Source organism: Sciurus carolinensis, chromosome X (assembly GCF_902686445.1).
Source record: "Sciurus carolinensis chromosome X, mSciCar1.2, whole genome shotgun sequence".
NCBI classification, from domain to species: domain Eukaryota; kingdom Metazoa; phylum Chordata; class Mammalia; order Rodentia; family Sciuridae; genus Sciurus; species Sciurus carolinensis.
Genome location: NC_062232.1, coordinates 42,468,274 through 42,756,631, shown reverse-complemented (window position 1 = coordinate 42,756,631; position 288,358 = coordinate 42,468,274). Strand labels below are relative to the sequence as shown.

At 38.6% G+C, this 288,358-nt stretch overlaps 3 protein-coding genes, 3 non-coding genes and 2 pseudogenes across 11 annotated transcripts in view; 4 read left to right on the top strand and 4 right to left on the bottom strand.

Moving 5' to 3' along the window:
- Positions 1–6,825, bottom strand: part of LOC124972316 (melanoma-associated antigen D4) — a 7,393-nt gene extending 568 nt beyond the window's left edge. The window contains exons 1-12 of one of the 3 annotated variants that reach the window (XM_047536607.1): positions 6,485–6,825; positions 5,219–5,431; positions 4,126–4,971; positions 3,541–3,744; positions 3,367–3,430; positions 3,172–3,251; positions 2,697–2,788; positions 2,039–2,118; positions 1,913–1,955; positions 1,505–1,567; positions 543–657; positions 1–274 (exon numbers count right to left, since the gene is read on the bottom strand). The exon at positions 1–274 is cut by the window's left edge and continues 161 nt beyond it. In XM_047536607.1, the coding sequence (XP_047392563.1) occupies positions 1–274; positions 543–657; positions 1,505–1,567; positions 1,913–1,955; positions 2,039–2,118; positions 2,697–2,788; positions 3,172–3,251; positions 3,367–3,430; positions 3,541–3,744; positions 4,126–4,971; positions 5,219–5,431; positions 6,485–6,796 (2,386 nt within the window). In that variant the 5' untranslated portion in view covers positions 6,797–6,825. Of the gene's footprint in view, positions 275–542; positions 658–1,504; positions 1,568–1,912; positions 1,956–2,038; positions 2,119–2,696; positions 2,789–3,171; positions 3,252–3,366; positions 3,431–3,540; positions 3,745–4,125; positions 4,972–5,218; positions 5,460–6,484 lie in introns of all 3 variants that reach the window. The other 2 variants (XM_047536606.1, XM_047536608.1) reach the window with 2 other exon arrangements.
- On the bottom strand, positions 829–957 carry LOC124972764 (small nucleolar RNA SNORA11). The gene has a single exon (XR_007106540.1). It is a non-coding gene; the product is annotated as a small nucleolar RNA SNORA11 (small nucleolar RNA).
- Positions 6,826–39,667: 32,842 nt separating the features above from the next.
- Positions 39,668–46,903, top strand: LOC124971300 (melanoma-associated antigen D4). 3 transcript variants are annotated; one of them, XM_047535065.1, is made up of 13 exons: positions 39,670–39,859; positions 40,906–41,118; positions 41,366–42,211; positions 42,592–42,795; positions 42,906–42,969; positions 43,085–43,164; positions 43,548–43,639; positions 44,218–44,297; positions 44,381–44,423; positions 44,769–44,831; positions 45,679–45,793; positions 46,062–46,492; positions 46,693–46,903. In XM_047535065.1, the coding sequence occupies exons 1-13, from the start codon at positions 39,719–39,721 to the stop codon at positions 46,700–46,702; spliced, it is 2,382 nt and encodes a 793-aa protein (XP_047391021.1). In that variant the 5' UTR covers positions 39,670–39,718; the 3' UTR covers positions 46,703–46,903. The 3 variants fall into 3 exon arrangements, with proteins under 3 accessions (XP_047391023.1, XP_047391021.1, XP_047391024.1); XM_047535068.1 differs by having other exon boundaries at positions 39,736–39,859; positions 40,878–41,118; XM_047535067.1 differs by lacking the exon at positions 46,693–46,903 and having other exon boundaries at positions 39,668–39,859; positions 46,062–46,496.
- On the top strand, positions 45,379–45,507 carry LOC124972763 (small nucleolar RNA SNORA11). Its single transcript, XR_007106539.1, has one exon. It is a non-coding gene; the product is annotated as a small nucleolar RNA SNORA11 (small nucleolar RNA).
- Positions 46,904–54,739: 7,836 nt separating the features above from the next.
- Positions 54,740–136,188, top strand: LOC124971455 (RNA-binding protein 3-like; annotated as a pseudogene).
- Positions 136,189–144,762: 8,574 nt separating this feature from the next.
- Positions 144,763–246,967, bottom strand: Maged1 (MAGE family member D1). Of its 2 annotated transcripts, none has more exons than XM_047536387.1 (13): positions 246,943–246,967; positions 151,388–151,461; positions 149,969–150,691; positions 148,676–149,344; positions 148,480–148,543; positions 148,186–148,265; positions 147,924–148,015; positions 147,643–147,722; positions 147,509–147,551; positions 147,165–147,227; positions 146,480–146,594; positions 145,179–145,564; positions 144,763–144,971 (listed from the first exon to the last, which is right to left on the bottom strand). In XM_047536387.1, exons 2-12 carry the CDS (start codon positions 151,430–151,432, stop codon positions 145,187–145,189), a joined length of 2,352 nt encoding a protein of 783 aa, XP_047392343.1. In that variant the 5' UTR covers positions 151,433–151,461; positions 246,943–246,967; the 3' UTR covers positions 144,763–144,971; positions 145,179–145,186. The 2 variants fall into 2 exon arrangements, with proteins under 2 accessions (XP_047392343.1, XP_047392342.1); XM_047536386.1 differs by lacking the exon at positions 246,943–246,967 and adding an exon at positions 151,969–152,121.
- LOC124972147 (glyceraldehyde-3-phosphate dehydrogenase-like) lies at positions 166,466–167,479 on the top strand (annotated as a pseudogene).
- Positions 196,484–196,557, bottom strand: Trnaa-ugc (transfer RNA alanine (anticodon UGC)). Its single transcript has one exon. It is a non-coding gene; the product is annotated as a tRNA-Ala (tRNA).
- Positions 246,968–288,358: the final 41,391 nt, after the last annotated feature.

Genomic DNA, 288,358 nt, shown 5'->3' with positions numbered 1-288,358 from the left:
TATTCAGAATGTACTGATGGTACCTGGCCCAGAACGCAAAGGGGATCCTGGCCCAGGCGTCGCCGAAATCCCCGTCCTCGTCCCAGGTCAGCAGCTCAGACTGTATGTCGTCCCAGCTCCACCGTCCGATCAGAGCTTCGTCCCCGATATTCATCTGGGCCCTCATCTGGGCCCTGGCATGTTCCTCGGCCATTTCCACATCCATCGTCTTGAAAGCATCATCCACAGCCTCCAAGAAGTGAGCCTTCCATTCCCGGGGGTCCCGGTTCTGGTTCTGGGGCGGGAAACAGCAGCCTTAGTGGCAGGCTCAGAGACCCCACAATTCGGGCAGCACCTGCTGCCTGCCACAGCCACCTACACGCTTCAGGAAATGATGACAAAGAGAAAGGACCCTGGGATCGGGCCACATCCGGCACAATTACGACCTCTATGAACTTGTCTTCCTCACTTAGGATGCTTCCTCTCAGCATCAAGACAAGGAGGAAACAAGGCCTGGGAAGTGCCACCCCTGGGCCTGGCACCCAACACAGGTTCTCCGGTACCTGGGCGATGAATCTCAGGACCCTCATCTTGCTGGTCTCGTGGCGGGCTCGCAGGCCCCACAGAAACTCATACTCAGGTGGGCTGCTGTTGGGGATCTTCTTGTACTCCAGGTACCTGAGCGAGAGAGGAAAACGCCCTTGGCTTCTCGCCCAGCAGTGACCCATTGTGGCTGAAGAGGGCCGTCCCGCCCACCGGGGCCAGACCACCCCGGCTCTCATCCTCAGGACCTCCGCCCCCAACAGCCTCACGGTAGGGGTCCACGGCTGGGTGAAGAGGGGACACGTGTAGGGCAGGGCGTAGGCTCACGGGGAGGCCACAAGGGTTGTGCCTCTCATCACCATAGCCCCAGATTCCTGTTGGGTGCGTTGTAAACAGGGGAGCCACTCTTCGGGCCCCCTGCTCTGAGCACACCCCACCGGCGGGCCCCGGAAAGAGGTGCCACAGAAAACGGCGGGAAATTTAGAAAATGAATAAATGAAAGAGTCTGCCAAGAGGAGCTCCACGGCCGTTTCTGCATTCCTGACCCTTCTGTGCCTGTCCACGTGCCTGTCCTGTCTGCCCGCCGGCGTGCCTGCTTGCATGTTCTCTGGGAACCAAGGGCAGACTGGGTCTAGGCCTGAAACCCAGAAGAGCTGGGCACCCGGCCTTACCAGCTGTGGGTCACACTCAGAGACCTCCCTTCTCCGAGCCCCAGGCTCCTCGCTCTACGTGCTACATGGGAAATGCCTGCGGCAGTCTATAGGACAGGTGCTCAGTGACGTGGTGCTCACGTCACACCCACCCTCCACCACACTCCCAGTCAACACGTCCCCCTGACCTCACCGCACCCACCCCCACGCGAACCCGCACCCGAGGGCCCGGGTCCCGCGGGGTTACGAAATGGGATAGGGGCGTCTTCTCCACTAGACCGGCACTCCGAAGTGCGCCAGAGCGACGTGAGGTCAGCTCAGTCAATACTTACTTCTGCTTCACAAAGTCATCGGTGATGAGCTTCCTCAGATCGCCAAGGAACGGGTGCCTCACCCTGGGGGCAAGCAAAGACATCCATGACCAGTGAAGGTGGCAGTGGCAGATGTGGGCAGCAGCATTCCCGGGCACCATCACCGGCTTCCCAGCCCGTGGGAACTGCCTTCCCGGGACAGGGCACACAGCAGAGGCCAGAGGACCCGAGGGAGCCCCTAACTCTCTCTCTCTGAGGTGTCTGTCCTCTGCGGACAGAGCTCCGAGGGGGCGGAGAGGTCGGCATCCCGTGACCTCCTCCATCCCTCTGTTCTCCAGCTAGCCCGGGCCGTCCCGCTCCCTCACAACCCCGCGACCCCCTCTGGGGGAGAACAGCACGCAAGGGCAGGGGCCGAGGAGCCAGTCATACCCAGGGCGCAGTCCCATCTTGCGGAGCGCCTCCCAGAGGACAGCTGCGAGGGGAGATGGGAGACGAGAGATTGGCACCCAAAGATGAGACCGTGGACAAATCCCCACGTGCAGGGCCAGCACTCACCCTCACTGGCACGGTTGCCATTCATGAAGATGACGCCCAGAATCACCAAGAGGAGACTCAGCCGGGGAGTGTCCTTGGTCCTACAGGAGGAGAAAGAGGGAAGGGATGCTGTGCAGAGGCCACTGTCCTCAATGATGCAGCCAGCTCACCATCCGGAGGGGAAATGCTTCCCAGGACATGCAGGGCCTGCTGCCCCACCGATCACAGACAATTCGTACCCCGCAGAGAGAGACTTAACCACCGCCCGTAACACGGGCATCTGATACCTTCCCTCCCCGGGGTTCCACAGCAGCATGGGGCGGGTCAGGGAGCGCAAACTGGGCAAGTGGCCACAGGGTGTCCAGAGGCACCTTCAGGTGGGCCATGCCCACCTCAGGATCTGCACTCAGCAGGAACCTCTCCCTGGAGGGCCACCCTGCTAAGCCCAGGCCCGAAGACCTGCAGGAAACCGCCTTCCTGGGGCCCCAGGGCCCAAATCCTGAAAGCAGCAAGGTCTTGCCCCGGGACACTACCCAGTTCATCCAGCGGGCCCTGGGCACTGTGACCTCAGAGGGAGGGCCCTGTGGGGCCACCCAGCCCTGCGTTCCTGTACCCTCAGAGGATGCGGACAGGGACGGGGCATCCCCGAGGAGGTTACCACACTCTTTCCCCTCCTTACTTCCCCAGGAGGCGAGCTGAAGAATCCCGGGTGCAGATGAGAATGTAGAGGTGCTCCTCCTTGTCGATCTCCTTCAGGTGGATCCCAAACTTCTGTGTGGCGAGAAAACAGAGTGAGATCTCACCCCCCGCTGGGCATCGTGCAGCCAGTCCAGCCCCAGTCAGATGTGTCCTCCTCCCCGGATCCAAACCTGCGTGTGGGGGCGGGAGGGGACAGGCACCAAGGGCTTCCCTGAGGAAGCTCTGAGGCTGACACAGGCGAGGAGACCCACCACAGGAGACAGACGCTCAGAGTAGGGTCTGGGAAGGGGCAGGTGTCGTCCTGCGGGGGCAGTGGAAACTCACAGGTGGAGGGCTAGCGGAGGTCCCCAGAGCAGGCAGGTGGGAACTGGGCCTCCAGGGGCCTCAGGCCATCCCACCGCTCCACAGCTCTAATCTCCAGCTCCGCGCAGAGCAGTTTCTGTCCCTGCACCCACCTTTTCCAGAGTGTAGGTGGCTCTTTCAATGATCTCAGGGAAATGCTCGTCATATTCCCGGATGACGTCCTTCACCATGTCTGCGGGAGCGGGAGAGTCAGGGAAGGCACCTGGGCTGAGCAGGGGCCTCAGTGCTGAGGGCCCTCAGCCTGTCGTGCTCAAGGCAGCCGGTTGGGACCCTGCTCCGCTGCTCACCTGAACGCTTGATGGGGATCTTCTTGTAGTCCTTAATCATTAGGTATTTCACCAGCTTATTTGCCTGCAGAAGGAGGAACGTGGGGGACACATCAAGGCACAGGTGGCTGCAGAGTGCAGCAGCCCGTGGGGTAGGAGAGGAGGGTGACAGCGAGTGTGGACCTCTTCTCTTACCCTCTCTTGCAGAAGGGTCACGTTGCGGGGGGGCAAGCACAGGACGTGCCTCGAGGGTATCTGGGACCTTGGGGCCATCGGGGGCCGAGGGGCCGATGGAGCCCTCGCCATCGATGGGGGCTGCGATGCTCTCCAGCTCGGTGGGACCGCAGGGGGCTCTCTCTCCTCCTCGCTGCTCTCATATTCGTCGTCCAGGTGCTTGGACTGTATCATGTGAGAGACAAGGAGACAGGTGGGACTTGCGGACTCCCGGTGCCAAAGCACCACCGCGCACGTACCTTCCCCCCAGTGGGTGCTTGGTGGCAAGAGTAGTACGAGCAGTGAAGAAGTAGGAGCAGTGGCTGGCGACTGCTGAGAGCTTGCTAAGTGCCAGGCTCTGAGCCAGCCTCTTCTCCCACCAGCCCCAAGGGCTGGAACTACTGTGGAGTCAAAACATACTCAACAGACTCAGTGCTGCACAAACGTGGACAAAGGCGGGATGAGAGTAGGGGGAGGGTGCTGAGGACAGGAGAGGAGAGGAGAGAGGGGAGAGAAGAGGCAAGGCGGAGGTGCAAGGGGCTGTGCCCACGGCAGGAGAGTCCTCACCTTCTTTGTCCTCTTGCCTCCCATCCTGGCCCAGGGCTCAGCACTGTGCTGGGCAGTGGCAGCTGCCCCCTCCTGCTCCGGGATGCTCGCGGCCACCTTGGCCTTGGCGGCTGCCGCAGCCGCTGCCGCCACATTCTGAGGCTCCACCCACCGAGTCTTGGCCAGCGCCTTCCCAGACTTGGTGGTCTTGGGCCGGGTGGCTGACCCCTCCCTGGCGGGTGCCGCCTGGGACACACCGGAGGCAGCACTGGGGCCCTCTGTGGGGGCCTCTTGGGCCGGGGCAGGTCTCTTGGGACGGGGGAAGGCCATGCCACTGACACCTGCCGGCTGGCTGAAATCAAAGACATCCTTCTGGCCCAGGATGTCTGTCTGGGTTCGGGTGGCCTCCGTCTCGCTGGCACTTGGAGCCTGAGAGAAAGCACAGGCGGTACTAGGGCCCTCTGCGGCAGCTTCCTGGGCCTCAGAGGCTGTCTGCGGCGGTGCCGAGGTGGCTGGTGCCCCAGGGGCGACCTCCTCACTGGCGACTGACGTCTGGGAGGTCTGCGGAGAGGTCTGCGGAGAGGCGAGGCTTGTCTCGGGGGTGGCCCCCTGAGCCTCGGCAGGTGTCACTGGCTGGGTGTCCTCTCCTAGGGCCTGCTGCGTGGCCCTCAGCTGGCTAGCGATCGCCTGATTGAAGGATCTGCGGGCGGCCGCGGCAGCGGCCCGGGCGGCTCGGTTGGAGGCGGCAGAGCGGGCTACGTTGGCGGCGCGGGCCTCCGTCTCATTGGCAAGGGTGTCCGGATCCAGCTGCAAGGCCTCCACCAGTGTCTGGGCCAGCACAGGGTTTTCCAGTTCCCAGGGCTCATTCTGCAAGGCCAGAGGAGCGGGGCACAGAGGGGAGGGCACACGACAACTCTACACACTGGCATGGTGCTTCCCCGGTGGCCCGGCCTCCTCCCCGCACCTGGCCCTGGCCACCCCTGAGCACGAAGGTCGGGGAAGGTTTGGGAAAGCTGGCCATGCCTTGCCGACCCCGACCTCCCCTGCATCCACCCTCCTGCACGGGGGACGAGGCCCGGGGCAAGCAGCTGCCCAGGGCAAGAAGGGGCCTCACCGCTAAGAGGCGAAAGCCTGAACCCAAGCTCCCGAAGGCTCTGAGCAGATGGATGTCAAAGCTGGTGAGGGTGCCATAGCCGCCGAAAGCACCAAATTCTTCGTAGTCGTTGCCTCCGACCATCTCCTCCTCCCTCGCTCGCTCGCTCCCCTCATCCATGTCTTCGGCGTTGGAGTTTTCCGATTGCCCGCTGTAGCTTCTCTCAGCCATGCCCTGGGTCCCAAGCAGGAGACAGTTCAGCCTGAGAGGGAGGGAGAGGCAGCTTCAGCGGGAGGGTGCGGGATTCAGTGGCAGGCGGGATCTCTCGCGAGGTGAGGGGAGGCAATCATCAGGTTACCAAGCAGTACTAGGCAGCACAAGGAGAAGGAGGTGGAGGTGGAGGTGGCGGTGGCGCGGTGGCGCGGTGGCGCGGCGGCGGTGGCGGTGGCGTGGGGTGGCGTGGGGTGGAGTGGGGTGGGGTGGGGTGGTGGGGTCTGACGGGGTAGCCGCGGTCAGGGGCAGAGCCCTAGGAGACGGATATAGGAGACCCCGTGCTGAAAGGGGAGTGGAGCACCCGCAGGCTCCCCGTCCCCGTGGATAGGTTTGAACGTTTGAATCGGGGTTGCACTGGAGGGCTCCGGTCCCAAGAGTCCCGAAGGGGATGCGTTCAGAGAGGGAGAAACAAAGGGCTCGGGCTTAAGGGCCGGAGCCGGGGACCACGACCAAGGGGGAGCAAATGCGAGGGCTCAGACAAGGGAGACAGCCGAAAGCTCCGCGAAACCGAATCCCGGGGACCTTGTGGCCAGGTCCCGACGGGGGCGGAGGGGGGGATTCAGCTGATTCCGGTCTAGGCTGAGCTCGGAATGGATGGCCAGGGCTGGATGGTGGATGCGATGAGGGCCTTGGACCGAGGCGAGGTTCCAACTGGAGCCCTGGAGAGCTCGAGTCCAAGGGCCCGGACTCCAGGAAGGGGGCAAGCGGTCAGCTCCTCCGGAGTAATCTAGGAGTGCTGGGGGTGGGGGTGGGGCCTCGGACCTAAGGAAGCTGAGCTCTGAGCACACGGGTCTGCCCCAGGGGTGGGGATCACGGGCTCTGGTGCCAGTAGGCTCGGATCTGGGAGAACGGGTGTGATGGTCACAGCGGGGGTGCTCCCATCTCCACCTCGGGTCTAATGGGGTTCCGGTTCGGAGCGCTCCGGCTTTGTTCAGATCCGGAGGGCGGGGGCAGGGCGCAGCGTGTCGGGTTGCACTCGCCCTCGCCGGGTCCCGTCTGGGGCTGGATCCTTACCTTCGCCGGGGCTCCAATGGCGTCCGTCCTCAGCACCAGGAACCCCGCAGCCGCACCCTCGCCTACTGCTGCCAGCACAGCAGCTCGGACCACCCCGCCCCTTTTCTCCGCGCACCCCGGGCGGCTGGGGAGCCTGCGCATGCGCGGACCCCTCCAGCCCGCCCGCTTTCCCAACAAAAGCCCTTTCCTCCGGGTCCCCAGTGCGCATGCGATTCCGCGGGTGGGTGGGTGGGCGGCCGGCGCGGTGGGGGTCTTCTTCCCGCCAGATGCCCCTTCACCCCTCCTCCTCCGACCGCAGGAGAGCTCACCCATACCCGGCACTACAGCTCCACCGACCCACGCTTCTGCCCTCGGTCCACCTCCCCCCCACCACCACCAGCACCGCTATTGCACAATGCTTCTCACTCCTGCCCTTTCACCCAAGCTCCTCCAGCCTGGTCTTGGACACTCTCTGCCCCATTTCCTCCACGTGTCGCCTTTGGCCACGTTAAAGAGGTCTCTCGCTGGGTCTCTCACTGCAACAAGTGGAAACCCTCGACCTGCGACCTGCGGGGCCGGGAAACCGTAATGGCCAGAGGATGGAAGCGCCCCTCGCGCTGCCCTCCACGACCATCTCCAGGGCCCCCAGACACTTCTGAGTCCATCTGCCCCCTCAACTGCCTTTTATGCAGCTTTGCAGGTCACAGCGGGATCCCTTGCCCGGCCTGCGTTCCTCTCTCAGCAGCTCTGGCAGGTGCATGGGAGCCTCCCCCTCTCACAGACCAGGAAGCCCGGGCACAGCCAGACACGGTGCAAGCACCAGACAAGTCCCCGGAGCCAGTAAACAGAACATGCACAATTCGGGCCCGGTTCTTTCTCGGCGCAAAGTCCCTGTTGTGCTCGTGCAGGCCTGGGAACCTAGGCACCCTCCTCTCCTCCGTTGGAGAGATACGCTCCCCCACCCCCACATCTGCCCCGAAGGAGCAAGGCTTGTGCTCTGGGGGACCTAAGCTCATGCCCTGAGCTCTGTGTGGGCCCATCCGACCTTGCGGGTCGGCTCTCTGCTACCACTGCCGAGCCTCTTGCCTATGAGTGACACCCTCACGCTGCCTTCACGGGGACCTTCCTGGTGCCATGCGGGAGCTGCCAAGACCAGCGGGCGCTTCTTTGTCGGCCTGTGCCATGGCAAGCCCTGGTTCGGAACCAATGTCTGCCTGCCCCCTTCCAGGCCCGGGCTGGTCTTGCAGAAAAGAGCTGGGCACAGCCTGCCCGCCCCCCTGGCCCGGCCCCCGCCCCTGCCGTGGGAGCCCGCTGGAGTCACCAGAGCCTCCTGAGCCAGGCTCCCTGATGTGCGAATTAGGAAGCACAGAGTGGGTCCTGCCCAAGGACGTAGGGGCTGCTGTGCTTCCAGGACGACCCGGAGAAACTGCTTTGGAGGCAGAAAATGCAAAGGCCCCATCTCAGGTTGGAATGCAACTCTTCTTTTCGCAAGAGGAAAACATGGGCCTTCATTTCCGTTCTGTATGACACCGAGCCTTCAGAGGGAAGGAAGACCCAGAGGAACAGGGAGAACTGGGTATGTGGGGGAACTATCTTGCAGAAGTATGGGTGCAGGACCAAACGGTGTAACAGGATGCTATTTAAAGGAGCAGAACCTCGGAAGGCCTGCCTGCTGGGAATTTTTTCTGTGTCCCTGGGTGACATTCGCTTCTTCAGGGTAGGGGAAGGACCCCTCTGGAATGGTGGTCTGACGGTCTAATTTAGGGGAGCTTTGGAGATTCTTTGAGGGCCGGCTTCAGGGGAGAAGGGTGGGAGAGGTTCAGAGAGTCTTTCCTCCTTCTGCTATTTCCTCAGATGCCAAGGTGCCCGTACCCTGGGGCAGGGTGTCGTGAACCCCATCATTCATCCTGCCTGAAACCTCCCCAGGAATTTGCACCACCCATCAGCTGGGTGGGTGGCTTGTCTCCTAAGCCATAGGACCGGTCTCTCCCGGTCGGGTCGGTCCAGCAGTGCATCCAGGCACAAGAGGTGGCGTCACAGGTGGGCTTCCACCGCAGTGGGCCTCTAAGGTGGCGTGATCCATCAGGCGTCCAGTAACCGGCATTGCTATGGAAACAAAGGAGGAGCAGAGGTTCATGGTCAGAACAAATTCCATTTCTGAGTCCAGAGGGCAGTCGGCCAGGGAGATTTCTGGGTTGGAGTGTGAAGCATCTTCAAGGGAAGCGAAGGCAGGCAACGGCCACCGGACAGATTTCCCTGATCCGCGGTGTGCCTCAGGTGTTGCAGTGAACTGTCTGAGTTGGCCCGTTCAGCAGCAGGTACAAAGGTTGTCCATGCAGAAGCTGCTGTGGTGATTTCTCTGGCTTCTACAAGGAGAATCTGTTGGACGCTTACTCTGTCTCAGGCACTGTCACGAGCACCTGACATCTTGATATTTTCGTGTAGTAGCTCTCTGAATCCTCACAAATGTCTCTTGTGATAAGACAAACGTTTGCCCGTCCCCGTTTCATAGACGAGAACGCCCAAGCACAGACTAACCTGCCCAAGGTCCCCGGGGTAGCAAGGCATGGAGGCCTTGACTGTATAGACTGTAAGAGCTGGTGGAAGAAAACAAGAGTTCTCACGGTATTACCTCTAAGTGGCTCTAACTTTGTGAACCGGTGACTTTACCTTACAATTAAGCTTGTTTTTCACTGATACACGGAAACTTAGAAGACATGCGTCTCAGTGGGACACCGTGTGATGTTCTGATAGTTGTACACGTTGTAGAATGTGTACTTTCCCTTAATTCATTTTAACCCACACATAAGCCATAGAAATGGCACATGTTGATGTGTTACTGTGCAACGTTTACATGCGCACGTGGTACTTCTCTTTCTGCGCCTGGCTGATTTCCCTGAACATAGCAATGTCCCACCGCAAATGACAGGATTTCATTTTTTATGTCTGCATAGTATTCCCTTTTTTATATGTACCACCTCGTCGTTATCCGTCCATCCTTTGGTGAACACTCGGGTTGTTTCCATTTCACTTCTTTTGTGCATTATTTATTCATTTGTTTTCGTGCTGAGAAACAAAACCACATGTTATATTTATTGTGTATAACATGTGGTTTTGAACTTCTTAAACTTTGAGGAATGCTGGGCAAGCAGTTTGTGGAATTGCAGAACCAGATCCTGACCTCTTTAGTTTCCCTCTCTCAGAAACCCCTTTCCTGTGTGGTAGCCTTACCATATAATTTTTCTGTTTATATCTATTTAAGTGGTAGGCAAAATGTTGATTGTTGTTATATCATCCTGCTTGTAAACATAAGGATCTTTCCTATTTCTTATTTTATCTCACTGTGCCTTGTGCTTTTTAGATGTATCATTGTTGCTATGCATATGTGGACAATTTAAGTTCTTATGACAGAAATCATATGGTTTTTAACATTTTACTTTTTTGTTCCCCTAAGTTTGAATAAACATTTTTTCCTATCAAATGTAATCAATTCCCATTTACATTGTCTGAAAAATTGGTGCATGATATTTTCTATGATCATTTAGAAAAGTGTTCGTGGGGAAGTACTTAGAGTAAATACAGGAATAATATATTTATTGTAGGAATAAATACAGAAGGAAAAAAATATGCTAGATTTTCAGTGACATATTGTTAAGAATTACAATACAAAGGCTACCAGGGAGATGGAGCTATTTCTTCCCTATTCATTCCTGGGGAAGTTCTATCCTATTTGATCTTTATGGTGTTTCCTTTCCTTTTCTGCATTCACAAAAAAATGCCATCAGTGTTAATTTGAATCCCTAGATACATGGTGATGCCAAAACAGGACCCTTAGCACCTGGAAGATCTGTTTTTGGTAGGACAGAGAAGGCCTCTTGAACTCATAGTTTCCCTTATACCTGTTTTTCCTTAGAGGCTCATGCAGCAAACTCAGGTAGCAGTAAGTCAGTATTCTGGCTCTTAAATGGGTTTCACAGTACACAGAGTAGCATCATTCAGACTTCTTTAACTCTCGATAGTTTGACCTTGTTATTTAGATGGTACAAATTGCAAACACTTCTCATGGGCAACTCAATGATTCTTTCTATTCCTCAGTTATCCCCCTTGTAGTTAGAACTGGTCACTCCAGTATGAATCTGACCTAACTTCCAAGTACATATATGAATGTACTACAGTGAATTTCGCCATTATGTACATCCATAAGACACTAATTTTAAAAATGTAAACAAATAGCAGAAAGATTTGTACAGTAGAGGAAAGGGAGTAGGGAAGAGGGAGGATTTGGAAGGTAAATGTTAAGTACTGGAGACTGAATTGGAGCAAATCAGATTCCACATATTTATGTCAAAATGAATCCTATTGTTACGTATAACTAATGTGAACCAATAAAAATGAAATATACAGAAACAACATTATTTAAAAGAGGAATTGGGAACTTCAGATCGTCTTCAGCTATTAATCACACATATCTAACTTATTGCTTGCTAACTTTCCTTGCATATAATATTATTTTATGCACATCCATCCACCACTTACTCTATCAACTCACCCATCCTGTCGGTTTGGTTTTTCAACTTATTTATCCATTCCTCTAATAAACATAATTGTGAGATTAATATATAAAGGTCACTGGGTTAGGTCTTCAGGATATACAATGGAGAATAAAGCAGGTATTAGTACCTTTCACCTTGGGGCTTCCACTGGAATCTGGAAACATGGTGGCATGATGGTTGGCATGATGGAAACATGAGGCAGGATGGTTGCAAGATCAAGGCCAGCCTCAGGAACTTAGTGAGACCCTGTCTCAAAAGAAAAAATAAAAAAGGCTAGACATATAGCTTAATGGTTAAGCACCCTGGGTTCAATCCCTGGTATGTATAAATAAATAAATAAATAAATGTTGGTATGAAAGTTTGTTGTAGCTGTGATTAATTCTATAATCACTTGTCTTAAGGATGTTATCTTTGATAATCAGAGTAGGCCTCATCCAATCAATTAAAAGACCTTAAGAGCAAATCTGAAAGTTCCCTGGGAAAAAATAATCCCAGCTGTGGACTTCCAACTTCAGCTTCTGCCTGAGAGTTTGAGCCCACCCTTTCTTATCACCAGTCCTATGGCTTTCAGACTTACCTAGTCAGTCCACACAATTGTGGGAGCCAATTTCTTGCAATAAATCATCATGTGTATATTTAACATTTAACACATTAATGATATTAACATACATTTATGTATGTATATATCCATATATATATATATATAGACAGTAACAATAGAATATACACACATATATTTTATAGGTCATATTCAATTATTCTATATGTATTCTGTATATTAGCACTCTGTATACATATATATGTATACATGTATGTATGTGTGTGTGTGCATATATGTGTGTGTGTGTGTGTGTGTGTGTGTGTGTGTGTGTATTCTTCTAGTACTATCTTTCAGGTATAACTGCTGATACAAAAGCCATTCCAATCAATAGTAGCCTTTGTGTCCATTTAAAAATTCATCCCCCATCACAATGTAACCAGTGATTCGCTGGTAGCTTAAGGTTCCTGTTCAGTTTACAGATTTTCATATAATAGTAATCATCCTCTCTATACACTTTTTATCTTGCTTTTCCACACACACATATTCAGATTCATTCATGTTATTTTACATACACATAAATAATTCAATCATTTCTAATGTGAACTAGTATTCTACTGTATGACTAAACCACAATTCAATTATCCATAGCTTTGTTGATGGACTTTCAGTTGTCTTCAGGATTTTGGCTTTTAGCTATGAATATTCATATACAAGTATTTGTACCCTGGAACTTGGAATATATTTGTGTGTACTGTGTACATATGTGATAAGAAAGTACTAGAAGCCAGGGAAACACCACAAAAGACATAGTAAATCAATTACTAGAGTTCCTAAAAATCTGGGGCTACTTCATAATCCCAAAGAACTGAATGGAAAAATATTTTAATAAATGGGATATTGAGCAGAGTACTCAAAAGAGTACCCAAGTTAGTGAGGACAAATTTACTCTAGAATAAACTTTTCTCTTTTTCAACCTAATAAACTTTAAAAATTGGAAGGAATCAGACTTTTTCCAAGTAATTCAACTATATTCCAAAGCAAAAATGAAATGCACTTATAGGAATATGAATATATCCAACAGCCAAAAATTTAAATTCATATTGCTTGCCAAGAAAACAGGGAACTAAGATGTATATGGAAGAGAAAAATCAAACAATGGAAAACAAACCCAGAAATAACACAGATGATATAGTTGGTAGACAAGTATATAAACAGAGGCATGATAACTATATTCCAAGCATGAAAGTGTTAATGACATACATGTGAGTTATGTAACAGGCCCAAATTAAACTTCTAGAGGTTAGAAATGTGATGTCTGTTATGATATTAGACATATTAGACATTCCAAAAGAAGAGTCATCAACTTAAACTCATTGCAATAAAATCTATACAAAATGAAACACAGGGAAAACAGACATAATGGTCAAATTCCAACAAAAATACAAATTACCAACATTCATTCAAGAATAGATAACATCCTCTTGTTCCATCCCTTTTCCTGCCAATGACAGTATTTCATTCTTCTTTAAGACTGAATAATACTCTATTGTGTTTATTATGTTAAGTGAAAAAAAAGCCAGGGTGGCAATACAAGTACTGCAAGTTCTCTTTTATACCTAAAAGTGAAATGAATGAACTATAACAACAACAAAATCTTTGACCTGAAAGTAGAGTAATGGGCTGTCAGGGACCATTATTCCATTTCTCTCTTTCATAAGGCCAGCGTGTTGCTTTCCACAAATAAATGAGAACACATGGTTTTCATCTTTCTGTGTCTGGCTTGTTTTACTTAACATAATGATCGTCAGTTATATCCATGTTGCCACAAGTGACAGAATTTCATTCTTTTAATGGTTGAATTGTATTTCATTGTGTAAATGTACAACATTTTCTTTATGAATATTCACTGAAGAGCATCTGATTTGGCTATTGTGAATAATGCTGCAATAAACATAGGAGTGCAAGTGTTTTGGGTATGATTTCATCTCCTTTGGATATATTCCCAGTAGTGGAATTGCTGTATCATATGGTTGTTCTATTTTTAGTTTTTTGAGGGATCTCCTTAGTGTTTTCCATAATGGCTGTACTAATTTATATTCCTGCCAACAGTGTGTAAGAGTTCCCTTTTCTCTGTACACTCACCAGGCATTTGTAATTTCTTGTCTTTTGATGATAGGCATTTTAACTGGGGTGAGATGATATCTCACTGTGATTTTGATTTACATTTTTTCTGATGATTAGTTAAATTCAGAATTTGTTTCACTGGGAAGGGGAGGAGAAAAGAAAGAAATTCAATGAAGCAGCATCAAAACAGGGTAGAGGAATCACTCCTGGTTTTCTTGAGCACAGAAGAGTAAATAATGGGCAAAATAATTCATAATAAAACTCAAAATGACTAAAAGGTTATGAAATTCCCAACACATAAAAATGAATTAATATCTCACATGAAATTCCGCTGATTACTATGGGATAATAAAATTATTCAAGAAAAAGCAGAAAAAAAGAATGCCAGTTCCTCCATCAAATAAATTAAATAATTTAATTTTCTAATTTTTCTTTCTACAAAGAAAACTCCAAGCCAAAAGAACCTCAAAGGTGTACTCCTTCAAATATTCAATGAAGTACTAATACTAATTCTACACAAAATCTTCCAGGAAATTGAAGAAGAGGCAATGTTTCACACATGTTTCCATGAGGCCAGACATTCTATTGTGTCAAAAATTAAAAAGATATTACAATAAAAGACAGTATACCAATATCTCTCAAGAACATACCATATTAAATGAAAGACTGAGTGATTTCCACTGAATATCAGAAATAAGGCAGAGATAACCACTTTGTCACTACTATTCAATATTGTTAAATTGTCTTTAAAAAGTGAAATAAGAAATAAAATTAAAAAACTGAATAAAGTTATCCTTATAGGAAAGGAAGAAGTAAAAATGTTCTTATTAGAAAATGATATGTATGACTATATAGAAAAATCAGAGTAAGGTAGGAAATTTGCAAGTTATCAAACTGTTATATAATAATGAATTGGATTTCTCTATACTAGCAAATTAAAGAACTAGCAGTGAAATAAAAATAGAATTAAGGAAACAATGCTTTAATAAATTAATAAATTATTGGCAAGATCTTACACTTTTATTACACACTAAGGTATCTACATCATTTAATGAGAGTGAAGAAACTGTAAATAAATGGACATATTTGCTGTATTCATGTATTTGTAGATTTAATGTTTTTAAGGTGTGACTTTTCTCCAAATTGGTCTATATACTTAACATTGCAATTAAAATCCCAGGCTTTTCTATAGAAATTGACAATGTCATTATAAAATTTACATGGTAATGCAGATGACTTACAATACACAAAATAATTTGACAAAGAAAAGCAAAGTAGAGAACTTTCATTACCTGACTTTGATTTGTTACAAAGATATAGTAATTAAAGACCACAAAATATTGAGGCAAAAATAGAAAAATCAATGTAATAGAATCGAATCCATAGAGATTCACACATAGAAGTTCAATTATTTGGGGGAAATTGACAAAGCAATTCAACAAATAATGGATAATGTTTTCAATAAATAACATGAATATAATCTTGTTACTGTAAATAACAATGAATTTACCTTTTTAAATTCATATATATATATATATATATATATATATATATATATATTTGCTGTGCTCGGATTAAACCCAAGGGTATTCTGATTACTAAACTACATCCCCAGTGCCCCCACACCACTTTGATTTTCTGAGACAGGGTCTTACTAAGTTGCCCAAAATGACCTCTAATTTGTGATTTTCCTGCTTCAATCTCCCCAGTGGGTAGAATTACAGTCATGCACAACCCCACCCAGCAGCAATGATTTCTTAAGTAGGACACAAAGAATAAATTATATAAGAACAGCATGAATAAGTTAAACATAAAAAAATCAATTGATTTTCAAAATACACTGTTAAGAAAATGAAAATGCAACCTAAAGACTAGTACAAAATATTTGTAGAATACAGAGTAGACAAAATACTTGTCTCTAAAATATATAACCTTTTGCAACTTGAAGATAAGAATAGAAAACAGAGCCAGGCATGGTAGCACACACCTTGTAATCCTAGTGGTTGGGAGGTTGAGGTAGGAGGATCAAATTCACAGTTAGCCTCAGCAATTTAGTTGAGGCAGAAGGATCATGAGTTCAAAGCTAACCTCAGCAACTTAGTGAGACCCTGTCTCTAAATAAAATATTAAAAAGGATGGGAATGTGGCTCAGTGGTTAAGCACCCCTGGGTTCAATCTGCAGTACCAATATGTGTGTATTTGTGTGTTTGTGTGTGTGTGTGTGTGTATAAATATATATATGTATATCAGAAATTCAAGATGGCAGATATAAAGGAAGGTTATATTTCTAATTGTTTGGGTCTTGGATTCAAGCAGCAGGTGAAAGAGGAAATTTACTGAAATTCAGTATCAGGCAGTTATAGTCTCTTAGACACTCAGAAATTGTTGTACATTGAGCAATAAACAAGGAAGAGTATATTGGAGCCAACAGGTGCAGCATCAGCAGCAGTACTAGTTCACTGTAGATGGGAGGGATAATACAAGCAGAAAAACAACAAATTTGGCACAGAAAATCCTGTAGATCAGAAAAGATTCCTGAACTTACCTGATTCAGAATCTACACAGCAAACCAGTGTTTGAAAAGCAATTTGTATTTCTCAACTTTTTTTTGTTTTGTTTTTGTTTTGGTACAGGGATTGAACCTAGAGACACAGAACCACTGAGCCACAGCCACAGCACTTTTTGTACTTTTTTTATTTTTAGAGACAGGATCTTGCTGAGTTGCTAGTACCCTGCTAAATTGCTGAGGCTGGCTTTGATCTCACTATCCTCCTGACTCAGCATCCCTAGTCACTAGGATTATAGGTGTGTGCCACCATACCTGACTGTGTTTCTTAACTTTTAGGCAGAGAGCTAATGCCAGGAGCAACCTAGAAAAGACCATATTGCAGCTTGCTGCTGCTCAAGCCAGAGAATGCATAGCAAACATTACCATACTGTTCCAGCAAGGGTTTACCATGTGGCCTAGGGTGCACCTAGCCGAATGAGTGAAATGGGCACAGAGAAAATTGTACCCAGGAGGATTCGAGTCATAAAATTGGAGGACAGTACAACTTGCTCTCCCTTTGAGTTTTGCAGCTCACCTAACCAGCTGGAGAGGGTCAGGCAGGGGTGAATACACTCAGAGAAGGCGGTATTCGTGGGCAGCAGACTATGTGAGACCTGTGGAAGGTTGGAACGTCATCCTCATGAGTAGAATTCTTGGGAGGCTCCTGAGCTTCAGGCTCCCAGCAGAGATTGGCATCTGCCTGCCCCCAAGGGTGTGTTGTCCTAATCTTTCCAGAGCAGATACCACTCAACAAAGTCAGTAAGGCTTCATTAGACCTAAGCCCCAGCCCAGAGGAGTACAGTGATCTGGTCTGTTCATGCAAAACTCCACTTCACACTACTTCCCATTCCATCCTACTTTATACTGGTGAGAGGGAAGCTGAAGGATATTTCAGTCAACTTCAGTTTCAAGTCATTTCAGCTGGCAGCTCAATGAGCAGCAAAAATAGAAAGGGGTTAACAACCCCTAGCCAGTACTTGTACCCCTCTCTCTCACTCTGCACATAGCCCAAAAAGAAATGGAAAGAAGGACAGTGGGCATGCATCCTCATCAACAGTTTTGACCACTGCAATGGAGACAATTCTTTCATTTTTCATTAAGAACTTTTGAAAAACAATCTTGTTTTCTGTGTGTGTGTGTGTGTGTGTGTGTGTGTGTACACCATACTACACATCTGTTTTCTTTTTTTATTTTTTAGCATTTTATGATAGTTATTTTTCCTTGTCTTTTGAAGGTTAAGAACTTTTGTTTATTTTGTTTTTGTTTGTTTCTCTTTTTCTTCTTCCTTCTCCCACCAATAGCCAAATTTTCTTGTTCTTTATTTCTCCCTTCACTTTGTTTTTTTCTATTTTTCTCCTTTCTTTATAGCCATCTCTTGCTACATCTATTCTACCTTCTCTCTAGTCACATTTTGAACATTCTAAACGTTCTTTCACCTTCCTATCACATTTCTTTTCTCATAGTGAACTGTACAGTTGCCATAATTTAGAACTATTTGATTTATATAACTTCTGCTCCCCCCATTCATGTCATTGCAGTTATTAGTTCTATGGATTGCATACTTGATGCTGCCTGTTAACTTTAATGTCAGATCTAGTTCATAACGATTTATTGTTTATTCTGTTGGCAATTGCTGACCCCATCACTTTTGTTTTGTGGTAATTAGCACTGCAGATATCAGAGTAGGCACCATGTATTTATTATAATGCTATGTACTGTTTGCTTTCATTGTTGATATTGTTTGTTTCCCTCTTTTATATGGGGTCCTGTTAATCTACAGGGACTCTACAAGTTAACAGGGTAGAGACTCTGTTGCTGAATTAAACCCAGGTAAGGGAGAGCACACCTTGCTCCACACACAAATTAACCACACTCAAACATCAGAGTTTAAATAGAAGAGACTTTTGAATAAGAATAGAAAAGACAAAACAGAAGAAATTTTGTATAAGAATAGAACACAAACTTCAATTCTCTTTAGAAGAATTCTCTTCTCTTTTTGTATTCTCTTTAATACAAAGAATAGAAGAGGAAAAAATCCCAAACTAATGAATAGTCCCCACATAGGAATGACTGGGTGGTTGGGGATTGGGTTCCACTCATGAACATCCACTCCTACAGCAAAAACAGTGAGAACACAAAGGCTGTGGATACCACACATATGGAGGGTGGTCTCAATCAAGATCATTCTAGGACACATTGGCAAGACAAAGCTGTGCACTCAAAAAGACCCACATGTAAGAGTGGAAGAGAAATCAGTCCAAACAGATGAATAAAATACAACCTAAGAATACAAGAAATATGGGACAGGGTTGTAGTTCAATGGTAGAGTGCTTGCCTGGCACATGTGAGGCACTGGGTTTGATCCTCAGCACCACAAAAAGAGAAATAAATAAAATAAAGGTATTGTGTCCATCTACAAATAAAAATAGATATATTTTTAAAAAATTAAATACAAGAAATATGAAAAAAACAAGGTAACATGAAACCTCCCAAACTTCATAATTTACCAGCAACTGACTCCAAAGATATTGAAGTAGAGGAAATATGAGAAATTCAAATGAATGATTATAAAAATGATCAAAGAAATCCAAGAGAACATTAAAAAAATCTGAATGTCTTAAGAAGATAGCACAGGAGATAGAGATATTGAAAAAGAACCAGAAAGAAATTTTGGAAATGAAATATAGAATAAATAAAGTAGAATGTTCAGTTGAAAGTTTCTTTAATAGAGTATGCCATACTGAGACACAAGCTCAGAGCTGGAAGACAAAGTGGTTTGCCTTGAACATTCAGACAGTATTGAAGAAAATAAAATAAGTAACTATAACCAGAGTATATAATAAGTCTGGGAGAACACTAAGATACCAGATTTAAGAATCAACAAAATCAAAGGGTATTGTGAAATGCAGGCTAACGGCATGCATAGCATTTTTAGGGAAATAGTAATAGAAAAATTTCCAAACCTTAAGAATGAGATGTAAATTCAGATACAGAAGGCATTTAGCCCAAATGGACAAGATAAAAAGAACCTCTCCATGACACAATATAATTAAAATACCTAACATACAGAATAAAGATAGAATTTTTAAATCCTCAAAAGAAAAAACATCAGGTCATATTTAGAGGCAAGCCAATGAGAATTATTTCTGATTTCTTAGTAAAATCTCTAAAATTCAGGAGGGCTTGGAATGTATTGTCCAAGCCCTGAAGGAAAATAACTCAAACAAGATTGCTATCTCTAGCAAACTCATCCTTCAGAATCAAAGAAATAAAAACCTTTCAAGGTAAGGAGAAACTAAAAACATTCGTGACTGCTAAACTGATGCTATAGCAAATGCTTAAAGAAATACTTCACATAGAAGAAATTAAAAAATCCCAGAGCTCAGAAATGGACAAATCTCATTTGGAGAGTAGCTAGGCAAATGAGGAACAGGGCCAATTAAACATTAGAAGTAAATCAAAAAGAGCAAGAATTAACAAACATTTCTCTATAATAACTAACTGAATTTAAGTGTTCTTAAATCTCCAAATGAAAGACAGTCTGACAGAAAGGATTTAAAAACAAGATCCAACAATATTGTCTGCAAGAGACTCACCTTACAGGTAAAGACAGCCACAGGCTGAAAATGAAAGTATAAAAATTGATAGAGCATGCCAATGGAGCCTGAAAAAAAGAAGGAAGGAATAACTACTCTGATAGCGAACAAAGTAGACTTCAAGCCAAAAATAATTGGAAGAAGCAAAAAAAAGTTACTTTATACTGGTAAAGCAAAAAATCCAACAGAAATATAACAAAAGTAAATACTTGTGCCCCAAATTACAAGAAACAGATACTACTCAAAGACTCAGATAGAGCCCAGAACAATAATACTGAGTGATTTCAACACACCTCTCTGAGTCATGCAGACATAAATTCAGTAAAGACTCTTCAGAACTAAAAAATATTATAAATAAAATGGACCTAAAAGACATTCAAAGTACATTTCATCCAATGAGAGTTGAATTCATTTTCTTCTCAGCTGCTCATAACCTTCTCGAAAATAGACATATTTTAGGTCACAAGGCAACTCTTAGCAAATACAAAAATTGATATAATCCCTTGCATCTTAATAGATTGTAATAGAATGAAAGTAGTAGTCAACACCAAGAAACCCTACAGAAAATATATAATACAGAGATTGAATGATGAATAGATGATAGAAGAAATCAGAGGAGAAATTTTAAAATTCTTAGAATCAAATGAGAATAGTGATATAATATACCAGAACTTCTGGAACACTATGAAAGGGGTTCAAAAGGAAAAATAGGTGGCTATGAATTCCTAAATAAGAAAATCAAAATGATCCCAAATAAATGACTTAATGAAGCACCTCAAACTTCATAAGGAAGGAACTAATGGAGATCAGAACCAAAATCAATGACAATGAAAATTTAAAAACCTTGCAAAATATCAATTAAAACAAAGAGTTTACTTTTGAAAACAAGATTGATAAGCTCTTAGCCAAACCAAAAGAAAACAGAGAAGACCCAAATTAATAAAATTAGAGATGACAAAGAGGAAATCACCACAGACATAAAAGAAATTAAGAGGATCATTAGGGACTATCTTGAAAACTTGTATTCCAATAAATTGAAAAACCTAGAAGAAATGAATGTATTTCTAGACACATATGACTTGCTAAATTTTAATGAAGAAGACATTGGAAACCTAAACACACCAATAACTAGCAATGAGATAGAAACAGTAACAAAAAGCCTTCCAACAAACAAAAGCCCAGGACTAGATGGATTCTCAGCTGAATACTAACAGAACTTTAAAGAACCAATGCACATGATCCTCAAATTATTCCATAAAAAAAGGATGGAACACTATGAACCCAGTATCACTCTCATACCAAAACTAGATAAGGACACACCAAGGAAAGAAAACTACAGATCAAGATTCCTGATGAACTAAGAAACAAAAATCCTTAATAAAACATTTCTAAATCATATTTAAAAACAAAGAAGATTGTACATCAGAACCAGGATGGTTTTATCAGAAGGATATAAGGATGGTTTAATATAGGCAAATCAATAAATGTAATTTACCAAGTAAATAGTATTAAGGAAAACATCACAGTCATCTTAATAGTTTCAGAGAAAACCTTTAACAAAATCCAGCATACGGTGATGACAAAAACACTGAAGAAACTAGGGATAAAAGAAAGTACTTCAACATCTTAAAGGCAATATTATGGATTAGATATTAGGTATCCCCCAAAAGCTCATGTGTGAGATAATGCAAGAAAATTAAAAGGTGAAATGATTAGATTATGAGGATCTTAACCTAATAAGTGTATTACTCTCATAGGGATTAAATGGGTGGTAACCATAGGAGGTAGGTTATGACTAGAGGAGGTGGGCCTTTCAGGTACATATTTTGTTACTTGGAGAGTGGAGCTGTCTTTCTCCCTCTTTTTGCTTCCTGGTTCCATGTCTTGAGCTGCTTTCCTCCACCACACTCTTCAGTGATGATATTCTGCCTCACTGCAAGCCCAGAACAATGGAGTGGTTGTCTATGGATAAGACCTCTGAAACTGTGAGCCCCAAATAAACTTTTCCTTCTCTAAATTGCTCTTGTTAAGTCTTTTGTTCACAGCAACACCAAACTAAAACACACTATAAACAACAATCAAAGCCAACATCATAGTGAATGGGGAAAAACTGGAAGCATGTTCTTTGTAATCCAGAACAAGACAAGTGTCCTTATTTTCCTATGTTCATATATGAACACACCACCAGTGAAACTACACATTGTGTACAACTACAGGAGTGGGATTCTAATTAGAATAAGTTATACACTCCATGTATGTGTAATATGTCAAAATATACTCTACTTTCATGTTTATATAAAAAGAACAAAAAATCAAAGGGAGATCAGTGAGGAAAAGGACTAGGGGCAGGAGGTGGGAAGGGAGAGGGGAAGTGCTGAAGAGGGATATTAGTCAAATTATATTGTTATGCACTGTGTGCATGTGCAAATATATAACAATAAATTCCATTACTATGTACCATTTAAAAAAAGAAATGCTGACAAAAAATAAATTGAATTAAAATTTCCCTGAAAAAAGGATGTCCACTCTCACCACTCTTATTCAAAATAATATGAAAAATTCTACCCAGAGCAATTAGGCAGAAACTGGAAATAAAGGGGTAAAATTGGAAAGGAAGAAGTCAAACTATCACTGTTTGTAGATAATATGATCCTATTCTTAGAAAGATCCAAAAGGCTCCACCAGAAGAATGCTAAAACTAATAAAACAAAGTAGAAGGTTACACAATCAATGTACAAAAATCAAATCAACAGTTTTCTTATACAACCATAATGAATCTGCTGAGAAAAAAATCAGGAATCTAATTTCATTCGCAATAGCTTTTAAAAGAACTATCTAGGAATAAGTCTAACCAAGGATGTGAAAGATCTCTGCATTGAAAACTATAGAACATTGAAGAAAGAAGTTGAAGAAGACAGAAGAAGATGTAAAGACTTCTCATGTTCATGGATGGGCAGAATTTATATTGTCAAAATGGTCATACTATGAAAAGCAATCTACAGATTCAATGCAATCCCCATCAAAATGCCAATGATATTCTCTATATAACTAGAAAAAAGTGATCCTAAATTTCATTTGGAAGAATAAAAGACCAAGAGTAGCCAAAGTGATTCTAAGCGAAAAAAGCAATGATGGAGGCATCACAATACCTGACCTCATATTATACTGCAGAAATATAGTAATAAAAACTGCACTGTACTGGCATAAAAACAGACACATAGACCAATAGCATAGAATGGGAGCCCAGATGCGACCCCACACATATACATCAATCTGATCCTTGACAAAGATGCCAAAAACACACTGGAGAAAGGACAGTCTTCTTCAGAAATTGTGCTGTGAAAACTGGTTATCCATATAGAAGAATGGATTTAGATCCCTATCTCTCACCCCGCACAAAAGTCAACCCAATGAATCAATGATCTAGGATTGAGACCAGAAACTATTCAACTCCTAGAAGAAAATATAGGGTCAACACCCCAACATAAGGTGCAAGCAATTATTTTCTCAATAGGACCCCTAAATTTCAGAAAATAATTCCCTTAGTTAAAAAATCAAATTTAAAAGCTTCTGCATAGCAAAAGAAACAACTATGAATGTGAAGAGAGAACCTACAGAATGGGAGAAAATACTTGCCAACTACTCTCTGAAAGAGTATTAATATCCAGAATATATAATGAACTAAAAAAATTAACACACACACACACACATGCACACAGTTAATAAATATGCAAATGAACTAAAGGGACACTTGTCAAAATAAGTACAAATGGCCAACAAATACATGAAAAAATGTTCAAAATCATTAGTAATTAGGGAAATGCAAATGAAAGCTACACTGAGATTTCATCTCATTCCAGTTACAATGGCAGCCATCAGCAATACAACAATAATACATGCTGAAGACCATGTGGAGATAAAGGAACACCTTTACATTGTTGGAAAGATTGTAAATTAGGAAAGTCACTATGGAAGTCAGTATGGAGGTTCTTCAAATGACTAAGAATGTAACTATCACATAACCCAGCTATACCACTCTTTGGTATTTATCCTAAAGAATTAAAGTCATCATATTGCAGTGATACATACTGACCCATGTTTATGGCAGCACAATTCACAATATCCAAACTATGGAATGAAGCTAGTTGTCCATCAATGGATGAATGAATAAGTAAATGCAGTATATATACACAATGGCATTTTATTCAGCCATAAAGAAAAATGAAATTATGTCCTTTGCAAGAAAGTGAATGGAACTTGAGAACATTATATTAAGTAAAATAAGCCAAACTAAAAAAGTCAATAGTCATATGTTTTCTCTCTTATGTGGAAGCTAGAGAGAGTAAAGGAAAAGAAAATTGGACATGGAGCTCACAAACACTGAAGGAAGATCAGTAGGGTAGAGGAAAGGGGCTGGGGGAAGGAGAAGGAGATGGAAAGGAGAAATACTGGGGAATAATATTGGCAAAATTATATTTTTATATTGATGCATTTATAAATATGTAACAACAGGTCCCACCATTATGTACAACTATAATGCACCAATTTAAAAATATGGGAAAAAACAATGTATGCAATAAAAAAATGGGAAGATTTGAAGAGACACTTCACAAAGTGAATAAGTGAATGGGAAGTAGGACATGAAAAGGCGTTCAACACCTTTAGTTATTAGAGAAATACACCTTAAAAACACAATAAACTTCTTCTACATAACCATAAAATGACTAAAATTGAAATGCTGATTGACTTTATTAAGGGTTTTTGAGAATGTTAATCAATTGGAACTCCTATACATTGTTGGTAGTAATGTATAAAAATACCAACACTTTTGAAAACAGTTTTCTTGCTTTTTAAAAAACTTAAATACTCACCTACCATATGACCTAGACATGCCACTTTTAGGCATTTATCCAAGGAAAATGAAAAGATATATTGTGATGGTTAATTTTATATGTCAGTCTGACTGGGCTAATTTTTACTGTTTTAGCTTTTTTCACTGTTGTGGCCAAAAGACCCAACAAGAACAATTAGAGGAGGAAAAGTTTATTTGGGGGCTCACGGTTTCAGGGGTCATAGTCCATAGATGGCCAACTCCATTCCTCCAGACCTGACATGAGGCAGAACAATATGGCAGAGGAGTATGGAGGAGGAAAGCAGCTCAGGATATGATCAGGAAGAAGAGAAAGAGAGAGAGAGAGAGAGAGAGAGAGAGAGAGAGAGGGAGAGAGAGAGAGAGAACGTTCTCCTGACAGTGGACAAAATATAAACCCAAAAGTCACCTCCCCAATGATTCACCTCAAGCCACACACTACTTGCTTTCAGTTAGAACTCAGTTAATCCCTATCTTTATGTGTTTGGATTATTTCCACCTAGCATAATGTCCTTCATTTTGACCCATATTGTTGCAAATGGCAGACTTCCCTTCTTTTTAAAGGCTGAATAATATTCCATTATATATCATTTTTTATAATCCATTCATCCATTGATAGACACACTTTGGTTGTTTCCATAATCTTGAGTATTGTGAATAATACTGTAATGAACATGGGAGTGTGGACATTTCTCTAAGATCCTGATTTCAATCCTATGGATATATACCCAGAATTGGAATTTGCTAAATCATAATAATAGTTATAGTTTTAGCTTATTGAGGAATGTCTATACTTTTCTCCCTAGTGGCTGTACCAATCTGTGGTCCAACTATACTATATAAGTGTGCCCTTCCTCCACATCCTCACCAATACTTGTTATCATCTGACATTTTGATGTTATCTATCCTAACAGGTGTGAGGATGCTATCTCATTATGGTTTTGATTTGCTCTTCCTTGATGATTATTGATGTTGAGACCATTTTCATATACCTGGAAGACCCTGAATAGTCAAGGCAATCATGAAAAACAAGGCACCACAGTAACTGATGTCAAAGTATATTATAAAGATAGAGTAATCAAAGTAATAGTATAGGGCTGCAGTTGTGGCTCAGTGGTAGAGTGCTCACCTAGCACGTGTTGAGGCACTGGGTTCGATTCTCAGCACCACATATAAATAAATAAATAAATAAACAAATAAATAAATAAAATAAGGATATTGTGCCCATCTACAACTAAAAACTATTTTTTTAAAAAAAAGAATATTGTACTGGAGTAAAAACAGACACATGAGCCACTGGGACACAACAGAGTCTAGAAAATAAACATATACATATACAGTCAACTAATATTCAATAAAAGTGATGAGAATACACAATATGGAAATGATAGTCACTTCAATAAGTGCTGTGAAATCTGGATATCCACAAACAAAAGATTGAAATTAGATTTTTTTCTTCTACCATATCTGAAAATCATTCAAAATTGATTAAATAACTACATATTAGTCCCCACCACAAACTTCCTAGAAGAAAATGAGCAAAAGTCCTTCGCATTGGTCTTCAAAATGATCCTATGGACATGACACCAAACACAAAAACAAAAAAATGGGACTATATCAAATTAAGAACTTTTTTCCCCAGAAAAAGATACAATCTACAAAATGAAAATCAATGAAATGGGAGAAAATATTTGCAATCCATATACCCAATAGGGAGTTTACATAAAAAATATATACAAAACGCATACAACTCAGTAGCAAAATAAATAAATCAATTAAATTTGATTCCCAAATGAGCTACCTACAAGAACATACTTGTAATGTGTAACAATAGTTTTTTCTTTTAATTGCTGAATAATATTCCATTGTATAAATAAGCCATATATTGTTTATTCATTCACCAGTTGATGGGCATTTGCATTGTTTCTGGTTTGGACACTTGTGAATAAACCTGCAGCAAATATTCAAATATATATCATCATGTGGATATAGGTTTAAATTTCTGTTTCATACTAATGTAGGAAATGGGTTGGGCATGTGACAATATTTATGTTTAATATTTTTATAGTATCATAATATATATAAACATAAATGTGACTATTAAAACTTTGTGTATAGTGGCATTATGTATATGTAATATTTTGGTGCAACCATCACTACCATCTATCTCTGGAATTTTTTCATCATTTCAAACTGAAACTTTGTATGCCTTAAAAATAATTCCTTATTCCCCTCTTCCCAACCTTTGGTAGTCAAAGTTTTATTTGTCTATGAGTTTTACTACTCAGAATACCTCATCTAAGTGATACCATACAATATATTTCCTACTGTGTCTGGATTATTTCACTTAGCATAATGTCCTCAAGATTCATTCATTTTATGACATGCATTGAAATATTATTCTTTCAGAAGGCTGAATAAATTGCATTGTGTATATAATTATACTTGGTGTACCTTGTTATCTACCAATGGATATTGGATTGTTTCCACCTTTTGAATATTGAGAAATAATGCTGCTCTGAGCATGGGTGTAGAAATATCTGTTCAAGTTCTTGCTTTCAAATATTTTGGTAATATAACCAGAAGTAAAATTATGATATTACATGCTAATTTCATATTCAATTTTTTGAACAACCACTACAAAAACCCCACTATTTGCTATAGTGACTGCACCATTTATATTTTCACCATGAATGTAATTTTCACATCCTTGTCAACACTTGTCATTTTGTTTTGTGTTTTTTTTACATTTTTTAAATTGACAAAGGTATATCTATTTTTGTGTATATCACGTTGTTTTGAAGTATGCATACATTGTGGAATGGCTAAATTGAGCTGATTAACATATGGATTACTTCTTCTCATAGTGATCTTTTTTGTGGTAAGAACACTTAATCACTAACAATTTTCAAGAATACAATACATTGCTATTATAGTCATCATATTGTGTAATAGATCCCTTGATCCTTATAACTGAAATTTTGCATCCATGGACAAGCACCTCCCAAACTCTCTCTAGCTCATAATAACCATCATTCTACTGTATTTCTGTGAGTTTGACTTTTTAAAATTCCAGTATTTGTTTGCCTGGCTTATTCCACTTAGCGCAATGTTCTCAAGGTTGTCACAAATGATAGAATTTCCTTCTTTTTTTAATATAAATATATTTTAATGTGGTGCTGAGGATCTAACCCAGTGCCTCACCCAAGCTAGGTGAGTGATCTACCACTGAGCCACAACTCCAACCCTAAATTTCCTTCTTTTTAAAGGCTGAATAATACTCCATTATGTATATGCATCATATTGTTTTATCACTTCTTCTATTGATGTACACTCAGATTGATTCCATATTGTGGCTACTGTAAATAATGCTAAAATTGATATGGGAATGTGGCTATCTCTTCTACATAGTGATTTCACTTCTTTTGGATATATACCCAGAAGTAGGATTTCTAGGCCTTTTGGCAGTTCTATTTTTAATTTTTGAGGAAACTCCATACTGTTTTCCAGAATGGCTGAACTAATTTACATCCCCATCAAGAGTGTACAAGGGTTCCTTTTTCTCCATGTTTGTCAATACTTGAAATCTTTCATATTTTTGATAACAGCAATTCTACCACATGTGAAGTGATATTGTGGCCACTGTGTTTTTAGTTTGCATTTGGGGGCTTGTGTGTGTGTGTGTGTGTTTTTAACATAGTAGCCATCTGAATGGAGGCATAGCGTATATAATTGTGATATTATTTGCATATCCTAAAAGATTAGTGATATTGAACATCTTTCAAGTGTTTTCTGGCCATCTGTGCATCTTCTTTGGAGAAATGCCTATCCAAGTTCTTTCCCCATTTCTAAATCAGATTAATTGTATTTTTGTCATTGAGTTATAGAATTTAATTATATATTATGGATATTAATCTCTTGTCAGATATTAATTTGAACTATTTTCTTCCATTCTGTGCATTGACTTCTCAATCTATTGATGGTATCTTTGGATGCAAAAATTTAATTGTGATTAAGTCCAATTTTTTGATGCATGTGTTTCTGGTATTATGCCTAAGAAATCATTGCCAACACAATGGTACGAAACTTCTCTACGTTTTCTTCCACAAGTTTTATAGTTATGGTGCTTACATTATTTAGTTTATTCATTATAGGTTATTTTTTACATTTGCTGAAAGATAAGAGTACTACTTCATTTATCTTCATGTTGACATTCAGTTTTCCCAAAATAATTTGCTGTAAAGACTTTCCCTTCCCTCATTGAATAGTCTTGGCACACTTGTCTAAAATAAATTGATCATAGATATGAAGGTGTATTTCTGAGGTCTCTATTTTATTCCATTGGTTGATATTTCTGTTTTTTTTTCTAGTACTGCATAATTTTGCTTTTTGTGGTTTCATAGTACATTTTGAAATCAATAATGATTCTCCAATTTTTCAATGTTTTCAAGGTTTTTTTTTTCTTTTAGGAGTCTCTTAACTACCCACATGAATTTTAGAATGGATTTTTCTAGTACTGTATAAAACACTGTAAGAATTTTGCATTAAATCTATAGATTGCCTTGGGTAATATGGGCATCTTAACAATATGAAGTCTTCAAATATATTATCACAGTATGTTTTTCCATTATTTCTGTATTCTGTAATTTCTTCCAGGAATGTTAACTTCCAGTGTACAAGTCTTTCATGATTGTATTTAAGTTTGCACCTAAATATTTTTCCGGTTGAATGCTATTTAATAAGTGAAATTGCTTGTCTTAATTATTCATGTCAGTGCATAGAAATACAACTGATTACTGAATCCATTTATTTAGTTCTTTCTCTCTGTCTCTCTCTCTCTCTCTACGTGTGTCAGAGTTTCTATACATAAGATCATGTCATTTGGTCATTTGTGAACAGAATTAATGTTACTTTTTCTTTTCCAGTTTGGATGACTTTTATTTCCTTTTCCTGCCTAATTTTTCTGAGTAGAAATTCCAATACTAAGTTGAATAGAATTGGCAAAAGTGGGAACCATGTCTTGTTCTTGATCTTAAAAGAAAAATTTACAATTTATCACCATAGAGTATGATGTTAGCTGTGGGCTTTTCACATATGGTTTTCACCATGTTGAAATAGTTTACATTTAGTGCTAGTTTCATGTTTTGACATGAAACAGTATTGAAGTATGTCAGATGTATTTTTCTGCATCGAATGAAATAATAATGTGGGTTTTATACTGTTTAAGTTTCATGTGGTTATTACTTTGATTTTCATATCTTGAATCACCCATACATTCTAGAAATATATCTCCTTGAATTTATTTATTGTGTATGATCCTTTTAAATGCTATTGAATTAGGTTTGCTAGTATTCTGTTGAGCATTTTTGCCTCAGTATTCATAAGAAATATTGGTCTTTAGCTTTCCCTTCTTGTAGTCTCTGACTTTAGAATCCAGGTAATGCTCCCAGAACAAGTTAGCCTGCTTTTTCTTCTCTTCAATCTTCTTCCAAGCATTTGAGAAAGATAAATGTTTGGTAGAACTTACTGGTAAAGTCATCTGGTCTGGTCTTTTAGGTTTTGGGAGTTTTTTTTTATTATTGATTCAGTATGTTTACTAGTATAAATCTGTTCAGATTTTCCTTTTTAAAACTGTATTGAGATATAATTGATATGCCAAAAATTGCACATATTTAATATGCACATTTGATGAGTTTGGACATATTCATGCACCTTTGATACCATTACCACAATGAAGGTACTAACTATATCTATCACCTTCCATAATTTTCTCATGTTCATGTGTGTATGTATATGTTGTGTGTGATTTCTTATAAGAACACCCAACATCAGAAATATTCTATTAACATTAAAATATACTATACAATATTAATAACTATAGGTACTGTGTTATACAGCAAATAACTAGGCATTAATCATCTTGTATAATTGAAAATTTATAACCATCAGAGAAAAACTATCCATTTTCCCCTCCCATTAGCCCTTAGAAACCACCATTCTATTTTCTGCTTATATGAGTATGACTTTTTTAAACACTTCATATTAGTGTATTTGTGTAATATGTGCCTTTCAGAGGAAAATTTATTTTATTCACTTAATATAATGTCCTCCAGGTTCACCTATGCTTTCATGATGGAAGGATTTCCTTCTTTTTCTCTTAATTTATATATAATTTTTCTACTTAGGATTAAACCTAGGGGGTGCTCCCATTTACTAATGGTTATTATTTTGACACAGCATCTTGCTAAGTTGCTGAGCCTGGCTTCGAACTTGTGATCTTCCTGCCTCAGCCTCCTGAGTTTCTGGAATTACAGGCATGTGCCACCATACCCAGGTGGATTTTCTTCTTTTTAGAGGCTGAGTAATATTCCATTGTATGTATAAAATGCATTTTCTTTATCCATTCATCTGGTGATAGATATTTAGTTTGTTTCCATATCTTGGCTACTATGAGTAGTGCTGCAATGAACTTGGGATGCAAATATTTATTTGCAATTCTGATATCAATTTTTATAGATATATGCTCAGGGTGGTATTGATGGGCCTTATAGCTGTTCTATTTTTAGTTTTTTTGAGGAACCTCCAATATGTTTTCCCAGTGGTTGCACCATTCTACATCTCCACCAATAGTGTATAAGGATTTCAATTTCTTCACATCCTCTCCAACACTTGTTATTTTTTTATAGTAATCATTCTAAGAGGCGTGTGGTGGTATTTAATTATAGTTTTCATCTGTATTATTCTGATGATTAGTGATGTTGAGTACCTTTTTCTATAATGTTGGCCATTTTGTCTTTTTGGAAAAAATATCTATTAAGATCTTTTGAACATTTTTACTGGATTAATTGTCAAGTTATTAAGAGGTTATTATATATTTATGATATTAGTCCTTTATCACATGCATGGCTTGAACATATTCTCTTCCATTATGTTTCTTGATTTAAATGTGTTACAAAACTACAGTAATTAAAGCAGTTTGGAATTGGCATAAAGACAGAGGAATAGACTGATGGAACAAAATAGAGAATTCAGAAATAAATCCACACACATGCAATTCATTGATCTTTGAAAATGATGAAAATAATGCAACACTGGGATAGTCTCTTCAACAAATGGTACTAAGAAAATGAAATATTCACATGCAAAAAAATAAATTTGAACACCTACCTTATACCATATAGAAAATCAACTCAGTGTAGAATAGGACTTAAAGATAATACATTACACCCTAAAAAACATAGGAAAAGTTTCTTGACATTGGTCTTGGTATTATTTTGACCTGACATGAAAAGCACAGCAAGAAAACAACAAAAAAAAATAGACCACTGGGACTATATGAAACTAAATAAACAAACAAAAACAGTGTAGCCAGGAAAACCATCCACAGAACCCACAGAATGGTAGATGTTATATCCCTTCATGATTCAGTCTTGTTAAATTGCATGTTTCTAGAAACTTTTTTATTTCGTTTAAGTTATCCAAATGTCCATTTATTTCCTTAAAATCAATAGTAATGTCCTTTCTTTTATTTCTCATTTTAGCTATTTGCATCATCTCTTTTTTACAACCAATATAACTAAATATTTGTCAATTGTGTTCATTATTTTGAATAATGAACTCTAGGCTTCTTTACTTTTTTCTATTCTTTTACTATTTATCTCTGCTTTAAACTTTATTGCTTCTTTTCTTAAGCTAATTTTGGGCATGCTTTGTTCTCCTATTTGTATTTTCTAAGTTATACAGTTATGTTGCTGACTCAAAACGATTTTTCTTTATTTTATGTGAATATTTACAGATATAATTTCCCTCTCATAATTAGTAAGACCAAATCATGAAGGAATATTTTCTGGCCACAGATTATTTTTAGTCTGATATAGTCTCTTTAGTCTATCTTTTTCCCTGTACTTTTGGTGTCAGTTCAATTAAATAATACCAAGACCAATGTCAAGAAACTTGCTATTTTTGAAGGTTTAATGTCTTATCTTTCAGTTTTTAATTCATTTTGAGTTGATTTCCTATATGGTGTAAGGTAAGTGTGTATTTCAGTATATTGTGTTTTCATTTTCATTTGTGTCAAGATATTTTCTAACTTCCATTGTGCTTTGTCTTTGCTGTTGTGTTAATAGTGTGATGTTTGATTTCCATGTATTATGAATTATCTAGTTTTCTTTGTGCTGTTGAATCTACTTTTATTATATTGTGATCCGAAAATATCCTATCTCTTATCTCCATTACAGAACAAAAGATTAACCTTCAGGGAGAAGTCATCCAAAAAAATATACTGAGGACACTGATGGAGTACCATTTCAACTGGAGAGGGATGTAGATTTCATCATCATAACTTTGCCCAGACCTATCTCCCCTAACTCTCCTAACTAACAAATTCAAGGGGGAATTATTAGAATAATTAAAGAATATGGTGTAAAACCCTTGCAAATAAGACAAGAGAACAGGGGATATGAGCAAGGTTCTATCCTGGTGGGAGAGGAAGGAATATTTTTTAAGGCACTATTATGTCTTTAGGAGGGGCAGGAACATTTGTGAGACTAAACATAAAGATCAAACATACTCATCATGCACACCTTTAGCTGGGAGAGTTACAAGACACAGATCTGAAGTGGTAAGGAGAAAAAATATTGCTAGAGGAATATTAAGGCTCTGATACCAATAGTAACAACAACAAAATTTCACTTCTGGTAACAAAAGCAACAATAATCTTCAACTCTGGTGACCACAGCAACAACAAAATTTAACTGTGGTCTCACTCCTGATTGGACTAACAAACCTTCACAGTAAAGGCCCAAAAGAGCAAAAGCCAGGTTCATTTCCAAGCATCCAAATATTTACCTCAGGGTCTACTGACTCATACATGTCTACCTTACGGCAACAAATTACAAGTCATAAAGAGAGGAAAGAGAAACACAATCTTAAGAGATAAAGAGATCATAAGAGCCAGACTCAGATATGACAGATTTTTTTTTTTGCAGTGCTGGGGCTTGAACCCAGGGCCTTGTGCTTTCAAGGACAGCACTCTACCAACTGAGCTATGTCCCCAGCCCTCAGATATGACAGAGATATTGGAAAGTTCAGGCAGGAAATGTAAAACAACTATAATTAATGTACTCAATGATATAATGCAAAAAGTAGACATTATGCAAGATCAGGTAAGTAAATTAATCAGAGAAATGAAAGCTCTAAGGGAGAATAAATCTATATGCAACAAAGAAAAAATACAGTAACAGAAAAACAAAATGTATTCCACAGTCTCACCAGAAGACTCAAAACAGCTATGAAACAATCAGTGAACTGGAATACAGGTCAAAAGAAATTATCCAATACAAAAAGAAAAAAGAGATGGGCACAGTGGGGCACACCTGTAATCCCAGCAGCTCCGGGAGGCTGAGGCAGGAGGATGCCAAGTTCAAAGCCAGCCTCAGCAAAAGCAGGGCACTGAGCAACTCAGTGAGACCAAATGTCTAAATAATTAAAAAATAGGTCTGGGGATGTGGCCCAGTGGTCAAGTGCCCCTGAGTTGAATCCCTGGTACCCTTCACAAAAAAAGAGTGAAAAATAGTAGAGCATTTAAAAGCTGTAGAACAAAATCATCAGTGTAATATACGTGTAAGTGGAATTCCATAATAAGATACAGTAGGCCAGAATAAATATTTGAAGAAATAACAGTCATGAGTTATCTGAAATTAGTGGCAGACATACACCAAGTCACAGATCCAAAAAATTCAAAGGAAATAAAGCATATTACCAAAACGCACATGTACACACATCTAGGCATATCATATTCCAACTGCTGAAAACTAAATACAAAGAGAACTGAAGGTAGCCATAGGAAAAAAGACATATTACTTATAAAGGGTAAAGGATAAGATGTAAACAGAATTCTCTTTAGAAAAAAGCAAATAAGACAACTGAGTGACATAATCAACATGTTGAAAGAAAAAAAATATCAGCCCAGTATTTTCTGCCCAGCACAAATATCCTTCAAAAATAAGGGTTTTATTTCAATTTTCAGCTGAAAGATGGAGAGATATAGAAAAAGGTAATACCTATAGTCACAACAAGCAAATAACTGAACAGTCTATAATGGTTTTATGTTATCTCAACATAAAACTGGGTTCATACAACTAACACGTATCTTGAAATTTGGAGACACAAATTTCACAATGATTTGGGAATTTAATTGCCTAGGACAGAAGGTGTCAAATTCCACATAAGCAAGTGTGAAGATTAAACTGGAAATTTTAGTGAAGTGCTGGATGCCAGGGGTAGGCTTCAAATACAATCAGACCATGGACTCCTGGATAACACAGTCACAGAGGGTGGGCTCCACTCTTTAGCATGATTTTGAAGGAACTTCACCAACTTGTCAAAGTGAGGACTAAGAAAAACCTGGAGAAATCAACTCCTATCCCCATAAGGATGACAAGGGCATTGACACCAAGCTGCTGAAAAATCTGCCCAGACACTTTTACCTTACTGATAGAATTTGGAACTTAAATGTCTTCCAAAGATCCATGTTTAAAAAGCTTGTTCCCCAATTTGGTGCTATTAATAAGTGATAGAACCTTTAAAAGGTGGGACGTAGTGGAAGGTTTTGGGTCACAAGGCATGTATTTGAAGGGTATTGAGGGAAAACAGTCTCTTCCTCTTTCTCTTCTTCCCATCTGGGTCATGAGATGAGCTGCTTTGCTCTACCAGATGCTCCCTGCCATGATAAGCTGCCTAGTCACAGGCCCAGAAGCAACAGGCTAGCCAAATATGGACTAAAATCTCTAAAGCTGTGTTCCAAAATAAAACTTTTTCTCATTAGAATGTGGTTATTTCAGGTACTTATTACAATAATGGAAAGTTAGCTAACATATTACAAAACAAAATTCTAAGTTAACAGGTGTTATGGTTTAGATATTAGGTGTTCCCCAAAAACTTATGTGAAAGACAAATGAAGAAAGTTTAGAGGTGAAATGACTGGGCTATGAGACCCTTAACCTCATCCATTTGAATGGATTTACTGGGTGATAACTGTAGGCAGGTACGGTGTGCCTGGAGGAAGTGGGTCACTGGGGTGTGCTTTTGGGATATATAAGTTTGGTCCCTTGTGAATTAACCTTAGTCTCTGTCTGCTTCCTGGGGGCAATGTCCTGAGCTACTTTGCTCCACTACAGCCCTTCTGCCATGATGTTCCACAACACATTGGTCCTGATGCAATGGAGCTGGACATCTATGGCCTCAGAACTTTGAAACTGTGAGCCCCCAAATACACTTTTCCTTTACTAAAATTGATATTGTCAGGTCTTTTTGTGACAGGAGTGAAAAAGCTGACTAAAAACAGCAGAGTACATAATATCAATTGGGGGCACTAGCAAAATATGAGTACAGTTGGAAGAATGAAGTATGACCTGATACAGGCTCACAATATCACCAGGTAAGATAATAAAATAAATAAAATCAGTAAATTTCAGGAAGAAGATTTTCAAGCTACAAGGAGAGAATATTAGACATTTGCATTAACTAGGGAATGTAATGAGGGGGATGAATATTTTACCCCTCCACAAGACACAGAAAATTCTGTGAAGTTCATATCCCTGGGAGGCAGGCTTAATGTACATTACAAAGACTGAGCAGCAAGATCCTTACATGGCCCTTTAAAGTTACCAAACTTTTGGTAGGTTATCACTCTCATGATAATATCATTTATAAAGTCATAGCCCTCATGAACTAATCACCTCATAAAGTTCCATATTTCACCATTTTGCACTGCAAGTTTCTAATATATGCACATTGGAGGAAATGTTTCAACCACACTGATTATAAAATATTGTACACTTGATAATTGTTAACCATGCAGACATTAAGTATTAACACCATTAAAAAGGGAGTATGTAAAGAAAAAACAGCAATCACATTTTGCACTTAAATACGTGTAAACAGAAAAATTATATGGTAAGGCTACCACACAGGAAAGGGGTTTCTGAGAGAGGGAAACTAAAGAGGTCAGGATCTGGTTCTGCAATTCCACAAACTGCTTGCCCAGCATTCCTCAAAGTTTAAGAAGTTCAAAACCACATGTTATACACAATAAATATAACATGTGGTTTTGTTTCTCAGCACGAAAACAAATGAATAAATAATGCACAAAAGAAGTGAAATGGAAACAACCCGAGTGTTCACCAAAGGATGGACGGATAACGACGAGGTGGTACATATAAAAAAGGGAATACTATGCAGACATAAAAAATGAAATCCTGTCATTTGCGGTGGGACATTGCTATGTTCAGGGAAATCAGCCAGGCGCAGAAAGAGAAGTACCACGTGCGCATGTAAACGTTGCACAGTAACACATCAACATGTGCCATTTCTATGGCTTATGTGTGGGTTAAAATGAATTAAGGGAAAGTACACATTCTACAACGTGTACAACTATCAGAACATCACACGGTGTCCCACTGAGACGCATGTCTTCTAAGTTTCCGTGTATCAGTGAAAAACAAGCTTAATTGTAAGGTAAAGTCACCGGTTCACAAAGTTAGAGCCACTTAGAGGTAATACCGTGAGAACTCTTGTTTCTTCCACCAGCTCTTACAGTCTATACAGTCAAGGCCTCCATGCCTTGCCACCCCGGGGACCTTGGGCAGGTTAGTCTGTGCTTGGGCGTTCTCGTCTATGAAACGGGGACGGGCAAACGTTTGTCTTATCACAAGAGACATTTGTGAGGATTCAGAGAGCTACTACACGAAAATATCAAGATGTCAGGTGCTCGTGACAGTGCCTGAGACAGAGTAAGCGTCCAACAGATTCTCCTTGTAGAAGCCAGAGAAATCACCACAGCAGCTTCTGCATGGACAACCTTTGTACCTGCTGCTGAACGGGCCAACTCAGACAGTTCACTGCAACACCTGAGGCACACCGCGGATCAGGGAAATCTGTCCGGTGGCCGTTGCCTGCCTTCGCTTCCCTTGAAGATGCTTCACACTCCAACCCAGAAATCTCCCTGGCCGACTGCCCTCTGGACTCAGAAATGGAATTTGTTCTGACCATGAACCTCTGCTCCTCCTTTGTTTCCATAGCAATGCCGGTTACTGGACGCCTGATGGATCACGCCACCTTAGAGGCCCACTGCGGTGGAAGCCCACCTGTGACGCCACCTCTTGTGCCTGGATGCACTGCTGGACCAACCCGACCGGGAGAGACCGGTCCTATGGCTTAGGAGACAAGCCACCCACCCAGCTGATGGGTGGTGCAAATTCCTGGGGAGGTTTCAGGCAGGATGAATGATGGGGTTCACGACACCCTGCCCCAGGGTACGGGCACCTTGGCATCTGAGGAAATAGCAGAAGGAGGAAAGACTCTCTGAACCTCTCCCACCCTTCTCCCCTGAAGCCGGCCCTCAAAGAATCTCCAAAGCTCCCCTAAATTAGACCGTCAGACCACCATTCCAGAGGGGTCCTTCCCCTACCCTGAAGAAGCGAATGTCACCCAGGGACACAGAAAAAATTCCCAGCAGGCAGGCCTTCCGAGGTTCTGCTCCTTTAAATAGCATCCTGTTACACCGTTTGGTCCTGCACCCATACTTCTGCAAGATAGTTCCCCCACATACCCAGTTCTCCCTGTTCCTCTGGGTCTTCCTTCCCTCTGAAGGCTCGGTGTCATACAGAACGGAAATGAAGGCCCATGTTTTCCTCTTGCGAAAAGAAGAGTTGCATTCCAACCTGAGATGGGGCCTTTGCATTTTCTGCCTCCAAAGCAGTTTCTCCGGGTCGTCCTGGAAGTACAGCAGCCCCTACGTCCTTGGGCAGGACCCACTCTGTGCTTCCTAATTCGCACATCAGGGAGCCTGGCTCAGGAGGCTCTGGTGACTCCAGCGGGCTCCCACGGCAGGGGCGGGGGCCGGGCCAGGGGGGCGGGCAGGCTGTGCCCAGCTCTTTTCTGCAAGACCAGCCCGGGCCTGGAAGGGGGCAGGCAGACATTGGTTCCGAACCAGGGCTTGCCATGGCACAGGCCGACAAAGAAGCGCCCGCTGGTCTTGGCAGCTCCCGCATGGCACCAGGAAGGTCCCCGTGAAGGCAGCGTGAGGGTGTCACTCATAGGCAAGAGGCTCGGCAGTGGTAGCAGAGAGCCGACCCGCAAGGTCGGATGGGCCCACACAGAGCTCAGGGCATGAGCTTAGGTCCCCCAGAGCACAAGCCTTGCTCCTTCGGGGCAGATGTGGGGGTGGGGGAGCGTATCTCTCCAACGGAGGAGAGGAGGGTGCCTAGGTTCCCAGGCCTGCACGAGCACAACAGGGACTTTGCGCCGAGAAAGAACCGGGCCCGAATTGTGCATGTTCTGTTTACTGGCTCCGGGGACTTGTCTGGTGCTTGCACCGTGTCTGGCTGTGCCCGGGCTTCCTGGTCTGTGAGAGGGGGAGGCTCCCATGCACCTGCCAGAGCTGCTGAGAGAGGAACGCAGGCCGGGCAAGGGATCCCGCTGTGACCTGCAAAGCTGCATAAAAGGCAGTTGAGGGGGCAGATGGACTCAGAAGTGTCTGGGGGCCCTGGAGATGGTCGTGGAGGGCAGCGCGAGGGGCGCTTCCATCCTCTGGCCATTACGGTTTCCCGGCCCCGCAGGTCGCAGGTCGAGGGTTTCCACTTGTTGCAGTGAGAGACCCAGCGAGAGACCTCTTTAACGTGGCCAAAGGCGACACGTGGAGGAAATGGGGCAGAGAGTGTCCAAGACCAGGCTGGAGGAGCTTGGGTGAAAGGGCAGGAGTGAGAAGCATTGTGCAATAGCGGTGCTGGTGGTGGTGGGGGGGAGGTGGACCGAGGGCAGAAGCGTGGGTCGGTGGAGCTGTAGTGCCGGGTATGGGTGAGCTCTCCTGCGGTCGGAGGAGGAGGGGTGAAGGGGCATCTGGCGGGAAGAAGACCCCCACCGCGCCGGCCGCCCACCCACCGACCCGCGGAATCGCATGCGCACTGGGGACCCGGAGGAAAGGGCTTTTGTTGGGAAAGCGGGCGGGCTGGAGGGGTCCGCGCATGCGCAGGCTCCCCAGCCGCCCGGGGTGCGCGGAGAAAAGGGGCGGGGTGGTCCGAGCTGCTGTGCTGGCAGCAGTAGGCGAGGGCGCGGCTGCGGGGTTCCTGGTGCTGAGGACGGACGCCATTGGAGCCCCGGCGAAGGTAAGGATCCAGCCCCAGACGGGACCCGGCGAGGGCGAGTGCAACCCGACACGCTGCGCCCTGCCCCCGCCCTCCGGATCTGAACAAAGCCGGAGCGCTCCGAACCGGAACCCCATTAGACCCGAGGTGGAGATGGAGCACCCCCGCTGTGACCATCACACCCGTTCTCCCAGATCCGAGCCTACTGGCACCAGAGCCCGTGATCCCCACCCCTGGGGCAGACCCGTGTGCTCAGAGCTCAGCTTCCTTAGGTCCGAGGCCCCACCCCCACCCCCAGCACTCCTAGATTACTCCGGAGGAGCTGACCGCTTGCCCCCTTCCTGGAGTCCGGGCCCTTGGACTCGAGCTCTCCAGGGCTCCAGTTGGAACCTCGCCTCGGTCCAAGGCCCTCATCGCATCCACCATCCAGCCCTGGCCATCCATTCCGAGCCCAGCCTAGACCGGAATCAGCTGAATCCCCCCCTCCGCCCCCGTCGGGACCTGGCCACAAGGTCCCCGGGATTCGGTTTCGCGGAGCTTTCGGCTGTCTCCCTTGTCTGAGCCCTCGCATTTGCTCCCCCTTGGTCGTGGTCCCCGGCTCCGGCCCTTAAGCCCGAGCCCTTTGTTTCTCCCTCTCTGAACGCATCCCCTTCGGGACTCTTGGGACCGGAGCCCTCCAGTGCAACCCCGATTCAAACGTTCAAACCTAGCCACGGGGACGGGGAGCCTGCGGGTGCTCCACTCCCCTTTCAGCACGGGGTCTCCTATATCCGTCTCCTAGGGCTCTGCCCCTGACCGCGGCTACCCCGTCAGACCCCACCACCCCACCCCACCCCACTCCACCCCACGCCACCCCACGCCACCGCCACCGCCGCCGCGCCACCGCGCCACCGCGCCACCGCCACCTCCACCTCCACCTCCTTGTGCTGCCTAGTACTGCTTGGTAACCTGATGATTGCCTCCCCTCACCTCGCGAGAGATCCCGCCTGCCACTGAATCCCGCACCCTCCCGCTGAAGCTGCCTCTCCCTCCCTCTCAGGCTGAACTGTCTCCTGCTTGGGACCCAGGGCATGGCTGAGAGAAGCTACAGCGGGCAATCGGAAAACTCCAACGCCGAAGACATGGATGAGGGGAGCGAGCGAGCGAGGGAGGAGGAGATGGTCGGAGGCAACGACTACGAAGAATTTGGTGCTTTCGGCGGCTATGGCACCCTCACCAGCTTTGACATCCATCTGCTCAGAGCCTTCGGGAGCTTGGGTTCAGGCTTTCGCCTCTTAGCGGTGAGGCCCCTTCTTGCCCTGGGCAGCTGCTTGCCCCGGGCCTCGTCCCCCGTGCAGGAGGGTGGATGCAGGGGAGGTCGGGGTCGGCAAGGCATGGCCAGCTTTCCCAAACCTTCCCCGACCTTCGTGCTCAGGGGTGGCCAGGGCCAGGTGCGGGGAGGAGGCCGGGCCACCGGGGAAGCACCATGCCAGTGTGTAGAGTTGTCGTGTGCCCTCCCCTCTGTGCCCCGCTCCTCTGGCCTTGCAGAATGAGCCCTGGGAACTGGAAAACCCTGTGCTGGCCCAGACACTGGTGGAGGCCTTGCAGCTGGATCCGGACACCCTTGCCAATGAGACGGAGGCCCGCGCCGCCAACGTAGCCCGCTCTGCCGCCTCCAACCGAGCCGCCCGGGCCGCTGCCGCGGCCGCCCGCAGGTCCTTCAATCAGGCGATCGCTAGCCAGCTGAGGGCCACGCAGCAGGCCCTAGGAGAGGACACCCAGCCAGTGACACCTGCCGAGGCTCAGGGGGCCACCCCCGAGACAAGCCTCGCCTCTCCGCAGACCTCTCCGCAGACCTCCCAGACGTCAGTCGCCAGTGAGGAGGTCGCCCCTGGGGCACCAGCCACCTCGGCACCGCCGCAGACAGCCTCTGAGGCCCAGGAAGCTGCCGCAGAGGGCCCTAGTACCGCCTGTGCTTTCTCTCAGGCTCCAAGTGCCAGCGAGACGGAGGCCACCCGAACCCAGACAGACATCCTGGGCCAGAAGGATGTCTTTGATTTCAGTCAGCCGGCAGGTGTCAGTGGCATGGCCTTCCCCCGTCCCAAGAGACCTGCCCCGGCCCAAGAGGCCCCCACAGAGGGCCCCAGTGCTGCCTCCGGTGTGTCCCAGGCGGCACCCGCCAGGGAGGGGTCAGCCACCCGGCCCAAGACCACCAAGTCTGGGAAGGCGCTGGCCAAGACTCGGTGGGTGGAGCCTCAGAATGTGGCGGCAGCGGCTGCGGCAGCCGCCAAGGCCAAGGTGGCCGCGAGCATCCCGGAGCAGGAGGGGGCAGCTGCCACTGCCCAGCACAGTGCTGAGCCCTGGGCCAGGATGGGAGGCAAGAGGACAAAGAAGGTGAGGACTCTCCTGCCGTGGGCACAGCCCCTTGCACCTCCGCCTTGCCTCTTCTCTCCCCTCTCTCCTCTCCTCTCCTGTCCTCAGCACCCTCCCCCTACTCTCATCCCGCCTTTGTCCACGTTTGTGCAGCACTGAGTCTGTTGAGTATGTTTTGACTCCACGTAGTTCCAGCCCTTGGGGCTGGTGGGAGAAGAGGCTGGCTCAGAGCCTGGCACTTAGCAAGCTCTCAGCAGTCGCCAGCCACTGCTCCTACTTCTTCACTGCTCGTACTACTCTTGCCACCAAGCACCCACTGGGGGGAAGGTACGTGCGCGGTGGTGCTTTGGCACCGGGAGTCCGCAAGTCCCACCTGTCTCCCTGTCTCTCACATGATACAGTCCAAGCACCTGGACGACGAATATGAGAGCAGCGAGGAGGAGAGAGAGCCCCCTGCGGTCCCACCGAGCTGGAGAGCATCGCAGCCCCCATCGATGGCGAGGGCTCCATCGGCCCCTCGGCCCCCGATGGCCCCAAGGTCCCAGATACCCTCGAGGCACGTCCTGTGCTTGCCCCCCCGCAACGTGACCCTTCTGCAAGAGAGGGTAAGAGAAGAGGTCCACACTCGCTGTCACCCTCCTCTCCTACCCCACGGGCTGCTGCACTCTGCAGCCACCTGTGCCTTGATGTGTCCCCCACGTTCCTCCTTCTGCAGGCAAATAAGCTGGTGAAATACCTAATGATTAAGGACTACAAGAAGATCCCCATCAAGCGTTCAGGTGAGCAGCGGAGCAGGGTCCCAACCGGCTGCCTTGAGCACGACAGGCTGAGGGCCCTCAGCACTGAGGCCCCTGCTCAGCCCAGGTGCCTTCCCTGACTCTCCCGCTCCCGCAGACATGGTGAAGGACGTCATCCGGGAATATGACGAGCATTTCCCTGAGATCATTGAAAGAGCCACCTACACTCTGGAAAAGGTGGGTGCGGGGACAGAAACTGCTCTGCGCGGAGCTGGAGATTAGAGCTGTGGAGCGGTGGGATGGCCTGAGGCCCCTGGAGGCCCAGTTCCCACCTGCCTGCTCTGGGGACCTCCGCTAGCCCTCCACCTGTGAGTTTCCACTGCCCCCGCAGGACGACACCTGCCCCTTCCCAGACCCTACTCTGAGCGTCTGTCTCCTGTGGTGGGTCTCCTCGCCTGTGTCAGCCTCAGAGCTTCCTCAGGGAAGCCCTTGGTGCCTGTCCCCTCCCGCCCCCACACGCAGGTTTGGATCCGGGGAGGAGGACACATCTGACTGGGGCTGGACTGGCTGCACGATGCCCAGCGGGGGGTGAGATCTCACTCTGTTTTCTCGCCACACAGAAGTTTGGGATCCACCTGAAGGAGATCGACAAGGAGGAGCACCTCTACATTCTCATCTGCACCCGGGATTCTTCAGCTCGCCTCCTGGGGAAGTAAGGAGGGGAAAGAGTGTGGTAACCTCCTCGGGGATGCCCCGTCCCTGTCCGCATCCTCTGAGGGTACAGGAACGCAGGGCTGGGTGGCCCCACAGGGCCCTCCCTCTGAGGTCGCAGTGCCCAGGGCCCGCTGGATGAACTGGGTAGTGTCCCGGGGCAAGACCTTGCTGCTTTCAGGATTTGGGCCCTGGGGCCCCAGGAAGGCGGTTTCCCGCAGGTCTTCGGGCCTGGGCTTAGCAGGGTGGCCCTCCAGGGAGAGGTTCCTGCTGAGTGCAGATCCTGAGGTGGGCATGGCCCACCTGAAGGTGCCTCTGGACACCCTGTGGCCACTTGCCCAGTTTGCGCTCCCTGACCCGCCCCATGCTGCTGTGGAACCCCGGGGAGGGAAGGTATCAGATGCCCGTGTTACGGGCGGTGGTTAAGTCTCTCTCTGCGGGGTACGAATTGTCTGTGATCGGTGGGGCAGCAGGCCCTGCATGTCCTGGGAAGCATTTCCCCTCCGGATGGTGAGCTGGCTGCATCATTGAGGACAGTGGCCTCTGCACAGCATCCCTTCCCTCTTTCTCCTCCTGTAGGACCAAGGACACTCCCCGGCTGAGTCTCCTCTTGGTGATTCTGGGCGTCATCTTCATGAATGGCAACCGTGCCAGTGAGGGTGAGTGCTGGCCCTGCACGTGGGGATTTGTCCACGGTCTCATCTTTGGGTGCCAATCTCTCGTCTCCCATCTCCCCTCGCAGCTGTCCTCTGGGAGGCGCTCCGCAAGATGGGACTGCGCCCTGGGTATGACTGGCTCCTCGGCCCCTGCCCTTGCGTGCTGTTCTCCCCCAGAGGGGGTCGCGGGGTTGTGAGGGAGCGGGACGGCCCGGGCTAGCTGGAGAACAGAGGGATGGAGGAGGTCACGGGATGCCGACCTCTCCGCCCCCTCGGAGCTCTGTCCGCAGAGGACAGACACCTCAGAGAGAGAGAGTTAGGGGCTCCCTCGGGTCCTCTGGCCTCTGCTGTGTGCCCTGTCCCGGGAAGGCAGTTCCCACGGGCTGGGAAGCCGGTGATGGTGCCCGGGAATGCTGCTGCCCACATCTGCCACTGCCACCTTCACTGGTCATGGATGTCTTTGCTTGCCCCCAGGGTGAGGCACCCGTTCCTTGGCGATCTGAGGAAGCTCATCACCGATGACTTTGTGAAGCAGAAGTAAGTATTGACTGAGCTGACCTCACGTCGCTCTGGCGCACTTCGGAGTGCCGGTCTAGTGGAGAAGACGCCCCTATCCCATTTCGTAACCCCGCGGGACCCGGGCCCTCGGGTGCGGGTTCGCGTGGGGGTGGGTGCGGTGAGGTCAGGGGGACGTGTTGACTGGGAGTGTGGTGGAGGGTGGGTGTGACGTGAGCACCACGTCACTGAGCACCTGTCCTATAGACTGCCGCAGGCATTTCCCATGTAGCACGTAGAGCGAGGAGCCTGGGGCTCGGAGAAGGGAGGTCTCTGAGTGTGGCCCACAGCTGGTAAGGCCGGGTGCCCAGCTCTTCTGGGTTTCAGGCCTAGACCCAGTCTGCCCTTGGTTCCCAGAGAACATGCAAGCAGGCACGCCGGCGGGCAGACAGGACAGGCACGTGGACAGGCACAGAAGGGTCAGGAATGCAGAAACGGCCGTGGAGCTCCTCTTGGCAGACTCTTTCATTTATTCATTTTCTAAATTTCCCGCCGTTTTCTGTGGCACCTCTTTCCGGGGCCCGCCGGTGGGGTGTGCTCAGAGCAGGGGGCCCGAAGAGTGGCTCCCCTGTTTACAACGCACCCAACAGGAATCTGGGGCTATGGTGATGAGAGGCACAACCCTTGTGGCCTCCCCGTGAGCCTACGCCCTGCCCTACACGTGTCCCCTCTTCACCCAGCCGTGGACCCCTACCGTGAGGCTGTTGGGGGCGGAGGTCCTGAGGATGAGAGCCGGGGTGGTCTGGCCCCGGTGGGCGGGGCGGCCCTCTTCAGCCACAATGGGTCACTGCTGGGCGAGAAGCCAAGGGCGTTTTCCTCTCTCGCTCAGGTACCTGGAGTACAAGAAGATCCCCAACAGCAGCCCACCTGAGTATGAGTTTCTGTGGGGCCTGCGAGCCCGCCACGAGACCAGCAAGATGAGGGTCCTGAGATTCATCGCCCAGGTACCGGAGAACCTGTGTTGGGTGCCAGGCCCAGGGGTGGCACTTCCCAGGCCTTGTTTCCTCCTTGTCTTGATGCTGAGAGGAAGCATCCTAAGTGAGGAAGACAAGTTCATAGAGGTCGTAATTGTGCCGGATGTGGCCCGATCCCAGGGTCCTTTCTCTTTGTCATCATTTCCTGAAGCGTGTAGGTGGCTGTGGCAGGCAGCAGGTGCTGCCCGAATTGTGGGGTCTCTGAGCCTGCCACTAAGGCTGCTGTTTCCCACCCCAGAACCAGAACCGGGACCCCCGGGAATGGAAGGCTCACTTCTTGGAGGCTGTGGATGATGCTTTCAAGACGATGGATGTGGAAATGGCCGAGGAACATGCCAGGGCCCAGATGAGGGCCCAGATGAATATCGGGGACGAAGCTCTGATCGGACGGTGGAGCTGGGACGACATACAGTCTGAGCTGCTGACCTGGGACGAGGACGGGGATTTCGGCGACGCCTGGGCCAGGATCCCCTTTGCGTTCTGGGCCAGGTACCATCAGTACATTCTGAATAGCAACCGTGCCAACAGGAGAGCCACATGGAGAGCCGGTGTCAGCAGCGGCACCAACGGCGGGGCCAGCACCAGCATCCTCGATGGCCCCAGCACCAGCTCCACCATCCGGACCAGAAATGCCGCCAGAGTTGGCGCCAGCTTCTTCTCCTGGATCCAGTAAGCTCTTCACAGGGTCGTGAGACCTGCAGGAGGGCTGTGGGGACCTGGGGGAGGCCGGGGGAGACGCCGGGAGGCGAGGGGCAGGGCAGCGGTGAGCCCGTGGAAACACAGAAACACACCGGTTGCCCTGTATGTACCCCTGGCTGCTTGCTGCGGGTCTCCACCCATCCGTTTTCATCTTGCTCCTCGTGTTACAGACAGCGCTAAGGAAGCGCGGCGATTTTCCTCACCCAGCCAGACTGCTGCTGCAGAGTCCCTCTTGAGTAGAACTCCAGGCGCTTCTTTCTCCCTGTGGGTCGGAGGGGCCGTGCAACACGAAGCTCCCCTTGCTCCTCCTGCTTTCGTCGTGTGCTTTTTCTTGTGTGTTCATGTTTTGGTATCAGTGTTACATTAAAGTTGCAAAATGAGTGGGGATGTCTCCTGCTTGACCAGTGCACGCGTGGCTATGACCCATGGCTGGTCTCCTAACGAGGTCACCTCTTCTGGTGGTCCTGCGGTACGGTTACAGGTGGGACGCACGGTGGTATGGCAGTTGCAGCTGAGTCGGGAGACTATGAGTTGGAGGAGCCCCCAGTCCAAGTGCTTATACGATGTCCCACGAGTGCTGCTCCAGGAGCACCAGCTAGTAGGCAAGGGGGGGCAGGAGAAGGGATGGGCTGGAGGTTAGTGTCACCACCCCAGAGAGTGACTGTGCCACAGGCAATCACAGGGCTCCCTCCCCTGTGCCCCCACCTCCTTTCTGTGGAGACCAGTTCCCATAACCCTTCGTTCAACATCCAGGCAAGTCAGGACCCCCACCCACCCCAGGGCAGAGTCTTAAGGACCGTGAGGAGGGCCCCGGGATGATGGGCTCAGCCCTGCAGTGGGCAGGAGTGAGAACTGCCGACCCATGAGGACCAAGTCAAACGGCTTAGACAGCCCATTGCCAGTGAGGGATGGAGGCTTCAGTGCTCCTCTTTCCCTGAAGCAGGGCAGTCCCTTTCCGGCCCAGGCAGGGCTTAGGTGCTGGTGTGCCGCAGGGCTGGGTAATATGAGGAAGGGGATGGGGTAGGACTGCACATCCTCCAGGTGCAAGATCGGGAGGGCAGAGACAGGCTAGCTCCCGGGGAAGGGCTCCGTCCCAGGCAGAGAGGACGGTGCCCTGGGCTTGCTTCCCAGGATTCTCCAGTAATGGCCACAGCCTGGCAGGACAGAGCCCAGGTAACTAGGAGGCAGGCAGTGGTGTCAGCATCCCCGCCACCCCGTTGACTCTGGTCCCAGAGAGTTCCCAAAGCCTGACGCAGATCTAGGCCCTGACTGCCCACGTGATTTTGAGTCCCAGTGAAAAAGGAAAGCCTCCGTCTGATTCCTCGAACGGGATTAAAAATGTCAAGACAGTGACGGCAGAAGGATAGCATTTTGGAGCCCTGTTGAGGATGGGTAGGGCTGCACAGGTCACATACCCAGGACCTAAACCCTGTTTTTCACAGAGGTTGGTGGGGTGGATGTCCCAGTTGCAGGCCTGTGTGTGATTTCTTCTGTCTGGAGTCGGGGCTCACTCTTGGCCACACTGACTGACCTCCTGTGATTCTGACCTTCGCCTGGCCCCAGAGTTTAATTTGAGCATATGCATGGAGGCACACACACACACACACACACACACACACACACTCATATGTGCTCACACACAGAGTAATGGAATCTTCTTCCCTTTTCCCTCCGATTGATGGAGGGATATGGGGTGTGTGTGACTGTAGGTGCCTTGGTGTGACGAGTGCTACCCAGTGTGACCGGAGCCTTCCAGGACACTTCCCGTACACAGTAGACACTATGCCTTTTCTAGGCTCAGGGTCAGGGCAATCACCATAAGCCAGAGGCGTGAGTGCGCTTGAGCACTGTTGTGCAGAGGGTACTTGAGATAGGGCAGCTCCCGGAGAGAGGAACAAGGAGCCTTGAGGGAGGCGGTGTTCGGCTGACCTCCCACTCCCCGCCCTGCAGCCTTAGGGGGTGCTCCCCCTTGCTCCATCCCTTCCCAGAGTGGGCCACTCCAGGGTCCCAGGCTCCACACTCTCCATGGGGCAGTGCTGGGAGCAGAGAGGAAGATGGCCTCGGGAAAGGCCGGCCGACTGTGGGTCCCACTGGAGGGTCCTGTGGCCCATGTGGAGACCACACCCCCTCACTCTCTGTGTCAGCAGGAGACCGAGTCAGACCTCCCTCCAGCCCCAGCCTGCGACCTTCCACAGGACCCTCACCACAGAGCTTCACGGTTTCTCTTGGCAGAGCGTTTTCAGAGACCCTCTGATGGGCCAGGTCTGTGGCTCTGGTACACAGGGCGCCTGAACCCACCTAAGCCTCCTCCAACTCTGAGGGCTTCTCTCTGACTCCTTCTCCAGTTGTTCACACACTAGTGTTGCTACGCTCGTTTCTGGCTATCGATGGCTACGTGGAATGTTGTTCTGAATGTTCACGTATCGCCTCTTGTTGGCGCCCACGTTTCCATCTGTCAGATGTCCCTGAGAGGAGGGGCTGATTAGGCCCAGTGCCTGGCGAGGAACTTGAGACTCTGAGAGGGAAGACAGTGGCCCAGAGTCACAGTGCCAGCAAGCAGCAGCACAGGGCCTCGAACCCTAGACCCGCTGAGGACAAAGTGTGGGTTAGTCAACTCTTTGTTGTTGTGAACACAATATCCGACAAGAAGGAGCGAAAGGAAGAAACGATGTCTTTGGGCTTCAGAGGCTAATAAGTCCATGGTCAGCCAACTGCATCGCTCTGGGCCTGAGGTGAGGAAGTACATCATGGTGGAAGGGCATGGTGGAGAAAAGCAGCTCAGATCTCAGCATCCAGGAAGTAGAGAGAGAAGTAGAGGAGCCAGGTGCCAGGGATAGTTACCAGGGTCATGCCCTCAGTGACCTACTTCCTCCAGACACGCCTCACTTGCCAGTGTTTACCACCCAGCAGTCCATTCAAACTATTAATCCATCAAAGGGATTGAGCCACTGATGAGGTGACAGCTTTCATAATCCAATCTTTTCACATTCAAACACTGCCTGATCACCTAGCATATGAGTGAGCTCTTTGTGGGACATTTGGGAGTGCTGGGGATTGAGCCCAGGGATGCTGCATTCCCAGTCCTTTGGTGATTTTTTTATTTTGAGGCAGGACCTCTGTATGTTGCCGACAGGCTCCCCAAGTTGCTGAGGCTGGCCTTAAACTTGCAATCCTCCTGTCTCGGCCTCCTGAGTCCTTGGGATTAGAGGCCCATGCCATCGTGCCAGTGGTTTCGAATTTTACAAGGGGACCATTTTAAAATCCAATCCATAACCAGGCACCTGCTCTGCTTCTTGCAGTCCACTGCTCATGAAACTAGGGGCTCATAGGTCCCCGGGCAACACGTGCCCCTGCTCTCTGCACAGTCTCATCACATCCAGCCTCCCATCCACCAGGCCACTCACACCCAATGCCACTGCACCTTCACTGATGCTCTCGGCAGCTGTCCACCCTCACTATCCACACGAGAAAAGTAGACCCGTACAAGGGAGGTGACGTGCCGGAGTGCTCTGAATCTGCCTCGGTTAGTGTCCTTGGCCCTTTACTTTTCCTTTCTCACACCTTTGTTCAAATGCTTTGCCCCTTGACTCTTGGGTTGTCTTCTTCATCAATGTATGATGAGGGCCTTATACATGGTGCATACTTTGTCTATGACCGGCGTACCTTTCGCAGAAATATTTTCAGTCTATGATTTGCCTTTCCATTTTCCTAAGGATGAGGGGCTGAGTTGCTATGTTTGGTGAAATCTCGGCAACCTCTTTTGCGTGGGTGGCTGCTAAGACTTTCTGGGTGGCAGAATGAGTCTTTGGACCACACCATGTCCGCCAAGACCTGACCCCACATTTGCTTCCAGACGTTTTTGATTTTAACTACTTTGTTTACATTGAGGAGCTCAACAAATTGAGCAAGTCTGAAACCATACCAAGTCTCATTTCTGACCACCCTGGAAAGAAAACAGACACCGATTCCTAACAGAATTAACAAAGACGTGGAAATTGAACAGAGCCCTGTCAAATCACCAACGGGTCAAGGAAGAAACCACAGGGAACTTAGAAAATATCTCCAGACAAATGAAAGCAAACCCACAATAGACCACACTTTACAAGGTACAAGGAATGCAGCACTAAGAGGGAAGCCGAGGCCAATAAATGCTCACGTCCACAAAGAAAAATGGTCTCTGCTCAACAAGCTAGCTGCATGTGTCAAGAACTACATAAGGATGCAATCCTTAAACCCAACATGACCCAGGTAAGGAAGTAGTGAAGATTAGAGCAGGAAGAGATGAATTGAGAACAGAAAAACAGTAGCAGAAATCAATGAAATACACAGCTTTTATTCTGAACAACAACAACAACAACAAATCAACACAGCGGGCAAACTCTACAGTAGATTAACTAGGAAAAATACACAAGAATCAATTAACTACTTCAAAATGAGAACTGAGACATAACAGCAGGCACTGCACAAAGAAAAAAAAGTGACAAGACAAATCTGCCATCAAATTACGCCAAGGACTCAGGTAATATGGAAGGAATGTAAAAAAAAAAAACAAAACACTGAATTCAGAAAAACATACCACCTACTGAGACTGATTCATGAAGAAATGAAATATCAGAAGGGACCTAAGCCATAGAGGAGAACGAACCCGTATTCAGAAAGCAACCTACAGAAAAAACCCGGGACCAGATGGCGCCACAGAAGAATTCTACAAAACATGTAACAAGTTGGCATTTATGAATGCAGTTCCCTTCCAACAATAGAGAAGGAGGGAATGCTTGCAATTCACTTCAAGAGGCCAGCATTACCCTGATACCAAGGCTGACAAAGAAACCAAAGGCAAAGCAAACGAGAAGCAAATATCCTGCAAGGACATTGAGACAAAATAGTAAAACAAATGCAGCAGCACTTTTAGAGCACACAAACAAATGGGATTTCCTTTGAAAATGCAAGGACGATGGAAGCAATGAAAACTGATGTCAGGTACCTTTCTGACACAATGAAGAACAACAACGTGGTGATCGCCTCAACCCAAGCGGTAAGAGCGTCTAACAGTTCTGCCCCCTTTCACAATACAAGCACTCAACGCATTAGGGACATAAGGAAGTTCCCTCCGAAAAGTAGAAATCCACTTACAACATCCCACTCTACACATCCGTCTCAATAGTGAAGGAGGGAAAGCTTCTTTCTCCTTTGAGGCCAGGAACAGGGCATGCGTGCCTGCTTTTGCCACTTCTTCACAGAGTCTGGATTAGATGTTCCGGCTAGAGCCATCCCAAAAGGAAACGAAGGAAATATCACCATCGACATGTTCGTCAGTCAGGAAATGCCCTTCGACATGGTCCAGAGCTCACACAAGATTCGCCAGTTCACTTACAAAATATTTTGAACTGAATAGAAATAAAAACTTAGAGGATACTGATGAAATATCTGTAACGGCCTGAAAAAAGAAAGCAGAACATGAATGAGCCAGGCATCCTTGTCAAAACTGAGGAGAAGAACACAGATTAAGCCGAAAGGAAGCAGAAGAAATTGAGTAAGGAAAACACTAATAAGAGCTAGTGATAAGACACAACAGCCAACATCAGTTCCCAGAGACTCCATTGGCACCGGCCTCCACATCGGGGCCTTCACAAAAGAGAGAAATCCTGAAATGACCAATTTCTGGACTAAACTGGAAGAAGCAGCTCTCACCAACAACATGTTAAGATCATTCGTCCAAATCGTGAGCTGTTCTTGCCAGTAGATTTCAAGATTTGGATAGAAGTTACAAGTTTCAAGAAAACACATCGAAATGACAAAACACAAGCAAACCATGAGGGCAATTAGTTCGGCCTGTCGGTTGGTGGTGTTGTTAGGTAGTGGTCCTGACTCAGCAACCCCTTCCAGGGAGACAATGGCATATCCAGCCCCTCGCATTCCTTCATGGAGAAGAGCTCCCATCAGTGAACCATATGAAAGTAGGGTTGTGTAAGGCCCCCTCCTGAACATTGGAGGGGCAGGGGAGTAACTCCTTCAGGGTCTCAGGGCAGCTGAGGGTTGGTGAAGATGTAGGTTGAAGGTGGGGGTAAGAGAGTGGCTGGATTGAAAGAAGGGCATGTATTATAGGAAATGGAACAGTCCTCATAAGAGCAGCTTGCAAGGCTAACCCCCGACAGGGTGGTAGAGTTTGCAGACCCTTATAAGAAGCTCGGACAGATGATGAGGTGAGAGCACTTCAGTGGGAGCCCCGAAGGAAAGTTCTTTTGATTCCTGGGTTAAGACAAATGCTGTGGCCAATACCCTAAGACGTGGTGCCCAGTCTCTTATGGTGGGGTGCAGACATTTTGGACAGGTATGCCACTGGGCAGAGGTGTAGGGTTGGGGCTTGAAGAAGGGCTTTCCTTAGGGTCTGGAAAGGGGCTTCCACTGGGTTGAGGAGAGGTTCAGAAGCCACATACAAGGGGGCTGCCCGGATGGAAAATTTGGAATCCAGGATCGTAAATATCCTGCTGGCCCTTGAAAGGAAAGGATTTCTTCCTTGGTGGATGGAGTGGGTATGTCCTGCAGCAATGCTTTTCTCTCTACAGTGGTGGCCTTAAATCCAGGTGAGAGGCTGACTCCTAAGTAAGTAACCTGAGGTTAAGAAAGCAATACCTCTGCTGGAGAGACCTTATAGCCCGTGTCAGTCAGGAAATTTAGAAGCTGAATAGTGTCCCCTTGGCAGTCCGTGAGAGAGGGACTACATAAAAGAAGACCATCAACATACTGTAAGAGAGAGGAGCAAATGAAAGTAGGGGAGACAAGATCATGAGTCAGTGTTTGGCCAAAGAGGTGAGGGCTTCCCAAAATCCCTGTGGGAGAACTTTCCTGGTCAGTTGAGAAGAAACTTGAATGAGAGGTTCAGTCCAGACAAAGGCAAAAAGATCCTTTGAGTCAGGTTGAAGAGGGCCAGTGGAAAGGGCTCCTGCCCAGTGGCCCTCTTTTCCGCACTTGAGGCATGGGCCTGGAGGTCTTCTGGGAGCTAGGGTGCCCCTAGTAGTGGCCGAATGGGCAGGTCTAGCTGGCTCAAAGGCACTGGCTAGCATTTGCTATTCTAGTTTTTGGTTTTTTTCTTCCTTTCTGTTATACACATTGAATCCCACTGCTAGAACCTTTGGCTATGGGCTGAGCGGCCCCTCATCCAACCACCTCAATTTAGCCTTTCTGTCCAGGTAGCTTTGGGAAAAGTAATAAGTCATGAGTAGCTGTTGTCCCTCTGGAGATTCAGGGTCCTGATTAGTATATTTGAGCATGGCCTGTGTGAGGCGACTCCGGCAGATGGGTTTTCAGTTTTGTATTACTTCCTGAAGTTTATCATAGTTAATAGGTTTAATGGTGGCCTTTCAGAGACCTGCAAGGACGCAGGTTTGGAACTCATCCTGCTGCAGACGCCCAGTCCCCGTGTTATAGTCCCATTGGGTCTCCCTATCTGGTACTGCTTCAGCCCCAATGGGGTGGGTCAGGGTTGATTGGTGAACCTCATCTGCATAATTGCGTTCCCATTCCCATACTCTCCTGGGCTCCTCAGGGGTCAAGGTGTTGGACATGAGCATATAAATGTCATGCTAGGTACAGTCATGAGACTGGGTAAGAGACTGAAATTCCTTAATGAAGTTTGCAGAGTTGGAGGTGAAGGAGGTGGAGTAGAAGGAGCCTAGCCGCTTCTCTATGCGGGAAAGATCAGAGAGCGAGAAAGGAACATGGACTCTGATCACTCCATCTACACCAGCCACCTCCTGTAAGGGGGCTAGAATATGTGTGCAGGACCGAGTGGCGGGAGGACTGGGTGGGTGGGCGGTGCGGGGAACGGAAGCAGAAACAGAATGAGGCAAAGGACATGGAAGAGCAGCGGCCGGAGGGGCCTCTGTCCCAGGGGACTGGTATGAGGGTCGTTTGTCAGCCGGGTCAAAGTTGGAGGAGGAGGAGGGATCAGGATGGGGAGAAGAAGCCAAAAGGCGGTGTCCTGGTATGCAGGAAGAGAAAGATCAGGTTTAGCGTGCAAGAGAGAAAAGGCTTGAAAATTTAAAAATCTCTTTCCACTTACAAAAGTTGTATAATTGGTCATTTTGATTGATTATCTATAGGATATTGTGGTCAAATATCATTACACAAGTGAATAAGTTTTGGTGGTTTTAGGCTGGGGGTCAGGTGCAGGGGTTTAAGAGTGTCTAGTACACACCCAGGGGTGAATCTGCTGGAATGGAGGACCCAGATCCCATGCGGAGACTGAGAAACAGCCAATTCAGTGTCCGAGACATCTTGGGGTCACAGACTAATTGGCTGGAGATGAGAAGGCAGCACAATGATGGGAGTAGTCACCCTGTCCGTGTGTGTCAGGCAAAAGCTGAGAGAGTTGAAGACCCGATGTCAGGATTTTCGAGAGAGAAAGTGAAGAGGAAGCTCAACCCTGAGAGAGAAATCTGCACCATTAAGATTGGGGACCCACCCGTCAGATAAGGTCAACTAAGGGGGCCAGCCATAACTGTAAATGCCGTGGCTCGGGGAACCCCACTCCTCAACCGCCTCCAGGGCGCTGGGTGATCAACGGTCACATCTCAGGTCAGCAGAGGAGTGGTTCAGTCAACCTAGGGGGAAAATCACCAATCTGAAGCTGGTGTCTGGATGTGGAGGAGAGCGTCCCAGCAAGTGGAAGGTGGGACCAGCATCTGGGGATCTGGTGACAGATGGGATTCCACTCACCTAAGTGGCAATACAAGAGCCCATGTGAGTCACAGCACCAATGAGATCACCCAGAAAGTCATTCTGGAAGTGGGAACTCTCACAAGAGAGGTTATTAAGCAGACAGGCACAGTGTCTGCCCGCAGGGTGAGAGTGAGAGTGAGACAGAGAGAGAGAGACAGAGAGACAGAGAGAGAGATAAGCAGGAGAACTATGGTCAAGAAGTGGAATTCCGTGGGCTACTAACAATCTGGACCAATGACTGACTAGGAAGTTTGCAGGCTAACAATTGGACCAATGACTGACAAGGAGGTTCCAGGGCTAGCAATCAAGGCTGTGAAATGGTGTCAGGGAGGCAGAATAACGGCAGCATCAACGTAGCAGGGGAGAAATGACTGCAGCCTTTTTAACCCATTGTCCCTTCAAACTGAACATCACCATTATCCAAAAAATCCTGAATGAGTGGAGCATTGTTAGAGCCACAGGCAGAACCACAACCAAAATAGACTCTGGACCTGGACGGCCAAATATCATCCTACCACATATTTCAGAAAGAAGGAATGTCAATCTTACATCTTGCCAGAAAATATACAAGAGAGGAGACATTTCCCATCTCATAAGTACACACTCACATGATACCCACGGTCCTCCCTTTAAGTCTTGAATAAAACATAAAGCTAAAGCAGCTCTGTATCTTTAAAGGAAAAAAATGTCCCCAGAATATCAAGAACATGCTACCAGTGAGGCAGTTTGGCCCTTGAAAAATCAAGGTATCTCACACGAGTCGTGTAGTCAACAGAAAAAAACCTACAACTGCTCCACAGAACCAACCCAAGGGGTGACTTTTTAACTGTGAGCATCCATTCATGATAAAAACCTCTCAGCAAACTAGGATGGAGAGAGAAGTCGCTTAAAGCAATCAGAGTGTCTTAAAGCCTGCCAACCCATCCCACACAGAATGGTGAGAAGTTGCAAGCCTTCCATCTGACATCAGGAAAAGCTCTGGGTATATCCACCTTCAACACACACCATGCAATCAGGGAAGACAGAGCAGTGCACGTGCCCCTGGGAGTCCAGTCTTCAAAGTACACTCACTGGAGCAGAGGATGTGCGTCACCACAGCAGCAGCCCTGAGATTCCAGCCACTCACTCAGAAATAGAGCCATTCACAGACTCCATTGTGGTGCGCCCATGCCATTGAAACTCTACTCCGTAACGAAAACAAGTGAACTACAGCTACCCAAGACGGCACAAGTGAGCAGGGCTAAATAGGAACAGGATATTTCCAGAAGAAAGCCACATTATAAACACAGGTACAAAGGGATCACAGTGACTATGAGCAATGAATTTCACAGAGAGGCAGAGCTAACTCAGATGTTAGAAGTGAAATTAGTGATCCGATTTGCTGAGGTGGCAGAGGGTGGTGACTGAGGGCAGGAACCGGCCCACCTTTCCACTGCAGGAAACACTGGTTTTCTAAAAGCTGATGGACCTGAGTGCAACGTTTGCCATGTCGCAATCGACTCATGGTACATTTGTGTTTTGTGCAAATCCGTTTGGAGTTGCATTCCATTAACATTTACAGAATGATATTAAGTGAATAGAAACCCAGGAGTGCCACAAAGAATACTCTCTGACCACAGTGCCACGTATTTAGCAATTAGTAACAAAGGTCAGTATAGAATATTCCCCATAGTTTTTTACATTGGGAAATATTTTCCTACAAGTTACCAGGAAATGAGAAATGCTTTAAACTAAGCGATGATGACCATTGCGGAGGTCTCTGTCTACCAGTATTACTAAGTCTCCTCTCTTGGGAAGGCTCCATTACCCAGGGGAGATCCCCTACATCTGTGGCACCAGGCAGGACGCTGGCAATGTGGGCACCAAGTTCCTGATGAGTCCTGGGACCGAAGAACTCTGTAGATGTTATCTTTTACCCTGCGTTGGGTTTGCTTGCAGGGGTACACTTTCAACTCAACATGAGAGTCAAAGTCTGTGATTCTGCAGAGTCATCCTCTGCAGATGGTTGAGTATTTCTTCCAACTCCCAGAGTTGAGGGAGAGCGATTGGCCAAGCTATGGATACTTGAGGAGTTGAGAGGGGACCCGGGTGTGCAATTGACTCCGAAATATGTTTTCAAGCACTCGTGCAATTACAGACCCCACTCCTACTCAAACTGGGGAATGCGGCCCTCCATACCTGGTGATGGGGTTCTAGTCTTCACGGGCTGTGCGTACTGCTGATTTGAGTCCCAGCTCCCTTTTGGCAGCTAGTCACACATCACTCATCTGTCTCTCTTCGACCTCCTAGCAATTTATTTCTATCGTCTGTTCGCCAAGCCTCTCAGTCTTTGTGGGGCTAAACCTTAAAAATGATGCAGGTGGTTGAGGGGGAGGAGAGGAAGAAGGAGAAAACAAGATGGAAAAGAGCCTGGGTGAATGAGGTCCATGCACACAAGTGCCTCTGTGGACATGGCAACAGGAATAGGGTCCCACTGCAAAGTTGGAACAACTCCTCACTCTGTTTTGGATCATTGGTAAACCAGACCATAGAAGTGGGCAACAGGTGGACTTCATGGTCACACCTTGCCTAGTGGAAGGCAGGACTCTGTGACCTAGAGTCCACCACCCTGCAAAAAAGGAAGAGGACAGCTGACGAGCATAAAACGGGGGGCAGGTCTCTAAGCGCAAGGAGAGGATGCTGGGGAGCAGAGGGATAAATGGGCATGTCATTGTCTGCACTGAGTCCACCCCACTGTGAAAATTACTTCTCCCATTATTCACCCTCACGGCTCCCTGTCCCGAAGCACCATAGCACTTCTGGTAACATGTAAGGTAACAATTATGATTGTGATTGGTTTTGATGAAGCGCTGCCCCAGTGGGCTGCACATTCGTGGCCCATATTAGGCCCATCGTATCCAAATGAATGAATTATTATTCACTTCATATCGGGCAGGGTACCGAGAGGGGAGGAGGTGGGTGAGAACAAAAGGCATCGCGCGAAGGAGGAGGGGAAACTGGGGAACAATCGAGGACAATACTGAGAAAGAAACCAAAAGGCAGCGAGGGATAGGGGGAAACCGGAAGGACAAACCAAAGGACCTTGTAGGGAGGAGAGAGAAAGTAGGCAGAGAGGAAAGCTGAGGGGTAGTGATGGATCAAGGGTCAGGTAGGAAGAGAGGACAGTGCAAAGGGGTTGAGAGGAATTGAATCGGGGCAAAGAGAATAGACAGGGTGAGGGATCCCTTCCAAGTGGTCACAAATGAGCACAGAGTAATAGCAGAGTCAGGCAAAGGGAGCCATGAAGGTCACAGGGTGAGGAGAAGCCATGTCCCAGGTTTGGAGGACCCTTCTCTGCCTCCGCAAATGGGAGGCTCCCTATCTCAGGTCCTGCCTGGGGTTCCTCCCAGTGACCCTCCCAGAGGGAAGATATGTGGAAAGCAAAAGTGAGAGGCACACACAGTGGCACACAGGAGGCCCACAGTGCCCCCTCTCTGCTGCGTGGGATGTATCCGGGCCTTCCGGGTCAACGGGGGCACCTTCCACACCTCCAGACTACGTCTGCCCAAGCCAAGCTCGGCACCCAATCCTTTCTTCCTCTGCATGACATGCTGCCAAGGAGAAAGCTTCATTGAACAACTCCCCCGCCTGGGCCCCCAGCAGCATCGATTTTGTGTAAAGTCCCACCCTTTTCATGGTCATCTCTCAGCTTCACCCACAAGAATGCTAGGGGCCAGCCAGAGTGATTCACCGTTTGGCTGTGCTCGGGAGGAAGCGGGGGTGGAGTGGGGAGGGGGTGGATGCAATAATAGTCTCCGGGATCAATATATCTGTGGAAATTGCGAATTCTTTCAATGGTGTGCTGTGCTCCAATCTCTGCTCCCAAGGGCCCTCATTTCAAGGACCAGCTCTGCTTTTCTCCCACAGCCAGATGAATGCATCAGACACTCAGCTTCCGTTCCCATGGCAACTGGGCTAATGGTCTAGGGACTAAGGATGAGACAAAGGGAAACGCAGAGAAATGTGCTCGCTCTGTGTTCCTCTGAGGTACACAAGCCCCTAGTCACAGATAAAAGGGCATTCTCTTTAGTTCTACCCTGCCCTCCCCTCACAGCTTGTTGGAGGAGGATAGGAAGGAATGGGGATCCAAGATGTGTTTCTACACCCCCACACTGCACTGGCCCGTTTCCAGACTGAGGCTTCCTTGTCCCTTAGCCACCTGCTTACCATCAACTTGTTTCACCTCTGTCACAGGTGCTGCCGTCAGTGTCTCCATCTTGCCTTTTTCTGTCCCCTTTCTCCTTCCCAGGATATGGCCTCAGCTTACGTTCTGGAGCATCCTGTCCTTAACAGAACAATAACCCTTCCAGAGGATAGTCTCCCCCTCACCCCCATGTTTGGTGTCGAAACCCCAGACCGCCTCAATCAAGTTCCTGGGAAATGCCGATTTCTGTAGCCCCTAATCTGGTCCTCTTAGAGATATTCCCTGTTTCCCTGAAGACCACGATGGGTGAACTGGAAGCATTAATTTCCCTCTTTCCTAGGCTGCTAGCCCCTCAGCGAACTCAAGTTTCTTCTTTCCGGCACTCACCTCTCTGGTCATGAGTTTCTATGTGGCTCTCTTCCCAGGCTGAATTCAGCCGTGCTCTGAACCATGCCATGCTTAGTCCAGCATGTCGTGCTGGAGTGTTCCTGCTTCCCCAACTCCACTTCCCTGCTCCGAACCCTCTGTCCTCTTCATATTATAGAGTTTTTCAGTGTCTTCAATTTCAGGACACAAAACTGAGTTCCAGCCTGATTTCAGAAATGCTGTCACCAGAACAGTTCCACAGTCCTCACTAACAGAGTCGCGCAGGACAGTCGGCTCCCTCCTCTTGTCTGGGCCCTGAGAGACCCCTGCCCAGACCCTGGGACCACTGTACAAGGCTCCTTCTTCCAGTCTGCCCTTTTGTTCTCACACTCTGGATAGCCTGCAGGGGGACCTTTCTGGTAGTCTGCTTTCTGCAGACAGACCAACTGATCGCTCCCTTCTCCTTACAGAGTAGAGAACTGCCTCTTCTGTGTTTGCTCCACGTTTTCAAGGCTGGACTCATCTGTTTCCAGGTAATAAATGGGAGGTCCCACAGTGTGAATTTGTCGCTGACGGACAGAGGGAAGCTGGGTCTAAGTCACCGACTTCCCCTCTTTTCACTCTCATTACCCCAGTGTGTCTCTGAAAGTCCATGGGTCCTGCCATACTCTTATTTACCGCGACTCAGCTGTCTGTCACTTTCCTTGTCCTGGAACGCCATGCTGCGAAATCTCTAAGCAACCTCACCTTCACTCTAGCTGAGCAACGCACACCCGTGGCCATGCCCTAAAGTGGAAGGCCCCATATGGAGGTTTGTTGTCTTCCTGACCTCCAGGGTGTTTCTGAGGTGTCCAGTCTGAGTTTGCAAAGGGCTTTGCCTCATATCCACTCTTGATTTTCCACCTCTTGTGGCTCCTCTGTGCTTCACAGCCCTCTCAGGGCAAACCAGATCCACACGGCCACTGCTCTGTCTCTGGGTGACAAGGATGTTTCCCTTGGAGAAGGATCAAAGTGGAAGGTTAATGTAAGGAGTGCATTGCTCACCTTGACTGCTCTGCTCCTCAGATTCCCCCCCCACACCACTCCCATGACAGTAGACTGCATGTGAGCAAAAGACTTTAATGAACAGTGAAAAGGGACCAGTGGGAACTACAATGTGGAACGAAACTCTGGGTTCCCCGAGTACCTGTGTCTTGCAGGCCACAGGAAAGTTTAGGCCTTCTGGGGATATTCCACTTTGTATTAATCCCTGTTCACAGCTTTCCTCCTCTGCCTAAGGACTGTCCCTTACCTCTCTGCAAAGAAGAAAGACTCCCCCATTAATCTTTTTTCCTTAACTTTTGTATCTATCCACATTTCTGCCTCATTCAATTCTCTCTCTCTCTCTCTCTCTAACTCACTTTCTCTCCCCCATATTCCAGATAGTATGAGTGCCACAGTATATTCCCTACCCAATACAGTTCTCGAAATCTTTTTTTTGTGTGTGTGGTGCTGGGGATTGAACCCTGGGCCTTGTGCTTGCAAGGCAGTCACTCTACCAACTAAGCTATCTCCCCAGCCCTCAAAATCTGAATTTATACACTGTCTACATTCATCTCTACTACTCAATCTGGATATCCTAGACGTCAAACTTCATTCTCTTATCTTCTGGACATCTCTGCTTTGCCAATTACTTATAGTCAATCAGGAATACGTGAATATATTGATTATCAGCATATCTGCAACAAAGAACTAAGAGTATGAAGCAAAGCATTGATCAATCATAATTTTTAACAAATCCTGTGTCTCAGTGTGATCTAATATTTATCCCTCTGTTTTTAAAATTTTTGCTTCAATGGATATGCTCTGTCTTTCTTGAATCCTCAAATTCTCCTGCTGTGTTGGTGATTTCCATCATCATACAATTATGCTCCACTATCCCCCATTTTTAATAATATTGTCCCTTGATTTGCCTTTCACTATCAGATATTGTTCTATCTTTCTGCTGCCCTTTACTGCAAAAGGTCTCTGATATTTTTTCTAAGGAGCAATCAGGACTTCCCCATCTCTGTGTATATCTCCAATGTTGTATAACACTTTTGTTCTCTAGACATGCGTTTTCCATGATCTCTAATGTCTTTCATCTTGCAAAATCAAAATGTCCTTTCTCTATCCTGCTTGGCCTCTGAGTAGCATTGAATATGTTGGTCACTACCTCTGCCTTGAAATCTTCTGTATTTTTTGAGTACATCATCTTGTGCTCTTCTTGCTTCAACTCCTCTCCCTGTGAATTTGCTCCACATTGTGGCTTTGAGCTCTCATTTCCTCCTTTTCTTTATTTATTTCTGAGAAATTCCTGCATCTACCTGCCTCTACTACCTCTTGTATCAATCACTGTTTGGCTACAAAAAAGAGAATAAGACTCAGGATCCCCAGCCTCAAAAAAAAAAAAAATCTTATGCAAGGATGTCATGTTGCACATGCCATCCTAACAGAGCTATATGTCCAGGAATGCAAAGCCAGCAGGGTTCCTGGAAGTCTGAGAGAAACAATCCTAAAGTTCATGTTTGAGAAATAGTGTTATTATGACATCATTGTTTTCCAACATTTCTTCTCTGGCAGAGGTTGCTTTTATTGTCTCCTACTACATAATTTCCTAATAGAATTTTCCATGTTTATCTTATAATAATTCAAAGATATTCTCTAACTTGCATGCTGATATGTTTGCATGCATACATATATATGTGCTAATTTAGGGTAAAATTACGATCATTTTGGATTCCTTTAGAGTTTTTCTCCTTCTTTTAAATAAACATCTTTAGAGACATATAATTCAAGTATCACAAAACTTACCTTTTAAAGTGTACAGTCCAGTGTTTTTTAGTATATTCAAAGAGTTATGCAAGTCCCATTATGTATGTTACCTTTTCACTGTATTGATTATTTAATTTACTTTGTGGAAACATTTTTATCCTGTGCTGCAGATTGAACCTAGGGTTTCACACATGCTAGGAAAGTGCTCTACCTCTGAGCTACATTGCAGAGCTTTTCAGTTTAATGCATTTCCCACTTGTCTAATTTTGTTTTTCTTATTTGTGCTTTTCTGTCATATCTAAGATTTCATTGCCAGGTTCAATGTCATGAAACTTTGCACTTATGTTTTCTTCTAGGAGTTTTATGGAAGAAAATATTTTCAAACAATATATGTAATAAGTGATTACTATCCATGAAAAACAAGAACCACTACAATTCAACAGCAAAAGAAAACTGATTTAAAAATGGATAAAGGACATGAATAAACATTTCTCCAAAGAATACATATTAAAATAAGGAATATTAGCTGCTCAATATGCAAATTACATTTTACACATATATGAATGTCACAATGAACACCATAATTATGTATAATTATCATGCACTAATAAAATCATTTAAAGAAACTAAAAGTAGAACTACTGTAGGATCCAACTATACTTTTTCTGGGTATAATCCAAAGGAAATGAATATAAATACAAAAGAAATAACTTGCATAACCATGTTTTTATGGCATCATTCACAATAATCAAGATATAGAATCAGCCCAGGTGCCTATCAACATACGAATGGATAAAAATATGGTATATATACACAATGAACTATTATTTGGTCATAAAGATGAATGAAATCATGTCAATTTCAGGAAAATTGGTGGAACTAGAAAAAATTATGTTACACAAAATAAGCCAGACACAGAAAGACAAGTATCATGTTTTCTTTCATATGTGGAAACTTAAAAAAAAAAAGATGACCTGAAAGTAGAAGAGGAACTTCCAGGGATGGGAAAGTGGATAAGAGGAAGGGGTAGAGAAGGAGGGTAAATGAGGGCAAATAAGGTTAGTATATAGGGTACATTGTATGAAAGCCTGAGGTATACATGTATGATAATGTCTCACAGAAGCCCATTCCTTTGTAGAATATATATTAACAATAATAATAATAAATGATAATTGTTATCACTAAACATTTCTCCAAAGAAGACATATTAAGAGAAGGTATATTAGCAGCTTCTCCTTATGGAAAATTATGTTATATGCATATATGAATGTCACAATGAACCCCATAATTATGTATAATTATCAGGGAAAGACAAATGAAAACCACAATGAGATATCTCCTCATTCCAAATAAGAAGAGCATTATGGAAACAAAAGCAAAGATGAGAAGTTTTGGAGAAATTGGAACTGTGGTACACTGTTGGTGGCAACACAAATGGTATAACTACTATGGGATGCAGTGTGATGATTTCTCAAACAACTAAAAATAGAAGTGCCATATCATCCAGCAATCTCACTTATATATCCAAAAGAATAGAAATGAGGAATTTGAAGAGATATATACACTCCCACCTTCATTGCAACATTATTCCTAACAGTCGAGGTATAGAAACTGTATTCAAACAACATAATGCCCCATAACACAATACATGACTATTATAATATGCATACAATGGGATATTATTCAGTCTTTATAAGGAAGGATATCCTGGCATATGAAATAACACTGATAAACCCAGAAGACATTATGCTATCTGTAATAAGCCAATTGCAGAAGTATAAATACTACACGATTCCACTTATTTGAGGTATCTAAAGTAGTCAAAACTTGTAGAAACAATGTCAGTTGTAGAATCTGGAATGAGAAGGAAATAGTGAGTTGCTGTTCAATGAATATAAAGTTTCAGTTGTTCAAGATGAATAAGTTCTAGAGATCCATGAATAGCCTATCATTAGCAAAACTGTATTTTGCTTGTAAAACTTTGTTAAGAGGGTAATCTCATGCTACTTGTTCTTACCAAAATAAAATAAATTAAAATAAAAATTGTATGACTCTCACCATACCACAATGTAATTTTTAAAAATTTTATATTTCAAAAAGAAAGTATGTATATATTTAAGTAACTTCTAATCCATTCCTTTCCTCTGGCTCTCAGGAAGCTTCAATCTATTTTCTAGTTCTCTGATTTTGCATATAATGAATATTTCATATAGATCAGCTTGTATAATGGGTGACTGTTTTTCAACTGGCTTCTTTCACTAAATGTGTTTTCAACATTAATTTTGTAAAATAAATCCTTTAACATATCATATCATTTAGCATATCATTCCTTTAACTGGCAAATGATATCATATTGTAAGGAAATACCACATTTTGTTTACCCATTCATCAGTTGATAGACATTTGAATCATTTCCATATTTTATCTTTTAGAATAAGGTTGTTTGGGACACTGTTATGCAAGGTTTTGACATATTTTTTTCATTCACTTTGCATAGATACCTAGAGTGGAATTGTTGAATCATAAACTCCTTTTTAACTTGTTTAGGAACTGATAAACTATTCTCCAAAGTTACTGAACTATTTTGCAATCACTAAGAAATGAATTAGGATTCCAATTTTTCCACATCCATTGCAACATTTGTTAATGTGCATCTTTTATTTCATCCAACCTAGTGAGTGGAAAGTGGTATCTTAGTTTTTGATTTGCATTTCCCTAATGACTTATGATATTGAGTACCATTTCTTGTACTTATTGGTTGCTTGAACATCCTCTTTGGAAAATGTCTATTAAAATTTTTTGACTATTTTCATTTGGACTATTTGTCTTTATATTATTCAGTTATAAGTACTCTTTACATATTGTGGATAAAATCCTATCAGATATATGATTTGCAATTATTTTCCCATCCCATGCTTCCTTGCAATTAATGATGGGCTTCAAAAAGAGTTTTTCATTTTAATCAAGTACAATTTATTGTATTTTATTTTCACTTGTGGTTTGACTGCCATATCTAAGAAATTGTTGCCAATTTCAAGGACTTGAAGATTTACCTCAAAGTTTTCTCCTAAGTACTTGATAGATTTTCCTCTGAGATTTATATCTATCATGGATTTTGTGTTAATTTTTAGGTATACTGAGAGATAGTGGGATTCTAGCTTCATTCTTTTGTACATGCGCATCCAGTTGTCATAGCTGAATTTATTGAAAACATTATTCACATTTTTGAGTTGTCTTGATGAGATTTTAAAAAATCAACGACTTTAAGTGTAAAGATTTATTTCTGGAATTTCAGTTTTTATTACATTAACATATATGCCTATATTTATTCTAGTAGAGCAACACCTTGATTACTGTAGCATTACAGTAAGTTTTGAAATCAGGAAATGTTAAGTCCTCCATCTTTGTTCTGTTTTAAGATGGATTTTCTTTGTTTCTTCATTTCCATGGGAATTTTAGAACCACCTTGCCAATTTTAGCATAAAACATTTTTGAAACTTTTAATAGAGATTACATTGTATTTGTAGATCTATTTGTGGGGTATTAACATTTTAACTATACACAGTCTTCCCATACATGAGTAAAGGATGCCTTTACATTTATTGAGATCTGTAATTACTTTCAACAATGTTTTATAGTTCGAGCATAAAGGTATTGTACTTTCATGAAATTAATCAAGAAGTGTTTACAAGTGTTTTATTTCCTTAGATGCTATTATAAATTAAATTGTTTTATAAATTTCTTGTTTGGATTATTCATTTCTAGGGTATAGAAAACTATTGCATTTTCTATATTTCAACTAAGCTAAAATTAATATTATTTTCTTTTCTGTGATTCATAGTGTTTTCTATTTAAAATATCATGTCAACTGTGAATAGAGATAGTTTTACTGGTTCTTTCCTAATTTGGAGATCTCTTATTCTTTTACTTGTCTAAATGTTTTAACTAGATGCTCCAGTACAATTTTGAAAATAAATGGTGAGAGTACACATTGTTGCTTGATTGCTTCTGGAGTGTGAGTTTTCAGCCTTTTACTGATAAGAGTAATGGCAGGTGTGCAATTTTAGTAATCTCTTCATTAAACTGAGGAAGTGTCTTTCTTTTCCTAGTTTGTTCATTTTTTTAAATTATGAATTTTTACTCAGATTTTCCCCATGTCTATTGAAGTAATAATATGAATTAATATACTATATTTTATTTATTGATTAAAAATATTTTTATTAGTTTTTGATGAAACTTTATTTATTTGTATGTGGTGCTAAGAATCAAACCCAATGCCTCACACATACTAGCCAAGCACTCTATCACTGAGCCACAGTCCCAGCCCCACATTGATTGATTTTTATATGTTGAACCAACCTTAGATTTCCAGAGTAAATCCACTTGCTCTTTCTCTACAATGTGTTGTGTATGCTGGTGGTGGTGTTGGATTTGATACGTGTAAAATTTGTGGGGCATTTTTTGTATCAGTATTCATGAGGGATATGATTTATGATTTTGTTTCCTTTTTCTCCTGATGACTTTTCTGATTTTGGAATTTGGTTATAGCTAAGCTCATAGAATTAGAAAATGTCTGCCTTTCTTCTATTTGTGGAGCAATTTTGTAAAGTTTGGGTACTAAACCTACTTTAAATAATTAGTATAGTTCACCAGTTATACCTGAATTTTCTTTGTAGTAATATATTTGCTATTTTTATTAGAGCATTATAGTTATTTATAGTAGTTGGGCTCATCTCCACAAAATCATATATGCATGGAATTTAACTTCTGTTCAAGATCCCTCCTTTTCCCTCCCATCTTCCCTCCCCTCCCCTCCTGTTTTCCTTCCTCTATACTGCTAGACATTCTTTAACTCATTATTTATGTTTTATTGGTTCTTTTTATTTAGACATAAGTGTGGAAATTCATGTGGTATACTTACATATGCACATAAGATGATTTTTTTAAGAATTCATTCCCCATTACCTCCCCTTACCCATCCCGCCACTCTCCCTCTCCTTCTGCTTCTTCTACACTAATGATCTTCCCTATATCTTTATAATATCCTATCCTTTCCTCCTCTTTTTCTTTTTTTTACTCTAGCTTCCTATGAGAGGGAACATTTGACCTTAAGAGTTTGTGAGTGTGACTTTTTTCACTTAGCATGATGTTCTCCATTTCCATCCATTTACAAGCAAATGGCAAAATTTCATTCTTCTTTATGGCTGAGTAATACTTCATTGTGCATATATACCACAATTCCTTAATCCATTCATCTATTGATGGACATCTGGGTTTATTCCATAATTTGGTTTTTGTGAATTGTGTTGCTATAAACAGTTAGGTGCTTTTATCTCTAGAGTATGCTAACTGTAATTCTTTTGGAAAAAATACCAAGGAGTGGGGTAGCTGGGTCATGTGGTGGTTTCATCCCAGTTTTTGAGAAATTTCCATACTGCTTTCCAGAGAGGTTGTGCTGGTAGGCAGGCCTACCAATAATGTACAAGTGTACCTTTTCCCCTACAAATTCTCCAGCATTTATTATATTTGTATTCTTGATAATTGCCAGTCTGACTGGAATGAGATACAGTCTTAGTGTATTTTTAATTTGCATTTCCTGATTGATAGGTATGTTGAACATTTTTCATATACTTGTTAGTCATTTGTGTTTTTTCTTTTGAGAAGTGTCTATTTTCTGCTGCCCATTTATTGATTAGTTATTTGTTGTTGTTGTTTTGGGGGGTGTTAAGTTTTTTGAGTTCTTTATATATTCTGGATAATTAATCTCCTGTCAGAGGAGTAGCTGGAAGAGATTTTCTCCCATTCTGTAGACTTTCTTCATGCTCTTGTGTTCTTTGTTTTTCAGAAAATTTTTAACTTGAGGGTATCCCACTTACTGATTCTTGGTTTTATTTCTTGTGCTTTGGGTGTGTTGTTAATGAATTTGTTGCCAGCACGCATATGATATTATGTTGACACTGTTTTCTTTTGTGATGAAAATATTTATTTTCCCCTCGATCTCAGAACTGAGCTTTATTAGGTATAGCAAACTTAGCTGGAAATTGCTTATTTTTAGAACTTGGTGTATCTCATTATAGGCCCTCCTTGATTTTAGGACCTGAATTGAGAAATCAGATGTGAGCTTTATTGGTTTATCTCTAAATGTGACCTGATGTTACTCTCTTGCAGCTTTAAATATTATTTCCTTATTTTCTATGTTAGGCATTTTGATTATGATGTGTATTAGAGAAGTTCTCCTCTGATCCACTCTATTTAGTTTCCTATATGCATCCTGTACATGGATATATATCTCATTTCTGATATGGGGAACATTTTCTGTGACTATTTCATTGAAAATGTTCTTAGTGCCTTTAGTTTGTATCTCCTATTTTTTTCTATCCCAGTGAGTCTCAAGTTTGGTCTCTTGATGTTGTCCCAGGGTTCTTGTATATTCTGATCATGTTTTATCATTTTTCCCTTATTTGCATTCTCTGTACTCAAGCTCAAGTACCATGTCCTCAAGGGCTGAAGTTCTATTTTCTACAAAATCTAACCAGTTAGTGATGTTTTCAAGTGAATTTTTAATTTGATTCATTGTATATTTCATTTCTAGGAGTTCTGATTGGTTTCTTTTCAATGTTTCTATTTCTTTATTGGAGTGATCTTTCATCTCCTGTTTTTGCTCTCTTAATTCATTCCTTAGATCTTCTTTTAGTTCACTGACCATTTTAATAATCATTCCCTTGGATTTTGTCCACTTCCATATCAGTGGTATCCTTCATTGGGAGATTGTGAATTTTGGGGGGAGATTTGTTTGCCTGTTTCCTCATGTTTTCAGAGATCTTGGACTTGCAAATCAATTGAGATGAATTCCTGTTACTCTTTTATACATGTATCCTTTTGTGTGCAGGTATCTTATTTGTTCTGGAACTTCTTTCTGTTTTTGATATATGAGTGAATGTTTAAGGGTGGGAATGAGGTCTCACTCTGATTGTTCCTCCTTGGGTCCTGGTTGTTGGTTTGTGGTTTTGTCTCCCCAATTACATGAGTTGAAGTAAAGTTAAGGTTGAGGTGAGGCTAGATCATGTGTGGGGTGAGATTGACTGTTACTTGGTTGAGATATGTATATTTCTTGGCTGCAGGATGTCTACTGTGTGATCTTGAAGGTACCAATCTCTTTCCAGTCCCACTTGGAAGTGGAGTCAGGAATGGTACTAATTTCAGCAACAGATGTACAAACTTAAGATAAATGTCCAGTGTCTACTTTGACATATATAACACTAATTACCACCTATACAGACATGGTGGGGTCAGCTTTTAATAACAGCACCAACAATAAAAAACCATGAACTACATCAGGTGTTTAATAACAGGTGTCTACTATGCTGTCCATAGTATTAATAATCACAACAACTCGGATGTTACTTTTTTATTTATTGGTTCTTTTTAGTTATACATGACAGCAGCCCTATTTTGATATAATTATATAAGCATAGAAAAGCATAGAATATATCTTTTTCTAATTAGGATCCCATTCTGATGGATGTACATGATGGCAGGATTCACTGTGTTGTTGTCACATATGTAATTCAGTGCCTTTATCAGATTGTTTGTTTCTCCTTGAGGTAGTTACAGTAGTTTGTGTCTTTCTGAAAATTTGTGGGACTGGGGCTGGGACTCAGAGGCAGAGTGTTTGCCTAGCACTTGTGAGATACTCACTGGGCTCGATCCTCAGCACCACATAAAACTAAATAAACAAAATAAAGACATTGTGTCCATCTATAACTAAAAATATTTTAAAAAGAAAATTTGTCCATTTCAACAAGGCTGTCTATTTCGATGATATGAAATTGTTCATTTTCCCCAAATTGTTTTATTTATGTAAGGTTGTGATAATGTCCTTTCATTTCTGAGTTTTGTAATTTTTGTATTTTCTATTTTTTCCTGGTCTAGCCAAAGGTAAGTCAATGTTTTTTATTTTTTCAAAGAACTAATTGTTTGTGGATTTTTCTCCATTATTTTCTATTTGCTTTTACTGTATATTTATTCTAACATCTCATTTCCTTAATTCTTTTCGTTTTGGCTTAGTTTATCCTTCTTTTTCCAATGTCTTAACATAAAAATTAAGATAATTGAGAAATTTCTTTCTTGTTAATATGAGCATTTAGACCTATACACTTGCTTCTAAAATTGTTTTAACCACATCCTCTAAAGTGTGAGATCGTGTGCTTATTTTACTCATATCAAAATATATTCTAAGTAGTCATGGTGGTGCAAACTTTTAATCCTAACTACCTGGGAGTCTGAGGCAGGAGGAACACAATTTGAGGCTAGTCTGAGTAATTTACTAAGGTTCACAAATAAAATTATAAAAAGGACACTGGGGAGGCAGCTCGGTGGTAGAGCACTAGACTAACATGCATGAAGCCCTGTGTTCTTTCCCCAGCACCACAAAAAATATTTAAAGGACTTGGATTGTAGCTCAGTAGTAGAGCACTTGCCTAGCATGCACAAGTCCCTGGGTTTACTCTCTTGCTACCTTCACCAAAGAAAAAAATCTAATTTCCTTTGGAATTTCTTCTTTTACTAATTTTTTATTTAGAAGTGGGTTATTAAATTTCCACATACTTTTGAATCATCAGACTTCCTTTTGTTATTGATTTATAATTTCACATCATTGTGCTTGGAATATCTTACTTGTATGATTTCAATATTTTAAAAATTTATTCAAGCATATGTAATGACATGACATATGATCTATCCAGGAACATGCATGCTTGAGGTGAATGTCTATTCTGATCTTTTCAGGTGAAACATTCTACTGATATCTGTTCTAGTTTCTGGGGGGCTGGTGGTGTATCTCAGTAATAAAGTGCTGGCCTAGAATCCATGAGGTCCTAGCACAAAATAAAGTACTTTAGTTTTTTATACACTATTGTTAATGCATTCTATTTCCTTGATATCTTTTGCCTTTACATTCTAATATTATTGAAACTGAGGTATTGGATTCTCTATTATTCTTGATTAACCTTTTATCCCTCAAATTCTCTCAGTTTTTGCTTCATGTATCATGAGGCACTATTGTTATCTATACATACTTATTTTAATTATTGTGTCTTCTTGATGCATTGAGCATTTTATCATGATAAAATATCCTTCTTTGTATCTAAATATAATTTTGTCTTAGAATATGTTTTTGAAGTATATTTTGTTTCCATGCATACTATTGGAGCCATTGGAGTTCTCATTTCATTATCATTTGTATAGTATCATTTTCCCATCATTTTGTTTTCAAGTTATTTGTGCTTTTGACAGTAAAGTGTGCCTCTTCCAGATGTGTATAATTGAAGTACTTAATAAATCTATTCTACCAACCTCTGATTTTTATTTTGTTGAAAAAGTTTTCAACTACATTCATAAATTGTGTTACTCTGTAGTATGCTTTTCTCCTTATATCATTTTCTGACTTTGTTTTCTGGGAAATATTGGTCTTATAGAATGAGCTACATGATCTTGAGAAAGTTGTATAAGTTTTATGAAATTCAGAGACTAATGTAGGGCTGGGATTGTGGCTCAGTGGTAGAGTGCTTGCCTAGCATGTGTGTGAGGCACTGGGTTTGATTCTCAGCACCACATAAAAATAAATGGATAAAACAAAGGTATATCAACATCTAAAAATATATTTTTTAAAATACTATTCTACATTAATGAGGCGAGTTTCACAGGTTTTCTTTTTTCTAGGGTATCTTCTTTTGGTGGGTAAAGTCACCTGCTAAGGTTATAATGAAGAGTGGACTGCTAGTGAGGCTTATATACCATCTTGCACATGTTTTATCTACTTGGTCCATCTTTCAACTTTCAGCACATACTATATCCCTTCTCATTTACATCTACCATAACAAAAACTCAAATATGTTTAGGAAAACTTTAGTTAAAATTTCTCCCAAAGTGAATGTGATGTGACAAGAATTCCATGAGATGATTTCTGTACCCAGATGATTTTCAGATGACATGGTTTAATTAAGAAATAAATGTTATTTTGAAGGTTCTATTCTTTATTCCACACAGTAGAAAGCATATTAAGTCTTTCAAATAGATAATTAAATCCTTGAATGCAGAGATTGAAAAATGGGAGAAGAAAGAGGCTTAACTGAGGTTTCAGTATTTTGTCAATCTCTACTACTTACTGATAAAGGAAAGGTTTGATGGGGCTCTAGGATCAAGTATCATAGCTAAGAATAAGGGTATACTTTTCAACTTCTAGTGTTTCTTTCTTCAGTTCTTTGTAATTTTCATTGTATTTATTTCACCTTCCAAGCGTGTGTTAATTTTTTGAGGCTGATATGAATGGGACATAACAGTCTGTTTTAAACTGATAATAACTTCAATCATGTACAAAGTCTGCACTTTTACTACCCCTCATATTTTGTATGTTTGATGTTGCAATTTACATTTTTTTTTGTACTGGGGGACTGAACTCAGGGATGCCTTACCACCAAGCCACATCCCCAGCTCTTTTTATTTTTTTATTTTGGGACAGGGTCTTGCTGAATTGTTGAGGGTCATGCTAAATTGCTGACGCTGGCTTTGAACCTACGATCCTCCTGCCTCAGCCTCCTCAGCTGCTAGGATTACAGCTGTGAGCCACTGAGCCTAGCAATTTACATCTTTAACATTGTGGATCTGTTAGCAAATAATAGTAACTACAATTATTTTAATAGTTTTGTCTTTATATGTAACAATTTACATACCACCATTACAATATTAGAGAATTTCTAAATTTAACCATATATTTACATTATCCAAGAGAGATCACGTGTTAGGTCAAAAAAGAAGTATGAACAAATGTAAGAGTATTGAAGTCATTCCAAGTATCTTTTTCAGCCTCCATACAAACTAGAATCAATAACTACATGAAAACTGGAAAATTCACATTGTTTTGAAACCTATTGGATCAAATATGAAATTTTAGAAGTCTTTAAAAATCTCAATACAAACAAAAATGAAAACAGGGAATACCAAAACGTTTGAGATGCAGTTAAGGAAATATGAGGAGAGAAATTTTTACCAACAAATGCCTATGTAAAAAAAAGGGAAAAAAAACAACAAAAAAACCCAATTTTCCAACTTATGGAGATACAGAAATTACAACAAACTGAGCCCAAAGTTAGCAGAAGGAAGGAAATTATGAAAGACTATAACAGAAATAAATAAAATAGAAAACTTAAAAATGGAAAAACACAACAAAACTAAAAATAATGTATTTGAAACTCTACAAACCCTTTGCTAGACTAATTAGAGAAACAGAGAATCAAATATTTAAAACTCAGAAATCGAAAAGAAGGCATTACAAATGATGCCTCATGCTATGGTTTGGATGTCCAAAATTCATGTTGAAAACTTAAACTCCAGTGCAATTGTATTACAGTGGGGCCCCCCTTTGTGCAGTATTGATGAGAATGCAAATTGGTAAGTTGTCACTACCCATGCAACCATTTACTCAGTTTCCCTGAACCAAGTAATGAAGAGATTGGAAAGAAAACACAAAAATAGAAATAGCAGATCTGATGGCTCAGCCAAACTCCTAATAGGACAAGAATGACCACGAACTAACTCTGGAAGTTTATTATATAGGGTTTTTACATCACAGGGATTCATTGTCAGAAAGTTACTTTAAAACAGAACTGAGATCAAAAGTTCAAATCACCCAATTACAGTCATCAGCTTGTGCCCACAATTCTCCAACCCGGGGGCAGTTGGTGCCTGAACCTGAGGTCATGAACTGATAAACTCCATGGCAGCCACAGAATTTCCCTTTGACTAGGGCATCACCAGACAACTGGGCAGACTTCTCCCGCACCTTTGTACTGAGATATTAACAGGGAAGGTGCGTTAGCCACTCCCCACAGTAAGTCATTATGGAAAAGAGCATGAAGATTCCTCAATTTTAAATGAAAAACAAAAAGCTTATATCCAGCATTCCCATTCCCGTGTATATATCAAAAGGAATTTAAATTAGTATCTCAAAGAGACCTGAACCCCCTGCAGCATGATTCACAATAGTCAAGACATGGAAACAACCTATTTATCAACAGATGAATGAATAAAGAAAATGTGGTACATGTTATAAAATGGAGTATTATTCAGCCTTTAAAGAGTAGACAACCTACCGTTTGCAACAACGCAGATAAACTTGGAGGTGATTATGCTAAGTGAAATTACTCAAACACAGAAAGAGAAATACTGCAGGATCTCACCTACCTTTGGAAGTTTTTAAGTTTCAAAGATAGTGTTGAATAGAAGTGGTGAAAGAGGCATCCCTGTGTTGTTCCAGTTTTAGAGGGAATGCTTTCAGTTTTTCTCCATTTAGAATGATGTTGGCCTTGGTCTTAGCATAGATAGCCTTTACAACGTTGAGGTATGTTCCAACTATCTCTAGTTTTTCGTATCTATTGAGGTAATCTTGTGATTATTGTCTTTAAATCTATTGATATGGTGAATTATATTTATAATTATAAGCCAATTTTCTTATGATTTTCTTATGATTTCTTATGTTGAGCCAACCTTACATCCCTGCAATGAACACCACTTGATCATGATGCACTATATTTTAATGTGTTTTTGTTGCACACCTAGTAACAGAGTTTAACAGTGGTTAACAGGAGCTGTGGAGTAGGATAAAAGGGAGTTGACCCAAGGGTACCAAATTTCAGTTATAAAATGAGAAAATACTAGAGACCTAATGTACAGCATGGTTAGTAAAAATGCTAGTAAAAGTGTCAGAAGATTTGAAATGTACAAAAAAGGCAAAAAGGCAACTATGAGAGTTAAGATATTTTAATTAGCTTGATTGTGGTAATCAATAAATCCATATGTCAAAACATGTACTTTCTGTCTCTGTTTCTCTCTCTATATGTTTATATATATACATATATATATATATATATATATATATATATATATACGAAATACCTCAATAAAAATAAAGCTTGGAAAAAGCAAAATCAGTTTTTATTCTTGGTCTAATATGTCTACGATCAGATTAGTTGGTATGCAAGCATTAGTACTCTAGGCCACTGGGAGTGAAAGAAGGTTTCACTTACAATGGCTGTTTACTCCAGGGAAGGCTCCCTTTTCAAAGTTTTCCTCACTCCTCCCTTGGAGGAGAGAAGACTGATGGGATGGGTCAGAATCAAAAGTACTCTCTTCATGTTTTTTTTTTTTTCTTGGTGGTGCTGGGGATTGAACCCAGGGCCTTGTGCATGCAAGGCAAGCAAGCTACCAACTGATTTATGATATTTGCTGGTAAATGGATTGATCTGGAGACTATCATGCTATGTCAAATAAGCCAATTCCCAAAAACCAAAGATCAAATGTTCTCTCTGATATATGGATGCTAACAAACAACAAGGGGTGAGGGTAAGAACAGAATTTCAGTAGGTTAGACAAAGGGGAATGAAGGGAAAGGAGGGGGACAGGAATAGGAAAGAGAGTGGAATTAATCTATATTCTTGTATATATATGAATAAATCACAGTGAATGTTATCATCATTTACAGCCACAAGACTGGGATCCTATTAGAATAAAACATACTTCGTATTTGTATCAATATGTTAAAATTACTCTACCATCATGTATAACTAAAAAGAACACCAAAAAAAGTACCACTTTTCATTCTAATGTGACACCCATGCTTGTAGAACATGTCCATGCTCTTCTCTGTCCTATGACTTCAAAGCAGTAAGTTGAGCCACTGCCTACGTGTGAAATCTGGGTTCTGACACATTACTCTTTTTTACTCAATAGAGATGTTTGGGCTCTGTTGCCCTTGCACTTCAGGGGTCAGCTAGTGGCAAGATGTAGAATAAATTGGAAGTGATCCTGTTTCCTTCTTGAGTCTACCTGTGCTTTAATTAAACTCTATCAGAAGGGTACACACTAAGAGGTACTGAGAATTGGTTCAGGGAGTGATATTGCAGAGTTTTGTGTGGATGTCTCCTTCAGGGAAAGCAATATGATAGGACAGAGCAGTAGTGTAAGAACATTGGCATTCTCGTAATCTCTAAACAAATATTAGTTCTATACTGTCAGAGTCTCACCACTGACCCCACATATTTAGAAATCTCTCAGTGAAAGATTCCATCCATGAACAGATAAGGTATATTAACAATAGTCAAGGCATGGCATCTACCTTATCTTTTGTACACAGAATCAACCAAACATCCCTCAATATACTAGGTGTTGACTCTGGGATGAGGGCAATCAATTGATGAGTGGATAAGAAGTGGTACAAATACACAATGGAATACTGCTCAGACATAAAAAAAAATGTAGATCTTGTCTTCTATGACAACATGGATGAACATGGAGGTCACTATGTTAAGTGAAATAAACCATACACAGAAAGACAAGTACCACATGATCTCACTAAAGAAAGATCACTAAAGAAGTTGATCTCACAGGACAGAGTAGAATGGTGGTTACCAAAGGTTTGGATGATTAGAGGGGAGAAAGGGAATTTGGAGATGTCAGTCAAAGGATATATGATTCCAATTAGATAGAAGGGAAACAGAGATAAAAATGAGAGAAATGATGACCTGGGGCCAGGAAGCAGAGAAGAGGGAGGGTGGAAGTAGAGTAAGAATGTGGAAATGACTACTAATGTCTATAGAGTTCTTTCTTAAATGAAGAAATGCTCTAAAATTGATTTTGGTGATGTTTGCAGAACTCTGAGAATATATTAAAAACCACTGGACTGTAAAGTTTAAATGTTTTAATTGTATGTTGTATGAATTATATCTCAAAAGTTGTTTATATATGAAAATATGAGGTAAATGTCTGTTATTGGAGGCATGCCCAAATGCCCCTGAATCAAATACCTCCCAAATCCATATAGTTTTATTATATCTGTCTTTTTCTTCAGGGTTCTCATACACAAACCTGGGATACCATGAAACCAAGGTTCTGATTCTTAAACTGGTTTCACAGAAAGCAGGTTGTCCTCATTTGGGTCTCATTTTATCTCTCAGAAGTTTGTCCTTTAAATTTAGACTGTTCAAGTTTGCAAAACTTCCATGATTAATTCACTGGTTTTTGCTGTTTCTCATTTAAAATCAGAAATTGCAGGTCATCTTCAGTAACTATTCTCATATGTCTGATTATCAGATTTCTTTGTACCCAATTTTAATTATTCAATTCACATTTTACATTTACCTTGAAAGAGGCAACACATGCCACTAACCCTTTTAGAAATGCCTTTCAGCTATCACGGAATTGTATATTTCAACTTTTCTCTCTTCTTAGAGGTAGTCCAGATGTCCTGCAGAATCACGATCATTTGTCAATATATAATATTGCCCTTGTACAAAAATATCACACTTACAGATCCATGTCAATTATTAATTATTTTTACAACATTGTCAAAACCTTTTATTGGCAAGTTACTTAAAGTACCATCAATTTGTTAATTATTCAGAATCAAAATCAGTTTCCAAATATGCCTGCACATAAACAGGTGGAATCTTCCCTACACTCTCTATAAAATGTCCCATTGTGCTGATTCCACAACTTTTTCTCCAACACTAGAAAGTCAGTCCTTTGTTCTGATAGACTCTGGTCAATCCTGCATTCCTCTGCCATCCTACAATAAATCCACTATTAAGATCCTGCCCATGTCACATGGTGCCATCACTCATATCGAGCCCTAAAGGAATAATCACAAACTAAGTACTCCCTATTACAATCTCAGGAAAGAGGAAAGGATGATTTCATTGCAAAACTTAGAATGGATGAAGTAAAGTGGTTTCAGAATAGCAACACTTTTCTAAATTTATCTGAATCATGATAATCTTGGCTAAAATAGTTGTCCTCCAGTGTTAAAAATACTTGTTCATATGAAATATAATACAGCATAACTTGAGAAACAATCTTTTTAAATCACTTAGCTTAGTATTTACTGGTCATAGTTGTTAGTATTTATTTGTGCCAGGGAAAAACATTTCCAAGGCTATGAAATGTTCCCTTGTTAAACAAATTTATTTTTATCTAATAAATTAAAAAATACAAGTATAAGTATTTTGCTAAGAGAGGGAATTGAATAACATCCCAATATTTTAGACAGGAGCATGGACACTTCATCATGAAATATTCAGAGAATTCCTGACAGAAACATTTTTGCAATGACAAATGTTGCTACTTACTACATATGAGAGTAAGCCTCTGTCACTTGTCTGTTCCTTACACTGTATCCACTATGAATTTGAAAAAAAAATCCCTTCTTAAAATACTTTCAACCATCAAGATAAATTTAAAGCTTTTTGGCATGTGACTTTTTTCTTGGTACTGGGACTTGAACCCAGGGCTGCTTTACCACTGAACCAAACCTCAACTTTATTTATTTATTTATTTATTTATTTATTCATTCTTGTGAATACTGGGGTTTGAACACAGAGGTGATTTACCACAGTGCTACCATTCTTAGCCCTTTTCATTTTTCATTTTTTTTATTTTTTTAGTTGTAGATGGACACAATCCCTTTATTTTATTTATTTAATTTTATGTAACACTGAGGATCAAACCCAGTGCCTCACACATGCTAGGCAAGCACTTTGCCACTGAGCTACAACTGCAGCCCTTATTTTTCATTTTATGATAATGTCTCAATAAATTACTTAGGGCCTACAACTCACTAAATTGCTGAGGCTGGCTTTCAACTTGTGATCCTCCTGCTTCAGTCTCCTGAGTTGCTGGGATTACAGTCATGTGCCACCAAACCCAGCTGACTTGTGATTTTTAAAAAAGACTTTCTAGCGGGGGAGGGGAATAGGAAAGACAGTAGAATTAATTGGATATAACTTTCCTAGACTTGTATTTGTATACACAACCAGGGTAACGCCACATCATGTACGAATACAAGAGTGGGAACACAAATAGCATAAGTTAAACTCTATGTATGTATATTCTGCCAAAATGCATTCTATTGTCACATATAAATAAAAATTAAAATATTTAAAAGAAGACTTTCTATATTTGCATCCAATACTTTAGCAGGCCTGTGCCTCACTCTGTACCTCTGAGATTTACCCCACCCCTTTATGTGGCACCCACATCAACACAGAACTGCCTGTCTTTTTGCCAATCACTGAAGTATTCTCCCTTAGGGGTCCTGGTGCCTTACTTCTGGTGCGTCTGCTCTGTCTTCCTTTGTGATTGCTGTAGTTTAGTGCTGGCCTATCCTAAATGGCCAATGTTCTTTAATTGTTAACCCTAGAATCTATGGGGAATAATGGTTTCAGGAAGGAAAAGCGGGCCTTGGTTCAATGATGCTGCTCTGGGCAGAGCTGGAGACTAAGCAAAAAACCTTTCCTCATGTCCATGTATTGGTCTCTTTTGAGAAACATTGTATCTCTGTTCTCTATGTATTCCACATTGGGGAACACTGGGTAAACTAGATGCACTAATCACAGTGGAGCTTATCAAGAACTCCCCAACTTAAAAACCTCCCATGCTTATTCTGTCCTAATGTGAATTTCTTCTGCCCCCAAGTTTCTTATCTTCTGTGTTTCCTTAGAGTCCCTTAATCTTCTCTGAAAGGTATTGGGGCACAAAGTTTAAGTCAAGGTGCCAGGCAACTGACATCAGTTCCCTGCAGAATAGTCTGTGTGATAGATGTGGGATGAGTCCAGTGCCCCATTCCTTTCCCTCCCCATTCCCACCCAGCATCCTGGATAGTCTAAGCCACTTTTTTATCTCCTAATTCTTATCTAATTTCTTATATCCTAACAAGAGAGGTGCCAGGGGTGTTTCAGGAGTACTAGATGTCCTTGCTTTGGATGGTCTATTGTTCTGCATTTAGAAACCACTAACAGTTTGTTTTTAGCCCCAACATCAGGGCAGAAAAACATGAAAGGAAGAAGGAAGGTTGGAGTTTAGCTATCAAGAGCTAAAATCGAATTTTACATTATTCCAAAAGATTTCTGCTGCATTGATTTTCTTTTTGTACTGTTTTCAGAGGAGACATGATTGACTTGCATTTAACTCAGTTTCTGAGATCAACTTAAACGATTTAACTACCCAAAAAAAACAAAGGAGGACATAACACTTCTGATGCTCATGTGGGGTGCACACAAGCAACCTTATCTAGATTGGTGATCAGCTCATGACTGAAAATTCTATGTAGCCTCCTCAATCTCCATTCCATGCCATTTTAGAGGAGCAGCTAGCCTTTGCCATTGCCAAGGTCAGTAGCCTTTGGTGAAAACAGATTCTTAACAATGTCTGGTAGGCCCTTTTGTGTGTTTAATTTTTCACAATTTGTATTTAATAGGCAAACTCTGGGACAGAGAGATACATGTCTACTTCAGTTTATGAATGATGCACAGGATAAAGGGAATTTTGAAACTTGAGAAGGGCAGTATTTTGCAATATTAACTAGCTTTTCCTTACATATTTCCTTTTTCCCTTCCTGATTTGCATTATTAAATCAGTTGGTTAGTCAGCCAAACATTCATTACCTTGGGGAAAGCAGAAAAGATAGGTATCCCCTCTTTCACATTAGGAGGTTGTTTATGAGCCAATGAAGGCTCCATGTGGCCACTTCCTTCCCACGATTCATTTAATGGATTCAAAGATTGTTTCTCTGACAGGAGAGGTTCAATAACCTTTTCCTGGAAATGAGACAGAGTTTTTCAATTCCACATTGTCCCTAAATTGATGTGTTCTGCAAAAAAGGAATACAAATTATCAAATCCAGTTGGAGATTACATTTCTGCCTCTCCTAGGATGGTTATATTAGCTGAGCTGAGCTATGACATAGTGACTAGACCCTGATATGCACTTCCAGGATAAACGAATATAAAACTACAAAATTCTTTAGGAGACTGTTTGTTTTGGGGCATTGGACAACAGGCAATTCACAACTGTGATCTTTCAGAAAAATAAATCCCAGGAAATAAAATCAATGTTTGCCATGTATGCTGTCTGGGGGCATGTGCCAGACTGGAGGAGCTAGAGCCCAAACAAAGAGCAATGACTTTGTCTGGTGTGCCTTTTGAGGTGTTTAGATTTTCATGGTTACTACCAGGGACAGAAGTTTGTAGGTGCCGAAGCACTTGAAATTTCTTCTCACACCTAGAAAGGTGGAAGCAATTCTGATCAAGGACTAAGGGCAAGACTCTAAGAAGCCTATGACAAAGCAAATACTGTGGGATTGAGCACAAAAACCTTGTTGGACATTCTAAGTCAGATCCCCAATAGACTGGGCATTAGAAGTAAGTGTTATGTCCCAGAGTAAATATTCTGCTGTAAAACTAAGTTCAAAAGTGATATATACTCATCCCAACAAGGAATAAAAACAAGTCTATTAGGACCAAAAGAATCAAATAATAGTTTAAATACTTGTCATAACAAAACTGAACAAACTTTATGGAAAAGGACAAAGTCCAGATTTCACACAATGTACCACAGAAAAAATTTTAAACTCTGAAAGTGTGAACCAAAATCAACAAAAATGTCAATTAATAGAAACTGACCTGAAGGTATCTAAAGTGTTTGAATTAGCAGAAAACTTGAAGAAAAATATGCCCAATGCTCCCTTTTTCTGTCCTTTTCAAAACAATTATCACTACTAATTCCTCAGAATCAAAGAAGTTTGTTTAAAACCTTACTCAAGGTCAGACAGACTGTGGTGGGGCCAGAAGTCAAACTCAGAATACCACTACACTGGTATTTGTAAATTTTTTTTCTTGCATAGTTGGGCATCAAATCTTGGGTCTCACACCTGCCAGGCAAATGCCCTACTACTGAGTCACATCATAGCACTTGTAGTCATTTTTGATGCACAAATTTTTTCCATACCCAAAAATTTTGAAAATAGGTTACTCTGTTTTGCATGGTATACAATGAAATTAAAGAGTAAAATTACGTTAAATAAGATATTTTGTAAAGTTAATTTTAATGCAGAGAGAGAAAGTGAATATGTGGGTTCATGGCGGGGAAGGAGAATGGAGCCCTCCACATTCCTGGTGTTATCCCTCTATCCCCTCTACCTCTACTTTTGTCCTCATGGGCCTGGAATAGAGATGCCAAATTCAAACTCTTTCCTGGTAAAGGGGCTCTTAGGTTTTCTCGCATGAAGAACAATAGTCTCACGTTGTTAGCATGGACTGGAACAGGTTGACACTGTGGTCCAAACATCTCCTTTGTGGATTTAGAAGTTCGGTTTTATAGGTCTTTATGTAGAAGAAGTCCTCTAATGTAGAGGGGATAAGATGGAGCCTTAACAACTGGCCAACTGTAATGCGTGAAACAGTCTATAGGAGGCACACTGTCTGGGTTTTAGATCAGAGAAGATGGGTGGTAGCTTTACTGACAGGGAACACTGACAAAGTGTTACATATTTTGCTTTGTTTGGTGAGGATCATGAGTTCAACTTTAGTCATGCTAACTTTGACATGCTAAGTCTGAACCCAAAGGAGTGATCAGGGTTAGAGACAGAAATTTCCAAATGCTGTGGCCGTTTCCATTCATTTTTTATTTTCAGTCTTCTAGGCATCTGAAGCACTTTCATTTAGAATGTTTCTTTCACCTTTTGTCTAAATCATAGTGAGAGACATCACCCTCATCTCCCATAACAGAAACCCACTTAGACCAGGCATTCTCACTCTCAGCCTTTGGAAGCAGGTACAGATGGTCAAAATGAATACCCTCATGAGGGATTTTGAATATCCAGGTAAAATTCAGAGATTGTTTACACCTGGAACACAAAGGATCCAGCAACAGAATCATATATCAAATATCAGTAGCACCAGGTAGCCAGAGTAACACAACCTTGCATGAATCCTGCTTCCTTTTTATTCAGGTTCTCTGATGACTCCATGAACAACTTGGTATCTTTGCATCAGATTGTATTTTAGTTGAGTGATCTAGAATATTTTCCTGTTACTTACAATCACCCTGATTGATATAGGAGTTGGAAGATGTATGGGGTTATGTACAGTCATAAAGTGGAAAAGACATTTCCTAAAGAGAAAAAAAGTAGAAATGAAGAGAGTTCAAGACAACAACTTGGAGCACACCAACAACTACAAATTAAATAAATATAAAAATTAAAGAGTTTGCATAGGATGGGATGAATTTTGATAGAATATAGGAGAAGACAGGATTTTAAGAGGAAGAAGTAAGCAGCATTCAGTGCTACTAAGAGTTAAAACAATGTCAGAGAGACGCCCATTTGATCTAAAACCATGCAAATTATTGGAGACTGGGAGAAAAAACAGTATGTTTAGAACACAGAAGGAGATACAAGAGTGAATGGAGTGGAAAATGGGGAGGTGGAGATGATCCATTAGACAACTTATTAGAAAAGTTTTGCAACAAGGGGGAGCAGATACATGAAGCAGGGAAGTGTCATTAAGGGAAAGTACTTGTTTAAAATGGATAATAGTGAAGCATAAATTGCATGTTGATGGAAATGACCAGTAGAGCAAGAGAATTTGAAGATGCAAGAGAAACGGTGGTTGTCTGCAGAAGTTAAAAATTTTAAAGTTAAGGGGTAAAGATTCAATGAACTGGAGACAGTGGCTTCATTAAAATTATGATCCACAGTGTCTTCTTCATACTCTTTGTGAAAGATACACTGATAGCCCACACCACCATGGATATCCAAATTGAGAATGAGTGATTGTCAAAGCAGAAATATCCAGAAGATGACAGAATCAGATTTGAAGTTCATGAGATCCAGACTGAGTAATGAAGGGTAATCCAGACTTCAAAATCCAAAATTCAGATTTTGAGGAATGTGTTTTATCCATTCATTAATTGATGGACATTTGAGTTGTTTCTACTTTGTAACTACTATGAATATTCTTCTACAAGCATCCATAAAAACATTTCCATTGACAAGTATTTTCATTTCCATTTTTTAGATATAAAGGACTAAAACTTGGGATCATATTTTGATCTCTTAGAATTTTTTATGTGGTTTTCTTAGTGCATTATAGTTACACATAATATTGGAATTATTTTTGGCATAAACATAATTCAAATTAATATAATTTGCTTTATTTCAGTCTCCAGTACTTCCCCTTTCCCTCCCCTCCTTCCTTCCCCTGTTTCCCTTACTCTACTCTACTGGTCTTCCTTCTATTTATATATTTTTTTCCTAATTGGTGCTTTATAGATATACTTCAATGCAGAATTCACTTTGGTATATTCATATTGTACACAGCATCTTTTGGCTAATACCTTTTTAAATTTTTTTTATTTTAATTTTTACAGACTGCATTTTGATTCATTGTACACAAATGGGGTAAAACTTTTCATTTCTATGGTTGTACACAATGTAGATTCACATCATTCATGTAAACATACATGTACATGGGGTAATAATGTCTCTCTCAATCCACTATCTTTCCTTCCTCCACCCCCACCCACCCCATTTCCCTCTACACAATCGAAAATTCCTCCATTCTTTTGCCCTCCAAAATCCCCATTATGTATCATCATTCACTTATCAGAGAAAACCTTTGACCTTTGATTTTTTGGGATTGGCTTATTTCACTTAGCATGATATTCTCCAACTTCATCATTTACTAGCAAATGCCATAATTTTATTCTTCTTTATGGCTGAATAATATTCCATCGTGTACATATACTACAGTTTCTTTATCCATTCATCAACTGAAGAGCATCGAGGTTGGTTCCACAATCTAGCTATTGTGAATTGAGCAGCTATGAACATTGATGTGGCTGCATCACTGTAGTGTGCTGATTTTAAGTCCTTTGGGTATAAACCGAGGAGTGGGATAGCTGGGTGAAATAGTGGGTCCATTCCAAGTTTTCTAAGTAATCTCCATACTGCTTTCCAGAGTGGCTGCACCAATTTGCAACTCCACCAGCAATGTATGAGTGTGACTTTTCCCCCACATCCACACCAACACTTATTATTGCTTGTGTTCATGATAATAGCCATTCTAATTGGAGTTAGATGAAATCTTAGGGTGGTTTTAATTTGCATTTCTCTAATTACTAGGGGTGATGAGCACTTTTTCATATATTTGTTGATCACCTGTATATCTTCTTCTGTGAAGTGTCTGCCCAGTTCCTTAGCCCATTTATTGATTGGGTTCAATGTATTTTGGTGTAAAGTTCTTATAAATTTTGGAGATTAGTGTTCTGTCTGAAGTGTGTGTGGAAAAGATTTTTTCCCATTCTGTAGGCTCTTTTTTCACATTATTAATGTTTCCTTTGCTGAAAAAAGGTTTTTACTTGAATCCATTCCATTTATTGATTCTTGCTTTTATTTATTGTGCTTTGGGGGTCTTGTTAAGGAAGTCTGGTCCTAAGCCAACATGATGAAGATTTGGGTCTACTTTTTCTTCTATTTGGTGAAAGGTCTCAGGTCTAATTCCTAGATTCTTGATCCATTTTGAATTGAGTTTTCTACAGGGTGAGAGATAAGGGTTTATTTTTTCGTTTTACTGCATATGGATTTCTAGCACCATTTGTTGAAGAGGCTCTCATTTCTCCATTGTATGTTTTTGGCACCTTTGTCTAGTATGAGATAACTGTATCTGTGTGGGTTTTGTCTCTGTGTCTTCTATTCTGTACCATTGGTCTACCTGTCTATTTTGATGCCAATACCATGCCGTTTTTGTTACTATTGCTCTATAGTAGAGTTTAAGGTCTGGTATTGTGGTACCTCCTGCATTACTCTTCCTGCCCAGGATTGCTTTGGCTATTCTGGGTCTTTTGTTCTCCCAGATGGACTTCATGATTACTTTCTCTAATTCTATGAGGAATGTCATTGGGATTGTAATTGGAATTGTGTTAAATTGGTGTAGTGCCTTTGGAAGTATGGCCATTTTGATAATATTAATTCTGCCTATCAAGAACACGGGAGATCTTTCCATCTTCTAAGGTTTTCTTTAATTTCTTTCCTTAGTGTTCTGTAGTTTTCACTATAGAGGTCTTTCACCTCTGTTGTTAGATTGATTCCTAAGTATTTTATTTTTTGAGGCTATTGTAAATGGAGTAGTTTTCCTAATTTCTCTTTCAGAGGATTCATCACTTATTAATAGAAATGCATTAGATTTATGTGTGTTGATTTTATATCCTGCTATTTTGCTGAATTCATTTATTAGCTCTAGAAGTTTTCTGGATCCTCTAAATATAGAATCATGTCACCAGCAAATAGTGATAACTTGAGTTCTTCTTTTCCTTTTTGTATCCCTTTAATTTCTTTGGTCTGTCTAATGGCTCTGGCTAATATTTCAAGCATGATGTTGAATAGAAGTGGTTAAAGAGGGCATCTCTGTCTTGTTCCAGTTTTTAGAGGGAATGCTTTCAGGTTTTCTCCATTAAGAATGATGTTGACCTTGGACTTAGCATAGCCTTTAGAAAGTTCAGTATGTTCCTACTATCCCTATTTTTTCTAATATTTTGAGCATGAGAGGGTGTTGTATTTTGTGAAACATTTTCTCTGCATCTATTGAAATAATCATATGATTCCTAATATTAAGTCTATTGATATGATGAATTACATTTAATGATTTCCAAATGTTGAAAAAACTTTGCATCCCTGGGATAAACCCCACTTGATCGAGGTGCACTATCTTCTTAATATGTTTTTGTATGTTATTTGTCAGAATTTTGTTAAGGATTTTTGCATCTATGTTCATTAAAGATATTGGTCTAAAGTTTTCTTTCCTTGATGTGTCTTTGTTTGGTTTTGGTATCACAGTGATACTAGCTTCATTGAAGGAATTTGGAAGAGTTCCCTCCTTTTCTATTTCATGGAATACTTTGAGGAGTATTAGTATTAGTTCTTCTTTGAAGGTCTTGAAGAATTTGGCTGAGAATTCATCTAGTCCTGGACTTTTCTTGGTTGGTAGGCTTTTGATGGCTTCTTCTGTTTCATTGTTTGAAATTGGTCTGTTTAAATTGTATATGTCCTCCTGAAATATGTCTCTACAAATTTGTTGATGCCTTCAAGAATTTGTATTTTGTTGGAGTATAGATTTTCAAAGTAGCTTATAATTATTTTTGTATTTCAATTGTGTCTGTCATGATATTTCCTTTTTCATCATGAATTTTAGTAATTTGAGTTTTCTCTCTCCTTCTCTTTGTTAGTGTGGCTAAGTGTGTATCTATTTGTTTACTTTTTCAAAGAATCAACTTTTTGTTTTGTCAATTTTTTAATTGTTTCTTTTGTTTCAATTTCATTGATTTGAACTCTGATTTTATTTATTTCCTGTCTTCCACTATTTTGGTGTTGTTCTGTTCCCCCCGCCCCCGCCCCAGGGCTTTGAGATGTAATGTTAGGTCATTTAGTTGTTGACTTTTTATTATTTTCTTGAATGCACTCCATGCAATGAATTTTCCACTTAGTACTGCTTTCATAGTGTCCCAGAGATTTTGATATGTTGTACTGTTGTTCTCGTTTACCTCTAAGAATTTTTTTTATTTCCCCCTGATGTCTTCTGTTATCCATGTATCATTCAATAGCATATTATTTTGTCTCCAGGTGTTGGAGTAGTTTCTATTTTTTATTTTATCATTGATTTATAATTTCATTCCATTATGATCTGGTAGTATCTCTATTTTTTTGTATTTGCTAAAAGTAGCTTTGTGGCATAACATATGTTCTATTTTAGAGAAGGATCCATGTGCTGCTGAGAAGAAAGTGTATTCCTTCGATGTATTCCCTCATTGATGGATGGAATATTCTATGTATGTCTGTTAAGTCTAAGTTATTGATTGTGTTATTGAGTTCTATGGTTTCGATTTTTAGTTTTTGTTTGGAAAATCTATCCAGTGGTGACAGCGGTGTGTTAAAGTCACCCAGAATTATTGTGCTGTAGTCTCTTTGGTTCCTGGAATTGAGAAGGATTTGTTTGGCATACATGGATGTGCCATTGTTTGGGGCATAAATATTTACAATAATTATGTCTTCCTGATTTATGGTTCCTTTAAGCAGTATGAAATATCCTTCTTTATCCCTTCTGACTAACTTTGGCTTGATGTCCGCTTTATCTTACATGCGGATGGAAATCTCTGCTTTTTTACTGAGTCTGTGTGCATGGTAGGTTTTTCCCCATCCTTTCCCCTCTAGTCTGTGGATGTCTTTTTCAATGAAATGAGTCTCTTAGAGGCAGCATATTGTTGGGTCTTTCTTTTTAGTCCAATCTGCCGTCTATGTCTTTTGATTGATGAGTTTAGGCCATTAACGTTCAGGGTTATTATTGAGATATGATTTGTATACCTGGTCATTTTGGTTTATTTTGGTTTTTAACTTGACTTGGTTTCTACTTTGATTTACTTTTCTATTAGGGTAGTTTCTCCCTTTGCTGACTTACATTGTTGTTTTTTACTTCCTCCTCATGGAATATTTTTCTGAGAATGATCTGTAGTGCAGGTTTTCTATTTGTAAATTCTTTTAACTTTTGTTTATCATGGAAGGATTTTATTTCATCTTCAAATCTGAAGGTTAGTTTTCCTGGGTATAAGATTCTCAGTTGGCAACCATGTTCTTTTAGATCTTAAAATATGTTGTTCCAGGCCCTTCTAGCTTTTAGGTTCTGTGCTGAATAATCTTCTGATATTCGTATTGGTTTCTCCCTATATGGAATCTGATTCTTTTCTCTCACAGCCTTCAAAATCCTATCTTTATTTTGTATGTTAGGCATTTTCATTATAATGTGCCTTGGTGTGGACCTGTTGTGATTTTGTGCATTTGGTGTTCTGTAAGCCTCTTGTATTTGATTTTCCATTTTACTCTTCAGTTTTGGGAAATTTTCTGATATTATTTCATTGAATAGATTGTTTATTCTTTTGGTTTGTATCTCTGTGCCTTCCTCAATTCTAATTCTTAAATTTGGTCTTTTCATGATATCCTATAGTTCTTGGAGTTTCCATTCATGATTTTGTACCATCTTTTCTGTTTGGTCAACTTTATTTTCAAGATTAAATATTTTGTCCTCATTGTGTGAGGTTCTGTCTTCCAAATGATCTAGTCTGTTGGTGATGCTTTCCATTGAGTTTTTTATTTGGTTTATTGTTTCCTTCATTTCAAGGATTTCTATTTGTTTTTTCAGAATCACTATCTCTTTGTTTTGCTTCCTGCAGTTGCTCTTTTACCTGTTTATTGGAGTGATCATTCATTGCCTGTGTTTGTTCTCTTATCTCATCCTTTGCTTTGTGAGTGATTTTAATTATGTACATTCTGAACTTTCTTTCTGACATTTCTTCTACCATACTGTCATTAGATTCTATTAATATAGAACCCTTTCTTCCCTTGTTTTTCTCATGTCGTTCACACATCTTCTCCTCTAGCAGTGCAGATCTGAAGTATTTCAGTTTCCCCCTACAGACTTATAGTGACCTTACAGGTTTCCAAAACCTCTTCTTTAAGGGGGGAGATCAATATTAGCAACACCCCATACAGACAATATGAGCCCTCTACCAAATAGCCCCTATGAAGATATTAACAGTATTGTCATAATAAATAGAGAGGATGAGTTTGATTATTATCTACAGTATAACTAGTAGATTTGCAATGTCTGCAGTTTCTAATGGTGGACAAAGATGATGGGGAGGGACATAGGATGTAACAGTTATTGGGTGGTCAATTTCATTATGCAGTTCCCTCTCTTCCTGTACCTCCTCCCTCTGCTCAATTCCCATCCTCTGCTCCATTAATCTCCAATCTATTTTCATGGAATTCCCCCCTCCCCTTTTTTTCCTTGGTTTTCTCTAACTTCTGCATGATACAGGAAAACATTCATTCAACCCTTGACTTTGTGAGTCTGGCTTATTTCATTTAGCACGATGTTCTCCATATCCATTAATTTACCAACTGATAATTTCATACTTCTTTATGGCTTCTTTAATATGTTTGTGTGTGTTATATTTTCTTTATTCTTTCCTCTGTTAGTGGGCAGCTGGTCTAGTTCCATAACTTGAATATTGTGAATTGTGCCACTATAGACTTTTATGTGCCTGTATCACTATAAGTATGCCAATTTTAGTTCTTTTGTAAAAATACCAAGGAGAGCAGGATCACTGGGTCATCTGATGGTTCCATTCCTAGCCTTTAGAGGAATCTCCCTACTTTTTTCCTTATATCCAGAATATATAAGGCACTCAAAAAACTAAACAGCATAAAAACAAATAACCTATTCAGTATATGTCAAAAGAACTAAACAGATGTTTCTCAAAAGAAAAAATACAAACAGGTAACAAATATACATAAAATGTTGATTATCCCTAGCAATTAAGGAAATACAAATGAAAACTACATTGAGATTCCATCTCACTCCATTAGAATGATTATAATCAAGAACTTAAATAAGAATTGTGCTTTCAATAACTAGAATTCCAAAAATGAAATAATTTTGTTCATGAAGAGACTTAATTCTGTTCCATTGTTTTGTATGACAGTATTTAACACAAATACCACACTATCTTGATTACTGTGATTGTGGGGTAATTATTTAATATACAAAAATTCTACAAATATTTAACATAAAATTGGATGAGTTTGAACATGTGCTTATACCATGAAGCCATCACTATAATCAAGGTAAACATATCCATCACTTTGAAAAGTTTTATTTTGTACCCTCCTTTTCTATGGAAAGAACACTTAACATGAGATCTAGCATCTTAACAATTTTTAAGTGCACATGATGGTATTATTCACTGCAGACATAGCTATAGTTTGGATCTTGAATATCCCCATAAGGCCCATGTGATAAAGGCTTGGTCCCTAGCCTCTTGAGCCAGTGGGAAGTGGTAAAACCATTAGGATGTGGGTCACAGTGAAAGAAAGGTCAATGGGTGGGTACCCTTGAAGGAAAGATTGGGACCCTGGCCTTTCCTCTTCCTCTCTCTTTGCTTCCCAGACACTGTAAGGTGAAGGGCTTCCTCCACCATAAGCTCCTTGTCATGGTGTGCTACCTTGTCACATGCCCAAAAGTAACAAGGGCAAGTGATCATGAACTGACACATCCAAAACTGTGAGTCAAAATAAACTTTTCCTCTTTTTTTTTTTTTTTTTTTTTTGGTACTGAGGCTTGAATCCAGGGGTGCTCAACCACTGAGCCACATTCCCAGTCCTTTTAAAAAATATCTTATTAGAGACAGGGTCTTGCTGATTTGCTTAGTGTCTTGCTAAATTTCTGAGACTGGCTTTGAATTTGCAATCTTCCTTCCTCAGTCTCTTGAGCCATTGGGATTACAGGTATGTGCCACAGCACCCGGCAACCTTTCCTCTTTTTAAGTTGACTGTCTCAGGTATTTTTTCTTGATAACTAAAAGCTGACTAACACAAGCAATATCTTATACAATAGATCTCTCAAATTTATTCATCTCAGACAACTGAAACTTTATACTTATTGAATATAACCACATTTCTCCTATATCCCAGCCTCACAACCACCATTTTAGAATTCACTTCTATGAGATTGACTATTTTAGACACTTCATATAGATAGAATCATGCAGAATTTGACCTCTCTGTCTACATTATTTCACTTAGCATACTGTCTTCTGGGTTAGTCCACATATGGCAGGATTACCTTTTTTAAAATTCTGAGTAAATTACATTGTGTGTGTGTGTGTGTGTGTGTGTGTGTGTGAGAGAGAGAGAGAGAGAGAGAGAGAGAGAGAGAGAGAGAGAGAGAGAGAGAGAGACTTTCTTCTGTTTAGTAATCTATCAATAGATATTCAGGTTGTTTCTACAAAATGGTTAAGAATAATGCTACAAAGGACTTGGGATTGCAGCCATCTCTCTAAAAGCCTACTGGGGAGGCGGCAGTTACCAGGGATTAAACTCAGGGACACTCAACCATTGAGCCACAACCCCAGCCTTTTTTGTATTTTATTTCAAGACAGGGTCTCACGAGTTGCTTAGAACCTCTCTTTTGCTGAGGCTGGCTTTGACATTGTGATCCTCCTGCCTAAGCCTCCCAAATTGCTGGGATTACTGGCATGCAAAACTGTGCATGGCTAAGATCCTAATTTTAATGCTTTGGAATATATTATGAGAAGCGAGATTGCTAGATCATTTCATGTTTCTATTTTTAATTTTTTGAAGAGCTTTCCACCAATCTTGAACAAGGGCTCCCCTTTCTTCACATCTTTGCCAATATTTGTTATCTCTTCAATATTTTTATAATAGTCATCCTACCAAGTATGAGATAATATTTAATTGTAGTTTTTTTATTAGAGTTTTATAGTTTTACATATTAGTTGGATTCGTCCCAACAAACTCTAACATGTACAGAAATCAGTTTCAGTTCACGATCCCTCCTTTTCCCTCCCCTTCTCTCTCCCCTATACCAATCTCCTTCCTCTATTCTACTAGACTTCCTTTCCATCATCTATTAATTTATACTTGATTGGTTCTTCATGTTATCCTATGCTTCCCTCCATTTCCTTTCTTTCTTTAGCTGGTGCAAATGAGAGAAAACATTTGACATTTGAATCTCTGAGTTTGGTTTATTTCGTTTAGTATGATATTCTCCATTTCCATCTATTTACCAGCAAATGCCATAATTCATTCTTTTTCATGACTGATTACACTTGATCATTATGAAAAATCTTTTAAATGTGCTGTTGGGTTTGTTTTGCTAGTATTTTGTTGACATTTTTTGCATCTATGTTCATCAAGGATGTTTGTCTTCAGTGTTTGTTTTGTTGTTGTTGTGTCCTTGTCTGGTATAGTGTCAGGGTAATTCTAGCTTCATAGAAAGTGTCTGGAAGAATTCATTCTTCTTCAATTTTTTGAAATAATTTAATAATAAATGGTCCTTCTTTAAATATTTGCTAAAAGTTATCTGGTCCTGGGCTTTCCTTTGACTTCTTATTAGTGATCTCATCTTATTACTTGTTATTGATCAGTTCGAGTTGTCTATTTCTTCATGATTTGGTCTTAGTGAAGTGTATGTGTCCAGGAATTTATGCATTCCCTCCAGGTTATCAAATTTGTTGGCAAAGAATTGTTCATAATAATCTCAAATGATCCTCTGTATTCTTGTGGTGTTGGTTGTCTCCACTTTTGTCTCTCATTTCACTTCTCTGAGTATTCTTTATTTTCACAGTCTAGCTAAAGGTTTCTCTTATCTTTTCAAAGTACCAATTATTCATTTCATCAATGTTTATAAAAAGTTTCTATTTTGTTTATTTCTATTCCCATCTTTATTTATTTTCTCCTAGTAAGTTTGGATGTAGTTTGTTCTTATCTTTCTAGTTCCTTGAGATACAACAATAGGTTGTTTCTTGGTGATCATTCTGGATCTTCTTTTTTTCAATCCAGGGCCCTATGCATGTTAAGCAAGTGCTCAACTACTGAGTAACACCCACTGCCCATTGTTTTGGGATTTTGTGTTTTGTTTTGTTGTTGTAGGGATGAATTACTGTAAAATTCCATCTTAGTACTGCTTTTATTATATCTCATAAGTTTTCATATTTGTATCTCCATTTTCATTTCTTTTAAGAAGTTTCTAAATATCTTCTTGATTTCTTCCTTAATCCATTGGTCATTCAAAAGTAAATATAACATTTCAATGTGTTTTATAATTTCCAAACTTTTCATTATTACTGATTTCTAATTTTATCACATTTTGGTCAGAGCATATACTTGATATTATTTCAATCATTAAAAAAATTGTTGAGACTTGCTTTGTGGCCTAACATATGATCTATCCTGGAGAATATTCCATCTGCTGATGAGAAGAAAGTATATGTGTCAGCTGTTGAATGGAATGTTCTACAGATGTCTTTTAGGCCCATCTGGTCTAGGGTGCAATTTAACTCTACTGTTTCTTTGGTGCTTTTATGACTGGATGATCTGTCCCTTGCTGAAATTGGGATGTTAAAGTCTATTTATCTCTTTAGGTCTATTAATATTTGTTGTATATGTTTGGTTTTCCCCAACACTAGATTCTTATTTATTTAGAATTTTTATTTCCTCTTGCTGAGTAGACTCCTTTCTTATTATATAATGATTTTCCATGTCTCTTCTTACTGCTTTTGATTTAAAGCATATTTTATATGGTATAAGTATGACTACTCCTGCTTTATTTTGGATTCCATTTGTACAAAATATCTTGTTCCATTCCTTCACTTTGAGTCTATTCATGTTCACAGAGGTTAAGTGAGTTTCTTATAAGTAACATATTACTGGGGTTTGCTTTTATCCCTTCAATCACTCTTTGTCTTTTAATTGGGGAATTTAATCCAAAGTAATTTACATTGAAGGTAATTGTCAATAAGTCAGGTCTTACTTCAGCTATTTTCTACTTTTGTTGTAGAAACTTCTTTTCTCCCACTCTTGCACTCTTCCTCAAGTAATTACACCAATAGTGTGTTTTGATTCCTTGCTTGTTATTTTTGGTTTGTTTAATGTAATTTTTTCCTTGTGGTTACCATAAAACTTTTACGAAAACATCTCTCGATTATAACAAACTATTTTGAAGTGATAGCAACTTAATACAATTGTAATGATAAGAACAGAAACAAAAAAGACAGAAAATATACTAATAATTTCACTGGCACTCCATTCCTCCCAACATTTTGAATCTTTAATATTCCATTTTACTTCTTTCCACATTGACTGTTTCTTAACATAGTACTGTAGTTATTAATTTCATTGTTTCGTTTTATAGTCTTTACACCTAAAATATGAGTTGTTTATATTTCATGTTTACATTAGAATATCTTGAATGAGTCTATATGGTTACTCTAACCAGCGATTGTTATACATTCTGATGTTTTCTTTTTATTTATTAAAATCTCTTTGTGCCCATTTGAAAAACTCCCTTTAACATTTCTTGTAAGAAAGATCTTGTAAGGATATATTATTTCAGCTTGTGTTCATCTGGGAATGTCTTTTTATCTCCTTCGTTTCTAAAATAAAATTTTGGTGGATACAATACTCTTGGTTAGCATTTTTTTCCAGTGAAAAATTCATGCTGCTTTCTCTTGGCCTTTAAGGTTTTTGCTGAGAAGACTGTCCCAGAACTTTGAGCATCCTTGTGTATTATTTGTTTCTCTTCTCTTGCAGCCTTGAGAATCTTTCTCTTTTTCTTTCACTTTTGAGATCTTGATTATACATATTTTGGGGAAGACTTATTTTAATTTAAGTTGGTGACTTTTGATTTTCCTGTGTTTTGCTAATTTGTATCCTTGTCTAGGTTTGGAAAGATTTCTGCTATTATTTCTTTGAATAAGCTTCTGTCCTCTTTGTCATCCTCAAGTCCCTTTTGAACTCCAATAACCTGAACATTTGTTCTTTTAATGCTGCCCAAATTTCCTGTAATTTTTCTTTATTCTTCTTCATTCTTTATTCTTTTTCTCCTCCAACTATTTACTTTCATATAGAATTTCTTCAAACTCAGTAATTCTATCTTCTGTTTGATCTATACAGTTGTTGATGCCTTCTATCACCTTTTTACTTTCATGTAGTGCAATTTTCAACTTGGGAATTTCTGTTTGATTTTTTAAAAACTGCTTACATTTTCTCTGGTAAGCTTCTCTTTAGAGTATTGAATTGTTTTTCTGTGTTTTCTTCAAGCTCATTGGAGTTTCCTTAAACTCCCTCTCTCAGAGTTCTCCCATACTGATTACTATCTGTTTAGTTGCTAGCATTTTATTTTCTCTGTTATGTTAGATAATCTTTTCCTGAAAGTTGTCAATTCTTGTTGATATGTGATATTTTCTGGGCATTGAAAGATGAAGTATTTATTCCAGTCTTCCTAATCTGCCTTTGTTTTTGCCTATCTTTTCAGAAATTCTAAGCAAGTTGCTTATTCCCTGTAATCACTTCCATTATTTCAGCAGTAGAAGGCACACTAAGTCATGGTTTGCCCCGAGTCTGCTATTGGTGTGCTGCCACTATTTCAGCACTAGAGGGCAATCCAAGCCCAGGTTTATCCCAAAATCATTATTAGTGTCTTGTTCAATGTGAACTAGGGGAGTACCAGGTTTCCTTAGCACTTACCAACACAGTTTGGTGCAGGAACAGCTCTTCAAATTATTGTCTGTGGGAAGATGATCACTAAAAGATCTTATTCAGCTGCCATCTTATTCTGCCTCACTCTATATTTTTCACTAATGGTTTTACTACACTTACATTTAAAGTGATTAGTGTTACAAATTGACTAATTGTTGCCATTTTTAAATTGTTTTTTATGTTGTATTTCTTTTGGTATCCCCGCCCCCATCTTCTTTGTGATTTGATGATATCTTATGATGATGTGCTCACATTCTTTTCACTATCTTTTCTGTATCTGCTGTATGTTACATTTTTGTCGTTATCGTGAGGCTTGCATAAAACTTCTGATACAAGAGTCTGTTTTGGACCAATCAATACTCAACTTCAATCCCAAATAAAAACTCTGCACATTGTACTTCACATTGTGTATCCACTAACCAATTTTACTCTTATTTCTGTCCCACAAATTTTGTTATTTATATCAGAATTTGCTTCTTTTATTATATATCTTTTAATCAAATTTTGTTGCTATAGTTATTGCTAATACTTTTGTCTTTTATTTTTATACTAGGGTTAAAAATGATGTATACACCACCAATTCAGTATTACATTATCCTCTATTATCTGTACATTTACCTTTACCACTTGAGTTTCATACTTTCATGTGCTTTTCTGCTGCTGTTGAGCATCTTTTCATTTCAACTTAGAAAATCTCCTGTTTGCACTTTTTGTAAGGCACTTCTCGTGTTAATGAACTTCCTCAGTTTTTGTCCTGGATAGTCTTCACCATGCATGCATATTTATAGAATTTCCAGGCATAGCATACTTGGTTGGCAGGTTTTTTTTTTCTTTCAGCACTTTGAATACATCATCTCTCTCTTTCCTGGCTTACAATTTTTCCTCTCAGAAATTGGGTAATAGTATTAAGGAGAATTCCTTGTAGTTGAGGAATCATTTTTTTCTTGTTGCTTTCTAAATTCTATTTGCCTTTGACTTTTGCCACTTTTCATTATAATTGGCCTTGGTGTCTGTATCTTTATGTCCAAATTATTTGAGAACTTTTGCACTACATTAAGGAACTGGCTGGATTATTTTAGTGAAGTCTATTTCCCTTGGGTACAGTGTTTAGCCTCTGATTTTGTTCCTCCGGGAGGGAGAGGCAAAGCTTTAGTTATGCCCATAATAATTGGATGATAGTAAGTCAGGTAGGACTCTCTTCTCTCTCTCTCTAAGCAAACTCAACTTTTAAACTTATCTAATTGCCAGCATGTTGCAAAATTGTTTCCAGTAATGCCCTAGGGCATGAATTGTCTTTATAAACAAAGCCTATCAAGTTGTAACCTCTTTCAATGGAATAGTTTCTGAGGTCGGTACTTGATATCTGTTCTGACCCCAAAAGGGCTCCTCCAGCTTTTCTTGTTCTTTTTTTCTTCTTTCCAAGTAACCAGGTAGCCTTTGAACTGTTTCTATATTAGATCCATGACTATCCTCCCAATTGCCTTTTACCAAAATTTCCACTGATCTTGAGAGTACCTTTAGGCTTAACCACCTCTACACTCTGCTGCAAATAAAGTCAGTTCTGAAAAGAGTTTAGGAATTACCTGTTTTATCATGTTTCTCTACTTAGGCACAATTTCTGAGTCAGGTTCTGGAACTGGGCAATGGAAACTATGTAAGCTTCTTGTTGAGAGCTTCCACTCTAAGAACTGGGTGGTTTTTGTTGTTTGTCTATTTTTGTGCTGGGAATATTGAACCCAGGGACTCAGGGACACTTCGTCAATGAGCTACATCTCTAGCCCTTCCAATTTTATTTTGAAACAGAGTCTCACTCAGTTGCTGAGGCTTGCTTCACACTTGGCAATCCTTCTGCCTCAGCTTCCTGAAGAACGGGAATTACAGGTGTGTGCTCCTGTCAAGCTAAGAGCTGAGTTATTTTCTTTATGTTGAAGTTCTTTATTTTATTTATTTATTTATTTATTTATTTATTTATTTTGTGGTGCTGGGGATTGAACCCAGGGCCTTGTGCATGCGAGACAAGCACTCTACCAACCGAGCTATATCCCCAGCCCTCTTTTTATTATTTTTAAAAAAATTTTTGGTACTGGTTATTGAACCCAGGGGCACTTTACCACTGAGGTACATCCTCAGCCCATGGTTTTTTGTTGTTGTTGTTAGGTTTTTGGTTTGGGTTTTTTTTTTTTTTTAGAGAGAATCTCATCAAGTTGCTTAGGGCCTCCCTAAGTAGCTGAGGCTGGCTTTGAACTTGTAATGCTCCTGCCTCAGCCTCCTGAGCTGTTGGGATTACAGGCATGTGCCACTGTACCCAGCTTATGTTAGAGTTCTTAATGAAGAGGTAAGGAGTCAAAAGCCTGGGATCCTCTCAGCTTGCTTTCTTGCCATTCATGAACCACCATCTCAGGGGATGGGGGGAGGGGCTACCTGATCCCTAAGTAGAGCCTCACATCCACAAGTAGGAATTATGTGGAAAAAGAAAATTCCCACTCCTCAAGTTGTCGCTGGAATATTGCAATTGCATTTTCTGCAGTGTTAGCCTCAGCAACAGGCATCTGTGGGCAGGATGAGAATGCTGAAGTTCTCCTGAGAAGAAACACTTCCAACTGTAAACTGGAAGGAGGAGGAACCATTTGTTTTGGGCTGCAGTGGCAGAGGTGAGTCACCATCTTAATAAACTGAAAAGGAGGAGGTAGGGATCAGTCTTGGTTCAAACACCACAGACTCACAGCTTTATTTTTTATTGATTTATTTTTTAATTGGTACCTTAAGGTCATGCTTAAAAGTGGAATTCATTGTGAGATGTTCATACATGCACATGACGTAGTTGGACTAATTTCATTCTGCTGTCCCCCCTTTACCACTCCTTCTCCCTCCTTCTTCATCCTCTTTCCTCAACTCCATTGTTCTCACTTCTATTTTCATGAGATTCACAACCTGCTTTCTGAATTTTATAGATTTTCTTGAATAGATTTCTCTTCATTCATTTGTCTTAGAAACATTTTGAGATGATTCAAATATTTGATTTTTAAAAAATAATTGTCACCATTTTCACTGGGGAGCAGGTTAGCAGAGTTCCTCACACTCTTATTGATATATCCACACTTTCTATTTTTCCTGAATTGATTTTGTCAACATAATACTGTAACCAAGCATGGTATTATTAAATTTTTTTATTTTATCAGTATTTGAATTCATCAAGAATTACTTTTGACAAATACATTACAATATATTGACAAATTTACAGTTATTAATATTAAATTTTGTCTTTTAAAATATTTTTTTTATTTTTTACTGGTGGATTATAATTATACATAATAGTGGGGTTCATTGTGATATTCATATTGCACAAAACAAAATTTGGTCAATTTAATCCCCCACTACCTCCCCTTTTGCTCTCCACACTCTCCCTGATCCCCTTCCTCTGCTCTATTGTTCCCTGATTTCAGTGTCCCCTTTATCACAGACTCCTGTTTTCTTACCTGAGTTTCTGTAGGCAAAGGGGAGAGAAAAGGGCCTTACCACTATAAAAAGTTTCTGTAATCCACTTTTTTTTATTATTGAAAACAAATGGGATACATGTTCTTTCTCTGTTTGTACATGGAGTAAAGGCATACCATTTGTGTAATCATAAATTTACATAGGGTAATGTTTGGTTCATTCTGTTAAATATACAATGTAATCCACTTTTGAAAAGCATTTTTTTCCAATCTTGTCCAATGGGTCACTCAGCTCAGCCAGGAAACTTGGTGAGTAGAGGCCAAGAACAAGGGAGAAACACCACCTATTGTCTTTATGTTCTTGTGATGATTGGTCAAGAAGAACTGCAACAGACTAACAGGAAAAATGAAACTTTATCTGAGTCATGGCAAAAACATAATAAGTGAAATTTAAGATACAAACTAGAATAGAAACTAACTTAAAGAGGCATAATTCTAACTCCCAATAGAAATGTTCATCACAAGAGTTATGGTGTATTTTCACATGTGTGCACACTCAATCATTTTTTTCTAAGCAGATTAGCACAGTGACTCAATCTGACTGGAATAGAAGTATATGTAGTGGGTGTGGGGAAGAAGAATTCTATGAGACTGGGAGTTAATTTGGACCCAGATCACAGAAAGACTATGTGTGAGGCCATGAGAGTCCTTATTTAAAAACCATCACATAGTTTTTATTTCAATAATTATGTTACATTTTCATTACACTTTAAATCATGGTTATAATTTATTTAGACCTAACTCTGCTTACCAGTTTTATTTGAAAGAAGATGTAGCTAGTTTTTTATAATTGGGAAAGGGCATCTCTGAAATCCGTGAATCTTTGATGTTTTGGGGTAACTGGAGGGAAATAGATTCTGAACTGGAAAATCCCAAATCTGAAAGAGAGTGATCAGTTAAACCAGTTGCATCTATTTATTTTAGTTTAAGGGGTAAGTTTTTGACCAAAACCAGCCCTGTTTTCCTGCCACACGGTATGCCAATCACTGAGACAACAAGTTTTGCAAAAAAGAGAAAACCCCAAGGCTCAAATCCACCTCCCCAGCGATAAGGTGTGAGAAGCAGAGTGATTTATGAGATGGGGAAAGTGATTGAAGGTGAAATAATCAGTGGTCTGTACATGAGAATAAAACTTCATGACTCTTTATGGAAGATACGATTGAAAAATGGCAGCATTAGTATGATTTGAGGATAGAGTTTTCAGCCTCCTGATGCCAAAAGGTCACCCATCAGACATTTTTTCAGACCCAAATGAAGAGTCAGTTCTTTCCACAAAAGTTGCCTTCAAATCCTTGAAAAGTAACCTAGGCAACTATTATCATCATAACCCACACAGCAGAGGTGTTATCTTCAGTGAAGTTAGTGGGAGACCTATAACATATTGCTCAGCTGCACAACCTTCAAAATTAGCGATTTTTAAAGTCAACAAAAAGCAAGTAACTAAAAGCAAGTGAAACAAGAGAACTTATTTAGATTTCCCCTCAGTTTCAAGATATATAGATATCTCAGTCTATGACCTAAGTCTCCTGCTGATTCCAAACCACAAATTAATTAGACTTACCTTGAATTAAACACATTCCTGCCTCTTCAGTCACTCCCTTCTCTGTCCAAACATGACCCTTCTACTTGTTCCCTTATCTTTATTCTGTCTTTGCTCTGAAATTTGGCATTGTGAATATATTTGTATGTTACAGATTTCAGCTATTAATCTGTAAATGCAGATTGTATTTCTTATCTACTTTTGCACCTATTCCTCAAGACACACACACACACACACACACACACACACACACACACACACACACAATGGATGATATCTACCTGCTAGCATATATTCTCCTCTGATTGTGCTCCTCATTATATTTTCCCTCTAAATCACTGGACTCGATTCTATGGGTCTCCCTGAGTCTTTTATGGTAAGGCAAAAGTCCTACTCAAAACCCCTTTTGTTTGGAGGTGTTCACCATATAATTATAAATGCTATTGAGATTCTGTGGGGTGACGTCCTTGTCCTTCCTAGGATAGGTGAAAACACAACTGTTCCCCAGTTGAGAGAATAAAACTTAGCAAGGAATTGGCAGATGAGCTTCCTGCAAGGAGATCCTGCAGCAAATAAGGAATTAGAAGACCATATTGTGCAGAGATGACCATTAGGAGATTGTACATACAATATCATTTATCCAGTCCCATTCAACAAGTGTTTACTGACCTTCTATAGTATATCAAGCACTGTTTTAGAGACTGAGAATATAGTAGTGAATGACATAAGTAAACGTACCTGGCTTTGTAGAGCTTGAAGAAGATCGACAAAAATATAAACAAATAAAATGCATAATATTTTCACAGTGATATATACTAAGGCATGGAAGCAGACTGGGAAAGTTCTGGGTGTTACAATGTTAGACACAGTTGTGAGAGATGGCCTGGCAATGTAAGTGATATTTGAGCAAATCACTGATGAGATAAAGTAGAAAGTCATTTGAATAACAGAGGGTGGTGGCAATGATGGTGGTGGTTGTGGTGGATATTTTAGTTAAAGGGAAACCAACTGCAATTTCTATGAAGATAAAGTCTATCTGTAGTTCTACCAGCAGCAAGGTAGGTGGTATGGATGAGGCCATGTGAATGAAGGGAAAGGAAGAGATGAGACCAGATATTTGGGGGTATTTCAGTTCATGTAGAGCCTTGCAGGTTACTATAAATACATTGACTTTTACTCTGAAAAATGTGGAAAATGACTGAATATGTGGAAATTATTCAAATAGAAGTTATACTCTGTAACGTGTTTTAATGGGATCATTATGGCTGCTCTACTGAAGACTGAAGAGATGGAAAGATTGAAGCCAGTTAGGAGGCTATTGTGAAAATCTAGCAAAAGGATTATAGCAGTTTGGACGACAACATTAACAGTGGCAATGGTGAGACATTGTCACCTTCTGAAGGTATTTAGAAATGAAATTCCCTCAATATTTGCTTATGGATTAGATGTGGAGTGTGAGAGTCAAGGATGACTGCAATATTTTTGGCCTGAGCAAACGGAAGGATGAATTTGCAATTAACTGGAGCGTAAAAGACTATGAGAACTTCAGATCTGGTAGTAGCAGAATCAGCAATTAGGTTTTTCACATGTTGCTTATAATACATTATTTTTCATCAAAATTTTATTGAAAAATGCACATAATATACAATTAATCTTTTGAAAGTATACAATTCAGAGGCATTTAGCATATTCATAATTTTGTGCAACCAGCACCTTGCTCTACTTCCAAAACATTTTCGTAACTCCAAAAGGAAACCCTGTACCTACTAAACAATCACTCTCCTTTGTCCCCTTCCTGCTCCCCTAGTCCCTGGCAACCACTAATCTGCTCTCTGTCTCTATGGATTTATCGACTTTGGACATTTCTTTCAAATGAAATTATACAATATATGACATTTGTGCCTGCCTTTTTTGATTTGGCATGTGCTTTTGAGGTTTGCCTATGCTACATCATACATTAGGACTATAATTCTTTATTTATTTTTACCTCATGCTGGAACTTTGTCTACCTGTGTTTAAGAACTGCTGTTTTAAGTTTTATTCTTATTAGTGTATATTAATTAAGCATAATGGGTTTCATCGTGGCATATTTATACATGCATATAATATACTTTGATCATTTCCACCCCCATTACTCCCCTTTACCCTCATTCAGCCCCCTCATTCCTTTCCTGTACTCCAATAGTCTTCCTTTTAACTTAATGTCATCTTCTACTTTTTCTCTAGATTCCATATATGAAAGAAAACCTATATTCTTTTTTATGGTCAAATAATATTCCATTGTATAAATATACCATATTTTGTTTATATATTCATCAGGTGATGGGAGTTTGCATTGATTCCATAATTCAGCCATTGTGACCAGCATTGCTATGAACAGAGGTGTACAGACTTGGTGTTTTAAAATACCTGCTTTCATTATTTTGGATATGCTTATTTGCTGTATGGTAAGGAAATAAGTGATTGGCCTAGATTTTGTAAAATGCATTTACAACTAATTCATGTCCCCTTTCCATGGGTACAATGAATACCTTATAATAACAAAATATTCCTAATTTTCTCTCCCATTTCTTGTATCAATAATACCATTCATTTTACTTGTATATCTGCATACATAAGCATATATATGAGCATATATATGATATGTACATAAACATGTATAATCTAATACATTGTTGCTATAAGTTTTAACAAGCTGTTATATGTTAGATCAATTAGGAATAAGAAAAATAAAAGCTTTTTAAAATATTTTTAGTTGTAAATGGACATAATCACTTTTACTTATTTATTTTTACGTGATGCTAAGTGTCTAACCCAGTGCCTTGCACATGCTAGTGGAGCACTCTACCACTGAGCCACAAACCAAGCCCAAAATAAAAGTTTTATTTTAACTCTACCTATTTGTTGCTGATCTTCACTTCTTTATGTAGATATGAGTTTCTAGTCTATATACTTGGCTTCTCCCTAAAGAAATTATTTTAACATTGCTTTTAAGGCAGTTCTACTGGCAGTAAATTCCAGAATTTTTATTTATTTAAGAAAGTCTTCATTTGTCCCTCATGGTTGAGGGATAAGTTTGCAGGGCATTGAATTCTATGTTGGTGAGTTTCTTCCCCTTAACACTTTAAATATTTTACTCCACTCTTTTCTTGCTTGTATAGTTTTCCAAGGAGAAGTGGAATATAATTTTTCTTTATTTCTCTTTAGGTAAGGTGTTTAAAAATCTTTGACTTATTTCAGGATTTTTTCTTCATCTGCATTTTTCTAGTTTGACAATGATATGCTTAGGTGTACTTTTTTGGCATTCATCCTGCTTTGTGTTCTCTGAGCTTCCTGGATCTATGGTTTGGCATCTGGCATTAATTTCAGGAAATTCGCCATCATAATTATTTCAAATATTTCATCTGTCCCTTTCTCTTGGTCTTCTCCTTCTTTTATTCCCATCATGCATATATTACACAATGTGTAATTATCCCACAGTTCTTAGATATTCCTTTTTTTGTTTTGGTTTTTAGTCTTTGATCTCTTTGCTTTTAAGTTTTGAAAGTTTTTATTGATATATTCTCAAGCTCAGTGATTCTACCCTCAGCTGCATCTTGTCTACTAATGAGTCCATCAGATGCATTCTTCATTTCTGTTATAGTGTTTATAACATTTCTTTTAGGTTCTTTCTCAGAATTTCCATCTCTCTGTTAATGTAAGTTCATCCGTTCTTGAACACTGTCTAATTGATCCTTTACAATTGTTAGTATATTAATCATAGTTGTTTTACCCAGTTTGGTAATCCCAATCTGTTTCTGATGCTTGATCAATATCTTCAAATTATTTTTTGAACTTTTGGTATGCCTTATGATTTTTTTCTTGATAACAAAATATGATGTAACAGATAAAAGAAACTTCTATAAATAAGCCTTCAATAATGTGGTGGTAAGATGGGGGAGGGGAGAAGCATTCAATAGGCATATGATTTGGTCTGTCTTTTAGTAAGGTTAGTCTTCTGGAACATGAACTTCACAAGTGTTTATCAGTATTTTCAGCCTCCTGAAGTAAGACAGAATGGCTGGAGTAGAGTGGGGTAGAGTTGGGTATTTCTGTTCCCCCAGGTCAGTTTGTCTCTGAAAACCTAGCAGGTTAGAATCTCCTGAAGACGTCCATTCAAGAAGCTCTGTTCTTGACTGTGGATTCAACTTATGAACTTGATAAAAGCATTTTTTCATTTCCATTGTTGAATTTTTATTTGGAACATTTATTTTTGATTCTCCCTTATAATTTCCATTTTTCTGCTCCTGCATATTGCCTACTTTTTAAGGGCTTAAATATATTTTAAGGCCCTCTCTTTATTCTCTCTCTCTCTCTCTCTCTCTCTCTCTCGCTCGCTTTCTCTTTCTCTCTCACCTAGACCTCTCATATTTAAAAAGCAGAAAACCAAAGATAAAATGAAACTATTGAAGGAAGCCAAAGTTTAACAAACACATTATCTAGGGAGGACCAATAAGAATAATACCTGGAGTTTCAAGATGGCGGCCTAGAGGGCGGCTGCATTTCACGTTGCTCCAGGACGCAAGATTCAAAAGAGGAGATAGTGAGAGACTTGGGACCAACTCAAAGCCACCGGTGAGTCTCTCCTGTTGGGGAGGCGTCCCGGATGGGGTGGTAGCCCCGGAACGCAGGGAATTTGTGAAGTAGAGTTGCTCGGCGAGATGCCCCTCCCCCCGCGGGAGCGGTTAACACGGACAACTGGGATCATCGTAGAGGAGGCGGCTCAGCACAGCGCTTGGACTCGAGCAGCCGCTGGGGGTTCTGGCAGCTGCCTGAGGAGGAGCTGCGTGGCGAGCTGTTTAGACCCAGAACGACCGCTTCTGAACACTGGGGGGTTGCCCGGAGGAAGAGGAGAAGCGCGGCGGGTCGCTTGGTCTAGGAGTGACTGCATCAGAGCCACAGGTGGTTGCCAGAGGAGGAGGCAAGTGGTGAGTTGATTGCACTCAAAGCGACCGCTCCTGAACACCGGTGGCCTGCCTGGAGGAGGAGCGCGGTGGGTCACTTGGTCTCGGAGCCACCACCCCTGAACACCCGGGGGGCTACCCCAAGGAGGAGGAGGAGGAACAGGGCGGGTCACTTGGGCTTGGAGTGACTGCCTAGGGCTACGGGTGGTTGGCGGGAGGAGGAGACCCAAAGTGAGTTGTTTGGACTCCTGGTGACTGCGTCGGAAACCGGGCGGCTGTCCGGAGGAGGAGGTGTGTGGCGGGTCTCTGGGTCTCGGAGCTATTGTACGGGGCTCCAGGTGGTGGCTCAGAGGAGGGGCTGCATAGCCAGGCAATTGGTGCAGAGCAGGGTCCCAGGAGCTAGGTGGCTTCTTGCTGGAAGAGCCGCACAGAGACATGCCTAGGGGCGGAGCGAAGTTTCCAGGACTGCGGGCAGATTCTCTGGGAGAGGCAGCCTAAGGAGACTCGCCTGCGGAGGGTGAGGCTGCGGAGGTAGGTCCCGGCCCCTGGGAACGTTGCAGAGGAGGACAGCCCAGCCCAGGCGGTAGTTGTAGATTGAGGGGAACCTCTAGGAGGGCAACTGACCAGCGAGACGTTCCCACCGAGTGAGTCTTCCCTACCGGAGAGGTTTTCCCACAGGGACGGTAAAACCAGAGACACAGGCACAAACAGGCCTTGCCTCAGCCCGCAGCCTAGTTCCCTGTTGGATGACCATTGGTCAAGAAGTGGAGACACCTCTGACCACTAGCAGGGAATATACGCCACCTGAGGGTCACCACCCTAGAGAGGAAGCTTCTTCGTGGAGCTCCGCATTATCAACTTCCTCCAAGACTTCAGGCTACTGAAGGATAAGAGGGGATATACTAGCAATCTTCAGGGACATTATAAGTTGATAGAGGAAATCTGCAATATCTTAATGACCCACTGATTCCTGAACAATATGAGAAAACAAGGGAAGAAAATGCCCCAAACAAATCTAGATGTTACATCAATAGAATCCAACGACAGCATGGCAGAAGAAATGACAGAAAGGGAGTTCAGAATGTACATAATTAAAATGATCAGGGAAGCAAACGATGAGATGAAAGAGCAATGCAGGCATTGAATGATGAGATGAAAGAGCAAATGCAGGCATTGAATGAACGCACCAATCGACAGTTAACAGAGCAAATTCAGGAAGCAAAAGATCATTTCAATAAAGAGTTAGAGATATTGAAAAAAAACCAAACAGAAATCCTTGAAATGAAGGAAACAATAAACCAAATTAAGAACTCCATAGAAAGCATAACCAATAGGATAGAACACCTGGAAGACAGAACTTTAGATATTGAAGACAAAATATTTAACCTCGAAAACAAAGTTGAACAAACAGAGAAGATGGTAAGAAATCATGAACAGAATCTGCAAGAACTATGGGATATCATGAAAAGGCCAAATTTGAGAATTATTGGGATTGAGGAAGGCTTAGAGAAACAAACCAAAGGAATGAACAATATATTCAATGAAATAATATCAGAAAATTTCCCAAATCTGAAGAATGAAATGGAAAACCAAGTACAAGAGGCTTATAGGACTCCAAATACACAAAATTACAACAGACCCACACCAAGGCACATTATAATGAAAATACCTAACATACAAAACAAAGACAGAATTTGAAAGGCTGTGAGAGAAAAGAACCAAATTACATTCAGGGGGAAGCCAATACGGATGTCAGCAGATTTTTCAATCCAGACCCTAAAAGCTAGAAGGGCCTGGAACAACATTTTTCAAGCTCTGAAAGAAAATGGATGCCAACCAAGAATCTTATACCCAGCAAAGCTTACCTTCAAATTAGACGATGAAATAAAATCTTTCCATGATAAACAAAAGCTAAAAGAATTTACAAAAAGAAAGCCAGCATTACAGAACATTCTCAGCAAAATATTTCATGAGGAAGAGATAAAAAACAAAGAAGCAAATCAGCAAAGGGAGGAATTATCCTAAAGGAACTGTCAAATAAAGGAGGAACCAAGATGTGTCAAAAATTTTAAATATGAACCAAATGACTGGGAATACAAATCATATCTCAATAATAACCCTGAATGTTAATGGCCTGAATTCATCAATCAAAAGACATAGACTGGCAGATTGTATTAAAAAGAAAGATCCAACAATATGTTGCCTGCAAGAGACTCACCTCATAGAAAGAGATACCTATAGACTAAAGGTGAAAGGATGGGGAAAAACATACCATGCACATGGACTCAGCAAAAAAGCTGGAGTATCCATCCTCATTTCAGATAATGTGGACTTCAAGCCAATGTTAGTCAGAAGGGATAAGGAAGGACATTTCATACTGCTTAAGGGAAGCATAAATCAGCAAGATATAACAATCATAAACATCTATGCCCCAAACAGTGGCTCATCCATGTATGTTAAACAAATTCTTCTCAATTTTAGAAACCAAATAGACCATAACACAATAACACTAGGTGATTTTAACACGCCTCTCTCACCACTGGACAGATCTTCCAAACAAAAATTGAACAAAGAAACCATAGATCTCAATAACACAATCAATAATTTAGACTTAACAGACATTTATAGAATATACCATCCAACCAAGAGCGAATACACTTTCTTCTCAGCAGCACATGGATCCTTCTCTAAATAGACCATATATTATGCCACAAAGCTAATGTCAGCAAATACAAGAAGATAGAGACACTACCTTGTATTCTATCAGATCATAATGGATTGAAGTTAGAAATAAATGAAAGAGTAAAAATCAGAAACTACTCCAACACCTGGAGATTAAACAATATGCTATTATATGATGAATGGATAACAAAAGATATTAGGAAGGAAATTAAAAAATTCTTAGAGGTAAACGAGAACAAAGAAACATCATATCAAAATCTCTGGGACACTGTGAAAGCAGTACTTAGAGGAAGATTTATTTCATGGAGCGCATTTAATAAAAGAAGTAAAACTCAAAAAATAAATGACCTAACACTACAGCTCAAAGCCCTAGAAAAAGAAGAACAGACCAACACCAAAGTAGTAGAAGACAGGAAATAGTTAAACTCAGAGCTGAAATCAACGAAATTGAAACAAAAGAAACAATACAAAAAAATTGACAAAATAAATAGTTGGTTCTTCGAAAAAATAAACAAAATTGATAAACCTTTAGCCACACTAACAAAGAGAAGACGAGAGAAAACCCAAATCACTAAAATTCGGAATGAACAAGGAAATATCACAACAGACACGACTGAAATACAAAACATAATTAGAAGCTATTTTGAAAATCTATACTCCAACAAAATAGAAAATTTCGAAGACATCAACAGGTTTCTAGAGACATATGAATTGCCTAAACTGAACGAGGAGGACATACACAATTTAAATAGACCAATTTCAAGTAATGAAATAGAAGAAGTCATCAAAGCCTACCAACAAAGAAAAGTCCAGGACCAGATGGTTTCTCAGCCGAGTTCTACAAAACTTTTAAAGAAGAGCTCATTCCAATACTTCTCAAAGTATTCCATAAAATAGAAGAGGAGGGAACCCTCCCAAACTCATTCTATGAAGCCAATATTACCCTGATACCTAAACCAGACAGAGACACATCGAGGAAAGAAAATTTCAGACCAATATCTTTAATGAACATTGACGCAAAAATTCTCAACAAAATTTTAGCAAATCGCATACAAAACCATATTAAAAAGATAGTGCACCATGATCAAGTGGGTTTCATCCCAGGGATGCAAGGTTGGTTCAACATCAGGAAATCAATAATGTCATTCACCATATCAACAGACTTAAAGTTAAGAATCACATGATTATTTCAATAGATGCAGAAAAAGCATTCGATAAAATACAGCATCCCTCCATGCTCAAAACACTAGAAAAAATTGAGGTAGTGGGAACATTCCTTAACATTATAAAGGCCATCTACGCTAAGCCCATGGCTAATATTATTCTAAATGGTGAAAACTGAAAGCATTCCCTCTAAAAACTGGAACAAGGCAGGATGCCCTCTTTCACCACTTCCATTCAATATCGTCCTTGAAACTCTAGCCAGAGCAATTAGACAGACCAAAGAAATTAAAGGGATACGAATAGGAAAAGAAGAACTCAAACTATCCCTATTTGCTAATGATATGATTGTATACTTAGAGGAACCAGGAAATTCCACCAGAAAACTGTTAGATCTCATAAGTGAATTCAGTAAAATAGCGGGATATAAGATCAATGCACATAAATCTAAGGCATTTCTATATAAGTGATGAATCTTCAGAAGAGAAATTAGGAAACTACCCCATTCACAATAGCTTCGAAGAAAATAAAATACTTGGGAATCAATCTCACAAAAGAGGTGAAAGACCTCTACAATGAGAACTACAGAACACTAAAGAAAGAAATTAAAGAAAACCTCAGAAGATGGAAAGATCTCCCATGTTCTTGGATAGGAAGAATTAATATTGTCAAAATGGCCATACTACCAAAAGTGCTATACAGATTCAATGCAATTCCAATTAAAATCCCAATGATGTACCTTACAGAAATAGAGCAAGCACTTATGAAATTCATCTGGAAGAATAAAAAAACCCAGAATAGCTAAAGCAATCCTTGGCAGAAAGAGTGAAGCGGGGTATCGCAATACCAGATCTTCAACTCTACTACAAAGCAATAGTAACAAAAACGCCATGGTATTGGTACCAAAATAGAAAGGTGGATCAATGGTACAGAATAGAGGACACGGACACAAACCCAAATAAATACAATTTTCTCATACTAGACAAAGGAGCCAAAAATATGCAATGGAGAAAAGATAGCCTCTTCAACAAATGGTGCTGGGAGAATTGGAAATCCATATGCAACAGAATGAAACTAAACCCATATCTCTCACCATGCACGAAACTAAACTCAAAATGGATTAAGGATCTCGGAATCAGACCAGAGACCTAGCATCTTATTGAAGGAAAAATTAGGTCCAGAGCTTCAACATGTCGGCTTAGGACCAGACTTCCTCAACAGGACTCCAATAGCACAAGAAAGAAAAGCAAGAATCAATAACTGGGATAGATTCAAACTAAAAAGCTTTCTCTCAGCAAAGGAAACTATCAGCAATGAGAAGAAAGAGCCTACAGAGTGGGAGAAAATCTTTGCCAATCATACTTCAGATAGAGCGCTAATCTCCAGAATCTATAAAGAACTCAAAAAACTCTACACCAAGAATGCAAGTAATCCAATCGACAAATGGGCTAAGGAAACGAATAGACACTTCACAGAAGAAGATCTACAAGCAATCACAAACATATGGAAAAATGTTCAACATCTCTAGTAATAAGAGAAATGCAAATCAAAACCACCCTAAGATTCCATCTCACCCCAATTAGAATGGCGATTATCAAGAATACAAGCAACAACAGGTGTTGGAGAGGATGTGGGGAGAAAGGTACACTCATACATTGCTGGTGGGGCTGCAAATTAGTGCAGCCACTCTGGAAAGCAGTATGGAGACTCCTTAGAAAACTTGGAATGGAACCACCATTTGACCCAGGTATCCCACTCCTTGGCCTATACCCAAAGGATTTAAATCAGCATATTACAGAGATACAGCCACATCAATGTTCATAGCTGCTCAGTTCACAATAGCCAGATTGTGGAACCAACCTAGATGTCCTTCAGTTGATGAATGGATAAAGAAACTGTGGTATATATATACAATGGAATATTACTCTGCCATAAAGAATGATAAAATTATGGCATTTGCAGTCAAATGGATGAAACTGGAGAATATCATGCTAAGTGAGATAAGCCAATCTCAAAAAACCAAAGGAAGAATGATATTGGTAATAAGTGGATGAGGACACATAATGGGGGGTGGGAAGAGTTAGTGTTAGGGTTAGAGTTAGGTTTAGGGAGGGGGGCAAGAATGGAGGAAAGAAGGACTGTATAGAGGGAAAAGAGGGGTGGGAGGGGTGGGAGGGGTGGGGGGAAGGGAAAAAAATAACAGAATGAATCAAACAACATTACCCTATGTAAATTTATGATTACACAAATGGTATGCCTTTACGCCATGTACAAATAGAGAAACTACATGTATCCCATTTGTGTACAATAATAAAGAAAATAAATAATAAGAAAAAAAAAAAAGAATAATACCTGACCTTTGTCAGAAACAATGTTTTCTTAGTCTATTAATGCCACTATAAACAAATACTTGATACTGGGTGATTTATAAAGAAAAGAAAATATATTTATTTCATACAGTTGTACATGCTAAAGTCCAAGATCAGGTCACCCACAGGTGCTGTGTCTGATGAGGGCTTCCATGGTGGTGTCTTGTTGCTATATCCTCCAGGCAAGATGAACACTGTGTCCTCACGTGGCAGAAGAGATAGAAGGGCAAAAGTGCCCTAGCTAACTTCCTACAGCTCTTTTACAAGAGCACTGATTCATTCCTGAGTGCAGAGTCTTCATGACCTACTCATCTCCCAAAAGTTACATCTTTTTAAACTTTTGCAATGAAGATTAAGTTTCAACATGAATTGGGGATGAATTACACAAAAATTCAAACTATAGAAAATGTCTACAAGAAAAAGTTGAATTAAATCTTGTTAATGCTGATATTTAAAAGGTAAATTTGGAGTTTAGCATCTGCCAGAATTTTTTTTTTTTTTGGTACCAGGGAATGAACCCACTAGACCACACACATCCTCAGCCCTATTTATTTTGAGATAGGGTCTCACCAAGTTGCTTAGGGTCTCACTAAATTGCTGAGGCTGACTTTGAATTTGAAATCCTCCTGCCTCAGCCTCCCAAACTGCTGGGATTACAGGCATGCACCACTGTTCCCAGCCCTGCAAAAAATGTTTGTGGGAAGTCCCTCAGTCAGAAATAATACAATACATTCAAAATTTGTATCTAAAAAGAAACACAGTGTCTGAAAAGCAGTAAAAGTAAATAATTATTTAATTTCTCATCTTTATTAACTGTTTAAAACAATAATAGTAAAAGTATTTGGAAGACTTATATCATATGAAAAAGTGAAATTAATAACAGCAATGTCACAGGTGACCCAAGGGGAATAAACTCATAGCACTCTATTATAAGAATTAGCACTACAAAGTATTTCAGTGTTATTGTAAGGAAGACTTCAGTTATTTAAAAATTTATATTGTAAGCCCAAGTGCAACCACTAAAATCTTAAAAAAAGAAGTATAAATAATATGATAAGTGAGAAGACACAATGGAATCATATAAAATGCCTCATTAAAACCAGAAAATGTAGAACAAAAAGGAAATCAAAACAAAAAACAAATGAAAGAAACATAAAAATATTACAAAATAGTGGATCTTAATCCAACTATAAAACTTTGAAAGTCAATTGTCTTCAAGTACACTTCAATAAGCTGGAAAATAATTCAACCTTCCTCACTCTGATATGTGAAGAACTGCGAAGGACATCTCTACTACCCTCCTAATAAAACTTAAAACTCATACCTCTTTTAGACCCATCAGCTAACAGGTCACAGGACACACCAATACCAACAATCTGAAGAACAGAAGCCACTGGAGCCAGGAATGCATAAGAAAACTTCAACCATAATTGATCAGCTATGGAAGCTGAGAGTGGACTAGTTTGTGTGTTAAAACTCTCCAGGGCCCAGTACCAGAGGGATTTCCATACTTTTGATGAGTTTCCACCTCAGCATTCTTTCCAGTTTTACATGGGAGGACTAGAGATCCTCTAGTGCTCCTAGCAGTGATACAAGAAAAATAACCATTTTGAAATATGCCCAGGGGAAAGTAATCATTTTGAATATCACCAGAGCTTTCTATTGTCCACCTGCCCTCAAGGGAAATAACTGATCTCTGTGAGGGAAAATAAATACCCATATCCAGTCCTCACTAATTTTTCTGTCTCACTTAAGAGATTAAAAAAAGCTAAAAAGCTGAGGTATTGAGGAATGAAATTGACCAATTAGTATTATGTTCATGAAAAATATTTTTCAATGAATCCCACTATTATAATTAATTTAATGCATCAATAAAAAAAATAGAAGGGAGACAAAGCTGAGAAAGACTTGTGAAGGTCACAGTCTGGGGTGGGGTACAATCCCACTGAGACCTAATCATAACACTTTAGAATACCTCCCTCCTCCCTACCTCACATTACTACCATCTTAACAGTGCTCCTGTGATAAGATGGGCAGGGGCCAGAAAGTAACTAAAGAGGAGACACTGGCAAACACTATCTCAGCCAGATATCAAAGTTAGCATTATCACTTACAATCATGTTAATAGGTATCCTTGATATGAGTTGAGAGTGACACTTCCTCTCTGTGGTTTTCCTCTCAAAAATCCATAACCTTAAGCTAACCATGAAGAAATATCAGAAAAACCGAGATGAGTCCTCTTCAAAGTTGTCATGGCCATCAAACTCATGGAAGGTCTGAGAAAGTGCCATAGTCCAAAGTACCCTGAGGAAATACAATAAATTGAATACAGTATGGTATGTGAGAGGGGGTCCTAGAAGAGAAACTGACATTAGAGAAAAACTAGTAAATTCAAACAAAATATTGGTTTTAGTTTATGTTAATGTTTCAATATTTACTAATGTGACAAATACAGGATAAAATATAACATATTAAAAAGTGGTGGAATCACATGTATATGAGAACACTGTACTTTCTTGACAACTTTTCTGTGAATCTAAAGCTATTCTAATATAAAAATTCATTTCAATAAATAGGCATGACATTTGAACAAAAGAAATGAAATCATGGTCAATAAGTGCGTGAATAGACATCCAACATCTTCAGTCATCAGAGAAAGGCAAATGGAAACCATAATGACATACCCCCACATACCCAGAAGATTCTAATTATAAAGACTGACAAGATGAAATGTTGAAGATTCATACATCGATGCATTGCTGGTGGGAAAGCAATGGTGCAATCACTTTAGAAAACAGTATGGCAGTATCTTAAATTGTGAAACATTTATCATACACAACTATACAGTTCTCAGGTATCTACAAAAACACCTGTATGTTAGTGTTCACAGCAGTTTTATTCATGATGGCTCCAAACTGGAAATTATCCAAGTATCATCTGGATAAACAAAATATGCAGTCAATGGAATACTACTAAGAACATGTGATGGAATACAAAGCACGAGGGATAGGGGATGGTCACAGGCAGCAAGAGGGACTCTTCTTCAAAACAGAAAGGTGGGTTTGAGGTTGTGGCTCAGTGCTAGAGCACCTTGCCTAGTATGTGTGAGGCACTGGGTTTGATCCTCAGCACCACAAATTAATTAATTAATTAATTAATTAAAGGCATTGTGTCCATCTACAACTAAAGATATTTTTTTACAAACCAAAAGGTGAAAATATATAATCACTCATGCAGGTGAGGTGTTAGATTTGGCAGTGAGAAAATTATGTATTCTGGTTTTGTTGTATTATTGTCTCAAGAATATGTGAAGGTATTGCCTCTAAAGGTGAGGAGGGTTTTAGACATTTGAGGGTAGAGGATGAGATTTGAAATTACCTGTCCAGGAGTGGTAATGTGTATTTACTTAGAAGGTGATGTGAGACTGTGAAGGAGTGTTGAGTTCCCATTGGAGCATTATGGTAATAAATTTTAAATAAGAGCCATCTAGACCACTGCACAATTTCATTAAAAGCAGTATTCAGCAGCTCAGGTGTAAGTAGGGAGCATGAGGACATTTGAATTCACAAAGGGCTTCAGTCTTGTTAGGTGCATTTGATAAAGGGGGAGATAAGCAAAAGAAATTCACAAGGCAGTAATTATGGTGCCAAATCATGGAATTAAAGCTGGCTAAATTGTTAAACAAATGGTGTTATATCCATACAATATAATTCCATTCAGCAATATAAAGAAATGAAATATTGATACACATACTTAAATAAAACTCTTGAATATTTTGATGAGTGAAAGGTTGCATAATCTGTTACTGCAAGTATACAAAATTCCTAAAATTACAAAACTGTAGAAATGGAGGATAAGTAACTGCCCGGGTTGAGGTGGGGAGGTAGAAATTGAACATGGTTATTTGGTGCAGTGGCATACAATTGTAATCCCAGAATCTCGGAGGCTGAGGCAGGAGGATTGCGAGTTCAAAGCCAGCCTCAGCAAAAGGGAGGTACTAAGCAACTCACAGAGACCCTGTCTCTAAATAAACTACAAAATAGGGCCAGGGATGTGGCTCAGTGGTTGAGTGCCCTGAGTTCAATCCCTGATACCTCCCTCACAAAAAGACAACATACTGGAGCCTCTGTTGATGGAACTGTTCTATATATTCACAGTGTGTAATGGATACATGAACCTACATGTAAGATGATGTCACACAGTACCAAATTCATACACATTCACACACACAAAGTACACAGTACTAAATGTACATTAAATAAAACTAATATTGTGCAGTACTAATATACAAATAACTAGGGAAATCTGAACAAGGTCTGTGGATTGCTTCAATGTCAATAGCCTGGTTGTGGTATTATACCTAGATTTGCAAGTTGATAGTAATAAAATAAACCTGGGTAAATAGTATACAGAATCTCTCTGGATTATTACTTATAACAGCATCAGAATCTACACTTAGCTAAAACTATAGTATTCAACCAGCCCAGTGCTTAGACACAGTCCCTGTGGCACATGATTCAAATCTGTGAAACAGCAAAGCAGCAAACACCCTGGAACAATGGGTCACAAGTTCCATGAGATATATGTGAAGTCACCTTGCACAAATATAATATGAGGTCGAGAAATGTTTGATGAATGCCTTGGTAAATAGATCACTCAGTCAAAATCACAATCTTCAATCTGGCCGGGCTATGATTGTTCTTTGCAGTATTGCTTTTAAAGAATATGCAATTGGAAGTAGAGGAGTCAGAGAAATGCAATTAACTTAAAGAGAAAAGAAGTTAATGATTTACAATGATGATAAAGTCATCACAAACCAATTGTTCTAGGAAGTAAGACTCTTCCTGCAGTACCTTTGATTCCTCCTCCTTCTCCTCCTCCTGTTCCTCCTTTTCCTCCTATTTCTCCCTCAACTTCTCCTTCTCTTTTAGTTTCAAGACAGGATCTTGCTGTGTTATCAAGGCTGACCTTTATTTTGATGGCAAATATCATTCCTTAATAACAGTGATTTGCTTGTCAGTAAAGTATGAATATCTGTACCAATCTACCTTGAAAGTTTGTTTTAAGAACTTAAAAGGGGGCTGGAGTTTTGGCTCAGTGGTTAGAGCGCTTGCCTGGCATGGGTGAGGCCCTGGGTTCAATCCTCAGCACTGCATATAAATAAATAAACAAAATAAAAACATCCATTGACAACTAAAGATATTTTTTAAAAGAACTGAAAGAAATAAAGAGCTTAATGCTGGGCATATAGTATACACTCAATAAATGTTAGCTATGCAATTTTATAGTGCTAAGGGTATTTTGCTAAGGAGTCAGGACAGTCCTGGGTTTGTCCTCTCTTTCTTCTCCAAGTAAGTACATGACTTTGGCCAACTTACTTTTCACTACTCTGATCCTCAGATATTCTCATTATTAACTTGGAAAAAGTAAAACTATTTCATCATGTTAATGTTAGGCTTGGAACTTTGGACATTTAGATAATATTGATATGTATCTTCTATATTTTTTTGATAATTTCTAGAACTACAGGAGAACCTAATAACCATGGTCCCTTCGCTGCAGTTTGCACACAAAAATTGAGGGTAAATTGTTCTCAATTTGTTGAGCTTCCTGAATTTTCATGTCCACTTATTTTCTCAGACTTGAGAACTTTGGGCCCACTAGTTTCTTCAAATAGCTCTCGTCCACTTCCTCTCTCTCTAATCTCCTTCAGTAACTCCCATAGTGTTATCTAGATCTGGTCTGCGTGATAGTAGTCTTAAGTCTCTTAGGCTCTGTTTCGTTTTTCTCATTCATTTGTTTCTTTTTGCTCCTCTGATTCAATGACTTTAAATGACCCATATTCAATTCACTGATTTTTCCATCTGTTTGATTTAGTCTGTTGTTGAATCCCTTAGTGAATTTTAAGCTGTTTTTGTATTTTTCACCTCCATAATTTCCATATGGCTCTTTTTATAGTTCCTACTATGTTGTTGATATTTTCATTTGTTCATGCATAATTTTCCTGATTTTGGTTAGTGATTATAGTTGCATTCTCTTTTAGCTTTATTTTTATGACATGATTTTAAGTGCTTTGTCAGGCAGCTTATATGTCTCCATTTCTTTATGATCAGCTTCTGCTACTTTATTTTGTTCCTTTTATTAAAGCATATTTCCCTCTTTTTTGTTTGCCTTATGATTTTTTTGAGTTGGGTGTTTGAATAAACAACTACTTCTTCCTCCTCCAGTCATACATATTTCCCTGGTGCAGACCAAGCCCTTCAATAATAAACCCAACTAGAAGTTTGGTTGTTATAATTATAGAAACCAATTAGTTTTGTCAGTTCATAGATAGATTTAGCACAATAGTTATCACGTTGGGTAGATAGAGAAGTTCTTTCACAATGGATGTTCTGTAACACTGTAAGTTGCTGCTCTTTGCAACTGTTTAATCAGTTTTATTTTTATACATTATTAGTGACCTAAGTTATTTTGCTGTCCTGTTTTTTTAATCAAATGAAATTATAAAAGAGGATTCTAGGATACTAGATATTTTGTACAAATGAATATATGCAGTCCAAATAAAATAATAAATGATAAAGATTGAAAAAAGAAGTTCTAGGACTTCTCAAGACCATTGGGAGGGTGTCTTCTCTGGACTTGTTGCATATGCTTTTAACTGTTTCACATTCCCTAAGTGATTTGTTCCTGCCTCATCTCAGCTCATTATTGCTTGCTCCCTTGGTGTCTGCCTAGGAACTGAAGCTCTAAACATGCTTCAGCCCTCGCCTCCGTTGTCAGAGATTCTAAATTATACTAGCAGTTGTCAGTGCTCTGAGTAATGCAGACAGAAATCCATCCCTTGGTCAGCCCCCAGACAGCAGGAATGTTGAACATATGGTCCAGTGTTTTGTTTCCATCTCAGGAGAGGAGCCCTGTTGTGGCATGTTTTCCTCCTGGATATGTCACACTGTGCCAGGTATGGGAGGGACACAGGTGTGCAAAATGCTGGAATTTTCTGAAGAACTTTGTTGCAATCCCTTCTTGATTTTCCATTGGCATGGGTGCTGTATCTTCTTAACTTGTACCTACAGTTCCCACAGAATTATTCTAGCTCATATATTGTTAATTTCATTGCTCTGTGAAGAACAAGTGCCTAGAGTTTGCTAATCTGCAATCTTGTTGACGTCCCTTTGAATCAACTTCTGTTTTGTGTTTACGTCTCTTAAACTCACAACTCTGCCCTTTCCCACATGCCAACCTAAATCTCCTGAAATAGACTCTCACTCCCAAGAGCTCATGAGAATGTATGAAATGTACTAAAGATCTTGGGAGTTGAATGGAAAGAGTTGCATTAAGCACCTAGACAGCTTTCTACCATCTTCATGACTTCTAGCCTAACCCTTTTTATCTCTCCTCCATTCTGTTCCTTTACAGAGCAACAAAATAAGAGTTCCCCTTATAGCATGCTCAGGCAGACTCATTAGGAATTTATTAGTTTTCCTAAGCATTTATTAAGATAAATAGAAGATAGAGATGTAGGTAGGTAGATAGATGAATGATAGATGATAGATGATAGATGATAGATGATAGAACAAATATTTATTCGGTGTCTTCGATGTGCCTTGTTCAATGTTCTTTGGAAACCTAAAATAAAACCACAAAGAGCTGGATATGGTGGTGCATACCTGTAATCCCAGCTGCTCAGAAGACTGAAGCAGAAGGATTGAGTTCAAAGCCAGCCTCAGCAACTTAGCGAGGCCCTGAGCAACTCAGTGAGACCCTATCTTCAAATATTATATGAAAAGGTGTCAGGGATATATCACAGTGGTTGAGCAGCCCTGGGTTCAATCCCCAACACACACACACACACAAAAACACCCAAACATCTCTGGTCTTTTGGATCTTATTTCCAGTGGGGGAAACATTCTATAAACAATCAACATGAAAAAGAACTAATATATATATAGTGTATTATAAAATAAGAGTTACAAGGGAAAGAGAAATAGAGCAGAGCAAAGAGGATCAGAATAGTATGGGGTGCCCATTTGAGCAATACTTTACCGTGAGGGAATTAGTCTGCAGCTATATTATAGAAAAGTATTCCTGGCAATGGAAACAGCTGAGCAAACACCTAAAGTGGAAGCAAGCCGGGTATATTTAAGGATCTGGAAGGTAGCCAATGTGGTTGCAGTGGAGTGAACAAGAGGGTGAGGCAATGAGGTCAGAGAGGTGATGAAAAAATCCTGTTGGACTATAAACCACTCTAAAGACTGTATTTTTCTCTGAGTTTGATAACAGATATGGAAGGGTCATGAGCAGAAGAGTGACATGAGATTTTACCAGGATTCTCTATGGACATTGTGTGGAGAAGAGACTGCCTGGGTCAAGATACAAGCAGGGAGACCAGGGGGATTCTATTAATGGTCTACATGAACAATGATAGAAGCTAACAAGAGTGGTAACTATAGAATTTGTAAGAAGTGGTCAAATTGGAAATATATTTTGAAGATAGAACCAAAATATTTCCTGGCAGATGGTTGAATGTTGGATGTAAAAAGAAAGGAAGGAGTCAGGAGAAATAAATAAATAAATAAATGCAAATGAAATGTTAAACTGGTTAAATTGGTGTGAGATTATAGACTTTTATTTTTTAATTTTCTTATGTATTTTTCAATTTTCTAGGCTGAGTAGAATTGTTTCTATAAATAGAAGAGAGTAAAGGTATTTTTAAAATATAAAAATATTATATCACCAATTTTTCAAATATAGAATTGGCATATTTTTATAGAGTTGTTAGTGTTGATGATAATGGTAAATCTGGCATTCACACAAAACTGTAGTACTATAAATCAGTACAGCCATTCTGAAATCAAATATATATGCAGGATTATAGAAATGTTCATATAATTACATAGCAATGGTTCTACTTTAAGGAATTAGCTGCAAGAAAAATCAGAGATTTACATTCATATTTAGGAACAGAAACATTCATTTCTCATTTGCAATAGTGAAAATTGGAAAACATATGAACATCCAAAATGTGGAATTTTTTTACAATGTAATTGTAAAATGTTGAATCCACAATTGGAACACTTTAATACTTTTCTGCTATCACACAAAACAAAACAAGATAACCCTTTTTTTTCTCCTGCTACTGGGGATTGAACCCAGGGGCACTTAACCACTGAGCCACATCCCCAGCACTTTTTATTTTTTATTTTGGGATAGGATCTCACTAAGGTTGCTTAGGGGCCTCACTAAGGCTGGCTTTGAACTTCCAATTCAAATTCTCCTGCCTCAGCCTCTTGGGTCACTAGGATTACAGGCATGCATCACCATGCCTGACCAAAAATATTAAAATAATCTTTTCATGATATGAGGAAAGGGTGAAAAAATATCAACATTTAAGGAATGAAATCAGACACCCTACGGTCAAGCCAAGAGAGCACTGTGGAAGTGGAAGGTATAAAGACAGTCTCCACACCAAAGTGGCCAGAATGTCATTGAGAAAGATGGGCCTCTACTGATATGAATTCCAAATAAGTGACTTTATATCCCATGTAAGAAAGGACTGTGCAGGCAAAAGGGAATGATCTGCATGGACTCTGTGGAGGGGCATTCCAAGCAGCACACATGATGTGTCCCTTTGAGGCAGTCTGCCTATGAGAGCCAGTGCTCTGGCTGCTGATAGTTACACTGGTATTGTAACCAGAAATTCCCTATAAAGACTGTGTGTATATGGAGAATCAGAACACAAGAATTCCAGTTACAGTGATGAGCAGTACATTCCCCTCACCGTGATACTGAGGCCTTCATTCTGCCCATGGCTGTTTTCCTTTATTAGAAACAAGCTGCACATGAGTCAGCCCAGTCACTCAAAATGAGCTTATGTTAATGAATTGGCTTCCGTTTTAACATTAGTATTCTATGAGTCCAGTTGACATGGATCAGCCTCCTGATGTTGGACCTTTGCTGAATGTGCACAACCTGAAAGGTGGTGACTCACAGGACTTGCCACAGGGTAGTTAGTCTAAGAAGTCAGCTGTATTTCTTTTAGAGACCTCTGTGAGGGTTTCTTTCTGGACCAAGAGCTACAACAAATACCTCCTGTTCATCTCCTCATCCCTAGGGTTGAGAAAAGGAAGAATGGAGACTTGAGGGTGACAGCTACCTCTGTGACCACCAACTGGTTCTCCATATGTACACTCTACCCATGAAGCACCTTATCTTCCCGGCTTTGTGTACAGACCTAGCTAAAGACATATTTTGTTGGGGGAGTATGGACCAAACAGAGAGGAGGGAAGGGCACAGCTTGTACCTCACAGCAGTATCAGTGCAGTGCTCTGGCTTGTTTTCCTGACATAGCAGCCCTGGAAGGTGGATGGCAGCCTCCCCATTTTACAGACCAGGGAAGCTGAGGCACACAGTGCAGGAACCACACAAGGCCACAGAGCCAGTAAACAGAAAATGCAAAATCTGGGTCTGGGTCTTCCCAAATGCAAAGCCGCTGTTCTGCTTATGCTGGCCTGGGGACCGAGGCACTCGTCCCTCCTCCATTTGAGCAACACAACACTCCCACCCTACATCTGCCCCAAACAAGCAAGGGTTGGGTTCTAAGAGGCTTAAGCATTCAGGACCCAGAACCCTGCCTGCTCTATGTGTGTCCATTCCAGTGTGGGACTTGATCCTTGGGGTCTGCTCTGTTCCCACTGTCAAGACTCTTTCCTGTGAGTGACACCATCACAGTGCCCCCAAGGTCTTCCTGGTGCCCGCTGGAACACACAGGACAGGCGCCTGTGTGTCTGTGCCATGGCAAACCCTGCTTCAGAATCCATGTCCGCCTGCTTCTTGCAGGCCTGAGGCCTGGGGCAGCTGTGGTCTTGCAGAAAGAAGCTGGGCCGGGCTTCAGCATTCCAGAGGTGGAGTGCCTGGCTTCTCTGTCCCTGGCAATGTGAACCCTTTGGGTCACTTGACTTCTCTGAGCCTGGTTTCTCAAAATGCAGAGTGGGAAGCACAGTCATTGGGGTCCTGCTCAAGGACACACAGGCTTCTCTGCTTCAGGATGGCTGGAGACACTCAAAAAGGCACAAAACAAAACAAAACAAAAAAACAAACAAAACGTAGACACCTGTGAGGTGACTCAAACCGAACTGAACCTTTGCCAGAATCCAAGGCAGATCTTTGTGCGCTTTCCATTTGTTCTGGCATCAGCTCCTGCCAGGAGCCTGCATATGAAAGGAAGCTAATGCTAGGAAGGACTGCAGCATTTGGTCCCCAAGGGCCAACATCAATTCTGCCTGGCTGGATGACTTTCCTCATCTGTTGCATAGCAACCTTCCCTGTCAGCTGCCTGTTTTTCCTCAGCACTTCCTCTGTAAAGTGTCTGCAGTGGGACGTGATCAGACTCAGGAAAGGAGATCTGAAATGCCATTTTATATTTTCCCTACTCTCAATTCTGTATGTCCAGTCCTGATTTAACTTATAACTTTTAGACCAAATCCAATTGCCTACCTCCATTCTGCAATTGGATATCTCAGTACTCTGAAAGTCAACATGTCTTAGACTGACGTTTTATAGCATATCCTTCTCACAAACATCTTTTTTTCCTTCACGTGACTTCTCCAACTCAGCAAATACTACCCAAATGCATCCAGTTCTCTAGTCGGAAACTTATGAGTTGTCCATTGCCACTCTTTTTCCCTCATTACCTTTCTTTAACGAGATGGGCTATATGGCCTGCTCATTACCTTTCTCTATTGAAGTGCCATCAAATCCTAAATAGTCTACCTCAAATTTATACCATTATCTCCCCCTTTCTGTCATTCTGGGTTAGGCACTATTGTCTCTAACTTGGCCTAATGAGTCTCTTTAATGTCCTCCATTCTTAAAGGCTTTTTCTTCTACTATCAGTTCTCCACAGGGTAACTAGACTAATCTTCTTTTTAAAAATATTTTAGTTGTCAATGAACCTTTATTTTATTTATTTATATGTGGTATGAGAATCCAACCTAGTGCCTCACACATGCTAGGCAAGTGCTCTACCACTGATCCACAACCCCAGCCCTAGAGTAATCTTCTTAAGATGCACATCAAATCATGTCACTTGCTGCTGCATCTCCCATTTCTTCCATTACAATTAGAATCAACATCAACTCTTCACCCTGGCAGAGCAGTGGCTTTTGCTAGTCTATGACCTCCTTCTGTTTTGTCATCTCTGTCCCTCACTGTCATTTCACTCAATGATATTAGTGTTCTTCAATAACAATCCATACTTTCTTTACTGATGTATTTTGTGAATAGAAGCACCTCCAGAAATGGTAAGATTTTATCGACCTGTGATACACAATTCTGAATAAAATTCCTATGCATACTATAAAGTGTAATTTAGTTGCAGGTCATTAGCACTACTCTCTTATCTAAACAGAAGACCTCATTCTATCTCCCCTTCACCACATGCAGAATGCTGGAAACACTTTTGTTCATTCTTTCCATAATCTGGCTTCTCACTATCCATATCTATAGCCTCAGTCCATGTCATTTCTTATCCTTCTCCAGTTAATTAGAAAATCCCTCATTCTCGCCTCAGAGTGTCTGTATTCCCATTTGTTTGGTCACTACTTGCTTCTCTCCCTATTCCTTACCTAGCTAACTCTTACACATCCTACAGAAATAAGTTAATTAGTGGCTTTCCCTGCCTATCTGACCTGTCTATCTAAAATATGGCTTTGTAACCACAAGTATGACCACAAATTCCAGTTTTGTCTTGGATAGTATTAGTTTGTGTCTACTGATTATCAAAATTATCCATTGTGGTACCCTCATTTACTCTCAAAGGTGACATAACCTTGTTGCTAAATTATATGGTGAACTCTAAGAAAAGGTCCAATATACCCCAAGAAAGGGTATGGATAAGGCAGAAGACATGAGGAAAGAGAATGACAGGAGAATGGAATAAAAGCTCAAGAGTAGAAGAGTGAAGAGATCCAGGAAGAGAAGAGATTATGAAATACAATAAAGATTGAGAAGTGAGATGGGGGACTAAGTACAGCAGCAAAAGAAATGGACAAATTGAAGAACAAGCGGAACAGGGACAGGAAGTGTAATAATAGCTGAGATAGTCAAATCTCCAGTGTAAGTGGTTATATTAAGGATTCTCACTCATTGGTATACAAACATGAAATGTTTCTATTTTTTTCCAGGTAGGAGGGCGCTCTCCATCTAGTGAAGTTGAAAATATTCCTTTCACACTTGTGTGGTTTGGCCAAATTCCATAACTTGCTGGTAAAATTGTTACTAGAATGATCTCATATTGATATTTATGAGTCAGGTCGCACTAATTTTACAATTTTAATTTTTGAACAGACTGTGAATTTCAGATCTCCTTCCCTAGCCCAGGTCATGCTAGAACAGTCCCTGTGAGTTCAATCTCATAATGTGTAGAGGGAGGTTGAAGAAGTCAAACATTGCACATTCTCTCCCTCTTATTATCCTCCCTTTTAGCACTTACTTTCTCCTGCATATTTCATGGGATAATAGAAAAAGGAAGAGAAAAGGACAAGCAAATTTTTACCTCAATTGACTGAGTTTTTCAATCCTACTCCTGTTACTGACTTAACTCGTTTCTTAACTTATAGTCAGAGCTAAATGACAACAGGTTGTAATCACACCTTATTGATGAGGGCTTGCCCTGATGTAGTTTTCCTAAGTGTTGAAAGTCCCTTGCAAGATTTGTTCAATGACCTCCAATTGGTGGGCCTTTCATATTGCAATCCAACTATTATGTGTGTCTTTTAGCTGTGCACCCAAATATCATTGAAGTACTAGAAAGACAACATTCCTCAATATCATCTCTCAGTTTCCAATGCTATGATAGTCCCGAATCGCTTTCTGCTGGGTAATTCACACAATGCCTTCCCCAATGGTTTTTTCTGTTCCTGAAATAATAGGAATCAGATCAACAGTACAAAGGCTAATAAGACATAAAAGTAAGGAAATAAATACATCTCCTATTCTTAGAGGAATAAACTGATTATTATAATAATATTGATTTCTAATTTAATTTCAATGTGACCAGAAAACCTACACGATTTAGTTTTTGTATTTTTTTAGTTATTGATAGACCTTTATTTATTCATTTATTTATATGTGGTGCTGAGAATCAAACCTAGTGCCTCACACATGCTAGGCAAGCGCTCTACCACTGAGCCACAACTCCAGCCCAGATTTAACTTTTAATATCTATAGATCTGTAGGAACATATACACACTTATGCCTGTTTTAGACATTTTGAGCTTTTCTCTATTTCTTGGTCAGTCCTCGCTAGGAAATTATAAATTTTATTAATCTACTTAAAGAACAAACTTTGACTTCATTAATTTTTTTATATTCTTGTCTGTTTTCTAGTCTAATTGTTTCTGTTCTTGTCATTATTTCATTCCTTCTATTTGTACTTAATTTGTTCTTCTTTGCTAGCTTTGAAGATGAAAATTTAGGTAACTGGGGCTGGGGTTGTGGCTCAGTGGTAGAGCGTTCACCTAGCACATGTGAGGTGCTGGGTTCTATCCTCAGCACCACATAAAAATAAATAAATAAAAAATAAAGGTGTCCACCTACAACTAAAAAAAAAACCTTTAAAATGGAGGTAACTGATGAGACTTTATGATTTTCATATAAGTTTTTCCTTCATGCACTGACCTTGTATTGTGCTATGTGGTGATTACATAGGATATAGCATTTCCCTTGTGATTTCATCTTGATTAATGCTTTGTTCAGGAGCACATTATTTCATTTATAACTAGTTGGAGGGTTATAGGTATTTCTAGATATTTCATGTTAAAGATTGTTAATTGCGAGGGCAGAGAATATATTGTGTAAGATTTCAGAATTTTGATATTTTGGGACACATGTTTCACAGACTATAATAGAGTCAACATTGTGAGAATGACATGTGCCCTTGAAAATAGTGAGAATTCTGCAGTTGTTGGGCGTAGTGCTCTATAAAATGTCAAATAGATTAATTTGGATAATAGCATCATTCAATATTCTAACTCCTTACTGATTTTTTTGTTTCATTCTTTAATTAATTACTGAGGGGGGTTCAAAATCATCAATGTATTGTGAATGTATCTTTCTTTAAATCTGTCTGCATTTGCTTCCTGAATTTCAGAGAACTGATTTTAGGTGCATACATATTTAATGTCATTATTTATTAACCTGCTAACTTTATGAAGTTGTCTGTTTTTATAACATAGCAAGAAGACTTTATTCATGACTACTCCTTTCTCTCTTGTGATATTCTTTTTCTTGAAGTCAGTTTGGCTTATATTTATATAGCCACATTATTCTTAAATTTACATTTGCCTTCCAATCATTCTATTTCAAGATATTCAAGTCTTTATATTTAAGTGCTTCTCTTTTAGTCAACAAATAGTTTGGTATTGGCTTTTTTAGCCATCTAATAATATCTGTTTTTTTTATGAAAGTGTTTGTCTATTTCTGTTGAATAAAATTAAATTTGTGATTGGGTTTAAGTATACATTGTTATTTTTATTCACTTTTTGCACATTTGTTTATTATTTCCCTGTTTCATATTACTAACTTATTTGGGTTAAAGTATTTCACCTTAATATATTATAGCTATAATTTTTGTATTATTTTTAGTGGTTGCTTAAAGGTTACCACATGCATCATTAATGTATCACAGTGTAGTAGAGGGGATATTTATCATTCAAACATAAAATTAATACATTTACATAGTAGAAATCCATTCATTTCTCTCAATTGCGTGGTTGCAGTGATATATTTTTTTCTTAACATTTATTATAGACACCAAAATAATGTCGTTTTTGCTTTAAATAATCAGTTCTCTTTTTAATTAAGTAGAATTAAAAGATAACATTTTATACTTAGCATTTCTGGTGCTCTTATTTCCTCATTATAGATAAATTTCCTTTGGATTTCATTTGCTTATCATCCTGAAGTACTTTATTAGTATGGCTTGTAGTGCTGATCTCTGATGACTAGTTTCCTCAGTCTTCATTCATCATAAAAAAACTTGTAATTCACACTCATTTTTCAAATGTATGTATATACCATACATAGAATGTATAATTTTGGTGTGATCAGTTATCTTTTTCATTTTTCTATTTCTCAGTTTATATATATTGAAGAAAATTAAGGCACAGCATTGTCCTGGGGAGTAAGGTAAAAACCCTGTTCTAGTTCATTGCTAAATCTAAACCTTCCTTCTTCCTCTTTCCTGTTTTTCTAGCCTAGTGCTGGGACTAAAAATCAGTTAGCATTGTGGTTTTCAGAGGCAGAACAATAGACTACCAAAAAAAGGGCATCTCATATCTCTGATGCAACCCTGGCACCTCTCCTATCATCTAATTAGGGAATAAGAAAGTGGCTTAGACTCTCCAGCAGGCCAGGTGAGCATGGGGAGGAAAGGAACAGGGTAGTGGGCTCGCCCCTCATCTATCACAGAAACTGCTCTGCAGGGAACTGATGTTACCTGTCTAGCACCCTGACTTAAATTTGTGCCCCAACACCTTCCACAGAGAATTGGGGAGCCTTAAGAAACATGGAAGATTAGAAACACAGGATCAAAAACTGGGACCAGGGGGAAATTCACATTAGAACAAAAAGAATCAGAGTGCGAGGCTTTCAACTTGAGATGTTCCTAATAAAGTTTTCCATGTTTGGGGTGTTGAGATAAGTCGAGTTCCCCAATTTGGAAATATTTAGAAACCAGAGATATAATGTTTCCAAAGAGAGGGCCCATACAGGAAAAATAAGTGAAAGATCCTCTGTTCCACGGCCAACCCATGCTGGAGCAGCACTACTTAGAGGGTGATCTTTCCTGCCTCACCCAAGGGCAGCACTGTGGTTCCCCACCGCCTGCCAGGTTCCAGAGTGAACAATCAAAAAGCACTGACAATATAGGACAGTCAGCACTAGATTGGCTGCAAGGAACACAGAGCAAAGTCACCAAGAATAGGCACAGTCCGAGACTTTAGGGGAGAATACATTTGTGAGATAGAAAAGGACAGAGAGTTCTGTGTTGATGTTGGTGTTTTAAGGGGGAGTGATGACTCTCAGGAGAACAAGAAGAGACTTGGAGTTGTTAAGGTAGTATGATCAAATTGTAGCAAGTCTTCAAAAGTCACACAACTTAGTTTTATATTTGACGTGCATGAGATGTTGAAAGAGTTTTAGCAGGAGCATGCTTTTACAAACCTGATACTGACAGAACTTTATGGAATGGACAAGAGTGGTAGATGCCTCTTTTCTCACTTAGTGCATCATATTAACTACTGCATTTGTCATTGCTAAAGTGTTTCTGTTGGGAATATTTGAATATTTCATGATGAAGTACCCATACCCTTTTCTGGGATGCTGGGGATGTTATTTAATCCTCTCTCAGGAAGATATTCATACTGATATTTTAATTGGTGAAATAAAAATGAATCTACTAAATAGGGAACTTAAATTCAGGAGTCATGATAAAATTATTCCCCTGGCACAAATAAGTATTAACAACTCTTAACAATTAGACAAGGTAATCTTAGTGCAAAGATACAAAATAGAGTTAAATGTTTCTTAAGTTACATCTTGTGTTATAATTCACCAGGAGCCAGGATTGTTAACACAAACTGATAAAGGAGTATTTTAGGCAAGATTTTGAGTGTTTAAAGACATTAAAATAGAAAGTCCCTCCCATCCTGAAACGACTTTATTGCACCAATCTTAGCCTTATCGTGAGTTTCTTCTACTCCTATTTCCTGACCACATATTAGGGGAATACTTATTTAAGGATTAATTTGAGTGATGGCACCATGTGATGTGGTTTGATTTGAGTAGTAGATTTATTCGGTGATTGCAGAGGAATGCAACTGTACTAAAGACTGTGGGAACATAGACTTTATTTTCCAGCAGTAGACAAATCATCTTAGACAATGGAGGACTGATTACAGAGATTATAAAGCAGACTATCTGCCTCATATGGGGACATATTTGAAAACTACTGCCAATAGATAATTTATTCATCATATTGGACTATGCTTATATTACAGTGAATGTGAGCCTTTAAGTATGTAATTTTGTACAAGCAAAATGGTAGCAATGTTACAGGACAGAATTTCAAATACTTAACTTACTGAGAGCTGAAAGTTATTTCTCAAAAGGACAGAGTGTGTTTCGTATTTAAAGAAAATTGTAAAAGGTGAGGTACACAAAATGACGTGTGTGAAAAAAAGCCAATAATTAGAGATATGGGAGTAGTTATAAAAGATGAACTAAAGTGTCCAATTCTAACTGTAATTAGACAATTGAGAATAGCAGAAACCAGCAGTTCTGCCTTGTAGGTGTTTACTGTTTGGACAGTGTAAATGTCAAGGTCAACCTACCAAGAGATAAAAACACTGTCTAAATGAGAACAACTTGTTTACTTGCAATAATAAGAACCAGAAACTGGTTTAACAGCGAGAGGATGCTGCAAGAAACACAAAACAGGAAAAGAGTTGGAAAACTACTGGAATTCAGGAGACCTCCATCAGTCCCCACCACCACCATAGTCAGTCTTCCTATTCAGGTGGCTGGTAGACTTGTTTTTGCATCACCATAAGCCCTAGGAAGGCAGAAGGACACTGGTGACCTTCTCATAAGAACTAAAAAATGAGAGCAGGTGCCAGAAAGGCCAAATAGGAAAGAATTTCAAGGAACAAATGGAGACAAGCAGAAAGAAGAACAGGGAGGAAAGATGAGTCTGAAAATGGTTGAGATTTTAAGAATTGCAGAAACATACCTGTTCATAAATAGAGTCCACTAATCATGCCTGCAAACATTCAGTGCTGTCTGTCTCTATGGTGGCAGATCAACAACTGAAGGAAGTCTATTTGAATGGATACATGTGACATTTCAGGGTGAGTTATGACATTTAGATGGGTATGTACACCATTTGTGGCAGTGAGAGACATCAGAATATGTGTCATTATGAGGAAAATGTAACAGTGTAAGGCTAGTATTTATCCAGAGGACACAAGAATGTCCCTCTCCTACTCTACAATGGTACTGTCATTATGCTCATTCCAAGGTCTTTCCCCTAAGGAGACATAGACACAAAGAACTGTTTTGTTGTTCACTGAACCAGTTACCAGTGCCTCTCAATGAAGCGCCCTCAGGTTTAGCTGGGGAGAAGGACAGGCTCACGTACAAAATGAAGCAGGGTTCTCTTTACTTCTCTAATTCTACATTTTACCATCAGTTGAGCCCTGGTGGACAGAGCCCCAAATCCCCAGTGACAAAAAAGACAAGACAATAATTTGAAGTCCAGCTATCATAGACAGCACTGGCTCATCTTACCACTCTGGTATAATAAATAAATGAAGAGGCAACTTATGGATTTGGGGAAAATATGTGTAAACCATATATTTGAAAAAGGATTAATATCCAAAATGTATAAAAAGCCCATACAAGCAACAGCAGAAACTGGTTAAAGACTGGGCAAAGCACCTAAATAGACATTTCTCCAAGGAAGACACAGAAATAGCCAAAAGGCATATGAAAAAGTGCTCAGCATTGCTAATTATCAGGGAAATGTGCATTAAACTCACAATGAGATATCACCTCACACCTGTAAGAAGGGTTAGTATCAAAAAGACAAGAGATAGCAAATGATGGAAAAAGTGTGGAGAAAAGGAAACACTGTTGGTAGGAGTTTAGAAAACAATATGGAGGTTCCTAAAGAAATTAAAAATGGAATGACCTTATGACCCAGCAAATGTCTTCTGGTTATATACCCAAAGGAAATGAAACTGCCACCCTGTAAATATGTTTGTACTCCTATGTTCCTTGCAGCATTATTTACAATAGCAGAAATGTGAAAACAAACTTAGTAACTGTCAATAGACAAATGGATAAAGTATATGAGTATTAGTCAGTCTTAAAAAAAAAAGAGATCCTGCCATCTGCTACAACTGTGACTGAACCTTGGAGACCCTGTGCTAAGTGAAATAAGCCAAGAACAGGAAGAAAAATAATGCATTACTGATATGTGTAATTTTATCAAAGTCAAATGTATATATATATATATATATATATATAATTTTAAAAAATAAAAAAGGCAGGGTCAGGGATGGGGAAATTAGGCCATGTATGTAGGTCATGGGATGCAAAGTGACAAATATGAGGAAGGAACATGTCTACAGACTTAATATACAATGAGAACTATAACTATTAATATTGTATTTGAAATTTTTGCTAAATTAACAGATTTTAACCATTTTTGTCACTAACACCCAGAAAAATGGGAAACTATTTAACATTATGTATATGTTAATTTGTTTCACTAGTAGCCATTTTGCTAGCTATATGCGTCCCATAACATCATGGTGTATACATTAAATATAATACAATTTATTAAAAAGTAAAAAATAAAACCAAATGGCTTATAAAGAAAAAGGAAACTCACTTGAAATTCAAAGACATATTTAGGGTGAATTAAAGAATGAAAGTGACATATAATGCATAAATTTATAAAAAGAAAGCAAGCATGTTGATGTTACTATCAGATAAAATAGAAAGGAAAGCAAAGGAAATTACTAGTGATGTGGTGGAATACTACTTAATGATAAAGTGTCCATCACCAGGAAGAAATTAAGATCCTAAATGCATATGCTTCAAACAAATGAAGCCTCAAAAAACTGCTAGAGCATAAAGGAGAATAGAGAAATGCAAATTTATACTAGGGGACTTCAAGAGTGTACTCTCAGCAATAGATACAACTATAAGACAAAACATCTACAAGGATGTAGAAGAAGTAAACAATACAATAAACCAACATGAGATAATTATTTAAATTAAACAACATACTTCTGCATAGTCAGTGGATCAAAAAATTCTCAACAGAAGTTTTAAATATACATAGAACTGAATAAAAATGAAGTTAAAAGAATCAATGTATGTGCAATACAATAAAACAGTGAAGAATGGGAAGTTTGTATATAACTCTAAATGTTGCATTAAAAAGAGGAAAGATTGAGCTGGAGTTATAGCTCAGCGGTAGAGGGCTTGCCTAGCACATGGGAGGCACTGGGTTCAATCCTCAGCACCACATATAAATAAATAAATAAGTAAGTAAATAAGTAAATAAATATTTTCAAAAAGAGTAAAGGCTTAAAATCAATGATCTAATTTTTTTATCTCAAGCAACTAGAAAAAGAAGAAAGTAAAATAAAACAAGTAGAAGACAGGAAATAATAAAGATAAGAATCTTTATTATTGTTTTCTACAATAATAAACAATAATATTAAAAACAGGAAAAGATCTAGAAAATCAGTGCATCAAAATCTAGTGCTTTTAAACTATCAATAAATGATGAAACTTACTAGAGTTGACAAAATTAAAAGATAAATAATAGATAATAAGAATGAAATAAGAAATATCACCTTTTTATACTTCAACTGTAAAAATGATTACAGAAAATGCAACAAATAACCAAGTGCTCACAAAAATCTATAAATTAGAACTGGACAAAATCTTGGAAGAATAAGAGATACCAAAATTCAACCAGGAATAAAGAGATATAGGACTAGGGCTGTCTGTAACTCAGTGGCAGAGCACCTGCCTAGCACATGTGAGGCACTGGGTTCAATCCTTTGCAACACATAAAAATAAAGCATACTGTCCATCTACCAAAAAAAATTTAAAAAGAGATACATAGTGATTGAAGAAAATTATTTATTACTTAAAGACTCCCGAAAAAGAAAATACAGGCCCAGATGGCTTCACATGAGAATATAAGCAAATATTTAAACAATTAATAATGTTTTTACACAATCTCTTAAAGATATATAAGAATAGAAACACTTACAAGCTAATTTTATGAGCCAACTATTTCCCTTTAAGATCAGGAATAAGACAAGAATAACTGTTCTAGACAGATCGCTATATACTCAGCAAAATTACAGGATATGTAATCAACCCACAAAAATCACATGCATTTTTATACAATAGCAATAAACAATTCAAAAAAGAAATTAAGAAACAATTCCATTTACAATATACTTAAATAAGAAGTAAAATATTTAGGAATAGACCTAACCAAGGAGATGAAAGAAATCTAAAAACAATTGCTAAAATATTAAAGAAGACATAAACAAATGGAAAGATTTTCTGTGTTTGTGGATTAAAAGTCAATACTGATTATTGTGAAGATGTTAATATTACTCAAAGTTATTTATAGATGCAATGTAATCCCAACAGCATTTTTGCAGAAATAGAAAAAACTAAATTACATGTAGAATTCCAAAGGACTCTGAATAGCCAAAACAATTTGGAAAAGAAGAATAAAGATGGAAACTCACCCTTCCTGATTCCAAACTTATTATAAAGCTATAGTAATCAGAACAGTATGGTACAGGCATAAAGATAGACATATAGACTAATGAAATAGAATAGAGAGTCTGAGTTAAATCTTCATATACTTGGCTAACTGAACTTTAACAAGTGTGGTACATTTGCTCACTGGAGAAAAGACAGTTTCTTCAACAAATGGTGTTGGGGAAACTGGATATTCATATGCAAGTAAATGAGATTGGACCCTTATACACCACAATCAAAAATGATCTCAAATGTATTTAAAAGTAAGACTCAAAGGTATAAAATTCCTAGAAGAAAAGATAGGAGAAAAATGTCATGGCATTGAGTTTGGCAATTAATTTTTGGTTATGACACTACAAGTACAGGTAACAAAATCAAGAATAGTCAAATGACACTACATCAAACATAAACACTTTTGTGCAACAAAGAACAAAATAAGCAGAGTGAAAAGACAACTTATCAAATGCAAGAAGATATTTGCAAATCATATATCTAATAAAGGATTAACAGAATACATAAAGAAATCCCGTAACTCACCCTATTCTCCCTGCTCTTCAGAGCTTGCTATCTCTCGGACTTTTTACTTTTCAATTTCCAGGACTCAAATTCACTGCCATGTGAAGAAGGGAAGCTCTCTGTAGGAGGGCACATCCTCAATACTGATGAGCAGGTGCTGAAAGACCACTTCAGCAGCTTTGGGCCTATTTCTGAGGTGATTGTTAAAGACCAGAAGGCTCGGCGATCCCAGAGATTTGGCTTCATCACCATCACCAACCCAGAACATGCCACAGATGCCATGAAAGCTATGAATGGAGAGTCCCTGGGTGATCACCAGATCCATGTGGACAATCCAGGCAAGTCTGCCTAGGGCACCAAAGGGGGTGGGGGCAGGTATTCTAGAGGTGGTGGGGACCAGGAATATGGGAGTGAGTGGCAGGTATGACAGTCGACCTGGAAGTTATGAATATGGACACAGATGGTCCCAACTCTATAGTGGCAGAAGCCAGGGTGGCTATGACCACTACCCAGGAGGAAATTACTCAGATGATTTTGACAACTAAGTTGAGGTATGCACATGTAAAGTAGATACACAAGGAATAACACTTCTGATCCAGGATCATCCTTCTAAATCACTGTATTTATAAAGATTTTTGGAGCTGTGTTGAAATATGTTTTAGTATATTGACTTCTATTTTTGAATTAAGCTCCCAAGGTAGCTTGTTAAAAGACTTTTTAAAAAACTCCATGTGGGCTGGGGTTGTAGCTCAGTGGTAGAGAACTTGCCCCACATGAATGAGGTACTGTGTTCTATCCTCAGCACCACATAAATAAACTACATCTACAACTAAAAAAAAAAATTCTATGTATTTTTTTCTCATTTAAAGATAAATTCCAGAATATTTGTTGAGCCCAGATATTTTTCCTATTACTAGGTTTTTAGTTTGGGCTCTCAGGATCATTGTTTCTGGCAAAAGAAAAGTTTAACCAGACTAATTTTTTAAGGCTAAAATGGGGACATTTTTAAAACCTGTACACAATGTTTATCATAATTAGAGAGCAATTTCCAAATGTACCTGTAAGCAATCTGTGACAAGAACGTGATACTTTTTCTTAAAATTCAAGATCACCACCCTGATTATACAGACAAGCTTCTTAAAAATGTTTGTGTTATTTTTTAATGTTGGAAGAAAAAATACTCTGTTGTGTCTCCTGTCATGTTTAGGATATCCTTCATGGAACTGACTAAAATATGAAACCTGCACACACACACACAAAATTCTCATAACAACCAAACACACACACAAAAAATCAATGATCCCAATTAGAAAATGGGCAAAAGACTGGAATAGACATTTTTACAAATATGATACACAAATGTCCAACAAGCATATTGAAAGATGCTCATCATTAAATCATTTGGGAATGCAAATGAAAACAAAAATGTAATATCACTTCAATGGCATTATGATGTCAAAAAAAAACTAAAACAGAAAATAACAAGTGCTGTTGAAGATGTGGAAAAGTTGGAACTCTTGTACGCTGCTGGTGTGATTGCAAAATGGTACAACCAAGCAATCAACAGATATATGAAAAAATGTTCAACATCTCTAGTAATAAGAGAAATGCAAATAAACTACCCTAAGATTCCATCTCACCCCAATTAGAATGGCGATTATCAAGAATACAAGCAACAATAGGTGTTGGAGAGGATGTGGGGTAAAAGGTACACTCATACATTGCTGGTGGGGTTGCAAATTAGTGCAGCCACTCTGGAAAGCAGTGTGGAGATTCCTCAGAAAGCTTGGAATGGAACCACCATTTGACCCAGTTATCCCACTCCTTGGCCTATACCCAAAGGACTTAAAATCAGCATACTACAGAGATACAGCCACATCAATGTTCATAGCTGCTCAATTCACCATAGCCAGATTGTGGAACCAACCTAGATGTCCTTCAATTGATGAATGGATAAAGAAACTTTGGGATATATATACAATGGAATATTACTCAGCCATAAAGAATATTAAAATTATGGCATTTGTAGGCAAATGGATGAAATTGGAGAATATCATGCTAGGTGAGATGAGCCGATCTCAAAAAACCAAAGGATGAAATATCTTGCTGATAAGCGGATGATGATACATAATGAGGGGTGGGAGGGGGCAAGAATTGAGGAAGGAGGGACTGTATAGGGGGAAAAGAGGGGTGGGAGGGGTGGGGGGGAAGGAAAAAATAACAGAATGAATCAAACCTCATTACCCTATGTAAATGTATGATTACACAAATGGTATGCCTCTACTTCATGTACAACCGGAGAAACAAGTTGTACCCCACTGGTTTACAATTTTAAAAAAATGGTACAACCACTATGGAAAATGGTATGGTGTCTCCTCAAAGAATTAAAAATAAAACTACCATGTGATTCAGCATTCTCACTCCTGGTTATATATCCTAAAGGAAATCAGGGTCTCGAAGAGATATTTACACATACATGTTCATTGTACCACTATTTGCAACAGTGGTTAAGAGGTTGAAGAAATCCAAATATGAGTGACAGATAAATGGATAAAAATGTGGTACATTCATGAAAGCGTATTGTGCAGTCTTAAAAATACAGTGAATTAATATCCTACTTTTAAATAATGACTAATATTCTGCTTTACAAAGAACAAAATCATGCCATTCAATAACATGAATGAACTTGGAGGACATTGTGCTAAGTGAAAAAATCCAGTTCCAGGAAGAAAAATACTGTAAAATACAACTTATGAGGTATCTAGAATAGTAAAATTCATGGATACAGAAAATAAATTATAGTTTCCATGCATTAGAGAAGGGTAAATGAGGAGTTGTTTATTGGATATAGAATTTCAGTTTTGCAAGATGAACAAGTTCTGGGGACATGCTGCACAACAAGTGGATATATTAGCACCATTGAACTATTAAAAATAGTGAAGATGCTAAAATTTATGTTATGTGTATTTTGCCACAGTAAAAAACTCACAAAAAGGCTAAAAAAGAAAAAAATCATACTATCGTATCTACTGATATAAAAAAAGTGTAACAAGACTCAACAACAATAATAAAAACTCTCAGCAAACTAGGAATAGGGGGACACTTCCTCAGGTTCATAAGGAGTATCCACAAAACACCTATAGTTAAGGTTATACTTAAAATGGTGAAATTCTGAAGTATTTCCACTTTATCAACAATATGTAAGGTTATCTGTTCTCATTATTCTCCTTTAACATAGTACTGGAAATTCTAGCTAGTGCAACAAGAACCATGTCCCCCCCAATACAAAAAGCATACAGATGGGTAATGAAGAAACAAAACTGTCCTTATTTACAGATAATCTGATTGTCTAGGAGAAAAATCACAAGAATTCTACAAAAAAAATGTCTCATAGAACTAATAAATGACATCAGCAAGTTCATCTTTAAAATTTTATTTTTTTGTTTATTTATTTATTTTGGTACCAGAGATTGAACCCAGGAACACTTAACCACTAAGCCACATCCCCAGCCCATTTTAATTTTATTTAGAGACAGTATCTCACTAAGTTGCTTATGGCTTCACTAAGTTGCTGAGGCTGGCTTTGAACTTGTGATCCTCCTGCTTCAACCTCCCAAGGCATTGGGATTACAGGTCTGCACCACCGCACCTTGTTAATTTTAGCACAAAAATCCATCACTTGTCTATTTACTAACAAGTATGTGGAAATGGGAATTAAAAGCAATACTATTGGGCTGGGGTTGTGGCTCAGTGGTAGAACATTTGCGTAGCATGCATGAGGCCCTGGGTTCAATCCCCAGTACCACATTAAAAAACTAAATAAACAAAATAAAGGTATTGTGCCCATCTATAACTAAAAATATTTTTAAAAACAATACCATTTATAGCTATTCCAAAGAAAAGGTCTAAACTGCAAAATACATACAGTATCTGTATACCAAAAATGCTGATGAAAGAAATATGAGAAGACCTAAATAAATGTGGGGGCAGGTCATTCTCATAGAGTGGAAGGAATAACACTATAAAGATGCACATTTTCCCCAAATGATCCATGGGTGCAGTGCAACTACTGCCAGATTCTAGGTAGGATTTTTTTTGATAGACATAGGCCAGTTTAAATTTACATTTATATGGATATACTAATTTACATTCCCACCAACATGTACAATGGTTTCCTTTTCTCCATATCCTCATCAACACAAGTTATTTTTCTTGATAGTAGCCATTTGAGCAGGTGGGATTGTGATTTTTAATTTTCATTTCCCTGATGTATGGTAATGTTGAACATTTTTTTCTGAAAATGGTATGGATAGTCCTCAAAAAATTAAAAATAGAACTACCACATGATCTAGCAATCTGACTTTTGAATATATTTACAAAGGAATGAAATCAGTATATCTAAGAGATATCTGCATTCCCATGTTCATTACAGCACTATTCAAAATAACTCAGATCAACCTACATGCCCATCAAAAGATGGATGGGTAAAGAAAATGTGATATGTGTACTCAACTGAATATTATTCAATACTATTTAAAAATCAGGAAATCCTGCCATTTGCAACAACATGTATGGACTTCAATGATACTATGCTGAGCAAAATAAATCAGACACAAAGACAAATACTGGATGGTCTCATTTATATGTAGAATCTAAAAAAGTCAAATTCATAGGTTTAGAATGGTGGTTGCCAGAAGTGGGGTGGTGGGGGGAGAGGAGGAGGTGGAGATGTTGGTCAAAAAGTGTAAAGTTAGGCAGGATAAATAAATTCTGGAGATCTAATGTATAGCATAGTACCTATAGTCAACAATACTAGGTTGTATACTTGAAATATGCTGAGATTATATCTTAAATTTTCTTACCACACACACACACACACACACATACTCACACACAAAAACTATGTGAGCAAATAGATACATAAATTAGCTTGTGACAATTATTTCACAATGTATACAGATATCAAAACACTGTGTTGTACATTGTGCCTCAATAAAGCTGGAAAGAAAAGAATGATGGAAGGTAAAAAAAAAGTTGATGTGAATACAATATAGTGATTAATAGAGATTGGGAAGGGTAGGGTGGGCAACAAATTAAGGGAGGTTGGATTTGATCAGTGCATGCTGTATTCATGTGTGGAATATCAAACTGAACCCTTTTAGTATGTTCTATTAAGACAGGTTGATCAAAATTTAAAAGTGATTTTAAAGAAAAGAATGAGTTGTTCCTCAAATTATAAAATATTTGACAAAATTCCTTTTTAGATAAAACTAGATTATTCTTTTCATTTTGAAAAGAATGATTTCTAATTATAAGCTTATGTGAGTTTGTATAAGTTAGATCATATAAGAATGATGGAAATAGAAAGTTATCTCTATACAACACGCACGGTAGAAATTGAATGGGGAAGAATCATCAATGGATACTAAAACTAGTGAGTGAAAAATTGGCATCACATGCATGGCTAAGGTTCCAAGAAGAGAGTCTAAGCTATTCAGGCTCATCTTTGAGGTTTTTCTTCAATGTGATCCCAACCTACACTCATTTGTCTGGTCCCCTTTGGTCCTCCAGTCCAATCTCTCCATATCCTTCACTTGTCCCTCTCCACACAAAACCAAAGTTAATTAACTCCCTATGTATATGAGTCATTTGTAGCTTGGTGCTATGGCAGAGATAGAGAAAGTTGGGGCCAAGCCCCAAATTCAAAGGCCATCCAACTCCATCCCTGTTCTCATCCTACTGTCTCATCTCCACTAGGACATTCAACCAACCATCCAGGGAACTTCCCAGGACTCTGCTGGACACATTATTTTGACAATATAGGGACCCATAGGTGTCTTGTCCTTGAAGTGCACAGACACTGGCCAAAAATATTCATGACTCCAGCACAACCGTAGAGATGGCTGGGAAATATAGGAGAATGCATAAAAATTCAGTTATTCCAAAATATTTTATTCCCTCATCGACTTTTATGGATAAATAAACTGTCACTCAGAGAGGGGAAGAAACTTGCTTAAAGTCACACCATTGAAAAAATGTGGAATTGGAACCTAGGACTCTCTTTTTCTTGCCAATGTAAATAAATTTTATTAGAAAGATGTCAGAAGCTCACAGAATTGGAGAAAGACCAAAGAAAGTAACTTGAGAACTGAATAGGAACAAAACAGAGACAGGAACAGTCTGATCAGGATGCTGCCCTGGGGGTAAAATCATATAAACCATTTTTTTTCACTCTTGTGTCAATCATTGAAGTTTCAAAGTCCAAGGAGAGAGCATGTGATTGACTAAGAGTAGGTTGCATGTCTGCCCCTTGGCAATTCCAGGGGGAATAATCTGATTTACTCTGTCTCAATAGGGGTAGACAAACATCCGGGCATGCCATCTCACAAAGGCCAAGTATTGGTTTTCTATTAATGCATAACAAATGACCACAAACTGGGTAGCTAAAACAACATCCATTTATTACCCTTTGGTTAGTGTAGGTCAGGCATGGCTTGGTTGGGTTCTCTGTCCAGGCAAGACTGAAATCAATGGGTTGGTAGGGCTGTATTCCTTTCTGGAGTCTTTGGAGAAGAATCTATTTCCAATTTAATTAAAATTGCTGTAACTCCTGTCCCTGCAGCTGTAGGTCTGAAGTCCTGGTTTCTTTGTTGTTTATCAACTAGAGGCCTCTCTTAGCTCACAGAGGCCACACATATTCTTTGCCTTGTAGCTCCCTCCATCTTCAAATTCAGGAATGGAAAAATTCCATGCATAAAATTTCTCACTTTTCAAACATCTCTTGCCAAGAAAACTAGAGCCCCTGTAAAAGTTTCACTTGACTAGTCAGGCCCACCCAGGATGATCTCCCTATTATAAGGAATCTCTCTCTCTCTCTCTCTCTCTCTCTCTCTCTCTCTCTCTCTCTCTCCACATGCGCGTGCACACACACACACACACACACAAATTTTAAATATTTCTTTTACAGAAAACAGTGAATCAAAATAAGACCACTAAAATTGGTAAAATATTGGTATCTAATCTAAAGTCCTTATTCATATTTTGTCAATTGTACAAATCACAACAGAATTTCGTGAACAGGGAAGCAACAGACTTAAATCTAGTCTGGGGCGTGAATACAGCAGAAGTCTGCTCTTTTACTGCTGAAGACCACAGTGGGGTGTAGTCCACAGGGATTGATCTAAGGGGTCTTCCACAGGCATTAGGCCTCCTCTGCTAGCCCCAGGTTGCAAGGATGCATGCTCCTTCTTTTTCAGTTTCCCTAGAACTCCCTAGTGACTTACATGCCTCTGGTATTGCTGTAACCATATTGTCCTCTTAAATAAACTTTTCCTGGGTCTGATCACCCAAAGCAGTGACCCAGGACTCTTAACTCTTCTGCACCTAGCATAGCTTTGAGGATCCACAGAGCTCCATCAGTCTTGCATAGATTAGATCACTGTCTCACAGGCTATATGAGTTGAAGGAGACCAGAGAGATGCACTCTCATCTCTTTCCCCATGTACAAATGAAAAACTGAAGCCCAGACAACTTGGATAGTTCAGGGTAGAACTGGGAGGATGTTCCATTGGCACCTCTTAGGCCTGACATCTTAATGTATATTACACAGATCATCTGAATTCTCCTCCCTACAGGCAGACAGTCTGCACACAGTATAGATTGGGATGTGGGTGGTGATGGTAGGCAGGAATGCAACTTCAGGAATGACTTGTGCTCACCTTGTTGGCTTACAGATGCATGATTTGTTCTTTTCTGAGGCCGCAAAGTGGAATGCAACTACATGAATGCGAAGGATATGAATACATACTGAGGGAAGCCTGAGGTAAGTGGGGGAGACTCCACATTCAAGCCTGCTGTGGACATAGCAGGTGGTGAATGCACCCTCCCCCACAGAAAGGCTGTCTCAATTCCAAAGACTTCAGGTGCTTCATATCACTGAGAGGAAAACCCCAGAAATGCAGGAACCACAGCACAGGCCTGAGTCACCAGAAACAAGACTAGGACAATTTGTGCTTTAAAGGCCTCCAGCTGAATCCCTCAGGCCTTCTAGAGAAGAGGATCAGGACATAGACCTGGCTGAAAAAGAGGTCTAGCAGTGAGGACACAAGACAGGGGAGGGAGTAGGGTCATGTACTGACTGCTGGCTCATGCCTATTAATCAGGAGCCTTCACAGAATGGAAATCATCTGGGAGCCTGAGAAAGCCCTAAATATTGTCCTTGCCCATTACTGAGCTTTTTTCAATGGGTCAACTTGCCTTTGCTCATTTCCTACACCAGGAGCTCCTGCCCATGCCCTTGTCTGAACACCCAGATACCACCAAGCTTTTAAGGAAGTTGTGGTCTATGCATAATTTTATTCTCAGTGGGAGAGTCTTGCTTCCAGTACAGACCTTCAGTAATCAAGCCAGGCCCCTGTTCACAGTCACAGTGAAAGGTCATATAACCCTGCATGTAGCTTTGTCTTACTTTCTTAATCCTTGTTCTCTGCACAAAGCCTCCCCTTTCTCCCTGCAGGAAAGAAGAGGCCATTGTGAGGCCTCCTTCACTGTTCATAAAACCCAGTCTCTATGATGAAGCCTGGTCCTGTGGGGGTGAGGAATGATAAGGGTTTCCTAGAGGGATAGGCTGCTGGGCTGCATTCCCAGAGATGGGGAGGAGGCCTGGGCAATGTGGCTATGGTATATTTTTTTTTTTCTGATTTTGGCACGTGACTCATAGTGTTCTTACTCCTACTCGTCTCCATCCTGGAGATATTTCACTTCCCACATGGACAGTATAACCAACCTACTGACTCATCTCTCCCCTTCAACTCCTACTCTGAACCTTATCATTACCTGGAGCTCTCCCTCATTATTTCTTTTCTCTCAATATCACTCCAGGACGTGTAGCAACGTATCTCCACGTTTTGTGATATTTATTGAATAAACTATACTACTCTTGGGTCTCTTGTGTACAATGATCCTTCCTTTGGTTCCCACTCCATTAGCTGGATCCTCCTGCATTTCCTCCTGTTGAAAGCTGATCTGCCCTTCAAGTTAGAGCTGATGTCCCCTCCTATTAAATGTTGATCTCTCCCTGAATATGGAAAACAGAAAAAAGAAAAATGGAGCACATCTAATTCACTTTGCAATTTCAACGTTTATTTCTGATACCAAAACTTGACAGCACACAAGGAAAAAAAAGCAACAGACAGGAACAGCAAATAAATTTATCTTGCATGCCACTTTCAGTCAACAGGATGTGGCTCTCTAGATAGCTTGTGTTTAGAAGGAATCTGAGGCTTCAGCCTCACTCAGGGGAAAGACTATTGCAACTGATGAGCAATATCTGTGAACACAAGAAAGAAAAAGTAATAAACAATAAATTAAATATATCAAATAACAAATAACAAATATCAAACAGTGCTTTCCTATACTTTCATGATCTCCCCAACAAGGCTTTCCTACGAAACTTAGGTCACACAAATAAATACAACCCCATCAACCCTATATCCTCTGTGGTCTGCAAATTTCCAATCTAAAGTGATGTACCTACCTGAAATCTCACTCAACCCAGAAGAAACCAATGGCACCAAAGTTGGCAGCGAAGTTGGCACTGGCTGTACCACTGGGGCCAATAATGGGGCCAGCAAAGGTCTGAGGAAATCTGGAGCGGGCATTCTGGTGGTATCTGGCCCAGAAGGTAAAAGGGATTCTGGACCAGGGATCTCCAAAATCTCCTTCCTCATCCCAGGTCAGCAGCTCAAACTCAATGTCATCCCAGCTCCAGGGTCCAGATACAGCTTCATCTCCAATTCCCATGCGTGTTCTTGCTTCAGCCCGCGCCTCAGCCTCAGCTGCAGCAGCATCCAGAGCATCCAAAGCCTCATCTGCAGCCTCCATGAACTGTGCAGTCCAGTCACGAGGGTCTCTCTTCTGAACCTGACATAAAGAAAACCAAAGAAAAGCTATTTACAAATAACTAAAATATAGAGTTAACCTAATCGTCCATCAACAGATGAATGAATAAGGAGAAAGTGCTCTATATACATGATGGAATATTATTTCACCTTTATGAAGAAAGAAATCTGGCTATTTTTGACAACATGGATAAAGCTGGAGGACATTATGCTAAGTAAATAAGCTAGATATGTAAAGATGTATACTATATGTTACTCATATGCCAAATCTTAAAAAAAGTCAAAATCATACAAGTAAAATAGAATCGTGGTTGCCCAGGGTATGGGGTGGGATGGAGAATGGGGAGATATTGGTTAAGTGGTATGAATTTTGTTAGATAGGATGAATAATTTCTGGAGCTCTGTATAACATGATGACTATAGTTAATAATTATATATACATATGCAAATTGCTAAGAGCTGGTTTTAAACATGCTTACCACAAAAAATGGTAAGTATGTGAGGTGACAGTTAACTAGACTAGTTAGATTCATTTAACCATTCTACAATATATACATACATAAAACATAAAAGCATCACATTCTATCTCACAAATATGTACAATTTTTATTAGTCAATTTAAAAAAATGAAAAAACTTAATATTAAAAAAAAATCAGGCAACTCATAAATATATACAATTTTTGCCAATTATGCCTTAATAAAGCTTGGAAAAAATAAAAATATATTGAAAAGCCTGACAAAAAGAGAAAACAACACAAAATTCATAATGGTATTAGTTATATATTTGGCATCCAATATATATTAACCACCCAATTTTGTGTTATTGCTTACATAACAACAACAACATACCTAGGATCTCATTCCTGTTCTGGGCCTTTCCCAGTCACAGATACCTCATCCCTTAACCTATCAATTCGGGAACAGTTCCTCCATTACCTCTGCAATGAATCTCAAGACTTTCATCTTGCTAGTCTCATGGTAGGAACGCAGGCCCCAGAGGAACTCATACTCAGGAGGGTTGCTGTTGGGCACTCGTCTGTAGTCCAGGTATCTGAGAGAGCAAAAAATGTCTGTTGTCTTCTTACCCAGTGGTAGTCCACCAATGCATAATAACCTGATTTTGAAACTCCTGATTTCAGGTAGCAACTCTCTTACTATCAGACTTTCCTAAACACAATCAGGTTATTTACCCTTTAATCGTCAGACCTCTGAATTCCTGTGCCATGGTTCTATAGTAGGCAATCACTCAGAGGTGCAGGGCAGGCTTGTTTAGGGTCACATAAAGGACACTTATCTCACTCCTCTGCCAAAGCTTTAGCTCCAGGTTCTTGTAATCTTGTCAATGAGCCACAGATAGGCCCACTGCCATGATTACACAGCAGTATGAAAGTCTCTGCCTGCCTCAGGCTTAGAAATGTCTACCATGGGGATAGAGGACAGGTTTTACTTGTAAGACAACTGAGCTGTGGAAAATTCAACCTCAAGGAGTAAACTCCTGATTACAGATTCTGTGAGCTCATGTACAAGTATAGTTAAGAAATGAGTTTGGAGGGGCTTTCTGAGGCAAACCAGCAATGATCAGAATCATGACACTCAGAAAGACCCCTTAGGCATTACTTACTTTTGCTTTACAAACTCGTAAGTAAGAAGTTTTCTCAGATCTCCAAGGAGGGGATGTCTCACCCTGATAGTTAAAAAAAAAAAAAAAGAAAAGAAAGAAAACTATAATCAGAAAGTACTTGACTTTGCCCAAAGAAAAGCGAAGAGCTTCCCAGCACAAGGTCAGAGATGAGAAAAAAGGCAGAGAGTTCAGGACTATTTCCCCATCCACCCAGGTGATAACGTTGGGCTCTGTTCCTTCCCAAACCAAACCCCCCAGACCACCAGGTTAATGCAGTCCTGGGACCATCCTCTGTTGCCAAAGGATGATTCAAACAGGCAAGAGATGAGACAGCCCAATCATACCCAGGACGCAGTCCCATCTTGCGTAGTGCCTCCCAGAGGACAGCTGCAATGGGAGGCAAGAGGAGACAAGGCACGGAAAATGAGCATGAAAATCAGGCTGTAGCCAACCCCCAGCTGCAAGTCCAGCCACTCACCCTCACTGGCACGGTTGCCATTCATGAAGATGACACCCAGAATCACTAAGAGGAGACCCAGCTTGGGTGTGTCTTTGGTCCTAAAGAAATAGAAAAAGAACATTTTCAGCAAAGAGACCCCCCAACAGCTTACCCATCTAGCTTCCCCAATATTCATTAGTGAGGGGAGAGTCATACCCCAGCTCTGCCCATGACCTGCTATGTGACCCTGACCTATTTGAAATTCCCGGAAAAAAAGCATCACTGAGAAAGGCCATGTTCCACCTCCTCTCCCATCTTACGTTCCCAGTATGCCAGCCAGGGACTCAGGGGTACTGATGAGAATATACAGATGTTCTTCCTTGTCAATTTCCTTCAGCTGAATCCCAAATTTCTATAGGGGAAAGAAAACAAGACTATGAAATTATTAAAATTTAGTATAAGCTACCCAGAGGCTGTCACTCACCTCCCTGTGAGGCTGCCCTAAATTCCCGTAAGAACCCCATGAATCTTTGAAATTCAGACTTTCCCCATCATTCCTGTCCCTCAGAGCTGCCTTCTCACCTTCTCCAGGACAAAGCATGCCCGTTCAATGATTTCTGGGTAAACATCAGTGTATTCTCGGATGATATCTCTCAGCATTTCTGTAAGAAAGAAAAGGGAGCACCTGGGCTGAGCAGGGTCCAGAGAGCAGTAGCCCTTTTGCCAGGCTTGCTTAGGGTAGCACAGCTAATGTCCTCAAAGGTGGAAAATGAAAAACCAGCTATGAAGTTGAGGGGACATATAAACAAAGGGATGTCCATAAAGCATAGGAAGGAGGAGAGGGCAGATCTTTGGGAGGGGGTATTCGATGCCTACCTGAGCGCTTGATGGGCACCTTTGTGTAGTCTTTAAGCATCAGGTACTTGACCAACTTATTTGCCTGAGCAGAGTAAAGAAAATCACCAAAGTTAAAAGGTATTTGCAGAAAATTTGGTTGATTATAAATGGGAGGAGGACAACAACAACAAAAAAAAGAGCAAGAAAGAAGTGAGTGGGGAGGTATAGCTCTTACTCTTTCCTGAAGAAGGGCCACGTCTCGCGGTTGCGGGGCACCCGGGTTCTGTGAGGCACGCGAGTTGGGGGAGGGTCGCAGGTTCGGTGAGGGTCGCAGGTTCTGCCAGTCAGGTGGAATTGGCCAGTCGGCAGGGATCCAGTCAGGTGGCAGTGGCCAGTCAGTAGGAAGTGGCCAATCAGGTGGCAGTGGCCAATCAGGTGGTAGTGGCCAGTCAGGAGGGCCTTGCCAGTCTGGAGGGCCCTGCCAGCCGGGTGGGGTCTGCCATCCAGGTGGGGTCTGCCATCCAGGTGGATTCTGCCAGGCCAGTGGGTTTGGCCAGACAACTGGGCCAGGCCAGACAATGGGATTTGGCCAGATCACAGGGTTCTGCCAGATCACTGGGTTTGGCCAGATTACTGGATTCTGCCAAGCAACTGGGTTTTGCCAGGCTGGTGGGGTCTGCCTAGCTGGGGGGCTCTGACGTGCTGGTGGGGTCTGCCTGGCTGTCTGGTTTTGCCAGCCAGATGGATTCTGCCAAGCCAATGGGGTCTGCCAGAGCACATTAGGGGGTGCACCAGGTGGGTTCTGAGTGGTCACTGGAACTGGTGCAGACCTCCAGGTCCCTGCAGCCAGAGGGGCTCGCCTCTGATCCCCACTGCTGTTCTCTTCCACATTCAAGTTATTAATCTGCATCATCAAAGAGAAGAAAAGTCGAGGTGACTAGTTGGTCATATAACCTCACCCTATCTATTCCAGGAAGGTTCCCTAAACCCTCACCTATACTGACAACCTGACCCACTGGCCATTGGTCACCTTGAGCCTGGGGCTTGTCTTTCATGGTCTTCCAGGTAAGAATTTCATCTCTACACCAGCCAAAAGCAACCCAAGGTTGGAGGCTTAAGGCTTACTCTTCCTGGCTCTGCTTGTATCATTCTGAATGAATCGCTCAAGTCAATTCATCTTTCTGAGACTTAATTTCCTCCTCTGTAACACTAGAGTATGATCCCTAACTAGTGAGAGGTACTTTTGAGATTTAATGAGATAACCTATGTGAGTGGGCCTAGCTCAAGACCTAACATAGTGGCTGCTCTCAAAAGGTTAAATGACCTAACAGTGGCTGCTATCAAAATGCCCACGTATTATCTCCCATTAGTCTATGGACACTCATGAGGACAGAAATATTCACCTTAACATCCCTTTCAGTTTAGCCAGTATAGGCAATTACATACACTTTTGTCCATTAAAAAAAAAAAAAAAAACCTCAGAGAAGAGCGAGCACCCAAATCAAAGTGAAGCTAGCAGGCATCTCACCTTTCGAGTCCTTTTTCCCCGAATTATAGTCCGGGACTCCAGATTCTGAGCCTGGGAACCATCTGCAGATGTCTGCGCAGCTGCACCATCAGGTTCAGGGATACTTGGGTTTGTCTCTATGTCAGTTGGTGGGGCAGCCATTTTGGACTGGTTTACATTCTGGTTCTGGGTATCAGCTATAGGAGCCTTAGTGGTATCATTCCAAGCCTTGAAGGCTGTCTTGGACCGGTTGCTGGCCATTTCACTGGCATTAGGAGACTGAGAGAAATTGTAGGTAGGGTTTGGGCCCACCTTACTAGTGGTATTCTGGGCCTTAAAGGCCATCTCAGACTTGTTAGTAGCTAATTCACCTGTGGTTGCTGCCTGGGAAAAATCATAGGCAGCATTAGGGCCTTTTGGGGTGGCATTCTGAGACTTAAAGGCTGCCTTAGGGTGGGTGTTGGGCATCTCGTTGGCATTATGTGCCTGAGAGAAATCATAGACACCATTTGGGCCTTTTGTGGTGGCATTCTGGGCTTTAAAGGCTGTCTTAGGCCTAGCTGCAGCTGCTGAGACCTGAATGTCAGCCATCTCATTGGCAGTTGGGGGCTGTGAACTCTGGGGACTAGCATTCGGCATGCTGGCAGCTGCTGTGGCCTGGCTGGTAGGTGGAGCCTCTGATATCTGGATCGCCTCCATCAAGGTCTGCATAAGCAAGGCGCTGTCTTCCACAGAGGCCTCAGCCTGCAAAACACAGGGGGGAAAATTAAATCTCGGCCTCAGGAGCAGGAGGAGGGGGCACAGTGCAGCAGGGGAGCTGCAGGAGGTGGCTGGTGCAAAACCAGGGGGACTGGGACACACCTAGGGGGCAGACAAGGGTTGAAGTGGGGCGGGGCGGGTGAAAAAACGTGGGACGGGTGCAGGGGGGCGGGGGCAGAGGCAAGATGAGGGGGCGGGGCAGCGTGTAGAGCCGGCGCGAACCCGAGTGGGGCGGGGGCGCCCACCGAGGAGTGGGCTCAGGGAAACGCGAGTGGGGCTTGCCAAGGGGGCTCAGGCCGCGAGGCGGAGCGAGGAGTTGAGGAGGATGAGGGGGGTCACGCGGGGAGGGGAATGCGGGAGAAAGGGAGGGTGGGGGAGGGGGCGACAGACTGCTCCACACGCGTCAGGACTGTGGAAAAAAAATGGTTCCTTACCCAACCCGCATTCTCTGGGCAGATTGCCCTGACTACTAACAGGGTCTCCCCCTTCTCTGAGCAGGGACTGATGGCTGAAAAGGGCCACCCCACCCCCCTTCGATAAACGCTAGGAATTTGAAAGACGACGGAATCTAGGCACGAAAAGAGGGCAAAATCGGATCCTGGCGTGTGGGCGACCCGCGGGGCCCGAGGGCGGGGGGAGTGTCTGCCCGGGAAATGGTGGGGTGGGGAGCGGAGATCTCACCTGGAAGCCGAGGAGGCCCGCACCACAGTCCATTTTCTGAGCCATGGCTCCTGTCCCTCGGGCGAGAGCGGAGCCTGGGGGTTGTGGGAGAGGAGCGGGGCGTTATACCACTGAGGGCAGACACCGAGGGCCGAAATGGGGGGTGTGCGTGTGCGTGGTTTGATTGTGGGGGCGGAGGAGGGGCTGGATGTGAGGAGGCACGGAGCGGGAAAAGTGAGCGGGCGTCCCGATGGAGATTCTAAATCTCGAGAAGCTTGACAGGGAGAAGCTTCCAATCGGTTTTCGGGTTGGGCTGGGATTCGCGCTTGGGAAGTTGAATGGAGGGTTTCGAATCAGAAGGAATCGAATAACCGTACGGACCGCGATGGAGAAATCTGTGAGGATTCTGTGAGGAACGATGGCAGGGATTGGACAGGGGTTCAGAGAGCGAACGGGGTTCTAAATCAGGAAGGAACGGGTGGGGGATGTGAACGGGGGTTCAGGCAGTGGAGAGGGGTTCAGAATCCAGGGTAAAGGGGTCGGGATAAAAAATGGGGGGCCCGCACCAGGGGGCAGACGCCCTTTCTGGGGGCTAATCTCACCTTGCCTCAGGCCCCAACCCCAACCCCCTCGTTGCCTCCCTTCTTCACGACTCTGAGGAGCGGGATAGCTGTGCTGGGCTCTCAGCAGCCGCACTCTCTCCTTGTCCAGGAGAAAATGCCAGCGCGGCAGCTTAGACGACCCCGCCTCTTCGCCTAATATACCACCCACCGCCTCAGTACGCCGCGCGCATGCGCAACAGCTAACCGACCAAATAAGAGTCCCGCCCGCTTTCCCAACAAAAGCTTCGTCCTGGAGACTACGACGCGCATGTGCACTGGAAGAAGGCCCCGCCCCCTTGCCAACACACCACCCCACCACCAACCAGGTCGACAGTGTACAGCAGTTCCTCCCCTTCCTCTACATCCCCTCCCCCAACAGATGCGCTGTGCCTCTTGGTCCCACCCCTTGCCCCACACACCGGCCCCCTACCTTTTCCGCAATGCGTCTCTATTCTGCCCCTCCCCTATTCAAGGCCCCAGGGTCAGGTCGGAGTGCTTCTCTAACCCTCTGCATAGCACCGCTTAGATCTCTATAGAGGGTGTCTCTGTGGGGGGTCTCTAATTGCAACAAGTGCTAGGCCTCCCCTGGAGTTCATTTACTTTGCAACCCTGGAAAGGGAAAGGCCAGAGGACACACTGTTAAAAGAGGTGGTAAAGTATATGCCCGCCACGTGATTTTACATGTTCCCCCTCACTAGCTCCCAGACTCAGAACATTAGCTTCCCTCCTGCCTTTCTGCAGCTCCAGCCATGAAAACATTTTGTGAGGGGAAGGGGAGTGGGCAGAGAAAAGCACAGCTTGTACCTCACAGCAGTATCAGTGCAGTGCTCTGGCTTGTTTTCCTGACATAGCAGCCCTGGAAGGTGGATGGCAGCCTCCCCATTTTACAGACCAGGGAAGCTGAGGCACACAGTGCAGGAACCACACAAGGCCACAGAGCCAGTAAACAGAAAATGCAAAATCTGGGTCTGGGTCTTCCCAAATGCAAAGCCGCTGTTCTGCTTATGCTGGCCTGGGGACCAAGGCACTCGTCCCTCCTCCATTTGAGCAACACAACACTCCCACCCTACATCTGCCCCAAACAAGCAAGGGTTGGGTTCTAAGAGGCTTAAGCATTCAGGACCCAGAACCCTGCCTGCTCTATGTGTGTCCATTCCAGTGTGGGACTTGATCCTTGGGGTCTGCTCTGTTCCCACTGTCAAGACTCTTTCCTGTGAGTGACACCATCACAGTGCCCCCAAGGTCTTCCTGGTGCCCGCTGGAACACACAGGACAGGCGCCTGTGTGTCTGTGCCATGGCAAACCCTGCTTCAGAATCCATGTCCGCCTGCTTTCTTGCAGGCCTGAGGCCTGGGGCAGCTGTGGTCTTGCAGAAAGAAGCTGGGCCGGGCTTCAGCATTCCAGAGGTGGAGTGCCTGGCTTCTCTGTCCCTGGCAATGTGAACCCTTTGGGTCACTTGACTTCTCTGAGCCTGGTTTCTCAAAATGCAGAGTGGGAAGCACAGTCATTGGGGTCCTGCTCAAGGACACACAGGCTGCTCTGCTTCCAGGATGGCTGGAGACACTCAAAAAGGCAAAAAACAAAACAAAACAAAAAAACAAAACAAAACGTAGACACCTGTGAGGTGACTCAAACCGAACTGAACCTTTGCCAGAATCCAAGGCAGATCTTTGTGCGCTTTCCATTTGTTCTGGCATCAGCTCCTGCCAGGAGCCTGCATATGAAAGGAAGCTAATGCTAGGAAGGACTGCAGCATTTGGTCCCCAAGGGCCAACATCAATTCTGCCTGGCTGGATGACTTTCCTCATCTGTTGCATAGCAACCTTCCCTGTCAGCTGCCTGTTTTTCCTCAGCACTTCCTCTGTAAAGTGTCTGCAGTGGGACGTGATCAGACTCAGGAAAGGAGATCTGAAACACCATTTTATTTGCTATCTGCTTCCATATCTGTTATCTCCAGTCTTGACTTGGCCTATGAATTCTAGATCTGTAATCCAACTGCCTGCCTCACTTCTCCAATTGGATGCCTCTGGTATACTCAAAATTAACAGGTCTTAAACTGACTCCTTTGTATATATCTTCCTCCCCACCATCTCCTCTAGCTGTACCCTTCTCTCTACAGTAGAATATAAGCTGCTTAGAGAGAGAGATTGTTGTCTATTTTATTCATTTTTGCATTCCCAGCACCTACAACAATGCCTGACACATTTTATTTGCTCAATAAATATTCATTTGATGAATGAATGAATCATGCTATCCACCGTGCTGCTAAAGCAAGAAACCCGAGAGACATTTTTCCTGTGATAAATTAACTTATTTTTCATTATACAAATACTGCATTGTCATCATAGAATTAATGCATTCATAATTAAACTTCAAAAATTATCTAAATATTTTAGATATTATGTAAAACATCACTAAATCTGACCACCTTGAGAAAGTTACTAAGATTTTATGCCACCTTTTTATATACCACTTTATGCATACACACATATCTTACATCAAAAGGATTATAGAAATGCCATTAATATTTTAAATTGAATTCCTCTGCTAACTGCTTCCATTCTTCTTTCATTTCTACCTTCACCTGCCATACATACATTAAGGCCACTTTTCCATCCATCCTCAAATAGTCATGTTTTATTGTTTTAGAAGAACTGATATTTCATAAACTTTTATGCATCTGATTTATCTCATTTAACAACAATGTACCTCTGACTCATTCTTTTAAATGGCTGCATAATATTCCACAATAGAGATGAACCAGAATGCATTCAAATTTCTACTCACAGACATTCATTTTAGTTACAGGGTTTTGAGGAGGAGGGGCATCTACAAACGACATTGACATCAAGATACCTGTATACATATTCCCATTTTAATGCTTACTTCATTTTATTTCTATGACATCACATGCCCAAAAGTAAGGTTGGCATACTCTATAGTCCTTCATATTATAAGACCTTTCCAAATTTTTCCTAGTCTGATGCGTATTTATTGACATTCTTGTGACTTTAGTTTATATTTCTGAGAAGTAATGTGGCAGAACCCCATGTTATACAGTAATGGACATATTAGATTTCTTTAGCAAAATGTGTGTGCAAGTCTTTTATCTATTTTTTATTTGATAGTCTGTCTTTTTCTTGTTGATTTTTAGAAGGTTTTTTTTTGGGGGGGGTACTGAGGATAGGACCCAAGGGTACTGTGACACTAAGCTATGTCCCTAGCACCTCCTCTCTTTTATTTGGTTTTTTTTTTTCTTCAGTACTAGGGATTGAACCCAGAGTTTCATGCATGCTACGTAAGCACCCTGCTACTGGGCTATTTCCCCAATCCACTTTTTACTTCTTATTTTGAAATAGGGTCTCACTACATTGCCTGGGCTGACTTGAAACTTGCAATCCTCCTGCCTCTGCCTCAGGAGTCACTAGGATTAGAGGAGAATGCCACCATGCCCGACCTTAGGAATTCTTTATACAGTCCTACAGATCTTATTGAAAACTCTTGGGGCCAAATATATTTTTAAAATTTCAGTAAGCTAATACAAACGTATATAATTTACATTACACAACAGTTGCTACAGCAAATGCCACAAACGTCAAATACTCACATCCCCTTGGCACCAAAGAGAATGTGATTTAGGATTTACCAGTGCGACAAGCTTCCAAAGTTGACTCTCAAAGTCAATGATTTATTAGAAAGACTCACAGAGCTCAGAAAAAGTGATAAATATATGGCACTTTATTATAATGAAGGAATATAGATGAAAATCAACAAAGGTAAAAGGTGCATACAGGCCAGACCAGGCATGAGTTGTCAGCTGACCTCTCCCAGAGGAGTTGTGTGCTTGGTGCTTAATTCTCCCAACAATGTGAAAAAATGTAAGGAACACTGTCAATCAGGGATGTTCACCCAGGCCTCAGCACCTAGGGTTTCTATTGGGGGTCAGTCAGCTAGGCCTGGAGCACCTGTGTGACTAATCTTAGTTATTCAGTCTCCAGACTATCCAGAGTTCAAACTAATACCCCCAAGGCCCAAAGTTCCTACCATAAAACTTTGTTAGTATAAACTATCTGGTGTGGCTCAAGGCCCTGGGCAAACAAAGAAACTCTAATCCTGCAGAATATTTTCCAAGAGCTTAGAGGTTACCTCCCAAGAGCTGCTCAAGAGCAAGACCTTTCTTTGTACATTTCATTTTTTTTTTTTGGAATGCACAGAGTTTGAAACATTCCAGACCTGCTGACTCAACCTTTTCACTGCACAATCACAATGCCCACCTAACTTATTCTGAGTGATTAACACATGCAATGATGGAATTTATTGTCCTAGTTGCAGTGATAGGAGCAGTAGTTACAAGAAAATGCAATTTCTAAGATTGGCAGTGGTAACAAGGCCAGCATCCAGAGTCCAGTGTTCAATGGCAGCAGCATGATTTCTCAAGTACAGCTGGTGCCTAGTTGCTTTTAGCAATATTTTATTAATCCTGCTGCTTTTTAAAGTTTTAAAACTTTCTATTTTGAAATAGAGATACATAGGATATTGGAAAGACAATACAGGCAGATCCTCCTCCACCCACTTCCCCCAATGTTTACATTTACATAGCTATAGGACAAATCCAGTACAATAACATTGGCACAACAGGTATACACCTATGCCATTTTATCATACCATACAAGGATGCCTCTATAGATCACCCCAGCAATCAAGACACAGAATTATTACATCACCACGAAGATTTCCTGCTCCCCATTCAATGTCACACTCATCTCCTTTCTCTCACCACCAAACTTTGGCAGCTGCTAATATGCTTTCCATCTCTGTAAGTTTATCATTTCAAGGTTATAAAAATGGAATCATATGTCACATTTTGAGATTCACTTTTTTCACACCCAGAACAATGCCTGTGAGATACATCCAATTTTGTTGTGTGTTTCAACTGTTTCTTTTTACGAGTACTATCTGTGGTATAGAGATGTGCTGTAGTTGGTTTAACCACTGAAAGACATACAGGTCATTTCTAGTTTGTGACTATAATGAATAAAGCTGCTATAAACATTTGTGTACAAGTTGTGTTCGTGTGTGAACACAGGTTCCCATTTCTCTGCAACAAATGTCCAAGGATGCAATTGCTGGGTCTTACAGTAAGTGCATGTTATTTTTAAAAGAAACTACCGAACTTTCTTAGAGTGAATTACCATTTTAAACTCCATCAACAATATGTGAGTGATCCAGCTTCTCCAAATCCTTGACAATATCTGTTAGTTTTTTTTTTTTTGGGGGGGGGGTTTACCAGGGATTGTACCCAGGAATGCTTAACTACTGAGCCACATCCATATCCCTTTTTATTTATTTTCTTACTTTGAGACAGGGTCTCACTGAGTTGCTTAGGGCCTAAATTGCTGAGAATGGCTTTGAATTTGCAATCCTCCTGCCTCGGCCTCCTGAATCGTTGGGATTACAGGTGTGTGCCACCATGCCCAGATGTTAGTTATTATTTAGCCATAGGTGTGTAGTAATATCACATTGTGGTTTTAATTTGCATTTCCTTAACACTTGGGTTCAATATCTTTTCATGTGCTTATCTGCCATACATACATCTTCTTTGATGAAATGTCTCATGTCTTTTGCCCATTTTCTAATTGGATTGTTTACTTACTTTTTTGCTTTCTAAAAATGTTTAATCTTGAGAATTTATATATTGCATATGAGTCCTTGGTCAGATACATGATTTGCTAATATTTTCTTCCAGTTAATAGGTTGTCTTTTTATCTTCTTAATAGTCTTCTGCAAAGCAAAAATTTGAATTTTGAGGAAGTCCACTTAATTGATTTTTTTTCCTTTTAAGGACTCTGGGTTTTATGTCATTTCTAAGAACTCTTACACAAATTCTAGAATCTGAAGATTTTTCTCCTGTTATCTTTTAAAAGCTTTAACTTTGACATCAAAGTCTGCCAACCATTTAATTTTAAGTTGTTGTTGTTTCTGGTCTAGAGGATTAAACACAGGACCTTGCAGAGTCCACTTAAGAATTCTACCATTGAGCAACATTCCAGCCCCACCTAGTTTTAAGTTTTGATTAAGGTTTACAGGCTTAGGTTCATTTATTTTCTTGGGGTAGGGGAAGACAAAGTTATGGATACTCAAATCACTACAATACAATTCATTCTTTGTACTGAATTCCTTTTTGCATTTTTGTCAAAAATCAATTGGTGATCTTTTTGTAAGTCTATTTCTGAGTTCTTCATTTTATCCCACTGCTAATATTCTGTGTTTATTCATCTATCAATACCGTAGTCCTGATTACTGTATTCAATAGTTTTGAAATTAGGTAGAATGACTTCTCAAGTTTTAGTCTTCTTTCATTTAAAATTATCTATTATTCTATTTTGTCTTTCTATATATTTTGGAATAATCTTGTTTTATTCTACAAAACATCTTGCTGGGATTGTGATAAGAATTGCACTCAAGGGCTGGGGATATAGCTCAGTTGGTAGAGTGCTTGCACTGCAAGCATAAGGCCCTGGGTTCGATCCCCAGCACCGCAAAAAAAAAAAAAAAAAAAAAAAAAAAAAAAAAAAAGAATTGCACTCAAATGTTTATCAATTTAGAAGAATTAATACTTTGTCTATGTTGATTCTTTCAAGTCATGACACAGTATTTCTGTTTACATTGGTCTTCTTTAATTTCTACATTAAAGTTTGTATATTTTCAGTATATAACTCCTATATATGTTTTTTCTTAAATTTACAAGTGTTTCATTTTTTAATTATTTTAAATAATATTTCATTTTTAATTTGAGTTTTCACAGGTACATTGCTAGATTCCAGAAATAAAACTGATAATAGTATGTTGATCTTGTATCCTAGGACCTTGCTGAACTCACTTAATAGTTCTATAGTTCTAGGAAGGTGGGTTTTTTGTTTTGTTTTGTTTTTTGTTTGGTTTTTGGAAACTTCTACACACACTATCATGACAATCTGAAAATAATTTTATTTCTTATTTCTTATCTGTATGGCTTTTCTTTACTTTCTTTACTGGGCTGGCTAGGATTCCTAATACTATTTCGAATAGCAGTGATGGCATTGTTCCCTTATTCCTGATCACAGGAGAAACTGTTTAGTCTCTCACCATCAATTTTGATGTGCACTGAAGATTTAATTAGGTTGTTGTGGTTTTGAAGAAGCTACTCTCTACTGCTGGGTTGTTAACAGTTTTTATTATAAATGAGTTGTTGGATTTTCTACAATGATTTAATGTATCAATCAATATATGACTTTTATTCTTTTGTCTGCTGATGTGGTAAAGTACATTGATTTATGAATGTTGAATGATATATGGAATAAATTCCAATTGGTCATAGAGTATCTTTTTCTACATTGCTGTATTTGGTTTTCTAATATTTTGTTGAAGATTTTTGTATCTATCTTCATGAGACATTAATGGGTAAGATTCTTTCTTGTACTTTGGTTTTGGAATGACGGTAACACCCACTTAATAAAATTAATGAGAGTTGTTTCCTCATATTTTCTGATTGTGTACAAATGGTATTACAATTCTCCATTTGTCTCCTCCTCCTCCTCCTCCTTCTTCTCTCTCCCTCTCTCTCTTTTTCGTTCTGGGGATAAAACCCAGTGCCTTGCACATGCTAATAAGCATACACTCAACCACTGAGCTACACATCCATTCCCATTTCTTGGTTGAGGCCTCCCTTTAACGATTAATTTAGGATTGATAGGTTGGTGACAATACTCTGATTCCCTTCTGCAAATGTCTTGATTTCCTTTTCACTGTTGAAGGATATTTTCATTGGGTATATAATTCTGAGTTGACTATTCTTTCCTTTCAGTATTTGAAAAAATTCATGATCTCAATGAGAGAGCTGCTGTCACTGGTTTAGTTTTCCAATACCGGTTTTCTCTCTCTCTCTTTGATGGTTTTCAAAGCATTTTTTTCTGCCATTAGCATTCAGAAGTTTGAAAATGAAGTGTCTTGGTGTGAGTTTCTTTGTATCCTGTTTGGAATTTGCTCACCTTCTTGAATCTGTGGGAATTTTCCCCAAAACTTGGAAAATTTTCATAGCCTTTATATCTTTGAACACTTTTTCAGTCTCTTTTTACTTTATTTTTTGTATTTTTCTTCTGCAGCTATACTGACAAATGTTAAATCTAGTGTAATATATTAAAAGTGAGGCTTTTAATCATTTATTTTGTTTTAGAGACTATTTTTTTCTCTGTTGTTCAGACTGGATAATTGCTATTGTTCTATCTTCAAATTCACTGATTCATTCTTCTGTTATCTTTATTCTGCCATTGAGCTCATCTATGGCAGGTTTTTTCTTTTTAAAAGTTAATTTATTGGATTTTTCAGTTCTTAAATTTCCTATTCTTATATTTTCTATTTCTTTTTTAGATTTTCTATTTTCTTGCTGAGGCTTTCTATTTTATTTGTCCTATGCATGTCACTTTTGCTCGCTGAAACATTTTTAGGATGATTATTTAAAACCATTTGTAAGGAATATTTACAAATATTCCCATCATCTGTGTCATCTTGATGTTGATGTATATTGTTTTTTCTAATTTATGTTATGATCATTACAGTGCCCACAATGCAAGTAATTTTCAATTAAATCCTAGATATTTTACTTATTATGTTATGAAGATCTGGATCTTATTTGAATCTTTTCTTTTACTGCATATGGGTGAAGTCCACATTCTCCACTCAGCCTCCACTGACACCTGGGGGAGAGGGGCTCCTTGTTACTGGGCTAAGAGTTTCAGCTTCACACTAGGCTTTTACTCTAACTGGGAGAGACTTGGGTGCCCAATTATTTCTCCATTGAGACCACTGGTGGATAGATGTCAGTATTACTCTTGAATGCTGATAAAAATCCTGAGTCATTTTTAGGCTTTTTTCTTGATACCACACCACTGGTTAGGGGAAGAGTACTTTACTTCATTGTCACCCAAGGGGTGGCAGTTTCTACTGACACCAAGCTATTTCCACTCCCCATTCAACCTTCTCTAACACCACTCAGGCAGGAAATTGAAGATCTCATTGTAGCCTGGTAATGGAGGAAGTCTAGGGCCTCTAGTTGGCTTTTACAGGTAGGGCTGTGGCTGCAATCTCTCCTCTGGTGCTTAGCTAGAGTACAGTGATAATTGTATACAAAAATTTGGTATTGGTAAGTTGTCTGGTTCTTTAGACAGAGAAAGAAAGCAGACTTAGGCTGAAAATTAGTTTTTGTCTATGCCTTTTCGTGTTTCCATTTTGCAGCTTCACTAGCATCTGGTCTGGGATATATGCAGAAAAAAAAGAAAAAGCCCAGGGAAATCATCTCCATGTCTTTCCTTGGGTTCAAAGTTCCCTAGAGAATATTCCATCTTCAAATCAACTTCCAAGGTCGTCTTACATTTTTTTTTTATATATTATGACTACAAATGAATAGGGGAAAATATACCTACTCCATTTACCCTTATTCTCTTAAAGCAGATGTCCCTAATTATAGTGTATTTCTTTTCTTTTTTAAACTATTGATTTCTTAGTGCAGAATAATACTAAAAATGGAAAAATATACTTTGATCAATTCTTTTATAATATGTATAGCATTTATTTTGTTGTCATATATGATCTACTGAAACATCAAGAACAATGAGTAATAATTTCAATAAGTGTCACTTCTTTTTCCTGAAATGACTTTGCTATTTCACCAATCTGAATGATTGTTGCTTTTTTATAAGTAGTTTTGAAAAATCATATTTAAAGTTTCTTTTTGTCCTTATTTTGCTGTGGGTTACTCAGACCGCCTCTCTCTGCTTTATTTTCCGAACTAATCCATCATCTAGTCCTGTTGACACAATCATTTTAAATACAACTTGAGTGGTTAGGGCTGTTGCTCAATGGCTGAGTGCTTGCCTATCATGTGTGAGGCACTGGTTTTGATCTTCAGCACCACATAAAAATAAACAAATTTTTAAAAGGCATGCTGTCCATCTACAACTACAAAAATGTTTAAAAATACCAAAAACATACAACTTGATTCCATTTTATTCTCTTTCTTTCACCTTTTCACCATATAGTTGTCACAAAGGAGCCTGGAGAGAGGGATAAAAGGAAAATTAAAGCCAGGCAGTAAAAAGAGGTGATGAAAACGGAGAGAAAGAAAAAAGGATGTAAGAAACAATGACTGAAAATAGTTGGAAATAAGTGGAATTAAAAAGGTAAGGAAAAATACAAGCAGAGAAAGAACGGATACTAGATTGAAGCAAAAGAAAAGCTAGAGGAAAGAGAATAAGGAAGGAGAATATAGAATGGAGAAGACAATATAGGATGGAGGAGAGGAGTGTGGGGAGGATGTAGGAAGAGATACTAGGGTGCTATGGCCAAAATGTTTGCATCCCTTCCACATTCAGATATTAAATCCTAAATTCCCAATGTAGTAGTATTCGGAGATTGGGCCTGTGGGAAGTAATTAGACCATGAGGATGAATCACTCATGGCAGGGATTAGTGACTTTATAAGAAGAGACAAGAGTTAACTTCCTTTCTTTCTGTTCCCCACCTTGTCAGAATACAATAAGAAGATGGTTGTCTGCAAATCAGAAAGAGGGCCATTTCCAGACACCAGATCTGCCATCACTTTGGTCTTAGACTTCCCACTCCCCAAAACTGTGACAAATAAATTTCTGTTTAAGTCACCTAGCCTATGACATTCTATTACAGCTGCCTGAACTGACTAAGACAAGGGGTTATGGAGTAGGTAAAGAGGAAAGGAACATAAACAAGAAGGGATAAAAAGAGGAAGGAAGGAGTAGATGAAATAAGTAAGGAGAAAAGAAAATGTTTGAAATAAGAGGTACAGGGACAGGAAAAAAGAAGAAATGAAATAAAATCACACCTTACCAACAACACTTCATTCTGCAGAGAAAAGAATGATGACTGTCAGAATTTCTCCTTTTCTCTCCTTAAATACCCACTAAAATGCTTAAAATCATTTCTTATGTAAAGTCACACTGGCCTTAAAGCAAGACCACTGTGATTTTTCAAATATAAGAGCCACATATGCTATATTTTGAAGAGATAAAATCGACATTGATAAGCTTGACATGGATCACACAGCTGCTGATTGTTCATCAGGTATCGGTGTTATCTGACAAATTCAGTTTGTAGTAAAATAAGGTTTTTTTTTAATCTGCAACTCAACATATGTCTCAAGTTCCCATTTTACTGTTTCGAGTAGTCGAAACTTAATCTTCATAGTATGGAGTCCTTCTCACCCTTTGCTTTGCTATTGTATCTAAGTTCTGGGGATCTTAAATAGTGTCAAACATCAGAATGAGTTGGGGTTGTGGCTCAATGGTAGAGCACTTGCCTAGTATGTGTGAGGCATTGGGTTTGATCCTCAGCACCACATAAAAATAAATAAAGGTATATGTGTATCTACAACTAAAAAAATATTTAAAAAATAAAGTCCATCAACAACCAAAAGGAAAACACTAGGATGGGGAATATCATACATCCATGCTGGCACTCATGTCATACCTGATTTACCTATGTCTGTCCAAACAGGTAGTTGTTGAGTTGAGCCTCATTTTTAACTGTGAAACTCCTCTGGGGCTGACTCTCTGTGTCAGTAGCATGTACTACTCATATTGAAGGGAAACATGTTGCTCCTATCATTATGCTGGGGCCTCGTAATCTCTGTGAGCTTTCTTTGCCCTGCATACACTCCCATGATAACTTGGGCTTAGGGAAAACATGGGAAGAGGGCCAAGGCTCAGAATGTCTATAGATAACATACAGATATTTCTATTTTGTTCTCTTGTATTTCTTTGGCCCCACTCAAGAAGTGAGACACAAGGCTCCATTACTTACGGATCATACAGACATATCTGGGATTTCTTCCCATTCTTGGAATACACGGCCTAGAATTCTCATTTTTTAAAGGAATCCACAATATCCACTGATTACTTGCTTCCTCTGTGCTTTTCTTCCTCACACAATCAATGTGAGGCTTGAAAGTACAGCTTTGAAAAGAAGGAGGAAAAAGGAGAAGGAGAAGGAGAAGGAGAAGAACGAGAATGAGAACGAGAATGAGAACAAGAACAAGAACAAGAACAAGAACAAGAAGAAGAATGACCTGGGTAAACTAAAAATCAATGACTCTTTTGTACCTATCAGAGAAATAAAGTTTCAGGGCAAATCATCAACCTGAAATCTTAAAGGATGGATGTCTAGTGTCACATATGCGTAAGTGTAAAATCAGAAGGAGAAGACAGAGAGAATGGAGCAGAACAAACTGTAAATAAATGGCTAAGAATTAATGACAGACACCAAATTGCATAACCAGGAAGTTCAGAAGACATGAGAAATCTTACTTGTAGTGGATTAAGGATAAGAATTGTAGTAGATTTTTTGTCAGAAACCATGCAAGCATGAGCGTGTAGTAAAAAATTTCAAGTGTTAAAAAAAAAACCCAGCAACCTAGATTTCTATATATAGCAAAACTATCTTTCAAAGTGAAGGAGAAATAAAGACTTTCTCAGATGAATAAGAGCTGAATAAATTCATCACCAGTAGACATGCCCTGCAAGAAATGTTAGACTTTCTATAGGCAGAAAGAAAATGAAATACGGCAGAAATTTGAGACTGAATAAAGAAAGAAAAAGCACTGGAGAGGGAATAAATGGAGCTTTCCCTCAAAGAGGAAATAAAATCTGCAATTACAGAATATTTTAGGATGCTATAATGGAAGGAAATTTATGCAATGCATTTTTCATTATTAAACAACTACATATAATTCTCAAGGGAAATATCTTAAATGTAAAGGTACAGCAAGGATGGAAATAAAGGAATGGAATAAGTTAGAGTATACAAAAATAAACAAAATAAGATGTATTAACACAACCAGTGAAACTCCACATCATGTACAACTGCAAGAATGGGATGCTAATTAGAATAAGTTATATTCCATGTATGTATAATATGTCAAAATACACTCTACTGTCATGTATATCTAAAAAGAACAAAAAATTTTAAACGATTTAGAGGAAGAATTACAGAAGCATTTTTGTTAAATCTGTACAAAGAAAATTAAAAATACCAAAATGTGTTAAAATCAGGCATGGTACTATAAAGAAAAACATTACTAGGTAAAATATTCACTATATATTGTAAACAGGATAATATAAAAATCACAATTTAACAATGACTCAAGAAAAAAAGTAATAAAACCAAAATCATAGCCTAAGATTATAATACTCCTTTCTAACTAAATGATAGAATAATCATATGAAACAATGCATCCTTGTCAAAACCTCCACACAGATACTATACATTGAGGCCTAAACATAAAACATTATGGTACCTCAAAATTAATATTTCAAAATTCTTAAATTCTTCTTTCATATTTTCTGGACCAGCCAACTTGACTTTATTTTCTTTATATAGGTGGAAGAATGCTTGTTAATATTTTAATTTTTTATTGTTTTAGATTTGTTCTAATTAGTTACACATGACAGTAGAATGCATTTTGACACATCATACACAAACGGAGCATAGCTTGACATTCCTTTGGCTGTACATGGTGCAGAGTCACACTGGTAGTGAAATCAAACATGTATATAGGGTAAAAATGTGGGCCTCATTCCACCTTCTTTCCAACCCCTACTCCCTGCTCCCCTCACTCCCTCTGCCCAATCTAAAGTTCCTTCATTCTTCCCTACACCACCTCCCATTATGGATCAGCATCTGCTAATCAGAGAAAACATTCGGACTTTGGTTCTGGGGTTTGGCTTATTTCACTTAGCATGATATTCTCCAGCTTCATCCATTTACCTGCAAATGCTATGATTTCATTCCTCTTTAAGGCTGAGTAATATTCCATTGTGTATATATACCACTTTTCCTTATCCATTCATCTGTTGAAGGGCATCTAGGTTGGCTCCCTAATTTAGCTATTGTGAATTGAGCTGCTAAACTTTGATGTGGCTGTGTCACTATAGTACGCTAATTTTAAGTCCTTTGGGTATAAACTGAGGAGTGGGATAGCTGGGTAAAATGGCAGGTCCATTCCAAGATTTCTGAGGAATCTCCATACTGCTTTCCAGAGTGGCTGCATCAATTTGCAATCCCACCAGCAAGGTATGAGTGTGCCTTTTTCCTCACATTCTCGGCAACATTTATTATTGCTTGTATTCTTGATAATTGTCATTCTGACTGGAGTGAGATTTTAAAAGTATACCTTCTTAGTGCTATATGAAAAGAGTTAGGGAAATAATGATGATCAAACAGCACTTGTATTACTTATTTTAAAGGACTAATGGATCTCAGTCTCATGTACAGAAAACTGATTCTAGTCAGACTTGCATAATTTTAAGAAATTTTACTGGGTTTTTAGTGTCAATTTGTATCAATGAAAGCAGGCAGGCTCTCTGCTCCTCTCCATTCAATAGACAGCCCCTTCTTCTCAACTTGTGCAGTGCCAGCCATGTCCCTGAGACACAATGGTGAAGGTTAGAGTGAACGGATTTGGTCGTATTGGGCATCTGGTCACCAGGGCTGTTTTCAACTCTGGCAAAGTGGATATTGTTGCCTTCAGTGACCCCTTCATTGACTTCAACTACATGGTTTACATGTTCCAGTGTGATTCTACCCATAGTAAATTCCAAGGCACAGTCAAGGCTGAGAATGGGAAGCTTGTCATCAATGGAAAGTCCATCTCCATCTTCCAGGAGCAAGATCCCACCAACATCAAATGGGGTGAAGCTGGTGCTGAATATGTTGTGGAGTTCACTGGTGTCCTCACTACCATGGAGAAAGTTGGACTCATTTGAAGGGTGGTACCAAAAGATCATCATCTCTGCCCTTTTTGCTGATGCCCCCACATTTGTGATGGGCATGAACCATGAGAAGTATGACAATTTCCTCAAGATCGTCAGCAATGCCTCCTGCACCACCAACTGCTTAGCCCCTGCTTAGCCCCCCCTCTTAGACCCTGACCAAGGTCATCCATGACAACTCTGGCATTGTGGAAGGATTCATGACCACAGTCCACACCATCACTGCTACTCAGAAGACTGTGGATGGCCCCGCTGGGAAACTGTGCCATGATGGTTGTGGGGCTTCCCAGAATATCATCTCTATATCCACTGGAGTTGCCAAGGCTATAGGCAAGGTCATCCCTGAACTGAATGGGAAGCTCACTGGCATGGCTTTCCATACACCCAACCCCCAACATGTCAGTTATGAATCTGACCTGTGGCCTGGAGAGAGCTGCCAAATACAATGACATCAAGGTGATGAAACAGGCATCAGAGGGCCCCCTAAAGGGCATTCTGGGCTACATGGAGGACCAGGTTGTGTCTTGTGACTTTAACAGTGATATCCACTCTTCCACCTTTCATGCTGGGGCTGTCATTGCCCTCAATGACCACTTTGTCAAGCTCATTTTCTGGTATGACAATGAATTTGGCAACATGGTGGGTAAACTTATGGTCCACATGGCCTCCAAGGAGTAAGAGCTCCTGGACCACCTGCCCCAGCAAGAACACAGAGGAAGAGAGAGGCCCTCAGCTGATGGGAATCCCTGCCCCCTAACTCAGTCCCTCAACACACTGAGAATCTCCCCTCCTCCTAATTTCCATCCCACACCCACTGAAGAAGGGGATGGGCTTAGGGAGCCTTATTGTCACATACCATCAATAAAGTTCACTGCAATGCCACCCACAGAAAAAAAAAAAAAGAAAGAAAGCAGGCAAAGTAACATCTTAAGATTATATCAAATGCATTTTGGCAAATACTTCAAAAGATTACACCTTAAACAGTTACATCATAACAATACATGTTCCATTAATAAGCAGGTTATCAGAAGAGACAAGGGAGGAAGCCTGCAAGTAGGACCTCAGAGCAGTGTTTGGGTATGTTTGCTTGCTATCTCATCAGATGAGCCTACCATATGGGCTTATGGCATCTTATGACAGAGTCTCTATTTTATTTGCACTGGAAAATCCTATGATATATCTGAATGCTTTCGGATACTTGGAATATGATTTAGCACCACATATGTTCTCAATTTTCAACATCAATATAAAACATATGAACTACTTAATTTGAGAATCATGGAGTATTAACAATTTTAACAGGTGTGTAGGTAGACTCAGAAAAGTCATCACAAGCTCCAGCTTATGAGATTTCCAGATTTCATTTTATGAATCAAAGATCATCTGAAAAACATTAGGGAAATGATCTATTCTAATTCCATCATCACATATACACATGCACAATTGTGAGTAATACACATTATCTGAGATTCTTTTGTATACATCACAGTGTTCTACCATAATATTCTGAAACATTTTTCAGGACATTAAAAGGCCTGTGCTTACTTCTTTATAATAACTGTATATAATTCATAATATAAACTTACCTACTTAAATAACAAAAATGGTGTTTCTATTTTTGTTCACTAGATTATCACTGTGATTTTTCCCACAAACCTCTGTGCATATCACCAATTATTCCTGTATAGTATATTATTAGAAAGGGAATTACTAGGTCAAAGGGATATGAACTATTTTAAGGCTGTTATTCAATAACACCAAAATGCTTTCCAGAAAGGTTTTGGTCAACACTAACAATGCAGAAGAGATCTCATGTATCTTCGATGAACATTTGCTTTAAAAATATTATTTTCTAGTTTGAAGGACAAAATTATATTTAATTGATTTAAATTATATTTTTTATAATTAATGAACAGGATCATGCTCAGTGCTTTTTAATCATCTGTAGTTCTGCTGTGAAAGTTCTTTTTATATTAAGAAGACTAACATCTATCACATTTCATGCAAGTATACTTTTTAATTGGTGGCTTACCTCTTAGTCTTGCTTATGAATTCTCAATCTAGGAAAAAAAATGTAAAACATTACTTTCTTTTCTATTGTAGTTCCTCCATTTTTTTTATGCTAGGCTATCTTTTGCTATCCATGAATCAAATAAATATTCCTTTTCTTCTGGAAAGCAATTCAGAAGTGTATATTTACAGTCCCCCCAAAGTTCTACCTTTGAATACTGAATGCTGAGTGGGGGTTTATTTTTTTAAAAATCTGAATTATTTAGATGTTTTTATTGACAGAAGTATTAAGAAATATTAAGAAAAATAATACAAATTTAGCCAAATATGGAATGGGGCTTTCACAGTTTCCTAAGAATTTTGGTTAAAGCCACATAGCTTTAAAAAAGGGACCAAGTACATCCACACTGTAAAGAAAGCAATTAAGGAATTCTGAAGAGAATCCTACAGGGCTTAAGTAGGATCTGCAGACTAGTCACACTACTGTTATTCATTCATTCCACAAATGCAATGGAGAATTTACAATGTTGTGAGTCCTTGGCATGGAGAAGCGTGTTTCCCCATCCCTTGAGGAAGCGGAGGAGTATGTGATTCCTTCTCCCAAGCCATGTGAAGAAGAATCTAAAGGAATCACTTATCAACATTGGGGGTGCCTGCATGGGATATGAAAAGAGGAAAGTTTCACATTTTGTTTAGTCAAGAAATGCCTGATGATTACTCAGGTTCAACTTAATCCTGAAAGCTTTTCTACATCAACTACATTTCTATGGCTTCTTCTTCACTGCATATTTAATATTCAGTAATGTTTGCGCTATGGTTGATAGATCATCAATAATAAGTATACTCAGGGTTTATCTCACAGATGAAAGGTAAAGATATGAAACTTGATTAAGGGTTCTTGAATGTTCCTCACACGTGTTTTCTCACCATAATGGCCTCTTGAGGTGACTTATAATCTCTAAAACTATGGTCTTATAACTGACACCATGAGCTGCCTGTCCTTCTATGTTGCTTTCACTGGCATGCAGGATAGTGTCTGAGATTAGAGCAGAATTCCTCTGATAGTTAACTATCATCTTGGAATCTCCCTGGCAGAGAACCAACCTTGTTTCTATCTCAGGCTTTAAACATCTATCCTTTGAAGGGAAGTTAATCTGTCTTTCCAACTTATCTTTGCCCTCAGAAGTTTCTTAAGGTCAGAGTTATAAAGAGCAGCCCTTGGAATATGAGGTCTTATTCCTTGTGATCCAAATTCTTCCCTGAATTCCTGATCCTGAATAAATTTCTTTTTATATATATTTTTATATTTTTAGATGTCAATAGACCTTTATTTTATTCACTTATTTATATGTCATGCTGAGAATTGAACCTAATGCCCCACACATGCTAGGCAAGTCCTCTACCACTGAGCCACAAACCAGTCCTGAATAAATTTTTTATCTTAGAATTTCCTCCATATCTGATAACAACAACAAAAACAACTGTCACTGATACAACTGTTGCTTATATCTGATATATGGCAGTAGAGAGGAGGTCAAAAAGGTTTAAAAGAAAATCACCACTGAGTTTGCCCTCCAGCCTAACGAAAACACTAAAAAAATGGACAGCAATATGAAACAATGATTTTTAAGATTTTGGAATAAGGCAATAGAAAACCAGCGATCCCTAAGAAATGGTGGAAAATGAAAAGCAGTCCTTACTGCTTGAGAGGTTCCAGTTTAGTTGAGTAGTCAGAATTCAAAGGATTCATGGGTGAGGTGACAGATGAGGGACTGGAAAGACCAAGGTTGTTAGAGTTAACAAAGCAGAGTATCCCAAAAGAGAGAGTTACACAGGGAGAACCATGGGGATCTTTGAAGGACTGCCATTAAACAGAGTACTGATCAGTGAATTCATAAAAGGAAATTACCAGAAGCTGGGGCAAGAACCACCTGAGAGGATTAAGAGGAACAAGTGTCAAAAAGGATTAGAGGGAACAAATGCCAGAAGCTCAAACATGTCTGAGGACCATGCCTGTTCCCACCAGTTAGAACAGAAAATCTCATAATTCATGGGGCATGGGGTATGCAGATGGGCCTTGCCTCAACAGTCAGGACTTCTAAGCTTTAAGCAAAATTCTGCTGTGGTCCTGACTAATAACTCTTAAAAGCAAGACTCAAAAAGATCTAACTTTTTGATAAGTATATCTCAAGATGATTTGCAGGAATACAAAAATATCTGGTACCAAAAGGCAAACATTTATCAAACTTTTATACCAAAAGGTAAAATTCACAATGCCTGTCATTCAATAAAAAATAACCAGGAATGCAAAGAAGCAGGAAAATGTGACCCACCATGAGGAGAAAATTCAATGTGACCTGACCAAGAATTTACACAGATGTTATATTCAGCAGATAAGTACATCAAATGTTATTATAATTATATTGCACATGTCCAAAAAGCTAGAGGAAAGAATGGCCACATTATGTAAACATGAGGTATACTGAAAGCAAATCCCAAACATACATCTAGACATAAAAATGGCAGTATTTGAGATGAAAGTATACTGAATGGAAATAAGTACTAAAGAACTTAAAGATATACCAATATAAAATATTCCCTTTAGCAATCAGGGAAATGCAAATCAAAACTACACTGAGATTTCATCACACTCCAGCTAGAATGACAATCATGAAGAATCTAAGTAATAATAAATGCTGGTAAGGATTTGGGGAGAAAGAAGCACTTATACATTGTTAGGTGGGGCTACAAATTAGTACAAACATCGTGGAAAACAGTACGGGGGTACTTCAGAAGACTAGGAATGTTTCCACCATTTGACTTAGCTATTCTACTCCTAGGTATTTATCCAAAGGAACTGAAATCATCATATTATAGCAATACATGTGTTCTAATGTTTACAGCATTGCAATTCACAATAGCCAAGTTATGAAATCAGCCTAGGTGTTTGTCAATGGATGAATGGATAAAGAAAATGTAGGGCTGGAGTTGTGGCTCAGTGGAAGAGCACTTCCCCTGGCATGTGTGAGACCCTGGGTTTGATCCTCAGCACCACACATAAATAAATAAATAAAACGAAGTACCCATTGACAACTAAAAAATTTTTTAAAAAGAGAAAATGTGGTGTATTTATACACAGTGGAGTTCTACTCAGCCATAAAGAAGATGAATTATGTGATGTTCAGGAAAATGAATGGAACTAGAGAAGGGACAACATCACACTAAGTGAAAAAAGCCAGATTGAGTCAAGGGTCAAATATTTTTCCCTCATATGTGGAGATCAAGGTGAAGGGAGGAAGGGAGGGAAAGGGAAAAAACAGGGGGAAAACATCAAATTATTCTATATGCATGTATGAATATACCACAATAAATCCCACCTTTATGTATAGTGATAATACACTAATAAAATGTTATGAAAATATTCTAAATGATATGAAATAAATTTTAAAAACAGCATAAATGCTTTTAGTTCATGTTGTTTCCTCTTCCAGGAATACTCCCTATTTCACCCACCCACCCTTAAACCAATCAGTTCTGAATTTGTCTTCTCATTTTATCTCCATCATCATTTCCAGCTTCCTTTATCTCCCTGACTAGGTCAAATTTTCTTTATTTTTAAATTTTACTGATTGAGCAGGCAACTTGGTATGTTGCCCAGGCTGGCCCTGAACTTGTGATCCTCTGGCCTCAGTCTCCTGAGTAGCTAGGACTACAGGGCTGTGCTACTGTAGTCAAGCTTTCTTGAAACCTCATCACAGTACCCTGTACTTACCCTCCATAGCACCTATCACAGTGATAACCTCACAAATACTTGGTTCTGTGATTAATGTCTGACTTCTAAATAAGACAGCAAGTTACCCAAGGGCTCAAATATCATGTCTGGTTTTGGTTACCATTATATCCCCAGAATCTCAAATTATGCCAGTCTTATGATGCCCCTGTGTCCTGCATCCTATAAGTATCCATCACCTCCGGGATTTTGATCCCAGTGCTCTCCCATAGCTACAACCTCCCCATCTCTTCTGACTATATCCTATCCAAAACCTTGGTTTTTATTACAATGCTTCTAACTGCAGACAGTGGTGACCATATGTCACAATTCTATCTAATCAGATGTAGATGGAAGTCATTGGGTAGGATTTGAGGAAAAGCTCCATTAAAAGAAGACTAATTCTACTGACAAGGTATTTTGTCATCTCCTCTTCCTCGTTTTTCCTACCTGGAAGATAGAAACAATGGTTGGAGTTGGAGAAGGCATTCTGCAACCATGAGACATTTCGAAGTTGGGTGCGACATGCCAAGAATCACAGAACTAAAAATAAAAAAATATGAAGGGCCTGAGACATTGATAAAGTTGTAGAGGTCCTGGTCTACAGAGAATGATATCCCTAATTATTTTAAGCAACTCATTTTCAGTAACTAATATCCAAATGCAATTCCAAAACACAAAATCTTCCTCGATATTTCACTCTCTTTCACACAAAGGTGCATGTGTACACATACACATACACTATCTCATCCACCCGATTCCCTCTTGTTAATATGATCATGATAATGATTATAAACTGTGATGTCCACACATTGCCCCAGTTTTCTAAACTATCACACTTTAGTCATCAATTCCACTAACAGGTACACTGCCTGTTACTCTCATTTCCACACACACACACTGTCTTACTCTATACTATCATATACACAATGTCCTTAGACTCTAACATATTGGTACCCATAACATAGATGTCAAATACAACTGATTTTAATTAACCTCCATTATCATGCATACCATCCCCATCACTCACAATCACACCCACAATTATTCAATCTCTACACTGTCACCCAGTATCTAAATACACCATCATACACATAGTCCATGTCCCCACTATAAAGTCCACATCAACCTCCCAAACTCCTTTCACACATTCTTTTTTTTTTTAAGAAGGGAGGGTACCAGTGATCAAACTCAGGGGCACTCGACCACTGAGCCACATCTCTAGCCCTATTTTGTATTTTATTTAGAACCAGGGTATCACTGAGTTGCTTGGTGCCTCGTTTTTGCTGAGGCTGGTTTTAAACTCTCAATCCTCCTGCCTCAGCCTCCTGAGCCACTGAGATTACAGGCATGTACCAGCTCTTTCACACGTTCTTAAATTATCTCTATATTGCATACTCATAACCAATATTCATATCCATCCTTCTCCCACATACATACCTTTTTACATTCCTCACCACCACTCAGAATCTGTTCATTTTCCATTTGTACACTTTATTCAACAACCCTATTCAAACACTCATGATTTTCAAAATTCAAATTATCATACACTTTTCATTCACCATGCTCACACACGCTCACTCTATCCATCTGTCCTCACATACTTCTTATTTCCTCTAGTATTAGACACACATAGACTCACACACACACACACACACGTACCCACACTAACTTTACCATCTCCATCACATCCCTATCTTCTACCATCAAATTACACTCCACTGGTTGTCTACATCCCGGTATTACTCAAAATGCCCCATCCATATTTGCACATGCATAGTGAACCCAGTGTCCCACTACCATTGCGTCCTTTCCCCACTCCCAATTCTTTCACACACAAACTTATGTATACACATGCATAATTCTCATATTCCGTGGTATTGAATATATTGTGATGATAACTACCACTGTCACATTACTATATTTCATATTCCTGTCACTGTCATCTCTGCCTTCATTATCAGTGATTTCCTGTTCATCATGACTCACACTGTCCCCATTGTCACCATTATCACACATACCTTGCCCATGTACCTCCACTACCCCACTGTTACACAATATTCTGTCCATCTTAAAATACATGACTTAGATCTTTTAGAATTTTATACTCAAGTATCCACTGCATGCAATCTCATCCTCATTTGCTCGCTTCTCTTTCACCTCCTGTCCTCCCTTTTTCTGTCTCTCTCTCTCTCTCTCTTTCTCACACTCACACACTTTCCTATTATGTAGATCTTATATGAACCCAGATAAAGTAAATACATTTCTCCCTTGAAGCTTCATTTCAGTATTCCAACAGGTGTTAAGTGGAAGAACATGTGTTCAAAAGGTACAATGTTTACTGTCCCCACTTGTTAGACAGTGGTGAATGGAATCCTTTGGTACATTTGCCTTTAAGACACATTTTTTCATGTCTGGATGAAGTTATATCATTTGGCATAAATATGCCATTGATATGCCATTAATATGATATTCTGCAATTGAGCTATTTGTACTATACTTCAGTCTTAAAATATCTAAATACCCTTTTTGTTACATTAAAATTGTGATATTTTTGGTCCTGAAGAGCTAGACAGGTTCAAGCAAATGGCAATACTGAATATATCACTGAGCTGTGTTAGAGGGAACACTTAATCTTACTTCTCATGTTTCTAAGTGGAAGAACTTCAAATAGATGAGCACTCCTGCTTTTTTGTCCACATGGGGAGGAATGAGTTATATGATGAGTATGTTGGGAAGAAACATCTGAGTATGTTTGGCTCAGGCTCTTGCCCTTTGCTTTTCTCCCAAGAGTCTATATGCTTATAGAAAACATGCATTCCGACTGGCTCCTTGCCATGCAATAATGGGCTCACTTTTGCCCTGGAGTTTGCAGTTTCTCAGCATGGCTTGTGACTGAGTAATTCTACTTAATTTTGTGGTCCAATTTTAGGAAGTCTACACTAAACCATTTTCTCTGATCAAGGTTTAGCAGTAATAAAGATGATATTCTGATCTCCATTTGATTCCTGCATCTCTCATTTTCAATTGGTTCTGAAGCTAACCAAGGAAAATGAGTGTTATTTATTGACCCCTTGCAACTCCTAGAGGAAGAACCACTGAAATCATGTAAATTTACCACCGATGGGTTTCTAGGTGACATTTGGTTTTGATTAACATTTAAGACAAATGCTGGTAATAAGATCAAGTCTAAACAAGAAAATTTCATTGCCCCTTCCACTGGACTCCTGGTTCTTTTTGCTAACTAGCTTTGTGTTAACTTTGGAACCTTCACATAGAAACATAAATAATGTGTTTGCTTTCCTTCAGTGAAAGAACACTATTTCAGAATACAATTTGTGTCTGAAGTGGCTGGTTTCGAATGTTGGAATTTTTCAGTTTCCCCTAGGACAAGGAGTGTTGTAAAGTAATGCCAACCGTCTCTGCAGTTTGAGGATCAGAATTTACGGGTGACCTCTTTGGCATAAGAATGCCTTTCATACCCCATACATATGTTGAAGTTCTAAAGGTATGCACCAAAATGTTCTTTTTCTAATCTATGTTGGGTACACAATGTGATCATTAAGAAAAGAAAACATTGACAAAATGCCTCAGCAATCAGAGAGAATTGAAACAAAACTTTTGGACAAGATGTGTAAAAACCTGATTAAAAAGTAATTAAAATGCCTGAAGTCAAGTGGAGCAAAGCCAATAAACTTTGTGGAGCTCTAAGTTAAAAAATACAATTAAACAATAAAATAAAAAATGACATCACTTATAAGTCCTGAATTACTGGACTAGAAAATCAAGTGCAAGATTTATATCAAGGTATAAAGCAAATAGACCCATAAAGTGAAAGATGCAGTAAGGTACAAAGAAGATATTTAAAAGACAGTGCCAAGGGACTGAATATAGGTGGGTGAGTGCAGTTAAAGAAATAGAAGAAAAGCATTGCTCAAATGATAAAGGAAAATTTCTTCTATTAATGTGCAAATGTATAAATAATGAATAGTTGTGCAAATGAATAAATGAATCAGTCAATGAATCAATCTTGTCTGGATTTAGAGAACACTTTAATTTGGGGTGATTTATTCATTAGTATACTTAGGAATAAATTTAATGAGGGAAGACTATGAAACTGAAAACTATAAAACACTGATTTTTTTTTAATTATTGTATACAAATGGGATACATGTTGTTTCTCTGTTTGTACATAGAGTCAAGGCATACCATTTGTGTAATCATACGTTTACATAGGGCAATGATGTTTGATTTTATTTCCCTTCCCCCCCACCCCTCCCACCCCTCTTTTCCCTCTATACAGTCCTTCTTTCCTTCATTCTTACCGCTCTCCTTATCCCTAACCCTAAACCTAACCCTAAACATAATGCTAACCCGTCCCACCCCCCATTATATGTCCTCATCCGCTTATCAGCGAGATCATTCGTCCTTTAGTTTTTTGAGATTGGCTTATCTCACTTAGCATGATATTCTCCAATTTCATCCATTTGCCTGCAAATGCCATAATTTTATCATTCTTCATTGCGGAGTAATATTCCATTGTATATATATGCCACAGTTTCTTTATCCATTCATCAATTGAAGGACATCTAGGTTGGTTCCACAATCTGGCTATGGTGAATTGAGCAGCAATGAACATTGATGTGGCTGTATCTCTGTAGTATGCTTATTTTAAGTCCCTCGGGTATAGGCCAAGGAGTGGGATAGCTGGGTCAAATGGTGTTTCCATTCCAAGCTTTCTGAGGAATCTCCACACTGCTTTCCAGAGTGGCTGCACTAATTTGCAACCCCACCAGCAATGTATGAGTGTTCCTTTTTCACCACATCCTCGTCAACACCTATTGTTGCTTGTGTTCTTGATAATTGCCATTCTAATTGGGGTGAGATGAAATCTTAGGGTAGTTTTGATTTGCATTTACCTTATTACTAGATTAAAGAAACTGAAGACACAAATAAATAGAAAGGTATCACATGCTCATGGATTGAAAGAATCAATACTATCAAAATGTCCATACTACTCAAAGTAATCTACAAATTCTATGCAATCCCCGTTAAAATTCCAATGGTATCTTTCAAAGATATGGAAGGAAACAATCCTAAAATTTATGCAAAAGTCACATGCAGTGACTTCAAACCCCAAATGGTGTTTAGATGTGATATGAATCTTAATTGATACCAAAAAAGAGAAAGCAATCTTGAGCAAGAAGATCAAAGCCAGAGCCATCACACTTCCTGATTTCTAATTATATTATGAAACTTAAGAAATCAAAACAGTTTGATACTGGCATGAAAAGAGAGACACAGGCCAAAGGAACAGAATAGAGAATCCATAAATAAATGCACGCATGTATGCTCAACTAAACTTCAACAAAGATACCAAGAATACACAATAGGGAAAGGGTAGTGTCTTCAATACATGGTGATGGGTTAACTGGATATTCACATGCAAAAAAAAGAAAGAAGTGAAATGAATTGGATCCTTATATCATACACAAAAATCAACTCAAAATGTGTAAAGATTCTAATGTAAAGCCCAAAGCTGTAGAAGTCCTAGAAGAGAACTGAGGGAAAGCTCCTTGACACTGAATTTGGCAATGACTTTCTGGGTATATCATCAAAAGCAGAGGCAACAAAAGCAAAATCAAATAAGTGGGACTACAACAAACTAAAAAGCTTCTACATAGCAAGGGAAACAATCAACAACTTGAAAATGCAATGAATAGAATGAAAGAAAATATCTATAAACCATGAACCTGATGAGTTAATATTTAAAATACATAAGTAACTCATACAACTCAATAACAAAACAAAAAATCCAATTAAAAACTGTGTGATGAACCTGAATAAACTTTTTTAAAAAGAAGACATGAATATGATCAACAGCTACATGAAAGGCTCAAAATCACCAATCATCAGTGAAATGGAAAATTATAACCTTGATAAGATATCATTTTACACTTTTTAGGCAGGAGGGCTGTTATAAAAAAAAGTCAAAAGATAACAAGTGGAGAAAAAATGTGAGTGGGAAAAAAGAAAATTTTTGGTGGAAATGTAAAATGGCACAGCCATTAAGGAAAACAATAAGGAAGTTCCTTGAAAAATTAAAAGTAGAACGAACTAATGTGATCCAACAATTCCACTTCTAGTTACTTATTCAAAGGAAGTAAAATCACTATCTTGATGAGACATCTGAATTCCCTTATCCATTGTAGTATTATTCCCAACAGCCAAGATACGGAAATAACTGAAGTGTCCATTAACCAATGAATGGATAAAGAAAATGTGGTGTATACACACAATGGAATAGTACTAGTCCTTAAAAAAAAAGAAGTAAATCTTGTCATTTGGAACAATATGGATGAACCCGGAGGATATTACACTAAGGATACATGCTTAAGAAATAATTCAGGAAATTAAGAAAATGTGGAATACATAAACAATGCAGTTTTACTTAGCCATAAAAAAGAATGAAATTATGGCATTTGTTGGTAAATGGATGGAAACTGATATAAGCCAGACCCAGAAAGTCAAGGGTTGAATGTTTTCTCTCATATGTGAAAGCTGAAGTAAAGTAAGAGAAAAAAAAGGAAAGGAGATCAGATATCGTATAGAGGGAAGATGACTGGAGTACCAGGAGATTGAAGGGGAGGGGGGAGGGACTGCCAAGAGGAGGAAATGCAGAATGAATTTGACAAAATTACACTATGTACATGTATAAATATACCACAGTGAATTTCACTTTTATGTATATGTATAAAGTACCAATTAGAAACAAATATAAGACTAGTAGAGTAGAGGAAAAGGAATAGTGAGAGGGAGTAGAGGAAAAGAGGAGGCACTAGGAACTGAAATGGAGCAAATTAAATTCTATGCATGTATGACATAAGTCAAATGAACCCAACTATTAGGCATAACTACAATATACTAATAAAACTTTAAAAATGAAATAATTCAGGAAGACAAATACTGCATGATCTCACTTGTATGTGGAAACTAAGAAATGCTGAACTCCTACAAAGATTGTGTGGTTGGTTACCTGTGGTTCAGCAGGTGGGGGAAATGAGGAGATGTTGGTCTGGGTATAAACCTATAGTTATAAAATGAACAATCTCTGAAGACCTACAGTTAGAATTAATGTACTATATACTTGAAATTCACTAAAATAGTCAATCTTAAGACTTCTCACCACACACAAACAAGGTAACTGTGTAAGCTAGATGTTAGTTTCACTATGAAAATCAATTCATAATATTTACATATGTTGGAATATCATATTGTATACATTGAACATATACTGCCTTTATTTGTCAATTTTATCTCAGTGAAAGCTTAAAAAGAGGAAAATTTACCTATATCAGAAAAACTAGACATAGGACTTTCATTAGTATAACTCCAAATTTCATGATCTCATTTAATAATTAATTATAACTGAAATGGTTTTACAACTCTCAGGGAAACGACCCAGAACCTCTGCTTTCCCTGGAGACTATCTAACAGGGGTCATACCACCTTTTTCTCATATAACTAGGCTTATCCTTGTTTTTCATTTTTTTCAAAATGAAATAATATATTATTTAGGGAAAAAAAGTAGAGGAACCCAAGAAGATTGTTAATACAAGTCAGAGTATTATTATTTCTAGGTGCAGTTGGGAATATGTGATTGGACAGTGTACACAGGGCAGCACTTAGGTATTTATAATGTTCTATGTCTTGTTCTGGCTGGTTATTTTCCTGGCATTGTTTTATTTTTATTATTTATAAAGTAAATTACAGCCTGGTGCAGTGGTGCATGTCTGTAAGCCTAGCGACTCGGGAGGCTGAGATAGGAGGATCACTAGTTCAAAGCCAGTCTCAGCAACTAAGTGAGGTCCTAAGCAACTTGGTAAGTCCCTGTCTCTAAATAAAATTTTAACAAATGGTTGGTGATACAACTCAGTGATTAAGTGTCCCAATTCCTGGCATAAATAAATAAATAAATAAATAAATGTAAATAATAACCTGTTCAACAAATAAGCACCTATCCTGAATCAAGAACTATTCTAGTCACTGGGGACACAAATAAATAAAAGAGACAAAATTTTCTGTTTTCATGAAACTTGAAAATTATCAAAGAAATATTAAAATTCTTCTGAGCTTATACACAAAAAACAAATTTCAAGCATCCTCCTACCAATTATCTAAGACAACAGATAAACAAATACCTATACATTGTTTTAAAATTTCAGAATAACAGGGATAAAGTGGAAATCCAAAGAGCTTCCAGGATTTGGAGATGGAAAACATCCATAAGGCTCTAGAAAGAGGACTTCCAGAAAACAAATTTTCTGATAATCTGACTTACTTGAATGTATTGCAAAAATAAGAAAATAGACATATGATAGGTATGTCTATTAAGGGTAGAAATTCAGGAAAATATGCAGACAAAAAGGAATTATTAACTCTAGAATTGGATACAGTAAGTGTAAGAAAAATAAGGTCACAATTCACTGTCTCTTTAGTGAACAATGTTTGCACAATCACAATAGTATAAATATCATCCTTATCCAAAATTATGCTATAACAATATTCAAAGGACAAAGAAGACAAGTAGGGGAGAAAAGTGAGAGATAAATCTTCACCTACCATAAAAGGAAGTCAACAGTTAATATCTGAAATAAGCAACTCAAGAAATAATGGTAGAGCCATTACTTAGGAGGAGATAAAAATAAAATAAATAGCTAAAATATTTCAGCGTTGTCTACTTCAAGTATTCAAGACTGGTGGTGGAAAAAGGCAAAGCAAAGTACTATTTTATTTGTTATTTTGTCTTTAAGTCATATGTAGGTATTAGTATAATATAGAATATATGTTCTATATTCTATAGCATTTACAATAATAAAAACAAAACAAATACAGTTTAATTATAAGGGAAATGAAGGGATATGATGACAACTGGAATACACTGGAATGAATAAGGACAACAGAATAGATCAGAAGATGCTGCAGAGCATATAAATGTGAAACTCTAAGTCCCTCAATCCCAGTACCATATTTGCTTTTTTATTCTTTTTCATTCTTTGGGAGTGGATTCCAAATTATTCTTAAATTGAGGCAATAATCAAAGGGGAGATCTGTATGTCAGAAGTGGCCTCCAGAGGACCTGGTAGCCCAAGTCTCACAGGTAGGGTAAGACCAGAATTAAGGGTCAGCAAAGACTGAAGACAAGAGGTGAAATTTATTCTGGGAAATGCTCAGACTGCCACAAGAGGGCACAACTAGAACGCACATATCTATTCTGGGTTCCCCTCTTACCTTTCTTGTGTTCACTTTCCCTTAAAATGCCTAGGTTTCTGAGATTCTGCCCTGAGTCCTGTTTCTTAAAATGTTTTTTTTTTCTTTTTTAAATCTCACTGTACACATTCTCCCACGGCATCTCATCAGACTTTAATTTAAACTACTTCCATGCTTGATGACTTCCAAATGTCTTCGTGCAACCCTACTTGCCTCAAAGCAGCACAGTTAATCCCTGACCATCTACTGGATAATTCCTCTTGGTCACGCCAAAGGCACTCCAGACTTTGCATGTTCAAAACTAAACTCATCATTCTTTCCACTCAAGTGTGCTCCTCACTCTGAGTTCTCTAGATCGTGGAACGACTTTCACATCTTTTTAACTATTCAAGGAAAAAAGAGAACAGGATCATCCCAGATTCCTTCTTCCATCAGCCCTTCCATATCCAGTCAGTTGACCAAGTTCTTAATTTCTCACAAGTATGTATTTTCATTTTATACCCATTGTCTTAGCCCAGATTTCAACATCTCTTTTGTAAGATGATGATACCTCCTATCTCTCCCCGCACCCCAGTTCCATCTTCTCCAGTCTAAACATCACACAGCAACCCATAGTTTCTTTCTAAAATGCAAACCCAAGTCTGCCTAATCCCTTGATTAAAATTCCCAAATATTTCCTCACTGTTCTTAGTATGGTATTCATGCTCTCCATGATTTGGTCTCATCTCTTTCTCATGATATCTCTCTCTCTACGTTCCAGCTACACCACACTTTTTAAGCATATCATAAATACCAGTTCATTTCATATAATGTGCCTTTGCTCAAACTGCCACTGCTTGGAATGACTTTCATCTACTTCTAAGGCCTAACAGTTTATGCTAACAATCACACATCTTTCAAGACATTGTAAATATTGACTTATTTCTGGAAAACTCTCTCGCCTGGTAGAATGAACTATTTCCTTCTTTGTGCTTCTAATGTATTCTATGTAGACTTTTAATAAGCATTTGTAATTTTTTGCTGTGTAAATTTGTTTATATGTCTTGCCTACTAATATCAACCCCTCTGGAATCAGGAGCATGTCTTATTCATATCTTTATTCAAAATATTGGTCAATGTGCTAGGTATAGACAAGACACTTAACAAATATTTCTGAATGAATACAAGCATCTTCATGAGAATGTAACAAATAAGGCCAACCTGATACTAATCCCTTACCTATAGTAGATATCAGTGATCAATCATAGGCTTGTCCCCCTGAACTTTATAATAATTCTCAAGACAGCATACTATGAAAAGCTACTTCAATTAGTTGGAATTAGTACAAGATATAAAATTAATTTCCCTTCCTGGAATGTAGGTTACCACAATTGAATGCCTCAATAATAATTAGAGTTGCTCTAAGAATTGACATGGAACTAGGCTGAATATTTCCTAAACACTTTTTGCAATAGTATGACTGACTGAAGCAATGTCACACATAATCAGATAATGTTGTAGCAACAATTTTGATGCTAGGAGATATACTCTGTCCATGTGCATACAACCTTGCCCATTGATGAGTTACTCTGTCATCAGAAAACACAAACCCCTGTATATTGGCATTCTGATTTATATTTTTGGTTTTGTCTCAATTCACTTAGCTCAGAAAACAGTCATATCTGACAAAGGAGCAGAACTGGAAATCTGGTAACAAAGTGCTGCACCAGATGAATCAGTTAAAAGGTACATTGCACTTGGAGAAATGATGGATCGACTTTTCTTCTTCATTCCTCCACCATGGCCCCCTAGGAAAGTAGAGAAGAGACTGAAAACTCCTTTCTCAAATGGAAGAATGGAAGAAAGTGCCATGAATTTTGTGGCTTAAAGTAACACAAATTTATTCTCTTATAGATCTAGTGGTCAGAAGTCTAAATTGTGGGGCTAGTGTTGTGTCTCAATGGTAGAGTGCTTGCCTAGCATGTGTGAGGCACTGGGTTTGATCCTCAGCTCTACATAAAAATAAAAATAAATAAAAGTATCCTGTCTATTTACAATTTAAAAAATATTTTTAAAAAGTCTAAATTGTGTTCAAAAGGTTGTATACCTTCTAAAGGTTCCAGAGATGAATTAATTTCCTTACATTTTCTAGCTTCTAGAGGGTGCCTCCATTTCTTTATTCGTGGCTCTTTTCTCCATCTTCAAAGCCAACAGTATGGCATCTGCTTTTGTCTGTGATTTCTGTTTTTGCCTTTGTATCTTCTGTGACTCTGACCCTCATCTTTCACTTTCATCCCTATTGTGGGATTACAATAGGGCCCATCTTAAACATGTAGTATAATCTCTGCACCTCAGTATCCTTCATTCTGGGGGGAGTACTGGGGATTGAACCCAGGGTGCTTTACCACTGATCTTACATCTCCAGTCCATTTATTTGTTTATTTATTTATTTTATTTTATTTTATTTTATTTTATTTTATTTTATTTTATTTTATTTTGAGACAGGGTCTTGCTAAGTTACTTAGGTCTTGCAAGTTGCTAAGACCGGTCTCAAATCTGTGATCCTCCTGCTTCAGCCTCCTGAATTGCTGGGATTACGGACATGCACCTCAATGCCCAGCCTAGCATCCTCAATTTAATGCTATCTGCAAAAGTCCCTCTTACCATTCCAGGCAACATATTTAGTTTCTGGAGTTAAAATGCAAATATTTCTGAGGGGCCATTATGCAGCATATCAAATTTATGCATGTTGTGCAAGATTTGGACCTCATGATTCTATAGAATACCATTCACACTAAGGACACTGAAAGTATTTATTACAACACTTTTCTGGCATGTGGTATAAAGCACTTTGAGGAAGACATACCATTTTACAATTCACACAAAGATACCATATGATCTAATGGATCACTACTGCAACGGAGCTGTAACACATTCTTCATACACTGTGGTAGGGTAGCTCTGAATGCTAGAGAGCTGAGGCCCTGACAAAATCTACAGTAATAGAAAACATTTATGTGTGGACTACGTGCCTGACACTGAACCAGGCATTTTATATTCCTTATGTAAAATTCTTAGATTTTGGCGTTGTATCAATATCCTGACTTAAAAAGTTCTTTTGATACCCTGACTTAAAATGAACAAGCTGAGTCTCATAAATTTATTAATGTAACCAAGATCACACAACAAGAAGGAAGTTAAGCTGGCAAATAAATTCAGATACATCTGGTTGTAGATCCTGGATTCTTTCTGATATACCATGCTGCCTCCTTAAAGTGAGAGGGTAGAAAAATCAATTTATTAGTATTTTGGGGGGGTTCTGAAATCACATTTATTTTTGACTGAGTGCTACAGCACCAAATATTCCTGGGGCAATTTCAAGTAGTAGTTCCCCAGAATACTGGGTGATAGATAAGCAACCTGTTTATACCCATCCAGTGTGAAAAATCTGCCATATACACTAGCCTCTCAATTTCCTATGGAGTACATGCTCTATGTATTTTGGTTTGTCTGGCTATAATTCCTAGAATGATTTGGCTCTGTTCCTGAAGCTCCCACTACATCAGTTTGTCCTCCATTTCTACTCAATCTTTTTAGAACTGAGTAACTCCCTCTTAGTTCCTGCTGATGAAACTGTATTAGTCAATTCCAGTGCTCTCTACTATAGCATATTGCTTCCCACCATAAGTGGTTAGGAGAAACATTTGAGAACAAAATGTTGCTAATAGCGAAACCTTTGAAATTTTAAGTAATCCCTATTCAAAAGGATATAGTCGTGATAAATTCTTTATAACCCTTAATTCATATAGTGAGTGGAGTCCAATGTGGAGCCTCTGGAGATCCACCAGATTCCAAAATTGACTGAAGCTTCCCCATACTCTCTGAAGAGTGAATTTTGACTTCTGGAATGAATTCCTTAAGATGAATAAAGGTTAACAAAACCAGAATATTTACACATTGCCACTAGAAGCCCAGAACAATTAAACTATCTAGTACTCATATCTAGCTCTTCTAGTGACAGTTACGTGATCTTGGGAAAATTTTTTCACCTAATTTATTCAGTTTCTTCATATGTATATTAAACAATTATATGATTGTTACAAGAATAGTGCCTGGCACATTGGTGGGTATGTAATTATATGCAATAAACAAAAACTATTTTAATTAAATTTAAGAATATTTTTCATTTTTACCAAGATCTTATTTTCCTACAAGACATTATCACCTTCATAACATTAACAAGATTCTTACCACTGTGTATTGTCTGATGCTGAGCAAGATCAAACTTTTGATTGAACTCCTTTCTACATTCACTGCATCTAAAGATTTTTTTCTCCATCCTAGATTCACTGATGTCAAATAAGGATGAACTTCTGCTGAAAGCATAGTCATATTTTTTATATATCTAAAGGGTCTTCCCTTTATGGATCATGTGATGATAGATAAGATTCAGTATCTAATTGAAGGCTTATTCATTACAGGTACAAAGTTTCTATTATGAATCTGCAGATGATGGACAAGGATTGATTCCATTTGAAGCTTTTTGTGTACTCATTGCAAAATTCTCTGTGAAGATAAATAAAATTTGAGCACTACATGAAAGCATTACCATATCCGTTATATTGAAAGGATCTTTTTCCATCGCCTATCAATTCTCTGATGTTCTATAAGGACTGCTGTCTCCAGAAACCCTTTTCCACACTCATTATTGCACAAAGATTATTCCTCTGTAAATTTTCTCATGCTTAGTAAGGTCTGAACTGGATGTGAAAGCCTTTCCATATGCTTTACAAGGAAGGGGTTGTTCTTCATTATGATTATGATTATGTTCTGAAGTTCTACTCACAGTAAGTACATTCATAGTGATTCTGTCCACTATGAATTTTCATATGATTGAAAAAGCTTGATCACCCATGGCAATTTCTACCCCATTAGGAAAGTCTTCCTACCCTATGAGATTTCTGTTGAAAGAGAACCAAGTTCTGCCTGAAGGTTTTTCTACATTCTTACAGGCATAATGAATCTATGAATTCTCATGTGTGGATTCTCAGATGTCAAGTTAAAACTGGCACCATGACTAAAAATGTATTTATGTTCACTACATTCATAGGGTTTGCTATTGATTATAAGTACCCTGAGGAATCACCTTTGAATACTGCCAAAAGGATTTTAGACACTGATCATACATGTAGGGGTTCTCCCCATCAGAAATTCTCCAGTGTTTCACAAATTCCAAAAATCTCCATAAGAGTTAAGGTCATGTGAATCATGTCACTAAGATCTTTCTCCTAGGACACTTCTACATGTAAAAAGATACAAAGTTCAGCCTTGTCTCAGTCAATGCACTCATAACCTTTTGTTTTTAGCAGCATTATCCTTTTAAGTGGTAGTATCATGCCTTCAGTATATTTCCATTGAATACGAAAGTATTAGCCCCTTCTCTGCCAAGCTTTATTACAGTTCTTCCTTTACCTATTTCTTCACATGTCACCATATGCTAAGCTTTCTCCACAGTAGAATATCAGACCAATTGGCCTTGGATTCTAGATGCATAATAAACTTTGGAAGTTGGCTTTTTCTGAAATTTCTGTCTTTGGAGTAAATCCCACTCTGAATCATAATCCTATCATCTAAAATGATGGATTCACCTACATAAACAAAGAGCATGAGTAAATCAATTCACAAAAAAATATAACCAGATAATAAATCATTTACCACTTAATGATAAGGACATATTTTGAGAAATGCCATTAGCCAACTCTCTCGCTGTGTGACTATCACAAAGCGTACTTACACAAACTAAATGGCAATGTCTCTAGGCAATATAATCTTATGGGACCACCACTGCATACGTGTTCTGTCATTGACTGAACCATCATTACATTGTGCATGACTTTATATAAAATATTCCACCTTACTAGTTGTTTTAGTGAGCTTTTTCACTGATGTGACTAAAAGACCTAACAAGAACAATTTTGAGAAGAAAAAGTTTGTGGGCTCAGTTTTAGAGGTCTCAGTTCATAGAAATTTGGCTCCATTCCTTGGGGCTCAAGGTGAGGCAGAAGAGTGTGGCAGAGGGGAGTAGCTCACATGATGATCAAAAAGCAGAAAGAGACTAAGTTCAGCTTAACAAATATATAACCCAAAGGTATTCCCCCAGTGACCCAATTCTTTCAGTCAACCCTACCCATCTTCAGTTACCTCTCAGTTAATCCCTATCAGGGGATTAATTCATTTACTGGGTTAAGACTCTCACAACCCAATCGTTTCACCTCTGAATGCTCTTGCATTGTCTCACACATGAGCTTCTGGGGGGCACCTCACATCGAAACCATAACAGTAATCATAACTGAATGTAAATGGAAACAACCATGAGAGTATTTTTTCTTTCTCATACCAGCAGTTTACTTGAGTGCCTGAATTTTTTTCTTTCCTATCATGAATGAAAATTAGCACAAACTTTCTGGAAAATTATAGTATGTAATTACTGTAAAATGAGAATTGTGACATCATTTGACCCATTACTTTCTCTATAAACAATCTAGACAAGAAAACAGTCAGATATGCAAATATAGATTCACATACAAAACTTAATGGAATCATGTACAACCATACGAATGGGAAGTTATACTCCATGTATGTACGATATGTCAACTGTCATGTATATGACAGTATATGTTTACTGACATGTATAACTAAAAAGAACAAACAAAATGTAGAAATTGAAAAAAAATCTACAATGAAGTATTTATATTAGGGAAAAAAATGGAAATACCCAAAATGTCCAAAAACATGGAAGTGGTTAAGTAAATTGTGGACATATATGAGGGGATATCAGGTAGCCAGAAAAATTGTCAAAGAATTGTTACTGGCAAGGGAGAATTCTCACAAGATAATTTTTAGAGAAGAAAGCAGCGCTATGAGCTAAATTGTGTTCCTTTATTTCCCAGCACCTCAGAAAGTGACTATATTTGGAGACAGGACCTTTAAAGAGGTAATTAAATTAAAATCACATCATTTGAGTGGGATCTAATCCAATATGCCTGGTGTCCTTATAAGAAGAGGATTTTAGGGCTGGGGAGATAGCTCAGTTGGTAGAATGTCTGCCTCGCAAGCACAAGGCCCTGAGTTCGATCCCCAGTACTGCAAAAAAAAAAAAAAAAAAGTGGATTTTAAGACACATATCTCCAAGGAAGACCATGTAAAGACACCAGGAGGAGAAAATGGGCAGGAGAGAGAAGAAATCAACCCTGCTACCACCTCTTTCTTCAGCTTTTAGTTTCAAGAAATGTGAGAAAATAAATTTCTGTTGTTTAAGCCACACAGTCTATGGAACTTTCTGATCACAGCCCCAGTAAACTATACAAAACTGTATATACCAGAAGGAAACATAATAATTATTTAATAGTATTTATCTCTGAGTAATGAAATTACAGATAATTTTTATTTCTTGTCTTATAAAATTTTGTTGTATTCTTCACAAGGAGCAGGTCTGTGCTTTTAAAACATAAAATATATTAAAAAACAAAGATATACAGAAACAAACAGTTAAACATAAACAAACAGATATCTAAATCTTACTTGATGATAAAAGGCTGACAAGGGCTGGGGTTGTGGCTCAGTAGTGGAGCACTTGCTAGGATGTGTGAGGCACTGGGCTCAATCCTCAGCACCACATAGAAATAAAATAAAGGTCCACTGACAAAAAAAATTTTAAAAGACTGGCAAGATGAAATAGAAAATTAGTCGGGAAATTAATGCCTTTTGAGACCACAATTGAACCTACCTGGTATTATTTCAGTGTGATAGATGAAGAAGTTCATGGTCAGAGAAGTGAACTGAGTTACCAAATATTTTACAGTTACTGAATAGGTGATCTGAGATACAGCTCAAGTGCTTGTGTCTCTCCAAACTTCCTGTATTTGCCACTATTGTCAAGGTGCCTACGTTCACTGCGAATAAATAAATTACTAGAAGGTATATCCAAGCAATAGGGAGCTATAATAAATACTGGACCATAATTGGACCTAATCAAACTTGTAGAGAAAAAATAGAGTACTCCAATTTACTAAACTATCCCAACACTATATAACTAAGTTTTTTCTCTGACCCCTATCTGTGTCACTCTCCCTCTTTCTCTCTCCTAAGATAACTGCTTTCTGGGCCCTTTGTATTTAGTGCTTTCCAAATTCAGCTGGGAATTTATTTTGGTCTTAAGGTAGAAAATCCTATAGCTGAAATGGAAATAAACTTCTGTGGTTAGAGCTGGAGTACTCAATGTCCCCAGATTCAGTTCTAAAAGGTCCAGGAAGAGTGGTAGAAGAGGGTCTTATTTATCAGGAATGGGTTAGTAATAGGATAGGAACCTTGTGAAAGAAGCATAGAAATTGAGTATTCTCAAGAGCTAGGGAGAAGATTTTGACCTTAAGAGATAAAAAGCAAGGAAGAAAAGTACAATAAGTCATTTACTTGCTTCCTAAAAGAGAGAAGTTCCAGAAACCAGGAACAAAAATATTACAAAGTATATTAAACTTACTAGGCATGTAGGGTTTTTTTTATTATTTATTTATTTATTTATTTATTTATTTATTTATTTTTATTGTAAACAAATGGGATACATGTTGTTTCTCTGTTGGCATGTAGGTTTTAAGGGATAGACAAAGCTAGGTTCAATTCCCAAAATTATCACTTACTTCCTATGTGACCTTGGGCAAGTATCTTCACTTTTCTGAACATGGGATGCTTTCTTTATAAAATAAAGAAAATAAAACCTAAGAGGTATTGAGAAATTCTGAACCTAAAACTAACCTCAAAGAAAATGTAAAAAGGAGTTATAAGAAATTTTCCTAGTCCTAACCGATGCAGTGGTGAATGCCTGTAATCCCAGCAGCTCGGGAGGTGGAGACAGGAGGATCAGGCGTTCAAAGCCTGTATCAGCATCTGAAGTGAGGCCATAAGCAACTCAGTGAGACTCTGTCTCTAAATAAAATTTTAAAATGGGCTGGGGATGTGGTGCAGTGGTTAAGACCTCTGGGTTCAATCCCTGATGAAAGAAAGAAAGGAAGAATGAAAGGAGCGAGAGAGAGAGAGAGAGAGAGAGAGAGAGAGAGAGAGAGAGAGAGAGAGAGAGGGAGGGAGAGAGAGAAAGAGAGAGAGAGAGAAAGAAAGAAAAGAAAGAAAGAAAGAAAGAAAGAAAGAAAAGAAAGAAAGAAAGAAAGAAAGAAAGAAAGAAAGAAAGAAAGAAAGGAGCGAGAGAGAGAGAGAGAGAGACAGAGAGAGGGAGGGAGGGAGGGAGGGAGAGAGAGAGAGAAAGAGAGAGAGAGAGAAAGAAAGAAAGAAAGAAAAGAAAGGAAGAAAGAAAGAAAGAAAGAAAGAAAATTTCCTAGTTCTAACAATTGCCTGTCAGGTTATTTAGACAAATCTTCAGACTAAAAACAACTAAAATAAATCTTGATGAAAGAAGAGTAACATCTACTTTCAAACAGGTTCAGAGAAGCAATTTTTGCCCTTCAGGGTATTTGCCCATTCCAAAATTTTAACATTCACTTTAGCTTCCTTGAGAAGCAAAGGAGACAGTGACTATAGCTACACAGAGGAAAAGAAACAGGAGACAGATTCTCCCTATAATCTGGGACCTCAAAGAGCTACTCCCTAAGGGAGAGGGGGGAATGGGAAGCAGATCAGTTCTGCAAACTCAGATTTGGATCACCTGACTTGCCCTGGATACCTGGAGCCTTCAATTTGGTAAAGTAAATGAGCAGGGTCAGTTGACAACAAAAAACGTCCATACAAATACTTCAAACACTGGGGTTACCAAATACAAATTACAAAACAACTATGTTCACTACGACTAAATAAATGACTAGAAGGGACATCCAAGCAATAGGAATCTATAATAAATGATGGACCATAATTGGACCTAATCGAACTTTTAGAGAAAAAAATAAGAGTACTCCAAATTAAAAACTCAAGGGATAACTTTAATCACTACATTAAGAGGAGAATATGTGAATATTTAAAGACAGATCAGAGGAAATTATCAGAGTTTACCATGAAAAGACAAAAGGGTGCAAAGTACAGAATTGAGGGTAAGAGATTCAAACCACTCTTTCACCAAGGAGGGGCCAGGTCTTTCCAAAAACAATCACACTGAATCTTTAAAAGTACTTTACAAGGCAAAAATATAGAATTTCATCAGCAATAAATAAAATCCTTTTCAGTCCTTTCTCATTTCTGTAAACACATAACTGGCCTCCAGACCTGTTTTTTCTTTTTTCTTTAAAATTAGCTAATGAATTCCAGAGCCTAGCTTTACAAATGCAAATCTTCACAATTAACAAAAGGAAACTCAGAAAGAGATGATGGCACCTACCCACTTCCCTGAAGCCGTGGAGAGGCGGAAAGCATTTTGCCTCAAACTCATTTCAAATAATCTGAATTTAAAATGTGTTAAATTGAGAATTTTAACAAGAATGTCAATCTTTTTCTTTGCAATATGGAAACTTGTGAATATTTATTAATGTTACCAACTAATTCTATTCTCTGTTAATACAAATTTTCCTTGGAAGTACTGAAGCAAGAATTAAAGACAGGTGGGTCAGTGTAGATGGGTAATCAGGTTGGATCTTGAAAACAGAGGCAAGTTTGGGTCCTGGAAGTTGGAGATCATCCCTGGGAGATTGGAATATTAATGCCTCCAAAGCTCTTTGATTACCAAGATTATCTGCCTATACTGCCGCTCCCAGAAGGTTGTTAATGAAGTACCCTCTGAGCAGACAGGGAGCTTCTAATTAATGCCCCTTGGGCTGCTGCTCCCTTCCTGTCCACCTTGGTCCTTCCAACCCACCAGCTTCTCACCTTTGGCCATCCCACCTACATCTCCTAGGCCTAGTCACATTCACAGGAAGGAGCTAGATAAGGGGGATGAGGGCAGGAGAACAAGGAAAACCTAAAATATATAAAAGGGGCAAGATGCTCTGACTTCTGGGAAATACCAGGACACCAGCTATGTATGGCCCCTTCTCCTGGCCAGGAGAAGTCTGTGTTACTATTTTTGAAAACTTGCTTTCTATGCTTGCCTTGGCTGCTTCACTAATGTTCAAAATTCAACATTTAAGGAAGCAGAACTCATCACTGATAACTGGTGGTATCAGTACTATTCAAGCAAAGCATTTTTTGAGATCCTCACGATTTGTGGAAATGCATACCTTGTTCAATGAAAATAACCCACAAAAGATGTGTAATTCTAATTAGGTATCTTACTTGATAATTCATTAACCTGGAGTGGCTGACAGAATAATGATCCTCCCAAAATATCCAAATCTTAATCCCTGTGAGTATGTTACCTTACAAGGTAAATGGGATTTTGCAGATGTGATAGGGCTAAGGATCTCAAAATGTGGGGATTATACTGGATTATCCTGGTGGATTTAACATAATTACATGGATCTTTATAAGAAGGAGGCAGGGGGGCAAAGTCTGAAAAGAAGACATGATAATGAAAGCAGAAGATCCAAGTTAGAGAAGTTGAAGATGATGTGCTGTTAGACCTGAGGATGGAGAAAGGAGGCATGAGCCAAGAAACACTGGCAGTCTCTGGAAACAGGGAAAAAGCAAAAACAGATTCTTCCTTACATCTCCCTACAGGGATTGCTGCCCTGACAACACCTTGATTTTATAACTGTTGACTGTCAGAACTGTAAGATAATAAATTCATGCAGTTCTACCACTCTATGTTTGATATAACTTATTACAGCAGCAATATGTACGATGATAAAGTTGTAACTGCCATCACTATATTTGGGACCAGATTAATACTAAGATTTATTCTGGCAAATTAGGCATGACCATTGGCACTTTTTTCTTTACCCATAAATGTGCATAAATGCAAATCTGCTATTCTGCTGCATTTACTATACAACGATTTAGAAGAAAGTGATAGTGAAGATTTCTACCTCACCAGTGAGAAAATAAAATTCTGAAAAGTAACTTGCCCAAAGCTGATATGAAAAGAGCTGGGTTCAAATCCCTAGCAAGTGGCTAAAAAGGCCAATATTTTCCCCCTGTACCTTGCTACCTCTCAAGCTGCTTGGTGTGTGAAGAGAGGGTAGAGAATATAAATGTACTTTTCAATGCTGAAGATTCTATTTTTGAGACTTCTTACCTTACTTTGCTTTGATTCCATTCCCACAGTAAGAAACAACTTATTTTCTTTGTTTGAATTCCTACATGCCCCAATATTGGAAATGATGTGTCCAGGGTAGACTTGAGTGTCCTACTCACTTGGAATAATACAACAACGTAAGATGTATAAATTTTTCTCTATATACCTATATCAATGTGAGACCCAGTGAAGTAATTAGTATTTGTTCGTTGCCAAGTTTCATATCAGCCTTCCCCAAATGTTGAAGACCAAATCCTGGACTGTGGTCAATTAACTGAAATCATTATTAACTTCTGTTGGAATTTCCAAATAAATGTAATTTTCTTAATTTAATGAGTTCAAAAGTATTTACACACCAACACAGTTAATTAGAGTATGGGCCTCTGAAATGCTCAAGTAAAATTGTTTCAGCAAAAATTCTATTTTATACAAAATGACATAAAATTCTGGAGGTATGAGGACTAAAAGAAGAAAAAAGATTCAAATTACATTAACAAAACAAAAACACTTTTTGATAATTTGTTGATGTGTATTGTTAAGATTCATGTACTTCTAAGTATGTTTTATATGAAGTTTATTTATACAAAGCCCCAGAAAAATCTATAAGCAAATAAATGGACTTAAGTCAGCAAAGTGGATAGATCTTAAAATGATAAACCAGAATGAAGCATTCCCATACACGACTGACAACCAAAAACAAAATGTAATTTTAAAAAAATCTGAGAGTAACAGGCGCACAGAAATATATCTAACAAATGACCCTTATAAATAAACTTATAAAACTTTTTTCAAAGACAGTAAAATACCTAGTAAAGGAGAGATGAAGCATCTTAATTTTTGTAAAGATGTCATTTCTATCTCTAATCTATAAATAAAATGCAGTTCTAATCAAATCTCAATGTTTCTTATGGACCTTAATGTTTACAGTAAAGTGACCTTAAAATTCATGTGGAGAAGAACAAGTAGATCAGTCAGAGGGAGGAAGAGAGGGAAAGGGAAGGTACTGAGGAGGAAAGAGGGAAACTGAGCAAATAATATTAAAGGCATGTACAAATATGTCATAATAAACCCTTCTATTATGTATAATTATAATGCACCAATAATTAAATAAATAATAACAATCATTTAATGACCAAAATTTATATGGAAAATTAAGGCCAAGGAATATACTTTTGAGAAAAAGGAATAGGAAAGGAATCTTCTCCACCAAATATTAAGATGCACAATAAAGTTATAGAGAGAACAATGGAATGAAATAGCCTAGAAACAGACACATAAATATAGTGACATGGCATATAAATGAGTTGGCATTATAAATTTGTGGAAAAATGGAATAATTAATAGTTTGAGTAAAATGATTAATCATCCAGAAAAACTGAGATCTGTACATCATGCCATACACAAAAATAAAATCCAAGTGGCTCAGAGACCTAAATATGAAAATAAAACTATGTAAGTTTTATAGGTGAATGGAATTAGTAAAATATCTTGATGACACCATGGTAAGGAAGAATTCCTTAAAGGAGATGAAAAAAAGGATTGGGGTGTATAGCTCAGTTGTAGAGCACAGGCTTGGCATGCACAATGCTCTGGGTTCAATCCCAATACCCTTCCCACCAAAAAAAGAAAAGAAAGAAAAAGATGAGGAAACAAAATAAGCACAGTGATATAAAAAAAAATGGATGTTATATTTGACTATATCCTGCTTCTGGTAAATCATTAAGCCTAAGGATAGTCCTGATGACCCCCTGGAAAAAACTGTGTATGGAAAATTACACAATAACCAAAGAGAAAAACAAGCCACAGACTAAAAGATATAGTAGTTCCCTCTGACCCTGATCTTTGATTTTGGTGGTTTCAGTTACCTGCAGTTAATCATGGTCTAAAAATACCAAAAGAAAAATTACAGAAATAAACAATTCATAAATTTTAGATAGTACCCCATTCTGAGTAGTATGATGAAATCTTGTGCTGTCCCCACTCCATTACTGGTGGGACACAAATCAAACCTTTGTCCAGTGTATCCAAACTATATATGCTATTCTTCCATTAGTCACTTAAAAGTTTCTTGGTTATCAGATCAAACATGTGGTATGGCAGTGTTTGCAGGCAGGTTTGTTGTCCATGATTTCAGGCACCCACTGAGTTTCTTGGAAGGTATGCCACATGGCTAACTGAGTACTGCTGGATTACAAATGGTAAGCCAACATAAGTATCCATAAAAATATATAAACACATATCCTACAAAGTTATATGAAAAAAGACCTAACATGACAATAAAAAAGTACATAAAGTGGAAAATCATAGATGAAGGGAAACACAAAAACCAGAATAGCCAGGCAATATCTGAAAAGATGTCAAATTCTCCTACTTATCTGAGATAGAAAAAGTAAATACCATTTCACACTCATTAGACTGACAAAAATTTAAAAGTTTAACAATGGAAAGTATTGAAGATGTAGGAAGACAAATTTTCTTTTTTTTTTTTTTTATGCGGTACTGGGGATTGAACCCAGGGCCTCTTGCTTGCAAGGCAAGCACTCTACCAACTGAGCTATATCCCCAGTCTAGGAAGACAAATTTTCATGCAATACTGATGGGGATTTAATTGTCAAATCCTCAATTTTTAATATCTGACTAAATTCAAGGTATATATAACTTTTGATCCAGTAATTCCTCTTCTATGTATCTACCCTAAGATAATCTTGCACATATGCACAAGCAAATTTGTACAAGCGTGCCTATTTCAGCACCATAATATTTTTAAAAATTGGAAACAAATTAAATATCCATGTTTAGAGGAATGGACAGATAAATGTTCTATATTCACAAAATATAATACTATATAGCAGTCAAAATTAATTAACTCAATTTATATATCAAAATCAATAAATCTAAAAACATGCTGATGAACAAGTAATGAATAAACTAATATGCACAATATAACAGCATTTAGATAAATTTTTAGACTACATGAAACAATACTATGGCTATTTCAGGAGTACCTGTAAAAAAGAAAAAAAGAAAAAAAAAAACATGACCCAAAAGGCTACATTCCAAATTCACAATATTATTGTAGAGGAAACAAGAGAGATGGGATGAGCGTGGGCTTTAGTTATATTTGTAGTATTTTATTTCTTTTTACTAAGAGATCTAAAGAAAATGTGTGTTATGGTTTGGTTACAAAATATCCTGTGGAAGCTCCTGTGTTGACAGGTTTGGTCACCATTGCAGCTATGTTCATAGGTGGGGCTCTACGCTCATCAGTGAACTAATCCTCTGATGGATTCATAGCTGAATGGAATATTGGGAGCTGGTGGAAACTTAGAAGGGTGGACCTTGTTGAAGGTAGTGGGTACTTGGGCACACCTTTGGGGACTGCATATTTTCCCTGATCTTCCATCCCCCTCTTCCTGGCTGCCATGAGGTAACCATACCCTTCTGCCATGATGCCTTGCCACAGACCTAAAAGTAATAGAGGCAGATGACCATGGACTGAAACCTCTGAAACCATGAGCCAAAATAAACCTCTCCTCTTTTAAGATGGTTTCATTAGGTATGTTGTTACAGTGACAAAAAGCTGACCAACACAGAGTGGTAAAACCTTAACTTTTATTTAATCTGGGTAATGGGTCTCTTTTACCTTCTGATCCTCTTTATGTACGTTTGATAATTTGAAAACAAATTTGAAACACCAAATGTGTTTGTTTTAAGAATATGTAATCATTTCCTATTGCTGCTCTAAGAAAGCATGATAAGATTAGTGGCTTCAAACAACAAATTAATTTTCTTGTAGTTGTGGAGGTCAGAAATCCAAAATCAGTTTCACTGGGCTAAATATAAGGTGTCAACATGGCTCTCTTTCTGGAGGCTCTAAGGGAAAATCCATTTCCTGAAGTTTCCACATTCTAGAGGTCACCTACATTCCTAGCGCTCCCATCTTCCCTCCATCTTCAAAGTTGACAATAGAGCATTTTCTCTCCACTCTGATCTCTGATTCCAATCTTGTACCTTTTCTTTCTGACTGCAAACTTCCTGCCTCCCTCTTACAAGGAAATTTGTGATTACACTGGGTAATCCAAGATAACCTATTTCAATATCTATCCTTAACTTAATCACATCTAGAAAGTTCCTTTTTTACCTTGTTAGGTCATATATTCACAGGTTTCATGGATTAGGGTGTGGGCACCTTTGTGGGCTATTATTCAGTTTATGACAGTCCATTCTATGGCCTCCAGAGAGACTCATCAATCCCACACACGAAATACATTTATTTCACCCAAGATCCAAAAAAAATCTCAATCCATTACAACATCAATTCAAGTCTAAAAACCTCATGTAACTAGCATAAGCTCAAAAGTCCCAAATCACATCCTATAAATCATCTAAATTAGGTATAGGCGAAGCTCTGGGTATAATATTGCTGAGGCAAAATACTTCTCCATTCAAGAACCTTTAAAACTAGAAAACAAATCATCTGCTTCCAAAATACAGTGGTAGGATCAGTAAAGGATAATAGTAACAGACATTTCCATTCAGAAAGGGGGAAAACTAGTCACGGGTACAAGCAATTTTAAAATCCAACGAAGCAAACTCTAGTAGGTTTGAAGGCCTGGGATTACTACTGTGAATGGCTCAAACATCCACCCTCTGGGTCTAGTGTTTAACTGACAACACTAGCAAAAAGAAAATGAACTCCCTAAAAAGAAACTTATTAAAATCCTTAATAGACCAGAAGAAGTTACTGCTTCAAGCACGCTTTATAATGTGGCATCTAATATTACTGGCATATTAGAAGATCCTGAAGACATATTAAACAACATAAAATACTCAAAGAAAAAAGGAATTGTTATCTTTCCAGTATCTATAGCTGAATATCTCCTGACAGACTGACACCATCTGGTAGGAACACCAGTGACACATTTGGGCCTCTAGTCATTGTCTCTTCTCCATTGGTACACTCAAGGAGGATCTAAGATCATATCATTTTACATGAAGAAGATATATAATTGAAATTTAAAAGCTATAGCAAACATGCTACACATGTAAGAGTAAGATTTAAAAAAAGACCTGAGAAAATTAAGCAAACCAAAACACTTAAACAACAAAGTACCCAAACTACTATATTGAAAATAGATTCTCTTAGTGACTATGTTATTAACAGATTAGAAACTCTTCTATTAATGTATCACATAACACAGTGTTGATCTAAATAATCAAGACTCTTCAAATATGATATAAAATGAACAGGGTCATAAGTTTGTATTTGTTCCTCCATGAATATGCTATAGGAGAAAATGCAAAAATAATGACTCTGTTCAAGAACACGTGTAAGTTAAATATAACATTATTACTAGAGTAACGAATCATCAATCTAAAAATAAACAAGAAGTACAGGTTTTTCTTTTGAAGGCTTTGTTTTTAAAGGAAATGACAACAGTTTCAGGTCCTTGGAGTCTTACAGCAGTGGTTCACAAAGTTTGTTTTCGGTGACGTTTATGCTCTTAAAAATTCCCGAATACTTGGGCATCGTTGTGCACACCTGCAATCCCAGTGACTCAGGAGGCTGAGGAAGGAGGATCACAGGTTCCAGGGAAGCCTCAGCAACCTATCAAGACCCTCAGTAGCTTAGTGAAGACTCTGCCTCAAAAAAAGAAAATTCCAGAGGACCCTAAAAGGTCTTTGGATCATGTGAGTTCTATTTATCCATATTTACTGAATAAGAAATTAAATGTGAGAAATTAAAATACTTCTTAATTTATTTTTAAATAGCAATAATAAAATACATTGAATGCTAACATAAATAACATATTTTATGAATAACTATTTTCCAGAACAAAACAAATGGAAAAGTAGCACTGCTTTATACTTCTGCAAATCTCTTAAATGTCAGGTTTAATAGCAGACATCTGGTTTCTCATATATGCTTCTGTATCCAATCTGTTCTGATATCTCACATCATATAAGGCTCTTTTAAAAATCCACTGTATAGGGGCTGGGGCTGTTGCTCAGTGGCAGAGCACCTGAAAAGCATGTGTAAGGCACTGAGTTCAATCCTCAACATCACATGAAAATAAAACAAATAAAATAAGGCATGCTGTACATTCACAACTTCAATTTTTAAAAAATCCACTGTATACTTGTAAATAATGGAATTTTAAAAGGCAAATAACTCTTCCTGCTAAGGAATCTATCCCAGTTATTGATTCTTGCTTTTATTTCTTGTGCTATGGGAGTCCTGTTAAGTAAGTCTGATCCTAAGCCGACATATTGAAGATTTGGACTTACTTTTTCTTCTATAAGATGCAGGGTTTCTGGTCTGACTCCAAGGCCCCTGATCCATTTTGAGTTGATTTTTCTACAGGGCGAGAGATAGGGGTTTAGTTTCATTCTGCTGCATATGGATTTCCAGTTTTCACACCATCATTTGTTGAAGAGGCTATCTTTTCTCCATTGCATGTTTTTGGCACCTTTCTCTAGTATGAGAAAACTGTATTTATATGTGTTTGTCTCTGTGTCCTCTATTCCGTACCATTGATCTACCTGTCTATTTTAGTGCCAATACCATGGCGTTTTTGTTACTATTGCTTTGTAGTAGAGTTGAAGATCTGGTATTGCAATACCTCCTGCTTCGCTCTTTCTGCTAAGGATTGCTTTAGCTATTCTGGGTTTCTTATTCTTCCAGATGAATTTCATGATTGCTTGCTCTATTTCTGTGAGGTACGTCATTGGGATTTTAATTGAAATTGCATTGAATCTGTATAGCACTTTTGGTAGTATGGCCATTTTGACAATATTAATTCTGCCTATCCAAGAACATGGGAGATCTTTCCATCTTCTAAGGTTTTCTTTAATTTCTTTCTTTAGAGTTCTGTAGTTCTCATTGTAGAGGTCTTTCACCTCTTTTGTTAGATTGATTCCCAAGTATTTTATTTTTTTCGAGGCTATTGTGAATGGGGTAGTTTTCCTAACTTCTCTTTCTGAGGATTCATCATTTATGTATAAAAATGCTTTAGATTTATGAGCACTGATCTTATATCCTGCTACTTTACTGAATTCACTTATGAGTTCTAAAAGTTTTCTGGTGGAATTTCCCAGTTCCTCTAAGTATATAATCATGTCATCAGCAAATAGGGATACTTTGAGTTCTTCTTTTCCTATTTGTATCCCTTTAATTTCTTTGGTCTGTCTAATTGCTCTGGCTAGAGTTTCAAGGACTATGTTGAATAGAAGTGGTGAAAGAGGGCATCCCTGCCTTGTTCCAGTTTTTAGGGGGAATGCTTTCAGTTTTTCATCATTTTGAATGATATTGGCCATGGGCTTAGCATAGATGGCCTTTACAATGTTAAACAGGAATGTTCCCACTATCCCTATTTTTTCTAGTGTTTTGAGCATGAAGGGATGCTGTATTTTATCAAATGCTTTTTCTGCATCTATCACAATAATCATGTGATTATTGACTTTAAGTCTGTTGATATGGTGAATTACATTTATTGATTTCTGGACAGGGGTATCGCAATACCAGATCTTCAACTATACTACAAAGCAATAGTAACAAAAATGGCATGGTATTGGCACCAAAATAGTCAGGTAGATCAATAGTACAGAATAGAGGACACGGACACAAACCCAAATAAATACAATTTTATTATACTAGACAAAGGTGCCAAAAATATGCAATGGAGAAAAGATAGTCTCTTTAACACATGGTGCTGGGTAAACTGGAAATCCATATGCAGCAAAATTAAACTAAACCCCTATCTCTCACCCTGCACAAAACTCAACTCAAAATGGATCAAGGACCTTGGAATCAGACCAGAGACTCTTCATCTTATAGAAGAAGAAGTAGGTCCAAATCTTCAACATGTCGGCTTAGGATGAGACTTCCTTAACAGGACTCCCATTGCACAAGAAATAAAAGCAAAAATCAATAACTGGGATAGACTCAAACTAAAAAGCTTTCTCTCAGCAAAGGACACTATCAGCAATGTGAAGAGAGAGCCTACAGAGTGGGAGAAAATTTTTGCCACTCATATTTCAGATAGAGCACTAATTTCCAGAATATATAAAGAACTCAAAAAACTCTACACTAATAATACAAATAACCCAATCAACAAATGGGCTAAGGAAATGAACAGACACTTCACAGAAGAAGATCTACAAGCAATCAACAGATATATGAAAAAATGTTCAACATCTCTAGTAATAAGAGAAATGCAAATCAAAACCACCCTAAGATTCCATCTCACTCCAATTAGAATGGCGATTATCAAGAATACAAGCAACAATAGGTGTTGGTGAGGATGTGGGGGAAAAGGTACACTCATGCATTGCTGGTGGGGTTGCAAATTAGTGCAGCCACTCTGGAAAGCAGTGTGGAGATTCCTTAGAAACCTTGGAATGGAACCATCATTTGACCCAGCTATCCCACTCCTTGACCTATACCCAAAGGACTTAAAATCAGCATACTATAGTGATGCAGCCACATCCATGTTCACAGCTGCTCAATTCACAATAGCCAGATTGTGGAACCAAACTAGATGTCCTTCAATTGATGAATGGATATAGAAACTGTGGTTTACATATACAATGGAATATTACTCAGCCATAAAGAATATTAAAATTATGGCATTTGCAGGCAAATGGATGAAATTGGAGAATATCATGCTAAGTGAGATAAGCCAATCTCAAAAAACCAAAGAACGAATGATCTCGCTGATAAGCAGATGATGAAACATAATGGGGGGTGGGAGGGGGGCAAGAATGGAGGAAGGAGGGACTGTATAGGGGGAAAAGAGGGGTGGGAGGGGTGGGAGAGAAGGAAAAAATAACAGAATGAATCAAACACCATTACCCTATGTAAATGTATGATTACACAAATGGTATGCCTCTACTTCATGTGCAAACAGAGAAACAACATGTATCCCATTTGTTTACAATCAAACTAAATTTTTTAAAAAGGCAAATAACATCTTAGTATTATTTGAACATAGTTTTGATCTTGCAAAACCCTGAAAGGGTCACATGGATATCCAGGGTTCCCTGGAGCACACTTTGAAAACCATTGCCTTACTTGACTCCATTCGTTACAATAAAAATTTGAAAGACAGATTGATATTAACCAAAAAGAGAACAGATTGGTAGCTGTGTTATATGCACACAAAGGTCCATGTAGCAAAAGAAACCAAAAATCCTCCTGAACACACTGATTTTTATAAATTAGATCCTTTGACTTAGTCTTATAACACAAAATATTGTGTCCTTCTACAGCTGTAGCCATAAAGTCTTTGCTAATTATGAACATTTGACTATTTAAGACTTGGTTCCAGAATTTTCTTAGGTTAAGGTTATAGGAAAAGAGCAACACTGTAGAGCACAATTTTTTGGCAGAAATGGAAGACATTTTAATAACAGAGAATTAAGAGGCATACAGAATTTTCTCATTGAGTAGTTCTATTTTAGAACAAAAAGGTAAGTACAAAATAGGAAGGAAAATGTGCGTTTTGAATGTGAAGGTTTTTGGATGAACTGAGTTTCTACACAAAGAGGACAAGAGGATATTTGCCTTTTAGTATACAGGAGATATATCTCTCTGGGCACAGGAATTCTAGTAATGTGAACACACTAATAATTTCAAATATGAGAGGAATAAAAAGACAATTAAGGAGACACAGTAAGAATTGAAATACTGAGATAATTTTAAGGACTGGGAATATCAATATTTGGGATAATGTAACCAAGAGAAAACCTAAATAAATACTTTAGCTTCACTTGCTTTTAGTTACTTGCTTTTTGTTGACTTTAAAAATTACTAATTTTAGAGGTCACACAGTTGAGCCATATGTTATTAGTCTCCCACTAGCTTTGCTGTAAATGACGCCTCTGATGTGTGGGTTATGATGATAATGGTTGCCTAGGTTACTTTTCAGAGAATTGAAGGCTGTTTTTTTTTTCAAACACACTGCCCTCACTTGGGAATGTGCAGGTGTCCAATGAGTGACTAAGAGTGAAAAAGCTTGCATCTTTGCCTTTGTATTTCATCCATTTCCTTTCCTACCTTAACCTTTGAGTCAGGCTCTTTCTGCTCAACTCTGAACATAAATATATTGATCATTTAAGAAATATTTGTCTGAAAGTAGCAGCACAATGCTGAGTTACCTGAAACTTTCTTAATCTCTTTCTCATTACTCTTCAAGCTGAAGACAGAAAAGTAAGACTAAATAATATATTTTCAACATTTACATGGGCATCATGATCAACAGATTACCAATCACCAGGTTTGGCAATGTCCTGTTAGAGACTACCAGAGATGCTCCAGCCATCAATCTTTTCTTAACCTAAGTCCCTCTCCCCACCAACCTTTGGATAAAGATAAAAGGAGTCTGAATCTTTTTTGGAGCTAAATGGATTGTTCTTGAGGTGTTATCCCATCATCTTCTCATGCCACTGGCTTTCAGAATACATTTTTTTCCTTGTCCTAACAACTCGTCCTTAATTCACTGTGCCCTTTTTCAAGTGGCAAGTAAATGGACTTGGGTTCAGTAACAATAATAGCCAAGATATGGAATTAGCCTAGGTGTCCATCAACACGTGAATTAGTAAAGCAAATGTGGTGTACACACACAATTACTATCCATCCATAAAGAAGAATGAAGTCCTGTCAGTTGCAGCAAAATGGATGGAACTGGAAGATATTATGTTAAGTGATATAAGCCAGATACAGAAATACAAGTACTGGGTAATCTTTCTCATGTGGAAATTAAAAAGAAAAGTAGACCAGAATGTAGAATAGTGACTACTAGAGACTGGAAAAGATGAGAAGAGAGTGGATAAAGGTAGGCTGCATTTGATCATTGCATGCTATATACATGTGTGGAAATATTACACTGAAAGCTATTAATATATAAAATTAATATGCATTAATCAAAAATGAAATGAAATGATTATAAAAATAATATTTGAGATAAATTTTTCTAATAGTAGTGAACCTAACTGGAATAAAACTAAGAAACAGGCCGGGTGTAGTTGTGTACGACTATAATCCCAGCGACTCTGGAGGCTGAGGCAGGAGCATTTCGAGTTCAAAGCCAGCCTCAGCAACTTAGTAAGGCTCTAAGCAACTCAGGGAGACCCTGTCTCTGAATAAAACATAGAAAAGGATTGGGGTTGTGTCTCAGTGGTTAAGATCCCCTGGGTTTAATCCCTGGTACAAAAAAACAAAAGGGGCTGGGGAGATAGCTCAGTTGGTAGAGTGCTTGCCTTGCAAGCACAAGGCCCTGGGTTTGATCCCTAGCACCGCAAAAAAAAAAAAAAAAAAAAAACACTAAGAAACACTGTACTCTCCAAAAAAGTCATGTAAGAGAAATTTTCACATAAACAACCTCCAAAGTAAAAGAGATATGATTTTTAAAATGATTCAAATTCTAACCATTTTATCTACAAAGACAAAAAATTATTCCAGGGCTGGAGATGTAGCTCAGTTAAGTAGAGAGCTTGCCTAACATGCACAAGGCCCTGAGTTCAATCCCCTGCTTAAAAAAAAAAAAGATTCCAAAAGAATCCACCTTTGATTCATAAGCAAATAATACTGCATGGAAACCAATTCACTCCCTGAGAATTCCTGTGCCCCATCTGTCTTTTGATTTATACCTAATATATTACTATGCCAATGACATGTTAAACACTGTTCCACAGTCACAAAAGCACTTGGGTGACCTGAAATTGGTTTTAGTTTAAAGTGATTTCTGTATGCATTTGCAAACCAGTTCTCCTTTACTCCATTAATCAACCTTATCCTTTGTGGCAGTTTTGTATCCTGACCACTAAGGTCAATTTATGCCAATGAGAAAATTCATCCAGATCTTAGAAATCTGTACTTTCATAAAGATGTGATTTTGGATTTAAACTCCTATTTGTCTCATCAGCCCTAAGTCTGACTCAGCTTTTTATGGGTAAAGTTCACAAATCCTTTTAAAATGATAGCTACTAAACTATTAAGGGCTTTATTAATTAGTCCAAATATTTCCTGGTATCTGGGTTACTTAACTCATAAATAGACCATACTTTACTCTTCTGTCAATAGGATGGAGAAGAAATCCTTGTGATGCAAACATTGTATCCTTAGGGTAGAATGATCAAGGATTCTAAGCAGCACCTTTACATTTATTTAAATATAAACTTCAGAAATGGTTATTAGCTTAAGTCTGTTTCTTAAATTTTTTCAGAAAGAAGTTAATTATTACGACTGAAGAGTAAATGAGGTTTCCTAGGCAACAGTTTATATTTTAATGATTTTTTAAAAAATTTTTTAGCTGTAGATGGACACAATACCTTTATTTTATTTATTTATTTTTATGTGGTGCTGAGGAACACACCCAGTGCCTCACATATGCCAGGCAAGTGCTCTACCACTGAACCACAACTCCAAGCCCCTATTTTAATGATTTCTATCTTTACAGAACTTTTGCATCTTTTTCTGGAGCAAATATCTGGAGTAAATTGGAACCAATAGGACAAGGTACTAATCACTGAGACAGAAGACAGTAGGAAACAGTTGATCCCTACCCTTCAGTCAGCAAAATTAATGGGTTTGAATCATGTAACTTTGATCTAGTAGGCAAAATTCTTCAAAAACAACCTGACAAAATTAGGGGCTCTAATCTTAACCCCTAGTCTTCTCCTGTGGTAAAGTAACTACTTTATATACCTTGTGCTACTTAGTGGCTACTTGGCTGATGTAGATGATTGATAACTGAACACTAAGTGCTAAGAAATGTCATTTTAAAAGTGTTCACTTTTCAATTATTTATAGCAGCCAAGTAATCACTATCAACAAAAGCTGCCTCTTGTGAAGCTGATATCTAAAGAAATGTAAAAACGCTGCTTAGAATCCTACCTTAAGAGAACATCGGTAACTGAGGTGGAGCCTGGCAGATTTCCTGAAGTAAAGAGAGGAGGCTGAGAGTTCAAGGAAATGAAGACAGATACAATTTTCAGAAAAGTGTAAAAAAATGGGGAGAATAGCACAGAAAAAAAGTTCCTGTGATCTGCAAAGGGTCTGTTTTGAGTATTCAACAGTGCATCCATTAATGTATGTGTGAAGCAACTATTTAAAGCAGGAGAAAAAAGCATTTTAAACAATTAGAAAAAATAGTTTTTATTACTCACAGTAATCCAGGAACAGTACCCATTACTAAAAGCAGCATACAATAATTTCTCCTAAACTTAACACCCCTCTGGTTCCACACAACCCATCTAAATAGCAAGACACTAAAGATTGAATTGTTTCCATGCAACTTCATCACATTTCAGAACAAAGTTCAAGAAAATTTATCTGTAGTTAGAAGCATCTAGCATCCAACAAGGTAAAAGTTATGGGACTTGAATGCAAACCAACACTATCAAACAATAACTGAATGGGTGATAGAAGTGCCAGACAAGGACACTGAAACAACTATGATATAGTTCATTTACTCAAAAATTTAAGTAGAGAGGAATCTGATGTCCAGACATTTCTAGAAATAGTCATAGGGATCTGCAATCAAGGCACCTCCAGAGATGATCAACCAAGAATGGGCAGTGTGTTGTTAGACAGCTTCATTGCTGTGACCAAAATATCTGACATAACAACTTAAAGGAGGAATGATTTATTTTGGCTCATGATTACAGAGGTATCTAGTTAATGATCAGCCAGTTCCACTGCTTTGGGCCTAAGTAAAGTAGAACATCATGGTGGTGGAAAGCTACCTAGCTCATGGCAGTGAGGAAGGGGAGAAAGAGGGAAGAGAAAGAGGAGAAGGAGGAAGAGGAGGAGAAGGAGGACAAGGAGGAGGAGAAGAGGGAGGAGGAGGAGGAAGAGACTTGAGACAAAATACAGTTCCCAAGTGCATGCCTTCAGTGACCCACTTTCTCTACCATGTTTCACTTGCCTACAGTTTCCACCAACTCCCAGTAGTCCATTCAAATTATTAATTCATCAAGTGGATTAATCCACTGATGAGGTCAGAGCTCTCACGATTCAAACACTTCCCAAAAGTCCCACCTCTGGACATTGCTGCACTGGTGAACAAGTCTTCAATACATGAGTCTTTGAGAGACACTTCATATCCAAACTATAACAGGCAATCCAGGAACTCTGGGGAAGGTCATTCAGAAATCTACAGTCCTACCATTTCCAGAGAAGTGCCTGAACTGCTGATTGGCAGATGATTATCTGTGCCTTAACTGTATACACAATGTAGGATGACCATCTCTGGAAATATCTACTGTTTTGAATCAAGCAAAAAATTTAAATAGAGCCATGAAACATATAACAAAGACCCCAAATTAAAACTCCAGGTATGTTAACAAATGCAGGAGAGGACATGCACAAAAAGGAACACTTGTAAACTCTTGGTGGAACTGTAAGTTAGTTCAACCACTATGGAAATCAGTACGGAGTTTCCTCAAAAGACTAGGCATGGAACCACCATATGATCCAGTTACACCACTCCTCAGTATTTATGCTGAAGAATAAATGTCACCTTACTACAGTGACACATGCACACCCATGCATATAGCAGCATACTTCACAAGAGCAAAACTACGGAACCAGCTTATATATCTATGAATGGATGCATGGATAAAGAAAATGTAATATATGTACATAATGGACTTTTATTCAGCCATAAAGAAAAATGAAATGGCATTTGCAGAAAAATAGATGGGACTAGAGACCATCATGTTAAGCGAAATAAATCAAAGTCAGAATGTCAAGTGTCATTTGTTTTTTCTCATATGCATAAGCTGGAGAGGAAGAAGGAAAATAAAGGTGGGGTGGATCTCGTAAAAATCAAAAGGAGATCAGTAGAGAAAGGAACCAAGGGGTGGGAGGTGGGGTGAGAGGGGGAAGTGCTGGGGAGTAATATTGGCCAAATTATATTGTTATATTGTGTGCATGTGTGAATATATAACAACAAATTCCATTAGTATTTATAACTACAATATACCAGTTAAAAATGTGGAAAAAACGTCAGAGAGATAAAATATGATCTGAGGTGAAAAATACAATAAATTGGATGAATGATATATTAAATAACAGAAAAGAAAATATTTGAGAACTTGAAAAGACAGCAATAAATATTATCCAAAATGAAACAGAGAAAATATAATGCTTAAAAAGTGGACAGAGAATCACTTGGATAATGACAGAGAACCTACCACATGGGTCATCAAATTCCCAGGAGACAAGAGAAATAGTAAGAGAAAATATCTGAAGAAATAGTGCAAACTTGATAAACAAAAGATCCAACAATATCAATGAATTTAGAATATGAGAAGCATGAAGAAAACTAAAAGGTATGTCACAATCAATTTGACAAAAAGAAGTGATATTCAGCTACGTACAGTGCACAAGCCAAAAATCCCAGTGACCGGGGAGGATGAGGCAGGAGGATGGCAAGTTCAAGGCCAGCCTCAGTAACTCAGCAAGACCCTGTCTCAAAATAAAACATAAAAAGGACTGAGGATATAGCTCAGTGGTAGAGCACCCCTGGGTTCAATCCCCTGTAGCACCAAAAAAATGTGATACTCTAGAAACAATCCAGGAAATTTAAAAGACATATTAATAACAAATATTTCTCATCAGAAAAGATGTATGCAAGATGACAGGGGAGCAATATTTTACAATAGTAAAAGAAAAAACCATCAAATAAAGATTCTATACTCACATGAAACATCTTTTAAAATACAAGGATAAAAACCTTTTGAAACAAAAGCTGAAAGAATTTACACCAGGAAATCTAGATTACAGGAAATGCTAAATGAAGTCCTTTAGACCAAAGGAAAAAAATGATACAGATGAAAACACAGATCTACACAGAAGAATAAAAAGCACTAGAAATGAAAATTACAAAGTTAAATATATAATAATGTTTCTTATTATTTAAATCTCCATTAAAATGACAGTTTAGACAAAAATAATCAAATGGATTGTACATCAATACCATGTATAAATAAAATGTACAACAATAATAAAATAAAAGACAGGAGGGGATAAATGGGAGTATACTAGTCTAAGGTTGTCATACTATGTGAGAATTGCTATAATATCACCTGAGGACAGGCAATGATAAGTTAAATGTGTATGTAAACCCTAAAGCAACTACTAAAACAAACAGAAAACTAAGAGGACAACAAAGGAGATAAAATGGAAAAATAAAAATGCTCAATTAATTAAAAAAGCAGATAAAAGAGGCAAACTGAATAATAGAATAAACAGAAAACAAATATAGAAAGATAATGAACTGAAATCCAACCAGATCCATTGTCATGTTAAATGCAAATTTCCTAAATACTCCAATTAAAGGCAGAAACTGTCAGGATGAATAATAATAATAAAAAACACCCAACTATATGCTGTCTAAAAATATCCCATTGAATATGAAGATCAAAAATAAGTTTAAAATGCTAGCTTGGCCAAATTAATATAAGATGAAGATTTCAGTTGAAAGAATATTACTTTGAAGAAATAAGTTAATTTCATAATCATTAAGATATTATTTCATCAAGAGGATATAATAGTCCTAAATACTTATGTATATAACAAGTGTCAGAATGCATGAAGTATTTAACAGAATTTTGAAGATAAACAAAAAAGTGGCTATTTCAACATTCATTTCTCAATTGATTTTAAAAAGTACACAGAAAATAAGAGATAATGAAACCAAAAGATCAATATATTTGATAAAGCTCTAGCTAGACTAAGTAGGGAAATAAAGAGAAGATAAAAATTACTAACATCAAGAATGCAAGAGTTGCTATCACTGCAATATTTCAGACAGTAATCTAAGTCAATATTATGAAAAAATTCTGGGGCAATAAACTCAACAGCTTAGATGAAATGGACAAATTCTTTGAATGCCTCTCAAAGAGCGACAACTTGAATAGTCATTTATCTCTTAAAGAAACTATGTTAGTAGAATAACCTTCCCACAAAGAAATCTTAAGACAAAGGTGACTACACTGGCCAACACTTATGGAAGAAAATAACAATTCTATATTATCTTTTCCACAAAAATTAAGAACAGCAAGTACTTCCCAATGCATTCTATGAAGTCAGCATTTCCCAGATATAAAAACCAGACAATTACAAGAAAATAACTTACACTACATTAAAAAAATAAACACAGGCAGATCCAAATCCTATCTGTAAAATTCAACTTAAAAGTTTTAGAACCTTCATGAAGGCATTTTTATGAACTCAAGATTAGAAAAAATATTGCTATTTCTTAAACAAAGATCAATCATAAAAAAGATTAATAAATTCAATTATATCAAAATTTGTCTCTACTACAAAATAAACTAAAATGAAACACTACCAAAGAACTCTAGAATATAAACATAACTTCCTGAAATCAATAAAAAAATCCACAGAAGTTTCATTTTTAAAAAAATTTTAAAATTTGTTCTAATTAGTTGTACATGACAGTAGAACACATTAATATAAAATGTATTATTTTTGAGAAACACTACAAAAAAGTAAACAATCTGTCTGCCAACAAAGGAACACTGAAATAATTTTCTGGAACACTACAAAGATAGGATGGACTCCAGCTCAAAATTTGATTTGGATGTCAACAGCAATGACGCCACAAAATCAACAGTTGTGAAACAGTTTACGACTATGAGGTTTTTGGCAGAGAGCAATGGCAGCTCTCAAGCAAATCCAAAAATGACTTGATAGAGCAAGGACAGGACACTAGTTTGGGTTTTTATGATGGTTTCGGGTGGGGTTGGGATAAAGATTCCCAGTATGGTTTGAACTTTCCACTGATGCTTGTCTGTTCTGCAGTGTTGGGGATGGAACACAGGGCCTCTCACATGCTAAGCACTCTACCACTGAGCTACAACCCAGCCCCTCCACTGGTGGTAAATGATGTAGCATCATGGCTTTTAATCATCTTGCCCAGATATAGGACAGAAGGGGACGAAGGAGGGGTGAGACTTCAAAGCTACCAGCCATCAAACATCAAAAAATGGAGTGAGGTGTTAAATTACAATGATTTTATATGGAATTATAAACAGATGCATGGGTTTCACATGTATCAATATGAATGAATCTCACAAATATATTGGAAAGCCAGAAAGCAAGTTTGTAGAAGAATGAATACATTATGTTACATATTCAAAAGGTACAAAAAGCAATTTCATAGGTTTCAAGAGACATTTATGTTAGTATAAATCAAAAGAAATGCAAGGGATTGATAAATACAGAATTGAAGATAGCGCACTCTCTGGAGCAGGTAAGAAGGAGGATGTGATTGGGGAAGACGACATAGAGAGTTTCAATAGCACTGCAATTTTTAAAAATTTATTGAGAGGCAATAGATACAAAAATGTCTCATTATGCTTTACACTATTCTGTGCATTTTATTATGAAGTAAAAGTCAGTTTCTAATCCACAAACTACTCCTAGTTGAATATCATGACTAAGGGAAAAAGTCTCAAATGAAATACATCTTAAATTACTTACTGTTTTCCAACTCATGAAACCTATAGAGAAAAAGAATCACTTTTCTAGTACCAATAAAACTAATAAATGAACTGTAATAAATCAAGTTTTCTCCCTTATATAGATTAACAACCTTCAAACATAATTTACTTTCAAGTATTAAAACATTTAGATAAAATACGTAAGTTATAAAATGGTTAGCATAAAAAGATGAAAGAAACCTTGTGAACTTGATGTAAAAAGATGATTTAGCAACTAAGATTTTTAAGGTATTTAAAAATCAGATTTTAAGGTATTAAAAAACAGATAAATCTAAGTGGGAGGGAAAGCCAGAGAAAGAGAAAAGGGGGGAGAGGAAAAATTGTTTGATTGGCATTATCAGAGAGCAATTTCATTATTCTCTTATTCCTGCAACAGAAAACATATTTTAATAAAGTGACTTCTACCACCTATTACATCCTAAAATCTAGCCACAATATGATGCTTTAGTTTTGCTAAACATTTCTTACTACGCTTTGCAAATTATAAGGATTCACATATGGATTTGTCAGCCCAATATTTTATTCTCCTACTTATGTTGACTTTGATGCACCAAATGCAGCCAAAAAATGGCTACTTATATTTAAAAAAAAAAATGTTCCAGGACAATTTTCCAGTAAAAAAGACCAATGCCATAAATGGCAGTTATCTTCTCAGACTACACAAGATTTTTAACCAAAGTTGGTGCTGAAATATTCCATTAATGCTGTAGATAAGGACCACTAATAAAACAATCTGCTTTTATGAGAATTATTAAGAAGAAGACTAAAATCAAAATGCCAAAAACATATCTCTTAGTGCTCTATCCCTGGTAATACTGGGGCTTCTGCTGATTCTCCTACCTTTCTCTTTCCTTGAGTTCTTGTTTAGCTGCCAGTGAGTAAAACCTTCACAGTAATTCCTTAAGGTGGGGAGGAAATAGTACTGTGGAGGTTTTGGTGGGTGAGGAAAATTGGAGGTAGGAAGTCATGAGGGGCAGGGGCAGGGGCAGGGGCAGGGGCAGAGGCAGGACCAGGCTTCCAACCTTTCATTTTTACCCCTTCCCTTCTCTTGCCCCTCGGTGGAGGCTGAGTAGGCAGAAGGAGGTGCAGAGTGCCTGTTTAGCCTACACGGTGGAAGAAGATAACGGGGAAGTTGCCCACAGATCTCAGTGAGTGGCCATTTATGTTTTAGAAACTCTGTATCTGAAAAATCAAGGATTCTTAGTATGCTGCTCACAATGTACAGATAAAACTGGGAACTTACTAATTTCTGACATATTCTTAATCATTAACACTGTTTTTAAATGCATATATTGCCAGTACTTTTTTTTCTTTTTATATTTTTTAGTTTAGATATTGCTAGACCTTTATTTTATTCATTCATTTTTATGTGGTGCTGAGAATGAAACCCAGTGCCTCACACATGACAGGTAAGCGCTTCACTGCTGAGTCACAACCCCAGCTACTTGCCAGTACTTTTTCCAAGAGCCATGTCAGAAAATACTGTACTTGCATTTCAGTGTAATTTTGTTAGGGATATTTGTTGCTTTTTCAAGTCAAATTTGGGAATTGCCTGACATATAGTAATCATACATATAAAAACACAAGGATTCAGTCTATGAAACTCATCCAAATCTGCTAATGATAAATGCTTTGCCCTAGATGATTAGTTGAGTAAAATGGCAGTTCTGGTACCTCCAGAGCCTCACCAGCTGGACCCTAGTACTACAATCAGAGTAGAGTTTTCAGGACTATGTTATCACTTTTAACACTTCTCCCTTAATCATCGCACTTCACACCTGGTATCCTGAATCATTTCCTCTCTCCAGGGTCCTTCCCATCAATATTTAAACCTGCTTGAGTTTCTAACAACTTGAAAAACAAAAATGTCTCCTCCAAATTTCTACATTTTCACTCCAACTACTACCTTTTTGCTCCTTCCTCATTTCAAATGAACTTTCTTCACTGGTGTTAAGTGTTATTTTGGAAAGATTTTAAAAGCAAAGAATATTCATCACCCAAAATTAACAATTAACACCTTTTTAAAAATTTGGTCATATTTGCTTCATTTAAGAATAAATTAATCATTCTAGATAAAGATACAGCACTTTTTGACCCTTAGCCACTACACTTTGTTCTCCAGAGAGGCAACCAAAATTGATACAGTACACATCATTTCAATTCTTTCCTTATATGTTCTCAAACATATATGTATCTATGAATGACATAGTATTTTTGTGTTATAAATTTATATAAATGGATCACAGTGTGTAATTATTCTGTGAATCACATTTCTCAAATCATTGCTTTCAAGATCTATTGTGTTAATGCACACTGATGTGATTCCATTTTTGCATTGCCATATTGAACTGCATTGTATGAATTTTTCATTAGTTATTGTTAATTCTCCTATGAACTCAGAATGGATAGGGAATTTAGTTTCTTTCCAGTTTTTCACAATTTGGCATAATGCCACAATAAATATTGTTTGTCTCCTATAAGTAGAATTGTTGAGGGAAGACACCTCTGCAATTTTACTAGATACTTCATAATTTTATTCCAATGTGGTTAAATTATTTAGTCACATTAGTCATATATGACTAATTTTTCCCACAAATCTGCCAATACCAGAAATTTACTGTCAAGTCACTAAAATTTTTCACTGATACATAAAATCCAAGGACGCTCAAATTCATTATACAAAATGGTATAGCATTTACATATAACCTACACACATCCTCCTGCATCCACTTTAAATTACCTCTAGACTATAATACCTAATGCACTGTAAATACTATGTAAGTAGTTATTACACTATTGCTTAGGGAATGATGACAAGAAAAAAACTGGTACATACTCAATACAGATGCAAATTTTTTTCAAATATTTTCAATCACCAGGGTTAAATCCCTAGAGGTAGAACCACAGATATGAAGGGTTAACTGTATGTTTATTAAACTTTTGTATTTCCCCTTTTGTGAATTACCTATTCATAACTTTGCCCAGTTTTTGCTATTGAATGTCTTGTCATTTAGTTGACATATAGGCATTCTTTGTATATTGTGTTTCAACAACACTTTCATTCTCAGAGATAAAAAAATACATATAATTCCCTTAAATAACACAAAATATTATGCAGGTCAAGAAAATATTTACTTATATTTCATCATAAAAAACTAAGATTTTACTTGTCATGATTAGGTTTATAATCTAAAGGATATGAATATTTTGTTTGTGGTGTGGGTAAACCAATTTAATTTTGTACTATTTAGGTAATTGCCCAGCACCATTTATTGAATGATACCTTCTTGCCCCTTAAGTCATAGTAACACATCTTTCATATCCCAAGTTCCTAATTATACCCTGGTCCATTCCTACACTCTCTATTCTTTCCTATTTGTCTATTTCCATTTACTTGCCAAATTCATTTCATATTTTTCCTAAGCTCTTTAACATATCTGAACACTACTGGAATACTTGTTTTTGTTTGAAATGCATACCTCCCTTTGTTACACTTTTTCTTTTTCTTTTCTTTCTTTCCTTTTTTTTTTTTTTGTACTAGGGATTGAACTCAGGGGCACTTAAAAACTGAGCCACATCTCCGGCTCCCTCTTTTTCAAAAATTTTGATACAGGGTCTTGCTAAGTTGCTCAGGCCCTAGTTGAGTTGCTAAAGCTGGCTTTGAACTTGAGATTCTCCTGCCGCAGCCCCCCAAGCTACTGGAATCACAGGTGTGTACCACCATGCCTGGCACACTTTTTCTGTCTTCAAATTTTCCCGGTTTTCCTTCTCTCTCTCTCTCCTAAGTCTCTTTTCCTTTGCCCAATACCTAAATGCCTGTATCTTCAGAGGTTCATCCACAACTCTTTTCTTCCTCTAATATTCACTCTGAATAGGTGCTGCCTAATACAGTAGCCACTAGCCACATCTGGCTACTGAACACCAGAAATTCAGGTGGCTCCAAATGAGATGTGATGTAAATGGAAAATCAATGTTTTAAAGATTATTTTTGAAAATGTAGAATGCCTCTTAAAGATTTTTCTAGGGATTACACATACAAATGCTATTTTTTATATTTAGGTTAAATAAATTATAAAAATCCACTTGTTTTATAATATGGCCACAAAAAATTTTTAAAATACCAAAGTAAGGGAAGGGGAAGGAGAGATCCTGGGGTATGAATTAAGACAAGATATATTCCATGCTTGGATAATTAAATCAAAATGAATTCTACTGCCATGTATAACTAAAAAGAATCAATAAAAAAGATAAATGAAAATACCTAAGTAAGTACCTGCAGTTGTAAAGACCTTCAAAGATGCTACTCCTGTCCTTTCAACAAAGAAAAGTTAGTCAAAATGAAAAGCAATAAACTTTCTAAAAATCATCAGAGAACTCAGATCACAGGGAAAACTACCACCTGAACATTTGAAAAGACAAAAGATCCAGTCCATATTATTTGTTTACATGGTGCAGAAGCTGCTAGATGTCACAAGCTTACCAGTCGTGGAAAAAGTGTCAAAAATTCTCCAGACAGGGAGAAAATGAAAAATGTCAGAAATTGTCATAAAGGAAGCGAGACAAAAATAAGTCGAGGCAATATAAAATTTTTATTTTTAATCCTTAATCAATCTAAGAAGTAACTGCTTATATGAAGTAATACTATTACAAGGTAATAGATGAGTATACAGCATGTAAATATGTGAAATGGGTGACAGCAAGGTCAAAAGGGATTCGTGGGGAAGGTTGAGCATAATGGGTTAAAAGTTACCTACAACTACACACAAGTAGTACAGTAATATTTAGAAGTGGGCTTCAATTAAAAATTTGTATAACATAAGGTAAGCACTAAAAATATTAAGAAAAGTACAATGATATGTGAAGACAGAAGATGCTCAACTAACACCAAACTGATAAAAGCACAATCCCCACCAAAATTCTAGTAAGCATTTTGTAGATACAGACAAATTGATTCTAAAATACACACATGCAAAGGCAAATTAACTACAAGAGCCACTGCAACTCTAAATAAGAACAGAGTACTCATGTTATCTGATTTCAAAATTCATTCTACAGTAATCAAGATGGCATGTGAGAGCTTGAGCTATGGCTCAGTGGTAGAGCATTTGCCTAGCATGAGTGAGGCACTGGGTCCAATCCTCAGAACCATATAAAAAATAAATATAATTAAGTTATTATATCCATCTACAACTAAAAATACTTTTAAAAGGTGGCAAGTGATATCAGCAAAAAAATTTTAAATACACACATGAACAAAACAGACTAGGAAACCCAGAAAATAACCCCACACAAATAATCAGTTAATATTTTTCTAAAACTGTAAAACCATTTGCTATTGTCAGAGGTGTGCTAGGGTGTGGGAGAGAGAAGCACTATTTTTGTTCAGTTGATCTATTTTGTAACAGACTTTATCTTTTAGGGAGTTTGAGGTTCACAGAAAAACCGAGTGAAAGGTAGTGATTTTCCACATACACTCTACCTCGTGTATTCATAGCTTTTACTCAGTGGCACACACCTGTAATCTCAGAGGCTCTCGAGGCTGAGGCAGGAGGATTTCGAGTTCAAAGCCAGCCTCAGCAACCTAGTGAGGCCTTAGGCAACTCAGTGAGACCCTGATTCTAAATAAAAAGTAAAAAGGGCTGGGGAAGTAACTCAGTGGTTAAGCACCCCTGGGTTCAATCCATGGTGCCAAAAAAAAAAAATCCCACCAAAAGAATACAATGCATCATTCTCATACAAAGTTCACAGTTCATAGTTTACACTGGAGTTTACTATATATTCTGTATATATCTGTGTTTTATATTCTGTAAGTTTAGACAAATGTATGCACCATTATAGTATCACACAAAGTAGTTTCACTGCCCTAAAAATCCACATGCTCCAACTATTCATCACTTCCCCCTCCCAAACTCTGGAAACCGGCAATCTTTTTACTGTCTCCATAATTTACCTTTTCCAGAATGTCATACAGTTGGAACCATACAGGATATGTCCTTTTCCGATTGGCTTCCTTCACTCAGTAATGTGCATTTAAGGTTTTCCCAAGGCTTCGTGGCTTGTTATCTTTTATTTCTTTTTCTTTTTTGCCAAATTCCATTGTCTAGAAATGTATTACAGTTTCTTTATCCATTTACCTACTGAAGGACTTTTGGTTGTTTAGAAATCTGTTAATTATGGATAAAGCTGCTATAAACATTCATGCATAGACCTCTGTGGAAACATATTTTCAACATACTTGGGTGAATACCAAGGAGCAAAACTGCTTGATCATTTAGAAAGAGGATGTTTAGTTTTGTTTTCCTTTATAATGCCTGTTGGCTTTTCTTTTTTAATTTTTTAAAATTTTTAGTTGTAGATGAACACAATACCTTTATTTTATTTATTTATGTGGTGCTGAGGACCAAACCCAATACCTCACACATGCAAGACAAGTGATCTACCACTGAGTTACAACCCCAGCCCTGGATGCTTAGTTTTAATAAGAAACTGCCGAACTATTTTCCAAAGTGGCTGTGCCAATTTCTATCACCACCAGCAATGGATGAGAATTCCTGTTACTCCATATTCCTGCCAGTATCTGGTGCTCTTGGTGTTTTGGATTTTGGACATTGAAATAGATGTGTAATTGTATCTCATTGTTTTGATTTGCAATTCCCTAATGACACATGATGCGGAACATCTTTTCAGATTCTCATGTGCCATTTGTATATATTCTTTGGTGAAGTATCTGTTCAGGTCTTTTGTCCATTTTTTAATCAGGTTGTTCATTTGGTCAACTATTTTTTTATATGACCATAAGAGGAATTTAATAGAGAAAAGTCAGTCTTTGCAACAAATAGTACTGGAACAACTGGAATCCATAAGCAAAATAAAACTAATCACAGACCTCACCTTTATACAAAAATTCAAAGTGAATCATAAACCTAAAGATACAAACAAAAATTAAAAAAACATTTTTTAGAAAGCCTACATGATATCAGGCTTAGTAATGAGATTTTATATACAACATCAAAAGCAAGATCAGAATTCTTGAGTGGCTGAAGAGCTCAGTGAACTCTCTTCCCTAAAGAGACATTTAGAAAACGGGTTCAAAAATAGAAAGGCAATCACATCAAGTCTCTGGAGGCTGATCAAGGGGTTTATACCAAAGTTAGAGGCACATATTCCACAAAATCTATGGAACTAAGTAAAAACAGTATAAGTCTACAGCATTTCAGTCAGAGGCTATTCCTTTCCCCTGACAGTTCTGTGTCATGAAAGTACTTCATCTGGTTCAGTTGCTTAGCAGTGGTATCCACTCTTCCCAAAGCTAGTTTCTAAAGAACTGTCATTATTTGTCTTGTCAATACATTCCCTGGAAGACTGGGCTTGAAAGGTTTACATTTGATTCACTGCACAAACCACACTAAAAGCCTCTCCACAGGGCACGTTTACAGAAAACATTTACAGACAAATGTTTTAATGTCTTAGATGCCTAAGGCAAACCACAACACTTGGGGCAAACAACCAACTGCACACAAAGAATGAAAGGAAAGGCTCGGAATGAGATATTTTATGGGGGGTTTGAAATGCTCTGATACTTTCCAGGGAATACAGAAGTTCACCTGCATTTGTAGAGTTGCATGCATGCTTATGAAAACCTGAGAAGGCACTAAACTCTCACTTTTACCTGACCTTTAAGCTTTGTAGAATCAGGAAATGAAGGTTAAGGCATTATAAACTGCCTGGCTAAGTTGTATGCATGGTCCAACATATACATGATACCTGCTTTCAAAGATTGGAATATTTATGGGTCCCACACATTTAAGGATATCTTGGTCCAATCATTAATTGATGACTAAGGTGAACAGAGACTTCACTGGACAACATATAAAGAATACAGACTACAAAATCAGTTTGAAAACATCAGTGTACACACAAAATCTATAAAAAGTAACAACAAAAACATCAAACCTGGAATTAGAGCAAATTATATTCCATGATTTCATAATTATGTTAAAATGAATCCTAATGTTATGTACAGTTAAAAAGAATCAATAAAAAATAACAGCAACAATGCATGCAGGGAGCTGGGGATGTAGCTCAGTGGTAAAGCATCCCTGGGTGGAATCCCCAGTATCAAGAATGAAGGAATGAATGAACAAATGAATGAATGAAAGGAAGACAAACCTGGGGAGAGGGTTAATCTGATTTTAGAGTTGCCACATCATAATATTTGAAATGTATGGTTTTCAACCAAAATTAAAAGGCATATGAATATACAAAAATGTATGACTTGTACACAGGGAAAAAAGCAACCTATAACTGGGCATGGTGCACTTGCCCATAATCCCAGTGACTTGGGAGGCTAAGGTAGGAGAATCTTGAATTCAAAGCTAGCCTCAGCAATTTAGTGAGGCCCTAAGCAACATAGTGAGACCCTGTCTCAAAATAAAAAATAAAAAGTGCTTGGGATATAGCTCGGTAGTTAAGCATCTCTGGGTTCAAACACTGGTGAAAAAAAAAGTAGAAAAACCAACCAGTAGAAATTTCTTGAAGAACCCTAGATAATAAACTTACTGAAGACTTCAAAACAGCAATCATAACATGTTTAAAGACCTAAAGGAGGGGCTGAGAAGATAGCTCAGTCGGTAGAGTGCTTGCCTTGCAAGCACAAGGCTCTGGGTTCAATCCCCAGCACCCAAAAAAAAAAAAAAAAAAGACCTAAAGGAGATCATGTTTAAAGAACTAAGGGGCAAAAGGTTAAAAGAATAAGGTGTTGACCATATTTATAATATCAATAAATAAATATGAATTATAACAGGAAACAAATAGAAATTCTGGAGCTGAAATATTGTTATGTAAATGAGCCAAAGCCTTTTGTGTTTTTACCTTAGATTTTTTTTTTTATTTCTTTACTATAGGAGAGACCCAATTGCTCAAAATCCCATCACAGTAAACTCAAATTTTTGCAAAACTGATTACTTTAAAAATAGCTCAATTAACAGATTTGAATTAGAATCTGTTAGAATCTGCCTATCTCACAAAACCTAACCCCACATCTGCTAGCAAGAAATAAGACCTGAGTCATAAAGACATTAAGCACCTGCTGCCCCTTGGAACTGTCTCTCACCCACAGACTCTCCACTGTGATGCTGAGTAGACATCACCTAGACAAGTAAGTCCCCTATCCAACCTTCCTCTCCTCTGGAAATTCTGTCAGCCTCCTCCTCTTCAAGGTAGTAACTTTCATACCACAGCCTCTGGACAGACTGGGGCACTTCCCCAACATGCATCTGTTGAAACAGCACCCAATAAAATTTCTGTGTAATACTGCCAACTCTTAGTCATACGTTTCACTTTGATCAGCTCCTAAATTCCTCAAACCCACTATAAATATAAACAAACTGATAAGAAAATTTCATTAGAGGGGCACAAGAACAAATTTGCACTGACAGAATCCATAAGGTCAACGATAAGTCAATTGAGATTATCAAGCCTGAGGAACAAAACCAAAGAGACTTCCTGGTGGGTCTAGTGGTTAGGATTTAGCACTCCTACCCCACAGTCTGGGTTTGACTCCCCTTTAGGGAAACTTTTCTTCTGCCAGGTGTTGTGGTGTTTGCCTGTAATCCCAGCAACACAGGAGACTAAGGCATACAGATGGCAAAATCAAGGCCAGCCTCAGCAATTTAGTGAGATCCTGTCTCAAAATTTAAAAAAATAATAAAAATTAAAAGGTTTGGGAATCTAGCTCAGTGGCAGAGCACTCCTGGGATCAATTCCTAGCACTGGGGAAAAAAAGAACAGAAATATAAATAGTTTCAGAAACCTAAAAGAAATTATTAAGCAACCAAAATATCTATAATGGGAATTAGAAAGGGAAGAAAATATTTGAACATATTATGGATGAAAAGGTCACAACTTTGATGTAAACATGTTTATATAAACATTTAAGACCACAAACAAACACCATCTAGCACAAATGTAAAAGAATATACATAGGCACATCACAGTGAAAATTTAAAAAGTCAAAAATAAGGAAAAAAAATTCAGAGATCAGCAAGAGAAAAACAACTCTTCACAAACAGAACTTAAAATGTAAGGTGACTTCTCAGAAGCCATGAAAGCCATAAAAGGCAGCAGGATGGCATATTCAAGTTGCTAAAAGAAAAAAAAAACACCCTGTCAAACAAGAATTATATTTCTAGTAAAGAAAGTAAAACTATTCATCAAAAGTGAAGACATTTCCAGGTAAACAAAAACAGAGAGATATAGCAGTTGGCAGCTGCCCTAAGAAAACTAAAGGGAACCCTTCAGTCTGATTGGAAAGGACACTGGATGATCATAACTTAAAATCACATGAGGAAATGAAGTGCATCAATAGTGGTAACTACATAGGTAAATAATATTTTTTAAAAGCACCATAAGTGTAGTTATTTTATTTGCTACTATTTTCTGAAGTGGTTGAAAATACAACTGCTGCAATAATTATAAATCTACATTGATGAATACATGATACATAAAGATGTAACTGTGATTCTAATAGCATAAAGAAGGAGACTGCAGAGCTAGTATAGAAGCAAACATTTCATATTCTATTAAAAGTAAGATCATAGATCGAGGTCAGACGCCATCATGGAGACCGCCCAACCCTGACACTGAGGTCAGATACCATCGCAGAGCCCACCTGACCCCCACACTGAGGTTGGACGCCATCACGGAGCCTGCCTACCTGCCCCCCTTCTGCTGAGGGACACTGCAATTGCCTCTGTGCTGACTCAGCGCACCCTTGCTGGGGCTCCCCAGCTTCTTTATAGGCTGGTGCGGGCATTTTGAATTATTCCTGAGGGCATGGCCATCATCCTCGGAAGGGTGGCTCCCTTCCTGAGACACCTACAGGAGACTGGAGGCCCTTTGACAGGACTCAGGAGTCAAGAAGAGGAGGTATTGAGAGACTCAGGACCAAATCAGAGCCGCCGGGTGAGTCTCTCCCACTAGTCGGGCTCCCCAGATGGGGCAGCAGTCCCAGAATGCAGGGAACTTCGTGGAGTAGAGTGACCCAGTGAGACTCCCCTGCTGGAGTCGAGTACCCAGTCAATCAGGAGCATTGCAGAGGAGGGCCGCACAGCGAGAGGCTTCGATGCAGAGTGTGGGTCCGAGGCCTGGGCAGTAACTCTGGTCCCCAAGGAACGTAGCAGAGGAGGGCCACTCAGCAAGGGAGTCCCTCACAGAGACAGGCTCCCCAGCCCAGGCGGTATCATTCTAAATGGTGAAAAACTGAAAACATTCCCCCTAAAAACTGGAACAAGGCAGGGATGCCCTCTTTCACCACTTCTATTCAATATCGTTCTTGAAACTCTAGCCAGAGCAATTAGACAGACCAAAGAAATTAAAGGGATACAAATAGGAAAAGAACTCAAACTATCCCTATTAACTGATGACATGATTATATACTTAGAGGAATCGGGAAATTCCACTAGAAAACTTTTAAAGCAGTGTGGAGATTCCTTAGAAAACTTGGAATGGAACCACCATTTGACCCAGCTATGCCACTCCTTGGCCTATACCCAAAGGACTAGCATACTAAAGTGATACAGCCACTTCAATGTTCATGCTGCTCAATTCATAACAGCTCATAAGTGAATTCAGTAAAGTAGCAGGATATAAGATCAATGCTCATAAATCTAATGCATTTTTATACAAAAGTGATGAATCCTCAGAAAGAGAAGTTAGGAAACCTACCCCATTCACAATAGCCTCGAAAAAAATAAAATACTTGGGAATCAATCTAACAAAAGAGGTGAAAGACCTCTACAATGGGAACTACAGAACACTAAAGAAAGAAATTAAAGAAAACCTAAGAAGATGGAAAGATCTCATGACCTTGGATAGGCAGAATTAATATTGTCAAAATGGCCATACTACCAAAAGTGCTATACAGATTCAATGTAATTCCAATTAAATTCCCAATGATGTACCTTACAGAAATAGAGCAAGCAATCGTGAAATTCATCTGGAAGAATAAGAAACCCAGAATAGCTAAAGTAATCCTTAGCAGGAAGAGTGAAGCAGGGAGTATAGCAATACCAGAACTTCAACTCTACTACAAAGCAATAGTAACAAAAATGGCATGGTATTGGCACCAAAATAGTCAAGTAGATCAATGGTACAGAATAGAGGACATGGACACAAACCCAAATAAATACAGTTTTCTCGTACTAGACAAAGGTGCCAAAAATGTGCAATGGAGAAGATAGCCTCTTCAACAAATGGTGCTGGGAAAACTGGAAATCCATATGGAGCAGAATGAAATTAAACCACTATCTCTCACCCTGCACAAAATTCAACTCAAAATAGATCAAGGACCTTGGAATCAGAAGACCCTGCATCTTACAGAAGAAAAAGTAGGTCCAAATCTTCAACGTGTCGGCTTAGGATCAGACTTCCTTAACAGGACTCCCATAGTACAAGAAATAAAAGCAAGAATCAACAACTGGGATAGATTCAAACTAAAAAGTTTTCTCTCAGCAATGGAAACTATCAGTAATGTGAAGAGAGAGCCTACAGAGTGGGAGAAAATTTTTGCCACTCATACTTCAGATAGAGCACTAATTTCCAGAATATATAAAGAACTCAAAAAACTCTACACCAAGAATACAAATAACCCAATCAACAAATGGGCTAAGGAAATGAACAGACACTTCACAGAAGAAGATGTACAAGCAATCAACAGATATATGAAAAAATGTTCAACATCTCTGGTAATAAGAGAAATGCAAATCAAAACTACCCTATGATTCCATCTCACCCCAATTAGAATGGCGATTATCAAGAATACAAGCAACAATAGGTGTTGGCGAGGATGTGGGGAAAAAGGTACACTCATACATTGCTGGTGGGGTTGCAAATTAGTGCAGCCACTCTGGAAAGCAGTGTGGAGATTCCTTAGAAAACTTGGAATGGAACCACCATTTGACCCAGCTATCCCACTCCTTGGCCTATACCCAAAGGACTAGCATACTAAAGTGATGCAGCCACTTCAGTGTTCATGCTGCTCAATTCACAACAGCCAGATTGTGGAACCAACCTAGATGCCCCTCAATTGATGAATGGATAAAGAAACTGTGATATATATATATATATATATATATATATATATATATATATACACACACACACACACACACACACACACACACACACAATGGAATATTACTCAGTCATAAAGAATATTAAAATTATGGCTTTTGCAGGCAAATGGATGAAATTGGAGAATATCATGCTAAGTGAGAGAAGTCAATCTCACAAAACCAAAGGGCGAATGATCTCGCTGATAAGCGGATGATGATACATAATGGGGGGGGAGGGAGGCAAGAATGGAGGAAGGAGGGACTGTATAGAGGGAAAAGATGGGTGGGGGGGAAGGAAAAATAACAGAATGAATCAAACACCATTACCCTATGTAAATGTATGATTACACAAATGGTATGCTTCTACTTCATGTACAGAGAAACAAGTTGTACCCCATTTGTTTACAATAAAAAAAGAAAAAAGAAAAAAGAAAAAATATTCAAAAAAAGTAAGATCATATTAAGTCTGAACTAAATTTTCATTAATTAAGGTATCAATGGTAATCTCCATAGCAAAATGTAAAAATAAAAATTTCAAAATTATATAGCAAAAGAAACAACAGGGGAACTGAAAAGGTATACTAGAAAATATTTAGAATAAATGGAAGCAGTGAAGTAAAAACAGAAGATAATGACATAAAAACTATAGATAACAAATAAAAAAACACATATATAAATTCTATCTGAACAGTAATTATATTAAATGTGAATGGACCAAATTCTCCAATAAAGACATAGAGACTAGCAAGATGATCAAAGTATGGTCCAACTATATATTGCCTTCATGAGACTGATTTTTGATTCAAAGGTACAAATAAATTGAAAGTAAAAGAATGGAAAAAAGATATACCAAACAAACAACAACCAGAAGTGAGCCAGGGTGGCTATACTGATATCAGACATATGGACTAATGAAATTCAGGGCCTCATGTGTACTAGTCAAGCATTCCAACACGGAGCTAAACCCCTACCTCCCAAAAAAGAGACTAAAACACATATTGTTATTAGAGACAAAGAATGACATACTGCAGTAAACTATCAATCCATCAAAAAGATATAACTATAATTATATTCACCTAACAACAGACTGCAAAATATTTGAAGCAAAAACAGAACTGACAGAGAAATAGACAATTCAAAAACATTAGGTGGCTGCCTCAATAGCACACTTTCAATTACAAAACAACTAAACAGATGACCAAAATAGACAAAGACTTGTGCAACAACAGTATTTATCAACTGCATTGAACAGACATGTATAGAATATTCCATCCAATGACAGTTGAATACACTCTGTTTTAGACAGCTTTTTTGCTGCCATGACCAAAAGACCTGATAAGAACAATGTAAAAGAGAAAAGGGTTATTTGGGGTTCATGATTTCAGAGGTCTCAGTCCATAGACAGCTGATTTCATTGCTCTGGGCCTGAGATGAGGAAAAACATCATGGCAGAAGAGTGTGGAAGAGGAAAGCAACTCAGGATGTGAAACTAGGAAGCAGAGAGAAAATTCTCCTCTCACCAATAACAAAATATATACCCCAAAGGTAGGCCCCAAAGACCCACTTACTCAAGCCACACCCCACCTTCCTACAGTTACCATCCAGTTAATTCCTATCAGGGAACCAATTTATTGATTATGTTAAAACTTTCATAACCTGATAATTTCACCTCTAAATTTTCTTGAATTATCTTACACATGAGTTTTTGGGTCACATCATATCTAAAATATTATCCACACTCTTCTCAGGCATGCATAAACTATTCTCTAAGATAGACTATAGGTGAGGTCATAAAATAAATCCCAATAAATTTCAAAAGGAGTGAATAATAACAAAACAACAAAAAATTGATTTCGATTAAAAATCAGTAACAGAAGGATATTCTGGAAATCTGTTTTAAAAGTGGAAAACAAATAACACACTCCTAAATAACAAAAGGGTCAAAGAAGAAACCACACAGGAAATTAGAAAGTTCTTTGATATGAATAAAAAGTTACACAACCTACCAAACATGCAGCAGAAACAGTACTCAGATAAAAATTAATAGATATGACTACCTTAAAATGAGAAATATCTCAAAAAACAACCTAACCTCTCCTCAACAAACTATGAAAAGCAGAGAAAACTAAACCCAAAGCAAGCAGAAGGAAGAGAATATTAGTGACAGCAGAGTAGATAATGATATAGAGTATAGGAAGACAATAGAGAAGAATCAATGAAACTGAAAGCAGCACTTAGAAAAGATCAATAATATTGGCACACCCTTAGCTAGACTGACCAAGTAAAAGGAGGGAAGACTCAAATTACAGGAAACAAAAGAGGGAACATTACTTACAACCTTACAGAAATAAAATGAAGGAATGTTGTGGACAATGATGTGGCAATAAATTAGATAAATGAAATTACAAATTCCTAGAAAAACATAAACAACTAAATCTGACAAAGGAGAAAATAGACAATATGAATTGGCATATAACAAGTGAAATGACTGAATTAGTAATCAAAACACTTCCCACAAAACATGCAGAGGCCCCCATGCTTCACTGCTGAATTCTATCAAACATTTAAAGAAAAATTAATATCGGATCTTCACAAACTCTTTAAAAATGTAGAAGATGAGGGAACCCCTCCTAAATTAATTTTTAATTCTATGAAGCCAGTATTATTCTGAAGAAGACATCGCAAGAAACCTACAGATCCAATGTCCCTCATGAATATAAACATGATGTCCTATTCAAGATAATGAAGCAAAGCAATTCCAGACATATAAAAAGGATTATATACCATGATTAAATGGGATCTACCCCAGAAATAAAAGGCTGGTTAAATATGAAAATCAATATAATGCACTATATTAATAAAGGACAAAAAGCACATGATTATCTTAATAGGTACAGAAAGAAGAGTTGATAAATCCCAACATATTTTCATAAAGAAATACTCAACAGAGCTGAGTGTAACTCAGGGATAGAGTGCTTGCCTAGCATGCACAAGGCCGCTGAATTCAATCCTCAGCATCAAATAAATAAATAAAACAAAAATTTAAAAAGGCACCTGCATAGAGCTGGTGGTGGAGCACAATGGTGGAACACTTGCCTCACAAATGTGAGGCCCTAGGTTTAATCCACAGCATTGCCAAAGAAAAAAACCACTTAACAAACTGAAAGTAGAAGGAAACTTCTTCAACTAGTTAAAGGACATCTATGAAAAATCCACAGATGACATCATACTTAATGGTTAAAGACTGAAGCTTTCTCCCTATGATCAAGAAAAAGACAAGGATTCTCACTCTCTCCACTTCAATTCAGCAATGTACTGAAGGGTCTAGCAAGGGCAAACAGGAAAGTAAACAAAATGAAAGGCATTGGCATTATAAAGAAAGAAGTACAAGTATCCTTATTTTAATTCTATCCCTCATTGGATTGGGTGCTCATACTTACCATGAGAGATTTTTAGGCAGTGATTGGTACAAATGTGAAGAATTCAGGCAAGGAATTAGGTCCAATAGTTAAGGAATACAAACTTGTTTATTGATTTATATTCAGGAATTCCCCCTGAAATTACATAAGGTGCCTTGCTTAAATTTAGTGTTACCTTGAAGCATATCTAATTTGAGCTCCAATACTAAAGTCATTAATGAGGGTTGGTCAATTGTGGCATTTCAGCACCACTTGGTACCCTTTTATCTTTTTACTCTTTAACAAGAGTCTTTAGCAAATTTTTAGTTCCTATTAGGTGAAACTGAACCTTCATTTTGTTGTAGTTGTTGTTGCTGGATATATTTCAAGGGGTTGTCTCTACCTTGCTGTTATGGTTTAGATATGAGTTGCCCCCCAAAAGCTCATGTGTTAGACAATGCACTGAAGTTTAGTAGTGAAGTGGTTGGTTATGAAAGTTTTAACCTCAGCAGTACATTAATCCAATCCATTTGAATGGATTAACTGCATGGTAACCTTAGGCAGGCAAGGTGTGGCTGGAGGAGGTAGGCCACTGAGGGCATACCTTGGGGTTTATATTTTGTCCCTGGTGAGGAACTCTGCTTCCATGGCCATGTCCCGAGTTTCTTTCCTTCTTGCTGCCCTCTGCCATGATGTCCTACCTCACCTCAGGCCCAGGGTGATGGAGTCAGCCATCTACAGACTGCAACCTCTGAAACCTTGAGCCCCAAATAAATTTTTCCTCCTAGACAATTGGTATCTGGTCTTTTGGTCACAGCAGCAAAAAAGCTGACTATGACACTTGCTCATTTGTGTAAATTTCTTCCTATAGAAAGCTCCAAGTCAGCATTATCACTGTAGGGGTCTCCTGATGCAATGTTGTTTGTACAGGATTTAAGGATCAGGGGCTTATGTTGGGTTTGAATTACCCTTTTCTCTTGCCACAATTGTGCCATGGGTCTTCCTTCCCTATAATCCTGAGGAACGGGATTTTTGTTGCAGTAGAGACACACGTGGAAGTAGCAGCAGCAAAGTATTAAAGGGTCCCAGTGTGCTATCTGCTCTTAGGCATGCAGACCTTAGCAGGACATACAATGGCTGCCTTTTTTCTCTCTTTATACTCCCTAATAACTGCACTTTCAAAAGTGACCACCTGAAGGGCTGCAGTGTCGAAGTCTAGTTGAGACATATCCAATTGGTCGTAGGCATAGTTCTCCTAAGCTTAGCAAAAGTCAGTGCCCTAACTGATAGAGAAAGGTCTAGGTCAAGGTACATGGGCCACTTTAAGGAGGGCCCCAACTCCATACTTCTGCACCTAAATTCCAATTAAATTGTCTAAACTTCTGACTTAGCTAAATCTATAACAGAGGTTCTGTAGGAAGCAACACTACAGCACAGCACAGCACAACTCAAAATATAAACTAACCTGAAAACTCATCCTCAATGCCTATCATCAGGCAGAAGAACCAGTCAGCAGGTCAAAGAAATTAAAAGAAAGACCCCCTCTGGTGGTTGTCATAGTCACAGCACCACACTCACTGTGTCAATTGTTCTTGACTCTGCAAAGGAAGAAGCGATCCCCTCCTACAAAATTTGGTCCCAGTATTCAGACTGATAACATCTCACACAAACCAAGAGGGTATGGAAAGGTTTACTACTTACATAAATGAGACTTTTCTGAAAGGAGTAAAGCAAGTATCCCAAGCAGATCAGAAAAAGGGAGGAAATGAGCCTGACTTGAGTTTCTACTCTGGTTAGAGGGTGAGGTCAGAGTGTAAGGGTTCTCTCATGCAGTAAGACAAAGCTCACAGGATTTGAATTTATTGCCACACTTTCTTTCTCATTGCCTTGCTCAGATGTGAGACAGAAAGTCAAGAGGAAGAAGTGAGGCTCAAAATAGGTCAGCAGTCAAATATTTTTAAAAATGTAATCAGATTTTCCATCATAGGCACCCACTAGGATGATTGTAACAAAAATAAATGGGAAATAACAAGTGTTGACAAGAATGTAGAGGAATCGGAACCCTCATACATTCCTGGTAGTAATGTAAAATGATAGAACCACTGTAGAAAACAGTATGGAAGTTCTTCAAAAAGTTAAATATAGAGTTACATGACAACCCAGTAATTTCACTCGTACGTATATAACCCCAGCAATGAGAAGATATGACCACACAAAAATGTTTATTAAAAGTTCATTGGGCTGGGGATGTAGCTCAGTTGGTAGAGTGCTTACCTCGCAAACACAAGGCCCTGGGTTCAATCCCCAGCACCACAAAACAAAACAAAAGTTCATAACAGCAATAATTATAAAGGTCAAAAGTGAATCTTTCCACCTATAATCTGATGAATGGAAACATAAAAAGTGATATATTCATGCAATGGAAATGTCATTCAGTCATAAATAGGAATATACTGATGTACTGATATATGCGAAAACATGAATAAACCTTGAAAACCTTACATTAAGTGGAAGAAGTCAGGAACAAAAGTTCATATATTGCATGACCCCATTTATATATAATATCTAGAGAAGGCAAATTCAGAGAGACAGAAAGCATATTAGTGGTTGCCAGGGGCTGGATGTGGTGGGTGTGGGGAGTGCCAGCTAATGGATATGTTATTTCTTTTTAGGGTAATGAAAATGTCCAGGAATTAGATAGATAATGGCTGTACAACTTTGTGAATATACTAAAAATCACTGAATTTTATGCCTTAAAATGTTTTATGTGCATTATATCTCAATTAAAAAGTAGAATTACTAGCAGAGAAGAAAATATGTGGCAGAAAAAAAATTCCCAGATAAACAAAAACTGGGAGAATTTGTTGCTACCAGACTTGCCTTGCAAGAAATAAAAAAAAAAGTTCTTCAGGCTGAAAGGAAGTGATTCCAAAGAATACAAATACACACACACACACACACACACACACACACACAAAGAGCAATGGTAAAGGCAATTATGGAAGTAAATATTAAAGCAAGATAATTATTTATTTCTTCTCTTTTCTTCTTGCTCTTCTTTAAAAAGCAATGGTATAAAACAATATCTATAAAAAAGTGTTGTGCCTAAACATGTAGAAATGGAATACAATAACACAAAAGCATGATAAAAAGTAATGTGCTGTTAACCCCTGCAACAATATGAGTGCATATTCTAAGTTAATGAGACAGTTTGAAAAGAATACACACTGCATGATTCCAACTGTATGATACTTTTCAAAATCAACACAATAAAGTCAACAGCATTTGCCAAGAATGCGGAGATGGAGGAGGTAGACTAAATGAAATACAGAAGTGTTTGGTGGTGAAACTATCTGTATGATCCTGTAGTGGTACATGTTGCTATCCATTTGTCAAAACTCACAGAACTTTATAGTACAAAGTGAATCATTATAAATGTAAAATGTTAAAAAGTCATTTGGGAACTCAGGTAATCTCAGGATAAAATGTAGACTATAAACTGCCCCACTCCCAAAATCTAATTGTATTACAACTATATGTCAGAATTTCCCTGAAGTGGGTAGGGGGAGATGCCAAACAAGGTAACTTCTGAGACAGTAGAAACTATAAGACTAAAGACAGAAGTACTATCCTCTAGTTGGTAAAGTTGTTTCTTATGGAGGTACTGACTATGAATTCTGAAACTGCTTATATGTACACAGGAACTGAACATATAAGTAAATAGATAGTGGGTGTTGGAAGCTAGGTTTATCACTAGACTGGGAGGTTAAAGACGAGCAAGAGAAGGCTACAATAAACCATGTTCATGGTACTGGGTTAGAACCTGACATGTCAGTATGAATTTATGTTTAGCTTAAAATAAATAAAGAAGGAACATACACACAGTTAGGAGAAATATCCCCTAACTCTGTCTGCTTAAAGATCCTAAAAGAACTGACATGCTGATAGCAAAGAGAACACCCAACAGTCAGATCTTGGTGTATAACATCCTTTTCCAATAAAAAAAATCAAGGATTTTTAGAGAAATAGTTGATTCTAGGACTGAAGCCTGGAACATACAATATGAGCCTGTAGCATCTTGTAATTCAGAAAGTAAAGGAGTACTCAAAAAATGAAATGATGGGGATACTCCAAGAGACACAGGAGTGACTCTGAAACAGTTGACATGGTCCAAACTGGAACAATCTGAACACCAAAGTAAATAATGTAGTATTGTATTATAAGTCAAAGTATAAAATAAATGAGTCAATACTGATATAAATGACTGAGTAAACAGGTAAATGGAGGACAGTAGCCAAATCTCCTATGGAGAATTCCAAACACCCACCCCCCACCACCAAAAAAACAGATGCATAACACCCATTCCATAAGTTTGGACTATGCATAGTGATTCTCTTCCAAAAATATAGAATGGGAAGGGGAAAAAGTAAAACCCATGCCCCAGTCCAACCACAATAAAAATATCAGAAAAATTCAAACTGAAGAACATCGTACAAAACACCTGATCATTATTCCTCAAAATTGTTAAGGCCATCAAAAACCAGGAAAGTCTGAGAAACTGACATAATCAAGGAGAGCTGAAGGAAACATGATGACTAAATATAATGTAATATTCCCAGAACAGAAAACAAAGGAATTATGAATAAAATATGGATTTTTGTTAATAATATATCAACACAGGCTCAATAATTGTGGCAAATGTACATAAGTAAAGTAAGACATCAACGATAGCAAAAAGAGTGTGGGACATAAAGGAACTCTCTACTATCTTGGTAATTTTTTTATAAATCTAAAACTGTTCTAAAATAAAAGATTATTTTAAAATTATATATGTACTGTATTTGTTTTTTTTTAATGAGGGTAAAACTTATTGAGGATAAGGGAAAATACATTTGGGTCCAAAAAAATCAGTCTCACATTACTCATGCCTTTCAAAGGAATTTTGCCCCAAACTTGATAAATCTCTTTTTACTATATCTGATATTCTTACCTTATAACTAAAAAGAATCAATAAAAAATAAAGGAAAATCTCAGTGTATTTCTACAGAACCATACCGCCCTAATTAGAACAAATTATACTCCATGTATGTATAATATGTCAAAATACACTCTACTGTCATGTATATTTAAAAAGAAAAAAATTTAAAATAAATAAACAAAAATTTTAAAAAGAGCTAGGGATAAAGCTTAGTGGTAAAGAACCCTTGGTTCAAATCTCAGTACAAAAAAGTGTAATACATTTTTAAGCACAATCTGCAGATTTGTTTCATACATATGGAATATGTTGCTTTGCTCAATGGTAACTTTCAATTCCAATTCACAGTCATCTTTCCCAAATGATACTCAGATCATGCCATTCTCCCATTTAAATCCATCCTCATTAATTTTCCAGCCTGTTAGTATAAAAACAGACCCTCCATAACCTTACCAACTAACTACCTCTCTTATCATTCTTCACCCCCTTCTTTATTAACTTAGACTATCTTTCAATACCTAGCATAGACAGCTTTTTCCATGCCAAAACTTCCTTACCACCATCACATGGCAGTTAGACAACACTTCTCTTCCTCCTGGCTTCCATAGTATCATGTTCAGCATCCTTGGAGGAATATTCATGAGTACCAAAATCTGTGAATGCTCAGGTCACTTAAATATAATGGTACAGCATTTGCATATAACCTTTACACATCCACCTGTATATTTTAAATCATCTTTATAATACACAATTCAATGTAAATGGCCATGTAAATAGTTGTTATACAGTATTATTTAGGGAATATTGACATGAGGGGAAAAGTCTGTACATGTTCGGTACAGAGGCAATTTTGTTCCAAATATTTCCAATCCACAGCTGGTTGAATCTGTGGATGTGGAAATGTCTAGTGTGGAACCCACACATTAGGAGGAATGATTGTATTAACCTGTTTAATTGTTTACATGCTTCTCCCTCACATTAAACTGTGAGGTCTTTGAGAGCAGGATTTGTCTGACCAATCTCAACATTCATTTCCTCATTTGGGGGCACAGCTGATATAGATCAAGATATATGAAAGAAGGGGTGGAAGGGGTGGGGGGGAAGGGAAAAAAAATGAATCAAACATCATTGCCCTATGTAAATTTATGATTACACAAATGGTATGCCTTGACTCCATGTACAAATAGAGAAACAACATGTATCCCATTTGTATACAATAATAAAAAAAAGGAGGTCCTAAAAAAAAAAGATATATGAAAGACAATTATAATCATTCATGGCAATTGTGGCTCTCAACATCCCCACTTTTGTAAACACCTCAGAATCAGTCTATATATTTAGATCTCAACTAGAAGTCTGCAGCTCTGAAGGCTAGAAATCCTAAATGAAAACCAAGAAGGGATTTATATTGAGAACACAAAACACTCCAAGAGGTCTATACTTTCTCTATTTTCTCCTAGAGGGGTAAGCATAAGAGAGGAAAGGAATATCTCCTTGAGAAGAAACATTTGGCCATGGAAGAGATTTTTTGGTTTCTAGAAGAATAATACAAAGGACCGTGATCTGAACAGAATTCCAAGGGCTTTGTCCCTTGCTAGAAGAAAAAAATTATAAAGGATAGGGATTTGAGAAGAGGTTCATGTTTCAAAATGATAATGCATTTTATATATGATAATTATGATCCCAGTTGAGAAGCAAAACCCAGGACACTGCTGAAATTAATTGGACGGTCCTGCAAAGTGATAAATAGAAATCATATTTAATGTATTTTTACTTAATGGAACAGAGCTAGCTATACAAGAGTAAGTTTGCTATGAGTCTTGGAGCCAAATAAACATAGATTCAAATCTCAGTTTAGCCTCAAACAGACTATTATTACTTCACCTTGAAATCAGTTTGCTCACCTCACAGGGTTGTTGGAAATATTCAGATGAATGGATAGAGAAAATCTGGTGTATATACACAGTACAGTGTTACTCAGCCATTAAGAAGAGTGACTTTATGACATTTGCCAGTAAATGAATAGATCTGGAGACTATCATGCTAAATGAAATATGCCAATTCCAGAAAAACCAAAGGTCAAATGTTTTCTCTAATATGTGGAAGTTAACACACAATGGGGGGCGGTGAAGAGAAGTTCAGCGGAGTAGACAAAGGGGAATGAAGGGAAGGGTAGGGCGATGGGAAAAGGAAAGAGTGGAATGAATCTGACCTAACTTTCCTATGTACATATATGAATGCACCACAGTGAATCTTGTCATTGTATATATCCACAAGAATCAGATCCTAATTAGAATAAGATATCCCACGCATGTATAATTATATCAAAATGGATCCTTTTGTCATGTGTAACTAAAAAAAACCAATAAAAAAGATTCACAAGAACTTATAAAAAGAAAAACCCTAGGACAGTGCACAAAATGCATCTTTGATATTCAAGTGTATTTTTATATTTTTTTAAGTCTTAGCATATGTAGAAAGTGATAATTTCATGGCATACTACGTAAAATGGAAGAGGCTGCTCTTCTATGAGGACTAAAGTGATAAATATTATAGCATAAATTTAACCATTTTTTTAAATGTTCCTTTCCCCTTGCCTCCTTTCCCTAGCTCTACTAGCCCACGGAGTGGTATCACAGTTACCCAGTTTTTGTGGTACTTCCCTAGCTCAAGGCTAGATGGTACACCCAATCAGCAACTCTCCTTGGTGTAAATGACCAGTTGCTCTCTATTCCCACTCAGAAGGTTCTTATTCACTGCCAGGTGAACAGTTACCTTTATGTCAAAATTCAGTTCTTAACATGGCCTCTTTCAGAAAGCTTTCTCTGACCCCCGGGACAAGTTAGAGGATACTCCTCCATATTTCTATTGGTACCAACACACCCTGATCTCTTCCCCACAATACTTCCTCCTGCAAAGTCTGTGTCTATTTCACCCATCACACTCACTGGAAAATACATTTAATACAACTTTATATCCTCATCATCCATCAAAGTCTAGATCAGTACATTTTTACTTAAATGATTAATTAAAATTAATGGTTCTTCCTTAAGACTTCCAATCAATTTCTTTCCCACTGGTTTTCTACCATTTTGACATTCTCAGACCACGTACATTTTCCTTTCTCATCGTCTCTAACTTGCTCCTTTGTACATTCTCAATTCTTTTCTTCTGGGGTTCTAAAAAAACATTTTTTTTATAATCAAGAAGACAAGGGGAACGAAAAGCAGCAAGCTATATTAATTTGTTTTCCATTGCTATAAGAAAATACTAGGGGCTGCATACTTTATAAATCAAAGGTCTGTCTAGCTCAGAGTTTTGGAGGCTAAAAGTCCGAGATCAGGTGGCTCCATTGACTCCCTTGGCTATATCACATTATAGAAGACAGCATCATGGTGGGAGCACTTGAAAGAGGGAGAGATCACTTGGCAAGCCAGGAAGCAAATAGTATCTATTCTTGCTCTTTTATAATTCACTCTTATAGTAACTAACTAAGGTCCCATAAGAACTATGTTAAACCCTTCTGAGGGTGGCACCCCCAATGACCTAATCACTTTTCACTAGCTTCACCTATTAAAGGTTCACCACCTTCCTTCCACTACTGTCATACTGAGGCTCAAGCCTCCAACACATGAACCCCTGGGGAACAAACTATGGCACAAGCCATTTCATTCCCTTTTAATTTGCAATTTCACTGCACTCATTCCCTCCTGGAAACTCTTCTTTGTGACCTCTAAAATCCTCATCCTTGAAAAACAAGCCTGCCTATATCCTTTGCTAATTTATAGAATATGTATTTCACCTCCTGGTCACAAGTAAGATGTTGTTCTCTCCTAAGCCTGCTGATTCTCCCACACTCCTGGTTTCCAAATTCCCAACTAGTAAACCAACAACATACTGGTATGCCACAAATCCGTCTGTTATATTCTATTCATACATTATCTGTCAGAAGCACATCCTCAAGTGGTTCCACATGTACACAGCACACAGTACAACATAATATAAGAGGTAACAAAGTTACTAAAAATGTCTAATTGGTAACAGAGAAAGATGACATGTTTCCACGAATAGCTTTGCTTTGTGAATATGTAAGGAGCTGTGGTCAGGGTATAATGCAGGTTGATACAAACAGGATGAAAAGAACAAGTGATGAACCACAATAAAGTTGCCACTATTTTCAAAGTTGTATCTTGAAAATTCAGACTTAATATTTACAGAGAAAAGAAAAATAATAAGAGTAAAAAAAAGCAGTAAGCTAAAACACAAAATAAGTATTTCCTAATATTAAGTATATTTTAATATTATTAAAATAACTGGGCCATGCGTGGTGGCACACACCTGTAATCCCAGAAGCCTGGGAGGCTGAGGCAGAAGAATCACAAGTTAAAGGCCAGCCTCAGCAACGTAGCAAGCAACTTAGAAAGACCCTGTCTCAAAATAAGAAATAAAAAAGGGCTGGGGATGTGGTTCAGAAATTAAGTGTCCCTGGATTCAAACCTCAGAACAAAAATAAATAAATACGTACATAAAATAACTGAAAGATACAGTCAGGTCCAAGAAATACATTAAATACTAATCCTAATTTTAGATTTATTATTTCACTCCTTGTTTTAAAATAAAAATCAGTAATTAACATGTAAAATATGTCACATCTTCATATTTTTAATTGAGTATTTTAATTTTCTGAAAACTGAAAAACTCATATCATCATAAGCAACTACATATATGCCTTCCTTGAATATATGAAGAGATTCCCCACTCTTTTCTCTGAAGGCAACATCTTTCATAGTTCCTCCACTTTCATACCTCCTCCACTCATCCAATATCAAGCATTACCTCCCATTCCAAAGCATTTTTGGATGTCTCTCTGTGCTGAAAGTCTGTCACTTAATTTGCCTCTGCCCAACATAATACCATTCACTCTTTAGACATTATCTATGAAAAGACATCTAAACTATAATGAGTCTTCTTCAAATACAGGACACAAATACACCCTTTTACCCAGTATAAGACCAGACACATGGTAGTAGGTGTTGTATGAATTTTTGCTTAATGGATGGCTACATAAACAAATGAATACCATGTTTATCTAGCTTTCAATGCAACAATGGTAGAACCCTTCAAATGTATTTGAAATAGCAGAGAAAGGGGCACAACCAAAAGGCCAGGTAGTGTGATTAAAAAACAATAATAATCCTCTGAGTACTTGTATCTTAGTTTCTAAATGCCAGATCTCACTGTAAAAAAAACACATGATTCCTTGCAAAATGGATGATTCTAGGGCTGGGGTAGGGGATGCACACGATGAGTCTAAAATATCTTATGTCAGAAAGCAAGGAAGCCAACAAAGACCAATGAGATTTTGTGAAAAGGACACAGGAGCCAAACAGAAGAAGTTCCTAATTTATAATGACAATGAATTGATACACTTTAAATACATAAAAATCCATGAATTCTTAATTATACTAAAGAAATTGATGAGCCTAACACAGTGGCACATCCCTGTAATCCCAGCTAACCAGTAGGCTGAAGCAGGAGGATTGCAAATTCGAGGCCAGCCTGGGCAAATTAGCGAGACTTGGTCTCAAAAAATAAAAAGAACTGTGGATCCAGGGATATAGCTCAGTGGTAGAGCACCCCCAAGTGGTTCAATCCCCAGTACAGCAGAAAGAATGAGAAAAGAAAGAAAAGGATGGAAGAACAAAGTAACTCATCACTCCAAAAACATAAAGAGAAGTGACAGCATTTATCCTAACTCTCTTTTATGATATATATTTCAGCATAAAAAAAAACTGGTGAAAGCTGGGCATGGTGGCACACACCTGTAATCCCAGAAACTTGGGAGGCTGAGGCAGGAGGATTGTAAGTTTGAGGCCCTAAGCAACTTAATAAGACCCTGTCTCAAAATACAAAATAAAAAGTCCTGGGAATGTGGCTCAGTAGTTAAGCAACCCCGTGTTCAATCCCTGGAACTAAGAAACAAACAAACAAGCAAAAGATAAAACAAAGCAAAAACAGCTGAAGAGGGACAGATTTTCTTTATAAAATAATTCTAATTCTAATTGCTAATCACAAATATTTAAAGAATTAGACATGATTAATTTTCAGCCACTACTGAAAAATTGATTTAGGCCAATTATCAATGACTGCTTAAAAACCTATTGGAGAAAGATGGGTAGGAAAAGCTACAAGAGGGATAAACTGACAACATCTGAAATAAGAAATCCGTCCCAGCATCAGTTAAAATGCAATAGAAATGCGATAGAAAATTCGCAGCACTGCCTGAAAAAGATTTCCCTTAAACAATAACTACAACTGAATCTAATCAAGCCTCTAGCTCTAAATGCTAATGAACAGAAAATGTAGGAATGAGAGGGGAAAGCTGCCTTGAGAAAGCAATCATAGAAATAAATAATAATAATAATAATAATAATAAGATGATCTGAAGGAATAATGACTTAGTTTCACCAAATAATCAATGGTCTTTTTAAAAGGGGAGCTATGCAGAGGCCTTATAGGAAAACAAACTTGAGAGAAAAAAATATCCACTGGCAACAAATGGCCCTTGGTGGCATACTGACCTAACAAAGTTAGGTCAAAAAGACATTTTTAAAACATCATAGAAATCTGAATACAGACTTGGTTTTAGATGAACTAAATGATATAAGGAACTAGTATTAATTTTATTAAGTATTATCATAGGTTGGTGTTTACTTAATGTACCTAAGTTAAGAACACATAGTGAGTTATTTACCTGTGTAATGACATGACATCTGGGATGTTGAGGAGACTAGAGAAAACAAAATTGGCAAAATGGTATTAATTGTTGAAGCTGGAGAATGGATATGTGCATGTTTATTTTACTACTACCTTGAATATATTTGAAAACTTATATAATAAAAGAAAAAGGGGCTGGAGGTGTAGCTCAGTTGTAGAGCACCTGCCTAGAATGGGCAAGGCTCCAGGCTGAATCACCAGCATGGAGGGAAAGGAAAGGAAAAGAAAGGGAGGAACAGCGTAGGGGAGGGACACAGAGGTCAATATGAATGGGCTCCTACTGGCCAAGGACTAGACTGTTTGAACAGAGGAAACAATGATTTCAATTGAATATGTAAATTTCCCCATATTCAAAAAACTAGAGAAAGCAGCACCAATAAAATCTCAAAAAAATAATACATTAATCTAGGTTTTAAACACTAGCTATAACAGCTTGTTGGAGAAAAAGAAGTTTGAAAAGATATTAGGGAATGACTGTTAATTTTCCTTGGTGAGACAGTGGTAATTATTTACAAAATGTTCCTAAATATTAGATAAATGCTGAGATATTTAGGAGTGAAGTGCCATGATGTATGTTCCCTCGAATAGATTTATTAAGTGGTACCCTAATCAAAACACCAGGAAGAATTTTTGTGGAAACTGACAAGCTGATTCTAAAATGTGTGTGGAAGTTCAAAAGACCAAGAATAACCAAGGCATTATTGAAACAGGGACTTAAATGACTATACATAAGATAAACTGTAAAGTTACATTAAGACAATGGTATTCATATAAGAATAGACAAACCAAACTGAACAGAACCTAGAACCAAACCCCATATATAACTCAATAATTTGATTTATGAAAAAGATAACATTACAAAAGAGAAAGAATGATCTTTTCATTAAGTGTTTAGAGGTTGACTGCATGTCAATTTCAAAACTGGGTCTTTACCCATACCCATAAAGATAACATACAAAAACCAATTACAAATGGATTGTAGATACATACACATATATATATATGATTAACAATATATATATGATTAACAATAGCATAATACAGGAAAATATCTTCATGATATTGGGAAAGGCAAAGATTTCTTAATCAGGACAAAGAAGCACCAACCATTAAGAGAAAAAATAACTGAATATTAAATTTGAGATATTCTGTTCATTGAAACTGAAAATGCAGGACACTGAGATTTGTAGTACATTTATTCCACACAATATTCACATTTTGAATATAATACAGTACAAACCAAAACAAAAGACAGTTCAAAAAAAAGTAATCAAGACTTAAACAGGCACCTCATAAAAAATATCTAAATGGTTAACAAACATATGGAAAGGTGCTCATCCAGAAAAATATAAAGTAGAACTACAGTGAGATACCACTTTTAACCACTAAAAAGGCGACTTTTATCATTAAAAAGACAACTGATGGAACTGATTTTCATTAAAATGACAACTGATGGAAATATCCTAGAGCAACTTGAACTCTTAAAAATTTCTGTTAGTGCAGTCACTTTAGAAAACTGGTTGACAGTATCTACCAAACCCAATCATATATATAACCTGTTTCAGTAATTCTACTTTGAGATATATACCAAACTGAAACATGACCACATACCACCACGGACAAGTATTAGAATATTCACAGGTACAATTTGTAAGCCAAAAATGGAAACAACCATAATATTCATCTATAATGAAAGTGGTAAATATCTTATGGTATATTCATTTAATATGATACTATACAGCAATGAAAATAAAGGAATAACTACTATACCAAATAACATGGATGAATTTTAAAAATAAATTAAAAAAATTTTTGTGCTACTGAGGATTGAACCCAGGACCCTGCACACATTAGACAAGTACCACTGAGTCATATTCACAGACCTAAGTTTCTTAAAAATGTCTATTTCGAGACAGGGTCTCATTAAGTTGCTGAGGCTGGTCTCAAACTTGTGATCCTTCTGCTTCAGACTCCAAAGTAGCTGGGATTTATAGACATGCATCACTACACCTGGCTCAACAAGAAAATCTTAAGCCAAAGGATCAAGACACACACACAAAAATGTACAAACTATTGATAAAGTTCAAAACAAGGCCAAATTATTATACAGTGATAGAAGCCAGCATTGGGATTAATTTAGTGTTAAATTGGGACAGGTAGGGGATATAGTCAAGGTCTTTCAGATACTGATCTTGTTCTATTTCATAATCGCAATGCTTAATTATACAGGTGTGTTCACTTCGTGAAAGTGCCTTGAGCTATACACTTAGAATAAATGTTCTTTTCTGCGTGAATTTGTCTACTTTAAAATAATGCCAGAAAGTCTCAAATGGTTCAGCCAAAATGGATGAATGAAAAGAGAGATTTACACACTGCAAGTGTTCTGGTATTGATACAAATCAGACCATTTTACTCCTGTGATCACAATTTTTCACTGTTCCCCATAATCTCAAGCAGTTGTCTCCACAGTGGGGTGTATGCATCCATGAGTAACCAGTACCATCCACTGAGATGCAGGAATTATTAGAGCATCTCTCTCTATATATATATATTTTGATACTAAGCACTGAACTCAGGGGTGCTTTACCACTGAACTATATCCCCAGCCCTTTCTATTTTTTTGAGGCGGGGTCTTCCTAAATTGCTGAGGCTGGCCTCAATCTTGAGATCCTCCTGCCTTAGCCTCCTGAGTCACTGGGATTACAGGTATGCACCACATGCCTGGCATATCTCTGTATTTAAAAAATATATTTTGAAAGAATAGTACAATAACAACTGTATATCTTCAACACAAATTCAAAATTAACATTTTGCCACACTATGTATATTTACATGTACATATATAAAAACTGTGTGTTGGAGATATTAGGATAATTCTAAATACTTCAGTTGTCTTCTGAAAGACATCTGTGGCATAATACTACTAATAATAACACCACTGTCATATGTAAGAATATGAGTGATTTTATAAACAAAAAAAAAAGAAAAGAGAGAGTTAACACAAGTGAGCTAATATGGCAAATGTTAACAATCATTAAATCTGAGTTCAGAATATAAAAGTATTCCTTGATGTGATAGCACATAATTGCCTCAGCAATTTAGCAAGGCCCTAACATATGGAGACTCTGTATCTAAATAAAATATAAAAAGTCCTTGGGATGTGGCTCAGTGGTTAAGTGCCCTTGGGCTCAATCCCCAGTACCAAAAAAAAACAAAAGACTATAAAACTATTCATTGCACTCTTCTTTCTACTTTTGTTGTTTTAAATTTGTATTGAAAAATGTTCAGGTAAAGCTGGGTGTGGTGGTGCAAGCCTGTAATCCAAGCGGCTAAGGAGACTGAGGCAGGAATTTAATGAGGCCCTAAGCAACTCAGCAAGACCCTGTCTCTAAATAAAATACACAAAAAGGGCTGGGGATATGGCTCAGTGGTAAAGCACCCCTGTGTATAATCCCTGCTACACCAAAAGAAATATTCAGGAAAAAAGACTAATCATGCCTCTCAGCTCTTAATATTTATAGCTAAGGAATTATACATGAGCCTGATACAATCTGACTAAGGAAAGGAAACTAATAAAAAATGAAACTTCTGTACCCAGATTATATCCTGTTAAATAATAAAATAAAATATTCTGCATATTTTCTATTTCTCATTAATGAAGAGAAAGAAAGAACCGAACCAGGACTGCCTTGACACACTTAACTCCATGAACTACATAACAGTTTAGTAAGATACTGTAGACCTGTGAATCCTGGTTTGACCATCAGTAAAATGACAGTAATACTAACTTCAAAGGGTGGTTTTGAACATTAAAAGAGAAACTGTATTTCAATTTACCATACTAAATATTTAGGAACAAAATATTATGAATACACACTGATCAGAGCAGTGATAGGGGTAAGTAAATACGCTGTTGAAGAGCACATAATGCACCAGCAAGGAACAATGAGATGGGCGTGGAGATAAGAGAGATGACTTCCTAGAGGGGCTGAAAACTGACAATTCACCTAAAAGATAGCAATGTGCTAGCCAGGAGGAATAGGATATGGGGGACGTATGTGCATAAATCAGGTTATCTGAGTATGCACTGTCAGATTATGCTATGCAAAAACGTGGCCACTGGGGGACAAAGGGGTTTGCGGAAGGATGCAGGAAGCTGAATGAACAACAAATGCAGAGATCATGACATTGCTATATCCTGTTTTTTCACTAATATCTACATAGTTTGTGCCCTCACTTCCTTCAGCTCCACTCAAAAGTCACCTTACCAGTGAGGTCTTTCTAACCATCCAATACATTACAGCCCTTCTCCACCACAACCTATTATTATATTTATTATATGTTCATTTGCTGGCTGCCTCCTAACTGTAGTTTAAAAGACTTGTGGCTTTTTGTTGTTTGTTTGTTTTTCACTGTGATTGAAACACTGCCTGGCACATAGAAGTTATTCAATATTGTTAAATGAATTGAATGAATAAATGGATTGATGGATGCACAGTGGGTTGAAACCAGTGTAATGATATATAAATGCTGTGCAATGATTTGAACAGAGAATAATGACATGTTAACAATACCTTTTGAAAAAGTTGTTTTGGTGTCTTGAAATCTCTGCCTTGGTGTTCATTTTGAAAGAACTGAAAATTATACCTAGCCTAGAAAAGAGAATTGCCCCTTATTTTGGCAAGCATCGTATGCTAGTTACAGAAGGAGGAGATAATATATGATTGCTTGTGCAAGGAGAACTTTAGTTAAATTTCTCTTTAGAGCCTGAAAAATCCTGATCCTTGCCACAATTTTAATGATTAGTTGGGTAAAGAAAAGAAGTAATGCTGGGCACATGCCTGTAATCCCAGTAACTTAGAAGACTGAGGCAGGAGGATGGCAAGCTTGAGGTCAGCCTCAGCAATTTAGCAAGAACCTTAGCAACTCAGTGAGATCCTGCCTCAAAAATATAAAAAAATAAAAATAAAAAGACGGGTGATGTAACTTTAGTGGTAAAGAGCCCCTGGGCTCAATCCCCAGTACCAAAAAAAAAAAAAGAAAGAAGTAATAAATTTTGATTACTAGCGAATGTTCTCACAAGGTATGCTTCACATGACAACTTAGGGAGTAGAACAATAATTCCACATTGCAAAATATGAAAAAACACAACATCCACATTACAACAAAGAGATTATATAGTACTTGAAAAGCTCTTAAAGAAACTCCTTTGTCTGAAAAATCAACTGGCTTGCTGTTCAATTTTACCAGTGCCCAGAAAAGGATTTGCATAACAAGCTTCCACTTGTATGAAGTAACATATTTGTAACTGGTGTCATTCCTGCCAACCATTTCTCCTCTAAGAGAGGATTTATAAGGGTTGGAAAGCTTCCACCCTCCGAAGCTGACACCAGATTATAGGCAAAATCCACTATTTGCCTCCATAAAACAAAGATTCGGTTCTATGACAACATAAAAAAACAAATGACATGAGTAGGGGGCTGAAACCAGTGCAATTAAACAATGTGTCATTTTGTTTAGAGTAATAACAATAATAAAAGGGCATAATTAGAACATGGTCCTATGTCTCTTATGCTGCTAAGATTTCTGCTTCTTTGCTTATTTTTTAGAAGGACCAAAAATAGCGTTGACCTTCAAGTCACACCTGCTTTTGGGGAAAAACATGTCTAATTCACTGACCTCTGCAGAAGAGAGCAGGAAAGACTAAAAGCCCGAGAGGATGTAAAATATTGAAGCTGGAAGAGAAAAGAAGGAAGAATATGCGGGGAATGGGGTTTGCAAAAAGGCTAAAAGGGTGTGGGGTGAAAGATGGGAGGGAGGGAGTGGAAAAAGTGCTATAGCAGAGGGAATGGTCCAGGCTCAGAAAGATCAGAGTCGATCCGGAAAAAAAGAGGAGGGAAGAAACCTGATCAGGGGTCAGGAGGATAAAAGGACCACAAGAGTCAGGAGGGGGAGCGCTTGCGCGCCTCGCACCTCCGTAGGAGGAGAGAGACTGTAGGGCTATCAGAATCACAGCGGTCAGAAGCATCCTTCGTACAACATACTTTGGGGATGAATTCTCAGTCTTTCCGTCCCATGTTAAGACAAGAAGAAATGCTTCCCTGGAGTGTACGGAATACGTCTAAGAAAATTTACCAGTCCCCTTCTTTACACTCACCTTGACGAAGAAGGCAGCGACGATGGCGTGACCGGAAGTGCTATCCTCTTTTGTTAGGCGGAAGCTTTAGCATCTGCAGTTCGCACCACTTCTTACACTCCTGGCAACTTCCTGTGCCTCTCTAGCAATCTCTGTGATGCTTGATCTCATTGGCTCCCTCACCACATCGGAACCTGGATAGTGAGGGAAACTGGCTGGGAGAGGGAATTCATTATTAATTTTTAAAAATCCTCTAGTCATCCCAGGAACTGCAGTTATAACATTATAATGCCAAACATGATATGTATACTTTGTCAACTTCTCTGAATTCCCCGTAGAAATGGCTCCCATTATCTAGTTCCTTAATTCAGGCACCATAATCTCTGTCTTGGATGTCTATGGTTATTATGTTTTGCATACAGATTTATTGTTTTCAAGCATACCATTTCATGGTAAAAAAAGTTCATTTTTATTAATGGCATACTTTGATTTCGAGCTTTTAAAACTATCAAACTGAATCATGTTTGTCTTGGAATTTTTTCCAGAGAAGTAGATACCCCATATTCAAATTGCTGAATAAATAAAGTGGGCTTATTTAGAAAGCACTCCTGTATACATACTACTCCCTAAGAGAAAAAAGAAAATAACAACTGAAAAGAAATGCTTCCATAATATGCATAATCCTTACTCTGATTAAAGAACTTCAGAATAACTCATTCAATTAATTACTGCCAGTACCTACAGAAAGCACTTTCAGGCCCAAAATATATACTAGAGTTCTCTTCTCTTTTGTTTATTTTCAGTCAGTCCACAAGCACCTACTGAACTCCTACCATATCCCAAACATTGTGCTACACCCAGAAGCACTGCACTAGAAGTCCATAGACTATGGTACTAAAGATGACATCCAAACACATAAAAGCCTAGCATAGCCAAGCATGTAATCCCAATGACTCAGGAGGCTAAAGCAGGAGGATCTCAAATTCAAAGCCAGCCTCAGCAAAAACAAGGCACTAAGCAACTCAGTGAGACCCTGTCTCTAAATAAAATACAAAATAGGGCTGGGGATGTGGCTCAGTGGTCAAGCACCCCTCAGTGTAATCCCCAGTACCCCCCTCCCAAAAAAAGGCTAGCATAAAAGAAGGTGTTCACCAATGTTTGTTGAATGAACAAATGACCAAAATGTAAAAATGTAGTCAGGACAATGATAGGAACGAGCATTGGGTACTTACTTTTGCTTGCATTTTTGTTAATCCACAATGTGACTGATATTTTTTCATATTTTGAACACTCTCTCAATTCAGGGTTGTGTTCCTGATGCTGCCCATACAAAGAAGAAAGGATATAGTGCAAGATTTTAAAACCCTCCACTCAATGGGGGTGGAGCAGAAATACATGAACAGCTAGTGGCATTATAATGTTATAACAATAATTAGTGTCAGATGCAGTGGCACACACCTGTAATACTTGTGATTCCAGAGGCTGAGGCAAGAGGATCACAAGTTCAAAGTCATCATGGGCAACTTAGTGTAAACTAGTCTCAAAACAGAAATAAAAGGGCTTACAGTGTAGCTCAATGGCAGAGTGCCTTGGGTTCAGTCCCCAGTACTTCAAAATAACAACAATGGTAATAATTAGTAAAGAGGAGACAATATAGGAACTATGGCTATCTCATTGACTGATGAATTCTACAAACCTACAGAGATCTTATCTTCTACAGGGTGTTCAATAAAGCTTTGTTGAATGTTGAATAAATGATTGAGTGGATAGATGAAAGGGAAAAATAACAGTGAACATGAAGTGTAATGTGAAAGGAGCAGTGATGAGAGATGAGACTGGAGATTTAAAAGGCCAGAAAAAGAAGGATCTTGTATGTAACATCCGTCCTTGTAGGAGTTACATTCTTGTGAAAGATAACAAAAATATCTAAGAAAAAACATGCTAAAAGGTGGAAAAGGCTATGAAGAAACAAAGCAGAAAAGTAGGACAGCAATGTTTGTGAGTGCAGGAGAAGGGCTGTCATTCTAGGAGGGCTCTAGGAAAGGGCCGTGCATAAGAGCAACATTGATAGACTTCTTCCCCTTCTCTCTGTCACCAGAATCATTGTCTTATTTCCCCAAAAGCTTTAGTTGTCTAAGTCACCCTTTTGTTCTCTCTTTCTGTCTCTCTCGGTCTCTGTATCTCTGTATGTCTCTTCCCCTCCCTCCTTATCTCCATTTCTCACCACGTAGTATCTCCAGTCCTAAATCTCATAATTTGAAAAGTGCAATAATATCTCAGATCTCTGCATTTCACAAGAATGGTGCTCACTTTTCACAGCTCAGCTCACATTTCATCTCTTTCATGATAGATTGCTCGCTGTCCCTTTCATTGCTTAACCCAAACCAGACAACTATTCCTTCTCTCTGCTTCTGCCATCATATCTTATTCTTATCACTTTCTTTCATTCACTCAGCAAACATTTGTCAAATACTGTGTGGTCATCACTGTTTGAGGCAGTACAGATAAATTCATAAACAAAGGATGAAAAAATACTCCTTTCACTTTTGGAATTTACATTTTGCTGGTGAAGACAAGCAATAAATGAAACGACAATGTATATGAAACTTATAAAGCAGTTGCTTTCAACTCTTGGTGCCCATTAGAATCACTAGGAGAACTTTTGTCTATTTTCAATAAGTACCTGGTTCCCATCTCAGTCAAAATTAACCTGAAGCTCTAGGGGTGAAGTCAGGCATACACACACATACACTTTAGGTGTGTGTATATATATATATGTATATATATATGTATATATATATATGTATATATATATATGCAATATATGTGTAAATATATATAATATGTATTTAGAGCTCCTGAAATTGTTTCTGATTCACAGAGGAGATTGACAGTTGCTGCCCTATAGGTCATGCCTCAGAGAAAAGGAAATGATCCCAGAAGGACACTATGAAAAGCTAGAAGGAACAAAGAACAAATAAAATGATGAATATGTATATCAATCCAAATAACAAATATGATATGCATGAAATCATAATAATCAGAGCTGAGTTTTTTAGTTAAAGGGAAAGGTGATTCAAATATTATGTACAAAAATATCATGTAACCCAGGAAGAGATGGAGATCACATTTAAATTGCTTGGGAGTGGGGTTAATATATTTTTAAAGCTCAGAAATTGTTAAGTTACATAATTATAATAATTTTTTCAAGAATAACCACTAAAACATCAGCAGCAAAGTGAGAGAAAAATAAGAAAGGAAAATGCATAATTTAAAACCAGTGGAACAATAAATGGAAAAATGAAAAAAATTGAATCACTTAAAAAAAAAGCACATAACCTCTGCAAACAAAAATACATGGGTTGCTGGATAGTGTTTACCTCTGGGGTAGATAATGGGGAAGGGTATCTCATCCTGAGGGAATTTATGAGTAATTATCTTGTTCTTGGATTAAGAGATGGTTCAGACACATTCGTTACTCAATTATATTAATCATTTAAAATATGCATGTATTATTTTGTATGTAAAGATAAACAATTTCCAAAAATAAAGCATAATAAAAACTCTACATCTATACCTGGCTCCCAGTCATATCATTTCCCCTGCATAGACAACATATTATTTTTTAAATTTATTTTTCAAAGATACTCATATATATGTAAAATAATACATTATATTAATTATATATAATATAATTAATATGTACTCGTATATGTATTTTACATTTTTACCCAATGATGGCCTATGACACAAACTATTTTGCAGTAGGAATTTGTTCACATTGATACATAACAAGATTCCTCATTTCTTTAAGTTATATCAAAATTAAGTAATTTAAAAGTAAGTGACTTTTTTGGTATGTACAGTTTATGCACATTAACACATACATAACACAAAAATAGATTCATATGTGCACACTCTGCTCCAGATGCAGAACAGTACTAGAACCACCAGAAGTTCCTATGCACTACTCTTAGCCACAAAGTATTACCCTACCCACTCCTAAACACTGGCAAAGACTGATGTGTTCTCTGTCAATCAAGTTTTATCTTTTCTAAAATGGAAGCATGCAATAAATAACCATTACAGACAGGCTTCTTTTTCTTAGGATAATGCCTTTGAGATTCATACAAGTGGTCGCATGTATATCATCCATTATTTTTTATTTCTGAATATTTCATCGTATGGATATGCCACAAATTATCTATTCACCCATTTAAAGGCATATGGATAGTTTCCAACTTTTGGAGTTGAGGAATAAAGCATCTATAACATTCATCTGTAAGCTTTACATGAATATAAGTTTTAATTTTTCTTTTCTTTCTTTTTTTTTTTTTGGTGCTGGGGATTGAATTCAGGATTCAGGAGCACTCAACCACTAAGTCACATCCCCAGCCCTATTTTAGAGACAGGGTTTCACTGAGTTGCTTAGCATCTCCCTTTTTGCTGAGGCTGGCTTTGAACTCGAATCCTCCTGCCTCAAACTCCTGAGCCACTGGGATTACAGGCGTGTGCCACTGCATCTGGCAAGTTTTAATTTTTCAAAAGAAATGCCTATCCATAGGATTGATGGTAAAAGGATATGGTATGTGGATATTTTTAAGACCAAAATTGCCAAAATATTTTCAAAAGTGCCTGCACCATTGTGCATTTCCATCAGCAATGTACAAAGGTTCTTTCTAATTGCTCTGCATATTTGCCAGCACTTGATATTCTTCATACATTTTTTAACAGATGGGGAAGTGCTGGGGATTGAACCCAGGGCCTCACATATGCCAGGCGAACACTCTACTATGGAGTCACGTCCCCAGTCCTCTTCATACATCTCTATTTACTATTCTAACAGGTGTGTAGAAGAATAGACTTGTGATTTTAGTATGCACACCATTTGTTAAAAGGGCTATCATTTCTTTTTTTTTCCCTGGTGCTAGGTATTGAACCCAGGGCCTTGTGCTTTCGAGAAAAGCACTCTACCAACTGAGCTATATCCCCAGCCCAAGGCTATCATTTCTAAAAATCAAACTATGGGAACAGTGAGGTACAGCTGAGTGGTAGATCACCGCCTAGCATGTGCAAGGTACTAAGTTGAATCCTCAGCATTGAAAAAAAAAAGTCAATTCACCATATTTTGTCAGTCTGTTACTGAACATTCTTCTTTTGTATAATCTATGAATCATCTCTTCATCAATACCACAGTGTCTTCACAACTGTAATGGGGTTCGTTTGAGTGTGTGTGTGTCTGTGTGTGTGTTACTGGGGATTAAACCCAGGGGTATTCTACCACCGAGCTACATCCCCAGCCCTTTTTATTTTTTATTTTGAGATAGGGTCTTGCTAAATTGCCCAGGTTGATCTCAAACTTGCCATTGTCTTGCTTCAGCCTTCAGAGTATAGGGGATTACAAATTGTCACCACGCCTGGCAATAAGTGTAATTTTAAAGTAAATCTTAATCTCAAGTAGTGTTTCTTTTCAAAATTGGTTTGGCTCTTCTAATTCATTTGCTTTCTCCTATAAATTAAAGAATCAGCATTTCTATAACTACAAGAAATCATGTTGTGATCTTGGTTGAAACTGTGTTAAATTCATAAATTAATCTGGAGATAGTTGTCACCTTATTAGATAGACTCTACAAATCCAACACTCCATATGTCTCCATTTCTTTAAAACTTCTTTTCTTCACATTTTGAGATGGTTTCTTGCTATGTTGCCCAGACTCTCCTCAAAACTCCTTAGCTCAATTGATCCTTCTGCCTTGGCCTCCTGAGTAGCTGGTACTGCAGGTGGGCACCACTGCACCCAACTTCTTTAATACATTTTAACAATAATTTCTTTCATTGGTGTTTTGTAGTTTTCAAATGCATATCTTACAACATTTTTGGTTAAATTTACACCTATTTCTCTTTTTGAGTTCTCATAAATCATAGTTTTCTTAAATTTCATTTAATTGTCCCAGCTACTATAAATTTTTTGAAAATGTTATTCTTAGTTTGCAGTTACATGTTTGATTTTGTATGTTGACTCATTCCCTGAGTTTTTGTTAAACTCGGTGGATAATTCTAGTTTTTTTTTTGTTTGTTTGTTTGTTTTGTTTTTTAGGGGGTAAGGTTTCCTTGGGAATTTTTTTCTGGACATTTATGCATTTTATTTCTTTTTCAGAACAAATTGCACTGTTTGCGTGTGGGAGAGTGAAGGTATTTGGTTATTGTTTTGTTTTGATAGAGGTTTTTATCTTTCTGTTTGTTTTGGGTGCTGGGGATTGAACCCAGGGTCTTACATATGCTAATCATGTTTACTACCACAGAGCTAACCTCCAGCCCCTAAACTGATCTGTTAATGACTTTCACTACATTGGTGAGAAGAACCTCTTTGCCTTGTTCCACAGTTCAGGGGAGAAACATTAAGGTTTTAACGATTAATGTTAGCTGTGAGTTTTAAAAACTCCTTGTTAGGTTGAGGAAGATTCCTTCTATTTCTGGTTTGCTGAGTGTTTTTCCTACAAATGGGAGTTGAATTTTGTCAAAACCTTTTTCTGTACCAGATGACATGATGAAGCCATATTTCTCCAGTGGACCAATAATATGGTGGATTACATTGGTTTTTGACTATTGAACCAGCTTTTCATTTCTTGAATAAACATGTTGTATTCATGTTGTATTACACATTTTAGGTATTGCTGGGTTATATTTGCTGATGTGTTGTCCAGAATTTTGGTGTCTATATTCATGAAAGGAGTCAACAGTTTTCTTTTTTATTGTATTTTTTATTTTATTTTATTTTAGTTTTTTGTTCTTTTTATTTATACATGACAGTAGAATGTATTTTGACATATTATATACATATGTAAAGTATAACTTCCCATTCTTTAGATTATACATTATGTAGATTTACACAATCATTAGTTTACTTATATTTTTTGTCTTGTTTTTATATCAGGGCCATGCTGCTTTCAAAATAGGAGTTAAGAGTTGCTTCTTCCTCTTCCGTTTTCTAGAAGTGATTGTGTAGAGTAAGAATTTTCTTTCCTTTACACGTTTGATTAAACTCATCAGTAAACATATTGAGTTTGGAAATTTTCTCTTTGGAAGTGATGTTAACAACTAAGTAGCTATCATTATAAGAGTTTCAGTGCTATTAGCATTATCAATTTCATCACGGGTGAGTTTGTTTTCGTTTGTGGTTTCGGAAGAATTGTTTCATTTCATATAAATTGTTAACTGTGTGTGCACAAAGTTGATTGTGGTATCCATTATTAACTGTCTATTTTTGTGAGCTTTATAGCACTATCCCACACTTTACACTTGATATTAGTAAGCTGTCTCTTCTGTTTAATTTGTCAGTTGTGCTAGAGATTCATAAATTCCATTTACCTATAAAAACCAAGTTTTCACATTTTTTTGTTTTTTCCCCATTTCAATTTTGTCTATTTATGTTTATAACTTTATTATTTTCCTACTTCAGTTTGCTTTGGGGTATAGTTTTCTCTTCTTTCTGTAACTTTTAAAGTTAGACATTGACATTGTTGATTTGAGAACTTTCTTCCTAATGTAAAGAATTCATGTCAGATATTTCCCTCTAAGTACTACTTTAGCTGTACTAAAATTGATCCCATTAATTTTGATATTTTTTTAATTTAGTACAAAACATTTTCTAATTCACTTTTGAACTTCCTCTTTGACCCATGGATTATCATTTAATGTCCCAATATTTGTAGATTTTCCTTTATTTCCTTTGATATTTTTTGTTGAATTCCATTGTGGTTAGAGAACTTACAGTGTCTGATTTCAATTCTTTCACACTTGTTAAGTTTTGTTTTATGACTGACGATATGGTCAATTTGACAAATGTTCCATGTGTACTTCAAAAAATTTTGAATGTATATTCTGCTGATATTTAGTGGAATGGTCTATAAAAAATTGAAAATTAGTTGATAATGTTCCAGTTATTCTTTATCTTTGATGATTTTCTATGTCAAATATTTTAATAATTACTGAGAAACAAGTGTTGATGTTCCCAATTATAATTGTGGAATTGTCTATTTCTTGTTTCAGTCTGTTAGTTTTTGCTTCATATTTTTGAAGCCTGTCACTTAGGTGTATACACTACAGAAATATGCCTTGTTGGCAAATTGAAATTTATTATCATTACGTAATGTTCCTCTTTATTCCTAAGAATTATCTTTGCTCTGAAGTGTAATTCATCTGATATTAATATAGCTACTCCAGCTTTCTCTTGATAAGTGTTATACCTTTCTCCATCTTTATACTTTTAAGCTGCTAAAGTTTCTTGTAGGCATGCATAGAAAGCCCTTTTCCACTTCAAGACTATGAATAAGTCTCTCATTTCTACTGTGTCATGGTTTGGATTTAAATCTGTGTTTGGTTCATTTGAAATTCATTTTGGAGAGGTATGAGCAAAGATCACAACTTATTTTCCTGCAAATGGTTTACATTTTTCAAAAACAATTTTTGGGGGCTGGGGCTGTAGCTCAGTGGCAGAGTGCTTGCCTAGCACGTGCGAGGCACTGGGTTTGATCCTTAGCACCACATAAAATAAACAGATACAATAAAGTCATGCTGTACTTCTGTAAATAGCAAAAAAAATTTTTTTTTTAATTTTTGTCACCAAATTTGTCTTGTTCCTACTAACATGAGCAGCTGATACAAATACGAATGCTTCTCCACTTACAATGCAATTAAATTCTGATAAACCTACCATAAATTGAAAATACTGTATGTTGAAAATGCATAGGATATGCCTGATATTGTGAACATCCTACAGTAGCAGCACAGTACACTGGTGAGTATCAGTTGTTTCCCCAAATGATTGCCTGGCTGATAGGGTGCTATGGTTGCTGCCTCTTCTAGGCATTGAAGAGAATATCATACCACATATTGCTATCACAGGGAAAAAAAACAAAATTCAAATTTTGAAGTGCAGTCCATTCCAAATGTGTATCAATTTTGCACCATTCTAAAGTGAAAATGTTAAGTCAAACCATTGTAAGTTGGGAACTGTATGTTACTCAAATTCCTTTGTTTTGCAACTTTTTGCCTTACCTTTCACTCATTTCTTACTGAATTTAACTTAATTCAACTTAGAGATATTCATTAATTCAAGTTTTGTATATACAAAATATTAGAGTTCTAGAAAAGCAGTGTGAGGAGCTCTGTAAAACTTACCCCAGAGAAACAATCATAACTGGAACTGGTGAAATTATTTTTAAAAGAGTCATTTAAAGTTTCTGGGAATTTCTCTAAAGGCATAGGACAAAGGAAGAAATATTTATCCAAGAAAATCCAAATTTCAGTAAGAAAGTCTGTGGCACCTGAGCCACAAACTGCTTCATCTCTTCCCTGTCAAGGTCAGTGTTTAAAACTGTAATTTGGGTGGGTGTGACCAAGAAGACTTGACTTCTTCCCCAATCTCACAGTCAATGGCTATGATTTCTTCCCAGGATGTGTGGGACCACCAGCATTGGTATTTTTCTTCACCCCAAGCTTCACGTACTAAGGCCTAAATTCAAAGTGAGTTTAGCCAAGAAGCCCAGCTATCCCTTCTCCAACCCAGCCACTACTTGTAGGGTGAAGACTCTGTATCAGGTATGGCAGGCCAAAAATAATTGGACCTTAATATCTCTTGCCCAAGTTTTCTCGTAGAGTACAGATTCCACATTGGGACAGGGAAACCAACAAGACCATAGTCTACTTCCCCCACTCAGTACTCAACTCTTTAGCAGGAACTTGGCTCTAAGAGAAGCAATCTACTATTCTCACTTCAAGCTCCAAGCAGTAGTGCAATGATTTTGCCCATGGGGAAGACTTGCCATAAGAACAAATCTTCAGAGTTCTCTCTAACACTGACTTTATTTGGAACAGAATATGCTAAGTTGAAGCCTAAGGATAATTTCAAGAACAATGGAGTTTTTAGTGGTAAGCTTATGAACAGTCTAGTAAATCCATGAGAGCAACAAAATAAACCATGAGGCCTCTAGTTTTCTAGATAGGATCATGGTAAGAGAGAGTGCTAACAAAAGTCCTCCTGGAGTCAGAAGGAACTTCAGAGATTAGCTTCAGAAGCTATCCCTGGAGAGGGGTCAAATTTAATTGGATCATACTGTGGAGTAATTTATGCCCCCAGAGTATTGTCAATATAAGAGGACAAATCAGCCAGCAATTAGTGAAGCCTAATAGGGAATGATACCAACAGAGACAGACAGTGTAACAGAACATGAAAAAAGAGAATACATTATCCAAAAATTATGAGACATACAGAGAAACAAGAACATGTGATCCATGAAGAGCAATTAAAAGGGGATATTAGAATTGCCAGTGAGTTGGCCCAGATGTCATATTTAACAGAAAAAAAATAATTACCAGCCAATTATAAATAAATTCAAAGAAGCACAGGAAACCATGCTGAAAGACTGAAAGGAGGTATGTTGATAATATCTCAGCAAATAGAAAATATTAATAGAGAATTATGAAACAGGAATTTTAAGTAAAAAATTAATGAGAGCAGTTCAACAGCAGTCATGAATATGTAAAAGGAGAAATCAATCTGAAGTATAGATCAACTGAGATTCTCCAGTCTAAAGCACACAAATAAAAAGGAATGTAAGAAAATGAACAGAACCTCAGAAAAAGGTGGAACACCACTAAGGAAACTAACACACACATAAGGGATGTGTAACAAGGAAAAGAGAGAGGAAAAGGTACAGAAAAAGTATTTAAAAACTAAGAAATTCCCAAATTTGATATAAAAATTGAACTATATATACAAGAAACTCAATGAACTCCAAGAATTATAAATGCAAGGACAGTCATAAGCAAAAAAAAAAAAATGCTGAAAGACAAAGAGAAAATATTGAAAGCAAGAAGAGAAAACAACTTATCACATACAAGGGATCCTAATATGACTAATAATGACTTCTCATCAAAATAATGGAGACCACAAGACAGTAGTAGGATTATATAGTCAAAATGCTAAAAGAAAAAAAGTCCACAAAGAATACTATATCCAAGAAAACTAGCTTTAACTTTATTATAAATCAAACTAAATTGTAAACTACTCAACTGCAGGAACCACATCTTAGACAATTTGTGCCCATCGAGTGTTTTGCATAGAGTAGACTCTGTATACACATTGAAATAACAGTAAAGATTACAAGACAAAAACACTCTCTTAAAAATGAAGGTAAAGGGCTGGTGAGAGGTCAGTCGGTAGAGTGCTTGCCTTATATGTCCAAGACCCTGGGTTCAATCCCCAGCAGCATACACAAAAAAGATAATAAGGTTCAAGGAAAGGTGAGCACCAATTTTAAAATAATGTTTTTTTTTTTACTTCCTATCTAATCAGAAAAAAGGAAAAAGAGGAAGTAAGCCATTATTTTTTCCACACTATGAGGTTGCTTTTCGTGATCTGAGTCGTGATCATAATTCTGTTAACATCACTTACTGTCCCTACCATCTACTGGTGTTCTACAATGCAAGTGATAAATAACCAGTAACAGTGAAATCAGGGTGGATTTTAATGTCACAGTGGGAAAATTTAAATACTTAAACCAATAGTAATAATGACATTAAATATAACTGGTGTGAACACCCAATTTAAAGTCAGATTGGCAGAGTGGATGAAACTGCAAGACATAACTATGTGCTTCCTGCAAGAAATGCAATTTGTTTTGTTTTTGTTTTTGAAGTGCTTGGGAATCAGATTCAGAGCCTCACACATGCTAAGCAAAGCTCTGCCCTAGAGCTACATACTGAGCCAAAGAAATGCAATTAGTTTTAAAGGCACAAATAAGATAAGTAAAAGGTTTGATTAATATATACTATGCTAATCATTATGGAAAGTAAGCTGGAGAGGCTAAATTTATAGACACAGTAAATTTGCAGGCAAAGACTATTACCATAGTAAAAGAAGAATATTTAATAATGATAAGTTAGTAAAAAGAATAAGAGAACATACATAACAATCATAATAGAAGGATGTCAAAATCCATAGAACAAAACCTGATAGAACTGCAAAAAGAAATATTAAAATTTATAATTGAAGTCAGGGATTTTAATATTCCTCACTCAATATAAGCAGAAAATCAGCAAGGATACAAAGGAGACTTGAATAGTATAACCAACCTAGACTTGATTGACATTTATAAAATATTACCCAACAACAGAATACATTCTTCTCAAGCACACATGGAACATTTACTGATATAGACAATATAGGCCATATTCTGTGAAATAAAACAAGTCCCAATGAATTTTAAAGGATTCAAGTCACGCAAGTGTGTTCTCAGACAACAATGGAATTAATTTAGAAATCAATAACAGAAAGACTATGAAAAATCCCTAAGCATTTGGAAACTGTATTACAAAGTTATAAATAACTCATGGATCATAGGATAAGTCAAAAGGGAAATTAAGTATTTTTAACCAAATGAAAATGAAAACACACTATATTAGAATTTGTGTGATGCTGCTAAAGAAGTACTCAGGAGGAAATTTATAACAGTGAATATATAAAAGAGAAAAGAAGAAAGGTTTCAAATCAATAACCTTATGTTCCTCCTTAGGTAAACTAGAAATGTAGAGAAAATTAATACCAAAATAAGCAGAAGAAAGGAAATAATAAGAATCAAAGTGGAAACTAATGTAAGAGAAGGTTTAAAAAGAAAAAAAAAATCAATGAAACCAAGAGCTGGTTCTAACCAGTCACCTTTGTAGAAATTAAAGTTGTGTTTACATTTTAAAAAGCTGGTTCTGTGAGATAAATAAAATAGATAAACCTCTGTAACAGAGGTTTATTAAAAGCCCTCTGTTGTCCCTGATGGGCAGAATCACAGCCTCTGGAACAGGAGTCCCCTGTGTTTCTCCTTTGCTAGTAAAGCAATAAAACTTATTTTTCATTTTCTCAAAACTGTGTTCTCATTATTGAATTGGCATTGGTGACAAGGACCAAGTTTTGGTAACAACTCCAGTACGAGTGAATAGGTGTCTGTTCTATTCCTTAGCACATTTGTTGATTGGGTTATTTGATATATAATTAATCAACAAATATGGGGAAAATGTCCAACATATCTAGTAGAGAAATGTAAATCGAAACTACACTGAGATTCATCTCACTCCAGTCAGAATGGCAATTATCAAGAACACAAGCAACAATAGGTGTTGGCGAGGATGTGGGGAAAAAGGCACACTCATACATTGCTGGTGGGGTTGCAAATTAGTGCAGCCACTCTGGAAAGCAGTGTGGAGATTCCTCAGAAAACTTGGAATGGAACCACCATTTGACCCAGCTATCCCACTCTTCAGTTTATACCCAAAGGACTTAAAATCAGCATATTACAGTGACACAGCCACATTAATGCTTACAGAAGTTCAATTCACAATAGCTAGACTATGGAATCAACTTAGGTACCCTTTAACAGATGAATGGATAAAGAAAATGTGGTATATATATATAGGCAATGGACTATTTTTTGGTAGCCAGAATTGAACCCAAGGGTGCTTAACCACTGAGTCACATCCCCAGTCCTTTTTTGTACTTTATTTTGGGACAGGGTCTCACTGAGTTGCTTAGGGCCCCTCTAAGTTGCTGAGGCTGGCTTTGAACTCACGATCCTCCCAAGTCAATGGGATCATAGGCATGCGTGACCACATCTGGTTTACACAATGAAATAATACTCAGCCTTAAAGAAGAATGAAATGATGGCATTTGCCAGTAAATGGATGGAGCTGGAGAATACCATGCTAAACATAATAAGCCAATCCCAAAGAACCAAAAGCCAAATGTTTTCTCTGATATGCAGATGCTAATTCACAATAATAGGTGGGGTGGGAGTGGTTAGGGAAGATAGAGATACTGTGGATTAGACAGAAGGGAGTGAAGGGAGGGGAGGGGGTGTGTGTTAGGAAGGATAGTGGAATGAATCAGATATTCTTACCCTATGTGCATATAAGATTACATGACTGGTGTAATTCTACATCATGTACAATAAGAAGAATGAGAAGTTAATATTCTATTTATGTATAATGTGTCAAAATGCATTCTACTGTCATGTATAACTAATTAGAACAAATTAAAAAAGAGTGAACATGGAAAAAAAGAAAGAAAACATTTCCATCTAATGAATGGGGTAGTATTCATACTCTTATTTGACTGATCAGTACCACTACAGAATGCAATCATCATTCTCTCTGGTTTTCTGATTTTAAGGAGAAATATGTAGTTTCTATTTTTTCATGCAAAATCTCCTAGTTTTTAAATATTGACAACCATTGCAAATTTTCAGCACTCTAAGGACCAGTCTATTGGTGACCAGTTTGCAAATAGGACATTGAGCACTAGGTAACTGTTGAATAAACATTGTAAACAATTTGAGAACATAGACATTTCATTTCTTATAGAAAATTGTTAGAAATTAATTCTAGCTATATCACTGAATTTTTGTGTAATTATACAAGTTAATATACCTGTACATTGTCTTACCTAGTATTCACCTAGTGATTCTCAGTCTTCACAGTACAAATTCTTGTGGGGAGCATTTTAAAATATTGATGACTAAGTCAAAACCCTAAAGATTCTGACTTGATTGGGAGGAGTTGTAGCCTGTGTATTGGGATTTTTTAAAAAATACTATTTATTCATTTATTCCTAACTTACAACTAAGTGCAAGAACTTTTGACATAGACTGAAATAAAAATGGTGCTCAATATAGTAAATTATGAGTTTCCTCTCTGGAAAGGAGTTCATAATTTGCTCAAGGGGAAACTCAGTTTTTAACTTTATTTTAATCCCAATCTAATCTTTTTTAGGATGATACCATATTTTCAGTTTCTTCTCAAATACAATATGTTGTCTACACTCACTTGTTTATCACCATATATTCCCTCATTAATTCATTCATTCATTCACTCCCTTGTACTCTGTCTTAAGTGCTAGGACTCCAAAAAACAAGATATAATTCTTTCCACTTCAGGTGCCATAATCGAATAGTGTGAATCGACATGGAAACAAACCATCTTCCTTGTTATAATCAGCTGTGTTCTTTCTTAGTCATTCCTCCTGAGTATATAGTTGATTCTTGTTTACCATTGCAATTTCTGCCATCATCCTTAATTAACATCAAGCTTTATGTGTTCTTCTAAATTTAGTCTTGAAACTTCTTAATGCCCACCACTCCAATGTCCTTTTGCCCTATTTGTTTTAAGCTCCAATTCCTATTCCATTTACTATGGGTCCAATCTCATATAAATTTTCTCTCAAAATTCACCAATGATGAATTTCTCCAAATGATACCTATCTCTTTTACTTCTATAATTTGGCACTGTTAACCCAAGTGCTCTTCTTTGCAAACTTCCAAAAGCATTGTACACTATTTCAAGGACAATCCCAGTTGATTAATAATGATTACCTGAAGCAGTATGTCAAGAAAATATATTAGAACCATATTTTAGATGAAAAATTTGTGTCTGCCCATAGATATAGGAAAGATATAGCAACAAACTTTCCCCATAAATATACTTTGGTAAAATGATATGGTTTAATTCTATATCCCCAGAGCTCAGCATAAACTAAATCACACATGAAAAAATTAGATATAAAATGCTGACATTGCAACCATGTTCCAAATCTTTGAACTCTCATCTTTGGAATCCTTCTCCTCTGGCATTTACCTGATGGTTCTTTCTTTATTTTCTGTGCTGGGGATTGAATCCAGGTCCTTGCAAAGACTAGGCAAGTACTTTACCACTGAGTCATATCCCCAACCCCTATTATAGTTCTTATTGTAGTTATTTGTATGTCTATTTTATTCTTCTTACTTTTTGACAAGCTCCTCAAAGACAAAATTAAGGGTTTTCATACTTCTGTTTCTCTGCACTGCTTGGGATGACATAAAATGACAATAGAAATTGCATTTATTGGGTGGTAGGCTCTGTAGTAAGGTACTACTTAATTAACAAGGTTATCTCATTTAACCATCACAACTACCCTGAGAAATAGGCGCTATCCTTACCCCAGTTTTATAGATAATGAAACTTGATCTCAAAGAGGTTAAATGACTTGTCTAAAGTTAACTAACTAGTAACTGGACTGGAACATAGACCTGACATCAACCCCCATGTTCTTTACTCTGTCCTCAAATTTTGTAAAACCATAGTAAAGATTCACTAAACACAAAAAAAGTATTATCTATTTAGTTTAATTTCTGTGTGGTGGGTACACATGGGCCTGCATTGTAAAATTCTGTGTACCATTTTATGTCTTTCATGTGTTATAACATTTTAAAATTAGTGATCACAAAAATGTCAGATGATTGAGTTTCATCTCTCTAAACATATAGTCATTTTATGACACCCTTGAGTTATGTTAACTTCACTTTAACAAAATTTTCAAGTAGTATTCAGATACCAAAATACTCTTGTATAATGTATCATTGTCTGACAAGTCTATTTGCGCCAATATGTACAAATTTGTGTTTGAGGTGATTTAGCAATTCAAAAGTTCATATATAGGCCAAAAGTGAAATATCAAAGAGGTTGAACAGAATTCAAGAAACTTGAAACCCATTCAACAACACTTGGCACAGACTGAACAAAAATTAGTAAAAAACAGGAAGAGTGGACTGTCACTAAGGAGTCTAGAAAATGTTGTATAAGAAGAAAATTTGAGCCAGGCTTGGTGGTGCATGCCTGTAATCCCAGTGCCTTGGGAGATTGAGACAGGAGGATCACAAGCTCAAAACCAGTCTCAGCAATTTACTGGGGCCCTGAGCAACTAAGCAAGATTCTGTCGCAAAATAAAAAATAAAATAGACTGGGGACATGGTTCAGTAGTAAAATGCCCCTAGGTTTAATCTCCAGTACCAAAAAAGAGAAGAAGAAAATTTGAACATTTAATTTTTCAATGTAGCAGTGATGAGTACATTAGGCTCATGGATATAACCTATAAGAATAATTTGACTTTAACTCTTATTTGAACACTAAGGAACCATCTCATTCAGATTCTTTTTCCTATGCAGACAGAAGGGAACATGCTAATGCAAGAATACAAATCATTAGTCCACTTGGCAAACTAAAATTCTCATAAAAATCACCTGTCAAGTTCTGGTTCTGGAACAAAATGGAGAAGACATACTTCTCCCTATTCTTCCCACCAAATACAGCTAAAAAACCTGGGGATGATATGTATAAGAAAGTTTTAAAAGATAGAAGTTTGGCCAGCTAGGATCCTCAGGACATGAAGTACAGCACAGCATTGAATTCCTTAATTTTGTTCTGTTCTGTTCTGTTCTGTTCTGTTTTGTTTTGCCTCATATATCCAAGACTGGGTACTGCAGATTCTAACAACCCAGAAATGCTAATGAATACAGATTTAAAAAAACAACAACAAGAAAAGCCTTCTCTCTCAGTCAGAAGAACAGGAAAGAGTTTGCATAACAAAATGGAAAACTTAAGATATTAATCACCCTACTCTAACCAAACATCATAGAAAAGAATGTAGCTTCACCCCACCCCTTGGTCAACAAAGGCCAAGTGGGGAGCTTAGAATTCCATTCTCATCTGACTGTGACAAGGCACTACTTCTCCCTCATCCGTGTGCTTTCAGAGGAAGTTCAGTAGGAGGTTGGGATATTCACCCCCCACTTGATGATAAGGAAGCATTCCTTTGTGGTTTCAGTAGAGGCCATATAGGAAATAGTAATAAGGTATTCACTACAACACAGAGAGTAATGTCAATGCTGGCCTAGTGGGAAACCTGAAGTCTTACCCCACTCCCAGCAGTAATGAGGAACCCTTCCCTCCTTGGGTTTCCATGGAGACGAATGAGGAACCTGGACTACAACACCCACTTAGTAGTAAGAAAGTAGAACTCCCCTTTACCTCACTGGTATGGTTTCAGAGAAGGTCTGCTGAAACTGAATGTTAAATAATATCTAAAGTCTTGTAATATGGAACAAAAAATCATTTATTATATCAAGAACCAGAAAAATCTCAATTTGAATGAGAAAAAGACAATCTACAGACACCAACATTGAGATGTTAAAATTATATAACAAGTGTTTTAAAGCAACCATTATCTAAATGTTTCAATGCTCATTTAAAGACATGCTTGAAACAGAGAGTGAAAAGTCTCTGAAAATAAATAAAAGCCTTAGCAAAGAAATAGAAGACATAAAGAAGACTGAAGGAGAAATTTTAGAATTAAAAATGCAAAAACCAAACTACGAAATCACTGGAAGAACTCAAAAACATACTAGAGAAGACAGAGGATTAAATAGGTGAACTTGAATACAGAAAAATAAAAATTACCTAACATGAACAACTAGAGAAAGTGGAATGAAAAAACCACCCAGAACATTAAGTACTTGGACTATTACAAAACATCCAACATTCCTGTCATTGTAACATCACAGGAAGAAAGAGGGTGGAACTGGAAGCATATTTCAAAAAAATACTATCAGAAAATTTTCCAAATTTGGGGGGAAATAACTGAATGCAGCAAGAGAGAAGTGATACATTAGGAGTAAGAAATTCAGTTGGCAATGAATTTCTCATCAGAAATCATGAAGTCTAGGAGGAAGTGGTAAATTATTTTTCAAGTACTGCAAGAAATGAACTGTTAACCTAGAAATCTATATCGAGCAAAAACACCTTTTAACAAAGAAGAAATCAAGATACACTAGGATGGGGGGAAAAAAGCAAAAACTCTGAGAATTTGTCACCAACAGATCTGCCCTAAAAGAAGAGCTAAGAAAATTCTCTAAACAGAAAAAAAATGATTAAAGAAGGTCTTAGAACATCAGGAAGGAAAAATGAATGAGGGAAAAAAATAGTAAAAAATTAGCAGTAAATACAATTTTTTTTCTATTTAGCTTTCTAAATTATGTTTGATAGTTGAAGTAAAAATTATTGTATCATCTTATGGGGTTCATAAAGTATGTAGAGAAATATTGAAGATAATTATATCTTAAATAGGGACATCAAAGGGAATTAAAGTCACTAAAAATAGAATCCAAATATGTATAAAAAGACATATATACCATAGCCAAATGGAGTTTGTTCACTATGGCAGTTCCAGCCATGAACATTTGATAAACAAAAACTCTGGAGAGAGTTTTCTGAAACAAAAGAGTTTGGTAACTTGTTACAGATGCTAGCTAGAACGATAACCAGGCTTTGGGACAAGATTCCACAGCTAATAGCAGCAAGGCTAGATAGCAATTAGAACTATGTCCACTGAACCTAGGCACCAAGAGAATTTTTATAATAGAGAGGAAGGAATACATAGATATTATTGAATTTATATTAACTATTGGTAAGTGGTGGCAGAACAAGAACTTTAGGGTAGGAGAACAGTCCACAAAGACAAGCACTTGTTGTTTTAGGATGGCTAGAGGTTATCAGAATGGAAAATTCTTTTGTAAGCCATTTCAGGAATCTGAGGCTTGGGTCAAGATTTCAGCATACATTTAGAAATGTGGAACATATTTTTGTAGTTGTTAACTGAATAACTTCTCCTATATTTTCCTACCATCATCCTTCAACCCCTGCAATTAAATGTAGGGTACCTCACAACTTTTCTCTTAAGACATTGTAGATTTTTGGTACTTATATGTAAAATTGATTGAATAATTAATCAATTATTACTGAGCCATTCTTTACACCCAGCATTTTCAAAGTCAGCTCAAACCCAACATTACTAAAAATTGACTTACTAATTTAGGTGTTCCTCTGTTTGCCCAGCACAATGCCTGAAATATATTCAATAATCACAAATAATCAAAAGTTATTGAAATAATCAATATGTCAGTTAAAGACAGACCATCATGATCCAAATACCTAAGCCCAAAATAAGATGCTATGGTAATAAATGAAATTTATTTTGCAGTGGATAGAACTGCATTCAATTTAAGCTCAGTATTTACCAGATGTATGAACTAATCTAGTTCCTTAATATCTCTGGGCCTTCAGTGAATTTTTTCTCACTATCTGCTATGTGACTGCCAAGTCAATGTCATTTAAGATTTTATGGGTTTTATTTCGACAGCACTCCCCTGCTATTACCAATACCTATTTCAGTCAGGTTTAGCTAGATTAGGCTATTGTAATAAAACACACCAATATGTCAGAGGCTTAACACAATAATATTTATTTCTTGGTCATTGTACATGTTTATAATGAACCCAGAGTTATTTGTTCTACATGGAGTGTACTCAGGGGCACAGGATCATGGAGGCTATACCCTTTGGACCTTCACCAGTTACAGCAGTAGGGAACAGAAAACATGGGGGAAACACCAATTGTTTCTTAATTGTTCCCCCAAGTCAGTGACACTTTGTTTTTACTCCCACTCTGCTATAATATAGATCAATTATACCCCTACAGATCCATGTGTTAAAGGCTTATTCCCGGCCTGTGTCATTACTGGGATGTGGTGGAAATTTAAGGAGGTAAGGCCTAGTGAAAAGAAGTTAGAGTATTGGGGACATGCCCTTTAAGGGGAAATTAGGAACCTGGCCCCATCCTGTCTCTTTCTCTTTTGCTTCCTGTCTTTCATGAAGTAAGCAGCCTCCTCTGTCATGTGATCTCACCATGATACACAGTGTCACCACAGACCCAAAGGAAATGGACTAAGTGACCATGAACTAAAGCCTCTGAAACAATGATCCAAAACAAACTTTTCCTCCTTTTGAGTTGATTTTTTTTCATATATTTCATAATAGTGATGGAAACCTAACACACATTCATACTTCATTTGCTAGAGAACACTAATACATGTAACTTCAAGAGGGCAAGAAATAATGAAGTTTTCTTTTGCACACAATTTCCCAGATTTAAAATTGGTGAAGAGTGGTAATATCTATCACATATTTGTCGTGAAAATATTGTTAAATATTTGTTTCACATGGTATATCTGATCCATCAGCAAATCCTGTCAGCTCTATCTTCAGAATGTATCCTGAATCTGTAAGTGTACAGATCATATCCTCCACTATTAGCTTCTGTCACAGATTGAGTTGTCTAGGATACTGATGCTGTAAGAGTTAGAAGTGAAAATTTTTTAATCGAGGAATATATTAGTCAAAGTTCTTCAGGAAGACTGAACTAATAGGAGACATTTATTATAAGGAATTGAAAATTTACACTTATGGACACTGAAAAGTCTCAAGATCTGCAGCTGGCAAGCTGAACCCCAAGAGAGCAAATGGTAAGTTTCTAATCCAAGTCCAAAGTCCTGAGAACCAGGAGAGCCAAAGGTGTAAATTCCAGTCAGAAAGTTAGCAGACTCAATACCAAGGAAGGGCAAGTCCAAAAGTAGGAAAAGATCAAGGTTGCAGCTTTAGCAGTAAGACTGGTAGTTACCTCTTATCCTGCAATTTTGTTCTGTTCAGGCCTTTGATTGGATGATGCCCACTCACATGAGGTAGGGCAATCCTCTATATTCAGGCTATCTATTCAAATGTTAATCTCAGCCAAAACATCCTCACAGAATAATATTTAGTCACATTTCTTGGCACTCTGTGGCCCAGTCGTGTTGGCACATAAATTAACCATCATAGGGGAGTAACATCTGTAAAACAAAACTAGTTTTGCACATATTGGGCATTTGATAATTATTTATAGAATAAAGAAATGATGAAGACTGTGTTCCCACAATTATGAGGTCTCCTGGTACATGCTGAATTATAGAAATGAGACAGAAAGACTGGTATCTACCCTTAAAGATATTAACTAAATAAAGAGAAACACAAGGGCTGGAGTGTAGCTCAAAGGTAGGGTACTTGCCTAGCATGCATAAGGGTTCCATTCCCAGTACCCCTCAAAAAATATACCACAAATATGTATCTTACAAATAATGAACATTTTATATAATGGGGAAAATCCAAGACATCAAAGCATAACTTCAAATTTTCTTAAAGGAGTCAGCAAAACATCCTAGAGAAAATTATATTTATCTTGAGAACTTCAAGGTGAAAAGTGGTTAGCTAGTTTAAAGTGGTGAAGAGAATAGTGTTCTAGGCAGAAGAAACAATATGTACAAGGTGCTTGTGGTAGGATGTAAAAAGGAATGCTTAATAAACTGAAAGAAGGCTAGTATATGTATATGTACATGTCAATGCCCTGAAGTCAAAGAATACCAGGAATACACCAGTAGGTAAAAAGTTGGATTTATTACTCAAGGCAGTGAGGAACCATGGAGTGTTTTGAAAGATCATATTATAACAAACCTATTACAAGATTTGGATTTTGGTTGGGTGGTTCTGATATTTATGACCAGCAGGAAAACAATATGGCCTATCCCTGAGAAAGGAGCCACATTATTAGAAACCTGAAGGCCTACTCGTGTCAAACTAATACCAAGATGTCAGGAGCTATTTTTCTCCCATATGTCTAAAATGCAGAGAAATTTGGAAGAAAATGGACATAAGAACCTGGATAGGTAGGCAGGGACAGACTATGAGCACCTGAAAGACCATGTTGGTGGTGGACAACTTCATGCTGAATAGCAAAAGGAAGCAAAGAAGTGTTGCACTTAAATTTGTATGTTAAGGATGGTGGAGGGTCTGAGATTTTAACCTCTTGCAAACTTACAGGTCATTTTGCCACAGGTTTATGGATGTTTACAGAAGATGTTAAGACTTTTGGGTCGGAGATAAAGGACTTTATTACCTGTAGCAAAAGCAGTAGACAAGCTTGGCATGGTGGCACATGCCTGTAATCCCAGTGGCTCAGGAGGCTGAGGCAGGAGGATCAAGAGTTTAAAGCCAGTCTCAGCAATGGTGAGGCACTAAGCAACTCAGTGAGACCTTGTCTCTAAATAGGGCTGAGGATGTGGTTCAGTGGTTGAGCACCCCTGAGTTTAATCATCCTCGGTACCAAAAAAACAAAAACAGAAACAAACAAACAAACAAAAAAAAAAAACACAGTAGACAGAACTTTGTGTTTTCACAGTATCTATATGGCCTCTAAATTTCTGGGAAGAAATTAAGGTAGATTAACCTGAATGATTTCACATGCAGAGGGTTGGAAAACTGAGCTTGGGAGAGCTAAGGAGCAATCCTGCTCTTTGTGAGAGCTGTTACCTCATCACTCAGGATTTTTCACTACAGAGAGAACTGAGAGACCCCTGGTTAAAGACTGGTTGGGATTTTAAATTCTTGACCTATGCAGTAAAAACATGAAGGAATGCTCAGGGCCATGGTGGATTTCCTCTCCCAACACTGTGTTTATAAAGATTAAGATTTGGAAGTCTGGCTCATTACATCAAGAAACCTAGCCCTGAATTGCTGCCTTATGCTATATATGAACAATTCCCATCAGGTCACAAGCATGTAACAATTTCTCCTGGGTGCCCACATTCTTCTCCAGCTACTGCCCGTCTCTGTCACCCTATTAATGGCAAGAGAAAATATAGCATAGCCTGGGATGACTCCAGTGAAAAGAGAAGGTACAAGTATGATGATACTTTGATAAAAGAAAAGAAGAGCTTCCAACCTCATGAGGAAGGAAGGACAGTGGGAGAGAAAATGGTGATGTTTGGGCTGGTGACATGGAAACGCTTGAACCTATAGGTACTAGTGCTCCATGGAATCATGAAAATGCCCATCCCCAAGGGGTGATGTTGTGTGCAGGCAGCATGGAGATCTGGTGCAAAGAGGCCAGTAACCCAAAGATTCCAATCCTTCCTACCAACATACAGGCCTGTTTTGCCGAGAAAGCCTTATCTTGCACTTTCTATGGGAGATGGGTCTCCCTGAAGTATTTGATTGCCATGGGAACTCAGGTACTTGAACTCTCTTCTGAGAACCACTTGTGCCTCAGCAAGACCAATTATTTCCACGTTGGATTCATAAGGTTCAGATATTTGTTCTGAATTTGCTGATATTAACTGAACTTGGGTGTATAGCTGATATATTTAAGCTTCAGGGAACAATTTAATTCTTCCCAAACTATATCTGTTGGGCTATTTGCACATGTTCATTATATCACCTTTACATTATTTTAATAAAGTGTCATAATTTATATACCATAAATAATATTTACTATCTGTTAGTAATATAATACCAATTATAGTCTCATTAATCATATGATAATTATATTAACATGTTATTTCTTACACTGTGCCAGTTACTATGCTAATCACTTTCCTATAGTATCTAAGTTTCACAAAAGCCCTATGAGGTTTTATTTTTGCAATCTCCAAATTACTAAAGAAGAAGCTGAGGGCCCAGAAAAGTAAAATGATGGTGTACAAGTAGGACAGGGTAGTAGGGCTAGTTTCATTGACCTGAAACTTCTGTATTCCCACAGGGTCCCATACTCAGAATGGGTCCCTGAGCTTGGGAGTTAGTCCTGCTGTTTTCAATTCTTACCTATTTTTCTATTTTTCTGCGTTTTGTAGGTGAGGTCTGATGGGTCAATTAAGTATGTGCTGGGGACTAAGAAGAGCTTCAGTCCAGCCTGTGTCCAGCTCTCACCCACTCCTTTCCTCCTGGCTTCCCACTCACCGCCAGCATCCTCTTCCCTCCCCACCATGTGACTCTAGTTATACTGCACTCTGGACAGAGTCTGGGTGTAAGTGCAGAAATGAGAAGGATTGAGAGTCCAAGTCATGAGCAAGGACCCTAGACTCCCCTGAGGACCTTCACTCACACTATGTATATCCCCATACTCAAGGAAGCATGGCATTCAATAGCAAGTAAAACACTATAAGAGATCCAAAGACAGACTTCATAAAGAAGGAAACAAAGATTTTCCTGCTTTTTAACATGGGGCTCCTCATCTTCATTGTGTACAAGGCCCCACATTATATAGTTTCACCTACGTGGTAGGGAAGGGTCACAAAGTTAGGATTGCATATCTGCAAAGTCTTCCTGTTTCTTTTTTTCCTATTCTTTACTTTAACAGAGACAAAACAATTAGTAAGTGATTTGTACATGATATGAAATTCAAAAATTTCAAAAATATGCAAAAGACTCAGTTCATCCCTGTTGCTGACCACCCAGAGTCCCTCCCACAAGAACATCCTTATTTTCCAGCAGGTCTTTATGTACCTTTCTAGAGGTATACCTATATGCAAATCATTTCCCATCTTATACTATAATTAAATACCAAACTGTTGTGGACCTTGACTTTTTTCATTTAAAAATGTATCCTGGAGTACTTCCTATGTGACAATAAAGAGGGAAAAAATTTGTAGAGTGCTTTTCATGTCATTGTTTTAAATGCTTTAAACCTATTAGGTTAATCCTCATTGTAGCTAAATGAAGGAGATGTTTCTTTTATTGTGTGTATGAAGAAACAAGGGCACATAAAATTTAAATAACTTTCCAAAAATAATGTGGTTAAAATATACAACAATTTCATGGCGCTTTTGCCCTCAGAGAATTTGCTGGATTCTAAACTGCCCTGGGTTAGAGGATAGCATTCCATGGACAAAACACTCACTAAGCAGCAGAAATGACAGTAGCTATTTGGAAAACACATGGGGCCAGGGAAACAAAAGTGGAAAGTCACACTTCCAAACAAGTTAATGATTGAGATTCAAGATCCCAGAAAATAGAAAGACAAAACTGATACACCTGTATGGGGTGTATTTCTTCCTTGAGGCATTTGTCCACACTTAAGCTATAGAGAACCTGTAACCAAGATGCTCAACAGACAGCAGTTAAAAGCCTCAATGAACTTCTTAGCAGTCCCTTGGTGTTACATGATAAAGACCTGAGTTCAAAACTCACCCAAAAGAGGATCCCCAGGAAACACCTAGATCCTCAACTGGAGCCTCTGGGAGCTGTGACCTGGGCAGGGAAACTAAAGGTAGATGAAATCTTATAAAGTGTGAAGCATCCTTGTGTCAGCTAAGTCCCTGATGGGATCAATGCAATTAATCCTGCACTAGCAATCTGCTAGGATAAAAGGTGAATCTTCTATGGAGAGAAGTAGCATCATGCAGAACCTGGAACTTTTTTGTACACAATGCCTGACATTAAATTCAGTAAAAAGATGGGCTGGGGAGATAGCTCAGTTGGTAGAGTGCTTGCATTGTGAGCACAAGTCCCTGTGTTCGATCCCCAGCACCACCCAAAAAAAAAAAAATTCAGTGAAAAGATAAAATAAAAGTACCAACAACACCATAATATTGGAGTTATCAGACTTGGATAGTGAAATAATTTATCATGAATATGTATAAGAATATGGATAACATATTGAAATTTCATCAGAAAATTGGAATTTAAAAATCAATCAAAAGGATTCACTGAAAAATGAAGAAGAACTAAAAATTAAATATCTGAAACTAAGAATACAACATTGGAGTTTAACACTATTAGAAACAAAAGGCCAAGCAGAAAGTGTAGAGAGGAGTGTAGGGTTCATTCCTGAGATGTGAGAGAGACACCATTTGCATGGAAAGGACAAGAACAGGTAATGGTTAAAATGGCAGCTAATACCTGGCTAATACCTGGCAGTCTTCAGTGTGTGCTAAACACAGTCTGGACTTTGTAATTACTATCCACAGGTAGAATGTCGGCATCTGACCCTGGGAACCTTCAGACACTTATGGTTCCTGAACAAACTCCTAAAGATTTTTTAATAGAGCTTATTTTTAGAGAAGTTTTATGTTCACAGCAAACTTGACTGGAAGGTACAGAGATATCTCATATCGCCTGCCACACATGTGCACAATCTTCCTTTTTATCAATATGTCCCAACCAGACTGGTACCTTTGTTATAATTGATGAAACTGTGTAATTTTCTCACATGTCATTATCACCCAATGTCCATAACTTACATTAGGGTTGACTCTTGGGATACATTTTATGAGCTTGAACAAATGGATGACATGTGTCCATTAGAGAAACATGGAAAGTAGGTTCGCTGCTGTAAAATTCATCTGTTCATCCCATCCAGACTCTAAAACTTTGGCAAGAAATTATCTTTTTACGTCTCCATAGCGTTGCCATATCCAGAGTGCCATATACTTGGATTCATTCAATATGTAGTCTTTCAGAATGGTTTCTTTCACTGAGCAGTGTGCTTTCACATTTTCTTCATATCCTTTCATGACTTAATAGCTCATTTCACTGGGATTACAGGTCTGTGCCACTGTACCAGGCTAGAGCTATAGATTTAAGTCACATATCCATGAAAGAACAGAAACCCATCATGACATTTTGTGGCTATTGACAAAATTATCCTTAAATTTATATATAGCAATAAAAAGGTCAAAAAACAGTAAATAAAATATTGAAAGAGAAGAATAAATTTGGACAACTGACATTATCTGACATTATATTAAGCCTTAATATAAAAGCTACAGCAATCCAGACACCACATATCCATGAAACAACAGAAAAAAAGACAAATTGTAACAGAGTAGAGCAACCAGAAATGGATATACATAAATATAATAAATGCACTTGACAAGAGGTCAAGTTCAACATATGAGAACAAACATGTTTTTCTTTTTTTTCAATAATGATATGGAATATCTTTTTTTTTTATTGTAACATCTTGACATCCAAATATAGAAAAAGAAATGCATGCAGACACAGGCGTTATACACCATAAAGATAAACTCAAACTTGATCATGGACTTAGAATGTAAAACACAAAACTGTCAAACTTCTTAAAGACAACAGGAGAAGATCTAAATGACATTAGTTTGTCCATGATATCTTAGAAATTATAGGAAAGGCATAATCTATGAAAGAATTAATAAGCTGAACTAAAAATTTCTGTTGTGTGAGAGGCTTTCAAGAGAATTAAAGGCACAATCCATAGAATTGGAGGGAATTATTGCCAAAATCATGTCTGATAAAGGACTATTATCTAAAATATACAAATAACTATTTAAACTCAACAATAAGAAGACAAAATGATTAAAACATTGAGCCAGAGATCTTGACAAACATTTCACAAAAGATTACAAACAGAAGATTAGCATATGAAAAAATGCTCAACATTATGTACCATTGGGGAAATGCAAATTAAAACAATGAAGTACCACTGCATGCCTATTCTGAGGGTGAAGATTTATAATATTGAAAACAGGTATGGTGGAGCACACCTGTAATTCATGTGGCTTGGAAGGCTAATATCACAAGTTCAAAGCCAGCCTCAGCAACGTGCAAAGCCCTGAGCGACTTAGGGAGACTCTGCCTTAAAATAAAACATAAAAAGGCTTGGAGCCAGGTGCAGTGGCACAGACCTGTAATCCTGGCCACTTGGGAGGATGAAGCCAGAGGATCACAAGTTCAAAACCAGCCTCAAAAACTAAACAAGGCACTTTGCAACTCAGCAAGACTCTGTTTCTACGTAAAATACAAAACAGGACTGGGGATGTGGCCCAATGATTAAGTGCCCCAGGGTTCAATACCTGATACAAAAAAACAAAAAGAGAGAGAGTTTAAAAAACATAAATCTATAGATCTAGTTGGGAAGAACTGACATCATGATAATATTGAGTGTTTCTATACATGAACATGGGATATCTTTTCATTTATTTAGTTCTTCTTTGATCTTTTTCAACAGATTTTATTGCTTTCATCATATACATCAGGCACATTCATTTTGTGGTAGGAGGTTGACTCCATGGCCTCATATATGATAGGCAAATGATCTACCACTGAGATACACCCCCAGTCCTTTTAATTTTTTAATTTTCTAAGACCAGAGTTTGCTAAATTACCCAGGCTATCTTTGAACTTACGATCCTCCTGCCTCTCAGCCTCTAAAGTAGCTAGGATTACTGCAGTGTGCTAGCACACCTGTTGAGATGGAATATCTTTGCTAGATGTATACATAATTGATTCATTTTGGGAAGTGCTAATGTGAATAGTACTTTGTTTTCAATTTCAAATTTTACATATACATTACTTGGAGATTAAAAAAAAAGAGTTGACTTTGATATCTAAGCCCTGTATCTTGCAATCTTGCTTATAATTTTTCATTAAGGGGTCTGTTGGACCATTTGGAATTTTCTTCACAAATGCATAATCTGTGAAAAAAATGCACATTTATTCTTCTTTCCAAATCATTATACAATTTATTTCCTCTTCTTATGAATCAGCTAGAAGAGCCGGTAAGATGTTGAAAAGGAATGTTGAGAGGTGATAACTTGCTTTTGTTGTATTCTTAATATGAGAGCTTCAAGGTTCTTGCCACTAAGTTTAATGTTACTTATAGGTATTTATAGATTTTTTTTATCAAGTTGAGTAAGATATTACCTATTTCCTGTTAATTGAGCATTTCTTATCATGAATGGGTGTTGAGTATTGTCAAATAATTTATCTGCATCTTTATAGGATCTCAGGAATTTGATTCCTTATTCCGTTGATATGATGAATTACATGATTATCAAATGTTGATCTATCCTACATGAATAGGATATATCTCACAAAATTAATACATATAATTATTTTTATATATGTTTGATTCAATCAGCTAATATTTCATTCAGGACATTTGTGTCTATGGTCATTAGAAATATGCACTTATAGATCTTCTTTCCTATCATTTCTCTACCAGGTATTACTATAGGGTGATGCTGACTTTGCAAGACACATTAGAAATATTCTTTCTAATTTTCTCTGAAAGAAATCATAAAGCATGAGTATGATTTCTTCGTTAAACATTTGATTGAACTCTCCAATGACCCATTCTTGGCCTGATGATTTCTCTTTGGGAAGGTTATTAATTATAGATGTAATATCTTTAATAGGTATACACCTACCTATTCACATATACTGTTTCAGCAGATTGCCTCTTTCAAATCATGGGTCCATTTTACCAAGGTTATCAAATTTGTTGAAGGATCATTCTTTGAATATGACTTTCTGCTGTCCATGTGATCTGTATTTATGTCTTCCTTTCATTTCAGATATTAGTCATTTGTATCTTCCGTTGCTTTCTTAGTTAGCCTGGACAGAAACTTACCAATTTTATAGATCATTTTTTAAAAACCACCTTTTGATTTTGTGACTATGCAGTTTTGACTTTTTCTTTTCAACATCACTGATGTTTGCTCCAATGATATAATCTATTTTCTAGTGCTTACTTTAGATTTAATTTGTACTCATTTTTCTAATTTCCTCAGGTATAAGAGTAGATTTTTATGTCAGATTGTGTGTGTGTGTGTGTGTGTGTGTGTGTGTGTGTGTGTGCATAAAACATGTTGGAAAAATAAAGTCAAAATAATCAAGAAGAGCACTTACCTACATGGATGGCATGCTGTTATTTGCATGAAGACATATTTTGAGACATGTGGAAAACATTGTTGGAAGTTTCCTTGATGTTCTGGCAGGACCTGGGCTGGGCACTGAAGGAGATCCTGGGAACAAATGCTCCTTAGATTCATTCCTGTGATTAGGTGGTCAATCATGCTGCCAACTCAATGAGCATGACAGGACCTGAGTGTGGAAAGGTCATTAAGTCCCCTGGGGCTGTGAACATGAGCTTTGGGCCCTGCACTCATGTATCACTGCGTAACAGTTCTTGTGAATGCACTGACCACTTGTGACCCTAGCACACATCATATGTGGCAAGAACAAGATAGAGAAGTCTCAGTTCAGAGCTACTATTTTAGTCTTACTATTTTAGTCTTTTAGCCAGCAAAATATGTCCCCTTCGTGACATGGGATAAGTCTCCCACTATTTTGTACGAATGATGGACCTATTTCCCTTCTCATATGCTTGTTTGCCTCAGTGATCTGGGCAAAGCTCGGAAGTGAATATGGTCCATGGCACAGGGGAAACCTGATGCACAGGAAGCCATCATTCAGGGTACTTGATCCAATCTCTGTGATTCTGTAGTCTTCCATGTATAAATGGAGAACATGCCAGTTATTTTTCGGTAGGATCATTGTGGGGACTGAAAAATGTAGCACTTTGTGCCTGGACGTGGACTGAGGCTCAGTCCTTGTGAGTTTATTCCCTTCAGTCCATATTCTAACCTTAGCCTGACAGTGGTTCTGACTCTACAAGATCTGCTTCTGCCATCTGACAGAATTTGTTGATTGATGGCCCAACAGCCTCACTTACAAGTCCCCAAGGGTTAAAATAAAGAAAGAAAAGAAAAAGAAATAAAATCCCTATTTATGTTCAAAGAAGCAATATGTCTAATCTCAGGGGAAATTTAGGATTTTTCCAAATGATTCATAGCTATCACTTTCCCCTTTTCAAATGATGATTTTTCCCATCTCCCCTGCAGCTAGGGGTGAACATGAGACTCAGTTCTGCCCAAAGAGGTACACCGAGAATGTGTTTGGAGCTTCTGTAGAAGAGGTTGTCTCACAATGAGAGGGATGAATGTGAGAGAGGATGGTGGCAGTTGAAATGTGATAGGGAAGACTGGAGATGTTGCAGCCATACTGTGAAAATCCCAAGAGTCAACTAGTTAAAAATACTTGATCTGGAGGATGGAAGCCTCAGTGTCCTTGTGGCATCTCTGACCAACTGAATCAGTGCAAGTGCATCTCCAGGCTTCCCATCACAAGAAGAAAAGGGAAAGGCTTTGGTATCATTGTCTCTAAATGTTTCCTTACTCATTGGAAAATAAGTTTTAGAAATACAAGTGTCCTGACCTCATTCCCAGAAATACTTGTTTCATTAGTTTATATTGTGGTGGCTTAAGATAATTAAAATGTTTTCTGGCCTTGCAGTGGCAAATGCCTGTAATCCCAGCAGCTCAGGAGGCTGACATAGGAGCATTGCAAGTTAAGGCCTGTTCAGCAACTTAGCAAGGCCCTAAGCAACTCAGGGAGACCCTGTCTTAAAATTAAAACAAAAAGTCCTGGGGATATGTCTCAGTGTTTAAGTGCCCCTGGGTTCAATTCCCAGTACCAAAAAAAAAATTTCTGTTGTAAGAAATGAGAAGCAGACACATGACAAGCTTTAACATCATAAGAAAGCCATGTGTAGGCAACACTTCCCTTCACGAATCGCGTTGGTCAATCCTATTTCATCTACAAACGCTAATGTCCCCTGTCTTCCAGGTTGGTTTCAGGCAAACTCCAGACAGCAAGTCAGTTAATCCATATATACTGCAAAATATATCCCTCAAAGGAAAAGACACCTTAAAATGCTGCTTTAAAAATATAATCCATACCACTATTGATTCTAAACTATCACAAATGATTCCTTAGTGTTTTCAAATTAATTCACAGAAAATGTGTCCATGTTGTCCTGTAAATACTAATGTGTTTACCAACTCCAGATTTGCCCTTGTCTGCTGCATTGCAATTGGTTGAAGTGCCTGTTAATCCTCTGTAGAATTCACCCTTCCTGTCCCCTTTCTTGTGAGAAGTGAGTCTTTTGTTTTGAAGAGTCCCCCTGCTGAATTTTGCTGATTTCCATTCACTGGCATTGTTTAACTCATTCCTCTGTTTCCTGCCTTCCATGTAAACTGGGAGTTAGGTCTAGAATCTTCATCACACTCTGGAGTGATCTCTTCCTCAGAGGCAGTATTGCTTCAGTCCATCAGGGAACTCTGTGGATGTCTCTGCTGTGTAATGCAAGCACGTTCTGGTGGTCACTGCCTACATCACTTGTGTCACTTGAGGCTCAAACTGTGGGTGTCTGAACTCTGTGTACCCATTTTCAATAGTTAGATGCAATTCTTCTCTGATGAGAATCTTCCCTCAACCCCTGTTTGTGATCCACATGTTTTAGGTCATAGGTCATGTGTAGAGTGATATGTTTTTCGATTCCCTTGTTAATGAGTTTATTCTCAGCACTTAAAATTTTTTATTTTTAACTGACAAAAATCATATGTATTTATCTGTGCAAAATGTTTTGAAATATTTCAAAAATGTTTTGAAACATTTCAAAAATGTTTTGAAATATGTATTTATCTGTGCAATATGTTTTATGGATTCGCTAAATCAAGCCAATTAGCATATGCATTTCCTCACATACATACCATTGTAGTGGTGAGTACACTTAAAATCTTCACTTAGCAATTTCCAAGATCTAGAACTGCATAATGACAGAAAGGAGGTCTTTTTCCTGTAGATCTAGTATGGGCTCCAAATGTAATCACATTTCATGTGTTTAAATATGTCTGTTATTATTCTTAGGGACTTGTGAATTTTGCCTTCATGATGCAAACTCAGATTCTGAATCTGCCTCCTAGAACACAAGAGAGTCACAAACCAGGTGCTTAGCATGTGTGTGCTGAAAGTATGCTAAATGACTTAGGCGTATTGACATCACACTTGATGGTTATATGATGACATCACCTTATTCCTCCACTCGATGTTTAAAACTGAGATTACCCGTTGGTGTTATTTGAGTGTTACGTTTGGAGATGGAAGAGCTGTGGCTTACCCTTCCTTACTGGACCTCTGTACTTTGTTGGGGAGCCAGTGTCCTCAGTTCAGCTCATGGATTTGATTGTCCTCGAACTTGCAAAATTGATCTCTTCACAGGACCATTAATTCACACTCCCGGTGTTTGCCCTGTGCTAGTCCATGTGGTCGTTTGCTACTGCTCTACTTCCCAGAACCTTGCAGAGCTCTGGTCTCCTGATACTTACATATGTCCTCTTCAGCTATAATGCCAGCTCTCCTATGGGAGTAGTTGGTCAGTAAATCTCCAGGTGTCTCTTCTCTGCTTCTTAACTTCAATGTTCTTAGCTCAGTATGTGGTGTGCACTTTGAAGACCAATGAGGGTGTGGGATTTGGTCATCCATATCAAAGACTTTTGGTGATGATCATCTTTTTTTGCCAAAGTTCAATTTTCTGAATTCTAACATAGGGCTTCAAACTTTCTGTCCTGTGACATGGTAAAATGAGCTCGACACAAGATTGTGTCCATTTTGAAGCATGAAAATTCTAGGATGTGTAACATTTTTGCACCCATGATTAATTAATGATAGACTGTTGCTTAAGATGTATTGTTAAAATTCAGGGGAACTAAACAATTCCTTATTTACCTTATCACTCTGAGAGAATTTGTTCAGGCTTTGTCCAGATGTATTCATGGGTGGCTTGCTATCATATTGGCCTTCATGGATAAAGATACTCTTTTCAGCTTTTATTTAACCTTCAATTTAAACTACTTTCTGGATGGGCTGCTCTTGTGCTTGGATAGCAGATAATTCTATACTCATTGAGGTTTCTTCACCTGATTTTATTATCATAACTGTATTGGTAGGAAATGAAAAAATTCGAGTGACTAATAATCCCAGTTTAGGGACTTCTTCAAGTTCTCCATGTTAATTGTACATGAATTAGTTTGAAAACAACAGAGTTGTAGTGTCAACTTTGATTTTGTGGTTCTATCATCACGTAGGAAGCATTTGATGAGTGTGGTGTGTACACAGCAGACGATGGGGACAGCCTTAGAATAAAAGTACATTTATTTTTACTTTTAACCTTAATATTAGTCTGTTTTCTGTATGGGATACTCTCATGCTTGGCCATTAGGTATTTCAGTCATGCTTAAGGTTGCTGTTCCACACTTCACTGTAGTCATCTTGGGTTCTAGGGTTTTAAAACTGATGAAACTGCTTCTGTGACATTTGTAATTCTAGACTCTGTGGTTCTTTGTTTTCTCCATGTATCCTTGTAACTACCACCCTAGGGTGTAGCTTTAGATATGGATTCAAATAAGGTCTGACTCAGAGAGAAAGCTTCTACTCAGACACTAGTCCCCCCTCAATGCAGTTGCTATGGGAGATGATGCATCCTGATCATATTGTTGCCATGGTAACTCATGCACTTGACCCAGTCTCATTCAGACTTGACACACCAAAAGCAGCTTCTCCTCAGCAGCCGGCACCCTCTCCTTTGTCAGTTCAGAATGAAAAAATAGAGCCAACAGAATTCTTTTTCCAATGATACTCACTACCCTATGTGTTATTTCGCTCCATAATTGGGAAACAGTTACTTCTGAAATTTTTACTATCATTAGCAAGTGTGTGCACAGATGGATCATTTGTTTAATGAAAATGTACTGGATGGAGACACCAATTGCTTCCCAAACCGCTGGAGAGTACCCATCCATATATTGTGACTGAAATGAACTGAAATTTCTAGCTAGTGCTGATTTGAACACTTTCTACCCAGGAGTTCCACTTTATAGGTGGCTTCATTAAGACTAATTTATTAGTGTACATATAAATGAAAATAATGAATGTATGAGATAATGGTTTGTGACTCACAAAAAATAAAAACAGTCAACAGATAACCTGACAGGGGAGAAATGTTAATTCAATGTAATTAAGTTTACATTTCTGTTCCTATGAATAAATTTTAACATCTTTTCATATATTTCACGGCCATTTCTATGTATTTTGCAAATTACTTGTTCAGGTATTTTGCCAATTCATGTAATGGGTTTATGGACATTTTCATTTGGCTTTAAAGAACCCTTTACATTTTTTGAGGACATTGGCTCTTTATCTTTCATATCATTTGCTCATATTCTTTTTGTTTTCACTTTTTTGCAAAGATAAAACATTTCATTTTTATTTTAGGGAGTCCACTTATCAATTTTTTCTTTGTGTCTGAATTCTGATTTCTTGATACAGTCCTTTCTACACTCACAAGTTATTATGGAATATATCTGGGTTCTCTTCTAATATTAAAGAGATTCATTTTTAACATCTAGGTCTCTAAACCATTTAGACCTAGAATGCATGAGGCCCTGGGTTTGATCACCAGCACCACACGTACACACAAAAACATTAGAAAATTTTCTTTTTATAGTATGAATTGATTCATTAATCTTTTGTTTTACCAGGTGGTTATTTGCCCCAACAGTATTTATTAAAAATGTTTTCCAACTTATATGTTATGTCACCATTATTATATATTAATTTTCCATATATATGGGTGTATTTCAAACCTTTCTATTATGTTTCACTATTTTCTTTATTCAACTGCCAATACCAGTTGTATTTTCTAGATTTAATGCTATGTCCTATTACTGATTGTGTTAATCTCCTAATATTTATTTATTTATTTATTTATGTGGTACTGATAAATCTCCTCATACATTCATCATATCTTTGTGGTGAAAATTTTCAAAATCTTTTTTATTCATTTAAATATGTAGTACATTATCTATAGAACACCAGGACTTATCCTCCTACTTAACTGTCGCCCACCCATTGCCCAACCTATCCCCACTCCACTCCAACCTTCACTCTCCCCAGCCTTTATTCAGTGTTTGTTGTAGTTGTTTTTGCTTGCCTCCCCCAGATGAACTTCAAAATTGATTTTTCCTCCGTAGAAAAACTGTGCTGGTAATTTTAATTAAGATTTCATTAAATTTATAAACTAAGTGACATCTTAAAGATATTGAGTTTTCCCATTCATGACCAAGGAATATTTTCCCTCCTTTTAATAGCTTTCAGAAATTTTTAAAGTTTTCCTCCCATAACTTTACCACATTACTTGTCACACTTATTCCTAAGAATGTTATCTTGCTACTATTATAAATGAGATGTTCCCTTCCATTATATTTTATTTCTCATTATTGTTTAAGTAATAGATTTTATATATTAATTTAAATCTCCTAAATTTATTAAATCTTTTGTTGTTTATGTCAGTTTGTGTTTATATTTCTCAAGTTGTCCAAATAGAATATCACATAATTATGAATACAGAAAATTACAATTTTTGTACTTCTTATACCTGTAATTGTTTTGTAGTGTTTGTTTTTTAAATGTGCTCCCTAATAGTTCCACAATAATATGAAGAGTTGAGACAGTGGACAAGTCTTTCCTAGTTTTTGAACTTAGCAGGAATGTTCCAGTGTTTCTCATTAGGAATTTTAGTATTTACTTTGCTATTGATATTTACATATTATGAATAATTCCTTTGTGTGTATATCACATATTTATTATATATACACACATGCATATTATCTACAAATTGCCCATCATTTACTTAATGTTTTTCATTTTATTTTGTTTTAATTTTCTGAAAGCATTGAATTTTATTGAATGCTTTTAAGAATTTCTAGTTTATCATGTAAAATTTCTCCTTAGACCCATTGTCACTGAACCCAGGTTCAGAAGCTCATCCCCCAGAAAAACCAACAGTCTGAAAGGTAAATATTGAGGAGAAAGAGAGACTTTATTGAGTGTCCAAAGAATGGAGAAGAGAGAGTGTAGCTCACAAAATAGCTTCCCAATTCCAGGGGTTACAGATATAGGCTACAAATAAAGAGGGAGAGAGATGGGTTAATAAAGAGGAAGACGATTCATGTCTTTTCTGGAAATAGGTATAGATCTTTCAGGAACTCAGGTGCCAAGTCTTTTCAGTTCTTTCATGGTTTGATGTTTCTGGTCATGGCAGGTAGTAGGTGTCTTTAGCCTTAAAGTGGGGAGAGAGAAAGATTAGGCAAGTCTAGGTCAAGTTAACTCTGTACTATAGATTTGGACAAAACATTTCTCAAACGATCAACATGTCTACACGAGGAGCTGAGTAGAAGCTGACCCAAAGGTTAAGGCAAAAAAGGAGACAGGTATAAAATGAGGACAGAGAGGTCAAGCATTTTAATTGTGTTTCCGTCACCCTTCAGACAGGCCCAAATGAAGAGTCAAGTGTTTTCAGCAGACACGGCCTTCAGCTCCCTGAAGAGTAGCCTAGGCAACCGTTATCACCATAACCCACATCAGAGGTGCTGTCTACAGCAAAGCCAGTGGGAGATTAATGTATTTCCCAGCTGCGTGACCTCCAAAATTAGTGATTTTTAACTTAACTAAGAGCAAGTGAAGCTAGAGGGTTTATTTAAGTTTTTCCCCAGCAACACTATTATAAGGTGAATTATATTAATACATCCCCTAATTATTAAATCACCACTGATTGCCTGGAATAAATCCCACTTGTTCATAATGTACTACATTTTTTAATGTGGCATTTGATTCTGTTCACTGACACATAATTTAGGAGATTTGCATGAATGTTATTAATTGAAATTGGTCTATAACCTTATTTTATTATACCTTTATCAGGTTTTGGTATCAAGGTTATGTTTGTTTCATAAAAATAATTTGAATTTTTCTCTTTTTGTGCTTTGGGATATTTGGTGTAGCATTGAGAATAATAATGTATAGCATTATGAATAGTTGTTGCTTAAATTTGGGGTAAAATTTTATGGAAATATTAAGGCCTGGTGCTTTTAGAAAATTCCCTAATAAATATCCCTATTTCTTCTATAGAAATTGATTTCAATAAGGGTCCCATCTCTTCAGGAAGTTAGTTTTGACAAGATATTTTTTTGCCCTAGGAATTTGTACTTATCCTTTAGGTTATCTTCCTGTTTTTTTGTAGATTGCTGCTGCTAAAATTTTAGCTGATTTTACTATTATTTGTTGATTTTAAAATAGACTATACAACTTTAAAATAAATTTAAAAATCTTTGAGTCTTATTGTTACTATACTGCTTTGATTTTCTTCTTAACACTTGGCACTGTTCTGCTAAAATTCAAATTGTATTTTTTTATTGATTCTTTTTATTTACACTTTTTAATATCACTCTCCACACTAAAATGTAAACTCCACAGGGACATAGACTTTTGCCTTTTTGTTTCTATCTACACCATCTAGAACACTGCCCTTATATGGTATACTCTAAATAAATGTTTGCTACATTGATATATGAATAATTACTACTCATGTCTTCAGAGAATGAAATATCTGATGCAGGGGAAGGCACGGTAACATTTTTATAAGAATCCAACCAACTATGATGTCATTACACGTCAGTGCTTCATTCAACCCTCGTGATATATTTGAAAGTATGTGCTTTGTACTAGGCCCTTGTGCTAGCCACTGTGGTTGTAAAGATATATGCAGCAGTCCTTGCTTTCTAATATTGGATCTAGAAGGAAGATTCCAACTGTCAATTTTACATTAAGTTATTACCATTTACTTTAGGTTTTAAGCTTCAATAACAGAACAGATCAAAAACCAACCAACAAGAGACATAAATCAGTGGCTTTCAACTCTTGCAGAACCACAGAATTACCTGGGGAGTTTTTTAAAAGGACAAACTACCTGCAAAGTGATAAAATTTTATGGAGGATACTTAGGCAGTATTTAACATATACTTTTTGACCAATAAATCCCAAGTTTCAAAATCAAAGAAACACTGGGAAAGTATGAAAGTGTTGCTAACTTCAGCAATATGTGTTACTGTAAAAACTAGAGTGATTAGATATCCATGGATAAAAGATTTGAAAAATAATTGAATATTATGTAGCAATAAAAAGGAATGAAGTCTATTTCTATGTTTGTTTGGTATACTTTTTAGCACATACTGATATTATGATTTGGGTATGCCATGTCCCCAGAAAAGCTCAGGTGGCAATGCAGGAATATTAAGAGGTGAATTGATTAGATTATGAGAGCTGTAACCTAATCGGTGAATTAATCCACTTGATGGATTAATAATTTGAATGGATAATTGGTATCTGTAAGCAGGTGAGGTGTGGTTGGAGGAAGAAGGTCACTGGGTGCATACCCCTGGAGATTTATGTTGTCCCTAGCTCCTTGTTCTTTCACTCTCTCTGCTTCCTGGCTGCATTAGTTGAGGAACTTTCCTCTACCACATCCTTCTGCTATGATGTTCTGCTTCACCTCAGGTCCAGAGCAATGGGGTGAGTAAATCCCAGACAGAATGTCTGAAACCATGGGCATAGAATAGACTTTTCCTCCTCTATAAATTATTCTTGTCAGGTATTTTGGTCACAGTGACAAAAAGCTGACTAACACAATTGATAAGTGGAAAAAAATCAAGCTGTGGAAAACAGCATACTACATTATCATTTATGAAATATCATGAATGAATACATATATGATTAAACCATAATCAGCAAACTAAAAATTATACCTATTGGAGAGAGAGGGTACAGAGTAGGAAGGACAAAATGACAAGGGAGATTGCTAAATTATGTTGTTTTGTACATTTGACTTTAGTACTATGAAAACCTTCCACATATTTATAAAAAGTAATTAAGTTAAAAATTATTTTTATCAATGAAAACAAAAGTGAACTGAATGAACTTTATTGTGCAGTTTGTGGCATTACAAGAGAGAAATAATTTTGAATGATTTTAAAATATAGATATTTGTTCTGTACATTCCAAGTGAGATATAACCAGAGGATCAGGAGAACCACATGAAGTTTTTAAACTGTTTTCAGAATTAGTATTTTTAAAGACAGAGTTGGCATTCTTTTAAAGAAATTCTTAGGTGTAAAGTATGGGATTACACTGAGTTGTTTTGTTGGTGTCATTGGGAGTCAGGATTTGTGACTTCAGAGTAAGGATATACTGAAGATCAGTGACACAAAGAACACATCCTGGAGTCCTGAATTTCAATGGGAATTATCAGTATGAACTCACATGATGTATATTCTTTAAAAAATACATACTTCTTAGCTCTATTCTCTACAAGGGACTAGAAAACATGATGAACTTAGTAGCATACAGCCAAGCCCCATGATTTTACCCCCTAGAAAACATGTTGCACTAAAAAAATCAAGATTGCATTAGCTTATATCAGGAAATGTATAAAGTGAGCCTTGAACAACCTTTTGTACCAGAAAGTGGAAAGTAATCAAAGACTACTGGGGTCATGTAGAGAGGATTCAAGAGCCAACCTGAAGAGCCTCAATACCTAAAACAGGACATTCTGAGCACTTATAAGAATGATAATTAAATAGACTTAAATATATTGTTTTAAATATTATATTCATTATGGTTATAAAGTATATTTTGTGGTCATCTTTAAAAGTGTGAGAGAATAAATTTATTATTTACAATAAATAACTGGCAAAAGAAAGTAAGGAATAAAAATTGTCCTTCAAACTGCATACTATCTACTGTCACCAAAGAGTTAATAAGGGAAAGATTCTTTAGAGGGTTATAACTGGGTAACACATGAAGAAGGATAAGTGAAGTATCTTCATATCTGTAGTAACACTGAATCTAGGCAATAATCATCAATGACTGCTAGCATCATAAAAAAGAGGTAATCAGGCATTTTGTGTATTGACACGAAAAGTATATTGTATGACCTGGGAAGTATTCTTGCTAAAAATAGGGGGGAAAGCAAACTTGAATATAATGGGCTCTGTCTTGAACAATTGATTTTAGGAAAAATAGGAGACTGAGAGATAATGTTGAATGACAAGGGGAGAATGTCAACAAAATCCTGACTATAAGGGATTGTAGAAAATAAAAGACCAAACTTCTTCAACAAAAAATTGTTAAGAAAAACGAAATAGAGCAGCTACAATCTATAGATCAAAAGAAATTTAGTAGGCTATCAACAAGTTATAATGCATGAAACTAAATTGGATCCTGAGTTGAAAAATCAATATTTATAAACAATTGGACAACTGAACTAGGAATGAGTGCTTGAAGATATTTGGGGAAATTCCTGACTAGTTCCAGATATGTGGGAGAATGAG

What these genes read in the sequence shown, in the direction of transcription:
- LOC124971300 (XM_047535065.1), top strand. Translation starts at nt 39,719, where the DNA reads ATGCGCAGGCTCCCCAGCCGCCCGGGGTGCGCGGAGAAAAGGGGCGGG. An exon ending in CCATTGGAGCCCCGGCGAAG is followed by an intron (nt 39,860 to 40,905) that starts GTAAGGATCCAG and finishes CTTGGGACCCAG; the next exon opens with GGCATGGCTGAGAGAAGCTA. An exon ending in TCCTGAGATTCATCGCCCAG is followed by an intron (nt 45,794 to 46,061) that starts GTACCGGAGAAC and finishes TTCCCACCCCAG; the next exon opens with AACCAGAACCGGGACCCCCG.
- Maged1 (XM_047536387.1), bottom strand. Translation starts at nt 151,432, where the DNA reads ATGGCTCAGAAAATGGACTGTGGTGCGGGCCTCCTCGGCTTCCAG. An exon ending in TGGCCCTTCTTCAGGAAAGA is followed by an intron (nt 148,544 to 148,675) that starts GTAAGAGCTATA and finishes TACTCTGCTCAG; the next exon opens with GCAAATAAGTTGGTCAAGTA. An exon ending in TGGCAACCGTGCCAGTGAGG is followed by an intron (nt 147,552 to 147,642) that starts GTGAGTGGCTGG and finishes CTCCCATTGCAG; the next exon opens with CTGTCCTCTGGGAGGCACTA.